The sequence below is a fragment of the Pan paniscus genome, chromosome 2 (genome assembly GCF_029289425.2).
Source record: "Pan paniscus chromosome 2, NHGRI_mPanPan1-v2.0_pri, whole genome shotgun sequence".
In the NCBI taxonomy this organism is placed as follows: Eukaryota; Metazoa; Chordata; class Mammalia; order Primates; family Hominidae; genus Pan; species Pan paniscus.
In genome coordinates, this window is record NC_085926.1 from 122,899,597 (window position 1) to 123,187,954 (window position 288,358).

A 288,358-nucleotide genomic window follows, 5' to 3' on the forward strand; every position below is an offset into this window, starting at 1 on the left:
AACAGCAGGTATGGCCAAAGTGGTAGTGCATCGTGGGGAGGATCATGAGGCAAAGCCAGCACAATCAGCGGCAGTAACTGGATGTCTAGGAGTGCCATGCCACCAGGAGTCTGACTTTATTCTATGAGCTCTATTTCTCAGTGGATGACCCCTGAAAGCTTAAACAAGGGAGTGTCACAATCAGATATGCGTCGTAGAAAGTTCACTCTGACAGCCCTCCAAAATGGCAGAACAATTAGTAAGAGAACCTTTGCAAAGTTACCAGCAAGCAGAAACAAATGAATTATAGGTCATATTGCACAATAATCAAAAAGAACTTTTTGAATCCAAATGCAAAAGCCATTTTCATAAACATTATACATATATATCTTTAGGAGATTATTTTTAGTCAAACAATAGCAATGCAAGTCTTTGAAGAATGGCCCAGGAAGCCCAGAATTAGTATGGCTCAGGACCTTTGAGAAGTGACAGGAGTTGGCATGCTCTGGTCCAAAGGGGGATCAGGAAGGGGGAAAGGCCTCTTTAGAAATAGCCTTCTACTAGTACTGAATCCAGAATCATATTTAAATATAAAGGGGGTAATATGCAGGTCAGAAATAGAGTCTGTGATGACAAATTACAGTGGCCAGCCAATTTTAAGTTCTGCCTGCAATAACTCTGCTGCTGTCAACTGATTGGTTTATGACTAATGTCTTCAGTGTGGGCATTAATAGCTCATAAGAGTATGTTTCTTGTATGCGATTCACTATTTAGCCCTGAGAATACAAGAATAAACATAAGTGGTATCAGTGAGGATTTTTTGACTGCAAATAACAGGAAAAAACTACTCAAACTGGCCTTGTAGCAGAGGAAATTCCAGAGGCTTCAGGTATGGTTTGATCAAGGTGCCAGGTCCATTTCTCTCTGGTTCTCTCAGTTCTTCTCCTCTGTGTGTGTCAGCTTTGTCCCCAGCAAAACAGAAGCAGTTCAAGACTTCACACCCTCAAGCCCACTTTCCAGAAGAAGAAAGTTTCTCTTTCTCCAAACTTCCTACCAAAGTTTAGGCTTTATTATAATTGTATCCACTTATGCCACACGTTCACTTTTAGGACGATTACTGTGGCAAGGAGGCATGGGATTTCGCTGATTGGCTTGAGCCAACCAGAGCCAACCTCTGTAGCTGGGAGCAGGATCAGCCCCACCCAAAATGCTCGTCATCATGGGGTAGGAGTGGGATGTGCGTGGAGGAAGCAAATGTCTACTATGCAGTAGAACGTTATCTTGGGTAATCCAATAACCCCTAATAAGGATAGTAGCAGATATCAATCACTGCCATTTACCATGTGTCACGTTTGCTATTTAAAATGAGACTAACTGCTGTGTGCATCATCAAAACCCCCAAACTCAGCCTGGGCAACATAGTGAGACCCTGTCTCTAACAACAACAACAAAAAATTAGCTGGGCATGATAGCACACTTCTGTAGCCCCACCTACTCAGGAGGCTTATATGGGAGGATTGTTTGAACCCAGGAGTTTGAGGCTACAGTGAGTCATGTTCACACTACTGCACTCCAGCCTGGGTGACAGAGCAAGACCGTGTCTCAAAAAAAAAAAAAAAAAAAAAAAGAAAGAAAAGGAAATGAAAAAAAAAAAGCCCCAGACACAAGGATACCATCTAACAAAGGCACTTTATTGCATTACCATTCACAATTAACAGTCAAGAACAAATAATAATAACAAATAAAATAACTTTTAAGAGGACAAGGCATTAGAAATAAAAAAGGATACTAATAACATTTGTAAAAGCTTGCACTGGATGTGGTTGCCCCCATTTGTGTGTGTGGTTGTGTGTGTGTGTGTGGTTGTGTGTTGGTGGCCACAGCTAAGCCTCTGTCACCAGAGAAGGCTGAGGCCCCAATGGCACACCTCAGAAACCTACACCCCGAGGCTGGACGGCTGGACTCCTGAGCACAGGCTCCCTCTCGCACCCTTCGCCGGACAGCTTGTCTCCAATTTCAAACTGACCTAAGGCTCTTACTCCTGGGTTTTTTGTTTTTAAACCTTCTCCCAGCCAGTCTTCGGGAGGGCATGATTAGAGAAGTGCTCCTTTGCTGATGGAGGAGGGGACCTAAGGAAGAAGGTGGATCCCAGGTGCCTCCTCTCTAATTGATCCTCCCCACCCAGTTTCTTTTGCCTCTCTTCCTTCTACCAGGTCATGTTTTTTACTCTCTGCCCCTTCTGCCTCCTAGCCTTTCAAAAACTGTAGAGTGCACCCCATAGTGGACATTTTTAGTCCAGGCCTTCTAATTAGCATCAAAAAGTTCCTGGATTCCCAGGCACGCCTCCTGAAAAAGCTGAGAGATATGTCTCTTTCCAGTCTTCTTGGGTGAGGCTAGGTTGCAAGCTCTGGGCTGTTCAAAGGTTGCCAGAATCTCTCCATTGGAGGGATAGAAGCAGTATCCCTATTCTGACTTGTCAGAGAGTGAGCTTGTGACCCTTGAAAGATGGCGGGTATCCCTTCTCATCCCCTCGGACCTCCACAGTTGATGCGTATGTCTCCCAGGGGAATTAGGTCACTTAACTCAAGAGCAATGTTTGCCCAGGAGCAAGCAATGCTGGGGAGCTTTCCTCTAGATTGGAAATGCTTCTTGTTGCCCTCTCTGACAAGCGCTAATAGCATCTACTACATTTAATGTCATAGATTCTTATTTAGCAAGTGAGCTGGATTCGTTGCAAACATTCACAACTTCCATTCAGAGAGGCTGGCAGATGTCAGATGGAAGAAAAACCCCGGAGGCCAGATCTTTACTGGTGCTCACTTCTCCATCAGTCTTTCTAAACACTCTAAATAATATCTTGTACATTGGTTGGGGGCCATGGTGGGTTCCACATTCTTATGATTCTAGACAGAAAGAGAGAGGGAGAGATAATACTCTTAGAAAATACTCCAACAGAAACATATGAGATCGTTTAGATCTGTAAATTATTAACATTATTTTCATTAACATTATTTGTCTTCTTCAGCTTTATCCCATATTCTCCCTATCATTTCTCTCACGTCTCTTCCATTCCCCATCTCTTTCCCAGCTCCCTTTCTCCTCTTCCTTTACCATCTTCCTTCTTTCCATCTGTCTCCTGTCACTCTTCCTCCTAAAGTCTCTTACAGGCTTCCTTCTTTCAACATTTCATTCAATCACACTAAGAAGTGACAGCTATGATTATCCAATACAAACCCAGTGGGTACAAGCTGTTGTCCTTGAAAGTTCTCCCTAGAGAAATACAGTATCGCCAGCCTAACTAGCTTTATCTCCTTTTTTAAAAAGCTATCTTTTATTATTATTATTTTTTGTAAAAATGGGGTCTCATTATTTGCCCAGGCTGGTCTCGAACTCTTGGGCTCAAGCAATTCTCCTGCTTCAGGCTCCCAAAGTGCTAGGAGTATGGGATGAGCCAACAAGCTAAGCTCCATTTCATCTCTTTAGAAGTGGACTGATGCCCAGTTCAGTGGCTCATGCCTGTAATCCCAGCACTTTGGAAGGACGAGGCGAGAGGATCACTTGAGCTTAGGAATTTGAGACCAGCCTGGGCAACATGGCAGAAACCCCTGTCTCTACAAAAAATACCAAAATTAGCCAGGCATAGCGGCATGTGCCTGTAGTCCCAGCTACTTGGGAGGCTGAGGTAGGAGGATCACTTAAGCCCAGGAGGTTGAGGCTACAGTGAGCCAAGATCGTACCATTGGACTCAAGTCTGGGTGACAGAGTGAGACCCTGTCTCAAAACAACAACAACAACAAATAGAACTTATATATATATATATATATAGAGAGAGAGAGAGAGTTGCCTTGAGATCAAGCGGCAGGGAAAGAGAGCGTTGCCTTTACACAGCCTGGTGAAAAGGATCCCACAGAACTATGTTTACATCCAGTGTCCTTCCCTGGTCCTGGCTGAGGACCTAGGTCTTCAAACAGTCTGAGAAGTGTCATCATCATAATCTCTGGGTCGTATTCATGGAGTTGGTAATCTAAAGGGACCTTAGGGGTATCTAAATTAAGCTGACCTTTTTACAGATGAGAAAATCAAAGGCCAGGGAAATTAAGTGATGTGTCTGTAGTCACATAGATGCTCAGAGTTACGACAGCAGGGAACTTCCTTTTTGATCTCTCTCTCTCTCTCTTTCAATAAAGAAAAAGAAAAAGCCTGCGGGGCAGCCAAGGATTGAAGATTCAGCAACCAGGTCTCTGCTCTGCCCTGGTGCATTCACTCCCAAAAGCAGGAGAAAAAGCCCACTGACTCACCTAATAGTCAGGGCGGGGCATGCTGCTGTGGCTTGAATAGGGATTTTGCATCTGGCTGTCTCTGGAGGCCGCTATCCTGACCTTAGGAAAGACGCTCCCTTCTGCTCCAAGATTGGTGAAGCCTGTCGACCGCAGTTTTAGATTTTGAAAGTCTTCGTCAATCAAGTTCTCTTCTTCAATATGCTTTGTTTTGTTATTTGATCTGTAATCAGTAAGAGGAATTAGGATTTAACAATGGCAGAAAGTTTCTTGAAGTAAATGTTAATGTTCTTTTTAAAAATATTTTTAAATTCTGAAATAATCTCACATTTATTTGTAAGTTACAAAATACATATATTACGGTGTTCTCACACACTTATCACCCAGATTCCCTAATTACTAACATTTCTGAACCAATTAAGAATACGTTGCATAACCAAAGAACACTAACAGTTTTTTTTATGAAAGAATAAGTTGCAGACTTGATGACCCACAAATAATGAAATAAAACACTTCATTATTTTATTCAGTGTAGGTTTCCTAAGTTTAAGGTCATGAGCTCTGTGTAGCGACAAAACCTGGACTTCAATGCTGATCCAACATAACGATCTAATTCCACTGGCCTCATTCATATTTTGCTCATAATATTAGAAAATAATTTGAGATACAGCATTTCATTCAGCAAAGTCAACATCTAAGAATCACGTTGGTGGGTAAAATGAGTAAAACAAGTTCAAAGACTTGAAACGAGGCTGGGCTCGGTGGCTCACCTCTGTAATCCCAGCACTCTGGGAGGCCGTGGTGGGCAGATCACTTGAGGCCAGGAGTTCGAGACCAGCCTGGCTAACATGGTGAAACCTCGTCTCCATTAAAAATACAAAAATTAACCAGGCACAGTGGCATGTGCCTCTAGTCCCAGCTACTCGGGAGGCCGAGGCGGGAGAATCGCTTGAACCTGGGAGGTGGAGGTTGCAGCGAGCCAAGATCATGCCACTGCACTCCAGCCTGGGCGACAGACCAAGACTCTGTCTCAAAAAAAAAAAAGAGAAAAAACAAGAACAAAATATTGTAGGAACCTAAAATCTGTTTATCCTGTCACATTATAGTGGAAAACTACCTATTTTGCCAAAATATAAGATATGAACTAAATGTTAGAAAACAGTAGCTTTAAAAAATCAAAGTGGATCCCCACTTGGCACATTGAGAATGGGAAAGAGATCACAGCATTTGCCTCCCTGTTAATGGGGGGACCTTTAGTCTATCTAAATATTTGTTGAATGAGTGAACTCTAGTGCCCCTTCCTTAAGAGAAGAGACCTTAAGGCACCAAGCTAATAGCCATGCAGAGATGACATGTGTGTGCTTGTGTGTGTGTGTGTGTGTGTGTGTGTGTGTGTGTATGTGAGACAGGGTCTTGCTCTGTCACCCAGGCTGGAGTGCAGTGGGGTAATCTTGGCTCACTGCAACCTCTGCCTCCCAGTTCAAGGAATTCTCCTGCCTCAGCCTCCTGAGTAGCAGGATTACAGGGGCGCCACCACCATGCCTGGCTAACGTGATAACCTTTCTTTAAAAAAGTTAAAAAAAAAAAAAAAAACCCAGGGGGTTCAGTTGAGGTTGATTTTGGACCATTTGCAGCAGAGTCCTGGACAGGGAAGTGACCTGATGAAAATTGTATTTGACAACTTCAGTGGAGTTAAATATTATTACATTAACAAAGAGTTTTTAATGACATAAGGAAATGGTTGCTATGTCATCTTACGGTGTTAAACCAAAAAAAACCTCAATCCAAAATTTTAAAAACACAAAAGACACAAAATTATGTATATAATATTATTTTAAAAGATAGAAATAAATCTGGAAGGTTATATCTCAAAATGTTAGTTGCCTCAGCATGGTGGGTTTTGTGAGTGATTTTTAAATTCCGCCCCTTTACCCACTTCTCTATTTTCTTGATTTTCTTCCATGGTCCTGCTATTGCCTATATAATAAGAAGACAATTAAGGTAAGGAAAAAAAGTCAGTGGTACTAGAAAGGCCTCTCCTTATCTCCCTTCTCTTGCCCAGGAGAGGATGAGTATGTTTGGAAACTAGAGAGTGTCATGCTGGTGGTCCTGTGCCACAGGAAAAGGCCACTTCTGGCAGGTGTGATGGCTCATGCCTGTAATCCCAGCACTTTGGGAGGCCGAGGTGGGAGGATGGCTTGAGTTCAGGAGTTCGAGACCAACATGGGCAACATAGTGAGACCCCCATCTCTCTATAAAAAAAAAAAATTTAAAAAGGACACTTTCATCCCATACCTTGCTGTGACAATCAATGCAATTATCATGCTGAGAATGACAATGCCAGCGATGGTGCCCACAATAGTGAGGATCAGCTGAAATTCTGAAAGGAAGAAGAAAATAAGAACAGTCTCCAACAAGCTGGCCCCCTACTGTCTACTGCACAGGTTCGTGTATTCCCAGGGACTCCTAGCTGTGAAGACGATCAGGTTCTGGTCTCCAACCCTCCAGGCCAGGTTGGGTAGTTGGCCTATTTCCTTTAGCATTCCCTCCTCACACCTTCTAAACTGTGTCTTCAGAACTCAATTGGAAAGGGCAGCCCTGCCAGACAAAAGACTGTAAATACAAAGGATGGTGGCAGGGTCTTCCTGGACTTTGTGGGGAGTGGAGTATCAGCTGAGGGCCACACCTCCCTCCTTACCTCTGCTGCCTTTGCCTGCCCTCCATACCTCACCTTACTGATAAGCTAAGGAAACTAGGTTGGAGTTAAATGTCACTGCTAGAGGAGCCAGCTAATGGCTTGATAATAACATCAATGAGGGAAGAGTCTAGACGTTCATTATCACCCATTCTCCTCTCCTAACTCTGCCCTGGTTGGCACTATTGACACTTGACTGTGGCTATGAGACACAATGTAACAGACACACCAGACTGCAAACACTTCATGTGAAAAAAATGTGAGAGAATTGGTTTATCTTTTTTTATTGATTCCATGTTGAAATGATATTTTGGATATATGGATTAAATAAAATATGTTCTTAAAATCAACCTCATCTGTTTCTTTTTACTTCTAACAATTTACTTGAAATTTCTAAAATTTCAAATGAAATGTGTAGCTCACATAATATTTCTATTGCACAACACTGCTCTAGACCTCTTTGTCTCTTTCTGCTATATGGCTTCCACAAATGCTGCCTTTAATGTGAATTCATGGGGCCATAGACTGGCAAATCTGGGAAAGACCTCAAAGTTTGTCTGGTCCAAACTTCTCATTTTATAGATGTGGAAATTGAAAGCCCTGAAGAAAGACTTAGCAAATTATTCCTTGCAATAAAATACAGTAGAAATGGAGAATGTCACTCATCACTATCTTCATGGCTGGCAGGAAGGCTGACAGTAATATTTCCTTCATCTTGGAAGACTGATCTTTAGTTCACTATGTACATTTTAGAATATAAAATAATTGAAAATTTAAAGTTAGTATTGTCTTAATCTGGTGGGGGTGGGGCATGGGAGGGTACAGAATTTGAATTTGCAGCAAAATATCCCAAACCAGTAAATAGCTCTAAGACAAAAGGATTTGAGTATTTAAATGTCTGGTTTCTAGGTCTGCTCTTCTATAACCACCAGAATTTTTGGAATTACTGGTCTTTTATCTCTAGTAGCAGCAGATAATGCATATGTAAGCTAATGCAGGAAATCAACATAATGCTAAGATGCCCTTCTCTGGTCTCAAGCAAGTCCAGAGGTGCCAGCCCACTCCTGGTGCTGAGTTCTGTTATTTTCTATGGCAGAGGGGCTGCTGTTCATAACCTAAGGGTGGGCATGGCATGGCAGGACCCAGAAGGCAAACTGGAGGCAGATGGTCTCTCTCTTTATGAAAGAGGACAGAGACTTTGAAGGACTGGGCAGGATGTTGAATGGGGTCACTATTGATTTCTCAGATGTTTAATAACTTGTTTATAATAGCAAGACTTCCATACTCACTGTCCTTACAGTCGAGTCCGCTGTAGCCAAATGCACACCTGAAATACAGTGAGCGATAGGAAACAGTGTTAAAGAGCCCCTGTGGGGAGCATGTCAGAGTTCCCACCCCAATCTCCACCTCTTCCTTTCCATCTTCCTTTTATTCTGTCCTCCCTTGCTTTTTTTCCTCTTTCTTTTGCCTTCCTTACACTCTCATTCTTCCAGGAGACCACCTTCCATGGGGTTCTGGAAGGGTGAGGGGGGTACGCAATCTCATGCAGGCTCATTTGCTACTGACTGAACACTCCATCCTCCGGGCTTCAGGAAGATTCTGCAGTTCAGGCAAAGCTGAACCCAAGAGGCATGGAGGGTAGTGGGACCATCTCAGGCTGTGACGCCACATGGCTCTGCCACTTATTTGTTGCCCTGTGAGCTGGAGGATGTTATTTACAATCAGTTTCAGTTTCCTCACCTGAAAATGGAAATTAAGACATTCCTGACAATGTTGTTGTGTGATAGGTATTACCTAGTGTGTTTCCTGGAGCATAGAGAATGCTCAAAAACTATTGATGATGCTGGGCATGGTGGCTCACGCCTGTAATCCCAGCACTTTGGGAGGCTGAAGCAGGTGGAACACGAGGTCAGGAGTTCAAGACCAGCCTGGCCAAGATGATGAAACCCCATCTCCACTAAAAATACAAAAATTAGCTGGACAGGGTGGCAGGAACCTGTAATCCCAGCACTTTGGGAGGCTGAAGCAGGTGGATCACGAGGTCAGGAGTTCAAGACCAGCCTGGCCAAGATGATGAAACCCCATCTCCACTAAAAATACAAAAATTAGCTGGACAGGGTGGCAGGCACCTGTAATCCCAGCTACTCGGGAGGCTGAGGCAGGAGAATCGCTTGAACCTGCGGGGTGGAGGTTGCAGTGAGCTGAGATTGCACTGTAGCCTGGGGGACAGAGTGAGACTCCATCTCAAAAAAAAAAAAAAAAAACTATTGATGATGACGATGATGAGGATGCTCTGTCTCTACCAACCTATGACAGCTTACCAGCTTCCTGACTCAACACCTATATACGTGTTGTAAGGTCTCTCTACTTTGCCTAGCTCCAGCTGTGGCAAGACAAAAACAAAGTGGTTTTTCTTACTTTTGGCAGTTCCCATTAGCATCTTCCTGGTAGCCGGGCATGCACGCACACTCAGGGGCCCCACCACTCTTCTTTATTAAGCATTGCTTGTGCTGTGCATTGCAGGCATCAGGACACTTGAGACTGGAAGCTTCAAAACAGAATGATTTCTGGGTAATTTTCAGAAACAATCTCTTTAACCCCAAAGTCACATGTGACAACATGACAGTGTTTTTCACATTGCTTTTTCTAGGTAAAATGAGATGCTTATTGACTCCACACATGATGTGCCCCCTGTGAAGCTGGACATGGGCTAGCAAAGGTCCCAGCCATGGTCCATATGTCTAAAGTCAGAAGTCAGATCACTCGGACTCTGAAATGCATGTGGAAACTTAAGGAGTGAATTTTGTATGTTGCAAAAGAAGATAAAGTGATGTTATGAAGAACACTGAGAAGCAGGTGAAACACTTACCAACGCAGAAAGGGCTCTGTGGGTTAGGCCTTTGCAGGTCAGATTTGCAATCGCATGCTAAACCATTGAGGCAGTCATCCGCAGTCTGGTTACAGCCATAATAATCACACCGAAGGGTCGCTGAGAAGCACAAATAGTTTAAAAATATATTCAGCATGACAATATGGATAAGGTAATTTGTGAAAATTACCCCACCCCATTGCTGTTATACTTTGCCTTTTAATAAGTTTTGGGGCCAAGTGCAGTGGCTTACAACTGTAATCCCAGCACTTTAGAAGGCCAAGGCAGGAGTATCGTTTGAGCCTAGGAGTTCAAGACCAGCCTGGGCAACACAGTGAAAAAATTTAAAAGTTAGCTGGGCATGGTGGCAAGCTCCTGTAGTCCCAGCTACTCAGGAGACTGGAGTGGGAGGATCACTTGAGCCCAGAAGTTCAAGGTTACAGTGAGCCATGATCATGCCACTGCATTCCAACTTGAGCAAGAGTGAGACCTTGTCTCAAAATAGAAATAAAAATAAATAAAGAAATAAAAATGGGTTGGAAGGCATTAGGGTTAAAAGATGAGTCTGGGCTGGGCGTGGTGGCTCACGTCTGTAATCTCAGCACTTTGGGAGGCCGAGGCTGGTGGATCACGAGGTCAGAAGTTTGAGACCAGCCTGACCAACATGGTGAAACCCCGTCTCTGCTAAAAATACAAAAATTAGCTGGGTGTGGTGGCATGTGCCTGTAATCCCAGCTACTCAGGAGGCTGAGGCAGGGGAATTGCTTGAACCTAGGAGGCGGAGGTTGCAGTGAGCCGAGATCATGCCATTGCACTCCAGCTCTGGGTGACAGAGCAAGAATCCATCTCGGGAAGAAAAAAAAAAAATGATAAGTCTGAGAATGGAGTGGGGGAGAGAATAGGAGTAGGTAGAGTCATATGGCTCCTCTCTACTAAACATCCCAAACTGTAACTGAGCCTCCTTCATCACCTGCCACATGAAAATGCCTCTGATTAAAAGCCTAGAGCAAGAGATTCTACAATTTTGGGCAAAGAAAACAATTTATCTTTGCCACTGAAGCGGGAGAACAGGAAAGTGTTTTCTGGCCAGGTATGGTGGCTCACACCTGTAATCCCAGCACCTTGGGAGGCCAAGGCGGGCAGATCACCTGAGGTCAGGAGTTCGAGACCAGCCCAGCCAAAATGGCGAAAACCGTCTCTACTAAAAATACAAAAATTAGCTGGGCGTGGTGGCACATGCCTATAATCCCAGCTACTCGAGAGGCTGAGGCAGGAGAATCGCTTGAACCCGGGAGTTGGAGGTTGTGGTGAGCCAAGATCATCCCACTGCACTCCAGCCTGGGCAACAGTGTGAGACCCTGTCAAACAAATGAACAAACAAAAAAGCAAACACTTAAGAGATGAAGAAAGGAGTCTTAGAAGGAGCAAAAAGAAGGATGAGGGAGGCACGAAGGCGATTAGGAGAATGGTGGATGCGGGCCCAGGAAGAAGGGAACATCTAGAAGGGAAGGATACTAGTGTCAAATGCTATAGAAAAGTCAAATAAGTTGTGGCTCAACAGAGGATTCTGGATTTGGCAACCAGGACTGAGAACCAGCTGCAAACACCTCTTCCCGGGACTGGCCCCAGTGGGTCACCTCTGGGGTGAGGAACTTCTGATGACTGTTGTGGTGGGTTGACTGCAGTCATGACATCAATTTACTCACACCTTTCTGTACCCCTTTGGCAGGGCCCTTCCACACTGTGCTTGGTAATGCGAATTGCTTTAGCCAATTGGACAGTTGTAACTGTGATGTAAGCAGAGACTTGAGAAATATTTGTGCATTGAATCTTACCCTCTTGCTGCTCTTGAAATCCTTTGGATGGGTCTGCTGATAAGAGACCACGTGGAGCAGAGACAAACCATTTAGCTGACCCAGCAGCTAATGGCAGATGCTTAAGTGAGCCCAGCAGAGATCAATTAAGCCTGGCCCAGATCAGCACACTATCCACTTGAGCCCAGCTCAAATTCAGACCCATAGAATTCTAGGGTTGCAGTAAATAAATGATGGTTGTTTTTGGCCACTACCGTCGTAACACAGCAAATGCAAATTGCTACAGCTACATGGTGGGTTCGTGTGTGTCTAAAGGGGAAAATAGTATGGGTAATGCTTGGTCTTGCTCTATTGCTCAGGCTGGAGTGTGGTGTCGTGATCTCAGCTCACTGCAGCCTCAACCTCCTGGGCTTATGCAATCCTCCCACCTCAGCCTCCCAAGTAGCTGAGACCACAGACCTGCACCACCACACCTGGCTAATTTTTTGTAGAGATGGGATTTTGCCATGTTGCCCAGGCTGGTCTCAAACTCCTGGGCTCAAGGAATCTGCCCATCTCAGCCTTCCAAAGTGTTGGGATTACAGGCATGAGCCACCACACCCAGCCACAGGTAAAATTTTCTGTAATCATTTGGAAATCTTTAACTCGACATAAAGCCCTGTTGTTTCTCCTTTTTCTTTCCCTGCCCAGCAGTGGTTTGTCTGGTCATTTATACCTTCGTAGAGAGGAACACACTGGTCAGTTTGATGACTTGGGAGATGGTTGGAAAGAAGCAGAGGGCAAGCGAACAAGAAAAGGGAAGAAGAATTGGATAAAAAGAAATTTAGAGACAGTTGTCAGTTCAATGATGCAGTTCTTGTCTCCTTTTCACATATAATGAAAAGATTTACAAAAAAGGTAGGTAGGTCTTCAGGTGAACTTTGAATAAAATTATACAATACTTACAATCATAGTTTAGAAAGTTGCTTGGGCTACTTCTAATTGCTTTATTAATTTTCTCAGTCACAGTCTTCTCATTGTCACTTGTGGTTTCTGTCAAAATTGTTACTATTGTTACATTAACAAACTTGTCATCAGCACGCATTTCAGATCTTGGTGAAAGAGGTGTGCTAAAAATGAGATGAATCTGTCACTTAGTGAATTGAACTGAAGAATCAACAAATAATTCTAATCTCCCAGACTCCCGAATCTCCCGGCCCTAGTCCTGACCCGCTGTCCTGTCCCTGTGATTCGGACCCACATATGGAGGCCGGGGGCTGCAAAAAGATGGCAATGTACAGGCTTGGAGGTCTCTATTTGATGTGTATTCAGAGGAAACCTATGGTGAAAACAATGTTCTGTTGGAGAAAACTTAGGAAAATTGTGGATAACCATTTTTGGAAAAATTATGAATCATCTTTTTAAGGATCTAGGAGCCTAGAGCTAATCAGAATTAGAACAAGTAACACCTGAAATGGGAAATTGTCACTTTCTGTAGGATAGCAGCTGTTAAATCTCAGTCTGGTTCTTTGAGAGAGACAGAGGGGCGCGTGTCCCTCCCTCTGCATGGAGAAAGCAGTAACCAGCCATAGGGAGCCTGGATCACTCCCAGAAAGGACCAGGAAGTCAGCAGGCAGTTTCACAGTGGGAACATGATTGGGTCTGGACACACACGACCCAGAGGAGAACTGAAACAAAGAGGGCCGGGGCTGCAGGAAACATGAGCAAATCCTATCAGCAATATGAAGTGCCTGCCATGAGCAAGACATTGTCACTGTCTCTCTCTCTCTCTCTCTAATCAGCACTGCAGTTCGGAGCCCTAAGCACAGCTGTGCCAAGTTTAATTATTTCATTGTCCAAAATGAATCAAGTGATACGATCACTGAAACAGGGGGAAAAATGACTTTTAAAAACATTCACTATCTGATTTGTCGCTCTGTGCTTTTAAGCCTCAGGATATATTTTTGTTGTCTAAATGTTTTTTTCTACACACTTTTTGACTTTTTTTTGGTTTTTTTTTTTTTTTGAGACAGGGTCTTGCTCTGTCACCAGGCTGGAGTGCGGTGGTGAGATCACGTCTTACTGCAGCCTCGACCTCCTGGGCTCAGCTTATCCTGCCGCCTCAGTCTCCCAAGTAGCTGGGACCACAGGCACGCGCCACCGTGCCCAGCTAAAATTTCATTTTGACTCTCGAATAAATGCAGAAGCCTGAAAATATAGCCAACCTATTTAAGCAATGTTTGCAGCCACCTTGGGTCCTCAGAACAATCAAGAAAAATCCAAAACATGAATCAAATTCCATTTTTAGGCATAATCATCTCAAAAGGGAGCCCCAAAAATGTAATGGGCTTCAGCATTGTAATTTAATATTTTCTACCATAATTCATTTATGATGGGATTTGGTGGGGCGGGGCGGGGGAGCGGCAGGGAGTGGCAGTGGAATGTAATAGGGCAGTGAGAAAGGTGTACTTGATAAAAATTATTCTATATTGGTTGAAATATATGGCATAGCTTTGCACTGGGACTAGGAAAGCAAATGCCATCCATAATTTATTCATTAAAAGAATCTACCAGTTTATACACTAATTCAGGAGAGGCAAGACGTTACACCTGTGAAACGGTTAAAGGGAACATTGGAGCCACTGCACACTTGAGTATAAATGACGAGGGCACTAGGCTTGGAGTTAAGACAGGAGGTCCGGACCCTTGTGGCCCGAGACCAGTCAGCTTCTCCAGGCCCGAGTTTCTTCCTCTGTCCAAAGAGAGGTTTTAAAGAGAGAAATTCTGAGGATCCTTCCAATTCCAACATTGCTATAGTAGGAAAGAGCTTGGGGAGTCAGAGGGGAGAGACAATTTGGGGCTGAAAGAGCTTGGGGAGTCAGAGTGGAGAGATAATTTTGGGCTGGAGCCTAAGAAATGCCTTTCTAGGTGAGCCCCAGGTGCATTTGCCCTGCACTGGCCCCTGAGGTGGGGGAAGTAGTTCCCTCCATGCCTCTGAGCTCACAGGTGAAGGTTTGCCTCCAAACACCCTTGGCTCCCTTTTAGTAACTCCTTAAGAATCAAAGGAGTGCCACAGTTTTGGGGATCCCCCAAATGACCTTGTGGGACCAGCTGTCCATCACACTGCAGGGTCCCATATTCTAGAAAGGAAACAGATGATGTCGAAATCAACTACGTGCCAGGCACTGCATACAGGGAATCTTCCAAATTTTATCTCAGTTACTCCTCACAAGGCTCCAGGGAAGCTGATCAGATTATCCCAATTATACAGAGGCAGTGACAAAGTTTCCGAGAGGTTAGAACACCTGCCTGGTCACTCAGGGACGAAGTGCCAAGGCCAGGATTCAAGTACAGCCTTAGCTAACTCCATTCCAATTTCACCATTCCTGTTTGTATCCAGTCATCCCCTACACATGAACTGGCTATTGTCCACTAAACCAAACCTAATTCCCAGAAACAATTCACAGCCCTCCAGCAGCTGTCCGATGTACACCTCCAGCTTCAGAGCCACTGCGTTTGGGCCCAGCCTGTTTGCTTGCTGCCAGCCTCCCACCATGAAAACTGTGCCTCTTCACTGCCAACCAGACTTGCCCCTCATTCAAGACCAAGCTAGAAATCCATCACTTTTAAAATACCTCTCTGAAATTTTATACACATTCTCTCTCTCTCTCTCTTATTCCACCAAAGATTTTTAAAAGTTTTTCTTTAGGCTGGGAGTGGTGGCTCACACCTGTAATCCCAGCACTTTGGGAGGCCGAGGTGGGTGGATCATGAGATCAGGAGTTCGAGACCAGCCTGGCCAACATGGTGAAACCCCGTCTCTACTAAAAATACAAAAATTAGGCTGGGCATGGTGGTGCACACCCATAATCCCAGCTACTTGGGAGGCTGAGGAAGGAGAATCGCTTGAACCTGGGAGGTGGAGGTTGCAGTGAGCCGATATCACACCAATGCACTCCAGCCTGCATGACAGGAGTGAGATTCCATCTCAAAAAAAAAAAAAAAAAAAAAAAGGTTTTTTTTTTTTGTAGAGATGTAATGTCACTATGTTGCTCAGGCTGGTCTTGAACTCCTGGCCTCAAGTGATCCTCCCATTTCAGTCTCCCAAAGTGCTAGGATTACAGATGTCTGGCCTCCATAAAGGATTTGATATGGCTTATAAGGATAAATACAATAGTAAGACTTAAGATGTAAATGGTGCATTGCTACACGAGGGCTGCTTTTCCTACCTAACTTCATCTGTCTTAGAGCATTCTTTCCTCAGCCTAAGTATGTGTGTATTAATGTGCTCCAGAGGAGGCTGAGATGCAATTGCTAATTTCTTGAGAATCTTCTGCCTCTTTGTTTCCCTAAATAGCACCCAGCACTTGCCATTACATATTGAAGTGCTCAATAAGTGCTTGTTCTCACTGCAGAAATCTCACCACTGACCCTTCTCTAGCCAGGAGTGTGATTTGGGTGTTCTTGTCCCCCTCACACTTGCCATATGAGGGAAGAGATGATCACGGGCCATTCAGTCTCCCCCTGGCCCGCTGGAATGCACATTCCAGAGATTGACTAGATATGGTTTGCAGCCATGGGATCAAGACAAACAAAGAGATCCAGATGATGTCCTGGACCATGTGCACAAGTTGTTGCATAGCCAATCACAGACAGAATTTTGCCTTCCCCAGGCCACGCCCTGCCCAGAGTTGGGGTGACATCAGAGGCAGGGCCAAGGCACACAGTCCCCTTTGCAGTGCTCAGACTGAGACTGACCCTCTCCTCTTAATTTGTGACTTGCCACAGAGGGCCTTAATGTTACATGCAGACCTCAAGAGAAGCTCGGAAGTTAGACAGACACACATCTGCCTCCAAAATTGTCCATAACAAACTTACCTTACAGTAAGAATTACAGTCTGTCCATAAACAAATGTGCCAAATACATCTTTAAACTGTGGAGGAAAACAGATTTAATAACAAGTAAAAAAAATTTTGTTTTACATTTTCTACAAATCAAATGAGGCAGAAAAAAATAATGCTCTATCTAGCTTTTAACAGGATCCAACTGGGTAGAAAATGGACCCTGGGAGACTTCTTAGGGCCTGAGCTGGGACTGCCCCCACAAAGGCTGCTAAGAGGACCTTGAAGAAAGTAAGTTGTCTCTACTTTCCTAACTCTACTCTAATGGTTGCAAGGGAGTTCTGGTGCATCCCTTCTGGATTACAAATCTCCCAGAAACTATAAGAATGCTTCATCCCCTCACTGGTTCCCCCAGGAACATCAAACCCTGACTGAGATCAAGTATCTAATCTGATCTCTGAAGACCGGGGCATAAGGCCTGTACCTGGAGGGGGCTTTTGTGACACTCACACTCAAAGTCAAGTTTGGGGAAAGTAGTGCTAAGTGACCATTGCTCAGTAAAGCCACATGAAGTTCTTCAGGGGTTCCCTGGAAGTAGGACCACATTGAGGTTGCTGTCTTCAATGTACTGAAAACATCCGTGCTGGCACATTTGAAAGCAGATCCGAGATGAGAGGGCAAGTCACTGCCAGCTGGCCCACAGGGCAGAGGTGACATGGCAAAGGGACAGAGCAAACTCTGTGAGACAGCAGCCACAGATTCTATCCTAGCGTTGTCACATACTGGCTGGCTGTGCAGTCGGAAGCACTAGCTCTCTTTGCACCATCTGTAAAATCATTTCCATGATACATTTTTTACATGTTACCAGTTCTAATAGTGATATAATTTCAAATTGAGAGACATGGTCATGGAATAAGACTTCAGCTTTAAAAAAATGTCTCTCCATCTCTACTTCCTTTTTTTTTTCTCCAGGCAGAGTCTCACTCTGTTGCCCAGGCTGGAGTGCAGTGGCATGATCTTGGGTCACTGCAACCTCCACCTCCTGGGTTCAAGAGATTCTCCTGCCTCAGCCTCCTGAGTAGCTGGGATTACAGGCGCCTGCTACCACGCCTGGCTAAATTTTTGTATTTTTAGTAGAGATGGGGTATCACCATGTTGGCTAGGCTGGTTTCAAACTCCTGACCTCAAGTAATCTGCCCGCCTCATCCTCCCAAAGTGCTAGGATTACGGACGTGAGCCACCATGCCCAGCCTCCACCTCAACTTCTAAGACATATTTAAGGCTAATATTTTTTCCTTTAAAACTGAACTTTGAGCTGTATTGGCTGGACATGCTCTGAGAGTCCTTCCAGAGCTAACATCTGTGGCTGCAGAATGGAAAGACCCTTTCCTTTCATGCTTGCTCACATGTGTGCACTCGCTCACAATAATCTAAATGATGGGAAACTATTGTTCATGCCAACATTTTTGAAAATGGGAAAAATAAGTAACAGATATTCAGATGTAATTCTTCTTCTAGACATTTTTTTAAAAGCCAGACTAGTATGAAAATTTATGCAAATTTGAATATAAAAGAGAAAAACAACATCTTTAAATTTTTTCTCTTTCATTCTGTGGAAATAATTTATTTTAAAACTTCATGATATTTATCTGTCCATTTAAAACTGTGTTAATAGCTTATAAAACAATGGGTATGGTATGGCTGGAGCCAGCTTCTGCAGGCCCTCTGCCATGCCAGGCCAGGTGCCACGCCTCCAGGTGCAAGACCATGGGGCGGTCCAAGGGTCCCAGGGGAGAGACCTGGGCAATGAAGAAGTGGTGGCACCGGTGGAGGCGCTCAGGACAGCTGCTGTTTACCGACCAGTAAAGGTACATTTCACTGTTTGAACAACTGGTACGATGGTACGAGCGTGAACCACCTGAAGACCAGCTCTACACTCTGCAACTCAGTGTTAGAACAAAGAATGCTTTACAGAAAGGAAAGTTGGAAAATACTTACCAAGCTAGTAATTTCACTATGCAAGTCTTGATAGGCCATGGAATGTTTCTCTTCTGGGTCAAATGTTTCTGATACTGTCACTGAAATCTTCCCAGGGAATACCTTTCCTGAAAGTTAAGCAGAATCTTTCTGTACTATTTGATGAAAAGAGGGTCATTTCCATTATGTTTTAAAACATAGATTATTTTTTAGAATTCCCAACATTATATAACGACACTACAGGAAATCTGGAAATATTTTAAAAGTTACCCATAATCCTGCCCAACCTAGCACAACCATTTTCATTTTGGTATATTTCTTTCCATTTACAGTTTACATTGTTGTAATTCCAAGTTTATGCCATATTTCTTTTCTTCTTATTATATAATAGGTATTTTCCAAATCGTTACCTAGTCTTTTTTTTTTTTTTTTTTTTTTTTGAGAGAGAGAGAGAGAGAGACAGACAGGGTCTTGCTCTATCACCCAGGCTGGAGTGCAGTGGCACAACTGGGTCACTGCAGGCTTGAACTCCTGGGCTCAAGGGATCCTCCTGCCTCAGCCTCCTAAGTAGTTGAGACTACAGGTATATGCCACCACAGCCAAGCAATTTTTTAACTTTTGTAGAAATGGGGGTCTCAGTATGTTGGCTAGGCTAGTCTCAAATTCCTGGCCTCAAGTGATCCTCCTGCCTTGGCCTCCCAAAGTGCTGGGATTACAGGTGTGAGCTCCTATGCCTGGTCTCATAACCATCATTTTTAAAGGTTGCATAATATTCTGTGAAGTACATGTCCCCTTCCTTGATGTGATCATTTTTTGTTATTGGACTTAGTGCTTTTAATTATTTAAAAGGAAAAGAAAAAGTTGCAATGAACATCTTCACACACAAACTGTTCTTCTGTATTTGGGGTCACTTACTTAGAGTAAATCCCCAGGAGTGAGATTATTAGTGCTAAAAATATGAGCATTTGGGGGCCTTTTGGTATATCCCTAACCCCAGTGGGCAATGCAATGCATTCATTTCTTATAGAATTGGCTGCTCTGGAAAATGAAGATATTTCTCATTCATAAAACAGAAAAAAAAAAAAAAACAGAACTCAGACAGTCAGCCCTCAGACCTTCATTGCACCCTGGTGATCTAATCAAAACATCATTATGCCACAAGTGTATAAATGTACTCCTGAAATCCATTTTTAGAGCTGAAGGGCTCTTATGTCTCTAAGAGGGGGATCTGATGTTATGGAGCAAACAAATCTTGTGACACAGAACTGAAGATCAGGCTCCCAGGGTTGCTGGACTGTGTGGTCTTTGATAGATCACCTTGTTCTGCCTCAGTGTCCCTAGGTAACAGCACTTTTCTCTACTTTGCTGGCCTTTGTTGCCTCTGCATTTTCTTTATCTCTCATATTTTGGAATCTCCTTTTGCCATCATTTTGAGTTTTCGATTCCACTTTTGGTGTGAGATACAGAGCTCAGCCATGGCTCATCCCTTGTAACTCACCTTTCTTACATGTAGAAGAGTTGTAGTAATACCCTTCTAAACACAGGCAAAAACTTGTATTATGCAGCTTAACACATAACGAATTATCTGCACAGGGATCATCTTGGCAAGGATTGCTGGGACCTTAGATGGAGTAGAAAGAGATTAGAAATCCAGAGAAATGACAATAAATAACAACTGGAAACGTATTTTTCCATCTTCATGCCTCCCCCCTGGGCCCTTTCCATTCCTTGCTTGTGTTACTCCACAGCACACTTTTGGAAGAGTTAAAAACAAATATTTGCTTGCTTAGGTCTCTAGAGAGTTTGTTTCTGAAATTCTAGAGCCAAGTATAATACTTGTCAATAGTAAAGATTAGAGATTAGTGGACAAGGGCTTGCCCAAAGAAAGAGAGATTGCAGTCTTCTGACTGCAAGGAGTCAGGAATTTTCAGATCTCAAAGTCCCTCCAGAACCTTGAAGCACGGTCCTCTAACACTAGGTGGGGCTCCCCAAAACATTCTAGATAAAATGTCTTATTTTTAGAAAGGTATGAATAATTGTCGTATAGGAAGAAACAGCCAAGAAGCTCCAAAAGAAACTAGATGTCACATTCTGGTAGGCATACCTAGGAGACATAGCCATAAAAACAGGAATGGGATAGTAAAGGAGAGAAATGTGGATTAACTCAGTGAAAATTCTAAGAGGCCATGAGAAGACATTCCAGCCTCTGGCTTTCTAAATGGATCATTTGAATAAATGGTGAAAATAACACTGCAATGGGTTCTACACTGTGGGCTGAGACTCCCAGGCCAGGCAGGGTGTAGCATCTTTCTTTCTCTGGGGAACTGATGAGATCTGAGGAGGAGAGTTAGCTCAGTGGTCCAGTGGTGATCTGGGCTACGAGTTTTCTTCACTTCTGTCAAGTGGAATGATTCTGAGCTGTGATGTCAGAATAGCTTTTGTGTTTGATAACCTTCAGAGCTGTCTTGAGAGTCTTACAAACCTATATGTAGAAACCACTGATTTCTTTAAAAGCTGTATGTAAGGTACAATGTGTATAACATGCTCTCTTTTGTGAATAAAAGAAGGGGAGGATTATACACAAGCAAATATTTGCTTATATTTGCATAGGTAATTTCAGGAGGGAGATACAAGGAATTGGGCACAGAAGTTGCCTCTGGGGAAGGAAACTGGGGGTCTGGGTCCTAGGGGTTTAGGATGAGAGGCAGATTTATTTTTTATTGTACAGGATTTTGCCCTGTTTGAGCTGTTTTTTCCATAATCATAGGCCTAATTTACTTTTATTAAAAAATAAAAAGTAAAATAATGCTGGTGAGAATATGGGGCAATGGGAACTCTCATTCATTGGTGGGAATGCAAAATGACACAGCCACTTTGAGAGGAAAGTTTGGTGGTTTCTTACAAAAATAAACATACTCTTACGAGAAGATCTGAGAGTCACCCTCCTTGGTATTTAACCAAAGGTGTGGAAAATTTATGTCCACACAAAAACCTGCACATCCATGTTAATATCAGCTTTGTTCATGAGTGCCACAACTTGGAAGCAACCAAGATACCATTCAGTAGGTGAATGGATAAACAAACTGGTACATCTAGACAATGGAATATTATTCAGCACTAAAAAATGAGCTATCAAGCCATGAAAAGACATGGAGGAAATGCATACTACTATGTAAAAGAAGCGAATCTCGAAAGGCTACATAATGTATGATTCCAACTATATGACATTCTGGAAAAGGCAAAACTATGGAGACAGTAAAAAGATCTGTGGTTGCCAGGAGTTAGAGGGGAGGATGAAAAGTGCAAAAGATATTTAGGGTTGTGATCCTATAATAGTGGATGCATGCCATTATACATTTATTTGTCCAAATTCATAAAATGCACAGCACCAAGAGTGATCTCTAATGTAAACTATGGTCTGTAGGTGATAATGATGTGTCACTGGAGGTTTATCAATTGTAATAAACACACTGCTCTGGTGGGGGATGTTGATAATGTATGTGTCAGGCCAGGGAGTATATGGGAAACCTCTGCACCTTTCTCTAAATCTTGCTGTGAGTCTAAAACTGCTCTAAAAATAAAGTTCATTAACATTATTTTTTTGAGACAGGGCCTTGCTCTGTTGCCCAGCCTGGAGTGCAGTGACACAATCTTGGCTGGCTGCAACCTCTGCCTCCCAGGCTTGAGTGATACTCCCACTTCAGCCTCCTGAGTAGCTGAGACTACAGGTGCATGCTACCACACCTGGCTAATTTTTGTATTTTTCTGTAGAGATGAGGTTTTGCCATGTTTCCCAGGCTGGTCTTGAACTCCTCAGCTCAAGCAATTCACCCACCTCAGCCTCCCAAAGTGCTGGGATTACAGGCGTGAGCCACCATGCCCGGCTTCCATTAACAATTTTTTAAAGAGAAAAAAAATAGACTATATAGGATAAAAGGAGGCATAGTTCAGTATCTTATAAACAAAAATAAGGGTCACCCCTCTGACAAGGTATGAACCAGTCTTCTAAATAAAATTAATGGCTTCTTTAAGAAAAGCCTCAGCCACCTTGCAAAGATGACTTGGGAAATCTTAAGGAAGAATGTGTCTCCTTCTGGAGACACCAGACAAATAACTCTCAGGTGCTTTCTCTTCAGCAACGAAGGACAGACTCGTTAACTTGTTTCATGGCCAGGAATTGATTAAGTCACAGGATGTTACAGCCAGAAGAGATTTGGGGGGCTTTTTAGTTCAGTCTCACCTTATTGCAGATCACTAAGTTGAAGCCAAGAGAGAAATGACTTGCCCCATGCCCCACAGTTTGTTCATGGTAGGGCCAGAACACAGGAAGATGGCCTGACTCTGAGGGAACACCTGGCGAAGCAGAAATGGCTTAGAAAACCTCTCTTTCCTGATTCCAGGAGAGCTGTGTCCCATTGGATCCCGCCTTCAGAGTGGCCCCTCCAAACATGAAAGAAGACTGGGGAAAGAGGTCTTAGATACAGCCTCTGGGGTCTACTTGCTTAACCATCTATTTCTTAAATCTATCAAAGAACATTGAGGAAGCTACCAGAAGTTAAGGGTAGGGAGACATCCACTTGGTCTTTGACCCTGGGTGAGTCATGGCCCTCACTGGGTCCCAGCTTTCCCATCTGAGAATGATAGGATTTATCTAGATTCTTTAGGCTCTAAAGTGTGATGGTTCTTCTAGATCAAGGGCTGGCAAACTATGGTTCACGAGTCATATCTGACCAACCTTTTGTTTGTTAACTGTGGCTGCTTTCATGTTAAAATAGTAGAGTGCAGGAGTTACAACAGAGACCCCACATGGCCCACAAGGCCATTTAGCCTTTACTGATAAACGTGGTTGATTTCTGTTATAGAATGAGCTTGGGGAAGTGAAGCGAATGGTTCCTGTTTCATTAACTTCTGCTTGAGGTCACTTGTCATCTCTTAGTGTTCCCAAAGCATCTGTCCTTTGGACAATGGCCCTGGTTATGCCTAGGATTGTTTGAACACTGCTGTTGTTTTGCTTTCTACCCCTCAGTCTCAAATTCTATGACTTGGCTCAAGTTCCACATTGTGATCAGCCACCATCTTACAAGGGTAGAACTGACTTCTTCCTTAGGTAGACCAGAGAGCTAGACCAGTGGGGCTGGACAGTCTGTGCTTATTTGGACCTGATCTTCTCAGAGCAGCTGAAACTATTTCTAAAAATCCCCTAGGGAGAGGAAAGCTATAGAGCTACCTTTCACAAAGCCCAAGTTCATTAAAAAAAATACTGCACAGCTAGCAAATAACTTGAGGTAGGATGGGAGGGAAGGAAAGGAGAACAGAAGGAAACTGAGGATTTTAGGGCCTCTGCTGTCACTACATTGTGACCCAGATTTCAAGCCCACAGTTCATTTCCAAGGAAACCTTGGGCCTCTTTAGACCCATTTTCCTACCCCACCAGAACATACCCACCTCCCTCCCTCCACAATTGTACTCTCCATCCTTGGGGAGTCTTTGAGGGAATTGTCCTTACCTGTGCTGTTTAGGGTGCTGGTCTCCAATAAAGCAGTGCCAGTGGGAGGCCCTGATGATTGATTGTCTTCTGTGGTGGGGGACATTTCATTGTTACTTTGTGTTTCAGAAGGAACCATTGTGATTAATCCATCATTTGGAGATGAAGCGGTGATTATGTCAGATGTAGCTAATGAATTTACATTTGTGGTTGACTCACTGTCTGCAGCAGTAGGTGTAGGAATTGTGGAGGAACTATGTGTACTAATTATGGGGGGAGCAGGTGAAGTAGCTGTTGGGAAAGAAGGTGTATTTGCTGTGGTGCTAGCAGTTTCAGGGAAATTAGTTTCAGTGGTATCAGCTGCAGTTACTGTAGGACCACTAGTCGCAGTTTCTGTGGTTGTTACAGCATCAGCTGAGTTGCCTTGGTTGGTGGCTGGAGGAACAAAGATACCAAGTTTGAGGAGACAGTACATTGAATAACTAATGGCAGTTACTTAATACTAAATCATATCCAACTCATTCTTTTTTTTTTTTTTTAGAGGTAGGGTTTCCCCAAGTTGCCTAGATTGGTCATAAACCCCTGGGCTCAAGCGATCCACCCTCCTTGGCCTCCCAAAGTGCTGAGATTATAGGTATGAACTGCCATGCCCAGCCTCAACTCATTCTTTTCTGGAAAAATGAAAATATATGACTACATTAAAAATTAAAATACACAGTTATTTCTAAACACAAAAAACCCACAATAAATAACATCAAAAATTAAACAAACAAAACTGGAAAAAATGTTATTGAAAAATAAATAAAGAGTTAATGTTTATTTATTTATTTTAGAAATAAGGTCTTGCTCTGCCACCCAGGCTGGAGTGCAGTGGTGCGATCATAGTTCACTGCAGCCTTGAGCTCCTAGGCTCAAGCAATCCTCCCACCTCAGCCTCCCAAATAGCTAGGACTACAGTTGTAACACCTCCATGGCTGGCTAATTTTTTTTTGTTTTTTAGAGATGAGGGTCTCACTATGCTGGCTAGGCTGGTCTTTTAACTCCTGGCCTCAAATGATCTTCCTGCCTCAGCCTCCCAAAGTGCTGGGATTGCAGATGTGACCCACCAGTCCCGCAGAGGAGTTAATGTTTTTTAAGTTGAGTACTAAGAAGTAATATTATTTATGCCTGTAGTCATATAACTGTAGATCAGGGTTTAATATACTTCAGACCATTCTCAGTGAGGACAATTGAGAATGCCACAAGGTGGCGCAGTGACTACCCAGAAATGGACTCCTTTTGTCTTTCTGCACTTTAAGGCAACTGTCCCATTTTTTCATTACCTTGATAGATTGAGGGAGGGAAAGGTTAGGGTTGGGTAATTTAAAGAATAATAAAATAAAAATACCTCATTAAGTGCTTATTATACTTCTTCCAAAATTTTATTCTAGTAGTGTTTTCCCATTCACAATTCTAGATACATTGACTAAGAGTAAGATGAATAAGTGATCTTTGCCCTCTGAGCTATGATGGATATCAAAGTTGCATTTTCACAACTTTTAGGAACCCCTGGACACATGGAGTAGTAAACTCTAGGGATCCAGTGATCCATTTTCTTCCCCCCCTCTTTTTTTTTTTTTTTTTTTTTTTTTTTTAGAGACATGGTCTTGTTCTGTCACACATGCTGGAGTGCAGTGGTGCCATAATAGCTCACTGCAGCCCTGAAACTCCTGGGCTCAAGTGATCCTCCCACCTTGGCCTCCCAAGTGTTGGGATAACAGGTATAAGCCACCTTGCCTGGCCCAGTGATAAGTTTTCTAGAACTTTTCCTTGTCTCTAAGAACTCTGACCTTGACAATAGGTTAAAAAAATTATTGAAAGAAAAAGTTTTAGTGAGGAAGCAATTTCTAAACCTTAGGGTGCAGAGAACTGCGGAATATGCTTCCTGATTCCCCGATGGGTCTATGAACCCCTTGAGGGCAGAGCCTGACTCTTCACCTTGAAGAGGGCTTGGCTAACATAGCCATTCAGAAGTGTTGAAGAGATCAGCAATTGCTCTTCCTAGGTAAGAAATACATCAGCAGCTGGCAATGTTGACTGCCAGTCTTCCTATTCCTGCCACTCAGGATAGTTCTCATCTATCAAGCACTGGCCCTGTGCCTGACTGTACCTGTGAAGTAGACATAAGTGCCCACATTTGACAGAAGAGCCCACCAATACTCAGAAGGGTTAAGGAATTTGCCCAGAGGCAAAGCCAGGTCTGTGAGATGACAATGTCCTAACTATCACTTGATTAAAGTTATGGGGAAGGCCATCCATTTAACGAAAAAGCCAAGACCCCCGAGGAACAAACACAAGAAAAGCAAATAGAGAAAATTGGGGATCAGAATGAAAGCGGTGGAAATAGAAGTGACCTCCACGGTGCCCTCTATCATTGGGGTAGCAGTGAGAGTGGCCAGGGGCTGGCTCTCGCTGTGGAAAACTCTGGACAGAAGAAAAGGACTTGGCAGGCTGTGGGTGCAAACAACCCCAACCCCACCAGACCCTGAATTTCATGCTTTGGGAATATTCATTCTCGGCCGATGCCAAAGAACCAACATGTTTCTGTAGATGTGCATAAAACAAATTGGGACTTCTTGAGAGGTTTTTGCAGGTCTATGGAATTATGACAAGGAGTTTTGGACTTGGTGGCTTGTTTATTTTGGTTTTAAATTTCTGTTCACTAGGGAGAATACATTTCAGAATGCTCAATTAGTTTTAATAAATGAGACACATTCCAAACTGACAGCAATTCATTGCTGTGAATAGCTATGATTTTTTTTTAAAACTAAAATACACTTGGGTGTGTCTATGTGTATATATGTGTTTTATCTGAGGGTTGTATAGATTTCAGGGAAGACAGCTTAGAGCTGATATCCCAGGCTTAAATTATCTAGTAAAAATACCCAAGAGGAATTGTAAAATAACCTATTTTGTTCAATCTATAGATAACAGAAATATATGAAGACATCTGTGCAGTAGAAATAGCTTTAGTCTTTGTATTTCCTTAGGTCCTAAAGCTTCTAAATAACACAAGGATAGCACAATGTCCGCAGAGATACAAATCATAGGTTTCAATGGGAAAATATATGCCCTGACCTGGTTTCTTTCTGGGGAACACTCCATAAGCACCACCCCTGTCTAGGGCACACCTATAACTGCTTTATTCAAAGCTAGCTGAAAGTCACAATCAAACGCCTTTCTCCCAGATCTGAATTCTTCATTATGATGAGATGTTGGTTCCCAAAGGCACTCATCAGATTCTGTGGAATAATGCAGTCCTAATCTCTCAGAGAAAGCAAAAACAACCTGGGAAGTTTTGCCTGTTAAAGGCACTTCAAATGTCATTGGCACATTTTTCATTTGTTTCAGTAAATGCTTGTGCGGGGGTTCTTGCAGTCAAGGTGCTATACAAGGCATAGGGGTGAGGAGGAACGTAAAGGTGTACAAGACACACTTCCTGCCCTTGGTTGCTCAGAATCTGAGATGGAACTCATGTTTGAAGTAGTGATTCCTTACACACACCTCCAAAATCCTTAACGTTACATTAAAAAGCAACTTTTAAAAAATTTTCAGGCCAGGAGCGGTGGCTCATGTCTGTAATCCCGGCACTTTGGGAGGCTGAGGTGGGTGGATCATGAGATCAAGAGATTGTGACCATCCTGGCCAACATGGTGAAACCCCGTCTCTACTAAAAATACAAAAATTATCTGGGTATGGTGGCACACGCCTGTAGTCCCAACTACTTGGGAGGCTGAGACAGGAGAATTGGTTGAACCCAGGAGGCAGAGGTTGCAGCGAGCCAAGATCGTGACAACTGCACTCCAGCCTGGCAACAGAGCGAGACTCTGTCTCAAAAAAAAAAAGCAACTTTTTAAAAATTTTCAGGCCAGGCGTGGTGGCTCATGCCTGTAATCCCAGCAGTTTGGGAGGCCGAGGCGGGCAGATCACCTGAGGTCAGGAGTTTGGGATCAGCCTGGCCAACATGGTGAAACGCCATCTCTACCAAAAATGCAAAAATTAGCTGGGCATGGTGGCAGGCACCTATAATCCCAGCCACTTGGGAAACTGAGGCAGGAGAATCACTTGAACCTGGGAGGCAGAGGTTGCAGTGAGCTGAGATAGTGCCATTGCACTCCAGCCTGGGCGACAAGAGCAAAACTCCATCTCAAAAAGTAAAATAAGGCCAGGCATGGTGGCTCACGCCTGTAATCCCAGAACTTTGGGAGGCCAAGGCGGGCGGATCACAAGGTCAGGAGTTCGAGAACAGCCTGGCCAATGTAGTGAAACCCCGTCTCTACTAAAAATACAAAAAAATTAGCCAGGCGTGGTAGTGAGCACCTGTAATCCCAGCTACTTGGGAAGCTGAGGCAGGAGAATTGCTTGAACCTGGCAGGCGGAGGTTGCAGTGAGCCAAGATGGCGCCATTGCACTCCAGCCTGGGCAACAAGAACAAAACTCTGTCTCAAAATAAATAAATAAATAATAAAATAAATATTTTTTTCAAAAGCAAACCTTAATAGCCACAAAAACTGTCAGTATTAATATATCTGGAGGTAGATGGGTGGGAAGGCAGATTGGATGCTCAATTTTTATTTCATATACATCTGTATTGTTTGGATTTGTTACAGTGGGTCTGCATTACTTGTATAACTTTTTTAAACAAAGAAGAGGAAATCAAAACCAAAGTTTGAAAATTAGATCCAGGCTGGGCGTGGTGGCTCACGCCTGTAATCCCAGCACTTTGGGAGGCCAAGGCAGGTGGATCTCCTGAGGTCAAGAGTCTGAGACCAGCCTAGCCAACATGGTGAAACCCCATCTCTACTAAAAATACAAAAATTAGCCAGGTGTGGTGGCAGGTGCCTGTAATCCCAGCTAGTCGGGAGGCTGAGGCAGGAGAATTGCTTGAACCTGGGAGGCGGAGGTTGCAGCGAGCAGAGATCGTGCCATTGCACTCCAGCCTGGGCGACAAGAGTGAAACTCGGTCTCAAAAAAAAAAAAAGAAAGAAAGAAAAGAAAATCAGATCCAAGTGCAGACATGACAAAAAGAGAAATCATTTATTAAGTCCCTATGTGCCAGGCAGTATCCCGGCACATCAGGCTCTTTGTCTCATTTAATCCTCTCAGTCACTCTTCAGTATAGGGATTTCCCCTCTATTGCTACACAGGAAGACACTGAGGGTCAGAGACACCCCACAGCTAATAAGTGGTGGCATGCCATCTGAATCCCTGCTTGCCCTACTTTTGCCCTTCCCCCTGGGTTCTCTGGGTCAAGAAACATCTCCATTCCCGTAAGGTACCTTGAGCCTCAATGATTCCTGATTCCCTTAACTCTCTATTCATCTCCTTGTCCCCTCCCAGCCAACTTTCCCCTTTCTACCGCCCTTCTATTCTATTTTTAAAAAGTCAAGCCTTTTTTAACAGTGGCTCCTGAAAATCATACAAGCCTCACCAATTCTTCCTTTGTCCTGAAGGCTTGGACCTGGCATCTGCCCCCAAGGTTGGCAGGAGAGATCTGGTGAGCCCTCCCCTCCTGTGCAGCTAGCCTTCTCCAACCTTCCCGCATTAAGAGCTTGCAACCAGCTCTCAAAAAACTCTAATCCTGATGCCATTCATTCCAGTTCTCTGAAAGGGCTTAATTTCTCTTCATACATCTGCCTTATCAAATACTTTCTTCCTTTCTGCAAGCAGCTTCTAGATTTCAACTCATTGAACCTGAAGGAAATAAAAATATTTCACCCCCAAATATAGCTCCATGATATAATGAGTATTTTAAATTAAAAACTCTTAGAGGTCAACAAGCGCTGTAAGGACTGATCCACCAAAGAAGAACTATGGCTCCTGTTCCCCTCCCTGTTATGTCATTATCCACTACAGGAAAGAAGACCGAGAAGGAAACCACCCCTGAGCAGACCCTTCGTCAAGATAAGGACTGTCTCCAAGGATCTTTAAATTCCAAGGAGAATTATCTACAAGTTCATTTTTGTTCCCAGATCCAATTATTCTCCCTAATAATCATTTATTGCCCCTCAACAGAATTCCTCTTCTCCCTTCTTCCATAATTTGTTTTACCAAGATCCAAGCCCCCTTTCTTTCTGTAACCTCAAGATGGTGTATAAGCTTCTATACCTCATCAGGAAGTTGGGTGTTCATGCTGAAGGTTCCTGGGTACACGCATTAAATACAGTTGTATGCCTTTTTTCCTATTAGTCCATCTACTTCATGCCAGTGATTTTTCTGCAAAATTTTAGGAAGCCAATTGGCCCCCACAACCCTCACCTCTCAACATACTGCTGACCTCACCCACATGTGGCCCATAGAACCCTTCCTAACTCAGAACAGAGAGTACATGTCTGAAGTCTAATCAACGTGACAATTACTCCCTATGGTTTAGCATTCTCAAATTCAAGTACATTTGTGAAAGGAGGCTTTTTGCTGTGGTCAGGTCTCTGATTATCATGAGAGGGGATCCAGAACACTATAGTAGAGAACTGGGTCCTTGCAACCTACTTAGTCCTTCTTATCTGGCCTCAGGAACTCTCAAAGAGAAACCTCTGGTTTGCTGAGCCCCCAAATCTCACTCCATAGACCAGTTCTTCCCCCCACCCCCACAAGATGGAGTCTCGCTCTGTCACTCCGTGTCATCTCAGCTCACTGCAACCTCCACTTCCCGAGTTCAAGCGATTCTTTCTGTCTCAGCCTCCTGAGTAGCTGAGACTACAGGTGCCCACCGCCACACCTGGCTAATTTTTTTGTATTTTTAGTAGAGAAGGAGTTTCACCATGTTGGCCAGGGTGGTTTCAAACTCCTGACCTCAAGTGATCCATCTGCCTCGGCCTCCCAAATTGCTGAGATTACAGGTGTGAGCCACCGCGCCCAGCCCACAGACCACTTTTGCTATTGCTCTATCTTCCCCATCACAGGATAAAATGCCTGTGTCTTTGAGCTGAGCTGGAGAGGAAACTTTATTTATAAAATAGACCGTGTGCTGGGCCGGGAGAATTGGTAGCTATAGGCCTGCTGATTCTACCTCAAAGACAACATACATGATTGGAAGAATTAAAATGTAAAAATATTCCTTACCTGTGTTTACAGAAAGGAGAGCAAGAAGAGTAAGATGAGTGATGGCTTTCATTTTAGCTGTTCTTGCTTGGTAATCTGAGGAGGAAATGATTTCCTTTCCTGGCTACCTTTCGTTTTAACTGTCTTTCGGGTACAAAGTCTAGTCATTAATTGACGTCAAACCAGAGAAAGGCAATTATAGCTAGCATTTCGCCAAATACCATAGGTCTCTTCCGAGCTTTTGAGATAGAAGAGGTGGAGCTGGCCTTACGTATCATTTTTCTGACTCAAAGCCCAAAATAAGTCAGGACATTCCAAATATCCTTGTGAGGTTGGTGGCACATGAGTTTGGTTAATCTCTTGATATCTCAAATGTCTCCAAGCTGCCATCTTTTAGGAGGTCACCATTCCATTAAACATTCAATAACAAACTGTGCTCTACTCACCCACATATGAGTGCAGGAAACCACTTTCCTCCAGCTGTAGTTCTGAGAATCCCTGAAGAGGACTTACATGTTTCCCAAAATTATTAGTTGCTTAACTTTTGTCACTGTATGCTGGGGACTACTATTCCGGGCCTCTCTGATGGTCATGTCTAGCAACTTTGTAATCACATCTCCAAGGTTCTGTGACTCTACCTGGATACAGCCCCCAGTAAAGTTCCCAAGAACAATGGACATCACATCATGGCATTTAACCTAACTTTACTGAAGTCTTGTGGGTGACTGGTGTGTTGGGGAGTGGGTAATAAAGTACAGAAAAGAGAAAACTTAGAACAGCTGATTTGATCTCTCTGCTCCTGGCCACTCATTGGGCAGGCCCCACTTCTCAGTTCCCTTTCTCACCCTCTCTCTAGTTCCTCAGCCCCTCACCTCTCACCATGTGTCAGGAACCAGCTTTACTGCTTGGATTTGGGTCTTCTTAATCTAATTTTCCATCCTTAAAGTCCAGGGCCCCAACTCTACTGTGTCTAGCCCCAGCCAGAGGAATATAAACTAATGATACCTTGTGAGTTGTGGCTAGAGTTTTGAGTTTAATTTTTTTTTTTTTTTTGAGACAGAGTCTCACTCTGTCGCCCAGGCTGAAGTGCAGTGGCACGATCTCAGCTCGCTGCAACCTCTGCCTCCAGGGCTCAAGTGATCCTCCTGCCTCAGTCACCCAAGTAGCTGGGATTACAGGCATACACCACAATGCTTGGCTGATTTTTGTATTTTCAGAAGAGTTGGGGTTTTGTCATGTTGTCCAGGCTGGTCTCAAACTCTTAGACTCAAGCAATCCCCAACCACAGCCTCCCAAAGTGCTGTGATTACAAGCGTGTGCCACCACACCTGGCCTTTGGGTTTAAATTTTAACTCTGACCTTGATGAAAACAAAACATTTTTGTATGATCGCCCAGCAGATAAGCTGCTTATTGTCCTAGAGTCTCCATTCAAGAATAAGACAGGGGTTTGTTCTTACATGGCTGAGAGGTCCATTTAAACACTTTTTCCAAAGCAAAGACACTTCTAAGGCCCATTATGTTATGCTATTATTCTCAGCTTGAATAACTCCTGGCATCAAGATTTAAACAAAGGCTTGTTTTTCTTTTCTTTTTAAACTAGCTTTATTGAGCTATAATTTATGTCAATAAACTGTATCTATTTACAGTGTACAGTTCAACGAACTTTGATTGATGTTTATGCATGTGTAGCTACCGTTGCAACCAAGATACTGAGCATTCCCAACACACCCTTTGGGACTTTCCTCTTGTCCCTTTTTAGTGCTACATCCCCTATACTCCACCCCAACCCCAGGTAACCATTGATCTGCTTTCTGTCTCTATAAATTAGTCTGCATTTTCTAGCATTTTATGCAAATGGAATCATACAGATGTAGTTTTTTGTTTTGTTTTGTTTTTTGGGCCAGTTTCTTTCACTTATAACCATTTTGAGACTCATCCTTGCTGTGTGAATTCATAGTTTGTTTCTTCTTATATCTGAACACTATTCCACTGTATCAATGTACCATGGCGTGTTTGTTAATTCATCTGTCGATGGACATTTGAGTTGTTTCTAGTTTTGACTATTACAAACAAAAAGATTATAAATAAGGCCAGGTGTGGTGGTTCATACCTGTAATCCCAGCACTTTGGGAAGCTAAGGCAGGTGGATGACCTGAGATCAGGAGCTGGAGATCAGCTTGGCCAATGTGGCGAAACCTCATCTGTACTAAAAATACAAAAATTAGCCAGGCATGGTGGCAGGCACCTGTAACCCCAGCTACTCAGGAGGGTGAGGCAGGAGAATCCCTTGAACCCCGGAAGTATTATTTGCAGTGAGCCAAGATCACGTCACTGCACTCCAGCCTGGGCAACAGAGCGGGACTTCATCTCGAGAAAAAAAAAAAAAGTTATAAGTATTCATGTACAAGTTTTTGTATGAACATACACTTTCATTTCTTTAGGGTAAATATTTAGAATGGAATGGCTGCATCACATGGTAGGTATATAACTTTTTAATAAATGGTCAAATGGTTTTCCTAAGTTGTTATGCCATTTTACATCAGCAATATATGAGAATTCCAGTTGTTCCCTATCCTTGTCAACACTTGGTATTGTCCGTCTTTATATTAGCTACCCTAAAGGGTATGTAGTGGCATCTCACTTTTGTTTTAATTTGCATCTCCTGATGACAAATGATGTTGAACATCATTTTATGTGCATATTAGTCACTCGTGTCTCTTCTTTTGTAAAGTACCTGTTCAAATAATTTGCACATTGTATCGTTGAATTGGTTTTCTTCTTGGTTTTTAATGGTAAAAGTTCTTTATATATGTATTGCAAATCTTTTCTCCTTTTCTGTCGTTTTTAAATGGCATTTTAAACTTACTATATTCACTTTATAAAAGCCTAACCAGGAATCTAGAAAAATTGAAAAAGTGGCCTGGGGTCACATAAGTAGCTGCAGGATCTCAAATGCAGGGTCTCAAATCCTGTCTCCTAAACTGGGAGAAGCCTATCACACCCCATCATGTCTTAGGTTCAAGATATCAAGTGAGTAGCGCCCACAGTGCTCTATCACTAATGTCTACTGATGCCACCATATTACAACAGTGTCAATATTTCCATGGTTTTCTATATTACTTATCTGCTGAGCATAGAATGAAAAGTATAACCAGGAAGGCATGGAGTACTGCCAAGCATCTGGCTCCCTGACTCTTCCCTGGCCTTATCATCTGGAAAAATATGGGCAGCCAGAAAGTCAGGCAGTCCTCAAAGTATAAATCAGCAATCACTGGTATGCCCGCTCCTAACTCATCCACACAGGACTTCAGTACTGCAGGATGACAGAGACAATACACAGAGCTTTCATGAGGGAAACTGCTTCTTCCTCAGGGCTGATGTTTCCTCACATATGGAGGGAGTTTAATTCCTGAAACACTCCTGGCCTCTTGGCATGTCTTTATTCATTTTGCCCTAAAGGAAGAGTAGTGACTTATTTCAGAATAAACTGGGAATACACACCTCAGATCCTGCAGTTTCCATTTGGGGAGATAACCTGGATTCAGGATTGTTGAGCCCAAGAAGGTAAGGATCCAGAAGGAGGGAGCCCTAAGCCACATTCTCAAAAATAAGCTTCTATAAAAGTAATATTTTGTCTCCATCTGTTGTACTCTGTGTTTTACTTCTCACAGAACTCAAAACCCGGATAGGAAAACGGGGTGATATTTATTAGTATGAAATGGCTAAATTCTAAGTATTTATCTATAAGACAAGAACACAGACTCCATTTTCCCACAGAAACAATGTTATATGTTGGTAATGTTGTCACCAAGTCAGCTAAAAAAAAAGCTGTTTACCCATAATTACCTGGTTGCAAAAGAACTATTGTTCAGGGTGAGCTTTTCAATAATTCTATTGACTATGCAGAGGAATGGGACATACCCATTAATCTAAAGCAATATCCAGTTATTTAGGCATAAACTCAAGAGAGCTATATCAGAGCCATTTAGAATTAGAATTTGATCCATCAAGAGCCCCTCTAGCCAGGTGAGGTGGCTCACATCTGCAATCCCAGCACTTTGGGAGGCCAAAGTGGGAGGGTTGCTTGAGCCCAGGAGTTTGAGACCAGCCTAAGCAATATAGTGAGACCTTGTCTCTACAAAACAATTTTAAAATAATTATCTTAGCATGGTAATGCATGCCTGTAGTACCAGATACTTGTGAGGCTGAGGCAGGAGGATCCCTTGAGCCCTGGGGGCGGAGGTTGCAGTGATCCGAGATTGCACTGCTGCACCACAGCATGGGCGAGAGAGCGAGACCCTGTCTCAAACAAAAGAGCCCCTCTTTGGCTACTTTGATTCTGCAACACTGCAGTACCATGATAAGGCTCTAGAGGATCATTAAAACATAAAATTCTATCAAGATTAAATAGTTAGACCCAAAGATTATTTTCTGTCTATAGAACCAAATGTAAATGCATGTTAAGCTCCTATCTCCTTCTCACTAATTCCAGCCCCTCAATAGAGGTGTGAGTATAGCCTTCCCAGAGTCACTACTACCATTTACGGATATCACATTTAGATACTACATGAAGCTGATCAGCATTTTCCTCTCTAATTCAGAAGACCATTCCCAGAGAAATGACTTGTGGAATGCAATATTCCCAACTCAAATGTCTAATTGATGACACATTGACAGAACCATTTCCACTCTTGCTTTTTATACCCTCTGAAATTAACTTTTCAGTGAATGGTTGCTTTACATGAGTAATGTTCAGGAGGGGGCTGTTCAATCACTCCCAGGTACTCGAGGCATCTCTGCACATCCATCAGGTATCGAAGATGAAGCAGTGAACAAGATGATGAAGGTCTCTGCTCTCCTGAAGCTTCTGTGAGATGATGGGTAGTGGAGGTCGGCAAAAAAAGTAATAAAATACAATGATTTTAGAGAGTGGTCAATGCTCTGAAGAAAATAAAACACAACAATGGGATAGTGACTTGTGGGGTATGAGGTGCTACTTTAAATGGGATGGTCAGCAAAACCTTCTTGCAGGAGCTGATATCGGAACTGAGAGCTGCTATTGAAGGGAAGCCTGCCATATAAACATCAGAAAAAGGGCATTCCAGCTAGAAAAGTAGTAAGTGCAAAGGCCTGAGGCCAGAACAAGTCTGGTGTGTTTGAAGAGCACCATGATTTAGGAGGAGACTGGGGGGAGATGTTGTCAGAGAGGCAGGCTGGGGCCTGATCCTACAGGATCTTAGAGGCTGTGGAAAGGAATGTGGATTTTATTCTAAGCACAATGGCAGAAGCCATGGGAACATTTAAGCAGGAGAACGACAGGCCAGATCTTCCTTGGGGGCCTTATCGAAAGGAGCTGGTCTACTCGCCTGACCATCCCACCTCAGTTCGTTTCCTCCATAGCCCTCATCACAATATGTAATTACTTTGTCTCTTTGCTGGTTTAGCTACCTGTTGCCTAACTTCCATGAGAGTTTCTCTTCCCTGTCCACTCCTCTGTCTGCAGCATCCAGAAAAGCTGGCACATGGCAGGTGCTCAGTAAAGATTTATGGAAGAAAGGAAGGAATGAATGAAGGCCGTCCGATTTGTTCTAGGTGCAGGGAACAGGGAATGCAAAGTAAATAAGACACAGTTTGGGGTCTTCAGACCCACAGTGCATTCAGACAATTTATCTTCCAAAAGTTGGTTGTCATGATCAAATTATTCAAAAGAGAAAATATTATTAGTAAGCAAATATGTGGGGGAAGAATATTTAGCTTTTTACTCATCTTTTTTTTTTTTTGTTTTTTTTTGAGAGGGAGTCACCCAGGCTGGAGTGCAGTGGCGCAATCTCGGCTCACTGCAAGCTCCGCCTCCTGGGTTCATGCCATTCTCCTGCCTCAGCCTCCCAAGTAGCTGGGATTACAGGCGCCCGCCACCACACCTGGCTAATTTTTTTATTTTTATTTTTTAGTAGAGATGGGGTTTCACCGTGTTAGCCAGGATGGTCTCAATCTCCTGACCTCGTGATCCACCTGCCTCGGCCTCCCAAAGTGCTGGGATTATAGGTGTGAGCCACTGTGCCCGGCCTTTACTCATCTTAAAGATGTTACAACTAAAACAAAAGTGAGATTATATTTTACCTCTTTTTTTTATTTTAATTTTTTTTTTTTGAGATGGAGTCTTGCTGTGCCACCCAGGCTAGTGTGCAGTGGCCCGATCTCTGCTCACTGCAACCTCCACCTACCAGGTTCAAGCAATTCTCCTGCCTCAGCCTACTGAGTAGCTGGGATTACAGGTGCACACCACCCCACCTGGCTAATTTTTGTATTTTTAGTAGAGATGGGTTTCACCAAATTGGCCAGGTTGGTCTCGAACTCCTGACCTCTAGTGATCCACCTGCCTCGGCCTCCCAAAGTGCTGGGATTACAGGTGTGAGCCACCACACTGGTGTAATATTTTACATCTTTTAAAAATGTGTACAATGATATATCCAACTCTGGTGGGGGTGCAAATAATTCAATATGCTTTACAATTGCTACGTTGTAATATGCTACAATTTGGCAACAGGTATTAAGAGAAATTTAAAAATGTTCTTGGCTGGGCATGATTTTGAGAGGCCAGTGTGGGAGGATCACTTAAGTCCATGAGTTTGAGACCAGCCTGGGCAATACAGTGAGACACCATCTCTACAAAAAATTAAAACATTAGTCGAGCATGGTGTTGCATGCCTGTGGTCCCAGCTACTCAGGAGGCTGTGGTGGGAGGATTGCTTGAGCCTCATGAGCCAGTGGGAGGAGGTTGAGGCTGCAGTGAGCTATGATTGTGCCATTGCACTCTAGCGTGGGTGACAGAGCCGGACCCTGTCTTAAAAAACAAACAAACAAACAAACAAAAAAGTTTTTACCCTGTGACTGAGAAATTTACTTCTGGAACTTTATCTTAAATAATTTCTTCAAAAAAATCTTTTTTTTAAGTTTTGTAGAGACGGGGGTCTTGAACTCTGGCCTCAAGCAATCTTCCTGTCTCGGCTTCCCGAAGTGCTGGGATTACAGGCGTGAGCCACAGTGCCTGGTCAAGGAATAATTTCAAATGAAGGGAAAATTATATGTACAGATATGTTTGCTGCAGTATTACATATATACAGTACAAATAATTGAAAACAACCTTACCCAACAGCAGAGGTTTAAATGTGGTGACCACCCTTGATGAGAGGTAGGACTCTATCCACACACGATACGATGCAGAAGACCGCAGCCGTGAGGGGAAGTGCTTATGGGGAAGTGCTTATTCTACTACAATAGAAGTTGAAGAGGCAGGATTCTCATTATATCTCTAATTATGTAAAAACCATGCCTCCATAAATTGCCTCCATAAAGATAAGCGCTGGCAGGAAACACGAACACATGAAAATGACTTGCTTTGTTGGGTGGCAGGACGGCGGTCGAGCACTGTCATGGCAACTTCCTCTTCTTACACCCACGATGTAATGGGCTCAGAGAAAGGGTCAAGTACGAATGTATAGATTTTCTTTCTCTTTGAGAGACAGGGTCTCACTCTGTCGCCCAGGCTGGAGTGCAGTGGTGCAATCTCTGCTCACTGCAACCTCCCCCTAATCCTCCCACCTCAGACTTCCAAGTAGCTGGGACTACAGGCGTTGCACCATCACGCCTGCCTAAATTTTGTATTTTTAATAGAGATGGGGTCTTACTATGTTGCCCAGGCTTGTCTTGAGCTCCTTAGCTCAAGGAGTCTGCCCGCCTTGGCCTCCCAAAGTGTTGGGATTACAGACGAGAGCCGCTGCGCCGAGCCATGTGTTTAACCACTGGAGATGTGTTCCAAAACACCTTGACCTTCAAAAGGAGCAGGCATTGGCTTTTTGAGTCTTGGCTTATAAAATTTCACAATTGCTTATCTACTCACCTCACTGAGTTTAGTCAGCTCTAAAAATAAATTTCACATCATGAGAGATTTTGTGGGCTTCTTATTTTATTATTTTATTTCATTTTATTATCTTTTGGAATGAAACTCTTGGAGAAGTTCTATAAAGAGATTTTCCCCAGGAAGGAGTTTGATTTCTCACCCACTTCCTCCTTTACTCACCCATCAAGACTATGGGAGATTTGACTGAGATCAGAAAGCTCTTGCGGTGGCCACAAATTGTAATTCAGATCTCTTCAGAGAGGAAGCGAGTGGTTCCAGAGATTAAAACATTGTCCCCAGAGATGCTAGCACCAGGCCTGGACTTGTTGCTCTGAGGAAAACTGAAAACAATGGGTGGGAGTAGGTTTGCCCCTCTTTGGGGTTTGTACCTCTCAGCCTTACCCAGTCCAGTTATTCCTAAAATGAGAGATGATACAACTAGGGCATCAGTCCTCAAAAATGTGTTCCCCAGACCAGCAGCACCAGCGTGACCTGGAAACATTTTAGAAATGCATATTCTCAGGCCCCACCTAGGCCTACTGAATCAGCAATCTGTGTTTTTTTGTTTGTTTGTTTGTTTGTTTTGTTTTGAGATGGAGTTTCACTCTTGTTGCCCAGGATGGAGTGCAATGGCATGATCTCAGCTCACCGCAACCTCGGCCTCCCGGGTTCAAGCGATTCTCCTGCCTCAGCCTCCTGAGTAGCTGGGATTACAGGCATGCGCCACCACACCTGGATAATTTTTGTATTTTTAGTGTGACTCTGCTGGTGCTCAGCTCTGAGGACCACTGCCTTCGTGGCACACAAGATGATTTTAAGTGTCCATGGACACAGCATTAGATAACAGTGATTCACTTGGAGGGGAAAGTTATGCCTTTTCAAATTTCAGTCATTCTGATTACACAATGAGAAAATCTCATGTATTGCTAAGATATCTTTAACTCTTCTCTAATAATTACATATTTCTCTTTGTGAGGAAGAGAGCTCAGGCCCCAGACACAGAGCCTTTGGCAACCAAACTCCTGGTAATCTAATAACACTTTATTTTTGTTTATATTTCTTATGGCTATTTTCTATCCATGGCAAAGGAAACTAGTTTTTTTTTCTTCTAAATTTGGGGTGGTGATGTAAAGTTAATTTGCTTTTATTTATTTATCTATTTTCTGGAGACAGGGCCTTGCTCTATCACCCAAGCTGGAGAACAGTGGCACAGTCACAGCTCACTGCAGCCTCAAACTGCTGGGCTCAAGTGAGCCAGCCTCCCACCTCAGCCTCTTGAGTAGCTGGAACCACAGGCATGTACCACCATGCTTGGCTAAATCAGAAACATTTTTTTTTTTTTTCATAGAGACAGGGTCTCAGCATCTTGCCCAAGCTCGTCTCAAACTCCTAGGCTCAAGTGATCCTCCATCTTGGCCTCCCAAAGTGCTGAGATTACAGGTGTGAACCACCACACCAAGCTGTAAAGTTTATTTTAAAATTAAGTTTGGCCCGGCACAGTGGCTCATGACTATAATCCCAGAGCTTTGGAAGACCAGTGCAGGAGGATCACTTGAGGCCAGGAGTTTGAGACCAGCCTGGGCAAGATGGTGAGACCCCCATCTCTACAAAAAAGTTTTTTTTTAAATAAAAATTAGCCAAGCATGGTGGCACATGCCTGTAGTTCCAGTTACTCAGGAGTCTGAAGCAGGAGGGTCGCTTGAACCCAGGAGTTCAAGGCTGAGGCTGCAGTGAGCTATATCGTGCCACTGCACTCCAGCCTAGGTGACAGAGCCAGACAATGTCTCAAAAAAAAAAAAAAAAAAAAAAAAAAAAAAAAAAAAAAAAGAAAAAGAAAATTCAGTTAATTCTTTTTTTAAAAAGGTCAATTTCAACAAAAATATGTAAGAAAGTGTAGTGATAATACATGATTTGTCAAAAATCATGAGGGAGGTACAAAACCGACAGGTTTGGAAAACACTGTGCTAGGGCACACCGTAGGGTGAATGGCAAGGAAGAGGGCCTTCGAAAGTGTGAGAGCAGAGAAGCAAACAGGTGAATTAACTAAAAAAGAAATACACATTTTCTACCACATGAAAAATGTCACAACATACTAATAAAAGAGAAAATTGAACAATGCTAGAGCTAGAGCTAAATTTATCAACTTTAATGCAATAGGAACCCATTCCTGGAAAGTCTCTCCGTGCAGCTGACAGTTCTGGGAGAGAACATAATGACATTTAGACAGACATGCAAAGCTTGAACTCAACTCACAACTATCCCCATAATCTTTAACTACACGTTCTTTTTTATTGTTGTTGCTCCAAGTCACCTTTGCCAGAGGAAATCTTTGATTTGACTTTCTCAGAAACCTTTTACTTGATGGCAAATTTGCCTTTGACACATACTCATAAGCAATTTCCTAGAGATTGCTTTAGCCCTGGGAACCAATTAGATACCATGATGTTGAGGTTATTTAACTGGCAAAGATGAAGAGAATGGCAATGGTTGCTGTTGGCAATGATGTGTGGGAAACAGGCCTCAAACACAGCAGTAGGGAAGGTATTTAAACAGCCTTTGGAGGAGGGAAATTCAGCAATATGTATCACAGACCTTTAAAATGGATCTATCTCTTGATCAAGCAATTCCATTCTAGGAATTTATCCCAAGGAAATAGCCAGAGATATGCTCAAATACATTTGTATAAATATATCATTATTTTTGTATTTTCTTGTTTTTTTTTGTTTTGTTTTGAGTTGGAGTTTCGCTCTTGTTGCCCAGGCTGGAGTGCAATGGCGCAATCTCAGCTCACCGCAACCTCCGCCTCCCGGGTTCAAGAAATTCTCCTGCCTCAGCCTCCCGAGTAGCTGGGATTACAGGCATGTGCCACCACACCCAGCTGATTTTGTATTTTTAGTAGAGATGGGGTTTCTCCATGTTGGTCAGGCTGGTCTCGAACTCCCAACCTCAGGTGATCCGCCCGCCTTGGCCTCTCAAAATGTTGGGATTACAGGCGTGAGCCACCGCACCCGGTCTCATTATTGTTTTTCAAAGAAAACATTTAGTTTTTTTTTTTTCAGAGATAAGGTCTCACCGTGTTGCCCAGGCAGGTCTCAAACTCCTGGGCTCAAGTGATCCTCTTGCCTCAGCCTCCCAAAGTGCTGGGATTACAAGTGTGAGCCACCATGCCCAGTAAAACTATATAAATGTCTAAAAGTTGTGGCTTGGTCAAGACAAATTTGGTGAGTTCATGAGAAGGGTCTTGTGTAGCCGTTAAAACTCAGCTTATAGTTGATAACAAAGGAAACTTGCAACAATATGTTGAATTTAGGGTTTTTCCTTCATTCACCAAATACTTGAGAGTACCATGAGCACTATCAGGGACAGACACTGTTCTAGGCTCTGGGGATATAGCAATGAACTAGAGCCATCATTTCTGCAGCAAGAACTGTGCAGAGTACTTTTATAAAGGACACATTCAGGATATGGTGGGAGCATGTTTAACAGGAAAACCTCACCTTGAAACACTGTGATGTTCACCCAGTAAGAACAATACCCAGCAGGGGTAGGCATACAGTAGGCACTCAATAAATAGCCCTTGATTGAGTTTCTTTAGGGGCAAATATCCCAATCTCAGCACTACCCTGGTTAGCAGCTGCCATGCAGGTCAGGACCAGACACCACCCTTCCCTCTGAGCTCCTGCCCTGATGCTGGGCCTGACTCCCTCACGAGGCTCCTCCTTTCTTTACAGCAACTCCTCTCCAGAGGTCCTGGTTTCTCCTTTGCAATTTAGCCTTGGTCAGTGTTTGCATTTGTCTTAATACTGTTTGCAGAATTCAAGTCACCTCCCTTCGTCAGAAAGATCCTTTAGGGTCTCTATAAATCACTAGAAGGAGGGTGAGAGGTAAGAGGTGGGGCTGGGGCAATACTGTCTATGGAACTCTCCAGAAGGGATCACATCCTAATGCCTGCTGTGTAAATTACCTGCCCTGCAAATATTTACAGTGCCTTGAAAAATATCTTCTTATTGCCAATAATGGCTTCTTAGAGGGTGACACAATATGTGGGTTTGTGAATTGAAAAACTAATTATTGGCCGGGCGTGGTAACTCACGCCTGTAATCCCAACACTTTGGGAGGCCAAGGCAGGTGGATCACTTGAGGCCAGGAGTTCGAGACCAACCTGGCCAACATGGCAAAACCCCATCTAAAAAAAAAGGAAAAGAAAAAGAAAGAACGAAAGAAAGAACAAAAGAAAGAATGAAAGAAAGAAGGAAAGAAAGAAAGAAAAAGAAAGAGAGAAAGAAAGAAAGAAAGAGAAAGAAAGAGAAAGAAAGAAAGACTGGGCAGATGTGGTGGCACATGGCTGTAATCCCAGTTTCTTGGGAGGTTGAAGCACGAGAATCACTTGAACTCAGGAGGTGGAGCTTGCAGTGAGCTGAGATCACGCCACAGCATTTCAGCCTGAAGGACAAAGTGAGACTCTGCCAAAAAAAAAAAAACAGAAAAAGAAAATAAAAACTAGTTACCAATAGGACATAATCTCTGGGATTCTTTCCTACCTTGAAAAAAACTTACATTTTCAATGGAAATGACCTGAAGTTCTTACAGAGCTGAGCTCCTAGGGTGGTGTCCTCACATGGACCAAGCATGGAGTAGTATGAATGATTGCTTTCCCCATTGCCCCAACTTGGAGAATTAAGAGTGAGCTGGATACCATTTCATAGTCGCTAGAATAACCATCAACAAAAAAGGTAATTGCAAGTGTTGCTGGGTACGTGGAGAAATTGGAACTGTGATACACTGCTAGTGAGAATGTAAAATGGTGCAGCCAATCTGGAAAATAGTATGACAATTCCTCAAAAAGTTAGACATAGAGTTATCATTTTGATGCAGTAATTCCATTCCTAAGTATATACTCAAGAGAAATGAAAATATGTCCACACAAAAAACTCATACATGAATGTACATAGCAGCATTATTCATGATAGCCAAAAGGTAGAAACAACCCAATGTCATCAACTGATGAACAGATAAACAAAACGTGGTATATCTATATAATGGAATACAGATGCTCTTCAGCTTACAATAGAGTTATGTTCCAATAAACCCATTATAAGTTGAAAACATCATAAGTTGAAAATGCATTTAATACATCCAACCTACCACACATTATTACTTAATCTGGCCTACCTTAAACATGCTTGGAACAGTTACATCGTCTATGGTTGGGTAAAACCATCTAACACAAAGTCTATTTTATAATAAGTTTTGAATATCTCATGTAATTTCTTGAATGCTGTATTGAAAGTGAAAACAGTATGGGTACCACTGTAAAGTCAAAAGATCATAAGTCAAATGATTATAAGTCAAGGACCGTCTATATTATTTGACCATAAAAAGGAATGAAGTACTAACTACATGCTACAACATAGATGAACCTTGAAAATATTATGCTAAGTGCAAGGAGCCAGACAAAAAAGACCACATATTGTATGATTCCATTTATAATAAATGTTCAGAATAAGCAAATCCACAGAGGCGAAAAACAGTCTAGTAGTTGTCAAGGGATTGAGGGGCATGGGAGGTTTGGAGTATGATGGCTGAGAAGTTCAGGTTTCTTGTTGGAATGATGGAAATGTTTTAAAATTGATTGTTAATGATTGTGGTGATGCACTGAATTTACTTTTTATTTTTTATTTTTGAGACAGAGTCTCACTTTGTTGCTCAGACTGGAGTGCAGTGGCATGATGTTGGCTCACTGTAACCTCTGCCTCCTGGGCTCAGGTGATCCTCCTGCCTCAACCTCCCGAGTAGCTGAGATTACAGGTGCTCACCACCACGTCCAGCTAATTTTTGTATTTTTAGCAGAGTTGGGGTTTCACCATGTTGGCCAGGCTGGTCTCAAACTCCTGACCTCAAGTGATCCTCCTGCCTTGGCATCCCAAAGTGCAGTGTGAGCCACTGTACCTGGCTGATGCACTGAATTGAAATGAGTGAATTAAATTGTTTGGTGTGTGAATTATATCTCAATAAAACTGTTACCAAAAAAAAAAAAAGAATTTTTTTCTTTTAATGAGTTAGGACTGATTAGATGGAAACCCCTCCAGGGCAATTTGAGACAGGACCGACTTAAAGGAAATTTTTACTCAGAAAAGGCCTCCCTCTGCTACACATAATCTTTTGCAATGACCACAGAAAATAGATTTTGAGATATGGAAATTTCAAAAAACCTTCTTTGCACTTGCATTGGGGGACAGAAAGCAGCTGTTGAGACGGTAGTTTAACTTCATAAAATATGTCTGCTGCAAATTTGTGTGGGAAGGGAGATCTTGATTCTCATTGTAACTTTTGACCACCTGGTAAGTAAGGAAAACTGCTTTACATTACTCATGAGTCATACAACATCAGTTGTTAAAATGACTTTACCGAAGGATAAAATTTGCATGTAAGTGCCGCTTTGCCTTGTAATTATAAGTTGAATTCATTAAGAAGCATTATCTGGCCAGGTGCAGTGGCTCATGCCTATAATCCCAACACTTTGGGATGCTGAGGTGGGCAGATCACTTGAGGTCAGGAGTTCGAGACCAGCCTGGCCAACATGGTGAAACCCTGTTGCTACTATAAATACAAAAATAGCTGAGTGTGGTGGCACACACATAGTCCCAGCTACTCAGAAGGATGAGGCAGGAGAATCGCTTGAATCCAGGAGGCGGAGGTTGCAGTGAGCTGAGATTGGGCCACTGCACTCCAGCCTGGGCGACAGCGAGACTCTATCTCAAGCCAAAAAACAAAACAAAACAAAACAAACAAAAAAAGAGAAGTATTATCTAACCTTCAACCAAAGATTATTTCAAAAGCCATCCAGTGTTTGATAATAGTGGTTGAAAGTGGTTCTTCTGACTCAAAATTTTAATCTTAGCCCTGTGCTCAAAAACTTGCAATAAAATGTTGCCACTGCTAAGCCATGAAACTGCTGTACAGTAGGGTGAGTGAGAGTATTCAGCTTCTCTATCTGACAAAAATTCATGGAACCAATGATGATTAAGTCTATTTAGAGGGTATAAGGCTCACTCGACACTACTGGTTCAATAACACATGATGTATTCAAACATTTTCTGCAAAATACTTGCTCCTGCGTGCAGTGAATAACCGTATATTTTAAATGCCTCACAATTTTACAAGCTTTGCAAATGTGCCCAACTGCAGATGGTTCTGTTCCAACATATTTCTACCACCGTCAATTGTAGTACATTTTAGAGGAGTCTACTTCAGTTTATACCAAAATATTGCATTTCTAAGTTCTTTGAAAATATTCATTAAACAACAAAAAAACCCCAGATTTATTGAGATTTAATCCACATATTATAAAATGCACCCATTTAAAGTGTATAATTCCATTAAAATTGTTCTTGCCTATAGTTGTTCCACAGAGGCTATATAGGCTAATTCTTTAGTCATTTCAAACTTGTCATTGACTCCTTAAATAAACAGCAGAGCCGTATTGGTAGCAACTGTCAGCTCATCAAGATTCAAAGAAAACCACTCAAAATCATTTGTCTTGTTTTTAAATTAACTGTTGATACTGTTCCCAATGATTTCAACTCTCCGAGCAACTATTCTTTCCAAAGCAGTCTTAAGCAAGTTTTGCATAGTCTTGAACAAGTTTCTTTCCTCTGGATACATTTCTTTGGCTGCTGCAATCAAACACAATGTAATCAACTCATCCCTAAATGGCTTTCCTTGCTTGGCTTACAAATGAAGCACTCAGAAACTTGCTTTAGTTGCAGCCTCCTTTTCATTATTTAATTTTAAGAAGAAATTCTGCTATGATGAGACGTTCCATTTTAAATTTTCTGTTTTTTTCTATGGCTGCTTTCCTGTGACTTGGGAATATTGTGATATGTGCTTAGTGTAGTAATATTAACATGAACTATTATTTTAGCCTACCTATACCATCATTGCATAGTACACACAATGCTTTGCCATCTATTTTGATAACAAAATAATCCCTATTCCACACCCCAAAATAATTCATACTGTGACTTAAATGCATGACATTTAAAGTCCCCTTTTCTCTTTTTTTCTTGTTTTGACATGATGGGTATGCATTGGTAATTTAATAAAAAGAAAAGAAAATGGGCTAGGCGCTGTGGCTCATGCCTGTAATTCCAGCACTTTTGGAGGCCGAGCCAGGCAGATTGTTTGAGGCCAGGAGTTCGAGACCAGCCTGGACAACATGGTGAAACCCTGTCTCTACAAAAAATACAAAAATTAGCCAGGTGTGGTGGCAGGCACTTGTAATCCCAGCTACTTGGGAGGCTGAGGCAGGAGAATCACTTGAACCTGGGAAGCAGAGTTGCAGTGAGCCAAGACTATGCCGCTACACTCCAGCCTCAGTGACAGAGTAAGACTCTACCTCAAAAAAAAAAAAAAAAGAAAAGAAGAAGAAAGAAAGAAAGAAAGAAAGAAAGAAGAGAAAGAAAGAAAAGAAAAAGAAAGAAAGAAAGAAAGAAGGAAAGAAAGAAAAAGAAAAAGAAAGAAAAGGAAGGGAAGGAAGGAAGGGAGAAAGAAAGAAAGATAATGTCACGGTATGACCATATGCATGGCATTTGAAATATTGTTGAGTCATAGCTTCATCACTGGGATGTGTAGTGTTCTGTTTCAGCGTGCAGTGGTGACAGCATCACATACAATCTCTGTCATGACTATTATACTCTGCTATTACAGCACAAATGCAGCTACAGATTATATACACTCAAATGAGCATGGCTGTGTTCCAATAAAACTTTGTGGACACTAAAATTTGGATTCTATATAATTTTCACATTTTACAAATTATTGCTTTAAAATTTTATTTTAGTGATTTAAAATGCAAAAATAATTCTTAGCTTGTGGATCCTACAAAAATAGGCAACTGGCTGATTCTAACTCATGGCATATAGCTTGCCAACCCCTGATCTAGAGAGCTATCAGCTCAATGAGGATAGGTACTCCCTCAACAACATAAGAGCTCATCATTGTCCAGCAGTGTCCCAAAGATTGACAGGGGAAATGGGCTCTCAATTTTAACCTCCTAGAATGACCACAAGGCTTGACCTCCATTAGGATGTCAGAAACCACCATCTTTCAGAACTCTTTCCTGAGGCTAGGTTGAATATCATAGGACATCCATTGTCTCCTTTAACTCAACTCTGAGAAGTCAGTTTTACGGGCACATTTTTACTGACTAAAAAATTCAGCAATAGAGAAGTTAAGTAACAAAGGGATATGTGTCAGATCTGGGATTAAGTCCCAGGTTTCAAGGCTATGCTGTACTCACCACGCCACACTGTCACTGTTTAATCTAGACACTTATCTATGCCTGCCCCACATCCCTGCCCATGTTCTCCAACCAGGCCTTCTTCCAGAATCACCGATGACGTCTGCCTGTATCCTGCCTAGTCAGTCAACACAGCTGTGCTTGTGGGCCTGCCCTCTCCCGTACGCTTCTGTAGCTTACGTGCTTTTATGACACACACTTTCAATGACTACGTATGCCACAGAAAGGATAATAAACTGGACTCTTATTCCAACCTTCTATAAACCAGCTATGTAACCTGCAAAATACTTTGCCTTCTCTGATCTTTAGTTTTCTTATCTGTAAAATAGGACTGGGAAGTTGAGTGATACCAACATTTCCTGAGCTCATTTCTAATTTTAGCCTTCCATAAGTCAATTGATTCCCTGTTTTATTACCCACATGTTGCAACGTCACATTATTAGTAACTTACAGAAAGTTGTTACTGCTGATAGACCAGAGAATCATGGACCCTGAACCTTGTTTTAGGTATATGACACAATTGTCTATTACTAAGCATACTACCCCTGAAATGTCAACTGGTTGGCACATTCACAAGGGTATTTAAGAACAAATTAACTGCGTTTCCTGCTGGGCATCAAAAAAAAAAAAAAAAAAAAGAATAAATTAGCCAAAGAGGCCAACTTGATCTTTGATCTTTAGCCAAATGCACGAACTAAAGAGGGTAGAGAATGGGGCATTATGGAATGGGGAGGGACTGAAATGAAAGCCAATTTTACAAGTACTTATTAAGCACCTACCATGTGTTAACAGGGGGAGTAGGGGTTGATACCAAAACAGATAAGTAAGACTGAGATCTTTGTTCTTGAGGAGTCCACAGTCTAGTGGGTGATGACCAAGAAGTTAATAATAGAAATTTAAGAATAATACACATTTATGAATCAATAGCATTGATGTCAGTGAGTCTTTTGACCTATCTGCCACTGTAGAGAAGTAGGAGGAGAAAATTTGCTTTATTGTGATGCCTATCAATAAGGGGACAGAGAGAGGCTCAGTGAATATTCATGGCCTCAAAGTTCCATTACCATTAAAGGTTACTCTGACTTAATTCTTTGGACACAAGCACCGTGTTAGGGGGCAAGAGGGTGAGTAGGATGTGCTCCTCTCATTACAGTGTGCTTCTCAACTTGTTTCACAGTTTAGGAGGTTGTTGGGAATATGCCAAAAAAACACACGGCATTTTGTGAAATCAGCTACATAAATGGTGAAACCCAAGTCACAGTTCAATTGATTGATTCACAGTGTGAACTACAAAATGTATTACATTTAACAAATAGGTAAATTTATACATGCAATTTAATACATATGACTGTATTAATAAATGCCGTATTTAATGAATATTGACTCGTTTAATTCTCATGATAACTCCAACAGGTACAAATGTTATTGTTAACATTTGAAGAAACTAAGGCACAAAGTGATTAAAAATAATGTGCCCAGGGTCACGGAGCTAGTAAGTGGGGATGTGCACCCAGGAAGCCTGCATGAATGGCCAATGTCATCCACCCTCACCCACTATCTCTTCAGCCTCTGCCCTCCCCACCATGCCTGTGAGGATGGCTGGGGAGAAGTCACGGAGATGAGCAGGGAGCTCTTGCTCTTCACACATTTTTCCAGAGTCCCTGGAAAGGTGGCTGTGTCTGCTGAGGCCTCACGCTGGGACCCAGAGCAAAAGAATCTGTCCCCTTTGGCCAGTGCTTCTCAGTATGTGGAGCCCACCCTACCTTCATGTAGGAGGACAACAGACCCTCCTCTGCACTGTCAACTCTCCTCTCTCCTGATTAGTTTGCTTATATCTGTCCCCATGCAGCCCTAACCTAAATCCACTTTCTCCACTCCTCTCTCCAAGCTCCTTACCCCTTCTGAGAGGACTCTCTTCCAAGCAGAGAAAATCGCTGGGTTGAAATTAGGAAAGGACGTTCCTCCAGTGGAAGCTACGGAGCTCTATAGGGGGCTTCATCGTAGCAAACGAGCTCCCTGTCCCTGGGACATTTACTCAGATGAGAGAGGATTTAGGCATTTTTAAAGAGTTTTTAGGCATTTTAGAGTAGTTGATGGCTAAGATGTCTTCTCATCTTGAGATTTCAGTATTCTATATTTCTGGTGTTATTAATATATATATTTTTTATTTCAATAGCTTTTGAGGTACAAGTGGTTTTTTGGTTACATGGATGACTTGTATAGTGGTGAATTCTGAGATTTTACTGCACCTGTCTCCTGAGTAGTGTACATTGTATCCAATATGTAGTTCTTTTTAATCCCTCACCCCCAACCCTCCTTTCCAAATATCTAATGTCCATTATACCACTCTTTATGTCTTTGCATACTCATAGCTTAGCTTCCACTTATAACTGAGAACATACAGCAATTGGTTTTCCACTCCTGAATTACTTCACTTAGAATAATGGCCTCCAGCTCCATCCAAATTGCTGCAAAAGACATTATTTCACTCATTTTTATGGCTAAGGAGTATTCCATGGTGTATATATATCTCACTTTCTTTATCCATCATCAGTTGATAGGCATTTAGGTTGGTTCCATATTTTTGCAATTGTGAATTGAGCTGTGATAAACACATGCATGCAGGCATCTTTTTGATATAATGACTTCTTTCCCTTTGGGTAGATACCCTGTAGTGAGATTGCTGAATTGAATGGTAGATCTACCCTTAGTTCTTTGACAAATCTCCATGCTGTTTTCCATAAAGGTTGTACTAATTTACATTACTACCAGCAGTATATAAGCATTCCCTTTTTACCACATCCATACCAGCATCTATTGTTTTTTGGCTTTTTAATAACAGCCATTCTGGTAAGGGCAAAGTAGTATCTCATTGTGGTTTTAATTGCATTTCTCTGATGATTAGTGATGTTGAGCATTTTTTCATGTTTATTGACCACCTGTATATCTTCTTTTTCTTCTTTTGAGAGATATCTATTCATGTCATTTGCCTACTTTTTGTTTGTTTGTTTGTTTGTTTCTTTTTTTTTTTTTTTTTTGAGACAGGGTTTCACTCTGTCATGCAGTGGTGTGATCAAGGCTCACTGCAGCCTCGACCTCCCAGGCTCAAGCGATCCTCCTACTTCAGTCTCTTGGGTAGCTAGGACTACAGGGTCACACCACCAAGCCCAGATAATTTTTGTATTTTTTGTAGAGATAGGGTTTTGCCGTGTTGCCTAGGCTGGTCTCAAATTCCTGGGCTTAAGTGATCCTACTGCCTGGGCCTCCCAAAGTACTGGGATTATAGGTGTGAGCCACTGCACCCAGCCTTTTGCCCACTTTTTGATGGGATTATTTGTTTTTTTCTTGCTGGTTTGAGTTTCTTGTAGATTTTGGATATTAGTTGTGCCAGATGCATAGTTTACAAATATTTTCTCCCACTCTGTGGGTTGTCTGTTTACTCTGATGGTTATTTCTTTTGCTGTACAGGAGCTTTTTAGTTTAATTAGGTCCCATTGATTTATTTTTGCTTTTTATTGCATTTGCTTTTGGGGTCTTAGTCATAAATTCTTTGCCTAGACCAATGTCCAAGATTGTTTTTGCTAGGTTTTCTTCTATAATTTTTATGGTTGCAGGTCTTATTTTAAGTCTTTGATGCATCTTGAGTTGATTTTTTGTATAGGTGAGAGATAGGGATCAAATTTCATTCTCTTACATATGGCTATCCAGTTTTCCTAGCACCATTTATTGAATAGGGTGTCCTTTCCCCAGTTTGTATTTTTGTATGCTTTGTCAAAAATCAGTTGGTTGTAAGTATTTGACTATTTCTGGGTTCTCTATTCTGTTCTATTGGTCTATGTATCTACTTTTATACCAGAACCATGCTGTTTTGATTATTATAGCCTTGCAGTATAATTTGAAGTTGAGTAATGTGATGCCTCCAGAATTTATTTATTATTATTATTATTTTTTTTTTGCTTCGGATTGCTTTGGCTATGGGCTCTTTTTTGGTTCCATATGAATTTTGGGATTTTTTTTCTAATTCTGTGAAAAATGATGTTGGTATTTTGATAGGAATTGCATTCAACCTGCTTTGGGCAGTATATTTATTCTTGATACTGATAATTCCAATCCATGAGCATGGAATGTAACAAATTTCCATATGGTTGCATAATCTGTGATTTCTTTCAGCAGTGTTTTGTAATTCTCCTTGTAGAGATCTTTTACCTCCTTGGTTGAGTATATGTGTAGGTATTTTATTTATTTTTATTTTTTTGCAGTTATTGTAAAAGGCATTGAGTTCTTGATTTGATTCTCAGCTTTGTCATTGTTGGTGTATAGCAGTGCTACTAATTTGTGCACATTGATTTTTGTAACCTGAGAATTTACTGAATTTAGTTACCAGTCTAGGAGTCTTTTGGAGGAGTCTTTAGGGTTTTCTAAGTATACAATCATACAATCATATCATTGGCAAACAGAGATCGTTTGACTTTCTCTTTTCCAATGTGGATGCCCTTTCTTTCTTTCTCTTCCCTGACTGCTCTGGCTAGGATTTTCAGATACATATATATAATAAATAAATAAGTATATATATATATATATATATTTTTTTTTTTTTTTTGAGATGGAGTCTCGCACTGCCGCCCAGGCTGAAGTGCAGTGGTGCCATCTTGGCTCACTGCAACCTCCACCTCCCAGGTTCCAGTGATTCTCCTGCCTCAGCCTCCCGAGTAGCTGGGATTACAGGTGCCCACCACCACGTCCAGCTAATTTTTTGTATTTTTAGTAGAGACGGGGTTTCACTATGTTGGCCAGGCTGGTCTTGAATGCCTGACCTCATGATCCACCCACTGCAGCCTGCCAAAGTGCTGGGATTACAGGCGTGAGCCACTGCGCCTGGCCTCCAGTACTATATTTAACAGAAATGGTGACAGTAGGCATCCTTGTCTTGTTCCAGTTCTTAGGGGGGATGGTTTCAACTTCTCCCCATTCAGTATGATGTTAGCTGTGGGTTTGTCATAGATGGCTTTTATTATTTTGAGGCATGTGCCTTCTATGCCTAGTTTGTTGAGGTGTATTTAATATTTTTTAAAGCAAAGGATCTCCATCTGATGTCTTAAAACATTTCTCTTCCACCTATGCTAGTTTTACCTTTAATACTGTTGTTTATCACAAACGATGCTGTTGGGACACATCTGCTTCATCTGGAGAGGTTTCTCTACTTCTTCCTTCTCTATAGCCATCCTCTTCAGAATGCCTGTGTCCTTGCAGGCTAAGGGTCAGGAACAGTAGTTCCTCCTTCTCCATGAAGCATTTGTTCCAAGACCCCCAGGTGGATGTCTGCAACCATGGACAGTACTGAACTCTATATGTACAGTAAAACTATGTTTTTCTTTACACCAAGTATATATATATGTAATATATATGTTATATATATAACACATATATAACATATATATAAAACATATATAACATATATATAAACATATATATAACATATATACACACACACACATATATATACACATATATATATTTTTTTACTTTTTTTATTTTTTTGAGATGGAGTCTTTCTCTGTTGCCCAGGCTGGAGTGCAGTGGCACGATCTTGGCTCACTGCAACCTCTGCCTCCCAGGTTCAAGTGATTCTCCTGCCTCAGCCTCCTGAGTAGCTGGGATTACAGGTGCCCCCCACCACGCACGGCTAATTTTTTGTATTTTTAGTAGAGACAAGGCTTCACCATCTTGGCCAGGCTGGTCTTGAACTCCTAACCTCAGGTGATCCACCCACCTTGGCCTCCCAAAGTGCTGGGATTACAGGTGTGAGCCACCATGCCCAGCCTATATTTTTTAATAACATCAACTCTCTCCTTCTTTCAGCTAAGAACTGAGAGGTCTCTGATAACAGTGTTTTTACATTGGATGAGGGGTCCCTTCTCTGAGATTTTAGAATTTTACGTAAATATATTTCCGTGAATTAGCAGAACCTTTGAATAAGTAAGAAATCAATTTACCATAGGTTTCAGGTGCTCTCAGGATTCTTTTGGTTTTTGGATCACCAAGCATCGGAAGGGGTATTTAGGAGGTGGAGTGGACAGCAATTGCCCTTTCTGAGGCTGCATGGCATCTTTGCAGCCCTCCCTGCAGCTGGGGATCTCCCGCATCATGAGGCCAGCCTCTGCAAGGTAGAAGCCAGGACCTTGGTACCACAGCCTTTCTTGTTGCTGGGATACTGGCCTGTTACTTGGCACCATAAGTCAGAGGCACCTGCCTAGGACTTGTATTTAGAAGAGATAAATGGGCCGGATGCGGTGGCTCATGGCTGTAATCCCAGCACTTTGGGAGGATGAGGCAGGCAGATCACTTGAGGTCAGGAGTTTGAGACCAGCCTGGCCAACATGGTGAAACTCCATCTCTCTAAAAATACAAAAATTAGCTGAGCATGGTGGTTCATTCCTATAATCCCAGCTACTCAGCTGGCTGAGGAAGGAGAATTGCTTGAACCCGGGAGGCAGAGGTTGCAGCAAGCCAAGATCATGCCACTGCACTCCAGCCTGGGTGACAGAGTGAGCCTCTGTCTCAAAAAAAAAAAAAAAAAAAAAAAAAAGAAGACAGAAAGGAAGCAGGCACAAACAGAGTCCTTTTTTTGCCAGGATCAGTGGTGGGTACTGTGTGGTCCATGCCTTGTGGTGGTGGCAGTGTGGCTGTCTTCACTAGAGCCCTCCTGCGAAGTGATTTGACCTCTGTTCCTGTCTGCGGATCTTCCAAGACCCTCTGGAAATTCTGTGAGTCACTTGATATCCTTTAAATCAAACAGATTGGATGCTTACGTCTGCAACTAAGAACCCCAACTAATACAGGGGGGTATGATAGTTAGAATTTAAAGCTCTTATTCACCTCCTCAAGAAAGCCTTAATAATAGCCCTCAGCATCTATTGAGTGCCTACAATATGCCAGGAACTGTGCTAGGATATATATAGATATACACCAAAAATAAGCAGGAGAACATCTCATTCTTCTTTCCATACCTCCTGTTTTGTTGCCTATATTATTTTTACTCTATCAGAGTTTTATAACATATTCTATTTCCAAATCTTAATTCATTCAGTTTTTAGCATTAATTCTATATCTAAACACATCCAATACTTATCCCTCATAGCTTTTTCATTCCCAAATTCTGTGTTTTGATTCCTCTCTTAGTTGGCAGATGTCCCCATGGAGTGGTTTTCCTTGCATGCCAGGTTCCCTAAAATCATTTCTGTTGGACAAAATCTGCCTATTGCTTTCATGATTAAATTAATAACCTCATAGATGTTGACTCATTGCCTTCTGGCTTTGCATGTTGCTGTGAAGAAGTCTGGTTCTGCCCTTTGAAAGGGACTTCACTTAATTTTTTTTTTTTTTTTTGAGAGAGTTTTGCTCTTGTTGCCCAGGCCGGAGTGCAGTAGTGCGATCTTGGCTCACTGCAACCTCTGCCTCCCGGGTTCAAGCGATTCTCCTGCCTCAGCCTCCTGAGTAGCTGGAATTACAGGCACCCGCCCACCACACCTGGCTAACTTTTTGTATTTTTAGCAGAGACAGGGTTTCATCATGTTGGCCAGGCTGGTATCAAACTCCTGAACTCAGGTGACCCACCTGCCTCAGCCTCCCAAAGTGCTGGGATTACAGATGTGAGCTATCGCGCCTGGCCAGGACTTCCTTTTAATGCCAGAACTGTCCTGGTTTTAAAAGTAGCAAACAAAAGCAACAACTAAGATCTGAGAATTCCATGGTCTTGCCAAGGTCCTATCCTAGTAAGTAGCTCATTTGAGCCCAGGATTTGCATCTAGATCTGTCTGTGAAGCCTGCATTCTTCTATCCCACCATATGAGGATGTTTCTGTCCTGCTGGGGAAAATACTACCAGGGACATTAGGAAACTTTGGGTAAAGTCATTCAGCCTCACTGGGCCTGAAAATCCTCTTTTGTAACATGGCAGGACTGGACTACTTTAGTGGCTCATAGATTTAAAGGCTTAGAAAAATTAGTGACATGTCAAAAAAAAATTGATTGTGGAGGGGACTGACATGGAGCTGCTGACTAAGTGTAGGTACAGAAAACTACCATCTTCTATCACCATTAAAAGGGACATTTTTATTACCAAAAATGTAGAAAGGACATTATCGCATATCAATGAGGTAGCATTTAAATTGAGTAAATATTGCTTTTAGAAAATCTCCCTACTTATTTTATGCATTTGGCCTCTGCCCAGTGATAACGTCTTCCTGAATCAGCATCTCTCTCTCTATATATATAAGCAGGATTTTTAAAGCCCTGGCCCACATGACCTCACTAAAAAGTTATCCAGGTCTCACATTCTGATACTTTGATTAAAGGGGAAGCTGCTCCTATTTTACAGGCTAAGATGGCTATAATCTGTCCCTTGATCTTTATAAAGGAATTAGCCTCAGTGCAACATGTGAAGCAACCAGAATGGAAATGAGGGACAAGGGACTCCACATTGGGAGTGGTGGGTATGGACAGGCAGGAAACTTGGACCTTGCTCCTGATTAACTTAATTATCACCAGGCTAAATATAGATCGAGTTCTACATGGATTATCAAATTGTGATGTATTGTCCAATACAGCTTTTGTCTTTTTTTTTTTTTTTTAAGACAGGGACTGACTGTTGCCCAGGCTGGAGTGCAGTGGCATGATCTTGGCTCACTACAACCTCCGCCTCCTGGGCTCAAGCGATTCTCTCACCTCAGCCTCCTGAGTAGCTGGAACTACATGCACACACCACCATGCCTGACTAACTTTTGTATTTTTTTGTAGAGACAAGGTTTTGCCATGTTGGCCAGGGTGGTCTCGAATTCCTGGGCTCAAGCGAACTTCCCATCTGGGCCTCCCAAACTGCTGGGATTACAGGTGTGAGCCACCATGCCCAGCTGCTCTTATCTTATTGATGATAATAGTATCACAGTGATAATGCCTTACTTGCACAACCGTGAAGTAAGCAGGAGGGAAGGGCAGAGGAATTAATGTTTTAGTTTTTTCTGTTCTGTAACAAGACAGCTGCTTCAAGTGTGCCTGCCACAGAGCCTAATACACAGTTCCTCACGCCTGCTTCCTTTCAGGCCCAGACCCTCAGATGCACCCTATCGTTTAGACACAATTTAGAGACATCCTATCATTCAATCCCTCAGCATACGTCTAAATTCTCTAGTTCATTGCTTCTATGTTATAGAGGAGGAAACGAATGACTGGAGTGGTTAAGATATTCATCAAGGTCTCACTGCAGTAGAGGTGAGTTTCAAATCTAGGTCCTTCTGGTTCAACAGCACGCTCATATCACAAAGCTTCACACAGCAGCTTTGGCAAATATTAGACACACAATAAGTGCTTCTGATTTAAATTTTTAAAAACAAATTAAAACAACTTTGTTGAAGAATGTTAATGATAATCATAAATGGGGCTGGGCATGGTGGTTCATGCCTGTAATCTCAACACTTCGGGAGGCCAAGGCAGGTGGATTGCTTGAGGCCAGGAGTTCAAGACCAGCCTGGGCAATATGGCAAGATCTTATCTCTATAATTATTTTTAAATTAGCCGGGTATGGTGGCTCACGCCTGTAGTCTAAGCTACTCAGGAGGCTGTGGTGGGAAGGGAGAATTGCTTGAGCCGAGTTCGAGGCTACAGCAAGCTGTGATTGTACTACTGCACTTCATCCTGGGCAATATAATAAGACCTCATCTCAAAAAAAAAAATCATCTGTCTCAAAAAAAAAAAAGAAGGTAACATAAGCGTCCCATGGCATTGAACTAGGAATCAAACAATTTGCATGAACTGTAGTAACTAGGGTTATTTTGGAGAGCTGTACTCATCAGCACTCCAGCTAAGCAATGCTGCAGTAAGTCAAGTGATGCCTAAGTCTCAGTACCTTATCATAACAACATTTATTTCTCATACCAGTCCAACTCTGGTCAGCAAGGCACTATGTTCATCTGAGGCGGTCAGTGTCCCAGGCCACCAACAGCTCCATCCCAGCACATATTTCCGTGATTGCTGAGACTAGAGAAGTGAACATCATATACGGGCTCTTAAAGCATCTTCCCGGGGCCGGGCGCGGTGGATCATGCCTGTAATCCCAGCACTTTGGGAGGCTGAGGCATGTGGATCACAGGGTCAGGAGTTCGAGATCAGTCTGGCCAATGTGGTGAAACCCCATCTCTACTAAAAAAAAAAAAACAAAAAAATTAGCCAGGCATGGTGGCGCATGCCTGTATTCCCAGCTACTCAGGAGGCTGAGGCAGGAGAATTGCTTGAACCTAAAAGGCAGAGGTTGCAGTGAGCCAAGATCATGCCATTGCACTCCAGCCTGGGCAACAGAATGAGACTCCATCTCAAAAAAAAAAAAAAATGTATCTTCCCAGAAGTGACACATTTCACTCCCATCTACATTTCTTTGGTCAAAGCAACTCATGTGGCCACATTTCAAAAGGGTAGAAAAGTACATCCTACCATGCGCCTGGAAGGAAGAAAGCAACACGTATTTGGTAAATAGCAGAAATCTCCTCCTCCACCTCCAGGCAACCACTCATCTGTGTCCTGTTCCTATAGTTTTATCTTTTCTCAAATGTAATGTAAATGGAAAAGCCTTTTGTGTCCTTTTTGTGTCTAGCTTTTTTCACTTAGCATATTGCTTTGAGACTTTTTGTGTCCAGCTTTTTTCACTTAGCACAACACTTTGAGACTCATCTATGTCATTGCCTGTTGTAGTACTTTGTTCCTTTAAATTGCTGAGTGAGATTCTATTGCACAGTTCCACAATTCCCCAGGGAAAGGACTTTCTAGTGTGTTTTAAAAGTGTTTCCTCCACAAATGTTTGCCTGGGCTTTGCTACAAGAGATCTTTGCTAAGTGCTCCTGTTCAGTGATATGTCATAGCTATATATTTTTCCACCGTCAGCCAGTCATCAGCCTGCAGCTACTAGAGGAGCTAGAGCTCCAGAATCTTTAATTGCCATGATTTATTTATTATGTTGGCTGATTGGTCTGCCCACTTACTCATTCTTTGTTTTAGTGAATGCCTGCTAGGTGCCAGGCACTGAGCAGATAATATTTAACAAGGATAGGATTGGTTCCTATCCCCACAGGATTTATGATTTTGAGCCCATTAATCCCTTGATGATATAGGAAACAGGTGGGAAAAGGAGTAAAGGGGAAATATTAGAACATTTTGACTACAAGTCCAAGGTCTTCAGGGGGAGTTACTAGCATATCAGTATGGAGATGACGTTCAATTCTGCAACTGTCTTTCCTCTATTTTGTGGTTGTTATTGTTTTGTTGGCGGTAGTGGTGTCTTACTCTGTCACCCAAGCTGGAGTACAGTGGCTTGATCCTAACTCACTGCAGCCTTGAACTCCTGGACTCAAGAGATCCTCCAGCCTCAGACTCCTGAGTAGCTGAGACTACAAGCATGAGCCACCATGCCTGGCTAATTTAAAAAAAAAAAAAATTTGTAGAGACAGAGTCTTGCTTTGTTGTCCAGGCTGGTCTTGAACTCCTGGCTTCAAGCGATTCTCCCACCTCGGCTTCCCACAGTGGCATCTTTCCTTCTTTTGGTAACAGGAGGGACCTATTGAAGAGAACCAACGTGCTATTTCTTCATAGTTTTCAATTCCTAGGGCTGGATTGTGGTAGCCACTTGGCACAGAGAGCAGGAACTTCAGGTCAGAAAGATAAAAAGATCCCAGGGGTAAAGATATTTATGTTGATTTATATTAAAATCATAGGAAACACTCATAGTGTTTTCCTGTGAGTTCTCCCCTTTAACCCTCATGAGAACTTCGTGAGGCAATGATTATTATCCCCACTTTACTGATCAGGACACTGAGGCTCAGAGAACTGGGCAGCCTCTTAGGCCTGACATCATGATCTGGGAAAACAGCCACAAAATGGCTGGAGAGTGTCTTGTACCAGCTGATGGTGCTGCAAGTATTTATGGGGTCAATACACATCGACATAAATACCTTTACTCCTGGCATCTTTTTATCTTTCTGACCTGAAGTTCCTGCTCACTGTGCCAAGTGGCTACCACAATCCAGCCCTAGGAACTGAAAGCTGCCACAGCTGTTCAATATCCAGTACGGGAGAGGACTCTGACCTGTATGATCTATGTATTGTGCCCCTTACCTTTTACTTCCCAAGCAACTGGAAAATGGCTCATTGCACATTGCTGAGGTTTAGCCCAACAGTTTAAAACCACTTTTTAGCTCTTTACTTGCTGGTAATCAAAGCCTGAGGTGGAGGTTCTGTGTTGCCCGGTCAGTGGCACAAGTAGGATAAAGCACTCAGGCCAGCTTATCATGCACAGAAGTTCCTTCCATTTTAGGTTCAAAACAATCATCAGGGTGCAGCATTATTCACAATAGCCAAAATATAGAAACAACCTAAGTACCCATCAACAGATGAATGGATAAAGAAACTGTGTTGCGTATTACCACATGTGGAATATTATTCAGTATTAAAAACAGAGATCCTGCCATTTGCAACAATGTGGGCAGCAAGGAACCTGGAGGACATTATGCTAAGTGAAATCAGCCAGGCACGGAAAGACAAACACTGAATGATCTCACTTACATGTGGAATCTAAAAAAAGTTGAACTCGTAGAAACAGAGAGTAGAACGGTGGGAGGGCACAGAAATGGGGAGAAATAGATCAAATGGTACATACTTGCAGTTATGTAAGATGAATCAGCCTGGAGATGTAATGTACGGTCTGAGTACCATAGTTAGTAATACTGTGTTGTATACTGAACATTTGCTAAGAGAATAGATTTTAGGTGCTCTTACCACACACACAGACACACGTAACAATGAGATGATAGATACAATAATTTGCTTGACTATAATAGCCATTTCACTGTGTATTTCAAAACATCATGTTGTATACCTTAAATATACACAATTTAAAAATAAAATACAAACAAAAATTAGTATGAGGGGAGAGAAGGTCCGGAAATGATGCGATGTTTATGAGTCTGCCTAAGCTGAGGGGGAACAAGAAAGGGGTCAGTCCTGGGTTCCTGCTCAGACCTCAGTTGGGATTGTGAGCTGTGGGGAAGGGAGAGCTGAGTGGGTGGGGCTGGCTCAGGAGAGAAGAGTGCTACTGGCCACCTCCATTCATTTGGAAGGCCATAGCCCTGATCCAACCTGCCAAAAGGTCACCTTCCTGCCCCAAACTGCCATTATTGGCCTCCCCCAGTGCCAAGGTTTTTGCCATAAAGCATATGAGAGGCTCATCATCCCTGACCTGCAAGGCATCCAAGGAAGCAATTCATTCACGAACGTATATCTAAACAGGCAGCCACATCCCTCGGCCACCATGAGTGTAAGATCCATGGCCCACCATCTTAAAGTTCTGCAGATTCTCCCCACCAGAGCACACATAGGCTTACTTTCCCCTCTCCTCCAGCACATGAAGAGTTGGCATGGAAGGGGTAGTGGGAGACATTGAGGAGGGAATTGTAAGTATCTGAATTGGTCACACTTATGGTCTCCAATTCACGTAAACAAAAGCAGGTGCTGTATCTAAGTTTGGCTTCCTGCCATTTAGGTCTGTTTGTCCACCCATCCATCATCAAAAGTGTACTTCCCCAGTGCTGGGCACTGAGAATACAGAAATGACTCAGCTTCCACATTTGCCATGTGGAAGTTCACTGTACAACTGGTAACTTGTTGCATTCTGGTCTGGTTTTCTTGTTATTAAGAGGAAAACACACAATGAAAATGATATTAATTTTATTGCATCATTTTACTGACTAGAACGCCAGACTTAGAGTGGATATAAGTATAAAAATAACCAAATTCTTACAAATAATACTTTGCTGCTACAGTACTGAATAATTAGTGGAGGTTGCAATTATAATACAACTTTAAATAACACTCTCATAATGGGTTTAACACAATCAACCAGGGGCTAAGGTTTAAAGGTTTACAAAGAGAAATCCAGGACAACATGAAAACTCCCAAAGTTCATATTCCAGCTAAATGCTTCATTTAACCGTCAATCCACCAACACAAACATTAACAAAACTCAGAGCAACTCATGATGAAACAGTTGTTCTCTTTTTAGGACAGGCCAAGGTTAATACAGAAAGGTAAATGAGTCGGATTAGTTTCCCAGGCAGAACTGATTCCATCCCATCCCTGGCCTATCCCATCCTCCCTACCCAAGAAATCTGTAATGAAGTATGTTAAGCGCATTTTAAAAATCTGAATATGCAAATTCTTCAAAACGTCCTCTTTGAAAATGCCCAGGTGACAGACCCAGTCTCGGACCTGTCTCTTTTTAGACCTGAATGGTCCCCCTTTGGTTTCATAGGGTTTTCTGTGAGCAGTTTACACCAGATATGATGGAGTATAACGCTAATGAAGATACTTTACTACAACAAATTAATTGGCATTTAATACTTTCATGTTCCTACTATTTTAGTCAGTTCTCTTCCTTGGAGATTTAAGAAAAAAAGAAAACATACCCAAAGGCAAACTCTACAAAACCAGTATCTCTATTTCCAAAAACACACATGAGAACCTCAGAATGACACTTTGTTAAGGGAGGAAATGAAATGTCCCTTCTCATCCACACAAAAGCTTTCAGATAGGAAAAAAAAGATGCTACTAAGGGTAATTTCAAGTAAAATACAAAGTATTGAAATACTGAACTTTGCATTCTTCCTCTTTCCAAAGAAGTGCTGTAGTCTCAAAATTTGTGTATTTTAGAACTATGGGTCAAAACCCTAACTTTGGGTGTGTTAGGCTAAACTTAGCCAAGGGCAACTGGAGTGGACAGCTCCTCTTCCTCAGGCAGAGTTAAATCGGCTTACAGGACACCCGGGCATCTCACCAGGGGGCAACACAGTTTCACGCAGGCACCAAAAAGCCACACGTGATGGGTGACCCAAAGGTGCCTGCCCTGGGAACTTTCACATCTGAATAGGTGTCATCCTTCAACGGCATATTCTTGGGTAGCCATCCAGCCTAGGAGTCCAAAGATGCTGCCTTCTCCCTTGGGCCCACTTTAAGAGTTACCTCTTTAAGAACTCAATCGTCACATCTTAGTTTTTGACCTCAGATGCCATCAGCCAACTTGACTGAACCACCTATCAGCAATTTTGGCTCTAAATGTCTTAGCTGTTTCTGAAAATATACTTCCCCTCAAAGGAGGAAGATGTGTCAGCGTTTAAGACATTCCACTGAATATGTTCCCAATTCTGAAAACAGTTCACAAAAATATGCTTCCAGTATGTGGGAGCCATGGCCTTACCATGGGAACAAGGCAAGCAACTCTCAGATGGATGTGTATGTCTGACTGCACTTGTCAGAAACCCAGGTCCTTGCCTTCCACTTCCTATACCAAAGCCACGTGCCAGTGTGCTTCTTGCTGAGCACAAGCCAGCCACTATTTTCTTAATGACAAGTGTCTAAGAAATACATATAAAAACCAATCTGAAAGCACATTTTCAAAAGGGTAGTCAGCATTTTTTTTTGCATTTCACGTCATTAATTTGGTTACTTCTTAAAAATAATATTAAGGTTCCTTAAAAAAATAACTTATCTTTAAAGCCCTTTCTCTCTTGCCCTCTGATATTTAAGGTATACAGGATGGTGAGGGGTGTGCCAGGACAGTAAGGCAGGGGGCTACAGTGGGCAGAGTAGCTGGGGGAGTCAGGCAGACAAGGGTTTCAGTCCCGCTTCTACAGGGCAAGCTATTTATCCTCTCTGAAGGTTTCTGTACCTGAGAAATGGGCACTTCCATGCCCACCTCTCAAGGATACTGTGAGGAGCCTTGCCCAGAGCCTGGTCATGGTAGGAGCATGTCAGTTCATCCGCCTAAAGAAACAGACTCCAGGGCCTTAGGCTGGCTCAAGGGGCAGAGGAAAAGACAATGGAATAAGACCCTCTGGAGCTTAAACCAAACCACTGATGCCAGGGAGCCAGCCAGCCACCCTTCCCTGCTGCAGTGTGTGACGGGACACACAGATGCCCCTGCGCCTGGCTCCTCTCTATGGAGGTTTAAGCATCTCTTGAGCTGTTACACATCACTTGCCCCTTCCTCTCACCTTCCTCCATCTGTGGGATATTGGTGCAGGATTGTGGCATCTGTGCACATGAATCACACACCCCAGGTGCAGGGGCTGACATGGAGCACTGTGTCTGGGCGGAGAGCCTCCGCGTGCCAGGTGTGCATCCAGGCCTCTTCTGCTATCAGGTGTTTCCCCTTGGCCTAGGCGGGACCCTTCTGCAGCTAGGAACCCCGTGCAGGAGTGCAGCTGGCCTCTCCCTTCCTCACTGGGTCACAGACATGCTTTACTCATGTCCTCTTAGAGCCTCATGCTCTGGAGGTGCCTTCCCCACACCCAAACGCCTCCTGGAAACTGTGGAGACTGTGTGACCTCAACCTTGTGGGTGCCTCCTTTTTTTCTCAGTTAAAACAACAAAATAAAACACTCTTAATCCACTCCATACGGAAGAAACCCATGAACAAGAAGCATTGTTGGAACTCACAGGACACCGTTTTCTCGATGTTGGGATTCTTCCCAAGAATGTTTTCAGGACAGAACACTTCATTTTGTGGAGCTGAAGTCTTCTGGCTCCGATAGAGGGGATGATTTGTCAGCTGTGACGTCAGCTGAAGGCAGTGGAAGTGTATGCCTGGGAATAGCCTCCCTACATGGCTCTTCCCACAGCTGCGGGTTCTGGGGGTGAGCAGGCATGCTGCGGAAGGAGCCAAGAAGCCTAGTCTGTGGGCTCAGATGAGCTGCAGGAGCTCAGAACTCTCCAGTTAGGTGCGAGGCCGTGAGCCACAAAGGGCCATTGGTTCTACAGCGAGAGAGGCCCAAGCTTTCAAAAAGGCGACACTTTGAAATTTTAGGTTAGCCTCCACTGATAAAAACAGTTCTCCTTTTATTTATCTCATGGATGAGTGCAATTTAACTACTAAAATGCACCTCCCCTGACTAGGACTCTTGCTACAGCAGGGTGATGGTGAGTGGTGGAGACCACGGGACACAGGAGTTCTTGCTTAAAACCATCAGGGCCAAGGATTATGTAAGAATAGGGATTATATTTAGAGGACCTTGAAGAAACAACCATGCCCGGGGCAGAACTGTCCCCAGTGGCTGCACCATTTCCAGAAATGTGAAGCGGGACTCCCCGCTTCAGGGTGGAGACAATTCTTTTACCTCTGTATTCCCCTCACTTCATCCCAAACCAGGATGCCCCAAAGAAGGCCAATAAACACAGTTCCCCAGGTGGCAATTAAAGACACTGAGTACTGGATGTCTCCCTGGCAGGACCCACATCACAGGCATAATAAATAAGATGAGTGGAACTTCCTTCCCGAAGGTCAACCCTCAGTTCCTCGACCAACCGGAAGTCTTCAGTTCTCCCACACGGACTGGAAGTATAACCACGTTTCTGGAGGGTGCGACACAGCCATATGAAGAGGTACAAATGACTGGGTGAGAAAAAAAAGTTATTTCTTCAGCCGAATAAACAGGCTTGAGTGGTTGAAAGTTTACATGGGGTTTGTGGACATGAGATTCTGGGTACAAAGTGCTGCAGTAGCCGGTGAGCAAACTCATGTGTGGCTCCATCTCGGCTCCCTGTTCTTCCTCAGGAATCCACGCAGCTTCCCAAAGCACTGTTGATGCAGGAAATCTAACCTGCCTATTCAGCCCATCCCTCTAACCACATCCAGCTGCAGGGGCTCAACAAGCTGCTTTCCTAGAGTGGTGAAACCTGCGTTCAGTTTGACATTTCTCCTCCATACGCAGCTGCCTCTGGCCTCCACAATGGTGATCAGAGTCCCAGGCCCCAGGCTGAGCCCTCATGGATGAAAAGCGCCCCCCTGCCTGCAATCTGCCTGCTGAGCCTCCAGCTAAAACCAAATATAAGTTGTTTTGCCCTGATCCAGGCTTGTTTGAAAAAGTGAGATTTAACTGCAAAGAGATTAAAAAAAACAAAATCTTAAATACATGTGTCACCTTGACTTAAAAAACACATTGCAGTTGTGTGCGGTGCCTCACACATTTCCTCACTGTGGGGGCTGGCTTGGAAACTGTAGCATAAGACAACCTAGAAACATATGAAAACACTGTCCGTTCAACGGTGACATCTTCAGACTTCAGTGGTACGCTCATCCTCATCTGTTGTTTAGCACGCAGGCGCTGGGCAGGAAAATAATTAACAAGCCAGTATTTTGCTGCAAATGAATCACCAAATTGCTGCCTATGGAAGTGTCTCGGGAAAGGAAGCCTTCTTTCTGGAACAGTCTCGAAACAGATCCAAAAGGAAACCTCCCACCCAATTTACTAAAGTGCAAACGAAGGGAAAACCAGGTCCCTGCACTGATGTCTAGTGGTCTGCCCTGGCTAATAGTCGCCCTGGTGCCAGTGCCATGGTGCAGTCACTCAGAGAGAGACTCTTGATACTGGCCCACATTCACGTTCACAGTAACAACAAAGGTGCTGAATGAGCAGCCTGTGGTTCCACATCCACCTGTCTCCTCCACTGTGGTCACGCCCCGCATGCCTGTCCCTCTTCCTGCTTGCCACTCAGCGTGGCTCCCGACAAATCCTGGGCGCAGCCTCCTGGTGCGGTCCTCTGAGCAGAGGTCCCAGGTGACTGGCTCAGAGCAATGAGTCCCTCTCTCTCCTGGACTTAAAAGTAGTCTCTTCTTCTGCTTTCATCACTGATGAAAGACGGGTTATACTGTCCGGGGAAAATGCAAGAATGCCGTGATCCTGGCAGTCCAGTGTAGGCCGGGTAGAGTCCGTTTCGTTCAAGTTCTGGATTCCTTACACTTGTAGGCTGGTTGCCAAAGAGAAAAGAAGAAAAGTCAATTTATCATTCTTGGGTTTAAATTACAGTGTTAAATCCCAATGATTTTAGACCAATGTAAGAAAAGATCTGGGTTTCTCCTGTATGATGTGGTTCTACCAATTATTTCTAATTTTTTTAAAGTATCTTTCTCTCTGGAGCACAACCCACTTTAATCCTTCCTGTCCCAGCAACCATGCAGAAGGCAACTGATGCAAATGGAGGAACTGACCTTTATAAGGTCCTACGACCATTTAGTTGCAGGTGGAGTTAGGACCCCAAACCAGGAGGCCAACAGCAATCCTCAAGTGACCAGTTAGATCTCAAAAAAAGGCTCCCTGGGAATAAGAGTAGCCCGCTACTTTGAGGAGGCCTTCATAGTAGCACCAAAGGTAAATTATTTCTTGGCAGAAATAAAATACTAGCTACTATGTATCATAAATGAGTTGCAGGAGAGCCCAATGTGGGAATCACCTGGACGACACCTGAGCCCACTGTGTGGAACAGCTTGTCTACCCAGGTGACAGTTTCATGCCCTAAGCTTAGGCTCTGCCTCTACAGACTGCTCAGCCCGCTATTTTTTTCCTTCTTTCTTTTTCTTTTCCTCCTTCCTTTCCTTTCTCCTTTCCCTTTCTTTCTTTTTCTTTTTTTACCTTTCCCTCTCTTTCTTTCTTTCTTTTCTTTTCTTTTCTTTTCCTTTTTCTTTCTTTTTTTAGATGGAGTCTCACTCTGTCGCCAAGCCGGAGTGCAGTGGCGCAATCTCGGCTCATTGCAACCCCTGCCTCCTGGGTTTGAGGTACTCTCCTGCCTCAACCTCCCGAGTAGCTGGGACTACAGGTGCACGCTACCAAGCCCAGCTAATTTTTGTATTTTTAGTAGAGACGTGGTTTCACCATGTTAGCCAGAATGGTCTCGCTCTCTTGACCTCGTGATCCACCTGCCTTGGCCTCCCAAAGTGCTGGGATTATAGGCGTGAGCCACTGCGCCCGGCCTTTTTTTTTTTTTTTTTTTTTTTTTGAGACAGGGTCTTGCTCTATTGCCCAGCCTGGAGTGCAATGGCACAAACACTGTTCACTGTAACCTTGACCTCCTGGGCTTAAGTGATCCTCCTGCCTTAGCCTCCTGAGTAGCTGGATGTACAGGGGTCCACCACCATGCCTGGCTAATTAAAAAAAGAAAAAAATTTGTAGAGACAGGGTCTCACCATGTTGCCCAGGCTGGTCTTGAACTCCTAGGGTCAAGCAATCCCCCGATCTTGGCCTCCCAAAGTGATTACAGGGATTATAGGCATGAGCCACTGTGCCTGGCCAGCCTGCTATTTTTGGAATAAAGATGGGGTTCATTTACATTCTTGACTACGTTTATTTAAGGTAACTGTTTAATACCATGGAAACATGCAGTGAAGTTGGTTCCTATGATGCCACAGGCCTGTTTGTTGCTAGTTATTGAACCGTGCTGGGGCTGAGGAGTCCCGAGTAAAGGATGAGAGTGTGGGGACACACCGGCGTAAAATACCAGCTCAGTTATAGCTTCAGTTAGTAAAGGAAAAGGACTTTCCTGATAAACAGAGAAACAAAGCCCAATGCAGAAATATCAATGGGAATATTTTTGCTAGAGCTAAGTTTGTATCTCTTTTATGTTTTTTTCCTTATTTATAACTTTTTGTTCTTCCTCTAGGTTCAAATTTTCCAAAAAGAGTCTATGGAAATAAACAGCTTCTTAGCATGAACAAACTTGTCCCTCCCATCCAAAGTCTGCATCCCCATGGTTAATTGCCACAGCAACCAGAGGAATTATGGTTTCTGTCACAAGATTGTCTAACACCATTAAGTCCCCACGGGGCAAGGTTTATTGCTATTCCTCAAACAGCTCCACATGGCACGAGAAGTCACCTGATAACCATTTACTTTTCAGCTCAGATACGCCTGTTCGTGTTTGCTTTATGGTTGATACAGTGATATGAAATGAGCTGGGCAGTTTACAGGAATATGACACAGGTTAAATTCAATATGGGAGAGAGGCAGCAAGGGTTCAAGGTTGTCTCCTACCTTTCCAAATGATGCAGTCCAGGCTGGACATAGCAAATTATTAAAGGCCTACTGAGTATACAATATTCTAAACCTGAGAAGTGCTTGTTGAGGACGACATTGAATTGTTGTTCTCTTTATACCTTTTCCCCACCCCCTAGTTGGTTTTTTTTGTTGTTGTTGTTGTTTATTGCTATTATTATTATTATTATTATTTTGAGATAGGATCTCACTCTGTTGCCCAGGCTGGAGTACAGTGGTGCAATCTTGGCTCACTGCAACCTCTGCCTCCCCAACTCAAGCAATCCTCCCATCTTGGCCTCTCAAGTAGCTGGAACCACAGGCAAGCACCACCATGCCAGGCTAATTTTTTGTAGAGATGAGCATGGTTTCTGTAGAGACATGATTTCACCATGTTGCCCAGGCTGGTCTCAAACTCCTGGACTCACAAGATCTGCCCACCTCGGCCTCCCAAAGTGCTGGGATTACAGGTGTGAGCCACTGTGCCCAGCCACCAATCCTCTAGTTTTAAGTACCTAACCACACAAGGTAAGCATGGCAGACAGGAGATAAAAATGAAAGGGCCAAAGGCTAAATATCACTAAATTCTTGCTCTACCTTTCAGTTTCCATTCCTGTAACTTAAAAGCCAAGTTTAGTAACAAGAGGGTTACTGCTACAACCACATAAATATAATGTGCTTTATGGAAATATCCTTCATACCTCAATAGCAACACTGATAAGTACCATGCAAATAGACTGTAGGTAAACTGACTAGTAAATCAGAGGTTCATGCCACTACTCTTTAACCCTTAACTAACTGTAATGCTTTTACTACAACAAAACAGAATTCCTTTACTTCTCAGAGGAACCGGGGGCCCTGGGGTCATCCTGACACAGGAATACACACCGAGTAGTACACATCCGTCATCTGGAGGAGGTTTTTGGTACTTCCATTCTCATGCATTTCAATAGCTTCTCGGCCCCATTCTTGTGAGCGAGGATTTTTGGGGTATTCAGCATATGGGGACATTTGGAAATCTCCACTTTTGAAGATGAGTTTGCTTATGTCATTTTTATTCTTTCTGTGGGATACAAAAATATTTGTAAAGCTCAATTCTGTAAAGAAGTGATACTGTGAAAGCACCAACTATGATTTTATAATGTAAATTCAACTGAAAGCTACCATTATATTTATTTGTAGCTGCCCACTGAGTAGCATTATTATTGTTGTTATTTGGTATTTGCCTACAACAAGTAAATATGCAGTTAGGTGCAAAAAAAGATACAAAAATTCTTCCAACCCAAAGGGGCCAGATTATCAGGGGGCAGGGGGACAAAAACAGCAGCAATAGGGCAGATTTAGACTCTTCTACAGGACAGAGATCACTGTGTCTTGGGGGTGGCCAGGAAAACAAGGGTCATAAATTCACAGAATGCTGGAGCCAGAGGGGCCCTTAGACTCATTCTAGTCCAGTGGATCCCAAGCTGCCCAAGCATCAGAATTTACATGGGAAGAGTCTGGGTCTCCCCCAGATTGACTGAATCAGGAGCTCTGGGGATAGGATGGGGCAGCTGCAGCTCAGTAAAGAGACCTGACTTGTCCTCTGGGTCACCTTTTGCTACTAGAAGGTTTGGAACTAGAATTCAGGCCTCCAACTCTCCGGGCAGTGCTCTTTCTACTACACGAAGCAAATATTTCACAAGTCATAAAAACAGAATGGTTTGTTTATGAAAAAGCCCACCTATTTATACACCTGTACAAATTCTCATTTCAGCAGGTTACAGAAATGCTACTCGTGAGATCTCACTGACTGCAAATTGTTGGAATCTGTGTTCTTCACCTATCTAACCGGTCCAGGATCAGAAATTTTAAATTATATTTGTCACAGATAGGATAATCTGAAATCTTTTTCTTTCTACCTCACTAAACTACAAATAAGTTTTCTAGGGAAGGCAAAAAGTGACTCAGGGTCATAAAACCAAATGTCTAGCATGTGGCTTAGGTGCTGGCTCTTTGTGGAAGTTGGGAACAGACCTGCCACTGTGTTGCTTCCTGGTGGGTGGGGTACCTGGGCTCAGACAATGACATACTCATGCACAACTACCTTCTCTTCTCAGGAGCCAGCAGGCACAGGCTCCTTCCCCAAATGGGTACACCACACAGTACAGAACACGTAGCAAATATGAGGCTTCTGTCCCTTGAGCGCTCAGGTTATGTCCCTCTAGGTAACCATTCCTAGTCTCATCCCCTGGAGTTTATTTCCACTCATATGGTTTATCTTTGATGATTTGATGGCAATTTGGAAAATAATAGGCAAAGGCTATACCATAAGGCCTGCATTCCTAGTTGGGCAGTTAGGGCACATTGCTCTCTGCTGCCTTTTTGAAGACAGAGGATATCTTAAAATGTCCTTTATGTCAACGGTAGAAAAGATAACTAGCTATTTTGGGAGGTTCCCCCCATCTGTTACATCTAGATAATTCCTGCCATTATTATCATCTAAGTCAGAGGTCATAATTTTCCCTTATCTGAATAGATCATCACAGAGAAGGGGAATCAATTTCCTCCTTTCTCTTCCTTTTCCAATAGAAACCCAATCTCAGTGGCTTCCAGGAAGCCCAAAGCATCCCACATTGCTGCTACAACTTCTCTACTGCAAAAATATTTCATCTTTCTTTGTCTGCTTCTCTTTCTGTACATAGCTTTACTGAGAAACAGTTCACATATCATACAATTCACTCATTTAATGGTTTCTGGCATATTCAGACTTGTGCAACCATCATCACAATTTTAGAACAGTTTCATCACCCCAAGAAGAAACCCCATACCCCTTAGCCACCATCTTCCAATTCTCCCCTTTTCCCCACCACTCTGGCCCTAGACAACCATTAATCTACTTTCCAACTCTATTAGATTTGCCTATTTCAGATAAGTCATATAAATAGAATCATACAGTAGGTGGTCTTTTGGGACTGGCTTGTTTCACTTAGCGTATTTTCAGGGTTCACCCATGTTATAGTATGTATCAGTACTTCATTCAGTTTATGCTGGAATCATATTCCATTGTAGAAATATATCACATTTTGTTTATCCATTGACAAACATTGGTAGAGTTTTCACCTTTTGGCTATTGTAAATAATGTTGCTGTGAACATTCACGTGAAGTTTTTGTGTGAGTATACCTTTTCACTTCTCTTGCTATACCTAAGAGTGGAAGTGCTGGGTCCAATGGTAACTCTGTCTTTAACTTTCAGACTTTTTCAAAGCGGCTGCACCATTTTACATTCCCACTAGCAGTGTATGGGGGATTCTGATTTTTCCACTTCCTCACCAATGCTTGTTATTTTCTAGGTGTTTTTTTGTTTTGTTTTGTTTTGTTTGAGACGGAGTCTGGCTCTGTCACCCAGGCTGGAGTGCAGTGGCATGATCTCAGCTCACTGCACCTCTGCCTCCCAGGTTCAAGCAATTCTCCTGCCTCAGCCTCCCGAGTAGCTGGGATTACAGGCATGCACCACCACACCCAGCTAATTTTTTATATTTTTGGCGGAGACAGGGTTTCACCATGTTGGCCAGGCTGGTCTTGAACTCATGACCTGAAGTGATCCACTCGCCTCGAACTCCCAAAGTGCTGGAATTACAGGCTGAGCCACTGTGCCCAGCAGCTGTTTTCTATTTTTTTTTTTAATAGCCATCTTAATGGGTGTGAAGTGGTGTCTCATGGTGGTTTCGATTTGCATTTCCTAGGTGACTAATGATGTTGACCATCTTTTCGTGTGTGCCATGATCGGGATATAGTTTGTCCCCACCCAGTCTCATGCTGAAATTTAATCCCCAGTGTGGAGGTGCTGGGGGATGGGGCCTACAGGGAGGTGTCTGGGCCATGAGGGCAGATCTCTCATGAAAGGACTAATACCTTTCCTGGGAAAGCTGGTTGTTCAAAAGAGCCTGATACCTCTCCCCTAGCCCCCCACCTCTTGCTTTCTTTCTCATCAGGTGGCTCCCTTCATCTTCCTCCAGGAGTGGAAGCAGCCTGAGGCCCTCACCAGATACAGACGCCCAATCTCAAAATTTGCAGCCATCAGAATTGTGAGCCAAATAAACCTTTTTCTTTAGAAACTACCCATTGATATGGTTCGGCTATGTCCCCATCCAGATCTCATCTTGAATTCCCACGTGTTGTGGGAGGGACCTGGTGGGAGATGGTTGAATCATGGGGGTGGGTCTTTCCCATGCTGTTCTCATGATAGTAAATGAGTCTCATGAGATCTGATGGTTCTATACGGGGGAGTTTCCCTGCACAAGCTCTCTCTTTGCCTGCTGCCATTCACGTAAGACATGTCTTGCTCCTCTTTGCCTTCCACCATGATTGTGAGGCTTCCCCAGCCACGTGGAACTGTAAGTCCATTAAACCTCTTTATTTTGCAGATTGCTCAGTCTTGGGCATGTCTTTATCAGCAGTGTAAAAATGGACTAATATACCCAGCCTCAGGTATTCCTTTACAGCAACACAAAATGGACTAAGACAACGTGCTTATTGGCCATCTGTATCTCTTCTTTGAAGAAATGTCTATTCAAGTTTTTGTCCAGTTTTAAAATTAGGTTGTTGAGTTGTAAGAGTTCCTTCTATATTCTAGATACAAGTCCCTTATTAGACACATAATTTGCAAGTATTTTCTCATGCAACCCATATTTGCAAGTATGGGTTGTCTTTTCACTTTCTTGATAGTGTCCTTTGGAGTACAAAAGTTTTTAATTCTGATGAAGCCCAGTTTATTTCTTTTTTCATTTCCTGCTTGTGCTTTCAGCTATTCTTTTCTAATAAAGAAAATGAAGTTCCATTTACTCCCCTTCTTTTTCCTCACAGGCACCAACTATCGTGAATTCCCTTTCTCCTTTTTTAAAAATGGGTTAGTCACACATTATGGTTTAATATTGTGAACCATCTCAAGTATCCTGTAAAAGAATACAAACTGACCCTTGTATAGCACAGGCAAAGGAATGGGATTGGAATCTGAACCCTCATCACTTACCTGCAACAGGTAACAATCAGTGCAATGCCTAGGATGAGCAGGAGCCCACCTCCCGCGGCTGCGATCACCACAGTGATAAGCTGATAGGCTAAACGTAAAACAAACAAAAAAGCATATTGGCTGGAGGTAATGAAGGAATGAGTGAGTTCTCAAGAATGGTCTCCCCTGACTCTACAGTCACCACCCTGCCTTGAGGGGTGCCCTCGCCTACAACTTCCTACTCTCTGGCAAGGGATCCTCAATGGCTATCTCCAAGGCTCTCCATATTGAGAAAAGTTTTTTGTTGTTGTTGTTGTTGTTGTTTTCTGAGACAGAGTCTCACCCTGTCGCCCAGGCTGGAGTGCAGTGGTGCAATCTCAGCTCACTGCAACCTCCGCCTCCTGGGTTCAAGCGATTCTCCTGTCTCGGCCTCCCAAGTAGCTGGGACTACAGGTGCGTGCCACCAGGCCCGGCTAATTTTTTGTATTTTTAGTAGAGACAGGGTTTCACCGTGTTAGCCAGGATGGTCTCAATCTCCTGACCTCGTGATCCACCTGCCTCAGCCTCCCAAAGTTCTGGGATTACAGGCATGAGCCACCACGCCCGGCCAAAAAGCTCCCTTTTTTAAGCCACTCCTAGGATGGTGGCTCCTAACTTTTACCTGTGCACCAGCCCCGATGAAATTTTCACCAACCCACGGTAGAAAAAGAAAAATAAATGTGAGTTATGAGTTTTTTAAAAACTTAATTTGTTCCTCTTTGATAACTGTTCTATAATCTAAGATTTTTGTCCTTTCTACTTTTCTCTGTCACTTAAGATGGATGCCTTTTATCATGTGTAAATTATGCCTCAGTAAATCTGATTTTTATTAAAGTAATGGATGGGTCCAGGAGACCGAGGTTGCTGTGAGCTGAGATCAAACCACTGCACTCCAGCCTGGGTGACACAGTGAGACTCTGTCTCAAAAATAAATAAATAAATAAATAAAAAAGTAATGGAGATAACGCAGAATCTTTTCTTGGTCACTTCCCACCCTTTGGTGTTGTTTAATTTTTTGAGTTAATGGTGATAGTAGATATAAAAATTCTTTTTTTTTTTCTTTTTTTTTCCGAGACGGAGTCTTGCTCTTGTTGCCCAGTCTGGAGTGCAATGGTGCGATCCCGGCTCACTGAACCTCCACCTCCTGGGTTCAAGCGATTCTTCTGCCTCAGCCTCCTGAGTAGCTGGGATTACAGACACGTGCCACCATGCCCTGCTAATTTTTTTGTGTTTTTAGTAGAGACGAGGTTTCGCAATGTTGGCCAGACTGATCTCGAACTCCTAACCTCAGGTGGTCCACCAGCCTCGGCCTCCCAAAGTGCTGGGATTACAGGCTTGAGCCACCATGCCTGGCCTAAAAATTCTTGATTCAGTTCTAGATTTTTACTTGATAAAATAAAAAGGAGGCAACCCTAGGTTAGACTCCCCAATTTTATAAGGAACATTACTGATCAGTTAAGTCTAGAGTCTGGGAATCACTGCATCAACCATGCTAGGGACTGAGTAGCTCCTCAATAGATACACATCAAATTTAATTACCAGAAATTAGCAGTGATTTAAGCAAGTACATATCATATGTAGAAAGCAATATTAAAAGCTTTAATGAATTGCTTTTATATCTATGTATTTCTGGTAAAATCATATCTTCAATAAATTTTATTAAATATTCCTATTGATTTTTTGGTTGTGGAAATACAAGAAAATTGTGTTCTCTAGTTGTAGGATCCAGGATGAAACACCAGTAGCCGGATTCTCGATAGTAAATTAAGATTGGAGCCTGTAATCCCAGCACTTTGGGAGGCCGAGGCAGGCAGATCACGAGGTCAGGAGATTGAGACCATCCTGGCTAACATGGTGAAACCCCGTTTCTACTAAACAAGGATGTAAACAAGGATGAGGTACAGGGCTGACACCTTCCTCCCCTCCTCACCAAGCTTCTAGAGCACTAGGTGCTGGTTGAGAATGAAGACAGGCAACAGGTAGACTATGAGCAAATACAAGCCATGCAACAATTTTCCTATCCTTTTATTTAAATAAATAGCACAGAAACCTGGCTATTACGTAAAACCATCAGTATTAGGATACAAAAGCCATCAGTATTAAGATACACAGGAAACAAAGCCAAGCCACAGAATAAACACATTCTCTTCCTTACCTCCCAACACATGTATTTGAAAGTTTCTTTTTTAACAAAAGTGAAGACAGAAAACAAACCTCTTGAATTTATCCACTTTTCTTCATCTCCCCCAGCATGGCTCTGAGCTACCATCATCCCTTGTCTGGACAACTGCAGCTGCTTCCCAACACATCCACCTGTGCCCAGTCTTGTCCACTCACTATTATAGAAAGCAAATCTGATCTTGCCATTTCCCTGCTTTAAAAAACCTCTGTGGCTCCCTTTTTTCCTAAAGACCAGAGTCTGGCTCCTGCTTATCCTGCCACACCAAGTTAAATTTTCTCACTTCCAACAAAACAAGTAAGCATCCATTTTAGAAGTGACCCTTGCAAGTGGCTGCAGCTGTAGCAGGTTCCTGTTGGAAACAAGCAGTTTTGTCTAAAAAGAGACACAGATGGTGTAGACCAGTGCTTCTCAAACTATCTGTGGTCAAGGACCAGTTTTTTTATTTTTTTTTTATTTTTACAGTGTCTGGCTCCATTGCCCAGGCTGGAGTGCAATGGTGTGATCTCGGCTCACTGCAACCTCTTCCTCCCAGGTTCAAGCGATTCTCATGCCTCAACCTCCTGAGTAGCTGTGATTACAGGCACGCGCCACCATGCCCAGCTAATTTTTTGGCATTTTTAGTAGAGATGGGGTTTTGCTATGTTGGCCAGGCTGGTCTCAAACTCTTGGCCTCCAGTGATCCGCTCACCTCGGCCTCTCATGGTGCTGAGATTACAGGTGTGAGCCACAGCGCCTGGCCTGAGGACCAGTTTTTGCTTGCTTGTTTGTGCTTCTGGATATCCTTTTTTTTTTTTGAGACAGGTCTCACTATGTTGCCCACACTGGAGTGCAGTGGCAAAATCACAGTTCACTGCAGCCTTCAACTCCTGGGCTCAAGCAATCCTTCTGCCTCAGCCTGCCAAGCAGCTGGGACCACGGGCGCAACTAATTTTTGGTTTTTGTAGGGACAGGGTATCACTATGTTGTCCAGGCTGGTCTTGAACTCCTGGCCTCAAGTGGTCCTCTCACCCTGGCCTCCCAAAGTGCTGGGATTACAGGTGTGAGCCACTGCGCCCAACCTGGATATTCTTTTTAAATAAAGAAAATAAAGTCGCATGTGCTCCTCCCCTCATCTGTCCCCACAGGCACCAACTATCATAAATTTCACTTTTTCCTTTTTTTTTTTTTTTTAAAGTTTTTTTTTTTAAAGTCACAGTCAACTCGACTGTGGACTGATATATTTGTGAAATATAATAAAACTCTTTTCCAAGGCTCCCATGCTTGGATGTCACAGTTATGTCAAGTTAATATAAACATTTCTAAGTGCTCACTCTCAACTTCTGTGTTATCTTGCCATGGTCCAGTAACAGTTCACACGGCAGACCACAAGTTGTACAGCACTGGCATAGACGAGGGCTTCTCAAACTCCCGTCTGCATCTCAGTCACCCACAAGCCTTGTTAAAACCCAGATTCCTGGTCCCTGCTCCAAGAGATTTGGTTCAGTCATACTGGGCAGGGGCTCAGAACCTCACTTCTAGAGGCTTCTATGGGATGGTGCTGCTGCCAGCCAATGGACCAGACCGTGGGTAGCACTGGTTTAGATTACACAGGAGAGGAAAGAGCACTGGGCTGAAAGCCAGGAGACCACCCAGCACACAAGCAGAGAGAAAGAGCCTGGGAGGAACTCACCAAAATGTTTGCACAAGTTAGCACTGCCTCGGGTAATGGTGGATAATTTGCTTTCTTCTTTGTGCTTTTCTGTATTTCCCAAATTTTATTTACATATTTACATATGCACACACACACACACACCCCTCCCTGAAATCTTGACATTGTGTATATATACACATACATATTTTTTTTTTTCTTTTTGAGACGGAGTCGCCCAGGCTGGAGTGCAGTGGCACGATCTTGGCTCACTGCAACCTCTGCCTCCTGGGTTCAAGCGATTCTCCTTCCTCAGCCAGCTGAGTAGCTGGGATTATAGGAATGAACCACCATGCTCAGCTAATTTTTGTATTTTTAGAGAGATGGAGTTTCACCATGTTGGCCAGGCTGGTCTCAAACTCCTGACCTCATGATCCGCCCGCCTCGGCCTCCCAAAGTGCTGGGATTACAGGCGTGAGCCACCACGCCCAGTCATATACATATTTTTTAAAGAGTACATTTGAAGTTCTTTGGCAGCCATGTCACTGTAACCTTGTAATATCCCCCACAGATCTTCTTAAAATCATTCTACAACTGATCTTTTGGGGTTAAGTACTGATTTTAGATTTATGATGACGTAGAAGTGCATGGATTTGAATAAGTGCCAACTGAAGTGTTTCCTAGCTTTAGAGGTGCTCTGAATATTTAGGTGAGACAGAGGCAGTGAATGTCATCTTAGGCTTGTCTGTCCTATCCTTTTTAGTGCGAAAAGATTTCTGGAATGAAGAGCTTGGAATTCTTAGTCCTACTTTCTTCTTGGCATTTGTTGACATTTCAGTCTTTCTCAAGCAATGGCTCCATGTTTCCCTTATTCTTCACAGCTTGACATTGCTGTCATCACAGTTAGCATCTTTCGTCAAACCAACAGCACATTCTGGGCCTTAGCCTTTCCCCAGAGCCATATTTGTTTATGTTTATATGCTTATTTGGATGGGATCTACTGGACTATCTGCTTAGCCACCCCCCTTCTGAAAACTGTGCACCCCCTTCCATCTGCAGCCAGGGGTGGGCACACTCGGACATGTAACACCATCCCCTGGACACAGCTGGCTGGTCCTGGAACAAACCCACCATCCAAAGTGGATCAATTAGTTACTTCCCAGGAATTTGAGAAAAGAGGGCCATCACTTTCACAATTGCTGAGCTAGAGACCTCCCCACCCCCAACCAAGAGCTGTTTGGTGACCCTATTTCCCATCATGTTGTCTGGGAAGGAGAGCCTGCATACAGATACATGGCAAAGAGTGGAGATGAGACATGAGGATGCAGTCATGGCAACATGTGCTCTCACAGGAAGCTCCTCGCTACCCCCAGCTGCTGAGCTTCCTTCCTCCACTTCCTTGGTTCCTTCCACTCCTGATGCCAGGATTCTTCCAATAAACTCTCTTTGTCGCTTAGGCTAGCTAGGCTCACTTACTCCAGGAGAACCTTAGCCAACCGTCCTTTAAGATTCTTGAACACATTACAGAATTTTCTAGGTAGCCACATTAGTTTTTATCTTACAATGCATTCAGTTCTCTCCATATTTTTCCTCACTGAGCTCACTTGTGATTTATGGTTAGAATTTTGCCTTTTATTTTTTAATCTTTTTTTGAGACAAGGTCTTGCTCTGTCACCCAGGCTGCAGTGTAGTGGCATGATTACAGCTCACTGCAACCTCAACCCCCCAGCTCAAGTGATCCTCTCACCTCAGTTTCCCAAGTAGCTGGGACACTAAGTGCATGCCACCATGCCTGGCTGATTTTTTTTTTTTTTTTTTTTTTTTTTTTTTAGAGATGAGGTCTCGCTATGTTGCCCAGGTTGGTCTCAAATTTCTGGGCTCAAGCAATCCTCCCTCCTCAGCCTCCTAAAGTGCTGGGATTACAGGTGTGAGCCACCGCACTCAGACGGATTTTGCCTTTAAAATCTTTCCATTCCTCTTCCATCTCTGTTCACAGCATTCTTATTTTCTCCTGCACCTTCTGAAATTCACCTTTTGCAAGTCTACAACCAGGGTGTGAACATACCCAGTGCCCACCACTCTCCACTGTGACAGTGCCCCACATGATTGTCACTTTCTCCTGATGTTTTACACAACTCTATCCCTTCCACCTCACCAAATAGTCCTCGCTAGCAGAAGGGTTGGGTACAGAACAGCAGTTCCCTCTCCCCAATCCCTGCCTTACCCCGTTTGAAGTGAAGGGAGGCCAGTCAAGACCGAGTAAAATGACTGCTTTTAGCTGAATGAGACTTCCAGCTGCCTTCTGGGTAATATTAATAGATTCTCCCTCCTTCCTCCTAAGCAGTTTAGTGCTGTCTTCCCAGATGTTTGTTCTGAGTGACTCCCACCAACACACAGCATTTCCATTGGTCTAAGTCTTTTATAACCCAAGGCAACAACTGGGTGAACACAACTGAAAGACACCTTCTACACCTGCCATCAGACCGTGGGTTGGGCTGGGAAGACAGTGTAGAAAGATATTTAAGCGGAATGTCTGGCTTCACGGGAAGAGGGCTGTCAGTGGGGAAGGTAGACTCTCACTCCCTGCTGGCTACACTGGGAGGCTGTGAGGCAGGGGTCTCCTCTGAAGAGGTGCAGACCCTTTGAATGAAAGGATGACCTACAAAAGAGACATGTGGCAAATATGAAAGAGGGATGGAAAAAAATGTCTGTGGCCAGAAAAAAGTAATCTAGGAGAATTATGTGAGCTCTATGATCACAAAATGACAATAACCATAAAACAGAAAAATGAGGCCAGGCACGGTGGCTCATGCCTGTAATCCCAGCTTTGGGAGGCTGAGGCAGGTGAATCACCTGAGTTCAGGAGTTCGATACCAGCCTGGCCAACGTGATGAAACCCTGCCTCTACTAAAAATACAAAAAGTTACCCAGGTGTGGTGGTGGGGTCCTGTAATTCCAGCTACTCAGGAGGCTGAGGTAGGAGAATCCCTTGAACCCCAGAGGCAGAGGATGCAGTGAACCAAGATCGCGCCATTGCACTCCAGCCTGGGCAACAAGAGTGAAACTCCGTCTCAAAAAAAACCAAAAAACAAAAAAACAACCAAAAAACAAAACAAAAACAAACAAACAAAAAACAGAAGAATGGCTTAGATGACAGAATATTTTAAAAAGAGACTTTTGAAAGGCAGTAAGAGGGGAATGGTTAAGCAAATTACAGTAGGTCCATAGAGCAGAATTTCACAGGACTATCAAAAGTAACATTATAAAATTATGTAAGTGAAAACATTCCACAGTTTACTAGGTTTAAAAGCAGGTTACAGAACAGTATGTTCAGTGAGATCGAATTTCTGTTAAAAAGACATACACATATATATCTCTGGAAAAATATATAATACCAGTGTTTCTCTAACTTTAATATGCATATAAATATGCATATTAACTAAATTTATGGGCCTGGTGAGAATTCAGATTCGGATTCAGTGGGTCTGGAGTGGGGAGCCCGAAGTTGCTCATTTCCAACAAGCTCCAAGGTGACATGGATCCTGCTGGCCTATGCCCCACACTTAGTAGTAAGGAAACATGGTCAACATAGTGTTTAATGGGTGGTGAGACTGTTTACTCTCCTCTTCCCTTAACTTCTATTTATTTTCTAATTAATTTGGGTTAAAATAGGGGAAATTAATGGGCATGTGCTATATTGTTATTTTTTAAAAAAGGAATTTATTTTAAAAATAGAAAAAAGGCTAAACAACCCAAAGTGTCATGAGAGCAATCATGAAACTGTGAGGAGGAACCAACGTAAACTTCCAGCAACAGAGGAAATGTGCACGCCCTAAGAAAAGGGTGGAGGCAAGGGGAGTGAGAGACACATCTGATGACACATTCCTAAAAGAATTCTGGGGCCATCTGGCAAATGGTATATTTGCTGTTGAAATTGGTGGAATCTGGGATATAAACAGAGAGATATTTTACGTGTTTAAAAAATTAAAAGGAGAGCCGTGATAAGAAAGGTGCAGGCCTGCGCTGCCCAGGAGTGGGGGCCCTGCTCCAGCAGGGGGTGAAGACTTGAGAGAAAGGTTTGTCCTGCCCTTTCCAGATATTTATTCGTTTACTTATTTTTTGAGACAGAGTCTTGCTCTGTCGCCCAGGCTGGAGTGCAATGGTGCAATCTCGGCTTACTGCAGCCTCTGCCTGCCAGGTTCAAGCGATTATCCTGCCTCAGCCTCCCGAGTAGCTGGGATTACAGGCATGCGCCACCACGTCCAGCTAATTTTCGTATTTTTAGTAGAGATGAGGTTTCACCATGTTGGCCAGTCTGGTCTCGAACTCCTGACCTCAAATGACTCTCCTGCCTCGGCCTCCCAAAGTGCTGGGATTACAGGCGTGAGCCACTGTGCCTTGCCCTTTCCAGTTTCTCTGTAAGGAGCAAGGACTGAAATCTGGGCACAAGTAGAAAGTGCACAGAAACTTTTGAGGGGTAGGACATAGGTTATGCCTAATGCCAAAATCTACTGGAGTTGGATGATGTGTGCTTGGCTGGAAAAAGCCAGCCTCCCCAGCCTCATTGGGCTTGGGTAGAGCATCTGCCCTAAGAAGCCTGCATAGAGAAGAAGCATTTCTTGCCTACGAAAAATCCAGCCTGAGTCACAGCCCCAGGAAGGCCCCTGCTGTCTTGGGTGGCAATAATGGGAGTAATAGCGGTGGGCAGTCAGAGCCCTGCTATTTGGCACAAAACGTTGAGTGATGATTCACAGACTCCCAATATGCTATCACCATAGAGAGGGATGAATTCCCAACTCCTTAACCAACACCCAGGTCTTGGCCCAGACCTCAGAGAAAGAGGCAGGTGGCAAGTGCTACTTATTATCAGCCACTATAATATTAACTCTCTTGCAACACCGAAACTAATAGAGATATCAAAATGATAAAGTGATATTTACATGCCATCACAGAATAACAAAAGTTACCAAACTAAAGATAGGCGGCCGGTTCTAAAAGGTGGCCAGGAGCAAACCATCCAGATAGGCCTCTGCCCTCTGCTGGACACAGTGACAGTGACTTGGACAAATGGGAAGGAAAAGGAAGTCTGAGGAATCAGAGAGAAATCTTGGCTACTTCCAGAACCCCACAAAAATAAAGGAGAGGACTTGACTTTTTCCTAACATAAGAACTTACAGAATAGTCAATGACATAGGGAAACAGCATCCCCAAACATGTATAGTACTTAATAATCTCTGAGAAAAAAATTACCAGTGCCACTTAGAATAATGCCCTGCAGCTCACACCCCTTTCCTGCAGCCCTTTATAGACTCATGTTCCCTCGATGGATCACTCTTCCATTCGCTGAGAAACATGAAGCATTTTCTAATAAAACTTATTTAGGGGTCAGGTGTGGTAGCTCATGCCTGTAATCCTAACACTTTGGGAGACCAACGTGGGAGGATTGCTTGAGACTGAGAGGTTGAGGCTACAGTGAGCCATGATCAGGCCACTGCACTCCAGCCTGGGCAATAGAGAGAGACCTCATCTCTAAAAATAAAAAATAAAAACTAGGGAGCTGTCTGACCAAAGCAGGTTTAAAGTACTAGCTCATTCTATGAGAGGCCTGTCAGGGATGAGAGGCACCAAGAGGACTGAGCAGGTCATATCTCTTACCTCCTGCTCCCTGGCTCACCCGAGGGGCACACGTGGAGAACAGGGTGGCCACACCTCCACACCTCTCACCTGTCTCACTGGCTCCCTCTTTCTCTGCCATCAGGTGGGATTGCATTCAGATGAGTTTCTTGCACACGTGATACAGGTCTGCTGCACTTTGAGCCTCCTGCTGCTAAGCCTCTCTCTTTTTTTTTTTTTTTTTTTTTGAGACGGAGTCTCGCTGTGTCGCCCCGGCCAGAGTGCAATGGCGCTATCCCGGCTCACTGCAAGCTCCGCCCCCCCAGGTTCACGCCATTCTCCTGCCTCAGCCTCCTGAGTAGCTGGAACTACAGGCGCCTGCCACCATGCCCAGCTAATTTTTTGTATTTTTAGTAGAGACGGGGTTTCACCGGGTTAGCCAGGACGGTCTCAATCTCCTGACCTCGTGATCCGCCCGCCTCGGCCTCCCAAAGTGCTGGGATTACAGGCGTGAGCCACAGCGACCGGCCAAGCCTCTCTGTTTCTAACAATATCTTAGGATCAGGTCCGCAGGCTTGTGATGTAACCTCTACTCTTAGCCTTGAAGCATCTCTTCTGAAAGACTATATATGTGTACACACACACACACACACACACACACACACACACATATATATACCATGTAGTTCTAGTATTCCAGCATTTGGGAAACAAGACTCAAATATCCTAAATTTCTGTCTGATTATTCAGCCTCCTTTTTCCACATTGAAACGTTATAGATTTTCTTATCTATTTTTGTGCACAGGCTACTCCATTCTCTGATCAGTTTACGAGCTCTCTGTGACTCTGTTCTGGTTTCAAGTGAGAAATGAGATTCACACGAAAAAGTGAACACACACCACTCTGTAGACCAGGCAGCCCCTTTAAGGCACAGATATCCTCCTAAACACAAAAGCATAAAGACCCTGAGCCCAGCTGAGAAACTGGCTTGCCTAAATACTGATCTTTAGAAAAGGACATGTACTGCCATCCAGACTGTTTTACATAAGCCAAATCTCCAAAATACTCAAGCCTACCCTGTTCAGCATTGACACCTAAAAAGAATTTTGACTATTCTTTAATTTATTAAATAAAAAAGCCTAAAATATGATAACTTCCTTGCCTAATATTATTAAACTGAGTGCACCAAACACCATTTAGAGCGTGATGACTGGGGTCCATTGGAGTGAAGGGCCGTGCTCACATGGTTCTATGGCCCCACAGTGTCCTCTGGGACTTCTAAAGAGTACAGGGTTGTTTACTACACCACTCAGGGCTGCAGGTTCCTACTTAAAAAACAAACATCGGCCGGGCACGGCGGCTCATGCCTGGAATCCCAGCACTTTGGGAGGCCGAGGTGGGCGGATTACAAGGTCAAGAGATCGGGACCATCCTGGCCAACATGGTAAAACCCTGTCTCTACTAAAAATACAAAAATTAGCTGGGTGTGGTGGTGCACACCTGTTGTCCCAGCTACTTGGGAGACTGAGGCAAGAAAATCGCTTGAACCCAGGAGGCGGAGGTTGCAGTGAGCCGAGATCATGCCACTGAACTCCAGCCTGGCGACAGAACAAGACTCCATCTCAAAAACACAAAAAAAACAAATATCAATTCTGTGAGCTCCTCCCTCTCTAGTCATATGACTATAAATATAATTGCTTTTAGAATTGCCTCCCTAGTCTTTCTCTGAGGCTATCTTCTGTAACCTCTTGCTAGTCTGCAGTCAAGATAAATCAGATGACCAAAGTCATCAGTAATCCTAAATGGATATGTAATTCCAAGTCTCTAGACTCTGACCTGAGAGTATAGCGCCATGCTGGGTGCACCAAGAGAGTTTTATGTCAGTTTTATATTCAGCATTGAATGTGTTTGATTTTTATTTCATTATTTTTATTTTTTAGTTATGCTCAAAGAAAGTCAATAATGAAACTTGCTAATAGAAAACCTTTACGAACAAAGAAAACACCACTGAAGAAATCAGATGTAAGGTATACCACTGGGGAATAGAAACGGGGGGCTTTTTTACACACATTAAATAAAATCATGTCTACTTTCCTTCTAGTAAACTTATAATATAGTCCACTGGCACATTTGTCTGTAGGATGAGAGCCAAAGCTGTCCTAAACTAAAATCTTCATTGTTAGTATTTCTATTACATCCTATGATATGCTATATCCCCAAATTTAATTTTGCAGATAATTTCAATTTCTAATGTATGAATATAAGAAAATGTCAGTGCAAGCAGTCTTAAATGAATCACAACTGCTTTTCTCCAAGAACTGGATTAGGTGCAAAACACGCCCCACTCACAGTCCCCACCAACACTTTTGGCTGCTTGGCGTTCCACCCTCTACTTCCACCTGGATCAGAGAGCACTCCTAAGTGTGTCTCTAGCATGCCTGGTGGGACTATGCTGGAAATATCTAAGCTGCACCCACATTCTCCTCTGTCCAGTCTGTTCTCAATGCAGCCCAAATTGCTTTCCTTGATCAAACTGCTTTCCTGCTCTAAGACTTTTGCCAGCTGCCTGACAGTTATTGATTAGAGTCTACACTCCTCAGCCTGGTGATCCCAACCCCAACAGTTCAGACCCCATATACTTTGCCAATCCAAATCCTCTACTTTCTGCCTTCCTATCTTCCTATCTTCCAGTCACACCCACTTACACACTGTCCCCAGAACACCAAGGGCCCATGGCTGCCTCAAGACCTTTGTCTAAGTTGCTCCCTCTGCCTGGGATGTCCTCCCCCCATACCTGCCAGTCTAAATCTTTCCTACTGTTCCTCTAATTCCACTCCCTCCAAGAAGTACTGTCGAGTGTCCTCTCATTCTTCTGTGGGCACAGTCCCTGCCTCCCCGTCCCACACCCCATGTCTGGTTATCACAGTAACACTCAGCACACAGCAGGGGTATTTAGGAGTGAGTGTTTCACTCCCTGCCCAGCCCAGACCTTGAGCCCCTGAACAGTACCAGTCAAGTCTTTCTCTTTGTTTTTTTTTTTGTTGTTGTTTTTTGGGTTTTTTTTTTTTTTTAAATGAAGTGTCGCTCTGTCACCCAGGCTGAAGTGCAGTGGCGTGATCTCGGCTCACTGCAACCTCCGCCTCCCAGGTTCAAGCGATTCTCTCACCTCAGCTTCCCAAGTAGCTAGGATTACAGGCATGTGCCATCACACCCAGCTAATTTTTGTATTTTTACTAGAGACAGGCTTTCACTATGTTGGCCAGAATGGTCTCTAACTCCTGGCCTCAAGTGATCCTCCTGCCTCCGTCTTCCAAAGTGCTGGGATTACAGGCGTGAGCCACCACGCCCGGCCTTTCTCTTTGTTTCCCCCATGCCATTGGCACAGAACCTAAGAAGACAGCGGGTGTGAACTAAGGGAAGTGGGAGGAGACTGACACCTGTGCACTAACAACAGGGCCGGGCCCCTGCCCACGCATAATGGTCCACTTTTGTACACTTACGGTTTCCACAGTTGAGACCACCAAGGCCAAATGGGCAACTGCAAGCCAAGAAAGAAAAAAGGGCAAGAATTAGTTTCCAATCTCAAAAGAAATAAGTGAGGCAATTTATCTAAATAAGATTTGTAACAAAATTAGACTAAATCAACATGGAGCCTACCTCATGCAGGTTTCATTTTCAAGCCTATATCCATCTTCACATGCTGAAAGACAAAAGGAAAATGCATGAGTGTGTCTATTTACCTCTCCCAAACTCCCAGTTAATTAAACGCCAGCCACCCTAAAGTCCACAAGATTATTCTAGTACCAGAAGGCTGCAAACTGCTTTGGAATGATCCTCACTTAAATACTGTTGCCGGTACAACTCTTTTTTTTTTTTTTCTGGGACAGAGTCTCGCTCTGTCGCCCAGGCTGGAGTGCAGTGGTGCCATCTTGGCTCACTGCAACCTCCACCTCCTGGGTTCAAGCGATTCTCCAGCCTCAGCCTCCCAAGTAGCTGGGATTACAGGCATGTGCCACCATGCCCAGCAAATTTTTGTATTTTTAGTAGAGATGGGGTTTCACCCTGTTGCTCAGGCTTGTCTCGAACTCCTGAGTTCAAAGTGATCTGCCCGCCTCTGCCTCCCAAAGTGCTGGGATTACAGGCATGATTCACCATGCCTAGCCTCAAATCTTAACCTTATCAAGAAACTTTTCTTAACCTCTTTGTGGCTCTCAATCTCCCAGCTATAAAAAGTATTTTATTGGAGGTGATTAAGTGAAATAAGGCAATCCAATGGCTTAGTACAGGTCTGGTACATAGTAACCACTAAATCAGGGTTTTGTAGTTGTAATTATTATTACTTTTTGAGATGAGTCTAGCTTTGTTGCCCAGGCTGGAGTGCAGTGGCACTATCTTGGCTCACTGCAACCTCGACCTCCCAGGTTCAAACGATTCTCCTGCCTCAGCCTCCCAGGTAGCTGGGATTACAGGGGCCCGCCACGAAGCCTGGCTAATTTTTGTATTTTCAGTAGAGATGAGGTTTCACCATGTTGGCCAGGCTGCTCAAACTCCTGACCTCAGATGATCCGCCCTCCTCGGCCTCCCAAAGTACTAGGATTAAAGGCGTGAGCCACCATGTCGGGCACGTAGTTGTAATTATTATATGACCAATGCAATTCATTTAGAAGTTCTCTATAGATGAAGAATGTCCCCTGGGGAAACTCTTTCCATCACAAAGACATATGGCTCCCCTTCTTTAATGTAAATCAAACCTTTCACCTGATAATGGCCCTGCTGACACCCTTCCATGAGAAGGGGGGAGCTGTGGGTGACATCTTCTGGGGCACAGTCCTGGTGTGTACCCAGGTTTTCGTAACAGAATGCTCACCCTAGAGTCTGTGTAGGGGATTTCGGACATATCTAGATGTGTACTAATCGGCACCTTGCCCAAGAACAGAACTTTGAACCCTCGGGTGGTGCGGCTCATGGAACGCTACTTCACTGAAGCAGTTGCAGCCTGGCCATTTCCCTGGATCAGCAGTTCCTGAATTTATGTGATCACAGAACATTTTCAACACAACAATAAGATGACAGAACACCATGAGCTATAATGCATGCTTGAATGAAAGCAATGAAAAATGGCCTCACAGACAAATTCTCTGCTGCAAGGAATGATAAAAATGTGATATACAGGGTTAATGTACGAGATACATTGCATAAAAGATCCCGAATAAGAAAAGGTACAGAGTGTAGAGCTGCAATACTTGATGGGATGGCAGACGTGCTAATGGTGAGTTATGGGGGCCAGTAGCATGCATGGCTGGGGGTGAGGAGGGGCAGGGGGCTGGCGAGTGATGCCCTGCGGGCTGGGTCCAGCGTCCTTGTGCGTGATAACCTTCCTCATGACGATGTGTTGAATGTTCTTCCTCCTACTTTCTTAATGTTAGCAGCTGAATGACTCTGGCATGTGCTTTATTGTTACAGACTTTCTATTAACATATCACTAGAGTGTTGTGGAATACAGTTTCAAAAACACTGTTCTAAATCATCTGTAATGTGTCTCACGGCAGATATTAGAGAGCTGTGCACCTGGACAGCACTGTTTTGGCCCCACAGTATCACTTTTCCTGAGCTACATTCTCTTGTATTAAGGGCTTTTTGTTATAAGCGGCAGCCATGGGAAAGTCCCTGTGGTATTTATTTGGGGATGTCATGGACTGCTTTGCTACAATACCACTCAGTAACCTCTTGACGAGGATGCCCCAGAGAAATTGCTCTTGGCCCCATTGTTTTAAAAGACAGGGATGCTCCTGAACAGCTGCTTTTTAGGGACCCTGACTCTTTTCAAAGTCATGTTTCCCTTTTTGCCTCAGTGTCCGGGAACCTCAGCACTTAAGTGAGGGGCCTTCTTTTAGCAAGCGTGCAGGACCCTGCTGTGTCTCATTCTGCATATTCACTTTCCTTCTGGCCTCAACAAAACAGTCCGTTAATTTCCCCTTTAACCTGATTTACCTTTTACATATTTTAAAATCTTATATTATCAAATCAGTTTTCACTAGGTGCTTTCACTTTATGCCACAGGTAGAGCATAATTGCATCCTGTTTAGGGAAGGAGTAACGAGGCCCCATCTCCCAATCTTTGATACCTGAGTTCTCTGCTGGCCTCACTCAGGTGGGGCCTTCTCTAAGGAGGCAGCTGAGTGCTCCTGCCTCTCCCATGTCCGGTGGCCCTCCTCCTGTGTATGCCTCTGCTTCATACTGCAGCAGGTCGTGGGAGTGGGGGAAGCTGCCCTGGATGATCCGTGGATGGCTAACGCTGCGGGGCAGCCACCGGAAATTGCTTGCTTCTTCAGTGACTCCTCCCCACCCATCTCGGCACTGAGGCAGGCTGATGTCACACCAGCCTTTTCTATTTTGAACACTTCTTCCTGGAAATGTTTTTACATCCAATCTCCCCACCCAACATTAGACTTCATCTGCTGGGTGGAAGTGCTCCACTCCATGGCTGTCATCCAGGCAGATGTAAGGTCCATCTGTTGTCCTGCCCGCGAGCTGATGGGTTGGGCTGTTGTCATTTTGTATCAGAAGTGACCTGGCTCCCTGATGTCATGATATTTCTCTATTTCAAATGGGCTCATTCCGTTACGCATCAGTGGTTGAGTGCTACTGTGCCGTGGCACTCTTCTGGGGAAACCTTGTCAGTGAGGTGCTCCTGTGCTCCTTAGGACCCAGCTTCTCATCTCACTCACCCTAGAGCAGCAGTCCCCACGTTTTTGGCACCAGTGACTGGTTTCATGGAAGACATTTTTTCCATGGACCAGCAAGGGGGTGGTCTTGGGAAGATGGTCTCGGAATGAAGCTGTTCCACCTCAGATCATCAGGCATTAGATTCTCCTAAGGACCACGTAACCTAGATCCCTCACATGTGCAGTTCACAACAGGGTCCACACTCCTATGAGAATCTAATGCTGCCGCTGATGTGACAGGAGGCGGAACTCAGCTGTGCAGCCCAGTTCCTAACTGCACCTCCTGCTGTGCAGCCCGGTTCCTAACAGACCACAAACCGGTAGGGTTGGGGACCCCTGCCGCAGAGGTATTCTGACCACAGAGCACTGAAGATGAAATGAATTTGGCAACAGCTAGTATATATTCCCAAATTGGGCTTCCCCTATTGCCATAAGACACAAGTGAATTCAAGTCTTCTGGACTTAAAAATAGAAATAAGTAGATGGTGGCATCTTTTTTTTTTTTTTGGAGACGGAGTCTTGCTCTGTCACCCAGGCTGGAGTGCAGTGGCGGGATCTCAGCTCACTGCAACCTCCGCCTCCTGGGTTCAAGCGATTCTTCTGCCCCAGCCTCCCTAGTAGCTGGGACTACAGGCATGCACCACCACGCCCAGCTAATTTTTGTATTTTTAGTACAGACAGGGTTTCACCATATTGGCCAGGCTGGCCTCAAACTCCTGACCTCCTGATCCTCCCGCCTCAGCCACCCAAAGTGCTGGGATTATAGGCGTGAGCCACTGTGCCCAGCTGACAGTGGCATCTTAAAAACTCTTTTGTTCCCTTGCAGGAAATTATATCTAGCCATGTCAATCTTTTCCCATCTTATTTGCTGCCTTATCATCCACTCGTTCGTTCAACAGACATTTGCTGAACCCTGCACTGCTCAGGACATGGTTCTAGCACTCAAGGCAATGGCAGTCGGATTAAAGAAAGAGACATGCAAACAGGTTGTGAGAATTCACTGCCAGGTGTGGTGGCTCATGCCTGTAATCCTAGCACTTTGGGAGGCCGAAGTGGGTGGATTGCTCGAGCCTAGGTGTTTGAGACCAGACTCGGCAACATGGCAAAAGCCCATCTCTACAAAGAATACAAAAATTAGCTGGACATAGTGGCAAGGACCTGTAGTCCCAGCTACTTGGGAGGCTGAGGTGGGAGGATCACTTGAGCCCAGGAGGTCAAGGCTGCAGTGAGACTTGATTGCGCCACTGCACTCCAGCCTGAGTGACAGAGCAAGGCTTTGTCTCTAAAAAGAAAAAAAAAAAAAAAGAATTAATCATGATGCCTGCATGATGGAAGGAAGCTAAGAAACCTATGAGAGGGATATCTACTTTGATTTTATGTGTAGCTTTGAAAGTCTGGCAAAGACATTTTCTGTGAGACACCAAGCACGTTGTGTGTGCATGTGTGTGTGCGCACGCACACGCTGCAGAGAACATAGAGACTTGCTAATGTATAGGTTGAACTGCAGTGATTTAGAAAACACACACTCCTCTATCCTCTATTTATATTGAGCCTTGATTTGAGGTGTCAGTGCTCCAGCACTGATGGCCAGAAGATGTCACTGCTAACCCATCAGAACCCAGCCTAAAGGGCTGTGGCCCAAGAAGCTCCGGAATCCACTCCTCAGAGGCCTGATGGTGCAAATACTGCTGAGAAAGGGCTTCACGGGGTCTCAGCAACAAGCCCAAAAGCGAATCAAGGTTTCCTTATGCTGCTTCTTGGGTCCTCACTTGGTCAACATAAGGTTGCTGGTGCCTGTGTCAGCACACTCAGTAAATCTTTCACAGCTATTGTTAATGCTAGCCTGTAACTGAAACAATTACAAAATTGCTGACTTGGAAACAGAGGAAGTGGCGCAGGCCAGCCAGAAGCAAAGGTGATAGGGCCATTGTTGAGACACTGTTCACAGGGAACACCACAGCACCATGCCCATACCTCTGCCCACCTTGTGTCATCCCCTGTCAGCAGCACAGCGCCCCAACACACATGGATGTTAGCCCAGTCCCCTTCCCATGTGAAGATGGGCTCAACTCCTCATTTGTTTTCTTTTTTTTTTGAGACGGATGTTGCCCAGGCTGCAGTGGTGCAATGGCGTGATTTCGGCTCACTGCAACCTCCACTCCCCGGGTTCAAGCGATTCTCCTGCCTCAGCTTCCCGAGTAGCTGGGATTACAGGCATGCGTCATCACACCCAGCTAATTTTGTATTTTTAGTAGAGACGGGGTTTCTCCGTGTTGGTCAGGCTGGTCTCCAACTCCCGATCTCAGGTGATCCGCCCGCCTCGGCCTCCCAAAGTGCTGAGATTATAGGCGTGAGTCACCACGCCCGGCTCAACTCCCCATTTCTAAGAGGTGCAAGGAACACTTTGCATTAAAGCAGATAAGATGGCATGAGGAAGCATCATCTCTTTGTAGCAATGTGGCAGTCTGGCACGGCACTGAGACATGCTGTGTGCTAGTCACACATCTGGACCTAGGCCCAACACAGAGAGTTGGCCCTCCCCTTCAAAACCCATCACAGGTCCCGCCTGGAGAGCTGATGATGCGCACTTGAGAAGAACTTTGTATCCAAACCTAACAAAGTCAGAGGGTCTGAAGCTCAGGATAAGAGTGCTGCCCTGAAACATATTTTTATCTGTGATGAACAAGTCCTCTCATGGGAAGTCCTGATGGAGAAAAGTGGCATGTCACCTCGCCCCAGTATGTGATTTTTATTCAGATTCCAGTAACATCCATTGACATCTGTCACCAGCAAGGTGTTGACTGAGTAGGAAAACTGGCCATCCATGATGGCCTTTATATCGTTAGTTTTTCTGGTGATTGCAAGTTGCAGCAGCCTTTTATAAGTCAGGGTGCGTGGTGCTCTTGGACCTGAATTAATTTTATTTTAAAGCAGTATTCTTGGACTACATTCTTTGAGCAGTTTTTCCCTCAAACTAAATGAATTTAAGCCTCACCTTAAAGGTTAGTAGAATTAGATTTCTGCTCTCAAACACTTCATGAGACCTTTAAAACCAGAACTCATTAATTCAACAACAACCTGGACCAAATACAAGAGCAGATGCTGACAGCTTACAAAGGGCCTCTATATCCACTGCCTTCCTTAACTCTTAGAATAAATATCCAACAGAGGATCACCATACCCGTTTCTCAGAAGAGGAAACCGAGGCTCAGAGAAACAAAGTGACTTGCCCAAGGTGATACATGATCAGTGAGGCAGAGTCGGGCTCTGACTCTGGCCTCAGCTGCCTCTGAAAGATATAAGCCTGACCCCATGCTTGTACTTCCACTTTAAAAGATTAGCAGACAATAGATAAAGCTTTGGGAATTAAAACAATAATTTTTCTAACTTCCTTTAAATGGAAAAAAAAAAAGAAAAGGCACGGCTACCACAGGCATTCCATTCTGTCTTCCTTTGAATTTAATTGGCCAGACCAGCATGCACCAGTCAAAGATAATGCTATTATTCCAAGGAGATAATGTATTCAATCCTGCCACGAGCAAAATAACAAGAACCAGTTACCCTCAGTTTAGAATGGTCACGCCTAAGCAAAGAGAGAGAGAGAGAGAGCAAGAAAGAGAAACAGAGCACCAGGCAGAGTCCCAGGACTGGGCACAGAACCCCAGGTGAAGCTGTGGCTACCTCGGCAGGAGTGGTCCATCTTGTTGAACTGAAAGTATCCCGACTTGCACTGGCACAGGGCAACGCCGTCCAGGTCAGTGCAGATGGAGGTGTCTTTGTCACATTCGGGACTCTTCCGCTTGCACAAGCTGCCCGCTGGAATGGAAAAACAAGACAGTGAAACAAAACAAAACCTTCTCCACTTCAAACCTTAAAATCTCCTCCACTTCAAAGCTCATGTGTCTGCATGAACTTTCTATTTCAAGAGGCTGAGAACAGTTTTCCGAAAAGTCTCCACAGAGCAACACTCCTCTCAGGAGTCCATCTGTACTGCCTTCTGCCACTTCTTCTCTGATCAGCCGCAGGCTGTGCACCAGCGTTCCCCATTGAAAACACCCTCACAGCGTGCCACGGACCCACTGAGAAACCAAATTGGAATAAACAGGCCCTGTTCACTCCTCTGGTGCTCACTGCAAATACAGCCCTTAACGGCCCTGTGTCTTCCAAAGGACTGCGGAGGAAGGATCAGCACAACCAGAAAATACGGCTGAGTTCTTAGGAAGCCGAGACTTGGACTAAGAACAGGAGTGCAGGCCAGACCTGTCTCAAGTGGAAGTACATCTCAGCTCTGTGTGTCTGCATGGCCTAAAAAGGGACCTAGCACCACTCCCTGTGGCAGGGTGGCTTGCTGTCCTGACAGCGTGCTGCCTACAAGAGACTGGTGATGAGGAGAGATCTGAAAGACAATCTGCTTGCCCCGGGCTGTAGTGTAATTCTGCTTATCAGGCAGTCTCCCCCACTCCACTGATGGGTTCTCGGGGCTTCTTCATCTCTGGGTCTTCAGTGCCTCGCACAGGGACTGGTTGGTACACATGGCAGCCTGTCACTGACCAGGCAGAGAGAAACAGAGGCAGGCAGAGAAGGAGCCCATCTTTCAGGCTTGCTACCTTGTTCACTTTAGGGCCTTATTCATCTCATGGATGACAAAGAATCATTTCATTATTATCAGAAAGCATTTCCTGTGGGGCATATGGCCCTCTGTGAAGTTGTGTACAGCAGACACAATGAGGGTGCATAGGCCTCCTGTGTATATGGGGTAAACAGAGAATAGAACAAAAATAGGAAACCAACTGGATAGTGGATAGTACCTTATTTACACCCATGTGCAGGGCAAGGCAAGCTAGATATTTGCTGTTGTTATTGGGGGGCAAGCTCAAGTTCAGAATGGGAAGAAAGATGCAAGGGGAAGGGCCATGTATCTATTGTGCAGGGAGGAATGGCTGCCAATTTTCCAGGCATGGTCTCCCATTTCCCACCCAAAGGAGGAAGCCAACCTATTCAGAAGCCAGGTACCCCTTTTAATGCTGCAAAACTGCCCCTGCCCAGGCAGGTTTTGGTGACATGAGCTGCCACCCCACATGGGGTTCCTGACATCTGCCCCCTTTTGTGAGTCCTGAGAGCTCAGGACCGGTAGACAGCCTGGTCACACGAGGTAAGCTTAGGACACAACTCTAGTTCTCAAAGCTGAATTTCCTGCCTTTATCAGTGGAAGCTAGCGTGCTCAATCAGAACCACATTTGTATGTGTGATAGAATTTCCTTTGTTTATTGTAAAAAGTTTGTATTTAAGGGAGAAAAATTAAAAATGGAAAATCTCACCAGGCAAACACTGCAAAGCTGGCACCAGGGAGGTAATGAACTTCCACAATCCCTCATCTCAACTCTTTGAAGGCTTTGCCAGTCCTCAAGCCTTAATATAAAGAAATTCCTCCAGGGCAGAAACCTGTCCAGGCTGACACTTGCCTTGTCCAGCAGCCAGCCAGAGTTGCCTGGCCTGATTAGATATTTTCTGGAAGCCAATGTCACGTTTTCCTTCCACCCTGCCCATTAATCCAGCCTGCTGGCAAATCACTCTGCTGGAGCAACTGCGCCCTGCACAGAAGCAGATCCATGCAAAAGCATGGGACACAGGCCCTGCCTCTGCAGTGGAGGAGTTGCTACCCTACAAATTCTCAAAGAATATTCTACCGTAAATCCATCCAATAGGACCACGTAGAATCCCATTTTCATATAAAGCCTGGCAATGTGATTTTGCTACATTCACAATTCCCATGGTCTTTCCTGGGCATAACATCTGCCAAAACAGACAATGAGACTCTAAGTAAATCTAAAGCTGAGACATTCCATGGGGGATTTCCAAAGACTAAACCTCTGGAGATGACAAGAGCTGAAGTTCTTTGAAAGGCAAGGAAGTGGATGTTTTATGAAGTGAAGACAGAAAATCCTCCTTTCCAATGGCAGTGTCCAGAGTAGCCCAGCACTGCCCTTATGCTGGAAACACCCAGATGTCAGAAGCTGTCAAGGCCACCTCTCTAGTACTCAGAAAGGTTAGCATGAGACCAGGCTGGTCTTGGCAAAACCTGGAGAAGACCTGGGAGGAAAAACAGGGAAACAAGCCTGTTTTTTTCAGCCAATATGCATAGCTGTCTTTGTTCTCATGGGCTCTGAAAGGAGAAGTAAATAGGAACTTCGGCAAGGCAGCAAGGGTGAGAGGTACTTTCCCATAAACCATATACAAGCAGTCGGAAGAATGGGAGTCAGAGGGAGGGTAGGGCTGCCATGAGCAGGCTCTTTCAAATCCAAATGGCTGGCACTTGATTTGCAAGGCACTTGATTTGAATGCATTTATGGGGCACAAAAAGTAACCTGGTGCAATGTTGATCACATAGAATGTACTCCATAAATATTTAGTGAACTGAAAGGTGACTTTCCTACCTCACTGGGGAGGACAACTTGGTACCCTTGAATCCTTGTCAAGAGAAACAAAAAAGTAAAACCATAGAGTCTCAAAGTTTCGAGCATGATATAATGGGGCATGACCTTTCTACCTCACTCCCCCATCAATAGTAACTTCAACTTCAGAAAGTTTAGCTTTTTTTTTTTTTTCTCAAATTAATAACTAGCCTTAAATGGGCCAAGCTCCAGCTCTTATCCCAGAATGAAGGGCTAACAATCTGGCTCCCAAGCTCTGTAATATACAGGCCCACTCCAGAAAGCTCTCTTGACTGGCAGTTATGGAACCCAGGCCCACTGGGAATGTCAATGTCATGAATCTACCAGCAGACTGTTACAACCTGATATCTTCTACTCATGTCCAGCGTCTGGATGCCAGATGGGCGGTTTAGACTAGATTCTCCATCCTTTGCCAGCCCTACTTGTGTAGTAAAATGAGCTAACTTTGATCATGTAGCATGTGGCAACAGGGACAAGCCCCCTTTGCAAAGAAGTACTTTAGATTCCAGTTGAGTTTTCCTGTCCTGGAGGTGAAACTTCTCCTCTAAGACCAAAACTTCCCTTTTGAACTTGTCTCCAATCCCTTTCTTCATTTGCCTCACACCAGAGGCACTATAGAAGCTTTTGACAAAACAGACAAAGCAAGAATGAGAAAAGGAAAATAATTGTTTATGGCGCCACTGTGGGCATTCTGGCCTCCATTCTTCTGGTTTTGTTTCTGTGCATTTATAATGTGCAAACAAACAAACACAAAGGATGGGTAATACTGCACATGCTTTTTTTTTTTTTTCACCTAATAATGTATCATGATGAAGGTTTTGGTGGTGGTTGTTTATTCTGTTTTTTTGAGGCAGGGTCTCACTCTGTGGCCCAGGCTGGGGTGCAGTGGTGCAATCATAGCTCATTGCAGCCTCGAACTCCTGGGCTTAAGGGTACCTCAGCCTCCCATAGTACTGGGATTACAGGTGTGAGCCACTGCCTCTGGCCAGATGAAGGTTTTTTTGGGTCATTGACAAGCATGTACATTCTGTTTCCCCAAAGACAGCAGGAACTTTTCAATGGAAAAAGAGTGATTTCTGCTTTCTCACATCAGCTCCTATGCCCCTCCCCCTCCCACATCAACACTGGATAAAATAAACAGAAGGAGCTTCATGCCAAGGACCAGGTGTCTTCAAGGCTTGTGTACAGGACTCTGGGTGTGTGCGTGCATGTTTGTACATGCATGCACACATAAAAGAAGATGCATGTGCACAAAGGTCTTTGACTTAACACCCATGCCAAAAATAGGCTCTGTGAGGGCCTTTCCTGGGCCTGAGCCCTGGATGCCTTGCAGTTCCATCTTAGGTCTGTGCCTAACTATATGGGTAGGGTCCTCCCAGAGGGCTGCCCTCTTACCTCTAAAGATCCGCCTCTGAGATCCCAAGAGCTGGCAGACCTCGGCAGAGGACTTGCAGGAGTTGACACATTTCTGCATCCTATCAGCCAGGTCAAATAGCGTCACATTGGAGGCCAGGGAAAAGGTTGTTTGCAGTGAGATCACCACCGCGTTGGACTCCCTATAGGCAAAGTTTGTGGGTTTTTAACAGCCCTGAAATGACACGTGGGTCCCAAGGCTTTTGGAAATGAATGTCATCGCCATTCACCAGTGACGGAATGGGAGAGCATGAAGGTCAGTGACCTTGGCCCTGGATTGCCCCATGGCTGGGTGAAAACAGCCCGGTTTTGTTGCTATCACCCATGTTAGAACAGCCTCCCCTTTCTACAGACTAGTTCACAAGCAAATATAATTCTGTTACTTACCTAGAAGCGTGAACTGTAGATTGGATGTAACTAGGTAACGCTGAAAAACACATATTTAACTGAAAGGAAGAACAAGCCTGTCGTTAACAGTGAGTTAGACAAAAGCCTTGGACCTAGAACCAGTTTCCTATTTTCAGGATAAAACAGGCATTTTCCAGCCATCAAGTTATCAGCACGCGGCTTTGCACAGAAGTGGTGTCCTTTTTTTGTTCCCCTCTTAAATGCCTTTCTGTTGTTCCACGAGTACAAAGAGAAAGAGGCAGAGAGTAAATCAGTGGGGAAAATCTTGGCAGGAAATGATGTTCAGAATAGCACCCTTGGATGCAAAACATCTTCAAAGAAGCAGCTCTCTTTTAAGGCCCAGGGTTTCAAACAACTCAGAGGCAACTGTTTATTTGGACTTTGCATAGTGAACGAGCTGCACTGGAAAGGCTCCTTTCAGCTACCCTAGGTCTGACAGGCCCTACATAGACGCCTCATAATCTACAATGAGTTGACCTAACTCAAAGACAGGTCTTCTTCAAAAAGGCTCTCCGTGAGAAATTACATTACGTGGGTCAAGAGCCCCTTTGTTGAGAGCAAATTAAGAGCTACTCTCCCTATGTTTGCCTTGTGCCCTTGGAGACGGCAGAAAATCCCTCTGCAGCATGAAATATCAGGCCTGCTTCCCTGCTACCCTGCACAATAGGAGCTATCGAGACTCCTTTCCCGGAGTGGAGGGTCTCAGTACTGGGCCCAGTGCAGACCCACCTGTCTTCAAGGCCCGTGTATCAGATACATGCCACTCTGCAGAAGACGGAGGCAAACATGGGACATTATCAAACCCTTTTTATGACATCAGTGTATAGCCTAATAGCAATGATTTATTATTGTTGTTTTATTATTAACCTGTTTTTCCAGGTTTGGTAAACAGAACACCTCGGGAAAGAACATTTGAGTGGCTTCTTCAGCCAATGATGGATTAATCTTCACTCTTTCTTGGGGACAGGTATGTTACATCACCAGTAAATTATACATTGATACTGGGCAAAAAATAGCAAGTCAAATAAGTCACTGAGCGCCACGTAATGCAAAGGACTGCACTTCTGCACAGGGTTCTAAATCCCTGTATTATCTTAGCAGGAGATATCCACCTGAAGCACGATCAACAGGCAGCTGTGGCGAACGGACAAGGTATAGGATTAGTAGACATAAAATTCTGCTGTGTAGTAAAGAATTTAACCTTGGCCCCAGGGAAGTCAGGCCTTTGCTCTTGGATCCTGGGAGGCCATCTCTAAGCCCTTGGAATGTGCTGTCTAATAAAAACTTCTTTGTTTACCTGGGGGTGCTGGGCCATGCCAGAGTCCAACAATGTGATTTATGGTGGGGTTGGGTAACATGGTATCAGCTCAACCTCTAGAGGGGCTGGAGATTGAGGTCAGCCACATGACAAAGCCCCAGTCAAGGCTCTGGAGAGCTTCCGTGGTTGGCAGTACTCCCTGCATACTGGACACACTGTTGCCAGGAGGAGTTAACACTGTGCATGACTCCTCAGCGGGAGGACAGCTGGAAGCTCTGCATTTGGAACTCTCCCGGACTCTCTGCCCCGTGCATCTCTTTCCTTGGCTGATTTTAAGCTGTTGACTTTCACTGTAATAAACAGTAGCTGTTAATATAATCGCTTTTAGTAAGCTCTGTGACTCTTCTAGTGAATTATTGAAACTGAGGGCAATCTTGGGGATGCCTGAACTTGAAATTGGTATCAGTAGTGATGGTGGTTTAGTGGACTGTTCCCCAACTTTGCACCTGCTCTGCGTGGACTCAGGCAATGTCATTCACTTCCAGACCTCCCGGGGTTCTATCTGCAGACGTGCTGGCAATGGCTGTTACAGGAGTGCGCCATCTGACATCGTCCCTATCATGAAGTGAATGCTCAGGAGATAGAGAAATAGAACTAGATCCGTATTTTACACAGATAAAGTCCAAAGTCCTATAGAAATGTATAATTCCTAGCTAATATACTAACTCTTATCCACAAAGAACAAGTAACATTGAGATTGGAAATCAATTCATCTCTAAAGTTTTTTAATGGCAAATTTCAATTTTCTGAACCTAGAGTTTAAGAACTCACTGTATAGATAAGTCAAATCTCTGACTCAGATAGCAGTTGAGAAGCAAAGTTTATTATATGAGCTTCATTTTCCTGTCTTCTTTCTTCCTCTCCATTTTCCTTTTTAGTTGTTTCTGTTTTGGGGGGTTTCTTTTGTTTTTGAGACAGGGTCTCACTCTGTCACCCAGGCTGGAGTGCAGTTGTTCGATCACGGCTCACCACAGCCTCAACCTCTGGGGCTCATGTAATCTTCCCACCTCAGCCTCCTGAGTAGCTGGGACCACATGTGCACGCCACCAACCCTAGCTAATTTTTGTCTTTTTTGTAGAGACAGGGTCTTGCCATGCTGCCCAGGATGGCATTTTTCTTTAAAAAAAAATTCTGATAAAAAGCGGGCAAAGAGGGAAAGAAGCAGAATCAAAGACCCCTTGGTCATCTATACAGTGAGTTCTCAAACCCTAGGACATCAGGATTAACTGCTGCACCTTTGGCATTCCTTTGAGGAAAAAGAGTATCATTTCCCTAAGTTCCAAAATACAAGAGGAAAGTCACACAGCCTGTTAACAGCAGATGGGACCGTAAGATTTTTCTGGGTCTTTCCTCCTCACCAACAGCTCCTGCTGATGCCTGTCATCGGCATGTCTGTAACTATGAGTTTGCACATGGAAAAGAAACACAAAGGTGCAGATAAAGACTGTGCATGAGGACACATTTGAAGAAACTCTTCTACTGGGCACAAATACCTCACTTCCATTTCTGAAAGGCTTTTTCTTTAACCAAGAAGTTTCCCTTCCAAATATAACAAAAGTGAAGAGCCCAGGAGACACAGCTGACCCCTAGGCAGTCCCCTCTTGGAATAAAATCTGTTCTAGGAAACAAAAGACGAGTAGAAAGATGCCATTCAGGACACTTACCGTTTTGGTGATCTCATTTTCAACTTCTTGTAGGTCTGAATGTTTTTCCACAGTTGTATTCAGAAAAGTTCTCTTTAATTTAAACTCTGTCACGAAGGTTCTAACTGAAAATGAAAATGTAACTTGTTAGATTACACAACAGAAGAACCTATGCAAGGCTGTGTGTTTGCAAATCTCTGGGGTGTCCGGCTTTACTCCACCTCACAGGACAATCTCTGCATTTCTTTCTCCTTATGGATGGAGACTCCCTCTCCCTCTTCTAGATTTTTCTCTAGCAAAGTGAGCATCTACTGGACTGTGCTGAAGGCTTAGATTGAGCAAACTTTTGAGAGAGAGAAACTCCAAAGAGCCTTTTTTGTATGTGCAAGGCTGCTAAGAGAAGGAGCCTTAGCAATGTCCCTAGGATGGCCTCCCGCACAATAGATGCCCAAGAAAGCTGCTACAAAGAAGAAAGATGAACAGGTCTAAACAATGTCATCCTAGGAGGAGGGAGGGAGATGTGTTAGACACTAAAAATGCTCCTCAGGCCTCATCAGGCTTTCAACAGAGGAAAGCTCTTGTCCTCTGAGGTCTCCAACTGAGTCATGCCCACCACTTCAAGGGGGTGCTTCAGTTTCCTCTTGTCCTTAGAGCCACACCCATCCAAACCCCATTCCTCTTGGTCAGAGGAAATTCCCATTTTATCATTGATAAAGGGGGCTTCCAGAGGTCAGGCAACTTCCTAAGAAAGCTCACCCAGGCTCCCAAGGGCCACCACTGGCATTGGAGCGTATGCGTGTCCATCTTCAAAGCTCTCCTTTCCCCTATAACCTCTGTGCCCTGAGGAATCTGATATCCTAAGGACACCCAAGGGGCTTGAGAGAAAGAAAGGTGCCCAGCATGTGTCGTGGGGCTATACTCCATGGGGCTGCCGACTCCATGATTATAAGCCACATAATGAAAACAGCCCATATTCAAGACACTGTTGGGTTCGGAAATGAAAAAAAGCACCCTCATTTTCAAGGCCCATTTCACTCATAAAATAAAATTCCAGTTAACATCAATTTGTGCTGATTGAGCCTGAGGGGAACGGGACTTACAAATGGGCAGGCAACCAAAATTTAGTATGGTGTGTTTTATTGCTGGCTCTTATCTTCCTTTATATTAAATGCTTATCTTTCCCTCCGGATGGAAAACAAATAACTCAAGACACAGAAGTCCATGAAGCTACTCTTTCCCCGAAAGCTTGCATGCCGAATTGAGAAAAAGACCCACAAATGAGCCAGGGAAAACATTTAACATCTTACACTTACTGTCTAAAGCGCTTAATCCTTACTTAACATCTTTTTGCTTGTTCTACAGTTCAGTGAAGCCAGCTGCTTAGGACTCTTTCTGAGCAGCAGGGAGCTCTCTGAAAACATTCTTGGCCAAATGAAAGCATTTCAGCATGCTCTAATTTGCATGTTCCTCTGATGTTTATGAACAATGAAGCTAAATGACTTGAAAAGGGAAAGATGATTGTGAAGGCGATAGTGCTGCTCTCCTCCTGAGCTGTGCTACCTGTGGAACCCTCTGCACGCAGGCTTCCAGAACAATGGTCCTGCTTCTTCACTTTCTCATCTCACGTGTCTAGGCTGATACCCAGACTCTCTGTATAGAAATTCACATCGCAAATGTCAGGTACGTAGATCTATTCTGAGTCAGGACAGTAAACGTGGCATCTGCTTTTGGTGTGAATATAAAGATATATCAGTTTCATTCCAAACCCTGCACTCACTCCAGGCAGAGTTTTTTGTTGTTTTTTTTAAAGACACTTACACCTTTACGCCTGCAGTTACAGCACCTGGCTTTAAGTAGAATTTTTACTTCCAATTTACATGTTGATTTCCCTATGTTATCTAAATGATTTTTTTGGGAAAGAGCCATAATTATTACTTTGTATTCAGCACAGTTTATTGTTTTCAATCCTTTCAATTCTGGTCCAGGAGTTTGAAGACTAAAGTTAAATGATACCTCCCATCTGGACAGCTCTTTACCATTTTCAAAGCTTGCTCAAATATATTACTTTACTTGATCTTCACAATAATCTTGAGTGGGAAGCAGGACAGATGGTAATCTGATTTTACAGATGAGGAAATATAGGGCTCAGAAGCCATGTGCTATAGGTGGTGGCCCTGGAGCTGGAAGCAAATCATTTGAGTCCTGGGCAAATACACTTTCCCCACAATCCTTAAAAATAAAATCATTTCCACTTCTCTATTCTTAAACTGAAAACTCCTGGCAATATCTTAGTGCGTGGCTAAATAGTTTACTAAAATGCAAGTAAATTATTAGAATAAAAGAAATTCTTTTTTTTTTTTTTTTTTTTTTTTTTTTGAGACAGAGTCTCACTGTGCAGCCCAGGCTGGAATGTAGTGATACAATCTCAACTCACCACAACCTCCAGCTGCCGGGTTCAAGCAATTCTCATGCCTTGGCCTCCCAAATAGCTAGGACCACAGGTGTGTGCCACCATGCCTGGCTAATTTTTGTAATTTTAGTAGAGTCAGGGTTTGACCATGTGGACCAGGCTGGTCTTGAATTCCTGATCTCAAGTGATCAGCCCGCCTCAGCCTCCCAAAGTGTTGGGATTACAGGCATAAGCCACTACACCAGGCCAGAATGAGAGAAATTCTTGATTTTGACTGATGTCTCTATTTCTAGATCCTTCTTTTTGAAACAATGTTTTGACTTGATCTTTGTATTTTAAACAATTTTCAAAATTCTACCATTATTTTGGTAGGGTATTTCTTAAAAATTCTCTTCAGCCCACAGGTAATAGCACTTTCAAAGGATACAGACATTTGCTCTCTCAAAAACACTGAGCACTTTTTGTGTGTTAAGTGTCACACTGGGCAATTTAAGATGACTGAAAGATGAGTTATTTTATCTGCCAGTTTCCTTACTTAGCTTAGAAACTCTGTATCTGGCCAGGCACAGTGGCTCACACCTGTAATCCCAGCACGTTGGGAGGCCAAGGCAGGCAGATCACTTGAGGTCAGGAGTTCGAGAGCATGGCCAACATGGCAAAGCCCTTTCTATACTAAAAATACAAAAATCAGCTGGGCATGGTGGTGCATGCCTGTAATCCCAGCTATTTGGAGGCTGAGTCATGAAAATCGCTTGAACCTGGAAGGTGGAGGTCGCAGAGAGCTGAGATGGTGCCACTGCACCACAGCCTGGGCAACAGAGTGAGACTCTGTCTCAAAAAAAACAAAAAACAAAAAAACAAAAAACTCTGTATCTTTCATTTCTAACTTCTTCAACAAGTTATGTATTAAACTTGACATTCTAACAAGGGTCACACCCTGCAAGCAAGAAAGCTCCTAAAATTAACACATTATCGTGTAATAGAAAGAGCTGTGGGCTGGAAACCAGGCTTCCCACCAACCCGTTACGTAAGCTTGGCCACTTAGCACCTTGTGAAGGCCTTGGTTTTCGTTTGGTTTGTTTGCTTGCTTTTTAACTTGTAAAATGGAGATTATTTTCAAAATCAAACAGCTTCATCATGAATCTATCAAATTAGTGAACAAAATATGACAAATTGTGTGATACAGTTAGGACAGCAGCTTTCTCAAAATGTATCTGCCTATGAGCAAGAGCATGAAGGTCATTTTTAAAAACTGAAAGAATGTGTGAATGTGGTAGGACAATCAGAGTTTTACTCTCTCTTTTCTCCATCTAAATTGTTTTTTTTTTTTTTTTACTATGTGGTCAGAATAATCCTTTTGACTTTTTTTTTCCTAGCTCCAGGGTGGAGTGGTTAAGCAAATAATATTATACACAAATGATGGCATAATATGCCATCATTAAGATGTTTGTACAATGTTTTTAACAACACAGGAAAATGTTTAAGATATAAAGTTTATACAAATATCCTATGATTTCAACTATGTAAAAATATACTGCACATCAAAAACATAATGCAAAGTAGGGTGTTCTATCTCCAAGTATTAGAATAATGGACAATAGCTTCCACTTTTTTCTATATTCCTTAAGTTTATACCTTGGACAAATAATGATTTTGATTAGGAACAAAAATAACAAATGTTACCTTGTAAAATATATTGTGGTATGGAATAAAGTCCGAAATAGACTAAGTCTCTTACCCAAATTGCATATCCCTTTTTCCAACTGGTACCCAACCGGGCATCTGCAGATAAAGGATCCCTGAGTATTGTTGCATGTGGCCGTGGATGGGCAGGGGTTCGACAGGCATTCATTCACATCTGTAGAGGAGAAAAAAGAAGAACATCTTGAATCTGTAGCAAACAGCAAAACCGTAACCCAGTGTAGTAAGTACTTACTAAGGGCCAAATGGTGCTAGGTGTGGTGAGACCCCAAAGGATAAGTATGAGAACACTCTTGCCCTCAAGGGGCTTGCCATCTATTGAGGGTGGAGGTGGCCATATAAACAACTAACTGTAAATACAAGACAAGATTTGCATATACGGGGGAAACAGCAAATTTTAATGGAGGGGAGAATTAAAGACTGTTTCACATAACATCTGGACTACAACTGGAAGGACTTTAATCAATAGATTAGGGTGGCAGTGGGGGGATTCCAGCCTGAGGCATCAGCACAGTAAAGTCCAGGGGCAGGAATAGGGTACAGTGTGGCAGGAGTGTTGGGAACAGACACAGATCAGGAAGTCTGTCAGTGCCACACTACAGTTCCTGACATTCTCCTGCAGATCACAACCTACAAACATGCTGACTCTCAAGTAAGCAGGGTATTAACTAAAACAGTGTATTTGTCCACATTTTGGAGGAAAAAGGAGTTTATTGGGTAGCCCAACGTGGTACTGTAGTGCAGACCACTGGGCATTACTTTTTCTCTTACCCACACTGCAATCATCCCCTTGCCAGGAAGGCGGGCACCTGCAGTGGTAGCCACGGCTGGTGTTGTCTGCGATGCATTCGCCATCGTGAAGACAAGGGTTCACAGCACAGCTGTTGACTACAAACACATTCCAGGAGTAAAGCAGTTAACCACACAGGAAATGTAAAGGCAGCTTTAGGTAAATATTTAATTCTCCCAGCTAATATTTGATTCTTGCTTATTTCTGTTTACTTGCCCTGAAAGGCCACATTACAAAAGTAAAATGGGTTTCCCAGAGGTGCATTGGGACTGGGTCCTGGTACTAGCTTGTGTCCAGATCTAAGTGTCAGACAATGGGATCCCTGAATGCAAGAACTGATTGTAATCAAATGCTGCTTACAGGTCACTCCATTCAGGATTGATGATTATATTGCCTTTGTGACACTTAGAAAATTCTACTTGAATCAATGCCAATTGAAAGCACACTTTAGGGGGGAAAAGGATCTCTGATCAACTCATTCCCCCGCTAGAAGATTTACTCTGTATGCGTGTGTCTGTGTGTCTGTGCACACGTGCCCTGCCCTTTCTCTTGGGCTTTCTTTATCAAAATCATAGTATCCTTTACTCCAAAATCTCCAAATGTAACTGAGCCTCCACATATTGTGCCATATTTAGAAAATGATCAGAGTTGAGCAGCTATGTAATATGCTTCATACAGGTTTCTGACATACTTAGAGAAGCCGAAGCCTACAACATAACTGCATTGTCTGCAAAAAGGAAATCAGTGGTGGAATGAAAAAAAGAAGGTAAAAGTCAAGTCTTCACTCAAAAAAAAAAAAAAAATAGTAACCCTGAAAACAAATGAGCTAAACCTAAAGATGGTGTTCCTATCCTGTATTGCCATGTCAAGTGTTATCTAAAATCACCCATAGAAGCACAGCACTTATATAGCCAAACACTAACCCATGAACACTGGCACAAAAAATATACTAACAGCCAGTGAATCTGCCCCTGATACTTGCCTACAGTTATCATCAGAATGGCTAATGGCTTTAAGAGAGACTTGTAAATTAGATTTCATCTGGCACTGGAATATATGTGGCCTCTGAAACTGAAGGCTATAGGCCTTGAAGCAAGGCTCCCAAACTTCCCTGGAGAAACAGCCACCTTTCATTTCCCAGAGGTGCTCAGATCACTGATACAAAGGGGCACTGTGGGGCTTGGCATGGGGGTGGTTTGCTTATGAGCCTCCAGCCCAGGTTGATTGTGGCTGACAGGTTGGAACTGTGCTGCTCCCTGAGCTTTCTGCTCCAGCCACTACAAAGCATCATCTCTTCTTTCCTTCTTCCCTAAGACGCCAGTTTCCATTTCACTTCTTCTCCAACAGCAGTTTTCCTTTCCCATGTCTGGACAAGCCAGAAGTGTAACTTTGAACATGACATGAAAAGCTGCATCATCCTGCTTCCTTCTACCATTCCTTAAATGACAAAGGATCATTTGGCTGGCTTTACTTTCCTGGTACCAGCAACTTCAACGTGGCTATAAAAACAACCCTAAGTGTAATGTAAAGGAGCCCTGGCCGTGCGGTCACTGTGGGAAAAGGTTAGTTCACCATCTTTTCATTTACATGTCTCCCCACTCCCATTTATCAACTAGCCACACACTCTTTGGGAGACAAAGGAGCTTGGGCTTCCCTGGATCAAGAGAAGCCCAGTGACACCAAGAAGCTCCCTGGTGACTGGGGAGCCCCTGACTCAGAGACTCTGGGATCTGATCCAGATGCAGATACCCAGTTGATCCCTGTCTCAGCCAGGCCACCTAAGCTTCTTTACTTGAGTTTCTCCACCCTACAATCCTGCATCACTGCCCTCCTCTGACCTCTGAGGAGTTAACGGCATGCTTGAAAAGCTCTTACAACTACAGGGCGCTAAAAGCTGCAATTGTACCATCTACTAATGTGACACATGGCCAATGCATCCTTTCCTCTTTATTCAGGAAGCATTATGGAACACAGGGGTGAGAAAATTAGGCCCACCCATGACCTTCTTTTACACTTTAAGTGTTTCAACAGGAAGCATTTTAGGTCGCAAAACAGAAGCTATTTCAAATGCCAGCCATTTCTACAAATTCACATGAACCCCGAGCCCCATGTAGCTCTCAGTGCTGGACTGGGCCTTGCAGTTAACATGTGCTTGTGTGACTGTGTTTTACCTGAGGCTGAAGAGGACAGTGTTGTTGGTGACTGTGTGCTGCTCTGAACAGCAAAGGTGGCAGATTTGGGAGCCAAGTCTTCAGCCGTGGAAACAACTGTGGTTTGGGGAGAAGGAGATGTTCCGAGGGAACGTGAAGCTGGGCTGTACTCTGCTGTAACGCCAAGCTTTGTGGTCATTTCTTTTGCTGATGTGGGTACACTGGTCAAAGGGATCAATCCAGTGGTAGCATCTACAATCACTCGGTTCCTTTCTGTGCTGATGCCACCTTCTGTTGAGATTTGAGGAACTAGAATTTCAGGATGGGTCAGCGAGAGCTGTTTTCCAGCTGTAGTCTGTACGGCTATAGGGCCAGTGACCAGAGATGCTGTGCTTGACAGGGTGCCAGGAGTGGTCATAAGAGGCTGAGAGGTCTTCAGAATGGTAGTTGTGAAAGTTGGAGACATTTGTGCTAAGTTGGTGCTTGTGGCTGGAAGGGTTTGCTCTGTGGAGGACTCTGTTAAGGATGGAGGCAAAGGAGAGTTTGTTGTTACAGCTTTGGTGGACTCTGTGGGCAGAGACACCAGGCTTGGTGACTTTGATTCTGTAATGACTTTCTCTTGGTGTGGGGTGCTCTGGTTCTTAAGGTCTGCAGTTTGACTACTATGGAGCATTGTCATGAATGATGTCATTGTTGATGTCTGAACTGAAGTCACAGGAGTCTCCCTTGCCCTGGGCAGGACTGGGGTAGAAGATGACTGTGGCAAGGTTGTTTGTGAGACAGAAAGTGGGGCAGATGTAGATGTTGTTAAGGATACTGGTAAAGGTGATGGTGAGGAAGACCACGGTGTGGACGCATCAGAGGTAGACTTTAGTAGATGCACAGAGGCCCTGGTTGATGGTAAAATTGATGAAAATAAATGGTGGGATTGTGACACAGAGGGCAGAGGCAAAGGAGGCCCTGAAGAAGAGGAGGAGGAGGAGGAGGAAGAAGAGAATGAGGAGGAAGAGGAGGAAGAGGAGGAGGAGGAGGAGTCACTAACAAACTCAGCATCAGTGTCCAGAACAACCGAAGTGTTCGGCATATTAATGGTGGGTGTGTAGGATGGAAGGTTGGATGTATGCAGAACTGGCGACTCAGTAGAAGGCTGAGCATATTCCCCGTCATAGGATGAGATGTTACTTCTCTCAGTCTGAGCATGAAAAAAGGAGGAATACTCTGAATGTGAAGAGTTTGAGATTTTAATATAAGAAGTTGAGCTCTCCACAATGTCTGAGGATGAACTGTTATCTGTAATGGACAGTAATGCCCGTTCTCCTTTGGTGAAAGTAGATGACAGGTAGGTGTGGTCTGTGTGGTCGCTGGAAGTCCTTTGTTCAATAGCCGTGCCACGCACTTGACCGTAGCTAATCCCAGTGACTGTAAATGGAAAAGCCAAAGTTAGGTCAAATAAAAGAACAACAAAACTCTGAAATATGCGCTATCAAACAGACTTTCAGTGTCATGAAACTCAATGAATTCAAGTGGGTGAAACACTTGCTTTGGAGAGGTGGTTTTCAATGGTGAGCACTCTGAATAAAGACATTGTGGGCAGGCAGGAGTGGTCAGTGTCTCCTCTGAGCAGACTGACCTCCTGAGAGAAGCAGTGGTAGCGGCAGTGGAAATGGTAACAAAAGAGAAGTGGGGACTAAGGATCTAAAAATGGAGAGGAGTTGCAAATTTCCTCCACATGCCTTTTTCGATAAAAGCAAACTGGTATCTGAAAAGCTCTTAAGACCCCAAATAGAATAACTGTTATGCCTAAATGAAAAAAGGAAAATCTTCCCAACTTTCCATTCTATAGAATGAGATATTTCTTTCCCAGGAGATTGACCTTAGCCACAAGTGGTTGGTCTCTTATTTTAAGTCTCCCAGCAAACACTATCCCAAATTCCTTAGGTGAGTGTGTGTGGAGGGCTGGGGGTGGGAACTGGGGAGGGGTATTCACCTTCCTGAGGTGGGAGAATCTAGAAAGTTCTCTCCATAAAGAGCTTGTAAGGTACTTTCTGGCTTGAGAGCTAACTGAATCATCCTAGGACTGTGAGTAAATGAATAGATGAGCTGAAGGGATGTGTTAAAAGAGACTGTGGAAGACACCCCACCTCCGAGGGCACTGGAGGCGGCCAGTGACCGTGAGACCAGGCCCATGTCGTCCGTCACGTTTACGTGCAGAGAGGCACCCTCTGTTTCTTGGGGCATGGCCGCTGCAGGGCTGCCTGCTTCCCCAGAAGTCGTGCTCATGCTGGTGTTGGTGAGGGTGACAGACCGCAGTGTGCGTTCCCCGTTTCCAGTGACAGTAGCCAAGGTGTGGGTGCCGAGAGAGGGCACCCCAGAAGTCCTGTCCTCTGCATTGGCGGAACTGTCACCTAGTGCTTGGCCTGGCTTTCGGCTGTCTTCCAAGGCTAAAAGTGGAGTGAAAGAGGACGGCTGAAAAATGCAGGGCTGGAGCGACAGGATCATGCCCCAAGCCTCACTTCCTGGGCTGTGGGAGCCAAGACGCTTCCCCGTACTTTTAGGGTCTTTATCTGAGATGTCTGTTGCCGTTGCAAACATGGCTCAGTGATTGAAACCTCAAGAGGAACTGTGGATCAGCACAACTGTTCAGGCACCCTGGATTTATAGGAGGGTATATTACTTTAGCAAATAGGATCGATACTAGATTTCTGCTCAGTGATACATAATAAATAGAGTTTATGTCAGAGAAATTGGTAGTGGTGGTGAGGAGGTAAACAGTTGGTGAAAGACTAATAATCCTACTGGGGCTTCAGACATTTGCACAAGGCCCAGGAGGGAGGCCATAGTCCTCCTTGGAAGGCTCTTCCTCCCGGAAGGACCAGGAATACATGAATGGCCACAGGGCCAGTCATTACACGGCATTAGTACAATGGCAAAGAAACAGCCTGAGGTGGGGGGCGAAAGGTGGGCTTGTTTTTTTGTCTTCTTTTATTTTTTAAAATGCATGTGTTTTATTCTATTGATGGGGATGGAATAGGGCAGACGACACATGAATAAATGTCCGTTTCATTCTCTTTTGGGTATGTGTTTATGCTACAAACCTAAAGGGTCTTAGAACTAATCTTAGATTGTTAGATTATCAGATAAACCCTTCTTTTCAGAAATGATGAAAATGAGGTCCAATCCTCCTTGGCCTAAATCCTTCCTAATCTGGCTGTACAAAAAGAAAAAAAAAAACAAAAAACAAAAAACAAAAAACAGGCTCTTTTCTGGTTCTTATTCACATTCCCAGCCCAGACTGGCTGTCAGTACGCCATGGCCATGCTTTGATGGAAGACAGTGTAAAGCTGAGTGTTGGCTAAATTCATTTTGGGATAGGTTTGAATTGACAGAGACAGGAATGAGCATGGGCCATGAGCATCACTGAGAAAGCCAGAAGCCAGACAGAGATGCGACTCAAGACAGTCTGAAGGGCTCAAGACCTGTGGAGAGCCAACCAGGAGAGGCGCAAGAGCAGGATCTATCTAAGTACGATTTCTCTGGGCAAAGAGAAAAAGGCCTTGGAGGGGGAGATCCTAAACTCTCTGTTAAATGAAATTTAGGCCAATGACCACATCAGGGTTACAAGCTTAACAAAGTAGAGAGAGAGTCAGACATGAAATGGAGACTCTGAATGCAGAAAAGGGAGCGGGCCAAGAACTCTAAAAGGCCGGAGAGCAGAACCCCGCCAGCTTTGGGTGACTCTGAGGGAACAAGATAAAGTATTGTGTTAACCCACAGTGAGATGGTTTCAGGAATGTGGCTACTTTCTATCTAGCTCTTTATAACTGAACTCCAAGATCTGATCACACTGAAATCATATGTTCTTCGTGAACCAACTGAGCATTAATTGCAGAGAAGCGGGTACTGAAGAGATGTAAAAGGGAAAGGCTATGAAACTCAAGATCCTGGTTTGAGAAGGTAGAAGTCCTGACTCCCACAGTAGTGAGGGTGAAAAATGATTCCTTTTGCTTAGGACATAGATAATGTGTTTTCCAGGCACAAACATAAAAGAGCATAAATATCCCCCGCTCGTGTGTGTGGTATTCTTTCATATAAGCATATGCTTTTCCACTAATAAATGCTAATCTTCCTCATCAATTAGGATTCTCATATGGGGGAATGAAGCTATAACTAGTGATGGAGAAGTAAGAATTTAAACCTATTCAAAGCTTAAATGATAAGCTAATACATTTTTGCTTTAGTCAGAATATACTTTACATTGATAAGAGACTGCTGAGAATTGTTTTAAAAAGTTATCCCTAAGCATTATTAAAAAGAAACATCAAAAGAAAAATTTTCTCAAATTGACAAATTGGACTTCTTCAAATTTAAAAACTTTTGTGCTACAAATGATTCCATCAAGAAAGAGAAAAGGCAACCCACAGAATAGGAGAAATGTCTGCAAATTATATATTTGATAAAGGACTGTATCCGGAATATGCAAAGAACTTTTTTTTTTTTTTTGAGACAGGGTCTGTCTGTCACCCAGGCTAGAGTGCAGTGGCATGATCTCAGTTCACTGCAACCTCTGCCTCACAGGTTCAAGTGATTCTCCTGCCTCAGCCTCCCAAGTAGCTGAGATTACAGGCACGTGCCACTATGTCTGGCTAATTTTTGTATTTTTAGTAGAGACAGGGTTTTGCCATGTTGGCCGGGCTGGTCTTGAAGTCCTGACCTCAAGTGATTCACCCGCCTCAACCTCCCAAAGTGCTGGGATTACAGGCGTAAGCCACCACAGCCGGCCATAAAGAACTCTTACAATTTAATAATAAAAAGTCAAATAACCCAATTTTAATAGTCAAAAGATTGGACTAGACATATTCAAAGAAGATATACAAGTGGCCAATAAGCACATGAAAAGATGCTCAGCATTATTAGTCAACTGGAAAATACAAGTCAAAACCACAATGAGATGCCTTCACCCCCACTCAGATGGCTATAATCAGAAAAGATGGATAATTACAAGTGTTGGTGAAGATGTAGCAACATCAGAACACTTGTACACAGCTGGTGGGAATATAAAATGATGCAGCCACTTTGGAAAAGAGTTCGGTAGTTCCTCAGAAGGTTAAAAATAGAGCAGCCACAGCCACATAACCTGGCCATTCCTAAATAATTGAAAATTTATGGCCAGGCGCAGTGGCTCATGCCTGCAATCCCAGCACTTTGGGAGCCCAAAGCAGGCGGATCATGAAGTCAGGAGATCAGGACCATCCTGGCTAACATGGTGAAACCCTGTCTCTACTGAAAATATATATAAAAAAAAAATTAGCCAGGCATGGTGGTGGGCACCTGTAGTCCCAGCTACTCGGGAGGCTGAGGCAGGAGAATGGCATGAACCCGGAAGTCGGAGATTGCAGTGAGCCGGGATGGTGCCACTGCACTCTAGCCTGGGCGACAGAGAGAGACTCCATCTCAAAAAAAAAAAAAATTGAAAATTTACGACCACATATCCACTTGTACCTGAATGTTCACCACAGCATTATTCATAATAGCCAAAAGGTGGGAACAACCCAAACATCCATCAATTGATGACAATTGATAAACAAAGTGTGGTATATCCCTGCTACGGCATATTATTGAGCCACGAAAAGGAACGAAGTTGTGATACAACATGGATGAACCTTGAAAACATGACACTAAGGGAAAAACACAAAGGACCACATATTGTATGATTTCATTTATAGGAAATGTCTAAAATGGACAAATCTACAGAGACAGAAAGCACAGGAGTGATTGCCAGGGGCTGGGAGGAGGGGAGAATGGGAGTTGACTGCTGATGAGTTTGGAGTTTCTTTGTGGGGTGATGGAAATGCTCTGGAATTAGACAGTGGTGATGCTGCACAGCTTTGTGACTACACTAAAAATCACTGAACTGTGTGCTTTAAATGGGCAAATACTATGGAATATGAAATATACCTCAATAAAGCTGGTTTTTAAAAAACAGATAATTTATTTGGATGAATGCCCCGACAACTACTAACGAGAAGGTGATATTTTCACCTTCCAGAAGCTCTGTGACTGAGGCAGGTATGGAGTTATGGGTTGGCTACAGGGAATGAGAGGATGTGGACAGAGAAGTCCCTGAGCTGTGTGTGGGAAGAGGAAGTGGCAAGAACAGCTTCTCAGAGATGTACCAGAAAAAACTGGGGGATATATAGGTGTATCTGTATCAACCAGCTAGAAGAAGGGCCTGGGAAATAAGGAAGGAAGGTGGAGGGGCCTGAGGAGTTATTTCATTCATGCATGCTTTTTTTTTTTTTTTTTTTTTGAGACAGTTTCGCTTTTGTCGCCCAGGCTGGAGTGCAGTGGTGCAATCTCAGCTAACTGCAACCTCCGCCTCCTGGGTTCAAACGATTCTCCTGCCTCAGCCTCCCAAGTAGCTGGGATTACAGGTGCCTGCCACCACACCCGGCTAATTTTTTGTATTGTTAGTAGAGACAGGGTTTCACTATGTTGGTCAGTCTGGTCTTGAACCCCTCACCTCAGATGATCCACCCACCTCGGCCTCCCAAAGTGCTGGGATTATAGGCGTGAGCCACCACGCTCGGCCCTCATGCGTGGTTTTAATACGCCACAGATTTCATAAGCATCATGAGTCCCTCTCTCCTCTATGGGGCACAGTTGCGTGAAATGGAAAAACTCACTCGAACGTTCTCCACGTGGTGCTGATGAATTCAAGCTTTCCGAGGAAGATGTAGATGAAGACTCTGAATAACTCCTATCTCCCAGTGCTGTGTGACTTCCTCCAGACTGTACAGTAGAGTCTGAGAACTGGGTCAACACTGAAGCATTCACACCTTCAGGATATGAAGCAGAGCTTCCTGTCACATCTGCAGATGTTGTGCTGTTGGTCAAGAGCCAGTGTGCAGTGATCTCTCCACCTCTCATGGGTGTGACTGACATAGACACAGTCTCAGTCTGAGACATGGGACTTCCATTTTGCACCTCAGAGCTGCTGGCAAGCTGATGTTCTCTAAAGGCTATAAGGTAATATAGGAAAAAAGGCCATTACATAGGTATGAAAGAGATCCCTTGGCAGCTAAGAAGTGAGACCTCTCTAGGGAAAGATTCTTTGCCAAGGAACCTGGTATAGTGTTTATTAAATGTATTATGCACTATCATATTCTAAATAATTATTTCAAAACTCTTGGGTGGCAGCAAGAGAGTAATACAAAAAAATATAACTTGTTGAACAGGGGACCTTTGAAATAGCATGTGCAAGTAGCAAAGTAACCTATAGGCTTGAGTGTTTCATTCTCTTTCCCATAAAAAGTGTTCGAGAGAGTGAGTGTGTGGTTATGTACAACAAATACAATGCACATAATATAGCACAGTCAGAGCACTTTCCTAAAACAGTTCTCATATGAATAAAGGTTATTCTAAATACCAAAGTATAGCAAAAACAAAAATCAATTATAAGGATTAAGCCAAACCACGAATTTGGGAATAATATTTATATCTGCACATTTATGCGGAAAGATGATCTGTACACAAAATAACTGAAGCTAGTTTGAAGAGTGGGCCAGGCTGTGTGCAGTGGCTCATGCCTGTAATCCCAGCACTTTGGGAGGGCAAGGCAGGAGGATTGCTTAGGGCCAGAGCTCAAGACCAGCCTGGGCAACATTGCAAGACCCCATCTCTACAAAAAATAGAAAAATTAGCTGGATGGAGTGGCATGCACCTGTAGTCCCAGCTACTCTGGAGGCTAAGGTGAGAGATCACCTGAGCCTGGAGAGGTTGAGGCTGCAGTGAGCCGTAATCATGCCAGTGCACTCTAGCCTGGGTGACAGAGCCAGACATTGTCTTCAAAACAAAATAAAACATAAAGAGTAGGCCAGCTCTCAGCTTGAAGACCATCCTGCAGAGTGAAAAGAAGATGGAACCAAAAACCCTGAGGCTAAGGTCTCAACTCTACTGAGTGAGCTAAATGGCCAGGCACCCATTACTTAAACCTTCAGAGCCGTAGTTTTCTCATCTATAAGAAAGCAGGAGGAATGACACCTGTCTGACTAACTTCACAATGTTCTCATAAGAGTGACCATCAAAATGCAATAGTGCCATTAAAGAGCACACTTTTCTCTGGAGATTACAAATGGTCTTGAAGAGGTCCCCTAAGAAAATTCAATGATTTACAAATGTCCCTAATACATCAAGTAAAGATGGAATACTTACTTGGGGAATCATTTTGCCAACGCAAAGACGTAAGTCCAAATTCATTTTCTGTGGATGGTTCAATGAATTCCTCATCCCCTGGATTCCCAGTTACTCTACTGTTTCTTCTCGATTCCACTGCAGAGGGTGAAAGAAGGACTGAGGCTGAAGTCGTGGCAATTCTGGAGTCCTTGGGGAAGCCTTCTGTCTTGCTCACAGGTCCCAGACTGACCGTCAAAGATCGGAGCGTTCTCGGGCCACCATCAGTGAACACGGTGGCAACATGCATTGTCTTTGTTTGACTGACAGAGGAGCTCTGGAGGCCAGTGGAGTTGTTAAGCTTCTCTGTACTTTCAGAAGCTACAATGGAAAAAGATATGCTTCAAAATTACTCAGGAGTTTAAGAAAATCCGGACTATATTCGAGATACAAATGACGTTTCTTACATTTTGGTGGATACATCTAAATACCATGGACCTAATATAGATACAAACGTATCTATACACACGCATGCTACCAGGACACATGCCTGCACTCTCCCCTTACTAGGTCTAATCCTCACAGAGGAAGGTGGAGAACACCGAGATCCCTCACCAGGCACAATGAGAAGCTTATACGTTATTTTGCATTATTTGTTTTTTAAAGAGAAAGATGAAAATGTCTGCTGAATTCTACATTACAGCTTAAACAGGACTGGCCACTGTGATAAGGTTTTTATTTTGTTCTGCTTTGTTTTAGCAATGTAACCTTTTTGTTCAAATGCTATTATTGATTAAAATCTCATAATATAAAATGAATAAAAGTGAAGCTGCTGCAAGGTGCCCCACCCCAGGTCACTATTGAGGAGGCCTAGGGTTTTGCAGAACACAGCTGGGACACTCATGGCCTAGAGCAGTAATTCCTAGGCTTGTCACCATCAAGGGTTCTTTATTTTTCCCTACCTCATGGCCACCATAAGCCCTATGTTTTGAAAGACTATTAACCAAACTGCGTTTATTAAGTAACAGAATTTCTAACCAGCAGGAAATACTTATTATTACCCCACAAATTTAATTCCACCCAAAAGCAAACAGGCTTCATTATCATACTTTGCCCCATTAAGCTTTAGAGACCAGCTCTCAAATCTGCATACTACTCCAATGGGCCCCTCAGAGATCAAGGACTCCAGGAGCATTTTCTCTAATAGATGGATGGCTGCCATGGGGAAACTGTCAAGAGCCTCAAGGAGTGAATCAGACGCTATTGGTCAAAAGGTGTAGTCTGCTCCACATAAGTACGGGTGTCTCCTTTCCACAAATAACTTTTCAAAGGATGCCCTGAGAACTGACCTCCAGAAAGGTCTATTAAAATCTTCATTCCAAACGGGAATAAACTGCAGGAAAGCTTAGGGAATGGAAAGAAACATGGTGGGTAAGACTAAAGTCACAAAAAGACAGTGTTTTTCTTCTTTTTAGGCTAAAAATAATAAAAAGTACTCTACACTTATATAATAAAAGGCTTTGAGCTGTTAATTATGGCCTAGAAAAGGGAAAAAGGAAGTTGTCATTACAAACAATTCCTTGAAGACCAGTCCTATGTGCAGTTGTGAGCAAAACCACAAATAAATTTTAAGTATCACTACAGCGAGAGAGAGAGAGAGAGAGAGAGAGAGCAAGCATGGGAAACAAAAAGGTTCCTCTCATTCTTGTGCAAAACCATAAAACCAGCTATATCCAGAACACAGCCGGCAGCTCTGGTCACCCCACCTTAATGGAGACAAAATGAAGATGCAGGCAATCTATAAAACTAGCAATGGAAACAAGAAACAGAAAGACCTGGACACAAAAATAGAGTCCCAGACCACCAAAACCCACCTCTACTTAAAAACATAAACCAAACCAAACAAAACAAACAAAACACACTTCAGTATTTAAAAAAAAAAGAAAGAAAAAAAAAGAAAAGAAAGCATTATAGATATGCCCCAAATCCTCACTCAACCATGTGACTTCTCAGCCCTAACTTCATTAGAGTCATCATTTATATCCACCAAATTACAGCCTCATTAGCTTGCTAGAGGTTCTTTCAAAACACTTTTATTCCCAGGATACTGCATTAATTTCATCCATTCAACATTCCCATCAAAATCCAGTGGTCGGCCAGGTGCAGTGGCTCATGCCTGTAATCCCAGCACTTTGGGAGGTTGAGGCGGGTGGGTCACCTGAGGTTAGGAGTTTGACACCAGCCTGGCCAACATGGTGAAACACCATCTCTACTAAAAATACAAAAATTAGCCGGCTGTGGTGGTGGGTGCCTGTAATCTCAGCTACTCGGGAGGTTGAGGCAGGAGAATTGCTTGAACCTGGGAGGTGGAGGTTGCAATGAGCTGAGATTGTGCCACTGCACTCCAGCCTGAGCAAGAGAGAGAGACTTGGTCTCAAACAAACAAAAAAACAAACAAAAACAAAACAAAACAAACAAACCAAAAAATCTCCAGTGGTGATACTGAATTCAGCCTGAAAAAGCCAGGCCTGTCCACCTCTAGTGGATTTAGCAAATCAATGGCCACAGAAATATAATTACAAAAGTCACAAAGGCTGAAAGTCATGAAAGGAAAACTGCTCTGTTTTTCCCTGACTCTGAGAGCTCTGCAGAACATTGCTTCTTTATCTTATTATCTCATCATTATCATCATTATCAAAAACTACCATTTACTGACCAATTATGACTTGCAAGGCATTGGGCTAAGTACATTATATACAAATCTCATTTAATCCTCACGGGAAAGCTATGAAATGTGTGTGAATACTTTGGCAGAGTTGGTGACTCTTCATAAAAAGAGAAAATGTTTGGTCAAACTAATCTACAAACACCACTTATATTACTAAATGAGCACCTGTTAAATAAATCTAGGGGGAAATGTACCACATTTCTAATCAACAGGCTGGATTCTTGGTTATTTAATAATTGCCCTTCTTGCTCATTTCTACCCCGAAAGCAGCCATTCAACGACAGAAAGACCATCCATCTGGGAGCAGAAACAAGCCAAATTCCTGATCTTTATAATGGGAGGTTGCAAGAATGCCTACTCGTCTGCTAAAAGTGCATGGGTCTCTCTTCAATCACAGCACAAAACACTGGAACCTCAGGAACACATCGGAACGCTCAACCTTGACCTGACTGCTATCCAGAACTTGCCGAAAGTACAGCTGAAGCAGCTGATATTTGAGAAAGATACGTCACATCTGCAATCTTCTGAGTTATTTATGCTCTCTTTCTTTACAAAGTGAAATCACCACAAAGCAATTTACCTGGACCACAGTAGCTTAGCTACCCACAGAAATACTTTCATAAGTTGAGATACATTATTATACCCTCAGCTCCTATTGAGAATCTATATAAAATATCACCTTTTAAAGAACATTAGCACAATTTCCACAAAACAGCAATTGAAGGCATTTTCCATTACGATTCTCAACATTTCTTATATAAACAGTCCTCTTAAAATGTACTGCCCCCAAACACTTATGCCTATGGATGAAATTGTATGCTTACTTTATCTGAAAACAATTGCATGCCCCACCCGGTTTCCCTTTGTGCCCTGGTTTCCAGGAAGCTCAGTACTAAATTTAGTGCTCAATTGTAGCCACTCTCACACAATTCAACATACACATATCTCTTTCCACCTTCAAAAGGGAGCTTTTTTCCCTGTTTTGTTGCTTTGTTTGCTTTTCCCTCCGATGATCAAATAGTACAATGGTCATTATTAAAAAATATGGAACACATAGAAAGACATAAAGCAGCAAAAGATGTAAAGCAGCAAGAAAAACAATTTCCAATGGTTTCTGATCTCTTTTTAAAAATCTGATTCCATTGCCTAGGCCTATACTTGCTTTAACACTGTAAGGCATACAATTTGGTTTTGGAAGCAGGTAACTCCTGACTATCCCAGCCTCGGAAGAGGTTATGTTGCATGCATGTTTCTGTTGTAGCTGAGTGAAGAGTGAAACGAGGCACAGAATACAAAGGCTGAATACACGTGGAATCATAGATGCTGAAACTAGAATCTTTCAGATCATCTGCTCAAATTCCTTCATGTTCCAAATAAGGAGCCCCCTCCTCTCCATGCCAGGCTCCTAGCTATCTTCCTTGTGTTCACCTAGTGAGGCGCATCACTCATCGGACTGGTGTAAGCGCCAGGCTTTTCACAGGGTCATATTTCCTAGTGGGTGGAGTGGCCAAGTGTTCACCTCCTTTGCTTTTGTTTTTCCAGAGCTGGCCAGCCAGGCTGAGTCGACTCCAGGTCTCCCTGGCAGGTCCTGCTGGCTCTCTCTCAGCACTCTTGCCTGAGTGCCTAGAGCTCCTGTATCGTGTAGTCAGAAAGGGACAGTAATGTCTCAACTTTTAGATTCAAGGGGAAGACTCTGGTTAGTGGGTTACCAGATGCCAGCCCAGCTTTAAAAACAAAGCAGAACTTTGTTTCCCATGTAACTTCAGGTCTTTGTACATGTACCCTCTGCATCCCCACGGGGAGGAGGGGAGGTTGGCAGGAGGGATTCAGACATACTTGGATGCCTGGTGAGAACCCCATTTAACAGCACCCAGAGCCATCTCTAATATCTAAAAGGGTGGTGGGACTCTACCTCGAACTGAACACATAGTTCACTAAAAAGGAAGAGAAATGCTCAGTAAAAGACTCAAGAGATATGAAAGATATGATGAAACTCACCAGCAGTTAAAAGTATAAGCTTTTAAAAGGATGGATGGTAAAGAATTTCAGGGACAATTAATTTTTTAGTGTTGAAAAATATAGGTGAAAAAAATACATAGGTGAATATAGAGTCATAGAGTCAAGTCCAGTAAAGTTGGAAACATAGGCTGATTTTTCAAATATACCACCAAAGTAGGTTGAATTTAAATTATAAATATTAAATGATCCTGACCAGAATCAAAGCATAGCTTCCTAAAAAATACTTCCTTTCTACCGTTTAGTAAAGTTGTAAATCACTGAACCACAGAACTTTGAGGCTGGAAGAATTGCAGCTTTTATCCAATCCAAGCAATGTTTATGAATAATCTTAAAAAGCAATCTTCTAAAAACATGAATCATGAATTATATCCAAATCCAGTCAGCAGGAAACTGTATACAGGGTATGTGGAAGAAGAATTGGCTGCTTTAAACAGGCACTCCAGAAGGGACTCCTGGGTTTAGTTTTTGCTTTGATGACACAAACCCAAACTCCTAGTCTCGCAAGTTACTTCTAAAAACCTCTGACCTGTAAAAATTTTGCAATGGCAATTTTGGAGACAACCTAACCTCTATTTTCCAAGAACATTTCCAACCCTCTCTGTCCTGCTCCCTATGGTACGAGGATGAAAACACAAGCAGCACACACAAACACTGAATAAAACCTCGGAGAAGAAAAAAGATGGTCAGAGTTTCCAATACTCTCTTTGGCTCATGGCATGATGTGCCCTGTGAGGGTATCTGGGCACATGCTAATCCCTATGTCTTATCGGCTGCACCTTGTTCTTGGGCGAGGGGGAACCTAAAGGAAGTAACAGACACAGCCCATGTCCTCAAGAGGATTACAGTCTCTCTGGGCAGAGAGGCATTAGATGACCTGCTATGATGAGGTGTACAGCACAGAGGACCAGATGGTTGAAGAAAGGCTCAGGAATCCCTGAGCTGAGACTTAAGTGATGAATAGTAATTGGAACAGCAGAGAGAGAGGAGAGCACTCCACAGCTGTAGTTACTAATATCACGCCTCGCAAACTCCTGCATTATATCTGCTTTTTTTTTCAAAATGATGCCTAGAAAAATGTACACTCATGTTTTCTTTACCATCGAAGGAAACATTTTTGCAATAATGAAGAAATAAAAATCTCACTCCTAATCAAATGGTACAATGCTCACCATTTCATGCACCCCAAGGTAAGGTCTCTTGTTTGAGAATAGACACCAATGGCTGGGTGTGGTGGCTCATGCCTGTAATCCCAGCACTTTGGGAGGCCAAGGTGAGTGGATCGCCTGAGGTCAGGAGTTCAAGACCAGCCTGGCCAACATGCTGAAACCCCGTCTCTACTAAAAATACAAAAATTAGCCGGGCATGGTGATGGGCGCCTGTAATCCCAGCTACTCAGGAGACTGAGGCAGGAGAATCGCTTGAACCTGGGAGGCAGAGGTTGCAGTGAGCTGAGATCGCGTCACTGTACTCCAGCCTGGGCGACAAAAAAAGAAAAACTATGTTAAACATGAGGCTCAATACTGAGAAAAACTGGGTAGGTTGTACCTACTTCCACTCCAAGTACCTGGCATTAGAGGAATGGCATTTTGGCTTGATGTCTTTTCCCCTTACCCACTATTATGAGTATGTAACTAGCTGGCTATGCACATTGATTTATGTCTACTTTGAGTGACTTCCGAGTGTTAAGCTGGGTATGTGGCACTCACATGAGGAAAGGTCTAAGAGAGGAGAGGAAGCTGCTGTCCTGTAGAAATGCAGCCAGGAGAGATCTGGTCCTGAGGAATTTCTCTTCCTAGAAGGCGTGGTCAGCTCTCCCATCTCCAAAGCAGGAAGAAAGGACGGGCTCCAAGCCGAAGTGGTGGCCTCTTGGCTGTGCACAGTCCCTTCTTCTGACAGCCCCATCGCCCTCTCTGTTCCCATCTCCGAGGCTGTTCCACTCTTTGTTTGAAAAGCGGCAATTCTTTCATCGAACTCTGAACTGCTGGATGGCAGGTGAAGACTTTCCGAGGCTGAAAACAGACAAAAACAATTAGAATTCCACCAGCAGACTTCAAAATGTCTTAATATGCTTTTAGGGGGCTCAGTTCTGACATCTACAAAATATACAGACATAAGAAGAAATTAGGAGAATAATTCATTCTATGAAAAATAAACTCCTGAAAGAGACCACAGACGAAGGTCTGTGTATTAGATCTCACAAAGATTCTGTGTATTGTGGTAAAATTCTCAGAAAAGGAGCTCACTGGAGGTAAGTATCAGACAATATGGAATCAGAGATCAGGGTCTGATCATCAGGACCCAGCATCCACATTCCACCAGATTGGTCCCAGAATGTACCTGAATGCAATATAAACAAAATTCCTAATATCTGGGTGACCAAGAGGACCAGGGAATGTCATGTGCAGAGTTTCTAAGCTCTGTAGGAATCATTTATGAATACAAAAGACTTTCATATGCATCTTTACAGAATCGAGTCCCTCCCAACCAGATCTCCTGCCACTAGGACCTGAAACCATGGAGTCATCTCTGACGGCTTCATCCTTTACTTTCAGGCCATCAACAGGTCCTATCACTTTTCCTTGGTGAAGTCTCTACCAATCCCCTCCTTTTCATCCCTGTGGCCACTAGGCCACATCGCAGCACCTGGTGTCTGAATTTCTCTGTCTGCCTGGGTGGTCCCTTTGACTCCAGGTTCCCTCCATCCTCCCACCCCCATGCTAGACATCCTGTACCTGCCTGCCAGGCGAATCCTCCTCAAATTCACTTTAGTTATGTCACTTACTTGCTCAGAAACCTTCACTGACTCTTGTTACCACACCAAATCTAAACTGCCAGGTTTCAAAAGTCCTCCGTCATTGTCCCTAACCCCGTTCACGCAATGGTCCTACCTGTTCCTCCTCTCCTTTGTGGGCAACTGATGCCCTCCCCAAGGGAGCCTGCTGGCCTTACCACCCTACAGAGAGGCCACACCTGTCTTTCTCTCCTCTGCACCTCACTCTCGTTGTCCAGGCATTCCACACCTCAGCACCCCCACCACCTTGCTCAGATACATACACATAAGCTCTAATCCCAGTTCTGAAACCTGTTAACTGTTTGACCTACACATATTGGGACAACTAACTTCTCTGAGCTTCAGTTTCCAAATGCCTAAAAGGAGAATAACATGATCTCATAGGCTTGCTAGAAGGATTGAGAGAACAGACATGGTGGTATGTAGTAGGTCCCTAATTAATGCTAGTTTTCTTAGTCTTCTCTTCCTCAGTGAAATTTTACCCATTGAGCCCCAGCACCTTCTTGACATTCTTTGCTAAAAATAGCAAACCACCAAGCTGTGCACACCAGGGCAAGAACAACCGTTTGGGCCACATCAACACAAACCAAACCCAAGCCTGTCGCAGCTATGCATCCCACAAAACCTACTGCCTCTGAGACCCTCGGGTGTGGCAGGCTCCCTGGAAAAAGAATGAAGGTTGGATTCCACTGGCCATGGATCACAGATACCACAGGACCAGCAAATCTGCACCCTTGTCTGGTCTGTATTGACAAGCATAATACATATGAGGCCTAAGTCACAGGTCTGACCCACCCCAGCCTAGGAACCTTGGAAGGGCACAATTGCTCAGAATGGGGTTGTGGGGAATGGCAGAAACTTTGTTTTCCAGGACTGGACACACATGCATGAAATGCGCATCATCAGCACAAGCTCACCTAAGTTGCCACTCTGGGAAGTCAGAGCTGTTGCTATCTCCAGTGAGTACCCAACAGGCAAAATGGTGAAGTTTGTTCTACTTGAAGAGCCGCTCCTTCCTCTAGCATCTGCTGTTTCAGCGAGTAGAGTGAGGTTTTCTGGAGCATCCGAAGCAGCATGGCTCTTCCCGGAGGTCTGAACCATCACGCCCTCTTTGGAGGACACTGTTGAAAAGTCCTCTTGATTCTGATAGAAGGTGATGTTTTCTACATGGGCCTCAGTGTTACTTTCTGGCCAATGTTTCCAGGCAGCATCTGAAAGAAGAAGAGGATGCATCAGGGAGAGTTTGCTGGCTTCTGAAAAGAAAAGTAAACCTTCAGAAAAGACACCGTGAAATACATCAGTAGAGAGTGAATTCAAGTAAAAGAATTTTGGCCAGGCGCGATGGCTCACACCTATAATCCCAGCACTTTGGGAGGCTGAGGCGGGTGGATCACCTGAGGTCAGGAGTTCGAGACCAGCCTGGCCAACATGGTAAAACCCTGTCTCTATTAAAAATACAAAAAAAATTAGCCAGTCGTGATGGCAGGTGCCTGTAATCCCATCTTCTAGGGAGGCTGAGGCAGGAGAATCACTTGAACCCAAGAGGCAGAGGTTGCGGTGAGCCAAGAACGTGCCATTGCACTCCAGCCTGGGCAACAAGAGTGAAACTCCATCTTAAAAAATAAGAATTTCACCTTTCTTTTTTTCCCATATTCATTATTCTTATAATCCAGAGGAAGGAATTATGAAGCAACAATATAATACAGGATTAAATTTCATTGTGCATAGAATAAATGATGGAAACTTATTGATAGAAAGAGATCAACATGGGGCTCATGGAAGAGCAACTGAACCTCTGGCACCTGTGCAGGGTCAGAGAGGGGATTGGAGGAGGAAGATTGGGTGTAAGCAAAAGGCAAGAAGCATCTCATATTCGCCAAAGTTGCTAACTGTGCCTCCTGGGGTGGTAGGAAGCTATTATAAAAGCTGGCAGCCCTTGACCCTGACACCTACTCTTGCAGGTGGGAGCTGTAATGCGCAATTCTGATAAAACATGAAGACTCTGGCAATATTACTAAAACTTGTGTGATGTGAATGGGTTTGAGGCAGCAATTCCAAATTGAATTTATCTGAAGGAGATACTCAAGAATGTGGACAAAGATTTAGCTGCATAGACGTTCGTTACAGCATTGTTTACAGTAGAAAGAGGAAAAGAAAGAACAAACCTAAAACTCCTTCAGCAGGTTATCAATTAAATCAGTTACAGTAGACAGTATCCACAAGAAAGAAAACTATGTGGTCACTGAATTGGTGCTATAAAATAAAGATATTCTTCAGGGATTGTTGAATTAAAACAGCACGCTTCAAATAGACTTTATATGTAATGATCTCATTTTGTGAAAAATAATAATAACAGTAAATATGCACGGAGGTAGGTAGCAGACGTAGGTGCCTGATGTGTATTCATTCAAGCATTGCACAAAGATGAAGACAGCTCCTCTTATACTTCCCATTTTACATAGGAAGCAAAGGAGGCATGGAGGGTGGGGGAGGTCATGCATCTTGCCCAAGTCGCACAGTCAAAAAGCAGGAGGGCCAGGCAGCCTGCTCCAAACCCAGGCCCCTCACTCGCCAGCTGTGCTCAGCTGGAAGGGAAAATGGTGGAGAGGAGAATGGTTTCCAGTTGGGAGTGCTGAGGAAATAATGCTGTTGAGTATGGACTGTTACTTGAAGCCTGTATATTAGGAATATATTTATATTAGTCAGAAAATATATTTAAATGATAGTTAACTTCCATAACACCCAAGATGGTGGCAAAGAGGGTATTAGTTTAAAATGTTCTGAGGATGAAGTTAAAGTTGGGGGTTAAATTGGGCAAAAGGAAGTCATGTGTAGCATCAAATGCCATTTGTCAAGGCAGGAGGTTCAGGGTCAGAGCAGGTGCGTGGGATGCCCAAGTCAGGTCCAAGAAAGCTGCCCTGTTACTCTGGAAAAGTCTGCACCCAACCTGGCCACTGCTTAGAAGCCAAAGCTGGGCCACTGCTGAGTGCTGGGTCACTGCTGGGTGCCAGGCCCCTAAAAAATAGTACCAAAACCAAACAGCATTCTGAGAACACTGTCCTTTCCCCATACATCCAAACTAATATGGAATCCCATATCAAATATGGGTGCCAATTGAGGGACACTGAGCAAGGGTGAGGACAGGGCCACATGAAGTTGTCACTGACTACGTGACTCCCTGAAAAAACCATTTAATTTTCCCCACTTGGAAATGTTATTTCTCTTTCTGTTTGGGAATGGGGACTGTGGGCATTGGTGAGAAACCTCTTTGGGGATGAATGGAATCACTTCGATTTATATGAATCAAACAAAAATGGCAAACCATCAGACAAGTAGAGGCTGCAGGTAGAACCTACAGTTTGTATCTAAATACCACACACACACACACATACATACACACACACACACACCCCCACATATACCCCCCCCACACACACATACACACACAGGCACACATACACACACATACACATGCACACATACACATATACACACACACATACACTTAAACACATACACACACAGGCATGCATACACACACACACACGCACACACACATACACACGGAACAAGTTATCTTTCAGATCAGTGCTGCCTAAGAGATACTGAGTCACAAACACAATCCACATGTGTACAATTTAAATTTTCTAGTAGCTGCATCTTTAAAATTAAAAAAATGTGAAATTAATTTCAATATTAATATTTTATTTCACTCAACATATCCAAAAGATTAGCACTTCAATATGTAACTGATATAAAAATATTGAGATATTTTATATTCTTTTTTTGGTTTTAAACATTTAAAATCCAGTGAATGTTTTAGGAGCCACATCTCAAGAGCTCCATAGCCACATGTGGCTGGTGGCTGCATCAACCACACGTGGCTGGTGGCTGCATCACTTGCCAGTGCAGTTCTAGATCAATGGTTCTGAACATTTCTCCACTCTGATTCACTCCTTCTAGAAGCAGTGGCTCACTTATTTGGGGTTAGGGGGTGATGATTATAAAAAACTTCCAGAAGACATTCTGACAAACTTTCCTGAGGGAATCACTTCCTCCCCAAATCCCTTGAGATAACTGTTTTTATGCCTCCTGTTCTGTTTCCTGTGGGTGATAATTAACAGAGGCTTCCTGGAGGGGGAGGGAAGTTGCCATGCCTCTGGGCTCCTCTGGGGCCCAGTTCCAGACAGGCAAGACCCACATGCAGCTAGAAATGGGATGTGGAAGGGCGTTTCCAGGGGCAGCCACAAGGCCTGTAAGTTCAACTTGAGAGACTGGGGTTACAGACAACAGTGGCCTACAGGGCATGTCCCTTTGTTCTACCTCTGGGAGCTGCGAAGGCAAGCTGGTCTCCTGGGAGGAGGTGAAAGGTCTGAGGATGCTTTCTGTCTCCTCTTGGCTAACTGTGCACAATGAGACATTATTCTCCAAGGAAGACAGAGAGAAGTGATTGTGGGGAAGCAGAAGGGACTCAAAACCCATGCCCCAAAGCTGGCCAGCTCTGAGCAAAGGGAAGGCAATGAACTTGGCTCCATTACAACCTTCAGACAAGGTGAGACTCAGCCATTGGTGAGTGTGGCGGGGCCTTTGAGGAAGCAGCTTTGTTCCCTTCCTCTCCAAGGACCAGGATTGGAAGTCCCAGAGCCAATTCAGCTCAGGGAACTCCAGCACAGTCTCCGAGGGGAAAAGAATGGCCACATGCAGACAGGGCAGGACCCACACTGACCTGCGCTCTCTTCCTAGAGGGGTGACTAAAGATGTAAGAAAGAAAAAATGCACACCATAAACAAAACTAAAAGGTAGACAACAGTCCTGCAGTATCCTCCATAACCCTGCCACTATAAACAACTCAAAATGCTGAATAAAATATTTTTTTAAAAAAATTTCTAAAAGCACTGCTGAGCTGGCAAGTAAGTAAAGAATCAAATCTGAGGCCAAAAATGAACCATGACTAGGAATCCAGAGAAGTGAGCTAATGTTGAGGCTGGCAGCTGCCCTGGAGGCACCTGTTCAACATTTGTGACCTTGAATTTCTGTTCTGATGGCTGCCAATAATCAGGAGATGGGAGCCACGATTCTCAAGGAGGGAATCCAACAGGAAACCACTGTGTAAAGCTGGGACTTTACACAGCTATGCCTTGGGTGTAAGGCAAATAGAAACAAACCGGCCCCGCAGAAGGGCACAGCAAGGAAACCTGGCCCTTCGATCTTGGTTTCAAGTGAAAGAAAAAACAAATCTCACCCGAGTATATATAACCATAAAGCTAGCCCTCGTATGGGTGTGCTGTATGTCACATTACCTCTGTGGTTTAAACTGAGGATGTATTTACGAGTGGTCCTGAATCCTGGGAATGTACTAAAACCCACCGAATTGTATACTTTCAAAGGGTAAACTTTATGGCATGTAAATCAGGGACCTCCAAACCCAGGACATGGACTGGTAGCGGTCCACGGGCTATTAGGAACCAGGCTGCACAGGAGGAGGTGAGCAGTGGGCGAGCGAGCATTACCGCCTTAGCTCCGCCTCAGCTCCGCCTCCTGACAGATCAGCAGTGGTATCAGATTCTCAAAGGAGCAAGAACATTATTGTGAACTGCGCATGTGCGAAAGATCTAGGTTGCATGCTCCGTATGAGAATCTAATGCCTGATATGATCTGAGGTGGAAGAGTTTCATCCCAACCCCCGGCCCACCCCACCCCGCCCTATCCGTGGAAAAATTGTCTTCCATGAAACCAGTCCCTGGTGCCAAAAAGGTTGGGGACCACTGATGTAAATTATATCTCCAATACACACACATCCTGTTAATAATGGGGCAGGGGCGGTCCTGATGGATAGTGCCTCCAGGTACCTGTATTGTGTAGACACAAATACAAATGCTCTCTAGATAAACATATCTTCAAACCAGTTTTTGTCATTTATTGATAACATTCTAAGGAATAAGAAACCACAGTCAAAAATCACAAAATACATGAGAAAACGAGGCATCCATGAGGAAACAAGACATCCACACCTCTTTGTCTGGTAATTCTAGTAGTTGAAGTCTTTGCTTGTTAAACAATCGCCAACAAATTAGAGAAGCAAAGACTTCAAATGCTAGAATTACCAGACAAAGAAGTATACAAAATTACATTAGAAAAAAAAAATTTTAAAAAGAGACTATAAATAATAACCCAAAATATTTGAAAGAAAGCTAGATGGAAATTCTAGAAATAAAAAAAGTAATAATTGAAAATTTAAAAACTCAACAGCAGATTAGATATGGCCAAAGTGAGAATTAGAAAATAATTATAATTCACTAGGCATGGTGGCTCATGCCTGTAATTCTAGCACTTTGGGAGACCAAGGCAGGAGGATCACTTGAGCCCACGAGTTCAAGACCAGCCTGGGCAACATAGTGAGACCTTGTCTCTACAAAAAAATAAACAAAATTAGCTGGGTGTGGTGGTGCATACCGGTGGTCCCAGCTACTTGGAAGGCTGAGGTGGAAGGACTGCTTGAGCCCGAGACACGGAGGTTGCAGTGAGCTGTGATTGTGCCACTGCACTCCAGCTTGGACAACAGAGTGAGACCATCTCAAAAGAAAAAAAAATGAATTAGAAAATAAATGATAACAGAATGCCCAAAATGAGATTAAAAAACAGAAAATATGAAAAAGAGGTTAAGAGACAAAAAGAGTGAGAAAGTCCAACACACAACTGATTGGAGTTTAGGAGGAGAAAACAGAGAAAGTAGAAGTGAAAATATTTATTTAATTTTTATTTTTTTATTTGAGACAGAGTCTCACTCTGTCACCCAGGCTGGAGTACATCTCAGCTCACTGCAGCCTCCACATCCTGGGTTCAAGCAATTCTCATGCCTCAGCCTCCTGAGTAGCTGGGATTAGAGGTGTGCCACCACACCTGGTTAAATTTTTTTGTATTTTTAGTAGAGATGGGGTTTCACCCTGTTGCCCAGGCTGGTCTCAAACTCCTGACCTCAGGTGATCTGCCCACCTCAGCCTCACAAAGTGTGGGGCTTACAGAAGTGGTAATATTTTAAAAGGTAATGGCTGGAAAATTTCCCAAACTAATGAGAACTATAAATCTTCATTCTAAGGAGGCTCCTTAGAGTAAATTAAAAACGAAACATGTACCTCTATCATAGTGAAACTGCACAAAAACCACAGACTAAGAGTAGGTCTTAAAAGCAACCAGAGGGGAAAAAAATGGCAAATCATCTATACAAGGTGACAATTACAGCTGATTTCTCAACAGTGACAATGGAAGCCAAAAGACAGTGGATAAATATTTTCAACGTGCTGAGAGAGAAAACTATAATCGTATATTCAGCAAAGCTATCTTTGAGAAACATCTTCAGACTATCAAATAAAAACACGTTCAGTCAAAATTGAGTTTTTCAACCATTTCTACTACAGTAAATTATAACAAATTTCTTTCAAGCAGAAGAAAAACAATTCTTAATGAAAGATATCAGATGCAAAGCAATATAATGAGCAAAAAAATACATGTGTGAATAAATCTAAAGGAACACTGAATTTATGAAATAATAACAATAATTTCTCATTTGTGAAATTAATAAAACAAGTCAGATCAAATCCTGGATAACAATAGTTCATAAGTCTGGCATGGGATAATTAGAATCATGTTGCATAGCAGAAGCGTAACTTTGAGTTCTGTGAAAAATGCATTTAAAATACCTCTCTAAAGAACAGAAATAGAGGCCTGGCATGGTGGCTCATGTCTGTAATCTCAGCATTTTGGGAGGCTGAAGTGGGAGGATTACTTGAGGCCAGCCTGGGCCTCAAGTAGAGATTCTGTCTCTACAAAATAAAAAAAAATTAACCAGGCATGGTGGCACATGCCTGTAGTTGCAGCTACTTGGGAGGCTAGGGTGGGAGGACTGCTTGAGCCTAGGAGGTCAAGGCTGCAGTGAGCTATGATGGTGCCACTGCACTCTAGCCTGGATGACAAAGCAAGACCCTGTCTCAAAAAAAAAAAAAAAAAAAGAAAAGAAAAGAAATGGAGTGTGTCACTTCCAAACTGGCAGAGCTTGGAATGATACAAAATTGTCATAGAGAGAAATCAGTGAATACTGTCTAAAACCAAAATTAAAAAAAAAATCAATAAATAGCAACATAAGCAGGTTAGAGATATGGAAAAAATTACTAAGATAATCAGTTAAAAGGGTTGAGAATGGTTAATTCTGGGGAACAGAAAATGATGATAATAGGAGTGGTCAGAGTTTTTATTACAGTCTTATACAATCTATTTGATTTTCAAACTATGTATAAGTCTGATAAAAATAAAAGGTATATTTGCAAAAAGTTGAATGACAAATAAGGGTAAATGTCTGCAGTGCCTGATAAAAATGTTTAGCATCCTTAACACATAAAGAACTTTTTCAAATCCCTAAGATGTACCCCTCGTAGACAAAGAACATGAATGTGCAATTCACAAAAGGAAATATATAAGTGGAGAATAAATACATGAAAGCATTGTTGAAAAGCATGGAAATACAAACCCAAACTAGAAAAGACCTTTAACATTACTTGTGTATTTTTGTGTATCAAATTGGCAAAGACTTAAGAATAATATCTAATGTCATCACAGGTACTTTCATATGATATTGGTAAAAATACAATTAACACAGTCCTTTTGGTGAGGAATTTGGCAATCCATTGCAAAAGCATTAAAAATAGGCATATATTTTGGCCCAAGAATTCCATTTCTGGAAACCAGTTCTAAGGAAATTATTAGGAAGTGTGCAAAGTTTTGGGTATAAGGAAGTTTATCACAGAATTGTTTATAATAATGAAAAGTGGAAACAACCTAAATTTCTACAATAGGGAGGTGGTTAACTTAATTATGAGATAACATTTTAAAGGATTGACGAAAATACATTGTTGATACAGTTTTTCTTATGTATTATGCTCACACTATACTGTCAAATGCAAACATAAATTATAAAATAGTATGTATCATATGATTCCATGTTATTAAAAATATATCTATGACAAATTGTCTCCTAAGAAAAAGAACAAAAATGGTTGGTATCTTGATAAAAGGATCCCAGGTCTACGGACCTGGAGAAGCCACTTAGGAATGGGCTTTCTGGGGTCCCCAGATGGCCTCCTAAGGTAGGTGAAGTCTGTAGACCTTTAATAGAAAGTTGGCTCATGCAACTTGCTACTAACAAAGTGTGTAGGTAGGAGTTCCAGTGACATTTCTGAAACATAACGTAAGCATGTGAGTGGCTTTTGATGGCATAGCTGAAAGACTGATGAGTTTCCTTGTGCCTCAGCTGCTCTGCCCCTGGATGCCTAACTACTTTCAGTAACAGTCATGGCCATAACTGGTAGCCCATGACCACCTCTGCAGAGCAGCTAGACACCAAATACACCCTTGGTTAGTGCAGCCACTGCTGGGCCCTGCTGGCCCCAAAGAGCTGCCTTCTGTGGTTACACCTCCACTTCTCCTTAGTCAGCGGGTACCAAAGTCGCCTGCACTGGTGAGAAACTACTGCTTTCCGTGTCTCTAGAAATTCAATTCTTAATAAGAGAGGCAGTGGGGGAATGCACAGACTGTGGTTCAAGTCAGACCATGTAGGTTAGACTTCTGGCTCCACCTCTTTCATACCCTATGATCTTAAGTGAGATCCTTAATTGCTTCATGCCCCAGCTTGCCTTCTGTAAAATGAGGATATTAACAGTATCTCCCTCACTGGGTTGTTGTGAAAACCAATGGAATGTAGACATGTAAGAGCTTAGAAAGAGTGCCTGGTACACAGTGAATGCTACATATGTCATAGCTATTAAATGGATTTAGAGTTGTCAACTTTTAAGAAATAGATTTGGGTGGATGACCTTGGCAGGCACTGCTAATCAATCAAAGCTCAGTGTCCTAACCCTTCTTCAGGTAGTGGACCACAGCCCATACCAGAGCGGCCCCAGGCTCCCAAGCCCTCTTGGAAGCTAGGAATCCACTCTGACAAAAGCACTGAGGCTAGACAAATGGCTGCAGGAACAGTTTGGGCCTTGCTGAATTCCACTCCACGACACCTCTCCTAGGAGGTATAGGGAGAGCTTAGGACGCACAGGGTGAGACCTGGGACCACCTCCAGCACAGCAAGCTCTTGAAGTCACTGGCCTGGTACCCCAAAAGAACAATATCCCACTGTCCCCTATTGAACTCCGGGTACCCCTCTATCTCTCTTATTGCCTACTAACTCTTCCTTGGAAAGGGATTAATAAACCACACAGCTGGAGCAGGCAACACCCCCAGCCCACCCCTACTGCCACTGGAGGTCTTGTTTGACTGTGAACATCCAAGCGCTTTACACCATTCCAGGTGGCATCTCAGTGGGGACAATGGGTCAAATGCTAAAATATGTACTGAAGTCCAATGGCTGATCCTTTCTGAAGCCCTGAGTTCATCAGGGCCACTGTGGATGAATTCTGTTTAGGGCATGGCTCCCTATTCAGCACCTGTGTACACCCTGAGTAGGAGAGTAATTTGGAATAAACCTGCCACATGGAGGGCGAGGTGTCAAAGAACCTGCTCTTATTCTTGGTGGAGAAGAGAAACGGCCCTGGAGAAATGGAAAGGAGACGGGATTCCTCAAGCTTCAGAGCCTGGGCGCAATGAAGTCAGGAGTAAGGAGAAGAGGCTGTGCCCCCTCAGACATTCATGGGCTGGGAGGGGGCACCCTGGAGGCTCAGTAGGCTGGTGCTGTGCACCTCACCCAGGCCAGCTTCGCAGATGGTCAGAGATAATCATTCAAACCCCATTCACACCAACCCTCCTCATATTGGAGATTAGACATCCCATTTCTCAGGTATCTTTTGAGCTGAAAATACCATCCTTCCCTCTGTACTTTGCCCCCTGTGCTGGGCCATAACTTTCCCTTGTACCATGAATGGAGATTAAATTAACAAGAGCGTTTTATTGCTTGCTTTGCCTGTTTTTTTTTCCTCCTAATTGACAACTTCCACTTCTGTAGCATCTTAATGTTCCAAAACATCTGTTTGTGAACCAGCATCATCAGGGATGCTAGCAAAGCCCAAGAATAGGATTTCCTAATTAGCAGCTGCTACAGAGTCAACTCCTTGCCACCCACCACTCCCTGCCAGTGATTTGGGGCTTTTCAGTTTGCATTGTTTCTGAGCAGTGGAGTGAGTAGGAGAATACAGGGAGTGTGCTGTGTTATCCAAAGAGGTAATTTCCTCCTGGAGGGTCCACCCCACCCCCACACCTCAGCCTCAACCCCCGCAGCGGGCCAAATGACAAGCGCTGCCAGCTACAAGCTTCTGGGGCACACAATTGAAGAACAAGCCCTTTATTTTCTTTTCCCTCCATTTGGATTCAGATTTCACTAATATCTATTTAGGGCTTACCACGTGCTAAACATTTTCACATGCATTATCTCATTAATACCCTGTCAAGCGGGTATTATTATCCTCATATAGCACATGGGGAAACTGAGGGTCAGAAAGATTAAGTGATTGTTCCAGGTCACGCACTCAATAGCAGTACAGACACAGTCTGAACCTAGGGCTCATTCCATCACACTCCAGCTTATTCCATGAGGCTTTAAGGCACTGGCCAGAAGAACAGAGCCAAAAAAAAAAAACAACAAAAAAAAAACAAGTCCCCCACAAAAAGCCAAACTGCAGCTTGAAACACAACTGTGCTGACCTTGTTTCTCTCTAAGAGGAATGAAATGGTGCCTATCACACGGGCTTTGGAATCAGACAGACTTGATTTGACAACAGCTGCACATTATTAGCTGGAAGACTGAGCAAGAGGACTTCTAGATCAGCTTCTAACTCAGAGAGGATTTTTACGCATAACGAAAAGAATAAGAGAGAAAGAGTGGAGCCATAACGGAGAATGAGCTTGAGGAACAAGAAAAGTCTGTTTTTGATATGTGACGTTTGGGGTGATGTTACAACTTCCAAGGGAAAATGTCTGGCAGACAGTTAAAGATTTGGGACTGTTGATTAGGAGAAAGGACAGGATATGACATACGAAGGGAAAAATCAAGGATCAAGGACTGATTCCCGGGAAAACTTAAATGTAGAGACAGGAGAAGAGCCAGTGACAGAGACGCAGATGACAAGGGAAGGATAGGATGAAATTAAAGGTAGGAGCCAGTGAAGAGGAACGCAATGAGACCAGCCCTACAGAAAGTCCCTAGGTCTTTCTAGGGTGTCGCCTGGTAGAAGAAAGATGAGGGTCATATTGCTCAAAAGGGAGCGGTTCCAGAACAGTAAGACACTGATGCCCAGCTGTGGAATTGCCCGTTCCTGCCTCCCCGGTAGAGCATTCCTGGGATCCTCAATTTGGGGACTGGTGGACCACAATCAAATGAAAATATAACATTGTCTTAGATACCAGCAATGGATCCTTATACCTATGAGAGTGGGTTTCTTTGTCATTTTAAAACATTTTCCTAAAATTTAATTGTTCACACAGGGAGGGGAGAAAACAGACTTTTTTTTTTTTTAAAGGACTTTTAGCACCCTCCTTTAAAATTCCCCTTTGAGTATGATGGACGGCCACAGACTGAAGAGGGGCAGACTACTGTTCACAGGTCCTTTCCAGGAGAATGAATCTGTGCTTCTCTTCCCACAGATCAAATTAAGAAAAAAATTCCCATGCATTTTACAATCGACAAACCACTTTTCACAGGATAATTTCATGGCCTAAATTATCCCTTTAGATTCTGACCCTCTGAGCGGCAGGCAGGAGGGTAATTCTTGCCCTATTTTACAGAAGTGGAGACTGAGGCTCAGTACAGAAGTCAACTGCCCAGGTTAACCCAGAAAATAGGTGGCAGAGCAGAGACTAGAGCCCAGCTCCTTCATTCCAGTGTCTTTCCTAACTGACCACTTTCAAATGAAAACCAGTGAAGATTGAGCAGAGAGAAGCTCTTGCTAAACTGATTTCCGGCGTGTGGCAAGCTCTACTGACTAGCATCCATACTGCTTTACATCCTTCATTCTGGCCAAAGTTACCTGGATTGTCTCTGGTGCCCCCATCCCTCTCCAAAGGTGACCACTACCCTTAGGGACCATAGCAACCAACTAACCTGACCTTCACAGGACTGAGGTCCAAGAGGTATAGTAACAGTTTCAAATCTGCAATACACCAATGAGTAGCATTTATAAATTCAAAAAATATTTACTTTCATACCCATTAGGAAGGCTATTATCAAAAAGGAAGGATGGAAAAGAAATGCTGGCAAGGATATAGAGAACTCAGAACACTCCCGCAGTGCTGGTGGGAATGTAAGATGGTGCAGCCACTGTGGAAAACAGTATGGCAGTTCCTCAAAACCTTAAGAGTTATGAGTTGATCCAGCAATCCCACTTCTGGGTCTATATCCAAAAGAACAGAAAGCAGGAACTCAAACAGACACTTATGCACCCATTTTCATAGCAGGATTATTCACAACAGCTAAAAGATGAAAGCAACCCAGCTGTCTATCAGTAGATGAAAGGATAAACAAAATGTGGTATATACGTACAATGGGATATTATTCAGCCTTCAAAATGAGGGAAATTCTAACACATGCTACAACATGGGTAAACCCTAAAAACATGATGGTAAGTGAAATAAGCCAGCCACAAAAGGACAAATATTACATGATTCCACTTTCATGAGGTATCAAGAATAGGCAAAACCACAGAGACAGAAAGCGGAATAAAGGTTATCAGGGGCTGGAAGCAGGGAGGAACAAGAAGTTATTATTTAATGAGTTTCTATTTGGGATGATGAAAAATTTCAGTAAACAGATGGTGATGATGATTGCAACAACATTGTGATTGTACTCAATGCCACTGAACTGTATACTTAAAAATGGTTAAAATGGTAAATTTTATGTTATGCATACTTTACTACAATAAGAAATGTATGTATTTACTAGGCCAAGCGCAGTGGCTCATGCCTGTAATCCCAGCAATTTGGGAGGCTGAGGCGGGTGGATCACTTGAGGTTAGGAGTTCGAGACCAGCCTGGCCAACATGGCAAAACCCTGTCTGTATTAAAACTACAAAAATTAGCCAGGCATGGTGGCACATGTCTGTAATCTCAGCTACTCAGGAGGCTGAGGTACAAGAATTACTTGAACCTGGGAGGCAGAGGTTTCAGTGAGCCAAGATCATGCCACTGCACTCCAGCCTGGGTGACAGAGCAAGACTCTGTCTCAAAAAAAAATAAAAATAAAAAAGTATGTATTTACTGAGCACCAACCATAAGCAAGACACTGTGAGGATTACACGGATGAATCAGGTATAGAATCTACCTCAAGGAGTTCCAGGAGAGCTGGACCATGTTAATAAGTCCCTATGATGCTTCTGGGGTGTGAGAAAGGGCCCCCCAGGGGTAGACACTGAGACTGTGCCTGGGAGTTTGGAAGGGGCAAGGTTAGGATTAGAAACTCATCCTTCCTTCCATGGCTGCCAGTCCCAGTCCCCTTCAGATAGCAGGGGCCCTTCCCCTGCAGGCCCTCTTTGCCTCATACCTTCCCCCAAGGGGTCCTCCGGATGAGGGGGATTTCAGGCCGGTGGCCAGCAGCGGGATATTCTGGGACATGCAAGAACCTTGGGGGCCTGTGGGAAGGTGGCTGCAGCCTCCCCAGAAAAGCAGCCGCCCACTCAGCGAGGCCACTCTGGGCTGTGTTTTGAAATGCTGCTGCGGATGTAATGATTTTGGGTGGAGGACGTTTAGAAGCCAAATGAGTTTGTGTGAACAAAAGACTCAGCCCTCGATCTGGACTGTCCAGGGCTCTCAGGGAGTTTCATTTCCTTCCTTGTTCTTGCTCTGAAAGAAGCAGCCCTAAGAAAAATCAAGCACGTTGGAAAGTGCTGGACATGAGATTTGACGATCAGATTTTTAAAACGCTTCCCCTGCAAGCGCTCTAGCGATGAAGAAAGTAAAATCTACCTCCCCTCCCTGTAAGGGGTCGGCTCTTGTTCAGCTGAGCATTCTCTCCGGGTGACAGACGTCTGCTGGACTGAACCCAGACCCAGGGGAGGCCTGGCCTGGAGCTCCCAAGTCAGGGTCAGCCTTCCAGAAATAGAACTGGCTCTGAGGTGGCCTCGGGCATGAAGGAGGGATACAGCCTATCCCAGCAGGAGTGAAAGATGAAGGACCTTGGAGTGACCTCAAGCTCTTTGCTTTAAAAAGAATTCTATAGGTTTTTTTTTTTTTTTCCAAGGCCTTGAGGAAAAGTCCTAGGGTCAAAGGTCAGAAGATTCCCAGTTGGTTAAATAACTGAACAAAAAGGCTTTCTGCAGGGAGGAAAGGGGGTCTACCTTGTTTCTAGGGGCACCTTCCTTGCTGCCTCCATTTTCTTTGCCCCTCTCATCCTTTGACAAATAAACATCCAACACAGTGGCTGAAGAGGAGGCTCTTTGGTAAAGGGGGAGTTTCTAGAAAGAAGTTGAAGCTGGTAGCTCCCAGTCCCCTCTGGACGCGAAGGCCAAGGGTGCCAGCGGGGTGGTGCGGGCCTCCGGGTCTCCTGTGTTGTCACCGTCACATTTGATCACACCCAGAGAGGAAGCTGGGTGGCAGGGCTCCACCAAAGGAGACCTGCCAGGTTAGCGAAACAATAAAAAGGCAAGGAAAAACATCCTGGTTCCGAGGAGGAAGAGGGGGGAGAGGCGGGCGCAGGAGGGGCGGGAGGAAACGGGCCTGCTCCCAGGGGTGTGTACACCGGGCAGCCCGGCCTGGGCCCGGGCCCCGGTGTCCACACAGCTGGCGGCTGACTTTCAGAAGCTCTGCAGTTAATTTACTCGATAGACCTCGGTGAAGTGGCCCAGGACTCTGAGGAAATCATAGAAACATCATTTGTCTGGAGCGTTGACGACTGCTAGAAAATGGAGCCGTGGAGTGATGTTTCAGCACCAAGGGCTCTGAGGCCTGTGCTGGCTGATGGGAGGGAGCTCCAGGGCCTCTGAGGGGAGAAGCTAAAATCTAGTTAAGGGAGAAATGTAAAGTCTGCTAATGCGTTTTGTAAATCAAGATTAGGAAACCTGACATTCTATTCAAATATAACCAGTATTTTAAAAAATCAGTTGTATGCCATAGCCATTTAAGAAAGATAGAACAGAGAAAGAGGAAGAAAGGAAGGGGGCTGAAAAGAGAAATAAGACAAAAAGAAATAAAGTTAAGGAATTTTTTCAAAAGACATACCAGAGCAGGACAATAGTAACGATTATTATTGTTATATTGCAGCCAAAACGTAGGTAGCATCCACTCCATGCCAGCCACTGTGCTAAGCATTTCACACAGACTGTCTCAATCCATCCTCACGACAGCCTTATGAGGTCCTCCCGTTATTATCCCTACTTTTCTGATAAGGAAACTGAGGTGTAGTGAGATTAAGTAATTTGTCCAAGGTTACACAGCAAATAGTAAAACTGGATCCAAACCCAGGTCCGTCTGACTGCAATGAAAATCCAGTTTAAAAAAATACAGAAATAGAGAAAGAATGAAATAAGAAAGAGTAAAACTAAGACTGAGCGCTCCAGAGAAAGGGTAACATGTACTGAAAGCAAAAGCCAGAAAGGACAGAGCTAGGCTTCCTCCTTGTGGGCTTCGGGGATGTCTCACTAAGGACACTGGGATCCAAACTGCAATTTCCTGACACAAACAGGGATATGATATCTTGATGTCCTATGTAACTCACTGTCCAAATGGAATTCAGCGCTCTGATATGATTTAGAAGAAAGGGAGGAAGCAAGGATGGGAGGAAGGGAGAGAGAGGAGTCCATGCTGATTTCATGTAAGTAAGAAAAGGTGGCAAGAGACGAAGATGATGGTTTGAGTGCATTATTGGGAGATTAGTGGGACCATTAGCAAGCAAAGGGAGGTCAGGTCTTAGAGGAGGAAGAGATGATGTGTTTGCATTTATAACTGTTACCTGTTGGTTTAAAGTGAAGCTCACTAAACCTCTGTGAATGCTGGCGGATGGCTGAAGGCACAGAACTGGACTGTAGTTGGAAGCACCCACTCGGAGAAAACAGGGAACTGCCTTTGTCACGCAATTCTCTCTACCTAGACTGTCCTACTTCCTTCCCCTCGGCCTCCTGGCAAAATCAGCTCAGAGATCACCCCTTCCAAGAAGTATTCCCCAGAGACAACTCTCTCCCTCTGGACTATTTTATCTTGTTACACAATTCTAGCTTATTCTCTCGCAATCCTAGGTCTCTTATGAGAGACTGTGGCTCATAGCAGGTGCTCCATAAATGTTCACTGAACCGAGGGGGAGGCAGAAGGTCAAGGGTAGAGCTGTGAAGGACATCCCACCTGGTGGGAGGCAGAAGAGATGGGAAAGCGTTAGCCATGGCAATCACAGACAGATGACAGGACAGAGACGAACAACTGAAAAGGCTATTGAGATTTCTCAGCAATGTTCTCCCTTTCTCCAACTCCTCTCCAATTTTCCACTCATCCTTCCATGTCTACCTCTTCCTGATGCCTGACTCTCTTAGAGACATAACGCCTGATGTGTTCCCGGGAAGCATTCATGACTAACACGTACACGGCACATGCATGTTTACAAAGCGTGTCCATGTGGATCAGCTCCATTCATCCTTCCAACAACACTGAAGTCAACAAAACAGTTATCGTCTCCATTTTACATATATGGAAGCAGGTACAGAAGTTAAATGACTTGCCCAAGGTCGTGGCCAGTTCACTATATCACAACTAAAACATTGCTCTGTCCAGTTACAAGTGCTTTCACAGTCATAATTATATTTGCTCCTCCTCAAAAACCTTGTTAGGAGCAGGAAAGTCTTTATTATCCTCATTTTTAATATGAGGAAATCAAGGCCTAGGGACATTAGGCAGCTATCCAATGCCACAGAGGCAGAAAGCAGAAGGGGTTAAGCACAATTCCTCCAACCCCCGCCAGAGCTCCACGGCATCTCTCCCCAACTCTGCCAGCAGCTACAGCCAGTAGCACTCCATTACCATAAAGCATGACTGTACTAGAAATAATCCCTAACAAACCACAAGAATTCCCCTACCCAAGTGAGTATGGTCCTCTTCAAAGAGGTCCCAATAAGACAATACTTATTCCATCAATACTGTTATTGCTCAAACCATTTTCTAAAATTTGCTACTTTTCTTTTTTCATATATATGTATATGTATATATATATACACATACACACACACACACACACACACACATATATATATATATATTTTTTAATTATACAGATGAGGTCTCACTATGTTGCCTAGGCTGGTCTTGAATGCCTGGCCTCAAGCAATTCTCCTGCCTCAGCTCCCAAAGTGCTGGGTTTACAAGTGTGAGCCACTGTGCCCGACCCAACTGGCTAGTTTTCAATAGAGCCTGCAGAATATTGTTCTCTTGAGTTTCCTGAATAATGATACATTTCCATCCCTTGATAATGATGTTGGATTATTTTGGAAACACAAAACTTCAAAGACGATCTGATGGAAGATGCAGTAGATAGAGATCTGCAACCCCATTTTCAATCCAGGAGGTTTGCTGCAAGAAACACAAGGGAGTTGCTCATGTGGCTCACACACACTCTGAAGGTGGCTCTCAACTCCTGCAAACACTTGTGAAGCACGTATTGATAACCCCCAAAGGTTCTGATTTGAAGAACACTCATTGACCACAGAGGTCCAAGTGTGACTGATTTTCAAAGGCTTCTTATTTTGTGGTCACACCTGGCATACTGCTTTTATTCAATCCTAATAGCTTTCTATGTGTTCATCTGGTCTCCTCAGATGACCATAGGTGAGGGCTGTTGCACTTGGTTTTTCTGACTTCAAATCACGAAAGTTGGCTCTTTCCTCTCCATGTTTAAGGCTAAGAAGCAAGAGAGAGTTCTAGGGATACCAAGGGGTGAGGTTGGCAGGGGTCCAACGAGGGGAAGACCAGTTAACAGAAGTCTTTGGAACATGGACTTGAACCCTAGGCAGGGAGCTTGCCCACTGTCCAGTAAAATGCCTGGAAGGCAAGGTGCGATGGGAGGGTTGCTGTCAACACAATGACCAGTGTAAATGGGCACTGGTTTCAGTAGCATCATCATTGCTAGCATTTCTAGAGCTCTCTTGCCCAGGCATCAAGCCGTCTACTTTACAGGTGTTATGCTGGACTTCTCCATTCTGAGCAGGGCTCTTTCTATTAATAGCCCATTTGACAGATGATAAACTGACCGCACAGAGAGGCTAAATAACCTACCACAGTCCTACAGCTGGCAAGTGGCACTGCTAGGGTTTGAATTGAGACTGTCTGACCCTTCCAAGCCGGGACCTCTGTGGCCTGTGACTGCAACACCAGCAGGGCTCTCGTCTACACCCTGGCAAAAGATGATCCCTGAAAAAGTCTCACCACATGGCCATAATAAAGGTCCTGGTGGCCAGGGAGGCTGCAGGAGTGAAACCCGTCCCCAAGTTGAAGCTGTTTCCATCTCCTATCACCCAGAAAAGGAAAATGGAGTGGTTTTCAATTCTAGCCCAACAGATGATAATCACTAGTCACAGCCCTGCACTAGGAACCTCCCTCCAGATGACAAGCAGGTGTCTCTCTCCTGCTTCTTGCTACTCCTTCCTCCAATTTGATTCTTCAGTTCCAAGGTGGAACTGCAGGGCCACCTGAAGAGCTTGACCTTGGCCTCTGCCCTCTTCTTGTCACTTTTCTTCCTCCCCCATCTTCATTTCCCAGCCTATCAGAGACATTAAGAAGAAACTTGTCAACTTATCAAATCCATTTCTTTGCCTTCAGCACCTTCTCTGCACAGATAGATGGGGGCTCCTGTTATTCCGGGTCTTCAGTGAGGTCAGATCCTCCCTCAAGTCCCCCGAGACATCCCAGGAATTGGGATTGCAGTCTTGTCTGCCTGCCATGCCATCTGACCTGTAAGCTTTCCTCAAAAACGTTTACATGACACGAAAGCTAGAATGAAGTTCAAGTACCTCAGAGCTAAAATATTAAGCAAAAGGAAACTGTCCATTTTTAATAGCCTCTGTAGACTTTGCAGATGGTCTTTCCAGCTCCTTAAGAGACCTTGCAACCAGAGCCCCATACCATGTGGTGGTGCAGACCCTGCTGCAGGACCCTCCATGGCACCTAGAGGAAAATCGACCTCCTTACCATGGTCCTCACGGCCCTGGGTGATCCAGACACCCTGGCCTTCCTTCTTGCCAATCCTGAGACAAGGCAAGCTGGGTCCTGCCTTAGATCATCTGCCCTGGCTGCTCCCCCTGCCTGGAAGGCTCTTGCTGCTATAGGCAGGGGGATGCCATGTGCCAAGTCTCCAAGACAGGAATGAGTTTGGCATGTATTAACAACTGTCTGGTGTAAGTGGAGAGCAGAGCAAGAGAGGGTGAGAGAGGTGGCCAGTCAGATCCTGCAGGCCTCATATTCCAATTTAGGGGGTCTGGATTTTATTCTAAGTACAACGCAAAGCTCTTTGAGGGTGTTAAGCCTCCGAGTAAGGTGACCTGAGTTACATTTTAAGAAGATCACTCTGGCTTCTGTGAGTACAGATTAGAGAGAGAGCATAAGTGGATGCAAACAACAGAAAAGAGCAGTGGGGAGGAAGAGAGCAGATTCACCATGTATTCTGGAAGGATCACCTGGAATTGCCAAAAAAGAATCACGGTAGTGGGTGAGGAAGGGAGAGGAATGGAGGGTGACTTCTAGGCTTCTAGCTTAAGGAACTAGGTGCATATTGTTGCTAACTGCCGACACGGGAAGAGGCAGGAGTTGACACAGGGTTAGGGGATGAGAATCAAGGATTCTGATTCTCTCTGATTTTCCTCTTTTATTTCACCATCAAACTTTGCCACAGACAGGCCTTCCATGCCTATAATATGGTAGGCAGGCTTCTTCCTGCACTTTTAGGAGTCCCACTAAACAGTTCAGAATGGAGGCCAGAGGCCTTTCCCCAGACCTCATTCTCCCCAGGCTCCCTCTGCCTTTTAACTTGGATAGTTTCCAGATGAGAGGACAAATCAGACAGAAAGCAGAAATATGTTAACTTACATGGACCTTCACAGACCTCCACATATGATGCATAAACCATGCTACATTCAGATTATCTGCCAATCCACAACCAACCTGCAAGCCACCCCCACCTCTCATTGCGCCCTCATGCCGGGCTGGCATCCCTTCCTCCCCACCATCCATACTGGATATTCTCCACCTGACTGGAGCTGATTTCCTCTTCCTCTGTGGCTTTAACTACTGCCCCTCAGGGCTGAATCTGGCCCCGGCCTCCCTCTAGTTCAGTTCCACATTCTCAACCATCCACAGAATACTTCCAAGGGGACATGCAGTCTTTACACTGAACGGCTGAAACTGAAGGAGCCCCTTTAAAAGCAAAGAGCTCCTCTCCATTCTGTCCCGTCATCCCCGTGGCCAGGCAGTCTAGTACTCCAGCCTTACTCTTTTAAGTGGCCTTTGCATCTCTCCCTTTCAATTTCCACTACCTCCACTCTAACCCATGCTCTGTCCTCAGTCTTTCCTCCCAACACATCAATACGATGCCCACCAGCATTCCAGTGTCTCTTAAACAACTACGGGGCTGTAGTGAGGGCAGATATGTATGTGGTTCATCTATGAGGCCCCAGCTCCAAGCAGAAATGAACAAGCTAATTATGCTTTCCCTGTTCAGAAGCCATCAGGGGCTCCTTGGTATGGATGGGATGAAAACAAACACCTTAACAGGCCTCTAAAGCCCTCCACAATCAGGTCTAATCCTCCTTTCCAGTCTTGTCTTCAATGACTAGTTGATTTGGGAGCCTAACTGGCCTCTTCAAGTCCTTTTCTCCAGCCTTACTGACTGTTGATCACCTCCATTTTGAAAAGTCTTGGGCTTTTCAATATTTGGGATTTTGTGGATGCCATTCGTCCACCACCTCTCTTTTTTTTTTTTTTTTTGAGATGAAGTCTCACTTTGTTGCCCAAGCTAGAGTGTAGTGGTGCACTCTCGGCTAACTGCAACCTCCGGCTCCTAGGTTCAAGCAATTCTTATGCCTCAGCCTCCTGAGTAGCTGGGATTACAGGCACATGCCACCATGCCCAGCTAATTTTTGTATTTTGAGTAGAGACAGGGTTTCATCATGTTGGCCAGGCTGGTCTGGAACTCCTGACCTCAAGTGATCCACCTGCCTTGGCCTCCCAAAGTGCTGAGATTACAGGTGTGAGCCATCGTGCCCAGCCCATCGTCCACCTCTCTGTCTATCCACATCCCAGTCAACTTTCAAAGTTAAATCAACTCCCCCCTTTCCCACTGAAGTCTCCCTGGACTATCCAGCCCCCAGTGGTCTCCACGTCTGCATGCAGCAGCCCATTTCCACCCTCACCATTCCTTTGGTCAGTATGATCTCCTGTGGCATTTCTTCAGTTGTGAATCACTCATGCATCGTTATTTCGCTTTTTACAATCTTGATGTGTGTGCTCCAACAAGACTGAATGTTCCCTGGGGGCATCACAGACATGCACTGCAACCTCATCACCTCGCATGGCTCTTCCACATAGCAAGGCTTCTGTAAATATATCTTGATTTACAAATCAGTCCAATGTGACACAAATAGAGGCATCTGCTACACTCCAACAAAAGAAGAGTGAAAAAACAGGATAGAAACGTCTTTGTTTCTGTCTATGCCCGATGAATGGTGAGTGGGTAGAAGAGAGCATAGATGTTCAAATGAAAGCAATTTGACAGCATCTGCATGGAGTACCATTTAACCTCACCTCCTACTGGGCAGGTATTCATAACAACTGCCTCACAATGTCAGCCACTGCTCCACGTTCCCAGGAGAGGGCCCATTAAGAAAGTCACCAATTCATTTCAGCTTGGCTTATAATTAATGCAGCAACCTCTGGCATCCATAACCTACGGATTGGCATATGAGTAGGGCATAATTTACAATCTCTATATAAAATGTCATTTTAAAGACTTGTGGTCTTGTCTCAGGTAATTTCAAACAAAATTTTTAAAAAATTTTTACTCAATAGGTGTCCTCATTGCCACTGCCATCTCCTCATATTTTCCCCACGCCAATGCTGGCCCCTAATCTCTACAAAAAAGCAAGAGCAAGGAATGGAGGGAGGGAGGAAGAAGAATGATGAGCAGGAGAGGATCTTAGAGATCTAGGACAAGTGGTACCCCATTTTACAGATGAGAAAACTGAGACCTCCTGATATTGTGGGACAAGCACATGGATTTGGTCAAAATCTATTAAAATCCTGCCGCCTCCATTTACCGTGTGATCTAACCTCTCCAGGCTACTGTTTCCAGAACTGTAAAAGGCAAATAACATCCCTCGCGGGCTTGTTTTGAGGGTTAAATGGATAAGGAGTGTGAAGGCGCCGACCACACATAGGTGCTCAAAGGCCAGGGAGTCAAAAGTCAGACCCCAAAACTAGTTTCCTTCCTTGTTGCCTCCCCAGGATTCTTGGAAGAGAACATTTACTGCAGCTGAAACCTCCCATTCATACAAAAAGGACGCTGGAGACAGAGGGAAGCCACTGAAGAAGGCAGTAAGTGGCTCACAAAACCACAACTGCCATCTGTTCTTTGCTTTCTTTCTGAGTGTCTCTGGACAAGGACAAGTTAAATTCAGGAACAGTGTTTTCAGCCAGCTGGGCAGGGCTGCTGGAAGGCAGGAGGGATCCCCAGGAGGGCAGAGGCTCCTTCCCCAGCCTCCAGGACAAGGATGCAGAAACTGCCCAGCTGGGCAGCAAATACCTTTCAGTCTCCCTCAGTCCACACCATTCGGGTCTCTGGCAAAACATAACAGTTCAGCATGTGCACACAGGCTGAGGAAAGCAATAAAAGGGTTCTTGCAAGGCAAAAAGGATGTGGCTTTTAAACACTCATGCATCACGGAGAGTCCCTTGCCCCCTCCTGCCTCCCCCCCTTCTATTTGGGACACCCTCCATCAAAGCAAACAGGCTTCTCAGGAATCCCCACTACCACCACCCCCAAGCCTCCGCCAGGAGTGAGGTAGCCGCCTTCTGGAGGGAAGCCACTCTCCCTTCCCTGAGGGGCTGCCTCTTGCCCGCTGCACCTTGTAATGGTTCTCCCAGCAGCCAAGCTAAATGACGAAGTTGGCCCACAAAGTTAGAGCAATTCAGGCGACAGCTATTTAACAGCTCAGAAGGGGCTCAGCTCAAAGCGCTTCCTTTCCTCCAGGGAGCTGCATTTTTCTAAGATTATTATTTCTTGGGCTGGCTGCTCAGCTACTCAGCGTCATTTCCCCTTTGGGTGGGAAAGTTCTTTCCTTCTGCATTGATTTTCATTATGATTTAAGCCTTCTCTCCCTCTCATCTGCAGATCTCACAATTAAAGCATAGCATATGGATCACAAAATTAAGGCATATAAACTTTGCATTCAGCTTAGAACTGTGGCTCGGAAGTCCTGAGTGGTAGAAAAACACACGCAGAAAAAGAAAACCTCTAGGTCTCAGCATCTTGTCACCACTGGCTGAAACACCAGCAATAAACATCAGCTGAACAGCCAGCAGGGTGACAGGTGGGCGCAAAAGCTTAACAATGGCTATATAAACAGGGAGCTGCTCTCCAGGGACTTACAGTCTAATACAGGCAAACAATCCACATAATGGAATGCAAACACGGTTACTCAGCAGTGAGAAGCTGAACTCTGCCAGGAAGAGAAGAGCTGGAAATGGCCCACAGGGAAGAAAAGGACATCTGTGGCCCTTGCTGCTGACATCAGTGTATTTGGAAGTCCCAGGGGCCAGGCCCTGACTACCAGCATCCCCATGGCACGAAAGGCCTGCAGGCAGCTTCCCCAACAACCAAATGGAGCACGTTACTTGTAAGACTCAGGGCTTGTTAGTGACAGTAGCATGGTGCCTCCCCAAACACAAAAATGCTGAGGGAGAGCCGGGATGACCATCTGTCAGGGGTGCTGGAGAGGCAGACATTTGCATGGGACACATTGCAGACTGGAGGACCTGTGGAGGCCCTCTCAGCATTGAGACCTTGCTGCCTTGTGAAATGAGTGATAGCATCTAGTGATACATGAGGACCCATCCAAAAGGCTCCCAATCCTGGTTATCAGAAAACTCAGACTCACTGAAATCACTGAACACTGGTTTTCTTATGTGCTGTTTCTTTTTTACCCCTAAATGATACTGTTTGAGCCACTACCAGAAAAACAAGCACAGTTCATGCCTAGATCCTTGGCCATATGAGTAGCTTCTAGCAGCTTCAACAGGTGTTCATTTCATCTCTTCTAATCGCACCTTCCTAACATCCCTTCAGAAATTGGGCCTTTGAGCCACTGAAGAGGAGGCACTCCTTGCGTGGTGTCTGTGGGGCACCAGGAGACCAAGAGAACCTACTTAGGTAAGAGAAGGTGTACACTATTCCAACTACTCTCTCACTGCTTTCTGGGATTCTCACATGTATTCCTTCCAGTACCTCATATACCTGAAGCCTCCATCACTCACCTCTGCAAAGGAATCAAACTGGGAAAGCCACAAAACCAAGACCAGCAGTGTTACCTGCCACACCTGTGAGGGATGTTTGGGTCACATAAGGCCCCAATTCTTACCAGCTGAGTCCTCTAAGCTAGCTGCCTCCACTGTCCCTACCTCTCTGTAATACCTGTAATACCTACCTCTCTCTAGAGATCCCGCCCCTAAGAGAAGGAAAGAGACTCATGTGCCTGCCCCATCCAGCCAGGGCCCCTGCAAGTCAGTGTCCCTCCCACCTATCCCCTAACAAGATGGAAGCCATTCAGCTAAGACAGCCTGACTACTACCCAGAGAAATCTGCCTTCGGCTCTTGGGTGTCTCCTCTGAAATGTTCTCAATTCTCTGCAGTTCACCTTCTGTTTAGAAAAACTCACAAAATACTACACAGTGTTCCTCAGTTACTTTTCTAGTTGGAGAAAGTCGGGAAATATGTTGTTTTATGTTCTTGATTCCTTCCCGTGGAAGTTAGCAAAACAGAGTATGCTGTAAGTAATCTAAAGTCACAGTCACTCCGGGATGTGTCTCCTACACGTCTTCAGAAGCTTATCTCTCCTCTCCCTTTTCTTACTGTTCCTCGGTTTCTCAATCTTATGCCAATGATTTAAAAATTCACAAAATAAGGCATTTTGCAATAATGGGAATACTGTTGAATATGAAATTGAGTTTTTACAGGAGAACTTGATTTTTAAAAATCCAAACTTTTTCGTATTTAACTCTAAGAAGCACCTCTAGGTTGGAGGAAGCAAGCTAATTCACGTGCCCGAAAGTCTGCATGAGATGAGAAACTTAAATGAATTGTCAATTATGCAGACAAAAAACTCAACTTTCAGGGAAACTCCAAATCAATGTCCAGTGTTGCAAGCAACCCAGCTTATTTGAATAGCCCGGACAGAGCATATGCCCTGTGTCACTCACAGGAAGGCAAAGGCTAACACCACCACGTTGCTGACTTTGTTCAAAGCACTTTCCATTTATTTTTACTTTCATTTTGTCACATCATCACTAGGAGGCTAGAAGGAACAGGGATCATCACTTCCATTTCACAGATGGAGAAAGTGAGCGCAAAGAGACAGCAGTCCCAAGGTCATAATGGTATTATGGTTAGAATTCCACTCAGTATGTGGCATATTTTTCCAGATCATAAGAAAGAACTGGACACAAAGGTAGCAGGGAGAAGAGGTCAGTTCCTTCTCTCTGCGTGGGACAGGCGGTGGCTACCACGGAGCAACAGTTCATTGGGAAAGGAAAGGGGAGGGAGGAGACTCAGGGATGGTCCTGTATCAGCCTGTGCCTTGCAGGGGTCCAACCATGCAACCCCAACCGCGTTCCTTTGCTTTTAAGTCGAACCAGTAGAGCGTTTTGTTTCAAACTACGTACATCCTTTGTCCTTTACAATATCCCGTCCTAGAACCCCTTAAAAATCAGTTATTTAGATGAGAAAGTCGAGCCCTGTACCTGGAGAGGCCAGTTCTGTATAGCGGAAAAAATGAAACTGGGGACCGGCTGGCCAGATATCGGAGGTGGGAGAGATGCTTTGGAGTCTTTTTCCCTTTCCTTTCCATTTTTTTTAAAGTGGGGTGGAAGAGATACAGGGTACCCCATAGGAAATAAGTTTTCTTCCAAAGGGTTGGAGGAGAACGGGATGGTCACACCCCTCAGTCCAGCCAACTGCGAAAGCGTCCCTCCCTACCCGCCGACCCTCAGGGTCCCGCACACGCCGGGCGAGGAGCCCCCACCCTGGGTCGCGCCGCGCGGAGGGGCCTACGGCTGGGGATGCAGCCCGGGGCGCGCCCACGCCCCCAGCACAGACTGGCCAGGCGCCAGGTTCCCGGCTCTCACTCACCCGCGCTCCCGCCTCTGGGGGCCCGGCCGGAGGGTCCCCGCTGTGTCGCGGCGCCTGGCTCAGGGGCCCTGTAGCTGGGGCCGGGGGTCGCGGGCCCGCGGCGCTCCCGGGGCGGCGTGGGCGGCGGCTCGCGCTCCGGGCGGCGCTCCAGCTGCAGCTCCAGCCCCGCTCCCGCGAGGGGCGCCAGGCTCAGCGCGCGGCGAGCCGGGGAAGGCGGCGGGTCCCGCGTCCCGGGGGCCGCCGGCGGCAGCAGCAGCAGCGGCAGCAACAGCAGCAGGAGCGGCGGCGGCCACCGCGAGGCGCGCGGCGAGGCCATGGTGACGGCGCCCGCCCGCGCTCACATGCCCGGCGCGCGGGGCGAGGGCAGCGGGCAGCGGGCAGCGGGCGGCGGGGGCCGCGCGGGGCCGGGGAAGTGAGCGGAGTGAGGCTGCGAGCGCGCTCCCCGCCTCAAAAGTTGTCGGGAGCCGCGGGAGGGCTGCCGGGGGCCGGGCTGGCTGGGCGGAGGCGGCCCGCGGCGCCGCTACATGCTAATTAGCCCGGGCGGGTCGCTGGCTGGCGGGCGGCTCCTCCTCAGTTGACATCACCGGCCCCGCGCGGCGGGCCCGGGGGCGGGGAGAGGGCAGGAAGGGGGCTGGGGCCCGGCGCCTGGAGAGCGGCCCGGCCCGGGACAGCGGGATGAGGTCAGCGGAGCCACGGTGCTGCAACTTTTGTCACACACATGCTCCAGAGTCTTCTGAATCGGGCACCACTTTCCCAACTCCTTAAACGCACAAGAAGTAGGCGAAAAGCAGGTCCTGGGTAATGTGATTAGCACCAGACTAGATTATCCCAAGTGCTTTGATAGGAGAGAGAAAGGGAACGGTCCCCTGGTACCCAGCCCGCGCTGTCACCGCCCTTACTGATTTGAAGTGTCCCCACTCCCACCCCCACCTCCCCTTCTCCAGGCCCCAGGGCTGGTGATGAGCTCGTGTTTGCCAAACCTAACACCTCACCCTCCGGCCAACGCGAGAATCCGAGTATCCCCCACGCCCTCTCAAGCTTGGATGCCGTTCCCATCCGACCACTGCCTTTGGCTCACACCAGAGTTCTGCAGAGATGTCACCGCGAGGACACCCAAACAGGCTGCAGGGAAAAGAAAACTGTGAATTCAGGCAGGCTAGGGCAAACTCATCATCAGGAAAAGAACTGCAGATCGCAAATTAAACCAAATGATGCCCAGAGAACACAGAATTTTAAATGGAAACCTATGGGGAAAGATTCAAAGATTTCATGCAAACAAATTTTCTTGGTCAATAAAGTTCCATTTGTTTCCATAACCTCTCCCTCCCCAGTAAATGAATAATAAAATGTCTAAAGTTTAGGACTGTAAGCCACCTCATTAAGTGAAGAAAGAGGGGCTCAAATGGGAAAATAACTTGCTCAAGATTCTGAAGGTAGACCCGAAGACGAAATGATTGATCTGTGAATGACCATGTGATATTAATTCTGGTCTCCTAATTCAGAGTTTGCAATAATTCGCAAACGGAAACAAATAGTATTGCAACAGAAACAAATGTTGCAGCTCCTTGGGGTTCTTGCCAGTTCTGTTGGGGGCCCCTGTCTGACAATCAAATGCTCGTGAAAATATGAGTGTGCACCTCACTTTCAGGCCTGGCTCTCCATCCTATTTCTCTGCTCTTCTCTGTTTCTCTGTCTCCAGATCTCCATGACCCACCTCCAGGAGAATGAGATCGTAGTGTCCAGGGCAGCTGCAGATGGGCCTAGGCCCACTTTCTGGTGACTCAGTACAAGTGAGTCATTTGGCAAAAAAACATAAAGGAGGCTGTGTATAAACAAACTCACCTTAAATGAGAGAATGAGGAGTAAAGATTTGGTTTTATTTTGTTTTGTTTTTAAACAAACCAGCTTTCCAGGGCTCTAACACAGAACTTCCAGGTCTCTCCAAGAAAGTACCAAACAGTAATCCCCCTGAAACTGACTTGGTTTGCTCCCATGGCCTGAGCTTAACTTCTCTGGATGCTGCTCTCACATTAACAGGCAGGACTGCACAGCTGCCCAGACCCAGCCAGACAAGCCCCAACAGACTAGGACTGTGCTCAGAGGTTCTGGTCACTGCCACTCCCTCCCCTCCAAGGAGACCATGTCACATAGTACTGGTTGCACTCCCAGGCAAGCAGAAAGGTTTAAGGGTAGAATGGCCCTTACAGGCTTCTCGTGTGGATTCAGGGATCCTATGAGATAATCTGCCTTCTCTACTAAGACCCAAGGAGTAAACATGTACCTGCCACCTCCCCCCAATCCTCCCCCACCCCCCAATCCCACCCCACTTTAAGTACCACAGGTTTATCTCTCTCTAATCTTCTCTCTGCCTTCTAAGAGAAATGACCGAGTTCAGGGTAACTGTCAGCTAGAAAGGGCTTAACCAGCAGATTAGGAGAGGGACACACAGGGAGAACTTGGAAAGATTGATCAAGGTGTAGATGGATCTCAGCTCTTTTTCTTCTCCTCCTAAGGCAGAACAAGAGAAAACAGCAAGACAGCAAGAGAGAACTGGATGCAGTATAGAACCTTGGAAAGAACAGTTGACTTGGTCCTAGAGCCCTTGCTTCTTTTCTGGCCTTTACCACTGTTTAATTGTGTGATCTGGGCCATAGTTTCCAATCTCTAAAGCAAAGATGGTCCTGGATGATTGCTAAGGAGTGTTCTAGCTCTGATGTTTTAGAGTTCAGTAAAGAACTTCTGGCACAGTAGCAAGGAGGTATGAAATAGGTATCTCCCATCCAAGTACTAACCAGACTCAAGCCTGCTTAGTTTCTGAGATCAGAAAATATCAGGCACTTTTAGGGTGGTACGGCCATAGACTAAAACAGTTATCTAAGAACATTTGTAGTGTTTTCTTCCCAGGGATATGAAAATCCAGACAAGATTCTTGATCATCTCAGATAGCTTGAGAGGTCCTATCTGGAGCCAGGGTCATAAATCAGATGACTTCTCAGACCCATTCCAGCCCTGGGAATCTGTTGATCTAGGATAAAACAGGTGGGAAGACAGCCCAGAACAAATTCCAGGACTGAGTGAGTTAACAGGCATTCCTAACCTCTCCACAGGTAGGAGTGGGGGCACCCCAATGTAATTGACAGTGAAATCAGCAGGGAGCCCAGTGTCTTTGCCACCTGAAACTTGATGTAGTCAGAGCTTTCGCCAGGGCTTTCCTGCCTCTACTTGTGTTAATCAGACTAGGCTAGGCTATAGTAACAAATAGGCCACCCAGATGCAGCAGCTTAGCACCATGTGTTTCATTCTTGTTACCTTAACAGCCTTAGACACCGATGTTCAGCTCAGTAGGCTGTGTGAAGAAGCTGTCCATTGAGCTGAACATCAGTGTCTAAGGCTGTTAAAGGAACAAGAATCCACATTATGCATGCACGTTATGGTGGTTCTGCCATACTCTAGTATGGCTTCCAAAGTTGCTCTGGGAATTGGCATCCCAGTCAGCCAGAGGTGAAAAGAACGTGGTGGCGTGAGCAGAGGAGGTTTTGGTGGGCCCGGTCTGGAAGTGCCTCATCTCCTTTTACATTCCACTGGAGAGAGCATGGTCACATGGCTCACCCAACTGCACAGGGGGCTGGGAAATGTAGTCTAACCATACAGGCAAAGAAGGGGAGAAGGGATTTGGGTAGACCGCTAACCATCTCTGCCCTACCTCTAGATATCAGTAGGGCAGGGAAAGAAAGGGAGAGTAAAAAGATTCATCTTTTGGTCTCAGTTTCCTTCTTTATGAGGGTGTTGAATCAAATGATCTCTCAAGGCCCATCTAATCTAACATTCAGTGGTGTGAAGGGGCCATGAAATGTCCTTCCACACCAAAGCGAACAAACTGTGCAGGTTCCTGCCACAGCAGACCTGCAGCTTGAGGAGGCCTCCTCTGCTGATTGGTCTGACTGGTAGACTTGACAGAGAGGACCTTGGGTTCTCTCTAAGTTCTGTTCCAAAGCTATTCTCATTTCTTGGCCTCTCCTTAGCTGCCCAGCGGGGAGAAAAATCATTTCCCTCTGCTGCCTCTTGGGGTTGTCCTGAGGATATGATGAGATCACTGACCAGAAGGCACCAGGAACTCTTCTGACTAAAGTGCTCTGCATGATGCCCTTATTGTAGCCAGAGCCTTTTATAACACTGCATTCTAACCTGGCCCCACGGTGTGCCCAGTTCCTGAGGATGGTGCCTGTGCAGGATTTCACGCGGGTTGGCATTGCCATGGCTGGGATGCAGTGCCAGATGCACAGCAGTAATATCCTACGGACACTCAGGACTCTGGTGACTACAGGTCCCTGAGGGCTGACAGATCAGTTAATAGACACCTGGATTGAGCTTCACCTAGGGACAGGTAGGCTGGGCCCACGGATCACTGTCTCCACTGGGGCATCTGGCCGGCTTCTCTGTTATCTGCTCATCACCCTATTAAACCCTGAGTCTGTTTACTCATCCTCTCATCTGCTTGTCCCCTCCCACTCTCAATCTACAAGGTGCTTTCTGGGATGCTCTGTGCTTTATTCGTCTTTATATCCTCAAAATCCAACATAAGACTTTATTTAGTCATTCAACAAATATTTACTGAGTGACTACACTGTGCCCAGCACTGTGCTGAGTGCTGGGCAAGTCTGTGACATCGTAGAGCTTAAGGGTTTGGAGGAGACAGACAGTAATTAAGAGTATAAATGTAAACTTGTCATGTGTAAGTGCTCGAAGGAGAGCACTCAGGAGGGTGTGCTGGGTTTCCCTGTGGACATGAAATTGAGCCCTGATCCGAAAGCTGTGTAGGCTGTTAACCAGGCAAAGCAGAGTGGGGAGAGTATATGCAAAGCACCTGAGGCAGGAGGAAGTGGGATGCATGGAAAGGACTGGAAGAGAGCCATTGTGGCTGAGGTAGAGAGTGAGGAAGAGCATGGAAGGAGGTAAGCCTGGAGACTTTGATAGGAACTAAATCAGGGAGACCTAACAGCTCATTTTAAGGATTTTTTATTTATTTTAAGAGTTTAAGAAGTCATTATAAAGTGTTAAGTAGAGAAGGTAGAGTATGGTGAAGGTGGAGGAGGAGTTAAGGGGCGAGGGGTGACATGATTTGGGATTGGAAATCATCATTCTAACTATGATAAGAGGAATAATTTAGAAAGAAACAAGAACTCATGCCCGGACTCTTGGAGTCCAGGTGGGAAGTGATAATTCTTGGATAAGAGTAATAGAAGTGAATTCAGAGGAGAATATGGATGTGAGAGATTGCAGTAGGTAAAATCCACCAGACATGTTGATGGACATGGAGGATGAGGGAGAGAGAGAGTGGCAAGGTTTCTCAGGTTTCTGGTTTGCATGGTTGGATGGATGGTGGTACCATTCACAAGGAGAGGGAACGGTGGACAAGAACTATTTGAATCTGCAGACTTGGAGCTGAGGGGAGAGGTCCAAGTTTAAGGTTTGGAGTACAAGGGGATGGAATTAAGTAGGGAAGAGAGTATCATAGTCAGAGAAGACAGGCTGAAAATGAGTCCTGGGGGACACAACATGAAATAGCTGGGAGAGGAGGCTGAGCCAGAAAAAAGACTGGAAAGGAGCCACTGAGAGATAGGAGAAAACCCAGGAGAAGGTTACATCACCCCAGCAAAGGGAAGGAGATCCTGGCTCACAGTGTGCAATCCTGCCGAAAGGTCAAGTGAGGTGAAGACTGAAAGTAGCCATTCGTTTTAGCAACATAGAAGTCACCGGTGATCATAACAAAAGTGACTTCAGAGGAGTGTTCAGAGCAGAATCCACATGGAGAACAGTGGGAGGAGCGAGAGCTGAGGAAGCCGAGCTGGTGGAGATAACTTTTCAAGAGAGTTTGGCTCTGAAGGGGGAGAGTGAGCTGGGACAGTAACTACAGGGGAATGAGTAGAGGGGAGTTCTTGTTTTTAGGGGGAACATTTGGACGTGAAAATGGTCTGTGTGGGAGGGAGAAAGTCAAAGGTGATGGGATAAGGTTTCTGAGAAGCAGGAGGGGATGGACTCCGTAGCCCAGGTGGACAGACTGGCCTGGGAGGAGGAAAAGAGGAGAGCGTGGGGCACTGCAGGGCCTGGACTTCCCTCTGGGGACTTCAGTTTTCTTGGTAAAGTAGGGGACTTGACTTGTAAGAGAGGCTACTTGCTGTGAGTGGAGGGAATGAAGGGGCGGCCCTGAGGGATTTGAAATTTTGAGAAACACCAATGTATTCTTTTCCTAGAGCTGCTGTAACAAAGTCCCACAAACTGGGTGGCCTAAAACAACAGAAATGTATCCTGTCACTGTTGTGGAGGCTGGAATTCTGAAATCAAGATGTCAGCGGAACCATGCTCCCTCTGAAGGCTCCAGGAGAGAGCTCTTCCTTGCCTCTTCCTAGCTTTGGCGGTGGTTGGCAATGCTTGCTGTTCCTTGGCTTGTAGCCCCTGCCTCAATCATCATGTGGTCTTCTTCCCACTGTGTGTGTCTGTCTTCACATGGTCTTCTTAGAAAGACACTGTTACTGGATTTAGGACCCCTTATAATCCAGTCTGATCTCATTTTATTCACATCTGCAAAGACGCTATTTTCAAATAAGGTGACATTCACAGATACCAGAAGTTAGGGCTTGAACATATCTTTTGGGGAGACATAATTCTATCCATTATCATTAAGACATTTAGAAATGGTTGTAGAGAGGGAGAGAAATGTCCCAGCATGCCCAGCGCTGTCACGGGCCCATGGGGACTGGTGAAGATAAACCAATAGTGAGAGTATGCTGCGGCATCAGCTGCTCTCCCACTTGCTCCTCTCTGCTGACCGGCATCCTTGGGCAGAGCTGGGGCACCCCAGCCCTCTCCTGCTGCAGGGCAGATTTCCCTCCCACAAGAACAGAACCTTGTGACCTCTCTTGACTCTTCCTCCCTTCCTGCCTCAGCCTCCATCTCTGCCTCCCATTCAGTCCCTTTCTCTGCCCCAAGGTACATGAAGAACTCTTGAAGACAGGAGCTGCAGAGCTGGCCCCACAGCACCAGAGATGTCACAAAAGAGCAGAATTCCAGCCCTCCATGGCACATGGGCTACATCAGCACTATTTTGTTCAGAGCTCCAAGAAGCAGGTGCATTGGGATTTTCACCAAAGAACGAAAGGAATAAACCCATCTCCCTATTTTTAACCCCCCAGAAGAAGCCTTATTCTCTCCTTTCTGGAATGTCAGGACCAGTGTCATTTTGTCCAGGCTGCATTGACCTCTTTGCTGGACCCCGGGCATAGGGAGCCCTTGCTGCTTCTCCACCCACCAGTGCTGAGCTCCGGGGGTGTTTGCCTTGCAGGTCCAAGGTGAGAATATAAACACTGCAATTCCTCTGAAAACTGGCTGGAACCTCCTCCAGGGAGGAAGGGTTGCTCATGGGCTGGCCAGGCTCCCAAACATCATACACAGCAACCCAGAGCTCCAACTTAACATAGCTTGGGGCAGGTCCTCAAATGACCTTCCGTTTCTTGTCTGCCCATCTGAGAGGACCATTCCATTCCAAACAACATTCCTTTGATAAAAGTGGTTACACATTGTAAACATCAATGAGCCAGGAACATTCTCCGGTGCAACAGGATTCTGATAAAGCAGTCCTATTTTGCAAAACCTTCCAGTGTGAAACATCCTCCCCACAGCAAGCAGGGAAATTCCTGGGATGCCACAACATTGGGCAGAGTGTCTAGGGCCCCAGGGAAGGAGCAGAAAGTCTAGAGGTGGAGCTCCCATTGTGGGCAGAGGGACCTGAATTTTCAATCATCTGTTCATCAGTCACTCACTCAACAAATATTTGCTGAACACGTCCCAAGCGCCAGGCTCTGATGGAGTCACTGGAAATGCAGTGTTTCCACATGACTGCAAAGCTCCCCTGACTTTCAAAAAGCAGCAATGATTTCCTCTCCTCACACAGTCCAGGTTGACAGTCGGGTGCAATATCCACACGCCTCTCTACCTCACTCCCTCTGTGAGTCTGGATGTGTTCTTCTTCCTCTCCAGCCCCCTGGGCCCTCATTCTGTTGGCTTTTCTGTTGTCGCTCTCTGTTCGCAGGTATCTGTTCTTGAGTCTGTTTCTGGGTCTCTCAGTCTCTATTCTTCAAGTCTCCCTTTGTGTCACCAAGTGCTTCCCAGCCTAGCCACTCCTCTACCTCTCCATCAGTCTGCCTTACTTCCAATCAATTCATCCCCATTTTTTTCTCCTTCCCTCTTCTGCTTCTTCTCCTTAAGTGACTGTTGATACAGAACTAGATACATTTTTCTTAGGTTTGTGGAATAGACTTTCACATTCTCTGGTGTTTAGTTCTAAAATTGATTGAAAAATGTTTGTATTCTTTAGTGTTGTCTGAATTTCTTATAAGAGTATGTGTAATTCTTTAAAACTGTTTATTAAAATACGATGCCTATATTAGTCCATTTTCATCCTGCTGTGAAGAATTCATGAGACTGGGTAATTTATAAAGAAAAAGAGGTTTAATGAACTCACCGTTCCACATGGCTAGGGAGGCCTCACATTCATGGCAGAAGGCAAAGGAGAAGCAAAGTCACATCTTACATGGCCGCAGGCAAGAGAGTGTGTGCAGGGGAACTGCCCTTTATAAAACCATCAGCTCTCGTGAGACTTACTCACTGTCATGAGAACAGCATGGAAAAACCCACCCCCATGATTCAATTACCTCCCACCAGGTCCCTTCCAAGACACATGGGGATTATGAGAGCTACAATTCAAGAAGAGATTTGGGTGGGGACAAAGCCAAACCATATCAATGCCAGTGAAAAAGTGCCCATGAAATGCCATAAACATGCCATGCAGAGCTCCAAGAATCTCACTCACTGAACACACTTGTGTAGCCACATCTCGGACTAAAAGTTGCTTATGTTGCCTTTCAATATTCTCCCCCACATGCGTCACCACTGCCCTCACTTCTCTCAGCATGGACTCCTGTCTTTGATAAAAGACCAAATCCCTGGTTTTGTATGTTATGGAAGTGAAATGCAGTCATATGGATTAGTTTGTGTCTAGCTTCTACTGTTCAGGACTTCACGCTCTTTGTTGCATGTAGGCATGGACTCTTCATTGTCTTTGTGAGGTGGTGGCCATTGTGGGACTATCCCGCAATTTACTTTCTCTTCAGTTGTTAATAGGTATTAGGGTAGTTTCCATGTGCAGCTGTTACAAATACGCTGCTGTTAAAATTCACGTATGTGTCTTTTGATGGCATGTATTACTGTTATAATCAGGAAAGAAAAAAGAAAACTATTTCCATTTGGAAAGATGGGGATGGCCAAGTGGGATGTTTTCATAAAAGGGCTGTGGAGTACGAGACAGAACACGAGTCTTCCTTCTGGCTTGTCTATTCTCTAGTTCTACAACTTTAGGTCAATCAGTTAACCTCAGTGAGTCTCAGTTTTCTTATCTGTAAAATATGAACGGTAATGCCTGTCATTGGTAGGCATTACTACCTCACAGGGTAGCTGTAACAATCAAATGAGATGATGGATATGAGGAAAAAAATTTTTAAGGTGTCATGCAAAAAATAATGACCAGGTGTGGTGACTCATGCCTATAATCCTAATGCTTTGGGAGGCTGAAGCAAGAGGATTGCTTGAGCCCGGGAGTTCAAGACTAGCCTGGGAAACATAGTGAGACCCTGTCTCTACAAAACTAAAATGAAATAAAAATTAGTCAGGCATGGTGGCATGCACCTGTAGTCTCAGCTACTTTGGAGGCTGAGGCAGGATCGCTTGAGTCCAAGAGTTCAAGGTTACAGTGAGCCATGATCATGCAACTGCACTCCAGCCTGGGCAACACAGCAAGCCCCTGTTAAATAATAATAATAATGTATTTATTTCTCTTATTAAAGAAAAAATTAACAGCAACAATGTGATGCTCTTATCTGTTTTAAAATTTTGAACTTGTGACTTTCATTAGACATGAGAGCTCCCGAATCCCTGATCCACTGTGGGCCACAAAAGAGAAGTGTCTCAAAATGTCCAATCTCCAAAGGTCTATATTTCACATGAGCAAGTGGGAACATGTGGCCTGTGCCATGTTTTTCCCCTTCCAGGTGGCTCGCATTAGTTGGGGGCTCCTGGTCTAGATGAGCAACAGAAAACCCCACCGAGGATGTACCGAGGATGCACAGAGGAAAAACCCACAGAGGAAAAACCCACAGAGGATGCACAGAGGATGCACAGAAGGCCAGGTCTGGACCTGTCTTCAGACACCAGCCAGTGCCCCATCCTCTACCTTACACTGCCCAACCTCATATAGCAAGGATCTGACGAGAGTGTGGGCAGGAGACAGGACTCCATGTCTGCTGACCATCAGAGCCAATCTAAGACTCTTCACTCTCCGCCAGCATGGATCATCTGTTAGTTTATGCAGGCTGTTGGAGTCCACACACTGGTGAAGATAGGCAGGGCACCCTCCCACCCAAGTTGTTCCTCCCCATCCACCCAAAACAAACCTTGTGTCCTGAGGCTCATGCCGTGAAATGTGTTGTTTCCTCAGGCCTTGCCCGGATGGTTTCTACAAGGGGAGACCTCGAGCAGCCAGCCCACAGATTCTTTGTGAGTGCCCATCACACTGGCAGACCTGTCCTCAGTGCTCTGGGGATACAAAGCTACAGGCTCCCTGCCCTTGGGGCACTCCCACCTGGGTGAGGGGGGAAGTATAGCCTGAATGACAGAGAGTGATATGAGTGAGGAAGGGTCTACAGTGCGAGGGGGCTCTGAGGATGATCAACATGTGAGAGGGGTTCTGAGGCAAGAGCTCCTGAGAGCCTCCTGGGGAGACGGGGAAATGAATGAGAGCCTTGAAAACTACATGAAACCGGTGATTCTCAGCCCTGGCCGGACATCACCCATGCCAGGGGAGCTTTCACAAAATGCCAGTGCCTGGAACCCCCCACTCCATCACAATCGATGGCTGTGGGGCCCGGACATCAGTATTCTTCCAAGGCTTCCCAAGTGGGTCTAATGTGCGGCCACACCTGAAACTGAAACTTACTGCACTAGGAAATAGAGACTCAGTGTAGGCTTTCAGCAGTAGAGGGACATGATCAAAGGGTCACTCAAGAAATATTTATTGAAGGGAGAGGGCCAGGGTTGAAAAACTACCTATCAGGTACTATGCTCACTAGTTGGGCAATGAGATCCTAAGAAGCCCAAACCTCAGCATCACATAATATACCTATGTAACAAACCTGCACATGTGCTCCCTGAATCTAAAATAAAACATTTAGAAGAAACATTTAGTGAGCACCTACTCTGGCTATCCAAAGATGAAGAAGATGTATGTAGTGCCTGCCCTTGTCCAGCCAACAGATTAGGAGAAAAAATGGATCCATAAATATGTGTAATGTAAGGGAAGTTATTTCACATAAGTATGAACCAAGTGCTCTAAGGACATTGAGAGTTGCTAGAGAAAGCATTCTTAGAGATATTAGAACTCTTTCCTGAGAGATGTTTAGGAGTTTCCCAAGCAAAGAAAACAGAGGAGAATATTATACATGAAAGACAGAGTACTACACGGGTGCTGAGTCCTGTGGGGACCAGGTGTGCTCAGGGAATATTGGGAGAGGCGGACAGGAGGCTGGAAAGAATGGGGAAGGTAAACGCCAAGGGCCTGGATTCTATCTGAGCTCTCAGTATTTGAACAATGAGACAGAGGGGACAGATCAGAAAAGAGAGAGGAAGGTAGACCAGTTAGAAGCCACAGTAGTGATTCAGATGTAAGGTGATGATGGGCTGGACCAAGGAATTGACGGTGGGAATGAGGAAGGGAGAAACCCAAGAGACATCTCCTTAAAAGGCAATGGAATTTGGTAACAGAACAGAGATAAAGAAAGAGGGAGAGGTGAAGATGGCTCCACAGTGACTAATTTGAGGCAACGGGATAGATAACACAGGAATAGCAAAGACTGAGGACGCTGGGTAGATGACTTAAATTTTGCTTAACTCCAAGACATCCACACGGAGATGTGTCCAAAAGGCTAGCAGAAGGACAGAAGCTGGATTGTAGAAGGTGAAGGGGGAAAATATAAGGAGAGAAAGTGGAATATCCAGATACAAGCTATATACACCAGGCACTCGGCAGGAGAAGGAAAGAACAGGGGTGGCACCTGGCAGATCAGGTACCAGCGTATTTGCCAGGACTGGCCCGTGTGTGGGTAGAGACCGGAGAAAGGAGGGGAAACAGGAGTCGCTGAGGAGATGGTCTGTAAGGCACAGGAGCATGGCGTCCAACAGAGGGGAAGAGTTTGCCTTTAGAGAGGACAGGCATGTCTTTTTTTTTTGGAGACGGGGCCTCACTCTGTTGCCCAGGCTGGAGTGCAGCAGCGTGATCTGGCTCACTGCAACCTCCGCCTTCTGGGCTCCAGCAATTCTCGTGCCTCAGCCTCCCAAGTAGCTGGGATTACAAACGCACCACCAAGTCTGGCTAATTTTTGGATTTTTAATAGAGATGGGGTTTTGACATGTTGGCCAGGCTGGTCTCGAACTCCTGGCCTCAAGTGATCCGCCTGCTTCGGCCTCCCAAAGTGCTGTGATTACAGGTGTGAGCCACCACGCCTGACTAGGGCAGGCATTTCTTAATAGAGGTAGAGATGTCTGAGAAAATGTTCCCCAGGGCCCAGGTCCTGTCTAAAGAGAATAGATCAAAATCATCTAAAGCAGGGCTCAGGAAACATTTTCTGTAAAGGGCCAGATAGTAAATATTTTAGGCTTTGTGGGCCCTATGGTGCCTGTCACAACAGCTGTAGAACTCTGCTGCTGCAGTGTAAAAGCAGCCACCGACAATGCGTGAGTGGGTGTGCTGTGTTCCAATAAAGCTTTCGTTTCAAAAACAGGCAGTGATTACAATCGTTAATTTTATGTTATGTGAGTTTCACCTCAATTAAAACAAAAGCAGGCCATGGGTTTGATTTGGCCCATGGAGCTGTAGTTTGTAAACACCTGTTCTAGACAGTGGGGCAAGAGGGGTGAAGGGCAGGATGGGGAGGAGCACTTGGGGACTTAGAGAAGACAAAGGCTGGGCTGGCTTCCATGGGTCCCATGAACAGTGACCAGTGAATGATCTGAGTTCAAATCTGACTCTGTCACTTCCTAGCTATGGGACTTTCAGTAAATTACTTATTTACTTATCCTGAGCCTCAGTTTTCCTCTTCTATAAAATGGGGAAAAAGAGTACCTACATCATTGCATTGTTCTGGGAATCAAATGAGATAATGAATGTGGGTGGCTAGCATAAGGTCAATAAAGATTTTCTTACTTAATTTTAAGGATTGACTATGAATTGCAAGACCCTAGCTGTTCCTAGGGCTCCAAGCCCTGCCTGGGGTCCCTGATCATGGATCAGCTCTTCTCTGGACTGTTATCTAGGCAGGGCTTGGAGCCCTAGCAGCCAGAGAGGTGAGACTGGAAAGAAGGGAGGAGTTGGGCACTGGGGTGGGAGGTAAAGGAAGAGGCCCTACCAGTCAGTGGCAGAGAGAACAAAATGTGTATCCCCAGATCTACAGAGAAATAGACCCCACAGGTGCAAACACAAACTTCATGCACACATGCACACCAAGATGATGCAGCCCGTCTCCACCATGCTTGGTAAAACAAGGTTCTGAAGTGCTTTGTCTCCAGCTCATCAACGTGACCCACAGGGACAGGCCTCGTTGCAGTGTGGTTTATTGGACCCCAGTGTGGACCAGTGTGTCTCACCAGCACTAGCACATGAAGCTCTGGTCTGGGACTCCTGCTGCTCGCTGCAGAGCCTGGAGCTGATGGAGACAGCTAGTCACAGACTCAGGGCAGCCCAAAGCCCTTCCACCTGTGCTTCTCATGCCTTAACAAATCACCTGGAGAGGGATTGCTTAAATGGAAGGGCCCCAAATCTGCATATTAGCAAGCATCCCAGATGACTTTTTATTTTATCAGTGAGCTGAGGACTACACTTTCAGACATAAGGCTTTACTTCCTCATCTTTGAATGCAGTCACATGACGGCACAAGGAGGTCCCCAACTTCCTTCCTGGACTGTGGCTATACGGCAGGGTCCACCCTTATCTCTTATGCTTCCTCCTCATTGCTCATGAGAAAAAGATAATCTGAGGTTGTATTTCTTGGGGTGACATAAGTAATTCTGAAATACATGTGAGGATGTTCCAAGACACTGGGTTTATTCAGAAAAACAAAACACCAGTCCAGGGAAAAGCTGATCCAGTGTTCTTCAGCCAATGAGAAAATGTTATGGATAATCACTCTTCCCAGGACACTTCAGTTGAACCATCAAGTGCAGCCTATTCCAAGACCAGTTTCCTCTCATACTGGCCATCCAAGAGGTCTGTGCCCGATTCTTGCTTCTTAATCCTAGAACACTCTGTTGCTAGCAACTACAAACTGAGCTTCAGGCTGCTAGGGAAGCGGTTGCTGTCATCTAGTATCACAGTTTGTCTGAATCAAGCAAAATAGCTTTGCACACATAGACATTCAATACATACTTAGTGAGTGACTGAGCAAATCCATGATGGGTTATACAGGCTGATGGCATGTCAAGAATACTTAAAACCATAAATTGAGATGATTGCTTACAGAAGATACACCTCTACTCCTGTAGATTCAGTTGATTGGGCAAAAAGATCAACATAGATCATGAATAAATGACAGCGTATGAACGTAAACTACAAAGCAATCCACTACACACACACACACACACACACACACACACACACACTCAATTTATCAAAATGTATATACAGTCATGTGTCATTTAATGACAAGGATACTTTCTGAGAAATGTATCCTTAGGTAATTGTGTTGTTGTTTGAACATCATAGAGTATACTCACACAAACACAGAAGGTACTGCCTACTACGCACCTAGGCTGTATGACATAGGCTACGGTTCCTATGTGACAAACCTGTACAGCATGTTACTGCACTGAATAATGTAGACTACTGTAACACAATGGTATTTGTTTATCTAAACATGGAAAAGCTGCAGTAAAAATAAAGTATAAAAGATTTAAAAAGGTACACCTGTACAGGGCACTTACCGTAAATGGATCTTGTAGGACTGGAAGTTGCTCTGGGTGAGTCAGTGAGTGAGAGGTAGGTGAATGGGAAGGCCTGGGACATTCCTGTGCCTGACTCTGTAGACTTTATGTAGACGCTGTGTTTAGGCTACGCTAAATTTATAAAAGATATTTTTCTTTCTTCAATAACAAATTAACCTTAATGTAACATTTTTACTTTATAAACCTTTAATTTTTTTAACTTTTTGTCTCTTTTGTATTAACATTTAGCTAAAACACAAACACATTGTATAGCTATACAAAAAGATGTTCTTTCTTTATATCCTTTACATCCTTATTCTATAATTTCTGCTTTTTTCTACTTTTCTACTTTTTTTCTAATTTTCTAATTTTTTTCTACTTTTAAATTTTTTTACTTGTTTTTACTTTTTAAGCTTTTTTGTTAAAAACAAAGATACAAACACACACATTAGATCTACACAGGGTCAGGATCATCACTATCACTGTCTTCCATCTCCACATCTTGCCCCACTGGCGGGTCTTCAGGGGCAATAATACACATGGAGCTGCCATCTCCTGTAATAACAATGCCTTCTTCTAGAATACCTCCTGAAGGACCTGCCTGAGGCTATTTTACACTTAACTCTTTTTTTTTAATCTGGAAATACCAGATTAGGTTTACTTTAAATTTTAAAAAGAGATTTTAGCAGATTTATTTAATTTTTCTTTTTTCTACACCACTTCTTTTTTAATAAGTAGCAGGTGTACACTCTAAAATAACAATAAAAAGGCTGAGTGTGGTGGCTCACACCTGTAATCCCAGCACTTTGGGAAGCCAAGGCAGGTGGATTACTTGAGGTCAGGAGTTCGAGACCAGCCTGGCCAACATGGTGAAACCCTGTCTCTATTAAAAACACAAAACAAAATTAGCTGGGTGTGGTTGTACACGCCTGTAATCCCAGCTACTTGGGAAGCTGAGGTGGGAGGATCACTTGAACCCAGGAGGCGGAGGTTGTAGTGAGCCAAGATCATGCCACTGCACTCCATCCTGGGTGATAGAGCAAGACTGTCTCAAAAACGAAAAGAAAAACAAAAAATAAGATAACAATAAAAAGTATAGTATACTAAATATATAAACCAGTAACATGGTTGTTTATTATCAAGTATTATGTACTATATATAATTGTATTAATATGTGCTATACTTTTATACAACTGGCAGTGAAGTGGGTTTGTTTACACCAGCATCACCACAAGCACGAGTAATGTGTTGTGTTATGACATTACAATGGCTATAACATCATTAGGTGATAGGAATTTTCTTATATAATCTTATGGGACCCCTGTCATATATGTGTTCTGTCTTTGACCCAAATGTCATCATGTGGCACATGACTGCATGTAAATGAATGTTGTTCCTTCCAAATCAGCCCCTTGGGAAGCCTCACAGAATTATTCCAGTGACACAGTCAATCCTCAAAATGTGCTGTGTGGGTATCTCATCTTTGGAATTTGCCTCAAGAGTTGGTTTACTTTATGGTCACACCTCATTTTTGACCCAAAAAAGGTGATTTAGCTTGATCAGTCCCCTTATTCCCAGGCTTGGTTCCAAATGATTTCTGGTGCTTCTAGGAATCAAAAGAACTCTCAAAGGATAAAAATTTACCATTCATTAGAATATTCAAAGGCTCTGAAGAGAGTACCAAAAATGGAATCCCAAGCATGATTTGAAGAATGGCAGAATTGTTGGCTGGAGTGTGTGATTCACCACAGGAGACAGAGCTCTGAAGGCACAAACCTAGTCAAGTCAGGAGACTCACTCATTTGCCCTTAATAAGGAACTTCATCCAGCTTTCTCATCCAGCAGCATGGTGGCAGGAACTGGCCAGATGCCCACCAAACTCAGTCCTCTTCTTCCTGAGCACACAGCTGCTCTGTAGCTCCCAGACTGCTTTCAGTTTGACAGATGATATGTCTACTTCTGGCCAACTGAATGAAGGAGAAAGTGACAGGAGCCCTTTCAGGCTTGGCCCCTAAAACCTTTCTGGGTTCCTCCATGTGTCCCTCTTCTCTCACCTGCCAGCTGGTGCTGAGAATTCAGGGGAAGACTCTGGGGTCATAGAAGGTGTTCAAGCCATGCAACTGAAGGAGCCCAGGTCCCTGAATGACAGTGTAAAGAAAAACTCATTCCCTTCTGACTTGCATTGGACTGTAACATGAACTAGGAATAAATTTATAGTGTTCAGTCACAGCAATGTGGGGGCCGTTTGTTATAGCAGCAAGTCTGGCCTGACTGACACAGACACACAGAATTACACTAAGTTGCCTATGTGAGAAGCAGCTTAAGTAGAATAGAAATTGACACTGCCATTTGGAGCATTTATCCTTATGACTTTCAGTTTGGGGTTCATATCTGAAGCCAGTGTTGTTTTCTCCATCGTCAGCCTCTTAATACATATGGTATATGTCACATCGCACAGATCAGCACTCGTCAAGCCCTCCTGCTGGCTGCTGGGGCATGACTGCTAATCCTTTGAAATGCCACCTGCCCTCAGAGCTCCCCAAAGTGAATCTGATGTATACCACATGGCCCGTATTTTAAGCCAGGCTTCACATTTGGTGAGTCCAACCTTCTCTAACAGAAACAAGAAAGTGCACACATGTACACATGCACTGGTGTGTGTTATTTAAAACAAGATAAAGCAGGAAAAAAAAACAGGCTTTCCAATATTTTAGAGACTCTCATTTAGAGAATCACTCTGCACCTTTTAGAAGGTGGCTGTGTCCCCCTTCACGCCAACGAAAGGTGGTGAGTCTGCATCCCCCACTCACCCTTGGCAGGTTGGAGGTTGGGAACAGGGAGCTGGTGCCAGCCGTGATGCTGCAGAATGGGCTGCATTCCCGGAAGCACAGCCAGCTGGAGACCCCTGATGCTGGTGGGCCTTTCTCACCATCTGCTTTGCCTTCTACTTGAATGTGGCCTTCTTCCCAAGAAGAGTGCCTTATCAAGAGTCAGGGGCTTAAGCCTCTCCTTCCTGCCTCAAGCTGACTAACTGGCATCTGTTTCTGCTGTGAGCCTCCCCAAAGGAGCCCAGGTACATCTCCAAGATGCAGGACTGCTGAGCAGTATTTGGTGAGCACAGATTTCCACAGTCCCCCTGCCGATGGAGAAGTGCCAGCAATGTAGAAAAATCTCCAGCCCATGCACTTCCACAGCGGATCCTCCCCTCTTAGATGTCTATGAGGACCTCGAGGGGATAAGACAGAGCAAGGTGTGAGTTGTTTACTCTCAGGTAAGCCATGGTTCAAAAGAACTGGAGAGCAAGGTAGGTTTTAAGTAACATTTCCAGCCAGGTGCAATGACTCACGCCTGTAATCCCAACACTTTGGGAGGATGAGGTAGGTGGATTGCTTGAGCCCAGGAGTTCGAGACCAGCCTGGGCAACAGAGTGAGACCCTGTCTCTACAAGAATAAATTTTTTTTAAAGTTACCTGGGTATGGTAGTGAGTGTCTGTGGTCCCAGCTACTCAGGAGGCTGAGGCAGGAGGATCACTTGAGCTTGGAAGATTGAGGCTGCAGTGAATTATGACTGTGCCACTGCACTCCAGTCTAGGTGACAGGGTGAGCTCCTGTCTCTAAATAAATAAAATAAAATAAAATTAAAAATTTCCAAAGCTCTGGGAAGGGAGGGAGGAGGCTGGGCAAAGGAGTGATATAGGGAAGTGGCTAAATAAATTTGATAGGCTAAGGGGGTGGCTGGGTGGCGCAGTGGGCAGAGCTGAAATGGCAGTTGAGTGGCAGCTCTGCAGCCTCTCCTCTCTCTGATTTGGGCTTGCAGGTTTCCTGGTGCTGGCTAGTGAGGGTGCACCGCTGTGTCTGTGTCTCACATGATACAGCATGACCTCCTGAAGCAGAACCCCACTGTGCTCTGAGATTCCAGGTGAGCAGATGCCAAGACACACTGCAATTTTCATGGCTTTTTGTTTTTTTCCTGTGGTGTTGCCCACAGTAAGTGGCATGGAATGAGCAGGGGTGGGAGGAGAACATTCTTGAGATGCTCCTCCACATCCCCCAGCAACACCCCATCTTTATCTCCTCCAAAAAAATGTGTCTCACTTTTTTAGTACTCACAACTCCACGTGGAGGAAGGTAGGATTATAATTCCCATGTTACGGAGAAGGAAACCAAAGCTCAGAGATGAAGGAGGCTGCCCGAGGCCACAGAGCTAGTAAGTGACAGAGCCAAGGTGGAAACAGAGATTTTCTTTCCCAATTCCCATGAATTTGCAGCCACAACAACCTCCTTCTCAGGTGACCTCACTTAAAAGTAAAAGGCAGGAAGAAGAGGCCTGGGTTACAGGTAGGCCTGCTCTCTCCTGCCTGGGGCCTTCTGCCCCATGTGTCTTTGTCCATCTCATTCTCTTGGTTCAGAAGCCTTGCCATGTCCTCTCACCAACCTGGTTTGAAACTCGCTTCCTCCAAGAAGTCTCCTGGGCTTCTTCCTCACTGGTTGTCTCCCCGGCACTTGTGGATTCATCTTGTCGCATGTTGCTTGGCTGCATGCTGTATGCTTTGTGGTTACGCTCCAGCCATTTCCCGCATGCCCCCAAGTCACATATGGCAGGCAGAAGGATGCCCCTCCAAAGACGGTCTGGTCCTAATCCCCAAAACCTGTGAAGATGTCTCTTACAGGACAAAAGGGACTGTGCAGCTATGATTAAATTAAGGATCTTGAGAGGGGAGACTGTGCTGGATTATCCAGGCATGCCCGATCTAATCACAAGGGTCCTTCAAAGCAGAAGAGGAAGGCAGGAGAGCCAGAGAAGGAGGTGAGATGGCAGAAGCAGAGGCCAGAGGAGATGTGCTTGCTGCCTGCTGGAGCTGAAGATGCAACAGCCTCGATCAAGGAAAGCAGACACTTCTAGAAGCTGGAAAAAGAAAGGAGCAGACTACCTCACAGAGCCTGCAGCAGGAGCCCAGCTCTGCTGCCTTGATTCTAGCCAGTGAGACCCATTTCAGCCTTCTGACCTCTAGAACTGTAAGATAACAAATCTATGTTGCTTTAAGCCACTAAACGTGTGCAAATTTATTGTAGCAGCCACAGGAAAGTAACACTTCGGGGCTGGGTGTACTGTTCAATTTGTTCCTGTCTCTACTCTCCCCCAAGACCACTTCCACAGGCCCCCAGTATATACAGTGCACTGGAGCTCAGCATACAGTGGAGGCTCTGAGAACTGCAAGTGACTGCCCCCTGCCCCTCCAGGGGTCTGGGCTGGCTCCTCGGCCTCTCCTCCCACTGGCCTAATATCAGGGGTGGAAAGCCCCCTGCTGGCCCTCCCCCAATTCTCCAGTGTAGCAAGGAGGGCAGAAACAGGAACCAACGAATGTGTCAGGTAAAGAGGAGATCAGAGGCTGGATTTTTCCTGATCCTGGATCATGCAAATTCATTTTAAAAATAAAACCCCGTAACATTTAGAGGATTGATTTTTGCTATCACTCTCCGGCCTTCCCTCCTCATTCTCTAGGCACATAGGGTGGTCTGCAAGCCCCTTCAGGATCCGACTTAGCCTACCTCTCCTGCCTCAGGCTGCTGCAGGCCATAGGCTCCTGAAAGCCTAAATTATGGCCAGTCCCCATACACTGTGTCTCATCTCCTTGCCTTTGATCACGCTGTCCCTTCTGTGTAGATGCCCGGCCGTCCTCTCTGCAGCTAACTGCTTGAGTGCGGGTCATTTACCTCCTCCCCAGGGAGCCCTCCCTGACCATTGTCAGAGTGGGCTAGGGGCTCCTTTGCCCATCCATGGACCCTGGCTCTGCCACTGTCTCTGCTGTCACCACCACTGGGCTCCTTTCTTCAGTCCTCACTTCCCTCCACTCATGGAAAGGATGGAACTCCCATCCAACTTCCTTCCTCCATGACAAAGAAGAGGGAACACTCTGCCCCCTGCTCCACCTCTGTCGTCCTGTATTTGCTCCTCCCCATGGTGGGGGGCAATCTGATTGGCTAGTGCCTGGACCACCCTGCATTGGTAGGCAGGGCCCTGAGTTGAAAGGTAATGTGTGGCCACCACATGGTCTCTGTCCATCTGTTACTGGGTGACAAGACCAGCTGCCCTCGCCACCCAGATGGGCATTCTTTCTCTTGGTGCCAGCTTCTCATCCATCCTCATGGGGTCTCTGGATTCTTAGACTTAAGAGGAATAAAGGTAGACACTAGAGGACTTGTGTCAATCCTCTGACCTTGACTGCATTCTCCACTACAGCTCTTAACAAAAGCTTTGCACCCTCGTCCTGGTATTAATACATTAACAGACACATTGTTTCCCATCTCCTCAGTCAGAAACCTGGAGAGAAGAAAGGATGATGGAATCCTGGACCTCAAACTCCCACACTAATTTATAATTGTGCAGGATACCCCCTATTATATAGGTGAGAGGACTTGTTAGCATGACTCCTGGAGACAGCTGAGAAAATCACCGCTGTTCTGGTTCCTCACCTGAGTTTAAGAATGCTCTGGCATTGGGCTGTACTCATCCTTAAGGTCTGAGGTTGGTGGCTGGGGAGTCTGCTTATACCTGCATGGCCTGTGATCATATTTTTACATGATAGAGCTCTGAGACTGGTGAGGTGTACCTGACTCTGATGAGGTAGTTTCAGACACCCATCTACAAAGTTATGAGAACAGTTGCTCCAGCCATGGATGGATGGGTGGATGGATTGATGGATGGATGGCTGGGTAGGTCAATGGGTGGGTGTGTGGGCGGGTAGATGGATCATTGGATGGATCAATCTATAGACTGGTCTGAAGGGAGACCTTCATGGGCCCAGAAGGTCTGATACAACCTTCACTCATTCAGACATTATCACCTACAACTGTGGACTTCTTGGTAAAATTCAGGCCAGGAATCTGCCCCTCTCCCTATCTTAGAAAATGTTGCTGGTCTCACTGTCACATATACCGGCTGTACTGACATTTTGGGGGCATCCTTTAGATAAGAATGATCCAGTGACATGCATGTTTTGTCTGACAACCTGTACTTACCACTGACCTCTGTCAATATACACGTTATTTATAATCCCTCTTAATGTGCCACCTCAGATCCTCTCTGCTCCACCTGTCTCTGGGGCAAGTCCACTTGTTCCATCTCAGCCGCCACTGGAACAACCAGTTCTGGTGGGCTGCAGCAAGTGTCTTCTTGCTGCAGCCTGCTAAGCACTCACGTCGTGCAGGTCACAATGGCAGGGTTGCCGGTGCCCACCCAGAGCTAACTTTTGATTATGGGAAGCAGAAGCCAGTAGATGAATTCTGATCCCTTCCTACCCCTAGGGTTCCTGTGGTTTCTCAGCAGAGTCCTTTGAGGTGAAGCATCATTTGCATATGATACTAAGTTGTTGCTAGCCCTCTTCTCCTGCTTTACCCCTCTTTCCTCTCATCCTGCTTCTGTGGCTGCACTCTCCAATCAAGGGGTAGCTCATAAGCTTCCGCTTTCTGAGAAATCCAGGCTAAGACCTGGTGTTACTATTACTATTTTCACAATCTAGCTGGAGTGAAATACAAGATTTTTGGACCTCATTAGAAAGTCAGCCTGTGTAGCACCTGCCTCCTACACTAGACCGAGCCATTCATTTTGGCGTCCCCAGTGTGGAAAATAATGTTTGAATTCTGTATCATGCTCCATTCTTCTCTTATTCTTTTCCATAAAATCAATCACATTAGGAAGGTGCTCTTCCTGGATACTTGGATATTCTACTGCATTTGATTTTTAACCTTGGTACCATCTTTTTCAAACTGCTGGTTTTCAAACTCAGTACTATCCTTTTCAGAGTGGTTACTTTCTTAAGTGTATAATTCAATGATTTTAATAAGTGGATATAATCATAAAACCACCACCGAAATCAAGTTACAGAATAATTTCCCCAGCCAGGCGCAATGGCTCATGCTTGTAATCCCAGCACTTTGGAAGGCTGAGGTGGGAGGATCACTTGAGGTCATGAGTTCAAGACCAGCCTGGCCAACATGGCGAAACCCTGTCTCCACTAAAAACACAAAAATTAGCTGGGCTTGGTGGCACATGCCTGTAATGCCAGCTACTTGGGAGGCTGAGACAGGAGAATCACTTGAACCCGTGAGGCGGAGGTTGCAGTGAGCCGAGATCGCACCACTACACTCCAGCCTGGGTGACAGAGCGAGACTCCATCTCAAAAAAAAAAAAAGAAGAAGAAGAATTTCCTCACCACAAAAAGTTGTGTCATGCCCTTGGCAACCGATCCCCTCCCAGACCCAGACCCAGCCTTCTGTCATTGTGCTACTGCCTTTCCTGGAGGTCAAACAAATAAAACTTCAAGTATTTCATCTTTTGTGCCTGGCTTCCTTTACTTACCCAGTGCTTTAAAATTCAGCTACATGGTTTCCTGTGTCAGTACTTTAATACTCACTAGGATTCCATTGCGTGGATGCAACAGGATGTTGATCCATTCTTGTCAATAGAGAGTTGGGTCATTTCTACTTTCTGGTTATTTTACATAAAGCTACAATAATGTTGCTTGTTACCTCTGAACTGGACTGGAGCTGGACTCCCAGGCAGTCCTGGATAGAGATGAGCCTGGGGGCAGGAAAGGCCAGGACCTGTAGACAACTGGCAGCCACAGGACTAGAGCTCCATCTTCTTTTTGAAAAGATTTCTCTGGCTGCCACACAAAAATGATACCTTGGCCAGGGTGGCATCAACATGAAAGGGGATATATTTGGCACTACAGCAATTCCAGTTGCTCTTCCAGCCCTCAGCCTCCAGGTCCACTCAGTGACAATGAGCAAAAATAGACATATTAAGATTAGTCATGGCCGGGTGGGGTGGCTCATAACTGTAATCCCAGCACTTTGTGAGGCTGAGGCAGGAGGATTACTTGAGCCTAGAAATTCGAGACCAGCATGGCAACATGGCAAAATCCCATCTTTACAAAAATTACAAAGATTAGCTGGATACGCTGGTGCACTCCCAGCTACTTGGGAGGCTGAGGTGGGAGGATGGCTGGAGCCCAGGAGGTTGAGGCTGCAGTGAGCTATGATTGCACCACTGTATTCCAGCCTGGGTGACAGAGTAAGATCATGTTTCAAAGGAAAAAAAAAAAAAAGATGAATCATAACAGCACAAAAGGAAAGGAGCAGACAAGATAAGGATCTGTCCACTCAAAAGTCAGGGCCGATTGCTGTGATTACCTTAAGCCCTCGGGACGCAGATTTGAGGACTGACCCAGAGGTCTTCAAATGGAGAGAATCAAGCTTAGTCTTGATGGACACCATCAGAGATGTCACCTTTAAGCATTTATCACAGTTACCAGTTTACATTTTTGTAATTTTTTAAGAAATGCTTGTTTCCTAGTAGAATATCATTCCACTTGTATCCTACAATCAGTGACATCTGATTACTGGTTTCTAGACTTTTGAGACCAGTCTCCTAGGCAGGTGCTGGAGACAACCTCTTCTCGACACTGCTGAGGAGTGTGGGACATCCTCTGTAAACAAGAGACCTTATTCTTGCTGCTCCAGGAACTACTGGAGGCTGTCACGACAACTATGGTCCCTCAGGCTGAGCTCTAGGCCCAACATGGAGTCATGATATCTAGGCCACAAGACTTGGCCCACAGAGCTCTGTACTCTTTCCAGGAAGCTCTTGGGCAACAATGCAAATGAGACCATACCTGAATTTTGACCTATTCCTTACCATTCTGCTGTCCTTTCTGAAGCAAAGTCAGGACTCCCCACAAAAGCCTTCCCTTCCCTATTAAACTATCACCAGTAAATGACTGTGACAAAGCACCAACTGAAGCACACGCTTGGGAGCACAGGTGGCTCCTGCACTTGGTGCTTAAGGCAAGCAGTGCCTGATACTGCTCTCAATCCATCCCATGCAATGAGCAGGAACCCCAGGATTGAAGTGGCTTAAACTCTTTGTCACACAATCCAGGGCAGTGTAAGGCAGGCAACTCCTGGGCTAGAAGAGTTGGAAACTCGATGCGTCTCATACAGGCATCATGTGTGGGGCCAACAATATCCATGAGAAAGGGCAACCATCTCTGGAAGCTCTGAGACCCCATCTCAGGTGCTCTTGGCCAAGGTTAGATCATGTCCTTACCTAACCCATCAATGGGGAGGCAATGAGGGCTCCCAAAGGGCTTAAACAGAGTGGCTACTTTTTTAGCTTGTTACATAGAATTCAAAAAAGCAGATTCAGTAAAGGTTCTGTGATAGGCTGAAAAAGGGCCCCCCAAAAGACCCAGGTCCTATTCTCTGGAACCTGTGAATGTTTCCTCATTTGGCAAAGCGTTTGCAGATGTGATTGAAGTACGGCTCTTGAGATGTGGCGATGATCCTGGATTATCTGGGTGGTCCCTGAATGCAATCACATGTATCCTTACAGAAAGGAGACAGAGGTAGACTTCATATACACAGAGAAGAGGGTGATGTAAAGATGGAACAGAGAGATTTGAAAATGTTGGCTTTAAAGATTTGGGTGATGTGATCACAAGCCACCAGAAGCTGGAAGAGGCAGGGAATAAATCCCTCGTGGAGCCTCTGAAGGGAGCTCGGCCCTGCTGACACCTTGAATTAACCTAAGTGTTACTGATTTCAGATGTCTGGCCTCCAGAACTGTGAAAGAATACATTTCTGTTGTTTTCAAGCCATCCGATTTATGTAATTTGGTATAGTAGCCACAGGAAACTAGAACAGCTTCTTCTTAAAAAGCGCCTGGGTAATATACCAAAAAAATTAGCCAGGCGTGGTGGTGTGTACCTGTAGTCTCAGCTACTTAGGAAGCTGAAGTGAGAGGATCGCTTGAACCTAGGAGGTGGAGGCTGCAGTGAGCTATGATCATGCCACTGCACTCCGCTTTGGATGACAGAGTGAGACCCTGTCTCAAAAATAAATAAAAAGGTCCTCCAAGGTCACCCAACTTAGCCCTTCATAGCTACAACCTTTTTCAGCATTTCTCCTTCCTACATGCCTACTGCCAACTCAGACTCTGCTTTCTAATGATGCTCAGAAATCTGGTATTTAACTAAAGCCAGATTGTGAGAACAGTAATAATAAATAAAACCTCATCTTCCAGGAGAGAACATTAGGATCTAGCTGACCCTTCATCCTGACCTTCCCAGCCCTCACCCACACTAAGCCCCTTCCATTCAACAGCTCAGCGTTTCTCAAAATGCGGTCCAAGGACTGCCTGCATTGAATCACCTGAGGCACTTGTTAAAGATGTAAAGTCTAGGACTCCATCTCAGACTTGCCAAATAAAAAGTTTAGGGGTAAGATGCAGAAATCTGCACTTTTTTTTTTTTTTTTTTTGAGACGGAGTTTCACTCTTGTTGCCCAGGCTGGAGTGCAGTGGTGTGACCTCGGCTCACTGCAACCTCTGCCTCCCAGATTCAAGCGATTCTCCTGCCTCAACCTCCCAAGTAGCTGGGATTACAGGTGCCCGCCATCACACCCAGCTAATTTTTTGTATTTTTAGTAGAGACGGGGTTTCATCATGTTGGCCACGCTGGTCTCGAACTCCTGACCTCAAGTGATCCACCCGTCTCAGCCTCCCAAAGTGCTGGGATTACAGGTGTGAACCACCAAGCCCAGCCTGAAATCTGCACTTTTGACAAGCATCCCAGGTGATTGTTAGCCCACTGATTCATGAGAACCTCCACTACAGAAGAAGGAGCCAGAAGTGATCCAACAGTACTTTCCTCCATGGCTTGATGGCGAAGCCTCTGACCCTGGGCCAAGTGCTAAACTTTTCTGGGGAAAGCTACTGCCACGGCCCCCGGTACTGGGTGCTTGTGATGAATGTCAGGCAGAGCTCATAAGGAAACCAAAAGAGTCCTGTCCCCTCATGCCTTTCATGCTGCAAAACAGCTGCAAAGGCATTCCAGGAGTTGAGGACCACAAATTCTTTTGAGAATATGAGTCACCATTAGGCAATTCATGTTAATTCTTTAATTAAAAATACCCTCACTAAACAATAATAGTTTACAAATGCATGTACCTTTTGATCCTGCAATTCCACTTTTGGGAATTTATCCTAGAGATACACTTTATGCTTGCACATTTGTACAAGATTATTCACTGCAGAGCTGATTGTCATTGCAAAAGATTGGAAAGAATCCAAATGCTCATCATTGTGGAACTGGTGAAATAAATTATAACACATTTATACAATGAAAAAAGTGAACAAATGGCATATGAATTGATATGAAATGTCTCCAAGATAGATTGTTAAGGGAAAAAAGCAAGGTGCAGAACATGTGTATAACGTGCTAACTTTTGTGTATAAAGAGAGAATGTGGGACTCTACATTCCCATTTGCTTGTATATCCATAAAGAAATGCTGGATGTATGGATGAGAACAGTGGTTACCTCTAGGCCAGGGTAGACAGGAACTGAGCAGGTGGAGAATAAGGATTGGAGGGAGACTTTTCACTCTATATATCTTTTGGGTGTGGAAACATGTGAGTGTATTATTTATTTTTGAATAAATAATACAATAAAATATAAAACATACACTTATTGTGGCCCTCTGCACAAGCAATCTGGTTGTGCAGAGTCTTGGTGTCCCCTGCTAGTCTTAGTACCTGTATAGAGCTCTTCAGACTGGGTGTCGTGTTGCCGAGGCTAGCACCATTCCTGATGTCATCCTGGGTGAGACGTGGTCCTCAGAATCCAGATTTCCTTTTTTGTCTTTTTCCTTCTTCCACATGTTCTAAGAAAACATAGATTTCTGGCCAGGCATGGTGGCTCACGCCTGTAATCCCAGTACTTTGGGAGGCTGAGACGGGTGGATCACGAGGTCAGGAGTTCGAGACCAGCCTGGCCAACATGGTAAAACCCTGTCTCCAGTAAAAATACAAAAAATAGCTGGGTGTGGTGGTGCATGCCTGTAATCCCAGCTACTCAGGAGGCTGAGGCAGGAGAATTGCTTGAACTCGGGAAGCAGAGGTTGCAGTGAGCCAAGATTGTGCCACTGGACTCCAGCCTGGGTGACAGGGCGAGACTCTGTCTCAAAAAAAAAAAAATGGGAAAAGAAAATGTAGATTTCCATTGTCCAAAGTGACAGCGGGAGGATGGGTCTTGAGTTTCTCAGGTTGGAGAAGCAGCTCCATGAAGGTCCTGGGCTTGGGTCTACTGTGCATGGGACAGCTCCAAAAGAGGAAGGTCCCAGCACTGCATCTAGTAGTGAGGCATCAGCTGCTCCCGGCTCATGAGGGACGAGTGGTGGTAGCGATCCCGAGTGGCGAAGTCTGCATTCTCCTGGGTGAGCTGAGTCATCTCCATGTCAACCTTAGCCAGGGACGGCGCCAAGATGATCTGCTCCTGAGGGGACCGCAAGCTCCTGCAGTGAGAGAGACACAGAGGATGGTGAGAAGGACAGAACAGAGACTGAACAGTAGAGGTGAGTCTACTGGGCATAAAGAAATTATTTGTAAACACACATGTATTTGAATGTTTAAAACATAATTGTTGAAAGGTATATGTACAAGTATATATGAACTCAAAGCATGAGAAATACAAAGTATCAAATAAAATAAAAAGAGAGAGAGAGTGATATTTACCCTCCCTCAGTAGAAAAGTATAAAGCCGTACCTACCTGATAGGAAATAACCAACAAAGAGAGGTTTTGCCCTCCAAATGGTATCATGTTGGGGCTCTGTAGCTTTTCTTTGCTTTTTTTTTTTTGTCAAAAATAATGGAATGGAGAGGCTGGAAAATTGACAAGAGCAGAAAGAGAAAATTCTCGTAGGTGTATTGAAAAGACAGTTGAATAAGGAGTGATTTCAAGAGCTAAGGCTCACACAGCAAGCAGCTAAGAGGGACTGCAAAGGCTTTTGACACCAAGGTGGCCTCAAGTGAAGAGCAAAACCCATATGGATTCCACTGTCACTGGAGTCTCTGCATACAGTTTCGGTTGGAATAAACTGGGAAAGAAAAATGTTAGGGATGCATAGGGAAAGTGCTAAGAGGAAGAAAGGAGTGAGGAAAGCTCAGGCTGGCTGCCCAGGCAGCTGCTACGGAAGGCAGACCCAGTCACAGCTCTGTCCCTAATCAGCTAGGTGGCCTCCAGAAGCCTCTTTACCTTCTTGTGTCTCTATTTTCTCATCTTCCCGGGTCTCTTCCAGTTCCTATAGTCTGTGTTAGGTCCGTAAGTCATACCTTAGACATGGATTTCCTCTTAAAATTTTTACTCTAAAAGAATCATCTACTTTATGAGTAGTAAGGTTCAATTGTTTGAATATGGAATATATTTGAGAGTTGTGAAAAGGTAGAAATCTAATGTTATTGATCTGTGGAACCTAAACAGAAAGTTTCAATGGACTCTGGCCAAATGTCCTGCTATAGAAGTTCAGATCACGTGACTATGGCATTACAGCCAGTTGTTGAGAACATGTATAAATCATATAGGTCTCTGAGGGTTCTTGAGAACTGAATTAACTTCTATAAAGGCTGAATATCCAAAAAGGTTAGGAGGTGACAAAAATGTCACACCAGTCAACATGTAAGTGTTTTTGCTAATGCTTTTGATTTGATTTTTTAGGTGAAACCATTACATTCTTCTGAGTCTGGAGAAGTAAAATACTTCACTCTCTAGTCTAGAATGACTTTCAAATCCTCATTTGGACAGTTGCTAGTGCTTCAAGAAAGAAAGCCTTCTCAATGACAGGCTCAACTTCACACAGTTCATGGGAATTGTAGGCATAACAGAGGAAGTAACCTAGTCAAATTCTTCTGCCAAAACACACCCTACATTCTTCTTCTTCTTAGGTTTTGAAGAGCATTTTGGGGGTTATAGTTGGGGACTGGGAGGGGAACTCAAAACTACAAAGCAGAAACACAGCTACAAATCTCTATTTTTATTTTTTTATCTTATTTTAATTATTTGAGACAGAGTGTCATTCTATTGCCCAGGCTGGAGTGCAGTGGTTGATCTCAGCTTACTGCAACCTCTGCCTCCCAGGTTCAAGCAATTCTCATGCCTCAGCCTCCCAAGTAGCTGGGATTACAGGTGTGCACCACCACACCTGGCTAACTTTTGTATTTTTAGTAGAGATGGTGTTTTGCCATGTTGCCGAGGTTGGTCTCGAACTTCTGGCCTAAGTGATCCGCCTGCCTCAGCCTCTCAAAGTGCTGGGATTACAGGTATGAGCCAGTGCATCTGACCAATCTCTATTTTAAAATAAATCACCATTTTTTTTCTTTTTTTTTGAGACAAGGTCTCACTCTATTGCTCAGACTGGAGTGCAATGGTGCTATCTCAGCTTACTGAAACCTCCGCCTCCCGGGTTCAAGTGATTCTCCTGCCTCAGCCTCCTCAGTACCTGGGACTATAGGCACCTGCCACATGCCTGGTGACAGGGTTTTGCCATGTTGACCAGGCTGGTCTTGAAATCCTGACCTCAGGTGATCTACCCGCCTCAGCCTTTCAAAGTCCTGGGGTTACATGTGTGAGCCACTGCGCCCAGCCTTTCTTGGTTCTTTCAACCTCCTGAATAACCATCCCAAAATATCACCCAGCAGCCATGGTAAGGCCAATGAGTTTGATGTTGACTTAGCTGAGGCCTCTGCCCCCCACCTCACAGCCCGCAGAGCCTGGTGTTTGTGTTATGAATGGTGTGGACTGATTCTACTCCAACCAAAGTACTGTCCTTTTCTAAGAATAATCTCCCCCTAGTACATTCTTCTTTCTACATAGCACTGCTGTGACCTCCAAGGTGAAATCCTAGGAATTCAGAGTACAACATAAGGACTGGTGACCTCCCATGGCATTTTTAGGCTTTAAAACCAGAAATGACTAAAAATATTCCTGTAAATCAGGCAAGGCAAAAAAATAGTCTCACCCACACACCACTTGCAGCTCCAGAATCTGTAGGCAGCTTTTACACAGAATCTATTTCCATTTAAACTCTACTCTTTCTCAGGACTGGGTTGTAGGGGAGAAGAGATCAGTGAAGAAATGTTGTGACCTGGCTCACCCAACCTTGTGCATCGGACAGGACAAGAGGCAGAAAGATCACTCACCCTCTCTGCAGCTCCACATGAGACATTGAGCCCAGCTGGCCCAAGGAAGCAGATGACAGGGTGCTCCCCATGCACCCCAGCCTCCATCCCTGGGCCCTGTCCCTGCTGGTGTCTGTAGCCCTTGCTGCTGCTTCTTGTCATCCCAAGCTCCAGCACGAACGCTTTATTTCTTGTGCCATCTTGAATAGATTGGCAATTATTTGTGAAGAGTTGTCTTAAATAGGATTCTTGGGAATGGAGAGTGTTTAATGGGCATGGTGATGATAGCACAGCAATGTGAATGTCCTTAATGCCACTGAACTGCACACTGCACGTAAACATGGCTAAGATGGTACATCTCACGTTACATGTATTTCACTTTTTTTTTTTTTTTTTTTTTGAGATGGAGTCTCACTTTGTCGACTAGACTGGAGTTCAGTGGCACGATCCCGGCTCACTGCAACCTCTGCCTCTCGGGTTCCAGCGATTCTCCTGCCTCAGCCTCCCTAGAAGTTGGGATTACAGGCACGCCACCATGCCCAACTAATTTTTGTAGTTTTAGTAGAGATGGGGTTTCACTATGTTAGCCAGGCTGGTTTTGAACTCCTGATCTCAGGTGATCTGCCCACCTCGGCCTCCCAAAGTGCTGAGATTACAGGCGTAAGCCACCACGCCCAGCCCTATTTTACCATAATTTTTAAAATGAGGGGAAAAAAGGATTATGAAGTTACACCTGGGATCAATGGGAAAGGATCCCATGATCCACTAGCAATGTCTGAACATGCAGGGTGGAAATATTAGCAAGTACAACCTGGACATCTAGAGTCTCAAAAACAAACCAACAAAATGCAACCAAATGAACACTCGGTTGGGTTCTGCCTGGATTTTCCTAGCCTGCAGCTCTAGCTCCTCACTGATATTGAAAGGGGACAGAGGGTGGGTGTAATTCCCCAGAATCCCAGGGCCTTAAAAGGTAAGAAGCAGTGATACTGCAAGAGTGGAGGAGAAGGAGTGAGATTAGGGCACATGTGAAATATACCCTCTCTATGAGGCTTCTATTTCTCAGGAAAGTTTTTTTCTCCTTTCCTGTATATCTGACCATGGAGGTCCCACAGAAATCCTCCAGGATCTCCACTTTATTTCTATACTTGGCCTCTGCACTGTCCCCAACCCAGTCATGTCAACTACCTCTGACTCAGATGGAAGAATGTGCTTCCTGGCGTTACATTTCCCTTGGGCTTTAATCTTGTGTGTGATTATGCATTGATGTGAATGTGTCTTAGACTGTAAACTCACTGAGAGTAGTGACTTATCACCCCAGCAACCAGATTCTAAATAAAGCCTCTGTTCTTGATGACTGAGGATAAGAAGGGAAGAGGACACGAGCCTAGAGGAAGCTTCTGATGAGCCGAATCTGGGGGCCGAGTGTGGTGGAGTGCAGGCAGGAGCAACATCTGAGTCTCCCGGAGGTGCCCAGTTGTTAGGTTCCCATGCCACAATCCAGGCCCAAGCCCAGCCAGGAATGGGACACCCTTGGCGCCTCCCAGGACTCTGGACACTCATCCATTCTGGTACTGGCTCCAAACTGGCACAGACCTGCAGGAGGGGAGCAAGAGAGACCTCATCCACCGGAAAAAGCTGAAGTTGGAGGCTGATCCTGCAGGGAAGACATATACATAACCATTTTTGAAGGTTCTACATAACGCATCTAGAAGCTCAGTTTTAATAGGGTGAATGCAAACCCCAATACACACACACGCACAGAATTAACACAAATGTTTTCCTTTTTCAGTCTAAACAAATAATATTCATTTTAATCTTCCATGACAGCAGCCTACTAAGGACTTTTACTCATGTGAATCCTTCAAAAGTTTATTTCCAAACTCCAAAATCACTCCCAAAAAACTGGATAAAGTGCTATAAAGACAAATGCAGAAGACTTGCTAACTTTAGTCTTAAGAATTAAAAAACTTTGATAAATTTTTTAAGATTCATACTGACAAGTGTTGAATACACGCTATAAAATTTTCTACTAGACCATACACTGAGAATTGGGAACATGTCTTTTTCATCCTTATAATCATCACAGTACCTCACAGGATCTGGCACTTAAGAATTTTTTTAACAGGTGTTAAGTGAATCAAATAGTTCCACATGTAGAAATGTTAGAGCTGAAGTTTGAAGTGACATTGTTGTTGATTCTAGCCAAATAATCCTGACATCAAACACACAGATTTGAATAGGGTTTATCAATTGAAAAAAATCCATTCCTCCTTTGGTGTAGGTTTAAAAAAATTCACATAGTAAATTATATATAACTTTAGAGAAACAAATCAAATGTGATTTTAGAAAATGCTTTCCTAAATTATACATACTTATGATTGAAAATTGATTGATTAGATAATGTTCAATATATGATCAGGAAAATAGCATTATTTTAAGAGGCTTATGTTAAAATCTCCACAAATATCAACAGTATGCAGCTGATAACCTGTTTCCTCAATATCATTTAGGCCCTTATGGCTAAAGGGAAGATAAATTTTAGATCTGCATTTGCAATTGCAAAGAGAAGATTTCTAATACATTTTAAGATTGTCAGAAGGAAGAAAATAAACATAAACATTTTATTAACGCACCCTACTTAAGTGTGATAATTTAGATTCTAAATTATTTGAATTTTAGATGGACATTGGCCTGAAATTTGATTTCATGTTTTCCTATGAATAGATTTCTAGGAAATAATTGAAATTTCTTAAGATGAAACTACTTTAAAAAAAAAAAAAAAGAAATAAAGAAGCAATCACTGAAGTAATCACTGTTAATTAAAATATATTCTATCCATGATGTCAGCTAACATAAGGACCTCTTCTTAACATTACTGTTTTTCTAAATCATTATTTTTAATACACACGACTTAAAATGTTTGAAGTGCATTTCTTTCAAAGTGTTTGAAGTGCATCAGACTATTCTAATTCTGAAGAACCTTTTTTTCTTTTTTTTTTTTTTTTTGAGTCGGAGTCTCACTCTTGTTGCCCAGGCTGGAGTGCAATGGCTTGATCTCGGCTCACTGCAACCTCCGCCTACTGGGCTCAAGCAATTCTCCTGCCTCAGCCTCCCGAGTAGCTGGGATTACAGGCACCTGCCAACATGCCTGGCTAATTTTTGTATTTTTAGTAGAGATGGGGTTTCACCATATTGGTCAGGCTGGTCTTGAACTCCTGACCTCGTGATCTGCCTGCCTTGGCCTCCCAAAGTGCTGGGATTACAGGTGTGAGCCACCTCACCCGGCAAACTTTTTTTTTTTTTTTTTTTTTTTAGTTTGCCTAAATAGTTATGGGCTATTTGATTTAGTTAGTAGTTGTAACAAGTTGCTTTATTTTAAATTGGAGCATCATAGGATTTTGCTGAAAAGGGCTCTCTAATGTATTTTTAAACAGCTTTATTATTAAAGAATAATTGATATGCAATAAACTGTGTATTGACTGTATTTTCTTGTTTTCTATATTCTGGATGCCCTGGCATTTTGGATCTTGATCCTGGAGGGTCTAGCTAATTCCTAGATACTGAATAGCAAACAATTCTCCAGTGGGTGGGCTTTTGATATAAAACCAACCAATCCAGGGCCTTCCCCTTAATGTAGTTCTTTATCAAACTCTCCCACACCAAGCCAATATTACCCCTGCCCTAAATCACACGAGGACGAGACAACTATAGTTCATCCCTGTAGCCCAGAGTCTGCTAAAATTACTCGAATTATTCAATCCTAGCCTTACGCAGTGTACCTACCCTGCCTTGCTCATTCCTTTCCACAAAAACCCAAAAGAGGCTCTAGGCCATGATCTCCCCTCTTCCTCTTCTGCCCCATGACTAACCCTGGTCCATCCCCACATGGCCCTGCATGGCATGCCAAGCCTCCTGTTTCTAACGATCTTCCTCCTTCATGACAGTCATTTCCAGGTCTGTGTGTTTTACCACACCTGACTAAAACAAATCCTGGGTACATCTGCAGAACAAACTGCATGTAAAGACAGTCCATGACTTACAATTATTCTTTACGATTGGTTTATCAGGACATAATCCCATCATTAAATCAAGGAGTGTCTGTATTTAAAGTATACAATTTGGTCTGTGTGTGTGTGTATATATATATATATATATTTCACAGTGTACACATGGTTAGATGTGTGTGTGTATATATATATATACACACACAAGCAAGATAATGAACATGTCTAGCATCACAAGCAAGATAATGAACATGTCTAGCACCTCCAAAAGTTTCCTCAAGCCACTTCATAAGATCTCTCTCCCATGTATCCTTACTCCACTCCCATTCAAAAGTATCCACTGATCTGCTGTCACTATAAATTAAACCCAGCCTTAAAAGTATTTTTTGAAGGTCAGAAGTCCTTAATTTTGATAAAGTCCAATTTATAAATGTTTTCATGCTTTTGTTTTATCTAAGAAATCTTTGCTAACTCACAGTCGCAAAGATTTTTCTCTTACATTTCCTTCTAGAAATTTTATAGGTTTAAGTTTCACATTTAGTTCTAATATCCATTTTGAGTTATATTTTTATACGGTATGATATATAGGTGGAAGTCTACTTTCTGCATATGGCTTTCTGGTTGTTTCAGTGCCATTTGTTGAAAGACTATTCTTTCCTCCCACTGAATTACCTTTGAATCTTTTTCAAAAATCAGTTGACCATATATGTGTGGGTCAGTTTCCAAATCCTCTACTCTGTCCATTGATTCACTTGTCTAGCTCTTCCACATCACACTGTCTTGATGACTTTAGCTTTAAAATCAGTCTTGAAATCAGAAAGTGCAAGTCTTACAACCTTATTCTTCTTTTACAAAATTGGTTGGGCTATTAGGTCCTTTGCATTTCCATATAAATATTTTAGAATCTGATTAACAATTTCTATAAAAAGGCAGCGGAGATTTTTGACTGGGATTATGTTAAATGTATATAAAAATAGAGGGATAATTAAAATTTTAAGAATATTAAGTCTTCCAATTCATGAACATAGTATATCTCTTCATTTATTTCTTTAATTTACTCTTTAATTTTTTTTCAGGAATGCTTTGTAGTTTTCCTTTTCTCATCTGTAAATATGGTGAATTACATTGATTAACTTCAAATGCTAAATGAACCTTGCATTCCTGGAAGAAACCCACTTGATCATGGTGTATTATTCTTTTCATATATTATTGCATTCCATTTGTTAAAATTTTGTTAAGAATTTTTGCATCTATATTCATGAGATATGTTAGTCTATAGTTTTCCAAAGAGTTTGTATAGAATTAATATTTTTTCTTCTTTAAATGTTTGGTTGAATTTATTAGTAAAGCTGTCTGGGCATAGGCTTTTCTCTCTGGTAGGGTTTTTAATGACCAGTTTAATTTCTTTAATAGATGACCTGAATAGCCCCATATCTATTTCTTCTTGAGTGAGCTTTGAAAGTTTGTATCTTTCAAGGAATTTGTCCAATTCATCTAAGTTGTCAATTTATCAAGAGAAAGTTGTTTATATTATTTCTTTATTTCACTTTTAATATCTATAGGATTTCTAATGATGTCAGGTCACTCATTCCTGGTATTGGTAATTTGTGCTTCTTCTTCTTTTATTCTGATCAGTCTGGCTAGAGGTTTATCAATTTTACTGATCTTCTCACATAATCAGTTTTTTGCTTCATTTGCATTCTCTATTTTTTTCTGTTTTACATTTTATTAATTTCTACTCTGATCTATTCTGATTTATTATTTCCTTTTTTCTTCTTACTTTGGGCTTAATTTGCTCTTCTTTTTCTAGTTTCTTAAGTTGGATGTTGGGATCACTGATTTGCAAATGATCTTCTTTTCTAATGTAAGCATTTGATGCTATAAATTTTCCTTAGCTACATCCCACAATTTTGCTGTTCCATTTTCACTTTTATTCAGTTCAAAATACTTTGTAATTTCACTCTGCTTTCTTCTTTGAATCATGGATTATTTATTTTCTGTATTTTAATTAGGGTTATGTAATATTCTTTAGTTTCTAAATATTTGGGGATTTTCTTTTCTTTTTTTAATTTTTAATTTAGGAGACAGAGTCTTGTTATTTTGCCCAGGCTGGCCTCAAACTCCTGGCCTCAAGCAATTCTTCTGCCTTAGCCCTCCAAGTAGCTAAGACAACAGGTGTGTGCCAACTGTGCCTGGCTTATTCAAGGATTTTCTGATATCTTCCTGTTATTTATTTCTAATTACTCCCCGCTCTGGTCAGAGAGCATACTCTGTTCTTGAATTGACTTGAACACTTTTAAATTTATTGAAATATTTTTTATGTACTAGAATATAGTCTCTCCTGGTAAATGTTTCATGTATAATTGAAAAGAACATATATTCTGCTGTTTTGGGGTAGAATGTTCTCTAACTGTCAATTAAGCCAGGTTTGTTGATAGTGTTATTCAAGTCTTCTGTAGACTTACTGATTGTATACTTATTTATCAATTATTAGGAAGGAGGTATTGAAATCTCTGACTATGGTTGTGAACTTTTCTATTTCTTCTTGTAGTTCTATCAGGTTTTGGTTTGTGTATTTCAAAGCTGTGTTTTTAAGTGCATAAATGTTAAGCTTTGTTATGTCTTCCTGATGTGTTTTTCCCTTCAGCTTCATGAAATCACCCTCTTTATCACTGTAATATTCTTTTCTCCAAACTCTACTTTGCCTAATGTTAATATAGCTACACTGCTTTGTTTTTCATTAGTGTTAGCCTGATGTATCTTTTTCCTTCCTTTTACTTTTAACATGTTTGTGTCTTTATATATAAAGAAGGATTCTTGTAGGCAGCATATAGTTGGGTCATGCTTTTTCATTCAATCTGACAATCTTTGGCATTCAATTAGGGTGTTTAGACCACCCATATCTAGCGTGATTATTGATATGGCTGGGATTACATATACATAAACCATCTTGTTATTTGTTTTTTGTTTGTCTCATTTGTCCTTTATTATCTTTTTCTGCCTTATTTTGATTGAGTACTTTTTATCTCCTTTACTGGCTTAACTATAACTGTTGTGTTATCTTAGGTTGCTTTAGGGTTTATAGTATACATTTTAAACTTACCACAATCGGCCATCAAGTGATGTTATAGTATTTAACAAAGTATAAGAAACTTACAACAGTATACTTTCACTTCACTGCTAGCTCTTGGACTATTGTTATTCATTTTTACTTCTACATATCTTATAAACCTCACGCTAAGTTATTATTTTTATTGGTAATCATTCATGTGCTTGTCACAGTTCTCCTCCTAGACTATAAATTATTTGAAAATGGGATTCACATCTGAATCAGTGTTGGCATTCAATTGATATTCAAAATCTTTTTTTTTCCAATGAATGGTAGAGAGAATGAGGGAACCAGTGGCAAAATGGCTCTGCTGCTTACCAAGGTGAAGCCCTGGACTGGCCCGGCCAATGTAGAAATACACGATGGCAGCAACACCCATGTTAACCAGGGTATACACCCACTGTATCACAAACATGATGAGAAGGGACCCAACAGCCTGTGAAAACAGAGTAGGAAGAGCAAATCACCTAATGGCTTTCTACATGGTAAGCAAGCCACAAGGCTAATGTCTTCAGCAACAACATTCCCTCTCATCAACTTCTGATCACTGTAAAAGTCTGAATAATTGAAGTTTATGAAGAATTCAAAAAACCTCACTTAAGCAGATATTTGGGCAGATATCCTCTGAAAATAACTCTTTAATTAAAACTATCAACTAGATATTCTATCTTATCTCCTTGTCCCATTCCTCCCTATAAGAAACAAATTAGGATGAAAGTATGATAACTTAGCGTACCTTAAAATTTAGTAACCCAGAAGTTATCATAGACAATTATTTAAAAAGGAAATTATTGATTAAAATAAGCGGTTCATTAAATGTAATCTTGCCATATGTAGTCTCATCTAAATTCTAATACAACAGGCAAATCACATTGCTTCTAATTAGGCCCTCCATCTTTCCTCCCCCACAGCCCAAGATCACACATGTGTCCACCTGAACTCTGTCCCAAAAACAACTGAGATCAAGATGAAGTTACTCACCCCCAACAGGGAGACCCAGGGGTTGCACATGTGGGTATAGAAAGAAGTGGATCTTCTCCAGACATCTTGTTCTTGGAGCCTGGACTTCAGGAAGAAATCTAAAAAATAGCCAAATATTTGGCTGCCAAATTGCTATCAACCCTCTACTGTTTTTTAGGAAAATATACCTATGAGCTCCTCTTCCCCAATTTTGTAACTTAGCCTAAAAGACATCTCCCAGGGCTTGCTCTTGGAGAAGGAAGAAAGAAGTGTTTATGGCCTCCCACCAGCCAAGGATCTGAGAAAGAAAGAGAAGAAAGAGACAGAGTGGAAAGGAAGGTCCTCTGATGCTCAAGGCACAACTGTCCAGATATGTCATCTGGGGCAACTGGAAACTCAGCTCTCCCCTCTTTTTCAGATGTAAGGTGTTAGAGTGGGAGAACTAGACATCTGGTATTCTTGGCTTCCAGGTGTGACCACCGGGACTGCTAGGGCAGGTTGGCTTTTGTCTAATGAGAGATGGTCTTTGCTACCTTCTGACTCTGAAAGTTAGCTCATGTTAGACCTGTCTCAGGTATCAACCAGAAACTGATGAAGGAGAAAGATGGAGGGAGAATAGCTCCTCTGATTCCTTCCTCGGGCAATTGAAATGGCTGAGGGGAAAGGGGCCTGGCAATAAACAAATGCATGATCCTGCCTCATCCTTTCAGGCACAACAGGGCTTCTCAGAGCTATGTCATGTTCTATTCAGCTCTGCATTCTCAGTTTACAGTTGGTTCCAGAAGCGCTCAATTTAAAAATAATAATAATTTTTTAATGTCAGAGTAGTGAAGTTTGGGCTTTTAGTGTAAGCCTCACCCAAATAGTGTACACTGTAGCCATTAGGCAATTTCTCATCGCTCAATCCCACCCTCCTACCTTTCCAACTCTCCAACGTCTATTACTCCACAATCTGTGTCAATGTGTACACATTATTTAGCTCCCACTTATAAGTGAAAACATGAGGCATTTGACTTTCTATTTCTGCAGAAATGCTCAATTTAACTATGAAAATGCATCTAGATTGTTTAACAATATGGTCTAATCACCATGAACACCACAATAATGTTTCAAATAAATGACATGTTGAATTAACTTCGCAGTATGTTTATACTTCATTTCAACACTAAAACTTCAGGTGTTCTCAACCTTCATAGTTTGTTGCTCAGGAAATATAGTAGAAAGCTCCCTACATAGCCCTTCTCTGTTCTCCAATATCAAATTTCCACTTCAGCCAAACTGTCTTGACTGTGCCATCTCCTCTGCCAAGCCCTTCCTTCTTCACTACGGTCCAAATCCTGTCTCATATACCAGTGTTCTTCCTCACGTCAACCACTCCTGATGTGTTGGTTCCTGGAATCTATCTGGGATCCACGTCTCATGGATCCCCTAGCCCTCTGCTTATCTAACTCCTATGCATCCCTCAGGTCTCAGCTCAGTTATCACTTCCTCAGGGAAATCAGCCCCCACAGGAAAATCTAAATATATTCCCACATACCATTAATATTTCCTTATGGCCCATTTCCTTCACAGCACTTACCATCATTTATAGTTGTATACTTATTTACATGTTTCTATGCCCACTGGATTATATGCTTCATGGGGGCAGGGTCCACATCCATCTTGAGCCTAGGGCTTGGCATGTAGCAGAACTCACTAAGTATTCCTAGTCCAAGTCTCCCATCCTCTCTGGTCACTGTTGCTTTATGACCTAGCCCCTTTGAAGCACATGCCATCAGACTATTTCACACCCTACCCTTCATCATTACAGTCTTTTACCAAGTTGTCATTCTTCTCTTGCTTGTTAAATATTTCAGCCCCTGGTTCACCATCTTTTTCTCTATCAGCATCCATTGTCATCCTTGGTGACTTCTACAAAAACAACTCATCCAAAGCCCTACTTTCCGATTCCTCGAAATCCTCATACTAATAATCTTTTCTTTCACTCATCCCAACTGTCAACTCCCTTAGCTGCACTTGCGGTGTGTCATTACCAGTAACCTTACACTTCCTAAATCATGACTTTAAGCAATCTACTCTCAGCCCATAACCTCCTTTAAAAACAATGTTAAGCTCATTTGCTCTGCTGTTCCTCATTCCAACCATTCATAGTCTACAGAGGGACCTTTAGATAATTTGCCTTAGTATGTTTTTTATTTCCATCACCTACCTCCCACTTTCCCTAACCTCTTACCTACATACACATCTGCTCCCATGCTTCAGAATTACTCAGCAGCCTCATACCTAGGCAACTCATCCTCCTACTCTCTGATAGAACAAATTTACAAGCTCTCTTCTCCAAAGAGAACTTTTCATGTTCTCTCATCACCCAATTAGCCAATTCACTTGCATCTATACCCTCTATTCTGCCTTCCTTCCTTTCACGGTGGATGAACAGCCTCTGATCCTAACTAAGGCCCATCCCTCCACTTGTGCCAGGATCCCATCCCTTTTGGCCTGTTCAAGGACTTTGTTCTCACATCATCAATTTTTCTGTCCCCTACTGAATCATTCCCAACAAATACAAATATACTGTTATCTCTCCCTAAACAAATGTCTACAGGTCACCCCTAGTTATTGTCCTATTGCTGTGTCTCCCTTATAGCAAACCTCCTCAAAAGAATTGCCTATGCAGTCTCTATATCCCATTATTTCCCCAACCCACTCTTATGATTGTATCCACTTTTCCACTAAAACTACTCTTACCAAAGTTGCCAATGATTTGAATCTTTTCAAATTCTGTGGTCAACTCCTAGCCCTCATCCCATTTGATCTTTCAGGCAGCATCTGATACATGTGATCACTTTCTCCTTCTTGGAACAATTAGCCTCTAAGATGCCTCACTCTCTTGATTTTTCTATGTCACTGCCCACTCTCTCAGTCTTCTTTGCTGGCTCGCCTCCTCCTTCCAGCCTGAAAATATTGGAGTATTCCAACATTCAGTCTTCAGCACTCCTTTTTTCCATGTATACCCACTCCTAAGAGATTTCTTCTAGTCTCATGGCTTTAAATGCTACTGATATATTGATGACTCCAAGTTTACATCATCCTCGACCTCTCCCTTGAACTTAAGTTTTGAATAGCTCATTGTCTTCTCAGTATCACCCATTAGTTGGCTAATAAGCACCTTAAACTTAACATGACTAACACAGAAATCTATTCACCTCAAATCTTCATTTGAATAAATAACACCACCATTTACACAAACATGTAAGATTCATCCTGACTCCCTTCTTTCTCTCACACCTATACTTATTCCATCCGTAAACCTTGTTGATTCTACTATCAGAATATATTCTGGATACAATGACTCCTAACTGCCTCCATTGCTCCCATCCTAGTCCAACCCACTTTCATCTTTCATCCATTTACTGCAGCGGGCTCCTGTGGTACAGACCACAGCTAGAGTACAGTCCACAGGATTTCTCACTGTTAGGTGTAACCATGTGACTAAGTTCTCAGCAACAGGATGTGAACAGAAGCACTGAGTGCCACTCCTGGCCCAAGGTCTTTAAGAGAATGTGTGCCTCTTCTCTGTGCACTTTCCCCTTCCTCTGCCTGAAATCTGAATGTGGTAACTCAGTCTTGACTCTTCACACGACTAGGTCCGAGGGCACAGTGAAGTCATACAAATGGCAGGAGCCTGGATCCCTGAGTGGATGCATGGAAGAGAGCCTCCCACGGAGTTGGAACACCCTTCTTGCACTGTAAAGCAAGTAAATAATATTTTTTGGTTATTTGTTTAGCCTACCCTAATTAATATACCTCCAAATTGGCCTTGGCTCTCTCTCTTACCTCTAAAAGCCAGTGATCTTCTTAAAGACTGACTCTGGGCACATTGTAGCTGTAGCTAGAACTTTCAGCACCTTCCATCACACTCACAATGGCCCACATGGCCCTATACAGCACTGCCCCCCACTTTCCTCACTGGACCCCTCTCATCTCTCTTCCCTGGCTCACTGCTCTCCAGTCACTACTGGGCCTCTGCCATTCTTGATGAGTTGCCAGTCCAGTTCCCACCTGGACTTTTTTACATGCCAGGTCCTCTACCTGGAACTCTTGTTCTACTTCTCTGCATGGCTCACTGCTTCATGCAATTCAGTTCTCCATTAAAATATCATCTTCACAGTGAGATCTTTTCTAATAAACCTACCTGAAACAGTGCATCTTCCTCCCCACCCTGGTCTTTCTTTATCCCATTACTCTATTATTATTCATTATACTTATCACTTACTGACATCACAGTATGGTATTTGCTTGTTTACCATATGTCTTCCCCTACTAGAATGTAAGCTCTACAACAGCAAAAACCTTCTATGTCTATTCAGCATGTTCCCCCAGCACTTGGGACGGTGTCTGGAATGTACGAGGTATTCCATACATGTGGGTGAATGAATAAATCATTCTACACCTTAAGAAGACTTCATCCTCTCAACATCTATTTGCATTCATCATGTGCCTCCAAGTATTATGCTTATCTTTTTTTACATCTGTACCTTCAGGGATAAGGACCCTCTTTTATATTCTAAATGCCAACTCTAGGCATTTAGAAGTTTGTGAATAGGAAGTGCTCAGTAAAAGTCTCCTTAATAATTATGGATTAAAATAAAGTCTGCAAGATTGATCTGAATGGATGGCTCTATTACTTTTCAAAAAATAAATAATTGTGTTATGATTGCCATTAATTAAATTGTATAGTTTTAACAATTTAATTAAATTGGTTATTTGTTTAGTTTTGTACTTATCACTTATTGACATCACAGTGTGTATTTGCTTATTTATCATATGTCTTCCCCTACTAGAATGTAAGCTCTACAACAGCAAAAACCTTCTATGTCTATTCAGCATGTTAAATTGTATAGTTTTAACAATTTAATTAATGGCAATCATAATTATTTTAAAAATTGTTTAATTTTAACAATTTAATTAATGGCAAACATAGGCTTAGTAAAATACAGTTGCCCTCTTGGTTATTAAGAAGGAACACTAGGCCGGGCACAGTGGCTCACACCTGTAATCCCAGCACTTTGGGAGGCCAAGGGGCAGGTGCATCACAAGGTCAAGAGATCGAGACCATCCTGGCCAACATGGTGAAACCCCGTCTCTACTAAAAAAAATACAAAAAATTAGCTGGGCATGGTGGAACGCACCTGTAATCCCAGCTACTTGGGAGGCTGAGGCAGGAGAATTGCTTAAACCCAGGAGGCTGAGGTTGCAGTGAGCCAAGATCACACCACTGCATTCTAGCATGGGCAACAGAGCAAGACTCTCTCAAAAAAAAAAAAAAAAAAGAAGAAACACTATTGGTTAAGAACTTATATTTTTGCCTCTCTCTGAGACCTGTCACCTATTAAAGCTCACCCTTTTACAACACTTGATCTTACACAACCTCAATTTTACTGAACCTAAAGGGAATTGTGTGTGTGTGTGTGTGTGTGTATGTGTGTGTGTTCTGAGGAACTTGGGCAGAAGTAGTAGGAAAGGTTTGTCCTCTAGGCAGCCACAATGCTGTTTTATATATCAGCAATGTAAGGGAAAATTTATGCAAAGATGCTCAATGACTCTTTGAATAGGTACTGTAAAATAGACAATTATTCATAATTCTGAATAGCTAGGGTTTCAAAACTCTTCCAAAGTGACTAGAGGAATTTTTTTTCTTGTCTCAGATTTTGCTGGAGAAAGCAAGTTGTACAAACTTGTCAGAGGGGCAGGGGACAGCTTCTCATGCTAGAAATACTAGGAAGTTACAACTAGGCAGGTAACTTTACTTTATTAAGCCTCTACTCATAAAACAAACAAGCATGCATCGTGCATGTTAAAAATGCTACACATAACAAATATAAGGCAAAATATTAAATTGACTTTTAAAATCTAGTGATATGTCTAAGTTCTATGTTCACAGCAGATATAAACACTTTAAGCATAAAGGAGGAAACCCCAATTATGTTAATTTTTAAATAATAGATTTAAGTAATTTTATAGAAATCACTTAAATATTAAACCCTCTGTGAAAATTCACTTCATATCTTTATCAGAATAAATAAACACATAGTTCTAATTAGCATGTATAAACTGATAACGTATATTGCCTTAGTCCACACAGAATCATGTTTAAAGTCCATGTGGTATTTTATCATGTTGATGTTATAATTTGCTTAACCACTTTCCAAATGCTGAGCACTTAAGTTATTTCTAATTTGTCATTAGCACAAACAATGCAGCTATGACAATCTTGTACACATTTTTTGGTTTGTTGTTTGGCTGATTTGGGGTTGTTTCCTCGATAAACAGTTCCCTCAAATAGACTTACTAAGTCAGGGCAATTAAACAGTTTTGTGTTTCTTGTTACATCTTGAAAGATCATTCTCCACAAACAATGAACCAGAGGGACTTCCAGCCATGGCAGTATGAAGAGGTCAGTGAATCTTCTCCACACACACACACACACACACACACACACACACACACGTATAAAACTAGACAAAATAGTCCAAAACACTTACTTCAGAGCTCCAGAAATTTACCAGATGAAGAAAACAAATTGAGAAGTATTTATTTTTCAAAAATTTCTAAGCTGAGGGTAAGAAACATGAAAGTCTGCAGCCTTCTTGCCTAAGCTGCTCCCATTAAGCATGAAGCTGGTCAGAAACCAACAGTTTGCTGTCAGAGGGGCAAAGTTGATCCGAAGCCAGGGCAAAAGGCTGTGGCTTTATATGCTAAATATGATAAGCACAGTAGAAAAATGAATGGGGAAAATCCTTGCTAGCCTGAAAGTGCAGACCCAGCTAGGGTGAGCAGAAGACCAGCAGAAATTTAATGGGGAGATCCTGGAAATGAGAGCACCATAGAAAGACTAGATAACCTCCCCACATTCCCCTGGATGACTAGAAAACTATGCCCATGCCTGGGGAGGCCTGAAAGAACCTGGCAAAACATAAAACTCAGAGGAGAATGGGGAACTAATTGGATCCAGTTTTGACTATGCTTCCCAAGTGACACACAGATCCACTGGCAGAGAGCAGAACCTTAAGGGCTATGCAGACACAGGGGGCAACTCCTAGGAAGCAAGGCTAAACACATAAGAATAAAAAGCTGACTAACGATATCAGCAGCCACACACCACGGGGGAGGCAGATGCCACAGTTGAAATCCAGGCAATTTACTAAAATAAACAAAAAACCAAAAACTCAGAAATATATATCAGAATAAAGAGTTGCTACAATACATTATTTAAATTGTCTAGTTTTTAACCAAAAATTACAAGACATGCAAAAAACCCAGAAAACTGTGATCCATGCTCAGGAAAGAAAAACATCAAGTAAAAGAAACTAACTGAGTAGGTTCATATGTTGTATTTAGCAGACAAAGACTGCAAACTTCAAAGCAGCTGTTAAAAATATATTTAAAGAATTAAAGAAAACTATAATGTTAATGAGAAAAAAATTCAGATGACAAGGACTTTAAAAATAAAGAATACCAACAGAGAAATATAAACTAAAGGCCAGGTACAGTGGCTCATGCCTGTAATCCCAGCACTTTGGGAGGCTGAGGCATGCAGATCCCCTAAGGTCAGGAGTTTGAGACCAGCCTGGCCAACATGGTGAAACCCCATCTCTACTAAAAATAAAAAATTAGCTGAGCATGGTGGTGGGCATCTGTAATCCCAGCTACTCAGGAGGCTGAGGCAGGAGAATCGCCTGAACCCAGGAGGTGGAGGTTGCAGTGAGCCGAGATCACACCATTGCACTCCAGCCTGGGCAACAAGAGCGAAACTGTTTCAAAAAAGAGAGAGAGAGAAATACAAACTATAAAAAAGAACCAAATGAAAACTCTACAGTTAGAAAGCACAGTAACAGAAATGAAAAATGTACTAGATGCTATCAACAGAAGATTTGAGATGACAGAGGAAAGAATCAGTGAACTTCAAGACAAAAATGATCCAAAGTGAAGAACAGAGGGGGAAAGGTGGAAGCAAAGGAAAGAGAGTCTCAGAGGCCTAATGGGATAATGTCAAGTATATCAACAAATATGTAATGGAAGTCCCACAGGGACAGGAGAAAAAGAAAGGGCAGAAAAAATATTTGAAGAAATATTAGCCAAAAACTTCCCAAATTTGATGAAAAACTTTAATCAACAGGAAAGAAAGAATCAATTGATGTTGCCTCTAGCAATGTGTACATACACCTAATTATCACAAATCTGCGATTTTTATTTAAATTTTTATAGCTTAATAGATATGCAATTATATATATTTATTATTATTATTTTTTAAAAATAGAGTCTCACTCTTATTGCCCAGGCTGGAGTGCAATGGCATGATCTCGACTCACCGCAACCTCCACCTCCCAGGTTCAAGTGATTCTCCTGCCTGAGCCTCCTAAGTAGCTGGGATTACAGGCATGTGCCACCATGCCCGGCTAATTTTTGTATTTTTAGTAGAGATGAGGTTGGTCAGGCTGGTCTCGAACTCCTGACCTCAGGTGATCCACCTGCCTTGGCCTCCCAAAGTGCTGGGATTACAGGCATGAGCCACCATGCCCAGCTTAATGATATCTTAAAGATGATTTAATTTGTGTTCATTTAATCAATATCATGGCCTAGTTCAAAACAAATACCCATTGCAAGTGTTGGCATACACACTGTGTAGTGGTTAAGAGCACAGGTTTGACAGTCAGATTGACCTGGGTTCAAATTCTGACTGTCTCCTATCATGAGCAAGTGTTTAACTTCTCTGAGCCTCAGTTTTATCATCTGTAGAAAGACAGAACAATGCCTAAATCTGGGCTTCAGTGAAATAGCTCATATTAAATGCTAATCTCAGTGCCAGGCACATAGGATGTGCTCAGTAAGTGCTGGCTATTTTTAGCTACTAATAATACTTAACAATAAGAATTCATTTGTTGAATGGACATGAATGAGTGAGCATTGATTTTTCAAATGTAAAACTTTATATTTATCTCACCTGACATCTTTTCAGTAAAATCTGGATTTTGACCTTCCTGTTTTTAAAAATAATACGCTTTGGAAGGTATGCTTTCATCAGTTGTGTTTTGTCAGAATAATTGTTTCCTTCTGTGACACTGTGTTGTACAAATGTTTTTTATTTCTATTTAATCAGATATCTTGTCTTTGATGATGTCTACATAGTTAAAAATATCTCTCTTGCACAGCTGTTGTAAATAAATAATTCTTGTGTATATAAGGTATAAAATACAGCCTCAAGTTAATTTTTAAAATCCATGCTTTCAGGAATATTTATTCCATTGTGATTTGATTATTATTATTTTATAGCATCTGGTTTGTCAACGATTAGGTTCTTATAATAGTTTAACTCCTTCTATTTGATCAATGCTTCAGTGTTTTAGCCAATATTTGCTCAATTGCTCATCAATTCAAGTAGGCTTTACTGAGTGTTTGCTACATTATGTGTACTGTGTGGGAATATTGTGATGAGTACAGAGGTAAAAAGACATAGTTTGAAAACGAAGGAATCTGACAATCTAGTGGCAAAGAAATGAGTTTAATATTTATTTCCTTAAGATAGACAAATAAACCTAAAGACAAATGTGTGAACAAATGTGATATAAATATGATGTGACATAAATATGAGATAATAGTTTATATTACTAATATGAATCAAATGTTATGGTTGCACAGTGGAAGACATCAGAGAATCCTCCTCCAAAAGGGGTGAAAGTGGATCTTAAAAGTCAGATGGATTTTAAATGATGTCAGAGTTTTCCAGATGGAGAAGGGGGAGGTGAAGCAATCGGAGGAGGCAGAACAGGGTGTATGAAGGCAGGAAGGAATAAAGAACATGGTGTGTTTAGGACATCAGTTTGGGTGAAAGTGGAACGCACAGTGCATGGGTTGTCATGAGAAGTGTGGCCAGGAACGTAGGTTAGGGCTGCATTGCGAAGAACCTTGCATCGTACATACTATCTGGGACTTCACATGGAAGGGGTTAAATTCCAGCAAGCATTTTTAAGTAAGAGAGACATGATGAGAGTTTTATTTTAGAAAGATCATTCAGTGGGCAGCATGAAGGAGAAATGGGATGGGGGAGAGTCTTGGAGACTTAGCAAGAGTCCAGGTACAAGATGATGAGGGTCTGCACCAAAGTAAAGGCAGCAGGGAGTGGGAGAGAGGGAATGGTCAGCAACACCTATGACATTTCTAAGACTAGGCAGCTGGACAGCGACCACTTCCTTGATTAAACATTGCAGACTGTCCACGTCTCTCCTGAAAATCCAATGAGAAGACAGAAAAGGAATGAAACAGACATAAACCCATAAACACGAAGAGAATGAGAGAGGAAAAATAAAAACAAGTCCTGGAAGATGGAAAGGTGACAGTAGTGACAGACTGAGCAGAGCAGAGGAGAGTGAACCCTAGGGCCTCCAGAGAGGATGCTGGCAGGGAGCAGCCTAGTTCATTCCGGCAGACCAGCTTCAGGACCAGGAAGCACCACATCCCACGCAGTGGTAAGGTATAGGTGGCTGTGGGAGGTCTATATTTGTTGTATACCAAGATCCTTTTCTCTGCCTATGAAGCCAAGTAACAACCCTTCCGTTGCCCAATTCCCTCCTCAAGGGGGTTTTCCTTTGAAACAATCAAGCCAGAGAGTGCCTAAACTTGGCACAGCAGGCACAGCAAAGAGTGTGGAAATGGAACTTGAAGCCAGGGAATTAAATGAACATCTATACCCTAAACAGTGAGACCCCTCTCCAACTCACTCACCTCATCCTGTTCCCAGAACGCCCGTACCTATCTGTGTGTCCCTCGGGCAAGGGATTAAAGAATCTCCTCTAGAGGAAAACGCTGAAGAGCCCAAGAGAAAAACCTCTAGATATTCACATTTGGGGGTCCTCCAGTAAAAGTCTAGCCCACTCCTCCTTATTCTACAGTAAGGTGCCCCAATTAACAAGCCCTGCTAATGTACAAAGCTCTTCTAAACAGTTTTTTAGTACTTCACTTAAAAAAAAAAAAAAAGAGAGACAGGCTCACCCTGTCACCAAGGCTGGAGTACAGTGGCATGATGATGGCTCATTGTAGCCTCAACCTCCCAGGCTCAAGCAATCCTCCCACCTCAGCCTCCTGAGTAGCTGGAACTACAGGCATGTGCCATCACACTTGGCTCATTGAAAAAAAATTTTTGTAGACACAGGGTCTCAATATGTTACCTAGGCTGGAGTGCAGTGATGTGATCACCACTCACTGCAGCTTCAACTTCCCAGGCTCAAGTTGTCTTCCCACCTCAGCCTCCCAAGTAGCTGAGACTACAGGCATGTGCCACTATACCCCCACTAATTTTTTAGTTTTTTGTAGCAGCCGGATCTCGCTATGATGTCCAGGCTGGTCTTGAACTCCTGGGCTCAAGCATTCCTCCTGTCTCAGCCTCCCAAAGTGCTGGATTACAGGTGTGAGCCACCGTGCCCAGCGAGTGCTTCACTTTTAAGTACAAAAAGAAGTCAAAAGATCAATGGACATTTTAGTAAAAGCCTCCAAGATTTAAAAAAAAAAAAAAAAGAGAGAGAGAAAGAGAGAGCCCAAACCAAAGAGAAAAGAATTAAAGAAAACAGGAACAGTGAAAGGAACAGAAAAACTTTTTAAAATTATTTTTACTTTTATTTTTAGAGACAGGGTCTTGCTCTGTCGCCCAGGCTGGAGTGCGGTGGAGTGATCATAGCTCATTGTAACTTTGAATTTCTGGGCTTAAGAGATCCCCCCACCTCGCCTCTGGAGTAGCTGGGGCTACAGGCATATGCCACTATGCCCAGCTAACTTCCCTTTTAATTTTTGTAGATAAGGGGTCTCACTATGTTGCCCAGGCTGATCTTGAACTCCTGGCCTCAGGTGATCCTCCTGCCCCAGCCTCCCAAAGTGCTGGGATTACAGGTATGAGCCACCATGTCCAGCCTCAGAAAAAAATTTTAAAGGAGGAAGATCAATAATAGTATCAGAGAGAGAAGATAAGCCATTGTACTCATAGAACAAAAATAGATGATGTTCAAATTAGAAAAAAAAAAAAAGACAAGGACAAATTAGATCACAACCAAGAGGTCTTGGAAATTAAAAACTGCATAATTGTGGCATAGACTGATAGTTGCTACCTTCTCTCTCCTCCTTTCTTAGGAAAAAAAGAAAAAACACATAATTTTATGTAAAGTAGTAATATGACCAGTTAAAAAACAATTTTATCAGCCTTCTTTGCAGTTTGTTGTAATCACATGACTAAATTCCAACCAATGAAATATGAGAAGTTGGAATGGGACTTTTGAGGAAGCCTCCTCCAAATGACTCAATTTAGAGGCTCACCCTTTTGCCCTTTTTCCCTCCCCTTTTTCTAGTGCCTGGAATATAAATGTAATGGCGTGACCCCAGCAACCACATGTTGGATCACAGAACAATATACTAAGTGATAAAGGAGCATGGGTCACTCAGGACCATGGAGCTGCCATGGCAGCCATGGACTGCCCACCTCTGGATCCTTGTGTATGAGCTAGATGAAGTCACTATTATTTTGCAATTTTGTTATCCTCAGTGAAAACTAATCGTGACTGATACAACAACCAACACTTTAAAAAAAAATCATTAGAAGCCTTGGGAGAGAAAATCCATGAAATATCCCAGAAAAAAAACAACAAATAAATGAAAAATAGGAAAGAGAAAAAGAAAGAAGATTAGAGAACCATTTAAGAAGATACAAAATCGAGATAATAGAGGGGGGATGGAGGGATGGGGGTGGGGAATTATCAAAGAAAAACTATGTAAAAGCATGACTTTGGTAACAAATCTCTTGTTTCCTGGATCTGACACAGAAGTGTGGTAACAAGAGGAATTCTAAGACAACAGCTTTGTAGCAGACCTAGCAAACAAACAATCTAGAGTGGAACAGAAGGATGGAGCCATAGGACAGAGGGGAAAAAAGAAAAGAATACATTTCTGAAGAATTGGAGCATTTTGAAAATAACACAAAAAGGCATTTGACAGATCTGCCAGAGCATTTAAAGAAAAATGATGACAGAAAACCAAGCAAAGAAAAAACTAAGGCAATTATTAATTCCAGGAAACAGCAAAAGTTGAGCAAAAAAGGAAATGTAATCATAGTGTAACATATGGCTCAGAACTGAGCAATATTTACTTAGTCATGATAACAAGAATACTAGCTTTTAATTTAATAAAAAACTGTGAGATAACTACTCTGGGGGCATTAAATAAGGGGAAGTCAGAGTGGCATATAAGAGTTAATCCAGGCAGGGTGTGGTGGCTCACGCCTGTAATTTCAGCACTTTGGGAGGCTGAGGTGGGCAGATCACTTGAGGTCAGGAGTTCAAGACCAGCCTGGCCAACATGGTGAAACCCCATCTCTACTAAAAATACAAAAATTAGCTGGGTGTGGTGGTGGGTCCCTGTAATCTCAGCTACTTGGGAGGCTGAGGCAGGAGAACCACTTGAACCCGGGAGGTGGAGGTTGCAGTGAGCTGATATCGCACCAAATCCTCATTTACCATAACAGCAACTCAAAAGATGATGTCAGAAACTGACATATCAAGAAGTAGCAACGCAAATACATTATTTAGTGACAGATTAACAGAAGAAGCATATTTTTGGTTCAAAGTGGGATTTTCTGGGAATGGGACTGGAAATAGAGAAGGGTAAAAGGGGTGGTATAAAAGAGTAGGAACTACTGTTTCTGGTTATGTGACTTTTAATATTATTTGGCTTATTAAATTGTACACTTATTACATTGATTAAAATAAAATAATTTTTATTTTTAATTAAAAGTTCCCCAGAAATTTAGAGGCAAAGAAGGAAAAACAGGTTTCTGGGAGAACTTAAAACACTAGGTTTTTGGGGTTTTTTGTTGTTGTTGTTGTTGTTGTTTTGTTTTGAGATGGAGTCTCACTCTGTCACCCAGGCTGGAGTGCAGTGGCATGATCTTGGCTCACTGCAACCTCTGCCTCCCAGGTTCAAGCAACTCTCCTGCCACTGCAACCTCCGCCTCCTGGGTTCAAGCAATTCTCCTGCCTCAGCCTCATGAGTAGCTGGGATTACAGGCACCAGCCACCATGCCTGGCTAATTATTTGTATTTTTAGTAGAGACAAGGTTTCACCATGTTGGTCTGGCTGGGATTACAGACGTGAGCCACCGCGCCCGGCCAAAACACTATTTTTCAGACACCTCCTTCTATGTCCCTCATCTCCTCCTCTTTGCCCACACCTGTCTGTATATAGCTCCAGGGAGAGCATAATGTAGAGGAAAGTACATGGGCCTCAAATACAGACAATACAATGCAGGGTGATGTCCAGCTGTGCAAAGAATCAGGTCAGAGTCTTCTCTGTGACCTAATGTGGACACAAGGTCTTATTTGTAAAAGGGAAAATGCTAATATATGTTATATTACACGAAGTAATAGATGTAAAGCACCTAGAATATGGTAGGTCCTTGAAAATACGAGTTCTCATTTTCAGAATTTCTCATGCTCTATAAGCCTCTCTGTGAGTGTCTCTGTGTATTTCTGTGTTTATAGATTTGAGAAAACAAAGCTTGAGCCACCTTCTTTCCATCCCCTCTTGCCTGGTTTGGGAGGTTCATCTTCCACAAAGAAAACATATTGCGTCCTTAACAGGTAGTTTATCACAACACATTTCCACTTCTCTTGTAAGGAGAGATGATTTTACTCACATTGGCTTTATACTTCCGTTCATTTTTGAGTGAAAAGAGATTGATACCCAATTACTAGCTGTGGCTCTCAGGTCTAACATACAGGAGTAGATAGAAATTTCTGTTTAAAATTAACTATCTATAACAGAGTACAATTACAAATAATTCAGCTGATACCTGAATATAATGTTTTAAAACAAATATTGCACAAAATTAACAAGGATTTTAAACCCAGTCATAACTGGTTCACAATAACTGGGTAGGTAGGATAATCAGTGGTCATCCCCAAATAAGAGGCCCCAGTGTGATACCAGAGCACTCACCTTCTCCACTGGACTCTGATTTGTTGCACAGCTCAGGAACAAGTTGCTCTCCATATGTTCCCTCAGGCTGAGTCCCTTCGCTCCTGGAAGTCTGCTTGTTCCAGCAGGACTCCTGCCCCTCCCAGGAGGCAGCGGGCAACCTGTCAGAGATCTCAACAGGGAAAGAAGGAGGGGATTTGAGGTCCAAGAGGAAGCTATCTTGTAGGGTCTCCTTGGTGGCCTTCTTGCTTTTCCTCTTCTGACTTTCTGGGGTCCTGTTACCCTCTCCTTGCCTGGGCTGGCTACTCTCAAGCTTCCTGGTTAGCTGGAGGAGCTGATCCATGTCCTTGGTGAATTCCAGTAGCGTGCCCTCCAAGACTCTTTGGGCAGGTCCCTCAGAGCCGTAACTGGGAGCTTTCTCTAAGAGCAGGTGCTCAGAGCAGTGGAGGCCTTCCGGGCCCTCCCTGAGCACCGGCTCAGGCACCGGGGTCAGGCTGCAGGAACACATGGACAGGGAGAAGTAAGAGTAGTCCACTGCGATGTATGTCAGCATGAAGTTGATGGTGACGATGGGGGCCAGAACGTTCACTTGACCCACAAAAACAAAGGCCATGGTCACCAAGCTGGTCAGGCAGATGGCAGCCACGGGTGTTTTGTTTGGCCCCTTCTGCAGGAACAAAAATAACATGCAGGACCATAAAATTTCAGATAGAACGCTTCAGAGATTTCAGAAGTTACAGGCTAGAAACACAACTCATAATGACTCAGCCACTTCTCCCCATGTGATTATTCATCTATAAACTTGAGATAATAATATCCTACTCATGGGATTTGTTCATGCATGCGAAATGCTTCACACAGACTGACATGCAGTAAGCTCCACAGATATTAGTTGTATTAGCAACTTTTTTTTTTTTTTTTGAGACAGGGTCTGGCTCTGTTGCCCAGGCTGGACTGCAGTGATGTGATCTCAGCTCATTGCAACCTCCGCCTCTTGGGCTTAAGCCATCGTCCCACCTCAGCATCCTGAATAGCTGGGACTACAGGTGCACACCACCATGCATGGCTAATTTTTGTATTTCTTGTAGAGATGTGGTTTTGCTATGTTGCCCAGGCCAGTCACAAACTCCTGGCCTCAAGCAATCTGCCCACCTCGGCCTCCCAGAGTGTTAGGATTACAGGCATGAGCCACTGTGCCCAGCCATATGAATAACTTTGAACATGGGGCATTATTATAGAATTTTGACTTCCCAAATATTTTCTCCTTTTGTCTTTCATTGGGTTTTAATACCAGCATAGAAAATCAAAGAAATGCAAAGTTGATTCTTCCCAGGGAGAGGCAGATTCCGGAAGACACAGCAGAATCACTGGTGGCTGGAGGAGGGGAATTCTGACACTAAACATCCGCAAATGCTCAGGCACACACATTACACACACCTGTTATTAATGGAGGTGGGTATGGTGACCTTCAGGTGGACAGGAGTGGAAAAAAGGTGCTAGCTGCCTCTCCTGGGAGCTCTTCATCACAGTCACTGACATAGTTCTTGGGCCAAAAGCAACAGTCACTTCTCAGTCCCTGTCTTCTTTAACCCAGCTGGCTACTCTGTCCTCTTCGAAACACTTTCTTCACCTTACTTCTCCTGATTGGCCTCCCTCTTCACTGGCTGCTCCTTCTTGGTTTCTGTGGCTGGCTTTTCACGTCTCTGAACTCCACATTTAAAGCAGCCCCAGGCTCCATCCTCAGATCTCTATCTGTACTCCCTCCCTTGGTGAGCTCAACTAGGCTCACGGCTTTGAATACCGGCATTATACTGACAACTTCCAAATTTGAATCTCCAGCCTAAAACATTCCCCTGAAACCCAGGCTTACATATCCAACTGCCTACTCAACATTTCCAGTGAACGTCTAATAGGATCTCAAACGGACTATGTCCAAAACCAATCTGCATTTTTGGAGGAAGATAAAGGAAGAAATCAAGGATAAGTTGCAACGATGTGTTCCCTAAACCAGAGAGAGGCTGAAAATTGGAAGTGGCTGGGGAGGCCCTCTGGGGTACCCCAACAAGACAAAAATGAACTCTAGCTTGCAAACCATATTAGTGGGAAATGGGATTCTCTGTTTATGTCTCTTTGGTCCTCCCCTGGACTTTAGGAATGTCTATTTTAATCATTCCAGCCATGTCTCAACTGAGCTGTCCTTTATGTATCAGTTAAGGTTTGGTTCATGATGGTTAACAGGGAGTGTAGATACCAGAGGTGTAGGAAATCATCAAACAGCAACCCCCAAGGGGCGGATGAAACTCAAGGGCAGAGTTAGAGCTGCAAGGACCAGCTCGCCTCCTGACCAAAACACACTTTCTTCTATGCTAAACCTGGAGGATCCTGAATTCATTTTTATTAAAGGATGGGGCACTGCATTTTCATGCTGCTCAGGGTCCAAGATGTTACTAGGACTGGTTAGCTAACCCAGTCCTAAAAGTGCTAAGGGGCTGGGTGGCTGTGACATTTAAGATGCTTCATCTACTTAGCCCTAACCTAAGCCAGCCAGAGGACAGGGCTGAAAGAAATGACCTCTGCATTATTTTCTGTGTCACCCCAAAGAAATTGACCAAAGGCTCTGATCAGAAAAGCTTAACCAATTGATGGGCCAACAATGAGGTTAGCAGCAAAACATGTTTCAAAAAACAAACCAAAAAAAGAGGATTACTCACCCCTTGTCCCAGACAGGCAAGTGCAGGGATCACTTTCTCCTGGGCAATGCACTGCAGGATGCGGGGAGCTCCATAAAGTCCTCCCATACAGGAAGCCAGGGACGAGATGTATAAGCCCAAAAGGAACAGGAAGCCCACGAGGGATACCTGTGTGAGAAGCGGTTTCATTCGCCAGTGCCAGAACCTGCTCCTGTGCCTTTCTACTCCCCCAGCACCCACCCACCTGCACCCCATGCAATCATCCACTGAGTCCTCTAGATCTGATCTCTGGGATACAGTTTCCACATCCCCAGCCTCACCCCCATTCATTCCATGGTTTCAGCTGAATCCACCACCACTTTTCATATGGATTGCACAGTGGTCCTCAAATGAAGCGTCTGCCAGACTCAGCTGCAGGGCTTGCTAAACACAAACTTCTGGGCCCCCTCCTCAGAGTTCCTGGTTCAGTAGGCTTGGGGTGGGGCCTAGAAATTTGGATTCCGCATGCGTTCCCAGAGACCACACTTTGAGAACAAACTGGCCAACCACAATGCTCATTGGCCTCTTGCCTTTAAGCTCACCCTTAAAGATGAGTTTAAATCTTCAGATGATTCACTCTGAATCATCCCATAAGCCTCTGTTCTCTAAACTCAAATCTGATCACAATGTCTCCGTTGCAGATATATCAAAATCTCCCCCTGTCCTGACATATAAGGCTCTTCATGGTCTGTGACCTCTTTAGCTCCACACCCTGCACACTGAAAGTCTGATCAGCATGATTTTTCTGTCTGTAGGAAGCCTCTGTTCACACACCCTAATCTACTCATTGTCTGTTAAACTCCTAATTGTGCTACAAAACTCAGCACCAACCTCACCTCCACTGTGAGGCCATCCCCTCTTCCCTGACTACAGTAGTCGCTTCTCAGTGCTCCATAGCATCCCCAACATGATGTTAGGATAGCACCTATCATCGTGCCCCCTCCACTAATCTGGAGGCTTCATTTAAGCAGGTCTTCTGTCTTGTTTACCCTAGAATTCTTGGTGCCCAACACAGAAATATAAATGATGAATGAATGAATGAGATCCATGACCCACAAGGCACCAACAGATAGAATAAGAGGGCACAGCTGTTCTTCTTGGTGTCAACTTGCAAAAGATCAGGGTCCAAGATGTTACTAGCTAACTCAGGGCTAAAAGTGCTAAGGGGCTGGGTGGCTGCATGACTGCTTGCCATGCACAGCCAGATCCCAAGCTGTCACTCATGAATTCACCCTCCTGGGCCAGACCTCATCTGTACCCACAGGGAAGCATCTTTGTTTTCTTATTTGAGGTGCCCTTTCCATTCTACTTTCCTTTAGGCACAATGGCCAGAACTGTACATTCCAAGTACTCATGCGTCCAATGCTTACAGATAGGTTAGAGTTAATATTCAGCTTTGTCACTTACACCCTTCTTGATGAAGCCTCTCCTCACCCCATTTTTTACTTCCTTGCATCAGCAAAGCACCAGATTCGTGTCATCAAGCTACATTGAACACAAGCCACTGGCTAGACTTCTTTCCTGGCTCATAAATTATCACTGGAATAATTTGACTGACTGATGAATCAGTCAGGACAGTTGATTGGAAAAAAAAAATTCTTTAAAAAAGAATATATTTGTAGGACACTGGTGGTTTGTAGAATCATCAGGAGGCTAAAGGATGAGGCTCAGAAAAGGGCAGGACCAAGCCTGGAGGCATACCCAGCCTCTTCCCCAGGAACAGCTTGGCCAGGATGCTGCCAACACCCCTGCTGCCCTGTGGACGGATTCTCACCAGCTCTTTATCTTTACTTCATTGGTTACAATGGGAGCACGCAATGGCCTAGTGTAGGTCATGTGCCCTAGCAGGGCTGCAAAGGGACAGGCAAAAGAGGTCTGGTCCATTGGGTTTCTCTTACACACAATGGGGGTACTCTCTCCCTTCAAGACCATTGGTGGAATAACCCCCAAATGGTCAGGAAGGTCAGAGGCTTGATGAACAAGACTAAGGTCCACTACGGAGCCCACCTTGTCTTTAATTCACTATTGAGTCCTGTCTTTATCATCTCATGCTTATCCCCAAAGAATCTCATCTGTCTCTTTTTTCAATATCGCAGATTTCTTGGGTTTGTCCTGCCCACCCCACTCACCATTTTATTACTACAGGAAATCAATGTCATCTAGTGTTTCCATCACTTTATGTGATCTGATGGCATTTTGTTACTTTCCATCCTGTGGGATAGTTAGTTATGCTCATGGCTTATCCTGCCAACACCCTGAGCACCTCACAGGTAGAATTGTATCATGCTTCCTGGCCCCCTTCCCCCAGCACCTCATGCAGAATCTGGCAAGCAGAGCTCAGCAGCTGAATTCATGCAGCTTCATAACTTTGCTGTAATCGTGCCCTAGGTACCTTACAAAACTGTTAGATAAGCTGGATCCATTATCAATCCTCAATCCATTCTGAGATGTGATCATTCATCGATAACCTTTATTTCCGTCTTCTCTACCAAATGCAGCCTATGTTGACTGGTTTTTAAAAACCAGATTCTATGATGAAATTTTATCAAGAAAGAGCCTTTTGAAAATTTAAGTCAATAGTTCTCCACTCTGCCTAAACATAAGAATCACCCAGAGATTCTGATTTAATTAGTGTAGAGTGAGACACAGACGTGGTTGAGTTTAAGAAAGCCCTCCAGGTGATTCTAATGTGCAGCCGATGTGGAGAACCCCTGGGCACAACACATTGTAGCCACTGCATTCTCCCCTCAAAAAATTCTTTGGGAGAGTCAGGCACAGCATCTCCTTGCAGAAATTTCACTGCTTCTTACCTAAAAGGTTATGTATATTTGAATTTTTACAACTCTTTTTCATTTAAAGCCTGTCTATTTACTCAGAGCAGGAATGAGTGGGAATGCCCCAGCCTGGCATCCTCCTAGTGTTGGACTGACCTCAGGAACTGGGTTGAGCCTCTGGCACCATGAGTACACGATATGGTGGCTTCCGTCTTTGGCCAGCCTTCCCACAGACACACCCTGGGATTCCTCCAGAGCCCTAGGAGCTGGGGTCAGACAGGGCCAAGTATAGCAACCTATGTCCAGTTTGTCAATTGTGTAGAATGATCTGTTCACTTACCACTTTAAAAAAATATAAAACTATTATTCAGTCTATTTTCTGAGTAATATATGAAATGTTGGTCTCCACATCTAGATAAATTATAAAAACTTCACTCCATCTCTCTCCTGCCTAAATCCTATCTCTTTCTGTCATTTGTCATCCATCCATCCATTCAGGAAGCATTTCCTGACAACAGATTATGTTCCTGGCATGGTGCTAGGCAGAGCAAGGCTTATAGACACGTAGCTCTGCTCCCAGCCCTCACAGAACTTAATTGTTTTCTCTATTCATATCAGACTGAAAATTTGCTAAATGTGCCAGTGGAGGTGGAAGTGAGAATTTATTTGAGCAGAGGTGTGTCAACAGCTCTTTTTAAATAAACAGTGATTCTTTTCTGGCATACACCTGTTTGAGCCATCCCCCCACCCACAGAGCTCTTTCCAAAATATTACATGGGGTGTGAGCTACCCTGATTTCTTTCTTCAGTAACTACTGACGAAAATAATTACTTCCATCTCTCTGCTCTTAGTATTTTCTCCCAGCTCCCACTTGAGCTTCGGTCATTGAGGGACTCCACTCATTCATTGGCTGCTCTCTTCTCTCAAAGGACTGGATTTAAAGTCATTTGCAAGGGGCTCATTCTGTCTCATCTAATTGCGGTGACCCCTGACATAACTGCGGAGTGCACCCTAAAAACCTTTACAATCCCAAGTGTATTAATAAGGCCGAGTCTCAACAACACTTTGGTTTTTTCCTCCCACATCTCATTTCTAGAGTCATGAGTTTCCTAACATCTCCACGCTCCATGAATTGATCAACATCTCAACTTTCAGTCAAGTTTTACCTCTCACTTGAGAGCCATTTTCCATAATGAGACCTAGTCTGCTTCCCTTCCTGAGAGGCAGGACTGTGTCCACGATGGAGGGCAGAGGACACTCAGACTGACCCACTCCCAGGTGCTGAGTGGCCCACTAGGCTCACTCCCCTGTTACCAGCGCTGTCCCATCCCCATCTTCCCTGTACAGCTTGTGTCATGAGCTTCCAAGGTCCCTCTTGAATATGTGAAACCATGACTATTAAATCCAGGAATCAGAGTTTGCTCTGTGGGATTACCCAGTTTTAGGGGGGTTTTGTATTTTTGAGACAGAGTTTCGCACTGTTGCCCAGGCTGGAGTGCAGTGGCACGATCTTGGCTCACTGCAACCTCCGCCTCCCGGGTTCTAGCGATTCTCTTGCCTCAGCCTCTCGAGTAGCTGGAACTACAGGCATGCACCACCACGGCTGGCATATTTTTGTATTTTCTGGTGGAGATGGGGGTTTCACTGTGTTGGCCAGGCTGGTCTTGAACTCCTGACCTCAAGTGATCTGCCCGCCACGGCCTCCCAAAGTGCTGGGATTATAGGCATGAGCCACCCAGATTCCCTAGTCTTAACAATAATACTTTTGGGATATTTTTCCTTCTTAGATTGCTCTTATTTTGCTAGTTAGCAAGCCCCAGGGCTCCTAAGGTATTTGGCCTTTTTTGTTTGTAATAAACATCTGTTTCCTGGACTGTATACAAGTTTATTCTGAAACATTTAATCTATTTAATTTCACCCCAACTAACACTGTGTTTATACAATTCCTTTTCTAACTAAATAATACTGAGATTGACTGTTCTGGCTTTTCTATTAAATATGGTGGATTTGTGGGGAGAAAATGTGTTCCTAAAATAAATGTCTTGATCTGTAAGGGTATGCTCATAAGGAGTGTGGAAGGGAGTTAAAATTTAGTTAGCATCTGCTATGTGCCAGGTAAAATGTATTATAATTAGCACCTACTACATGCTTTCATGGGTTATCTCAGAGCCACCACTGTATACAAGACGTTTAAGAACACACATACACCTGAGAGCTGGGAGAAAGTTCCTCTGTGGTGGGGATAAAAAGTAAAAAGACATCGCCGGGCGCAGTAGCTCATCCCTGTAATCCCAGCACTTTGGGAGACTGAGGCGGGTGGATCACCTGAGGTCAGGAGTTCAAGACCAGCCTGGCTAACATGGTGAAACCCCGTTTCTACTAAAAATACAAAAAATTAGCCAGGCATGGTGGCATGTGCCTGTAATCCCAGCTACTTGGGGGGCTGAAGCAGGAGAATCACTTGAACCTGGGAGGTGGAGGTTGCAGTGAGCTGAGATCATGCCATTGCACTCCAGCTTGGGCAACAAGAGCAAAACTCCATCTCAAGAAAAACAACAACAAAAAAAGTAAAAAGACGCTTCTTAGAGAAACTGTGAGTTGAGAAGCCAAATAATTAGAAATAGATCAGAGAAGCTGTAGGAAACCCAGAAAGAAACAGATTAACTGACCAGCTGCAGATCAGTAGAAAGGAATCCAGGGCAGCCTGCAGCCATTGAAGATAATTGTTCTGGCAGAAAGCCCCCAAGAGAAAGAGGAGTGCATTGGGGAGCTGCGTGTGAACGAGCGCCAAGGAGAGTATGTCAGAGACCCACCCTGTCTCAGTGTCCAGAGGTGATGCGCGGGGCACACATACAGAAGAGGCCTTTTTTCAGGCCCAGGAAAGCTCAGAGATGCGCCGGCTCAGAACTGAAGCCACAAGTAAGACAGGAAGCTGAGGTGAACAGGTTATCAGGGTGGCCGGTTGTGTCAAGTGACCAAAGTAAAGAAACTCCGCCCTTGCACCTCCCAACCAGTGTAGGTTGCACCCTCCCATTCTCCAGGTACTGCCAGTAAAAACATCTGTGGCCCAATCTACTGCCTGAGCACGGTACCTGCTACTGCAGCGGAGTCAGTCCCAAGGAGCGACACCAGTGAGCAGGAAAGCAGAAAAGGTGTGGGAGGAAACTCCTGTGTGGTCCCCTTTAGGGGGTGGGTAGTGGGAACCAGAAGACCCAGGTGCTGCTATTTTGAAGTCATTAGGGTCGGTTCCATCACTGCTTACTGACTTGCTGCACCTGCCCATTTCTACTGAGAACCAAGAGCAGTAGCTTTGTTCCTTTATAGGCTTTACAATGGTCTCTTCCAGGGAATGGTCTCTTGTCCTCTCCGAAAACTAAATCTCCACATTTCATCCCAGTGTGTGCATAATTACATTCCCAAGTGTCATTGCTGGGCCTGATGAAGCAGGTGCCCCCAGCTGGCTAACTGCTTGCCTACCTGCTCACTGTTGGGACAGGTGGCATTCCAAAGGAGGCTCCCCCGGTTTGTGTGCCTATTATTAGGTGTGGGATTTCCACCCACAAAGGCTCTCATGTGCTGTTTCTGGGCTGTTTTTACCCTACTGCTGTTTGTGGCCTTCCTTAGATACAAAGCTGCCTGCCCTCCCATATACCTACTCTGATCATTCCCTTGAAAAGCAGGGGAAGGAGAGGAGGGAGGAAAGCTGCGGCCCAGGGGATAATCAGATCAGAGTCTCTAAAGGGTGGAAGGACCTCTGTGAAGGAAAGCACGAGAAAGGAACTTTAGAAGCAGGCAGAGCTGGTCAGCCACTGGCAAGCTGCAGATGAGCAGGAAGCATTTCCCTCGGTCAAACCAGCCTCGCCCAGTCTGCTCCCTGAGGCCTTCAATTCCTGTAATGCAGCCAAGCTTTTCATTCCACAACTAGAGAACAGGCCCTTGGGAGTGAAACTTCAGACGGAAGCATGCATGTAGATACAAATCAGGGCTATAGATTCCTGCCCTGAGAGCAAACCTTGCCACCTGGGGGTCTGTGACCTTGGGTACTGGAAAGTGGGTATCAGTTCTCTCACTAACTGAACTGTACTGCCTTCCAAAAAACCTGCTTTTATACTAAGGGCAAGACCCTTGAAAACAAATAATCACCTTTGCATGGGTGCCTACAAGCCTTAAAAAGAAACCTGTGCTAATGTGAAAACCAAGCTCAAACATATCTCTCAAAAGAAAATTCACAGTTTCCTGCCCCAGGTTGCCCCAGGCACTGGCCCTCCATGAAGATCAGCAGGGCTGCTTTGCAAAGCCTCACACCAAGAGAAAATGGTACTCTATCCTAAAATATAGGGGCTCATGCCTGTAATCCCAGCACTTTGGAAGGCTGAGGTGGGAGGATCACCTAAAGCCAGGAGTTCGAGACCAGCCTGGGCAACATGGCAAAACCCTGTCTCTACAAAAAATTGAAAAAAAAAAAATTAGCTGGGTGTGGTGGTGCATGTCTGTAGTCCTGGCTACTTGGGAGGCTGAGGTGGTAGAATCACCTGAGCCCTGGAAGTTGAGGCTGTAATGAGCCATGTTCACATCACTGTACTCTAGCCTGGGTGACAGAGTGAGACCCTGTCTTTAAAAAGTTAAAATTAAAATATTAAAATTTAAAATACATAAAATATAAGCAGTGATACTCAGGAGTTCACAGAAAAACTCCCTAACCAACTACATTTCTCTGAAAAATGATGGGAATCTCAGGGTCTACTTTTTCTCCAAGAACTTAAAGGAGGGTAGGAGTTTTTGGGGATTTCCAGAAAAATATCTGGAAATCTTATTCATGTGGCTTCTAGGACGCCAAATAAATGTCCTTGATGTCAGATGACCTCCAGCCAACGCCAGGAATTCATTAATCTTCTCCTGGCAGGGTGCGGACTCTAGAAACAAAGATGTTGCAGCCAAATCAACCCAGAATGTCTGAGATCCTCAGGAAAGCCAAAGGGGTCAAGGACCTCAGGGACAAGGAGGGCCTCGGCCCTCACCCTGGCACTGGGCTTCCGCCCGCTCCCTCCACCTCTGCCTGTCCAGCCTCCTTCTCCACTTGCCACTTCTGAGCAGCACATTTGATTCATCGTGGAAGGTGAAGCTATTAGCAAAAGTGAGGCACTTGCTTAACTGGGAATTTGGGGTGAGCAGATTCTTCTGTTTCTGTCCTGATTTTTGACAGGAAGAGATGTCCCCATTATCTAGCCCCTCATATTCGTGAATCCCTCTGGGCATCATTATCTGTTTCTAGAAATCCCTAAGCAGGGCCTGTACCTTTTCCATCATGTCTCTTCCCCACCACAACCCAACACTTCAGTCCTGGGCTAGAGACTATATGAAGGCTGGGCGTGGTGGCTCACGCCTGTAATCCCAGCACTTTGGGAGGTCAAGGTGGGAGGATCACTTGAGGCCAGGAGTTTAAGACCAGCCTGGGCAACATGGTGAGACCTCATCTCTACCAAAAAATTAAAAATAAATTAGCCCAGCATGAGGGCATGCCCCTGTAGTCCCAGCTACCTGGCGGTCTGAGACAGGAGAATTGCTTGAGCCTGGAAGGTTGAGGCTACAGTGGGCTGAGATTGCAACACTGCACTCCAGCCTAGGCAACAGAGTGAGACCCTGTCTCAAAAAATTAATTAATTAAATTTTAAAAAGACTATATGGATTCCCAGACAGTACTGCAAGGGGAAGGTGGCCATTTGTTGGTGAGAACAAATAAATCACTCCGGCATACTGAGCCCTTGGAGTAGCGCAGGCCTCACTCACCTTTTCCGCTATGAGGAAGTCATAGCGAAGGGCCTCTCGAGTGCAGATGGCGCCCAGGAAGAAGACGAAGACGATGTACAGAAACCACCTGCAAAACCCAAGAGCAGAACAGAGCTGCCCCCAACTCACCTCACCCAGCCCCATCCAATTCCCCCACTCAACCTTCTGTTTCCAAAGGGAACTTGTATCAGAATGAGAGAAAGGCCAGTCATGAAGCTTCCCCAGCTGGCTTGGGAGGACACTTTTTGTACTATTTCTCTTCTGGCATATTTCTTACCAAAAAAGGGGTACCATTGTTTTGTTTCTTTTTTTACTTTTAAATATATATAAAAATATGGAACACTTCACGAATTTGCATGTCATCCTTGCACATGGGCCATGCTAATCTCTGTATTGTTTTAATTTTAGTATATGTACTGCTGAAGTAAGCACTGTTTTTTCTCTTTCTTATATTACAAAAAAAAACATACAAAGGGCATTCCGAGTAGGGAAGTGGGAGGCCCAGTTGCCTCTAGGTTGCCAGGATTCAGGCCAGGGTTGCCCCGCAGCCTCACACCCCAGCCTCCTCCAGCAAAAGAACAAGCTGATGATCCTTCGGGCCTCTAAGTCCTGCTGGTCTGTTATCTTTGGATCAGATAATAAAGAGGGAAACTAAAGTCAAAAGGCAGAGAGCAGAGGCCTGGCTCTGTCCCCAAGATGCCCTGTAACCTTGAACAAGACCCAGGTTCCTGTGGTCTCCTCATTCCCATCTGGGTAGCGAGAGGATGGGCCAAGGGTTCCTCCTGGAACCTCCCAGCTGGGGCCAGAAACAAGACAGGGTCCTCATTCAGAAGCCTCTTTCTTTTATTTCGTTCCCAACACTCAACTCTATCTCTGTTGTCTTCATTTTCTTCCCAATGTTATTGCACAAAATACCCTGATGCTGTACGCCAGGCTGATAGCAATGGTTTCACTGCAGTAAGCTAAGAGCAAATTCAGTGTTTGTGAAACAGATACATTAATATTTTCTAAATACTGTGGTTAGAATAACACAGGCCCTTTTAACTTCTCAAGTCATTGTTTCTGGTCTCTGATCTCTTTGCCTCTTCACACCTACCCAATGAAGGGCAGAGAAGCTTCTTCCTGTGGTACAGAGAGAAACAATATTCTAAAAGGTCAGAAATAGACCCAAGGTTACCCAGCCTGCTTGTGTGGGTGGCACAGTGTGAACTAAAACCCCAGAGGCCTGACGGCCTGGGGGAGCTGGAGGGGAGGCTCACTGGGGGAAGAAGAAGAGCTGGGTGCTGAGCTTCCACTGTGTGCCTTCTCTCCCCGCCGCAGTCTACGTAGCACATACAGTGTCATTATCCCCATTTCACAGGAAAGGACATGGAGGCTCAGAGAACTCAGTAAATTGTCCAGAGTCATGCAGCCAATCAGCGGCAGAGCTGAGGTGCAGCCCCAATTCGTCTGATTGCAAAACTCTTCATCTTTATGCTCCCTCCAGTGATCCTGGAAACTCGGTGGTTAAAAAAATCCCCAAGTTCAAAATGGGGGTGGGGGAGGGACGGGGGCGGGAGGCCGAGGAAAGGAAAGAAAGGATTCGATCTGTGATCTGGGTCCTGACACTCCTCCTCGGCAGCATTCCCAGGCAGCGCGCATGAAAGGGCAGTGTCTGAACCCACCAGACGTGAATTTTCCAGCCCACCGAGTGTTAAAAGAAGGATCGGAATATGAAATAGATTGGTCACAGTCGGGGCACTCTCAGAACAAAAGGGGCAATCCCTCTTCTGCCTGGGGTTTTCTCTCCCACTCTCTAGCTCAGACTGATTGCCATGAGGGGAACTTACGAGATGCCAACAGCTGCCAGGGAGCCCAGGGGAATGCTGGCGGCAGGCTCCCTGAGGTCGCCCCCCATGTTGAAGCCGGCCATGACTCCTGAAAGACACCCAGATGGGGAATGGGGTGAGCAGCCTCCTCCACGCATCGCCTTCCCCAGGGCTGCCCCTTCCTCTCCTGCGGGACCCTCTCCTGGAAGCTGTCCCACGGCAAGCCCTCCAGCTGCAGCTCTGCGCACAGGCTGCTTTTCAATCTCCCCTGGCAACTAGGGAGGCATCCCTGTGGCGTGAAAGGGACCTTTGTGGGTTGGAGGAGGCTCAGGAGGAAAGCCCTCCCAGCTCCAAAAGCATCCTACTGCTCAGCGCAAAGCAACCAGGGGGAGGAAAGCGGCTTGCAAGGCACACAGAGGTCCTGCGCTGCCTGCTGAGCTGGGACAATGCCCTGGAGAGGCTCAGCATTACAAAGGTCTGGCAGCCTCCTGCTCAGCGGCTTTCCCTGCCTCTGCTGCCTGCTGATTCCATGGGAGCTTCCTGTGTCCTCCGGGTCAGGTACCATCCTCCAAGCCCCTGAGCTACCAAAGGGCTTGAAATAAACTCCAAAAAAACCAATCCTGATGCCACTGACATGGAGTCACAAGCTCCTTTTCATCATCACCTCTCTTCTGCAAGAACACTAATGAAAACGAATTAATCCATGAGGGACCCACAGCACGGTGCTGCATGGTGAGGTGGGGATGTTGCCTCTTCCCATACAAACAAATATATGAAAGCAACGAGACAGGGTGTTCTGAACATCGGATGAGGATCCAGCCCACAAGTGCCATAACAACTCAGTGTGATGGGCTGCCCTGGTCAGAAAAGACCCGTGGAGGGGGGTGTATCTTGAATGTGGCCTTGAAAGAGGGATTTGAATGGGCTTAGGGATGGGAATGAATCTAACTCCATGATTTGTGAACACTTTCAAACTGCCTGGGCCTGTGTCAAGTGCTTTACATGCATTTTTTTATCCTGTTTAATTCTCATAACAACCTCATCAGAAAGGTAGAATTATTTCCTCATCTTATGGAAAAGTGTGCAAAGAGGTTAATTAAAACAGCCTAAGGTCACACATTTAATAAGCAGCAAAGCTAAGATTCAACCCTGGTCTGTCTGACTCTGAAAATTATGCTCTTAATGCCTCTGCTATAATGCTTCACAGAATCCAAGCGAAGTGCAGTGAAGTGACAGTTTGGAACCAGAAAGTGAAAGTAGGGGGGTGTATTTCAGAGAGAACCCTGAATGCTGGCCCACGGATGGGGTGCATATACTGTCACCCAGCAACTCCACTGTGAGGACTTTACCCATCGTAGGTAGTCAAGGCTATGAGGGAAGATTTAGCCCAGCGTGTTTATAAACGCTTGTTTAGAATAGTGGAAATTAGAAACAACCTAATGTCTAAAAATAGAGGGTTGGTTAAATAAGTGATGATATAGCTTTCAATAAATACTAGGTCTCAGAATATTGTAAGGGATATGTTGTGACATGGAAAGATGTTTAGAAGTTTTTCCTTAGTTTTAAGAAGCATATTAGAAAACAGAACACATGGTATGATCCCATTATTATAAAAATATATAGAAAAAGGAACTGGAACATGTTTTAAAACATTAACAATGTTATTTCTGGGTGATAAAAGAACAGGTCATTTTTATTTGACTGTTTATATTTTCTCAATTTTCTACAATGATCATTTTGAAACGTGAAAACTTCTAAGGTTTTGTTGTTGTTGTTTTTGTTTTTGTTTTTAACGGCCTGTTAGGCACATTTTCTTTCCTTTCATTCCCTCCTCTCCAAGATCCTATTAAAAGCATAGTAAAGGGGAAAAGTAGATAAATTCCCATAAGCAAAGAGAAGTTGGGAGGGGGACCCTAAGTAGATGAAAGGTTCCCATGAATGTCTGGAACATAGAACATAGAAAATGGAGAATATAATACCGAGGAAAAGAGAAGGAAAGAAAGCCTCGGAATGCTTCTCTACAAGATCTCAATACACTGAGGAAAATCAGAGCTGGACATTTGCACCCCAAATAAAGCCCTGCTCAAGAATCAACAGCACTCACAAACTTCTCATCAAGGTAGGGCCCCAGCAGGGAGACAGACCTAACCATGCGACAGCTCGGGAAATCCATGCCCGCAACCAAGATCACCCAATGTGTAATGAAAACCAGCAACAAATAAAAAAATACATGCATAAATAGAAACAGAACAACCCAGGCTGGAAGAAACATATAAATCAGGATACAGAGAGAATTTGGAAGAAAACACTAATTAGTAGCTCCAGGTACATCCAAGAAGAATATTCTATCTATAAAACAAGGTGCTATGAAAAAAAATCCAAGAACAACAAAGAACTTTTGGAAATTAAAAATATGATCATTAAAATTAAAAATGCAACAGATTTAAGGGCCAGGTGTGGTGGTTCATGCCTGTAATCCCAGCGCTTTGGGAGGCCAAGGCAGAAGGATCACTTGAGCCTGGGTGTAATGGCTCACACCTTTAATCCCAGCATTTTGGGAGGCCGAGGCAGGCAGATCATCTGAGGTCAGGAGTTCGAGACCAGCCTGACTAACATGGTGAAACTCCATCTCTACTAAAAATGCAAAAAGTAGCCAGGTGTGGTGGTGCACACCTATAATCCCAGCTACTTGGGAGGCTGTGGTGGGAGGATCACTTGAGCCCTGGAGGTAGAAGTTGCAGTGAGCAGATATCATGCCACTCACTCCAGCCTGGGTGACAGAGATCCATCTCAGGAAAAAAAAAAAAAAAAGAAGGATCCCTTCAGGCCACAAGTTTGAGACCAGCTTGGACCACACAGCATCTCTTCATAAAATAAAAAATTTATCCGGGCATGGTGGTACACACATCCCAGCTACTCAGGAGGCTAAGGCAGCTTTAATTGACTCACAGTTCCACATGACTGAGGAGGCATCACAAATCATGGCAGAAGGGGAAGGAGAAGCAAAGTCACGTCTTGCATGGCAGCAGGCAAGAGAGAGCTTGTGTAGGGGAACTCCTATTTATAAAACCATCAGATCTCGTGAGACTTATTCACTGCCATGGGAACAGCACGGGAAAGAGACTCACCCTCATGATTCAATTCCCTCCCACCAGGTCCCTCCCACGACACGTAGGAATTGTTACAATTCAAGGTGAGATTTGAGTGGGGACACAGAGCCAAACCATATCATGACATAGTGCTCTTTATTCCTCGCCATTGTTGTACCTCCTACAGTTTGTCAGGTCATTTTGTACACCTTCCTTCAGATCATTTATACAGAAGTTAACCCATGAAGACCCCTGAGAACGCCACAGCAATATATGCTTCTGTGGAGGAAAGTGACTGATTCATCCTAATTGCTTCCTGCTTCCAAACACTTACTGTCTCCATAACAAAACCCCTTTCCTCCTCCCCCAGGTTCTGTGTAGCCTGCCTGTTGTGCAGTACATTAGGATGCTGCTCAGTGGGAGGAGAAAGGACTGACCGTGACACAGGAATGAGCCAGGCCCAGATATGGCCAGAAAGTTGGCTTTTGAGACAAAACAGAGAAGCCAGAAAGTAGATTATATCACAGACACAAAGAGCCAGAAACAAGGAAATGGAGGCAACTCGGACTGCAGACAAGAAGTCTCATGGGTGATTCCTGCTGGGGCAATGTGGGTGGTTCCCACAGCAAAGTGTACATTTGTTTTTGTTTGTTTGTTTGGATTTTTTTTTTTTGAGATGGAGTTTCCCTCTGTTGCCCAAGCTGGAGTTGCAATAGTGTGATCTTGGCTCACTGCAACCTCTGCCTCCTGGGTTCAAGTGATTCTCCTGCCTCAGCCTCCCAAGTAGTTGGGATTATAGGCACCTTCCACCATGTCTGGCTAATTTTTGTATTTTTAGTAGAGATGGGGTTTCACCATGTTGGCCAGGCTGGTCTCGAACTCCTAACATCAGGTGATCTGACTGCCTTGGCCTCCAAAGTGCTGGGATTACAGGCATGAGCCACCGTGCCTGGCCTGCACATTTGTTATAGGGGCTCACACACTGTGGCTGTCATTTCCAAAATTCTACCTCTGTGTTACCACACAATTCTTGGGCAATGTTCCCTAGCTTCGGTGAATTATAAATGTCTCATTCACTAGTTAGAGCTAGAAAAATTATTTTGACTTAGTATTTTTTTCCTGTCTTTGTTAAGTGTTACAGAAATTCTCTAGTTTGCTTTCTTTTTGCATCCAGTGCAATTTTAAAACACTATCATTAAGGTTAGAGTTACATTTAGGGTTGGCGTAATAGAACAAATACTATTTCCCAGAGCATTAGTGCCCAGGTGTTTTACAAATATTACATTTTTTAAAAAGTTCCACAATTGAAAATAAGGTTGGGAAAACCTTAATTAGAGAGGTTTTCAGTGCTGGGCTATTGTAGTGCCTATAATAAGCTAATATTCATTGTCCATCTCTAAGAAGAGAAATACAGAGCACAGTTTCGCAAAACTTATTTGGCATTGAACCCTTTTTTTTTTTAAAGAAATGAAACCCTTTCTTCATTATTAAAGTTCCACAGAGCACAGTTTGGGAAACACTCAGTGCCCATTTTATAATTACTATTTGGTCTTGACACTTTTCTTGGCGGGCTTCCAAAAATTGTTTAAATTTGGCTATTTAGGACTGGATGGAGTGGCTCATGCCTGTAATCCCAGCACTTTGGGAGGCTAAGGTGGGTGGATCACCTGAGGTCAGGAGTTCAAGACCAGCCTGACCAACATTGTGAAACCCCGTGTCTACTAAAAATACAAAAAATTAGCCAGGCATGGTGGCATGCACCTGTAGTCCCAGCTACTTGGGAGGCTGAGGCAGGAAAATCACTTGAATCTGGGAAGCGTAGGTTGCAATGAGCCAAGATCACGCCACTGCACTTCAGCCTGGGTGACAGAGCAAGACTCCGTCTCAAAAACAATAAAAATAAAAAATAAAATAGTTATTTAGAATCATGATTCTTAAATCTAGGTGATACCCTAGTGATCATCTACTCCAACCTTTTATTTCACAGATGAGTCAACAGAGGCCCAAAGAAGGGAAGCCATTTGATTCAAGTGTTCCAAGCTAATTGCTAACAGAACCAGCACTAACCCTCAAGCTTCCTGATTCCAAGTCAGTGTTGTTTCCACTACATCACATAGCCTCTCCATTTCTTCCTAACACCCCTGCTCTTCGTAGATTTCCCCTTCTGAAACAGTAATTGCATGATTAATGTGGGGTTACATACCCACAAGAAGGCTGAGCTTATCAGTTATAATCGGCGCTATGTATTGGTTTCCCCACAGGCACTTGCATCACCAGCTCCTAATCTCTAGACAGTGCTGGATTGATGGCATTTCTGGGTTTTAAACGCCAATTCCAGGAAGCAGTTAATTGCTTTACCCAAAAACATTTTTTCTCCCTGCATCACAACGATGATCTGTCTGGTCTGCACACTGTTACCATGTGACTTAGGTAAACAGCTTCCTTAATATGGGGAAAGCCTTCTGGCTTGGTCTTCCATCCCAGTCCTGGGGACTTCGGGCACATATTTATGGTCTGTTTTGATATGCAAGTCTGAAGGTGTCAGCCATCACTTGACCAGCTTAGGTTTATGAGGCTACACCTCGAGTGGCATCCGTAGCCACCTAGACATTGACATTACACCTACAGTTTCGATGGATGGCACCAGGTGAACAGGGGACTTGGGGTCAGCGCCTACTTCCAGTGTCTGGTCTCACAGAAGACATAGAGGGCCAGAAAATGAATCAACCCCTTATAGCTCTCAAAAATATATCCTTGGGTAAAATAACCAGTGTAAATGTCAATGACCACTTACCAACATTTGCAAGTGGGTAGGTCATCTCTTTTCTTCCCTGCCCCCTGAATCACCCAGTGGCACACATTGATCAAAGTCCTTACTTATCACCAATTACCACAAGACCGTTTCCCACCCCAATTCCCTTTTCTGTTCCTGAAAATGAAGATTAGTAGGAAAAGAAAACCCCAACAGTTTTTCTAGGCTTTTCAGGTTCCTGTTAGTTCATAAAGGCTACTTACTCTTTCTCAAGGAACTTCCAAGATTCCTCCTGGGGACTTTTCCATCCAAGTCTGTGTCCTCAGAAACTCTTCAACTTTTTCTTTCCATTTATAGCTTAATCGTTTCTCTGCTGCCTGTTTTCTAAGTTCATAACTTTATTTTTCTTTCTTATGAAGGTAGACGACACATGCACTAACGTGCCCAAGTCTCATCTGCTGCCTTTTTTTTTTTAACTGAAAAAAAGGGATCTACTACTGTTTGGAGGCAATGTGGCTCTGAGCCCTGCTTTCCTCATCTGTAAATGGGGATTATACTATTTGCTTTGCAGGACTGTGGTGAAGTTGGAACAGATATTCATAAGCACCTAGCACAGTGGCTGGCACCTTGTAGGTGCTAAATAAATGCTCACCCAGGAGAGATGGGCTCTGCTCCTTACTCAGAAATCCCTCAGATTCCTAAAGACTGGTCTGCCTCTCTTTACCTTCCTTCTGATTTCCAAACCCCATTCCTTTCCCATACCTGGCTTGTTGGTTGGTTTGTTCAGCTGTTCCTGCAGAAATCTCTAAACCTGTCTTGCTCTGTTCTTGGAGCAAAACTTGTGAGTTTCCCTCCCTCTCAATGTTTTAGAGATGCTGCTGGGACAGACAGTGTCAAATAATGCAACTTTCCACCTCCAGGACCCAGGCAAGATTTATTGGCTTCTGGATGAGGGGCGGCACCAACATTATGTGTTCTCTCTTTATGGGAAGCAACGGGGTTTACCGCTTACTGGCCGGGAGATGTTGGGGAAATAACCTCTCTAAATCTTTGTTTCCTCATCTGTAAAATGGGTAAATAATAGAACCTGTGGGAGGATCTAGGTTCCATGTGGCCTGATATTTTTTTGAAAGTACAAAATTATGAATACAAAATTAGGAACAAGGCTTTGGAAGGAGCTCACGCAAGTGAGGGACCTTGAAGCCCAGGCTTCAACCACTTCATGGCAGCCTTGTGTCTGATGGAACTAGTCAGGCTGTGGAGAAGTTTAAACAGAAAACTATACATAAAGTGCTTAGTGGCTGACATAATAGGTTATTGTAATGATAATAAGTATTGTCGCTATTTATAATTGTTTTGATAAAAACTGTTGATATGTATAATTATTTTGATAAAACAATTATAAATTAATTCCATAAATAAAATTACAAAAAATAAACATGTATAATAATTATAAAGCTTTTTTTTTGAGACGGAGTATCGCTTTGTCGCCAGATTGGAGTGCAGTGGTGTGATCTTGGCTCACTGCAACCTCCACCTCCCGGGCTCAAGTGATTCTCCTGCCTCAGCCTCCCGAGTAGCTGGGACTACAGGCATGCACCATGCTTGGCTAATTTTTGTATTTTTAGTAGAGACAGGGTTTCACCATGTTGGCCAGGATGGTCTTGATCTCTTGACCTCGTGATCTGCCCGCCAACCTCCCAAAGTGCTGGGATTACAGGCATGAGCCACCGCGCCTGGCCTAAGCTTATTTATTTTTTTTTTTTAAGACAGGGTCTCACTCTGACGCCCAGGCTGGAGTGCAGTGATACAATCTTGGCTCACTGCAACCTCTGCCTCCTGGGTTCAAGCAATTTTCCTGCCTCAGCCTCCCGAGTAGCTGGGACTACAGGCTTGAGCCACTGCACCCAGCCAAAGCTTCCTTCTTGTCTCCTGTTTCTGCTCATAAGTCCATCAGAATGAAGGGAGTGGAGTGAGCCCCCATCTTCAGACTGTCCCTACTTGGGGCTCTCTAGTCCTTAAACATGGGAACCCCATTCTGATCCAGCAGGTTCTTGTCCTCTCACTCACAAGACACATAACTTGTGAGGAGACCCAGGGGACGCCTAGGAGGGGGGAATGGGGGAAGTAGGCCAGAGGAGGGGTGAGCACTAACAGCCGGGCTGAGGGGCCTGGAGACAGCCAGCCAATTGGAGGGCCCAGCAAATTCCCAGAGCTTCCCAGGGTGTGTACATGAGCAGGAGAGAGGAGTCAGGCCCAGGGAGGTCAAAGGGCATCACAGAAATAGCTGGGTTCTTGAAAAGGAAGGTGACTGTGGACATTTCAGTAAAGGCTGTAGGTTTCCTACCACATTTTTTCGTGCTGGGTGTGGTCAACCACAGGCCCATGTGTTGGCTGTGGCCAAAGAGGCCCTTATCCCTTCCAGTAAGAGTTTAGAATCTGGGAACAAGGGTTACAGGACTTCACATGACTGATATTCTTTTCAGTGAATTTCCATTTCCTAGTTCCTCTGTGAATCGTGTTCCTGGATCCCTGGAGTGGCTGCATCCACATGGTATGTGTGAAACCCTGGAGAGGAGATGTCTGCTTCTCAGGGAAAGTTTGGTAGTGGAGCTTGGAGAAGGAATGCACTTTGAGAAGGAATGCACTTTAAGAAGCAAAGCAAGTACAGCGTCCACTCCAAGCTCCCCCCACTCCACCCCTGCAGCTACCAGCACAGGGTGTGATGGAGAAGAGTACAGTGAGGGGGCAGGGGGACAGCTTCCTAAATCCAGAGGAGCCCCCAGACCGAATCTCCAGCCGCTCTTCCCAGGAAGCTGCCTGCCCTTGGGATAAAATATCTGAAGTAACGTAACTATCATATCTCTGACAGGAGGATGGGGGGCTGGGGACAGAAGGGTTTGTTCATCAAAACTCTCTCCTCACCACAGTCTGGAGGTTCTCTTGTTCCAGAAGAGGATGGTGTTGGAGGGAGCCCCAGCCATGACTCACTCGGAGCTAATCCTTAGCAAATCTATCACCATGGAAACTGCCAATCATCCATGCTTTTCATAGCTTAACCGAACATCTGCCAGGAGACAGCAAGTCATACAAACCATTCGTCCTGCCTATCGTGTTTACAATTGGGGCCCTGAAAAACAGAGACAGAGACACGGAGGGCAGCTCTCCACAGCAGGTGACGGCCCAGCTCTGGCTACTAATCAGCTTCGTGACCTCTGTCGGGTCCTTCATAAGCTCCTCTGCACCCCTCCTCCCCAGCTGGTAAAATAAAGGATCAGATCAATGATTCTTCACCTCGGTTGGGCCAATGGAGAGTGAGAGGGACAGGAAAGCAGGTCACCTAAGAGGGGTGGGGCAGAGAGGCCTGTGTAGTTACAATCTATGCGCTATTATCATTTTACATTTGAAAGCTTTCAAAATAATACTCATAACTTAAACCACAGAAAATAAATCTTGACTCATTGTCTTAGGTAGCTATAGCTTTCTCAGCGGAAGGACAACGACACTCCATCTCTGAGCCAGAATGTCCAGTGTCTGTAAGGCTTTTAGTATCATTATCAAAAGTGAATATAAGCCAGGCATGGTGGCTCATGCCTCTAATCCCAGCACTTTTGGAGGTGGGAGGTTGAGGCGGGTGGATCACTTGAGGTCAAGAGTTCGAGACCACCCTGGACAACATGGCAAAACTCCATCTCTACTAAAAATACAAAAATTAGCCAGGCATAGTGGCATGCTGTTGTAATCCCAGCTACTCAGGAAGCTGAAGCATGAGAATCTCTTCAACCAGAGAGGCAGAGGTTGTAGTGAGCTGAGATCACACCACTGCACTCCAGCCTGGGTGACAGAGCGAGACCCTGTCTTAAAAAAAGAAAAAGAAAAAGAAAAAGAAATATGGATTAAAAATACAAAAGCTTGGGAGTTGGACTAGCTGATCTCACATGTGAGTCCAGCTCATACTCTGGGCTACTGGGTGGCATCTTCAAGCCTCAGGCTGCTGCTAACTCCTGCCTGGAGGGAGAAGCTGGAGGGGAGGCTCACCGCCCCCTTCCCCCACTCACACCAGGCATCCTCTCTCTTAGGAAAGCCAGCCGTGGGAGCAGAGTGGAGGGGCACATCAGGGCCACATTGCCAAGACAAACCCCTGGTGCACCTGAGGACGCCCGAGACATTCCCTGCACAGTGTGACCAGGCAAAGAGGCCTTCTGCCCTGCCTCTAGGGTAAATGCTAACCTGGCATCTTGGCCCAGGGGCCTTCACTCAGTGGGGACACTGCCAGGCTCCAGAGAACACTCAGATGGTTTTCAATTTGTGTGTGGAAGGAAAGAGGAAGAGAGGCTGGGAAATATCTTCAGATGTTAACTTTGTTTAATTCCCTCTGTTTTTCCCCTTTCCTTTTCTGTCCATTCAGGAGGAAGCTGACCTATATTCTCTTGTCTTGTGGGAGACAAGAGGCAGAGAGGGAGCAGAATTTGCCTGTGCACTGTTTTGACTTCTGTTTCTCAAAAGCCTAGGTCCTTAGAAGATTTTGGAGGGAAACAGAAAAGAAACAGCAGAATCACTGGGGAAAACATGAGGCGACAAGGAGAAAAACTATCACACAGTTTGTGGGGCCACATAAAAATACAAATGCAGAATCAAAAATTATTAAGATTTGAGACAGAGTCTTGCTCTGTCACCCAGGCTGGAGTGCAGTGGCACGATTTCAGCGCACTGCAATCTCTGCCTCCCAGGTTCAAGTGATTTTTCTGCCTCAGCCTCCCTGAGTAGCTGGGATTACAGGCATGCCCTACCACACCTGGCTAATTTTTGTATTTTTAGTAGAGATGGGGTTTCACCATGTTGGCCAGGCTGGTCTCAAACTCCCGGGCTCAAGTGATCTGCCCACCTCATCCTCCCAAAGTGCTGGTATTACAGGCGTGAGCCACCAGGCCCAGCCCAAGAATTTTAGCAACAGCAAAGCCTTAAAACAAGCACGAGTCCCTTCTCAGGGTGGGGACAGTGTAAATGCATAGGTCACACACCCAGAAAGCTGGCCCTGGACAGGAGTGTCCCCATATTTGACAGAAGATTGGTTCTGGAGTCGGGGGCAGGGAGAGAGAGAGGCTGTTCCCAGGTTCTGGGGAAATGAGGACCTGGAACCCCCTCCCCCCCGCCAACTCCCTGGCAGTACTGGTGGGGAGCCGGTAAGACCCCCAGAAGGAAAGGTTTGGGGAGTACATAGACCCTAAGCATAGGGTTCCCAATCTCAGATTTCCAGTCCTTGAACGTGGCTCAGAGGCAGCACAAACCTGAAAGGCCCTATGGACAGGACAATGGGAAGGCCTGGTTCTGTTTACAGATAAGGAATTGCAGAGCCCCCCAAACATGTCTGGGTACTGTTTAAAACCCTAAGCCCCTGGAGCTGGTGCAGAGCATGGCAGGAGCAGGTGGAGGCATGCTGAATTACTGCTGTTACTTTTAAGCCATCCTGGCAGAATGAAGGCTTAGAGTCGGAGACTGACTCTTTTTGTTTTATAAAAATGAAAGCGACGCACTATTTCTGGCAAATCTGGATTTGTAGACCAGGATTCGACCTGCCACTTCCAAGCCCTAGTTCCAGGCTCATTTCCATGGCTGAGCCTTAAGAAAAGTCAGGCAGGAGGGTGACACAGTGATACAAGTGATAGATGAAGCTGGGACCAGAGTGGTCAGGTGGTAGACATAAGGAGAAGTAGAGAGAATCTAGCAACTCTTAGGAGGTAAAATTGACAAGACTTAGAGGGCACTGGAAAGAAAGAGGGAGGTCTGATCACTGGCATAAGCATTTGGCTGGGTGAAGGTGCCATTTACTGACATCAGGAGTACAGGAGGAGGACAAGTTGAGGGGTAGGTGAGATGGGTTTGGTTCAAACTTGTTCGGTCCAAGATACCCAAGAGAAGATGTCACATGGACAACTGAATGTATGATGTGAAGCTTGGAAGAGAAGTCTGGGCTGGAAGTGTAAATTTTGGAGTCACCAGTTTTGAGGGTGGTTATTCAACAATAAGCATGGATGAGACTCCAAGGAAAATAGTTGAGAAAGAGATGTGAGGGCCTAGGAATAGCTTGAAGATCCCCAACACTGGACAGGCAGGCAGAGGGGATGCACCTATAAAGGCAAGTCAGAGAGTAGGAGGGAGCTGAGAAGCCTGCATCGTGGAAGGCAAGAGAAATGCAAGGGGAAGTGGGTTGTTGCTGAGAGTTAAATAAAGTGAGAGACTAAAAATGCACGCTGCATTTAGTAACAAGGAAGTCACTGGTGAAAGAGCCATGTCATTGCAGAGACAGGCTTGCAATTCCCAAAGGAGAAACTGGGAGAGTTGAGTAGGGGATACAAGAATGGACATGGGGAGCCATGTTGTTTGGCTATGAAGAGGAGAGGGAAAGGCTATTGCTATAAGGAAAAGTGGGATTGAGGAAAATCAATTAAAGATGATTAAAGTTATTGTCTTTTTCATTTTAACAGCTTTATTGAGGTATAACTAACATTCTATAAGATGTACATGTTTAAAGTGTAACAACTTGAAAAGCTTTGCTATATGAATATACCCATAAAACCATCACTATAATCAGGAATACACACACACACACACACACACAATTTTTTTTTTTTGATACAGGGTCTCACTCTGTCACTCAGGCTGGAGTATCATGGCATGACCAAAGCTCAATGTAGCCTTGACCTCCCAGGATCAAGCAGTCCTCCTGCCACCCACCTCCCACCCCTAAGTAGCTGAGAATCACTACAAGTGATTTTCCTGCCTCAGCCTCCCGAGTTGCTGGGACTACAGGTGCATGCCACCACGCCCAGCTAATTTTTGTATTTTTAGTAGAGATGGGGTTTCACCATGTTGGCCAGGCTGGTCTCAAACTCCTGACCTCAGGTGATCCGGCTGCCTCAGCCTCCCAAAGTTCTGAGATTGTAGGCATGAGCCACTGCGCCCGGCCAAAGCTAACTTTTTAATCATGTTTTGTAGAGACCACAGGGTCTCACTATGTTGCCCAGGCTGGTCTCAAACTCCTGAGCTTGAGGGATCCTCCTGTCTTGGCCTCCCAAAGTGCTAGGATTATAGGCACAAGCCACCACGCCAGGCCAGGAATATATTTTTCATCCCCCCAGAGTTTCCTTCTGCACTTTAGTAATCCCTCCTTCGTGCTCCTCTCACTCCCATTCCCAGGCATCTGTCACTATAGATTGCATTTTCTAGAACTGCATATAAATGGAGATTTATACAATCTTTTTTTGGTCTGACTTATTTTACTCAGCATAATTATTTTGAGATTCACCTATATTGTTGTGTGTATCGATAGTTATTTTTCTTTGTTTAGAGACACAGTCTCGCTCTGTCGCCCAGGCTGGAGTGCAGTGGCGCCATCTCAGCTCACTGCAACCTCTGCCTCCCAGGTTCAAGTGATTCTCCTGCCTCAGCCTCCTAAGTAGCTGGAACTACAGGCATGCACCACCATGCCAGGCTAATTTTTTAATATATATTTTTAGTAGAGATGGGGTTTCACCATGTTGTCCAGGCTGGTCTTGAACTCCTGACCTCAGGTGATCCACCTGCCTTGGCCTCCCAAAGTGCTAGGATTACAGGTATGAGCCACCACGCCTGACCAGTTATTTATTTTTATTATTGAGTGGTTTTCTATTGTGTGGCTACATCATAGTTTATTTATGCACTCACCTGTTGATGAACATTCAAGCTATTTCCAGTTTGGGACTATTAAAATTTAAGCTGCTTGGAAGTTCACGTACAAATCTTCGTATGAACACAGGCTTTTGATCCTCTGCAGTAGATAACTAGGCATGGAATAGCTGGATGTAATTTTTAAGAAACTGTCAAACTTTTTTCCAAAGTCACCGTACCATTTTACATTCCCTTCAGCAGTGCATGAGGGTTCTGGTGTCTCCACATCCTTGCTAACACTTGTATGGACAATCTTCTCAATCTTAGACACTCTAGTAGCTTCTCCTTCTTTTTCTGTCCCTATCCCATTTGGGGTGGGGACAACAAGTAAGGAAATGGCCATATGTAGGAGGGCAGAGGGAAAGGAGAGAGAGACAAGGAGACAAGACAGATATCCTCTGGCCATCAATACTCTCTTGATCAAGAGTGAAATGCTTTTCTCTCTTCATTAAGAGTCTGTTCCCTGGGGACAAGCCCAGTCACTAGCAAATGTTATTTTTTATGGAGCATCTGGTCAACATGTTAGCTTATTGCCTTCCAGGCCAGGGACCCAAGCATGGGGCAGGAGCCCTACAGGGACCTTGGCTGTGGGAGGCTCCTCTACAGTCACTGCAGAGCAGGAACTTGGGGAAGGGAGGGTAAGGAGATTCATTCCTCACCCCCGCGATACTGGTTTGGCTCACACCTGATACAGCAAGAAAACAAAGACAATAGTGTTTCTCTGCCCTCTGGGAGAAGATGTGCTGGTACGGGTAGGGGGAAGGGAAGTTTCGATTCCAGGTATGCACTTATTCCACCTGTGGAAAGAGCGGCTTGTCCTGCTGAGGAATCCGTCCTGTTCAGCCCTATGAGATATGTATCCTTTCTATGAACAAAAGGTGTCAATGTGTAAGGAGTGAGGAGGATTAAATCATATCGAAGGCCTTCAGTAAACTCTGTTAAAATAATAGATTTTTATGTTTGAGGCCAGGGGTTCAAGACCAGCCTGGGCAACATAGTGAGACCCTGTCTCTACAAAATACATACATAAATAGATAAAATAACAAAATTTTAGTCAAAGCTAAGCCCATATCTAAAGTTGGATATACATACCAAGAGCACCCGCGGGCCAATGATGATGCTGAATTTTGGAACCAAGAATGTATACCCCTAATTTGAGAGTAAAAAAGAACCCAGATTACAATACCTGTAGCCGCTGGGAAGAAAACCCCAAAGACAGTGAAAAAAGATTCCCCCGGGCTGTAATCGGGCAGCGTGTTGTTCTGTAGCAGTTCGGGTGAATATCCAATGAAACCATGTTCTGAAATAATGCAATGGAGAGCAACGTGAGCCCAGTGAGAAGACACAGGACACATTTCCCTAGATTATGGTACTATTTCATATATTGCTTTAAATATTGGAAAGGTAGGGGCATGTATGTGACACACAGTGACAGAGCGGGTCTGCAGAACCATCTACCTTCCCACTTCTAGGGTTGACTTTTGTGTGCTGATCCCATAGACACAGGTGGATGAAATAACATGAAAGGAAGCAGTGGTTACTTCTGGGAAGGGGAGCATTTTCATCTTTTGCTTCATAGACTTTAATATAGCTGAAATATCTTTCAATGAGCATGTATTTATATGTTTGTTTTCCATTTAAAAAATTAATCGATATTTGCAAGTTACTTCCGTACTCGAAAACCTTCCACGGGTCCCTAATAGCTACAGAATCAAGTCCAAACTCCTATCAAAGCCTCCACAACCTGGCAACAGCCACCGCTCCCTACTCATCCCTTGCTTTTTCTCCTCCCCAGCAGCCACACCCTGAGGAAGGCCACCCACACCCACCCCCATGCCTTCGTTAGGCAGTCTCCGGGCCTTCCAGACTCTTCTCCCACATCTCTAAGCATCGTAGTGGGCCAACTCTTCAAGCTCAGCCCAAATGGTGCTCCTTTGGGCTTTATAAGCACTCCCTAATCAGAATCTATTCCTCCCTCCTCACCGCTCTTGACGCTAGGTCTGGCCACAGTAGGACTTTCCCCAACTAAACTCCTTGAGGCATGAAATCCAGGTCTGCAGATCTCTATCCCCCAGAGCCAAGCACTGCACTGGTGCACAGTAGGTAGGTTGCAAATATGGGTCACGCTGAAAAGAACCTTTCTTTTAGATCTCTCAGCCTATGGACACATCTCGCTTCCACACTTTCAATTTGACTTGTTCACAGCCTACTTCATAGCAGGAACATCTCAGATCTCATTTCCTCAAAGCATTTTAAACATTTTTGTACATCGACTTTAACAAACTTTTTTCAAGTGGTTTCAACCCTGCAGGCACGTTGCTTCTTTGTCAAAGGAGGTCACTTTGAACAGCATCTGTGAACATGCTAGTGGGCTGTGGAATTTTAAGACACAAGTCAAGTGTTGTTGGTTTCAGGAACACCCAGGATATTCAGCCTCTGCTTCTGAATCTTGTCTCTGAGAAGGAGTTGGTTTGTTCCTATTAACTGTCGTCCAAGAGAAGCCAATCCCTGCTCCTTTTCCCTCAACCCCTGTAGTCCCGTAGGATGGGTATTCAGCTGTCACTCCATAGCCAACCCTAGGGTTTCAGGGACAGAATTTCCCCAAGCCTCATCCTCCACCCGCTCGGAGCTTAATTACAGCCCAAGCTTCCATCCACAAAAGAAGGCTCCTGCCACTCTGATGAGTCCAATGAGGTCGCCCGCACTTCACACAGCTTCCAAGATTCATAACTTCATAAGAAAAATATTTTTTTAAAAAAATAATGAAACGAAATCTCAGGGAAGCACAAGGGACCCTTGGGAGTCCAGTCAGGACTTAAATCATTGTCAATTGCTTTATTTTGCCTGAACACAGAATTTGTTCTGGCATATTCAATCCCAAGTGCTGTACAACTTTTCTGAATGGTTTGGCGTCTTTGTAGCTGGCCCTCCCCTCATTAACAAAAAAAGCAATAATAGCTAAGTTAACTTTAGCTTATCCGCTGGCTGACCTCACTGATGAGTCTTAAGGAGGAGAAAACCAGCCCAGCCTGCCTTGGAACCGAGCTCAGCCAAGCTGGACTAATGTGCAGGTCGGAAAGCACATCTGAGCGGAGGGCTGTGTGTGCCCGGCAGGCCCGCCTCGCAGGACAGAAAACACTTCATCAGGCGTATTCATCTCCAAGGGCCCAAGGGCGGCCCTGACTCAGGGGAATATTTGGTCACTGGGCCTGAAGGGCTTTGCCCTGGCCAGCTTGAAGGTTCAGAGGGATTTCAGGCCCAATAGATGAGTCACTGGGAAGCCTTTTCTCTGCCCATCCCTTCAGCAAGACCCACAGGCTGAGATAATGAGTCACTTGGCTCCCTCGTGGGCCTGCCTCAGTTGCCATCTCTTGCAGGGCCAATGAGAAATGCAGCCCTGCCACATTCACAAAGTGCACACTCACGCTGACACACGCTCACGCTCACACTCACGCTCATGCTCACGCTCACACTCACACGCTCACACTCACACTACTGCTGGCCCAGCCTGCTCTGGGCTGAAGCCAAGCTCAGTTCTGAATCTTGCTCTAGGAAATAGTCTTAACTTTGCAAAGAACGCTATGGACAAAAATATGTGTCAATGCTTTGTTTACAATAATGTAAAATCGGGGGAGGGGTCGGGTGCAGTGGCTCACGCCTGTAATCCCAGCACTTTGGGAGGCCGAGGCAGGTGGATCACTTGAGATTAGGAGTTTGAAACCAGCCTGGCCAAAAGGTGAAACCCCATCTGTACTAAAAATACAAAAATTAGCCGGCCGTGATGGGGTGTGCCTGTAGTCCCCGCTACTCTGGAGGCTGAGGCGAGAGGATTGCTTGAACCCAGGAGGCAGAGGTTGCAGTGAGCCAAGATTGCACCACTGCAGTCCAGCCTGGGCAACAGAGCAAGATTCCATCTCAATTTTTTAAAATTTAAAAATAAATTAAAAATGAAAAAATCAGAGGAGGTTCTAAATGTTTATGTGGAACTGAGACATTTTAAATGCTTATAAAGAGTTTTTAGTATAAGAGAAAACTGTCCATGTTATATATACTATATGCTAATTCAGAAAACTGGATGCCATTTATAGTATAAATACAAAAAAAGGTGTATTAATCTATACATGTAAGAAACAGCTAGAAGAAAACACACCGAAATACTAACTGTGGTTGTTTGTATAATGCAATTACAGGCAATTCTTTTACTTTCTTTTTTTATTTCTACAAAACATCCACATTTAAGTTAAAGGGCTCAGTGCAGTGGCTCATGTCTGCAATCCCAGCACTTTGGGAGGCTGAGGTGGGAGGATTGCTTGAGCCCAGGTGTTTTAGACCAGCCTGGGCAACACAGAAAGACCCCTTCTACAAAACACACACACACACACACACACACACACACACACACACACACACACACTTAGCAGGGCATGGTACTAGCTACTCAAGAGGCTGGGGTGGGAGAATCACTTGAGCCCAGAAGGTCAAGGCTGCAGTCAGCTGTGACTATGCTACTGCACTCCAGTTTGGGTGACAAAATAATTTTTTTAAATGAACATAATCTACTTGTCATCAAAAAATATCTTTTAGGAAAACAAACAAAACATCCCACAATTGAAAGCCCACTTTCTCGTCAGCTTTTCTATGTATGAAGAGCTTTTCTTTCTTTCCGTTTGTACTCTGTTTCCCAAAATGACTTGAGTGGCTTATGAGAAAAACATAAACAAGACAGGAAAAATAAAATAAGGACCAAAGAAAGAAAGAAACTGAGCAAAAGAGAGAGAGGGTGAGAACACCCCCAGTCGTACCTCCATGACCCACAGTCTGAGGCCTTATTCAGAGAGAATTTTCTAACTCTTTGACCAAGCGCACTGAGGCAGGGCATTGGATCTGGTGGCCCATCCCTCACATGGGCCACTTTCCAGACAACAAGGAGCCCCCAAAGCTGGCACAGTGGACCCTGCCTCATTTCCTCTGCCCCTATTTTCCCAGGCCCTTTATGACTTGCACCCCTCACCTATCACCACCCCACCTCACGGTCCCCTGTCCTGAGCCAGTCCCCAAAGAGTCTTGCTCACTGGTCCCCATCCTGCCTGCTGGGGCCTGGGTCTCTTTCCCGCACCCTGAACCTGGTGGCCCACCCAGACCTGAGGCATTGTTGACTCTCTGTTGGGCTTATGCAGAGTGGGTGCCCAGGGGAGGCACTCATGTCTCTGACTGGCCGGTACTGGCTAGCTAAGCATGGTGTGAGGTCAGTGGGTCACACCCAGGGTAGGGCTGAGGTCCATGCCGCCTGCCATGCCCTCCGACAGTGGCTCTTAATGCCTGACTTGCTGATGCCCAGAACAAAGGTTCCTAATTCTTTTAGTTGCCCCCATTTGAGAGTCTGATGAAAACCATGGTCCCTGTCCCCATAGACACCACATTTTGCATACCATTTTGGGAAAGGGCAGATTTCTGAAGCCTCTCTGGAGAGCATGGACCTTAAGGTTCGAGACCTCTACTCTAGCAGCTACATCTGCACGTGAGATTGTCCCGCCAGGAGGCACCTACAACTTCCCAAGGCCTGACTGCCACCATGCCCTGCCTCAGAGTGGACAGCAGCCCTGAGAGTGACATAGCCAATAATGTCTTCATGCCACAGTCCTTGCCAAGCAATGGCCAAGACTGTGTGCACAGAGATTGTGCAGGTCACTCCAAGGACACCACAGGGCAACCTCACTTCTGAAAATAATGCTGAGCGACCAGTGACTGAACCCTTACTATGTGCCAGCCACTGAACAACAAGACCTTACAATGTCATACTTGTACGACAACTAACTGAGGACACCGAGGCTCCGGAACGTGAAAAAGCTTGTCCGAGGGTTACATAGCCAGATCTGCCTGTATTTCACCCACTGCCTCTCCCGGTGGCAGAAGCCAGGCCTCTCTCCAGGAGGTGGGTTCCCAGGCCCTGGCACTGCACCCCCTTACAGCACAGGTTGCCATTCAGCCCCAGGAAACATGCCCACAGAGATCATGGCATCTCCCCCGGCCCCATCTGTGTAGGGCAGGCAGGAGTCCTATCCTGTGGAACACCATGTGCCTACCGGTATGCAACTGGCTGGAGCTTACACAGCTGGGAGGACACAGCCTGTCCTGGACCCCACATCTGAGTGAATTCAGGTCTCCATCTACCACACTGACCCTCTGTAATCCATCCCAAAGTCATTCCCCAGGAATTTCCTTTTTTTTTTTCTTTTCTTTCTTTCCTTTTTTTTCTTAAAGAGGCGGGGTCTCGCTCTATCACCGAGGCTGGAGTGCAGTGGCACTATCGTAGCTCACTGCAACCTCAAACTCCCAGCCTCGAGCAACCCTCCCACCTTGGCCTCCCAAAGCACTGGGATTACAGGTGTGAGCCACCACGTCTAGCCTCCCCAGGGATTTCTAACACTTGTTTCTTGACCTCAGAAGAGTCTCTTTGCCTCTCTGTTGGGCTTTCAATTCCTCTGCTGGTGAAACTGAGTCTTGTGGTCTGGGGTCCTGTCATCTGACATCTTTCAACTCTCAAAGGCCTGGGATGCCTGGGGCCTGCAGCTGCTGCGTGTGAATGGATCTGGGTTTGACCTGAACATCTGTTTCTCTATCCACGGAATAAAAATACTTTGGTCCAGTTTGAGCTGTATGCTTTTAGGAAGAACAAAAACAAAAAGGGGGGTGGGGTGGGGTGCGGGTAAGAGAGACAACAAATGACAACAAGACCCAGGCAGGAACAGGCAGAGGGAAAGTCCTTGAAGCTCTGTCTGCAGAAAGGCTTGATCTTTCCACCTGGAATTCGGGTAATTCAGGCTTCTTGTGATGTGGCCAGTGGGCTGTGGCTCTTCAGGGCCCACCATCTGCTCCCAAGGGGTGCTCGTGGGAGCCTACCCTCCTCCCCTGAGCCAAAGGCAGGCAGCGGGGGTCACTAGTGGGACCGAGAGCTGCTCCAGCAGGGCTGCTTGGGGTGTCCAGCAGCCGGGCATGGGACCCTTGCCCTGGGTAGGCGGCTGCTGGGGGGCTCTGGGTGGCACCTGCGGTGCCCCCGACATCCCCTCCCCCCACGCCGCTGGGGGCTGCTGAAATTAGAAGAGGGAGTCGGGAAGTCATACCCCTCCCTGTGGGCGTCGGGTTGCACTGTTGACTAACTTAGAAAGCGAGATTTCTAAAAATGATGCTGGGGCTGCAGGCTGCGGGCTGCGGGCTGCTGCCGCGGCGGGGGCTTCCGGCGGCGCTCTCTTCTGGGTCCCCCACCCCTGGACCAGCGACCGACGACCAGCCAGACAGCCCTTTCCTGGGAATGGACAATGGGAGAGGCTGGCGCAACCGAGAATAGCCAGCGCGGAGGAAGGGCTCCGGACGGAGCTAGGAGGGTGGGGCTCGGAGGGCGCAGGAAGAGCGGCTCTGCGAGGAAAGGGAAAGGAGAGGCCGCTTCTGGGAAGGGACCCGCACGACGACGCCCGAAGGGCGTCGGGGGAAACGGTAGGCCCCGGAGACTGCGCGAGGCTCCTCAGCAAAGGAAGTGGGCGCGGCGCGCACGCAAGACCTCGCACCCGGCCTCGCGCGCCGCCTCTGGACAGCCCAGCGCCTCTCAGTACCTGTACCTCGCCAGACGCGGCCTCACGGAGACGGGGATCTGCAGCCAATCCGAAACTGCCTGACCCAGGGGGTCCGCGGAAAGGGGAGGAAGGGGAGTGTCCACGGGCCCCATCCTGCCACTTGTCACCCACAAGAGTTCCTTCCCAAGCAGCCCCACCCTCACCCGGACACTCACTCAGATACTGCCCAGCCCCAGATGGGCTGAGAGGCACAGAGATGGGCAATTAAACACAGCAGGCCTGGCCTGCCTGGGCTGGGGATGGGGTTTTTCTTCTGGGAGCTGCAAAGGGTGAAGCAGTTACAGGTTGTCAGGGAGGAGCCCAGTCAAAACTGAACTCAAGGAGCATAGATTTGGGAGAAGTCCCTGCCATGCTTATCCTCCCTCGGCGTGAAGCACAGGGCCCCCTTCCAGGCACAAGGACCCTGAAGATCTCTGGGTGGAGGAAGGCAAGAACAGTGGCAAAATCAGGAATCAGGACACCTGGGTTCGGGCCCTGGTTATGCGAGGACTCACTGTGGGACTGTAAACAAGCCCTTTTCCCTCTGAGCTTTGAAACGCAAATTTTGAGTCAGCGAGACTGGCATGGGCCAGAGACCCAGCCTTCCTAATGAGCTCCCCGGAGATGCCACGCTCCTGCCTGCAGATCGAACTGTCAATAGCACAGTACGAGATGATTTTCAGAACCCTTCTAATTCTGAAGTCTTCCCAGCCAGAAGCCCACTCTCAGGCCTCTCAGGACACACTGTCCAAATACACAGTTGGTTTCCAATGGCAGAGGTAAAATCCCAAACCAGCTTCCATAACATGCCCTCCTCCCTTCCCTGACTCTGTGATTGTTGATACAGGATGTGCTCCAGAACCGTGAAACAAGCTCACTACGACAGTTTCATATGTTAATAAAACCTTACTGGCCGATAATGAGAGATTACATGGAAGGGCAGAGATGAGGAAACCTTCATGGTCTAATTCATTGGCCTATTTTGACAACTGAGGAAACTGAAGTGCAGAGCTGGAGCCAATTGTTCAAAAGACACGCAGAGTCAAAAGGGGAACAGTAACCCTAATTGAGAGTACAGTTTGGAGTCCAGATAGTATCAAGTCCCAATCTGTTGGGCTCTCCCATTGAACTGGGTCATAACAATCCTGGTACAACTAACTATTGGTGTTCAATAAAAGTGTTTTGAAATAGAACTGAATCGGGCTGTATTGCGTTGGACTGTTTTGAAATTAAACTGAATCGGGCTGTATTGCTTTGTATTGATCACTGCCTGGAGATTTGGAAGAGGAAATAATGATAGGTTTCGAAGAGGACCCCAAAGAGTCCTGGGCGTGAGCCTGGAGTCTTCCTCGGACCACAGTCTCCTCTCTGGCTTCAGCCCTATTGACTTTGGTCCTGCAAAGAGAGGGTGGAGAGAGGATGTGCACAGGGTTTCCAGCCTAAGACCCCACCCAGAGAGAAAATACACAGAGGGAGGGCTGGGCATTCCAACAGTGGCCAGAAGGGAAATCTGAAGTGGGGCTTGACCTGCCCAGAGGGCCAGGGGAGTCCCGCCCAGCCTGCCTAGAAAGGAGCAGCCTAGAGCCCCTGCCTGGCCATGGGGAGAGCCTCCACCCTGTGGGAGGACTGGCTGTTGTGAAACAGTGGGAAGGACCCCCAGGGCTGGGCAACCCACGGGATGAAAGGCCAGACTGGGGGATGTCAGGGCAGCCTCCCTGGCCTGGGAGGGAAGGGGCTGAAAGTGTCCCGTAACAAGAGCAGCTCCTGCCATGCCCTGTGGTCTAGGAGGGCAGTCCCGGGGCTCTTTCTGAGCTAAGGATTCCTCATTTGTGAAAGGAAAGATAAGCCTTTTCTTCATGAAGAATGGTTTCTAATAACCAAGAAATTGTTCCATCTGCTAACACGGGCTCTATTTTAAATGCTTAATGAATCTTTTCTCATAATGGCCTTGGGGTCAGTAAGCTGAGATGAGATTTTTGCCTAGAGAGGCCTACAGCGGAAAGAGCTGTCAAATGCCCAAGAATGTGAAAAGAATCTGACTTGAGGAGACACTAGGTTCTCACCTGGGCCCCAGGAAACAAGAGGCATCTTGGGGTGAGAACAGTGCTGTCTACTTCCGCTGCATACCATTCGTTCCAAGTGCTTTACCGTATTAACTCATTGAAGCCTCACAACTACCCTATGAGGTAGATGGATTTTTTTCAGGGAAGGAAACTGAGGCACAGAGAGGCAACTGGGATTCAAATGTTGTGCTGCCACTGCTGCGGCAGTGCTTGTCCAAGGCTGCAGGGAGTCTTGGATGAGTGCCAGGGGCTCCAGCTGCTCCAGCTGGAATCCTGCAGAGGGGTCCAGAGGGACCTGGCCCCAGCCCAGCCCACAGAGCCCCTGCTAGCCTACCCTAGAAAGGAGCCCTGAGAAAGGAAAATCTGGCCTCCTTATCTCCTGGGGTAAAGGAATGCACTCTCCCTCCTGCCAGGATAAGGGGCTGTTTTAACGGGAAGTCTCCACCCTGGCTGTGGGTTCCTCCCAGCCACCATTTATTCCTTCTGGCTGTCTCTGCCTCTGGCATCCCACTTCCCGTGCTTCAACTCCTGACCCCTGACACCCCCAAAATAATCCTAACTCAACTCATGGCCCCCTCAAATCAGCTGCCCCTGCACAGCTCCAAGCTGGTCAAGAAGTCTTCCCTGCCCCACTGTTGCTTGGATATCCTCTCTAGGCAGGCAGCTGAGAGGGGGTGGGAGGTCAAGTGACCCCTGCAGGGAAGGGGCAGTCAGTATCAACACACCGATATGTAAGCAGAGCCCCCCTCCTGCCAAGCACCAGGCTGAAAATATTCACATGCTCAGACCCCTTCCCCACCAAGTTCTGAGGCCATGGGCAGCTCTCCCCCACCCCAAGTCCTACCCAAGAAACAAAGCAGGGCCTCCCTCAGAATGCCATGGCTAAAGATTCAGTATCATAGAACTGTAGAAAGTTAGCATCACAGCAGTCTTTAGCCTCAAATCCATTTTACAGATGGGAAAGCTGAGGCCTGAGAAAGGAGATGCCCACGTCACAAAGTTAGCAGCTGCTCAGGGGAGACCAGAACACAGTGTGGCCAAGCCCTTGTCCAATATGTCCTATGGGTCCCCATCTCTCTGCTGTTACTGGCTGGCTACTTGCCTGTTTTTTCCACTAGACTATGAGCCAGGTGGGGGCAGGCACCATACTCTCTTATTTTCTGGGGTGTCTCTGGCACCTAGCCCCAGGGGACATGCAAAAAATATAAAACATTAATAATAACAAACAATGGAAACAACCCAAATGTCCATCCACAGATGAATGGATAAACAAAATGTGGTATATCGATACAATGGAATATTATTCCACCATAAAAAGGAATGAATTTCTGATACATGCCACAACACAGATGAACTTTGAAGACCTCATGCTAAGTGAAAGAAGCCAGATGCAAAAGGACAAATGTTGTATAATTCCCCTTACAGTAGCTCCCCTTTATCCACAGGGCATCCTTTCCAAAACCCTCAGTGGATGCCTGAAATGGCAGATAATACCAAACCCTATATATACTATGTTTTTTCCTATATATACATACCTGTGATCAAGTTTAACTTATAAATTAGGCTCAGTAAGAGACTAGCAACAATGACATAATAAAATACAATTATATTATAATAAAAGTTTTATGAATGTGGTCTCTCTCCCTCATCTCAAAATACCTTTTTTATTCTTGTATTTCTTTCTTTTTTGAGACTGGGTCTTGCTCTGTCACCCCATCTGGAGTGCAGTGGCACGATCACGGCTCACGGCAGCCTCCACCTCCCAGGGCTCAAGTGATCCTCCCACTTCAGCCTCCCGACTAGCTGAGACTACAGGCTGGCGCCACCATGCTCAGCTAATTTTTTATATTTTTTGTAGAGACAGGGTCTCACTTTGTTGCCCAGGCTGGTCTCAAGCCCCTGAGCAGAAGCAATCCTCCCACCTCAGCCTCCCAAAGTGCTGAGATTATAGGCATGAGCCACTGCGCCTGGCCCAAAATACCTTATTGTACTATACTATTTTCATCTATTTTTGGACCACTGTTGACCGTGGATAACTGCAACTGCAGAAAACAAAACTGTAGATAAGGGGAACTACTGCCTATGAAATATCTAGAATAGGCAAATTCAGAGAGGCAGAAAGTATCATAGAACAGAAGTTACTGGGGGCGGAGTTTCTGTTTGGGGTGACGACAAAGTTTTGGACGCAAATGGTTAGGATAATTGCACAACAGTGTGAATGTAACTAATGCCACAGAATTGTATAGTTAAAAAGGGTTAAAATGGCAAAGTGTGTGCTATGGATATTTTACCACAATAAAAAACAAAACAAAACAAAACAAACAAACAAAAACTCAAGCCATTTCTTTCCACAGCACCCTCCCCAGGGATCCTCAGAGATGGCACCCTGCATCCTTGCTTAAGGCCTGGGCTCCTCCCTGCCGTACAGATGTGGGAATAGAGGACAAAGGGGGCTTCCTGGCCAAGGATGGTGGAAGGTGAGGACAGAGCCACAGGCCTTGCCTACTAGTTGTGGCCTCCCTCGGAGTGCAGCGGCATGATCACGGCTCACTGCAGCCTCCACCTTCCATGGCTCAAGTGATCCTCCCACTTCAGCCTCCCGACTAGCTGGGACCACAGGCTGACGCCACCATGCCCAGCTAAGTTTGTACATTTTTTGTAGAGACAAGGTCTCTGTTTGTTGCCACAGGGAACACCTCTTCGCACCACAGGGAGGCCCTTCCTCCACGAGAAGCGGGGCGGGGAAGCTGCCCAGCAAGCCATCTGACCACCAGTCACCAATGTAGGCAGAAATCACTGTGTGCTCAGGGCTTTAGGTGGAAAGGACCGTTGTGCTCGGGAGTTTGCCGACGTCTGGAATCCTTGGAGTTTTACTCAAGGGCAAGGTGCGTGAGAATTTGCAGCAAAGCCGTCAAGAAACACAAACTGCAGCGTCTCAATATCAAGCACGCCCAACTTCCAGGGAAGACTTCCGCAAAATCAAGGGCGCTGTTGTCCTAGTCCTAGGGCCAACACATGTTCTCATTTTCAAGACTTTCCTGGTCACTGGGACCCAAGGCCTGGGAGCAGCATTTAACCTGCGGTGCCACTAAATGAGAGCTGGCCTTGAGTGAGTGTGCCTTTAACCTGGGCTGCCCTGGGCTAGTGCCATATCACCTGACCTTGCAGCTTCAGGCTGCACTCCGCTTCCCTTTGTGGGGCTGGCAGGGGCACTCTGCTCTCAGCCTTCTAGCTCTGAGAGGAGAAAACCAGAAGTGGCCCCTTCCTGTGCCTCTGTGTGTTCCTTTGCAAGCCATTGTGTGCCTTTTCTGCAGGCGCTTATGGAGAGTGAGGTGTGTTTGTACCATCTCCCCATCAGATTAGGAATCCTCAAGGTCAGAGACAAGTTCCCTCCTCCCTCCGGATCCCCTCCTCATCCCCAGGTGGCTGCAGTCACTGGGGTGCTGGATAAGTCCAGTGACCATACATCCTGCCCTACATCCTGCCTGGACAGCCTGGGAAGTGTTTTGATGATTGATCAACCCAGAGAGCACGAGGCGAGAGCAAGAGGAGGAGAAAGGATGCTGCTGCTCCTGACTGAACGTGATTGAGGTGCCCCAGGAAACTACCTTGCTATGCAAAGTATGGTCCCCAACCTGCGGCATTGGAACCTTCATTTTAACAAGATCCCCAGATCCTGAAGCACTGCCTTAGAGGATAACCCAGGGCCTCCAGGGACCTATTCTTCCAGGACAAGCAATGATAATGACAATGATTATTTATTGAGCACCTACTTTGTGCCAGGCATGACACTAGGCCTCTTATAAACATTATCTTATTTTATGCTTTGGCAACCTAGAGAGGCAGGCGTTATTACCTGCTTTTCAGAAACAAAGAGAGCAGGTCAGAGAGGTTAACTACCTTGACCAAATCTATGCAGCAAATTATAGCTGAGCTGGAACTTGAACCTGGAGGTCTGAGTCCAAAGCCATGTCTCTGACAACTGTAGTATATGTGATGCAATCTTTCACATTAGGCCAACAATGACAGCCACTTGCCAACTCTCTATGGGGCCCAGAGATTTAAAGGCAAATGCAATCCCCAGGGAGATGTCTAGAGGCTGCCCCATTGCCTAGTGCTGGCCTGGGGTGTGGGCACCTATGTGTTGGGGTTAGGTCAACCCTGTGGCAGAGGCCTCAATATTTCTTCAAAACACATCCCTGAAGATGAAGGTGCATGCCTCAGTCCCCAGGGAGCATGAAGATCCAGGCAAGGGGGACATGTAAGTTGGATTGTGAGCAGGCCTGGAAGCTCTAGCACTGGCCTTGTCTGGGCCCTGGAGTGAGGGTAGTGGGGAGAAGAGTGGGGTGGGGGGCCCACGTGAGTCCTTTGTATATTATTTAACTTTCAAATTTGCAATTTGGGACATCATCTCCTGCCAGCCTCAGGAGGCGGCACTCTCCTGCCAGCTCCACCTCTGGGTTCACTCCCACCCCCGACCCTCGGCCAACACTCACAGGCTGCTCGCACCACAGAGCCCACTCTCTGCACGCCCACTGTCAGCCCAGGACTTCCTGCCTTGTTCTCTGGGTCTGTAGCTGGCCGCCTTGCTCCCCCCCCAAATGTGAGTGACTTGAGGGCACATATCCCACTTTGTGCTTTATACAGACCCACCATCCTGCCTCCTACCCCAGGAGGTACCCCCAAAATGGTGAAGCCAGAAGTGCCTTCAGGGACCCTTCTACAGTCACATGGAGAGTAATCTGCAAATTCCCCACAGCCAGGGGACACCTGCCACGTGCAGTGAGAGGAACACAAACCAGCAGTGGGGGGGGCACAGGCAGGATGTTTCGGCCCACCCCTCAGCGGTCACCCACCGCTTCCTCGCTTCCTCGGAACTCCCAGCTGCCCAGGGCTGAGGCGGGCGAGGCTCAGAAGTGTGGAAGGGCCCTCCCCAGCTGGTGACTTCATGTGTCAGGCATCCATACCCGGAACGCCCAGCCAGGGAGTCGGGCCAGCCCATCCCTCCTGCTCACAGAGTCACAGAGTGGGAGCAGACTCAGGGGTCGAAGCTGGGCAGCGCTCGCTCGCACTTCCTTCTGCAACCTTGACCAGGTCCCACGGCCTCTTCAGCCCATGGCTCCTTTCTCTGATCCCCAAGCCAAACCCAGCAAATGAGAATAATCCAGAAGAGACAGCTGGGTTGTGGGATCAGGGTAGGGGCTCAGAGCCAGGGGTCTGGGATTCTGGTCAGCCAGTTTTTCTTCATCAGAATCAATCTCAGAACAAGAGGGAGGCCTAAGGCATGCCTGCTGCTGGCCAGGGGTGATGGGGACCACTGCCCACAGAAAGCCTTCTAACAAGGGCTGGATCCAAACAATCAAGGAACAAGGATGCCTAAAGCATTAGTTTCTCACCTAGCCAGAGAAATATTAAATGTGCAACTCACATAATTTTACAAACAAGAACCACCAATATAAAATAAGTGGAATATTGAAAATATTCAACAGGTAGAACAAGTCAAAGAACATGCTTTGCTTCCTATTCAGGCCAGGAAGGGAGAGAAAGAGAAGAAATGGAAGGTGAGGAAGGATGGGGAGATGGCAAAGTGGGGGCAGAGGGGAAAAAGAGAGACAAAAGGATTGGGGAGAAAAAACAGAGAGAGACAAGAATAAAGGAAGAAAGGATGAGGCAGAAAGAAAAGAGGAGGGAGAGCAGGTGGATTTTGGGGAATGCTGGACAATTGGTCAGGCTTGGTCTTCAGAGGCTCAGAAATCCTTACCTGGACATGAGCCTTTGTTTATAATTCTTCACTGTTCTAACCCTGAAAAATACCTCTGTTCTAATCCTTAATCTTTCCCCCTTCAGGTCAAGAATGCCTTTGAGAATCTGGCAGTAGTTCTGAACCCTGTCCTAGAAAAATACACTTATTTACATACAATTGTGTACGCAACTTCAGGGGCTCAAGGACTCTATGTTAAAAATACTTATTCTAGAAGCTCCACTCTGATTGGGAGACCCATAATGGCCAAAGCAAAAACACCTCAATTGCCAGATGAAACTAAAATGAGGGTGGGATGTGTTGTATTCAAGTCTTCACATTGAGCTTTAATTATACCATTGGTTTCAGTGACAGAATTTAGGGCCTAAGCACCTTCTCCTGGTTACTACCCCAACAGTCATATTGGAAGCAAGGCTGGTTACTCCAAGGGGTCCATTGTGTACATGGATGGTTATTTCGCAGTAAGGGGCCTGTCAAAGACAGGTAACAATGTGTGAGTCAAATTAACCCTTTACAGATCAATAGGATTAGTAAATCCCATATACGTAGTAGTTTCCAAATCTGAATGTACATAAGAATTTCCAGTATGCTTATCTAAGATGTAGATTACTAGTCCAAAATTTGAGAGTATGGATCAGACTTTCTAATGAGTTTCTAGATAATTCCGATACAGGAAATCTCCAAACCAAACGCTGAGACACACTGTTCTCAGAGAACATTGCAAGCCTGAGAGTCTGAGCTTCTGGTCCCACAGGTCAGCTGATTCTCTACTCCTTGCAGTGCGATTCTTGTACAGTAGGGGGTAGGACTGAGCACATACACAAGGGCACCGCAAGACGAGATTTGGACTACTGCATCAAAAAGGCTACCTTTACAGGGGAAAATAGAATGAGCAATGCAGAACATGAAAGGTAGAGTGCCAGGAGAAACCTTCCAAGGGCCTTGAAGACAGTAGTTCCCAGATCTGACTTAAAAATCATGATAAAAAACTACCTGGAGCACTTCTTACAATCCAGATTCCCGGGCCTCAGGCTATTAGGAAACGCGCTCACACACACACACCAAGTTTCCTCAGGGATTCTGATACACACGCAAGTATCACAACTTGTTTGTTTATGGCACTTCAAGCCCAAGGGTATTTTGATCACTATACCAGACCATTATTATAAAGACGCTTCGAAAAACTAAAGTGCCCTTATAATTCTAAAGCAAAAAACAGTGAACATTACCAGGGTTTTCTTCTTCTTTTCTCTTCCTCTTCCTCCCCCTCTTTCTTTTTCATTGAGGAGGCTAATTGGAGAAGGTGGGCCACGCTGGAATGCCCTGAATGGGTTCCAGATGGTGAAGTCATTGGCCTCTTGGCCCAACTGTTCCTCCCTTTTCCCTGGAGTGCTGTACAAATGTTATCATTTTCTGGCTGTGCAGTGACATAAAAATGGTTGAGAGGCTCTAGGTCAGGTGTAAAAGAAACGCATGGAAAGGGAAGAACAGCTCGGTCCAAAAGAAATTGTGGAGATACTTTCTGATTCTCTGCAAGGTGGAGAATCCCAAATCAGATGCCAAGCTCAGCGTGGATTGGTTTGGGCTCATCATGTTGTCCAGTCCCCACTGGGTTTGGCATCTGATCTGGGATTGTGAGGGGGTGGGGTGGGTCTCAAGAGAAATGCTGAAGGGGCAGCCCTGCTTCAGGCTGCTTAGCAGAGTGGTGGCGACAGGGAAACCCAGGCACAGATTGCAGATCCTCCGCCCAGGGAGGATGACCACGATAACAAGACTGTCTTACATTTATTTAGAATCTTCCTTTGCCAAGGCAATCGTATTTATAGTAGTTGCTCATTTTGAGTATAACTTTTTAAAAACATTTTGATTTTCTGAAATTTGGATGTCTTACAAGCAACATGAGGACTTAATGTAATGCTTTTTTCCACCTGAAAATTTGGTGTGAATTAAAATTGATGGTGACTTGGAATTGAGGAAATACGTTTTATTACGTCATTTAATCTCTAAATAATCTGTGAGGCAGATATTATTATTCTCTATTTTCTAGAGGAGGAAACTGACGCTTAGGTGATTTCCCCAAGGTCAAGGATTGAGAAAGTGGCAGAGCCAGGACTAAAATCCAGGTTCCAGTATTTCTTCCCTGATAATGTATGAGCAGATTTGTTCATACACTAGGAATTTGGGATTGCAGAGTAATTGCTCCAGAACTGCTCCAAAAACTGGCTGCCACCCACAGTTACTGGGGCAGAGAAAGCAAGAAGTGACTTTCCTTTTGCTTCAAGTAGAAATTTGAGGGAAAAGAAACAGAAATGTATATAGGTTTGTATGGTGGCTGTTTGTTTGCTTTAGGCCATAACAGAAGTCCCTTGATTACTTTAGGAGCTTCAGAATGTACCATGCTCATTCCTCATACCACGATCACCTCTGGTACGTGTGAGTTTAAAATGGTGCTCATTCGGTCATTACAGATTTACTGTTTGAATTTGTTATTTTATTTACTTTAGAATGCTTTTCATTTTTAGCAATCAGGATTCTAGAGTGTCATATCTTTAAAAGTCTAGCATTTTTATTTCTGCCAGTTCAAGAGGATGCAGGAAGAAGTTTAACAGAAGAAACCGTCTTCAAAATAATAAAACCCCAAAATTATTCTCTACAATATCCAGTAAGTGCTGATTTTCTAGAAAACAGTTGGCAGGGGGAGAGGGAGAAGGAACCACCCCTCCCCCCAGACTCAAAGAAAAAATAACTACTTTGGACATATTATTTCTAATCCTTTAAAAAACACTCTTCCAGGAGGGTATGTCTTTCCATTAGACAGATGGACAAACTCAAAGGGTTTCGGTGACTTGCCCACAGCCACACGGCTAACAAGAAGCATGTGTTCTGATAGCATTAATCAGAAAAGCATATATTGCTGACATGGATTCCCTGTTTCATGAGGGCAGGGACCATGGCTATCCTATTCTCCGCTGTATCCCAAAGCCTACCTCCTGGCACCCCGTAGGCTTTGATGACTACCTATAGGGTGGGAGGATGCGAGGAAGAAAGAAAGGGAGGCGGAACAGGTGTGTGTGCAGCCAGGCGCTCCGTCCACCCTGCCACTCCTCTTCTTTGGAGACAGTGCTCTGACAATCTGTTCCATCAACTCCATTCTCCTGCAACTCTCATCACACTTTCACAAGCTGCGCAGATTACGTTTCCTAGGACTGTGTCCATCCATCTGCCTCACTGGATGCTGATCCACTCTGGTGTGTTTCCCAGTCAGTCACTCAGCAACGTGCAACCGAGAGCCAACCATGTGCCCGGTACTTTCCAAGATGCCGGGATAAAGCGGCAATAATATGGGATTCCTGTGCTTGAGGTTTTTACAGCCTGAAAAACAATGACCTCTGCATTTCCTACTCAGCACCGCGTGCCATCAACATCCAAGGTATGGGGATTTTCTGTAGCTGCCTATCAAACTCTCTCAGCTACCACCAGTGCTTCTTTCTGCTATATCTGATGCCTTGTTTTGTTACTTTCAGAGACACCAAAGGATGGCCGCAATTGAGGGACTCTTCTCAATAGCATGTTCTTGTGCTTCTTCATTTAGGACACATCTCCCATGCTGGGAAGTACAAGACAAATACGAGGAGTTGGGCAAGTGTCGCACTAAGTTCTGCCCCTGGCTGGGCAGCCCACTGACTTCTAAGAGATAATGAAATTTATGTATTTATTTATTTATATATTTTTTGAGATGGAGTCTCACTGTCTCATCCAGGCTGGAGTGCAGTGGTGTGACCTTGGCTCACTGCAACCTCCACCTCCCAAGTTCAAGCGATTCTCCTGCCTCACCAGGAGAATCTTGTGATGCTGTAAGATGATAAAATGCCTATGTGACGAGACGATGTGGGGCGGATGACGCAGCATCATGACATAGCACTTGGCTATTATTGGCCTTGAGCTCTGGACTAGCTGGGGTTACAGGCGCGTGACACCACACCCAGCTAATTTTTGTATTTTTAGTAGAGACAGGGTTTTACCATGTTGGCCAGGCTGGTCTCGAACTCCTGACCTCAGGTGACCCACCCACCTTGGCCTCCCAAAGTGCTGGGATTGCAGGCATGAGTCACCGTGCCCGGCCAGATGATGAATTTTAAAATCAAGTTTTATTATGGGGAAACTGAAGACCCACAGATATTGGGGTGCTGGCCTAGGGTCCCACAGACAGTGGTAGAGAGAATGCTGGCTTCAAGTCTCCCAGTGCAAAATACTTTAACTACCGTCCCCTTTCACTTCACTAGTTAGCAGCTTCGCAAACTGCATTTTCAATGCCATGCCCTACATGGGACTTATGTGTCCTGCTTGTTTTCTAATTCAGTCAGTGAAGAGCAGGCGGCCCCAGCAGCTGGAAACAATGTGAGCTTGATGGTTAAGGACACGGACCCTGAGGTCAGAAGCCAGGGCTCAAATTCTGGCTCCATTGCTTACCAGCTGGATAACTGCTGGGCAATCTAACCTCTCTGAACATCAGTTATCTCATCTTTATCATGGGGACAATAACACACAGGGACTCCATGGATAGGATATAGTGAGATGTATAATGCTTAGTATAGCACCTGGCACAAACAGAATGCTCAATAAACATTAGCTATTACAGTATCCCCCCTCCCTTATCCATTAGGGGTACATCCCACGACCCCCAGGGGATGCCCGAAACCAAGGATAGTACCTAACCCTATATACACCACGTTTTTTCCTATATATGCATACCTATGGTAAAGTTTAATTTATAAATTAGGCACAAGAAGATATCAACCACAATAATTAATAATAAAATAGAACAACTCTAACAATATACTATAATAAATGTTATGTGAACGTCTCTCTCTCAAAATAGCTTACCATGCTGTATTCACCCTGCTTCTTGTGATGATGTAAGATGATAAAACGCCTACGTGACGAGAAGTGAGGAGGATGATGCAGGCATCGTGACATAGCACTTGGCTATTATTGGCCTCGAGCTCAAGCCCTCTGCTACTTGACAGTTGACCTGATAACCAAGCCAGGTACTAAGTGACTGATGGCAGGTAGTGTGTACGGTGTGGCCACACTGGACAAAGCAGGGTTCATGTCCCGGGTGAGATGGTGCAAGATTTCATCATGCTACTCAGAATGGCGGGCAATTTAAAACGTATGAACTGTTTGTTTCTGGTATTTTCCATTTAGTATTTTCGGACTGTGGTTGACTACGGGTAATGGAAACCATGGAAAGTGAAACCGTGGGTGGCGGGGTGGGAGCTACTGTGTTACTTCCCTTGCTCACCGCACCACCTTCAAATCTTAAATTCAAGAAATGTACAGCAATGTGAATTGACCCAGGACTTTTTTCTCATCTTAATAAATTATTCCACTTTACTTTCTTCTCTGCTTACAAGCAGAAATATACTCAGTGTTTCAAAAAGTATTAATTTCAGCGAGGCCGTTTGGTAAAGAATGTCTGATAAGGACACTGTGAGATTCTGATGCAGGAATTGATGTAGACATCTGACATGATTTTCTGATGGCTTATTAGAAATAAGTTTGAGCCAGGCGCAGTGGCTCACGCCTGTAATCCCAGCACTTTGGAAGGCTGAGGCGGGCGGATCACAAGGTCAGGAGATCGAGACCATCCTGGCTAACACGGTGAAACCCTGTCTCTACTAAAAATACAAAAAATTAGCCGGGTGTGGTAGCGGGCATCTGTAGTCCCAGCTACTCGGGAGGCTGAGACAGGAGGATGGCATGAACCTGGGAGGCGGAGCTTGCAGTGAGCCAAGATCACGCCACTGCACTCCAGCCTGGGTGACACAGCGAGACTCTGTCTCAAAAAAAAAAAAAAAAAAAAAAAGAAGTTTGAAAGGACTAAGAGCAGGGTAACAGTTGATGAACCACTTTTCTTAATCATTATTGCTTACTCTTGCCAAAAAAAAAAAAACCCAACTTCGTAACTCCAATTATTTTTAATTTTTCAGAAAAGTGGCACATATTCTCAGAGAAGTAAGGGAAATTTCCCTTCACATCCCTAGACCGTATGCTCAGGGTGAAAGAGACTATTGTTTGGGCCACAGACTTGTGAGCCAGACGTGATTTTCACATGCAAATGGTGGCCACATACAGAGATAATCCAGGCCCCGGGCCAGGCAGAGACCCCAGCCGGCTGCCTCATCATGCTCTCACAGGGCATGTGGCTGAGCTGTAGTGCTGTGATGAGGGAGTGTGCCATCCAATGGGAGAGGCCATGTGTGGAAAAGGACTAAAAATACAAAGCACGCTAGAAACCGTGCAAATGAATTTAGTTCAGAGTGAGAAGGCATTTCGTCACTGAATCATGGATGGGGCTGGCCAAGGTTTACCAGAGGAAGTGAAGTGTTTGAGTTCATGTGCCAGACATGGTGCCGGCTGCTTTGTCTCCAGTATCTCAGGGCCAGGCCATCAGTGTGTGTGATCATGCATGGGTCTATGTGTGCACCCACTCACGTAGCCAGTGGCGCGAGAAAAGTAAATACTTAGGGCAGGATCTTGGACCCTTTTAAATTTTTTCATCATTGTTTTGGATTATAAACTAACGAGACAAAAAATCAATCAAAGTTCTCATTGGTTAAAATAATTTTGTTTGTGTTTAACAAGTACGTGGATGTTCCCGATGGCGGTGGTGGACCAAAGACGGGATGAGAGGTGGGATGAGAAGGGCGGGAATGGAAACAATTAAGAGGCATGTACAAACAAATCAAGAAAATGAGATCACGAAACTGTCTCCCAAACTGCATCTGGTCTTCATCTCTACCCCACCTCGACTGCATCAGTCCAGGCTGTGTCTTCTCTAGACTGGACAATTGCAACCACCTTTGAAGGGCCCCAGCCTCAGTCCCTCCCCATTTGTGCCTACCCTAACTCCAGGCAGGGCTCCAAAGAGCAAATCTGATTCAACCCCTTCCCTGCTTCAAAGAAAAGCCTATTGACCTTTTGCTCAGCTTTTATGATTTCCGTATCTTTAAAACGCATGTTGAATTTTAAACTTATTTCTGGTTATTTTGTTTGTTTGTTTGTTTGTTGTTTGCTTTTCTAACTAGAGAGACTAAGAAAATTCTCAAGATATGTCATCAAGCCTCTGTTTATAGTACATTCCATCTGGGACTTCTGAATGTTGCTACATTAGTTTTAACTTCAAAAATATTATATACTATGTGAGCTCAATTATGTTTTAAAACGAAAAAGGATGAAAAAAAGGCTATAAGGAAATAGCTTTTAGATATATTTTTAAATTAAATATGTATAGTTCTTAATAAAAATAAGTTAAAATTATAATTTAGTAGGTACTATCTACTCACATATATGAATACAAACATGCAAGGCAAGAATACTGGAAGGAAATACACTAATTATAAATACAGATGCTCCTTGACTTTCAGTGGGGCCATGTTCCGATAAACCTGTCATAAGTGAAAAATAACGGCTGTGATCTGAACAGAGACAAGCTACTGTTCTGCTTTTCACCAAGACCTGTGATTCAAGCCAATCCTGGAAGCCCTAGAAGCTGAAAGTTCCCTGAGCTTCCCTCTGCCTCCTCGCTTTGAAGCACCATCACCTCAGGGAACTCGGAAGAACTCTCTCTTGAACCTGAAAAGGCCCTGTACCCTTCTGGCCCTCTGTCCCCAAACCCTGTCCCAGCACACTCAGCTCCAGCACACCTACCTTCCTGCACTTTCTGAACTCTTCCATGCGCACTGAGTCTTCACATACGCTGTTCCTGTTCCTTGGGATCACCATCCCCAGTTTACTACTAGGTGAACACTTGTGTGACCTCTGGGGTACACTCGCATCACCCTCTCCTTGAAGACATCTCAGAAACCCCAAGGTCAAGGTTCTTCCACTCTCCTCCACCTGCAACTTGCATATTTTCCTTTAAAATACTGACCCAGGAAATGGTGATTGTTTGGTTAGGGGAGAGACTGTGCCTTATTCTTGTGTGTATCCTCAATTTCTAGCTTTGGGTCTGCACATAGTGGGACTCAGGAAAAGTTTTTCAGTGAACTGATTAGAGTGGAGGAGAGAGGGAAATCCAGGTGGGGAGGAGACAAAGAAATACAGAGATGAAGAGGCACACGAGCCAAGGAAGGATGGCGGAAATGAAGGAATCAGGGACCGAATGTTAGCAAGACACAACTTGACAACTCACTGTGGAAAATCTTTTCAGGAATAAATACATTTTCTTGTTTCAATCTAAGGTTTCATTTCTAAGTAGGCCATTTCTCTGCTTATATTTGTTCCTAGTAAGCCCCAATGTCAAATTAGCTTTTCCTTTTTTTTTTTTTCTTTTTTGAGACAGAGTCTTGCTCTGTCACCCAGGCTGCAGTGCAGTGGCGCGATCTTGGCTCATTACAGCTCCTGCCTCCCAGGTTCAAGCAATTCTCCTGCCTCAGCCTCCCGAGCAGCTGGGATTACAGGCATGTGCCACCACGCCCAGCTAATTTTTGTATTTTTAGTAGAGACGGGGTTTCACCATGTTGCCCAGGATGGTCTCCAACTCCTGACCTCAAGTGATCTGCCCACCTCGGCCTCCCAAAGTGCTGGGATTATAGGTGTGAGCCACAGTGCCTGGGCCCCCAGTGGGCTTTTCTAATTATAAGTGTATCCAACTATTATAAGATCCTCTTTAGACAACTTAAGCTTTTTCTTTAGATATTGTTCCCACATATTTCAAGCATGAAATCACTATTTTCCCTGGAGTGATACCTAAAACTTGCTTCTCTGCTGTTTGCAAATCCTCAAAAGTCAGGGAGGAAAGCTCTTACAGTCACTTTGGAAGGGTGTCACCATGCAAATTCACAGTTTCTGACTGCTGTGATTAAGTATCAGCCCATAAGGTAACACCTACTGAAGATAACAAGTAGTCTCAAATATTTATGATGACACTAAGTCAGAAATCATATTGCAGCAACCCACCAAGAGAAAATACCTTCTTCATATCTCTTCCATGATACCATCCCAAATGGCTTCAAAAAGACTCAGAAATCTGTTTACAAAGCACTATTCAGATTTCCACAAATGGTCCCTAGAATCAGGGGTAGAATTCACAGTGATCACAGTCCTGAATCTAGGACTGTAAAGTTTGCCAGAGCAAGACAGACAATGATCTCTCACAAAGAGATATACGAATACACCTTTCTAAATGAAAAATGATACTTTTTGGAGAGGAAATAATAAAATTCTCTAATTAAAAATTTTTTAAGTATGGTTAGTTTGTCATAGAAAAATATTAATACCAGACTTATCAGTTAAGATGGCAGACTGAATACATGTACCTAATTTCGTTCCCTCCCCACATCCTGCCAATATATATCAAAGAACTTTTTTTTTTAGAGGTGGGGTCTCACTATGTTGCCCAGGCTAGTCTCAAACCCCTGGACTCAGGCAATCCTCCCCCCTTGGTCTCCCAAAGTGCTGGGATTAGAGGCAAGAGCCACCGCACCCATCAAAGAAATTTTTAAAAGGATATAAATCCATAAGAATGGGGAAAACAGTAGAACACAGCAACAAAATTTTGGAAGTTAAAAGTAGATAGTCCAGTGGTACAGATATCAGTCCCAAGAAAATGGAATGTCAAGTCAGCAGAGAGAAAATCTGAGAACCAATCTGATTTAGCCCTCCAAATGCTCAGAGGTCTCAGGAGCTGGCAGCACCAGGTATTTCTGGACATGGGTGTGAGAGATGGAGGCCTTGGCCTCCCAAAGTGCTGGGATTACAGGCGTGAGCCACCGGCCCCCAGGCAGTGTTCTGGTTTGACCCAATCCTGAGACCTAGAGGTAGGCAATGAGGAGCTTAGAAGCAAAATACAGAGCAGCTCGCTCTCCCAAGCACTCCCTCCGGTCATCTAGAACCCCAGGCCTATGACGGCCCCTCCAGCTGCCCAGACACATGCCCTTTTCTGGGACTCAGATTTGACTCTATGAACAGAAAGTAGGTACATAAATAACCAAAAGTCTAAGAGTGACTGCTGTGGAGATGCAACTGGAAAGAAGCAATGGTACTGGTAATATTCTTTCTTTCTTTTTTAGGGTCAGGGTTCTCGCTCTGTCGCCCAGGCTGGAGTGCTCACTGTGACCTCGAACTCTTGGGCTCAAGAGATTCCTCCTGCCTCAGCCTTCTGAGTACCTGAGACAACAGGTGTGCACCACCATGTCCAGCTAATTTTTAAAATGTTTTCTAGAGATGAAGTCTCACTGTATTGCCTAGGCTGGTCTCGAACTCCCGGGCTCAAGTGATCCTCCTACCTCAGCCTCCCAAAGTGCTGGGATTACAGGGGTGAGCCACCGCACCCAGTGCGACTTGGTTCTCAACTCTACCTATGGTAGGTGAGGTACTCACCTCTCACCACCTCTGTTTCCCCACTGTAAAATGGGAATAATAGTATCTACTTTTTTTTGTAAGAGTTAAATGAATTAATACATATAAAGTACAAAAAATCAGTGCCTGGCATATAGTAATGCTCAATAAAGGTTAGCTACCACTGTCCTCACTATTACAGATAAGCAGCATCTGACTACACATGATAACTATCTGCAAGTGAAGTTCTTTCCGTCCAAAGGTCCACAAGTCCTGGCCCTTGCTGAGGGGGTCCTTCTCCTCATGGCTTCCTGGTGTCCACAGCCTTTGCCATCTCTCAATCAGCCACTGGTTGCAAATGCGAGTTTAGATGAAGCAGGTGACGTTTATAACACCTTAAGTCTTTTCACATTCAGGATTAAGACATGGATCCCTAAAAGTGGCAAACTTAGCCTGCTGGTGGGCTGTCAAACAGCATAGCTGCCTCCTCCACCAGCCAGTGCCATAAGGGGCCTCTTTGCAAGAGAATCGATACACAGATGTGAGTGAGGACTCATCATAAACACAGGTGGTCACATGGGACTCGGAGGGAGCTGCACGGGGGCACAGGGCAGAGAGCACTGGCTGGGGAGCTGGGAGAACTGGGTTCCAACAGTGGTTATGTGTGACCCAGCGAAGCTCACTCATCCAGATTCTACATGCCCGGGTTCCGGGACTCTTAAGTGGTTTGTTGGTTTGCCTTTAAATACCATGTAATTAATGCAGGGAGAGAGGGAGGTCAGTCACAGGGCAGTGAGTCTACTGAAAAACACAGTCTATCATCCCAAACTGACTTCAGAGCCAGTGCTGACCTGCTTGGGCTTCCCATCCTCTTGTCTCGGCAGGGCTCATAACAATGTTATCACTTTTTAAAACATATGCCTAAGCTAGTTCCTATTCTAGACAATTGGCAGGTGCCCAGTTAATAGATTATTCCACCAGACAGTTGAATGCATTGGCCATTGATCAAAAATGAGGTCACTGCAATCCTATGTGCTAGCACTGGAAAAGCCTGATGAGAAACAACTGTATCTTTCTTAACAAATAGAAATCCATATTCCTATTTCCCTAAATTTGTCTTGCCTGGTGTGTAGCTCAGAAGCAAAGGAGGATTTTGTTTAAGTTCAAGTCAGTCTTGCTTTTTGGCCCCATATGTTTGGTTTTGTGACTGTCCATGCGTGTTTCACATCAGCAAATCCCCAGCTGGATTCCAACTGACCTGCAGGAATATCTGGCCAACACTGCCAGATCCCTGGTCTTTCTCTCAAACCTGCACAGTCGGAAAGAACAGGTCAAGAGACTCTTCGTCCCAGCTATCTGGATCCTTGTTTAAATTTTACTCACTTACATCTGTGCTGTGGACACAGGTAATATGAAGCACATGTACTTTTCTCAAAAAAAAAAAAAAAAAATCTAAGGAACACAGAGCTGTTATATCAGAGGCTGCAACGTCTTCCCAGCACGTGGGCATTCGCAGACAAAGCTATCCCTGCTGACCTGCTGTGGGAAAGACACGCACTCTGATTTCACCACTGACCCGGCCACACTCTTTTGTCCAGTATATAACGCCTCCCTAAGCATCTCCTTTCCTTGCAAACAAAAAAACCCTGGAGGAAAACTTTCAAAGCCACAGTTTCTTCTCAGTTGCAACCCTTCCTTCCTTCCTTCTTCCCAAGAAGGTCTGACTGGGCTTGCAAGCTGGCCCCACCCTGGGCTGGGCCTCCACACAGGCATTGTGCGATCCTCTGCCATTCTGTGTAGATGGAATACCTGCAAACTGCTGCCAACACAGGAAGGTTGGCGCCTCTCTGGAGGGAGGCCTGGGGAGTATCCATCGCCCAGGCGACTGCAGATAAGCAGCTAAGGGGCTAGGGTTCTCCACACCTCCATGTGGGTTCCAGAGCCTTTCTCTTGTACTTCTTTTACTGTTTTTGATTCATCCTTAATTCATTCACTTAGCAAACCTATTGAGCCCCTGCCCACAGCAAGCCCTGTGCTGGTGTTGGAGGACACAGAGTTGACTGAGATAGATTCCTGTCCTCAAGGCTCTCATGTTGCTGAGACAGGCCACTCATGGAGCAACCCTGGCACCTGGGACTCCTGGAGCCCCCACTGAAACCATCTTTCTGCAATCCCAGTATCAATCCCATCAGCGGGGTCCCTTAGATCACGTCACCACAGACAAAGCCAACGGAGGGTGGAAGCAACAGGAGCGTGGTGCGGATCCACCAGCCCCAACTCCACCTCCTGGGTTTCATCCCTCCCTTAGCACCAGCGAGAACTTCCAGATTCAGATTGTTTTTGGTCTTAAGAACTTTCTTGTCACAGCCAAGTGGCAGGCGGGACATGGTAATTGGCCTATGTTGCGCTTGGACCTAGCAAATGAGTAAACTTTTTAAGACTAAATCATCAATGCTACCCACTCTGGATCCTCCAAACACCTGCTCATTATCAGCATCTGCAATACAACAAGTACCTACCTAGGTAGTAACTAACATACATAATGGTGATTCACAAAGAGGAATGAGGGCAGTAAGAGGAAGGATCTCAGGCCTGGCCAGAAACCCCTATCCAGTAGCTCATCCCAAGGGTCCAGCTAGGGATACTGGCAGAGGGAAAGAGATCAGAACCAGAAAAAGAGGAAGAGGAAAAAGAGTCAGAGTCAGAAAGGGATGGGAAGAAAGAAAAAGAAAAAAAGACAGGAGAAACCTAATAAAGGTTTGAAATGGTCCTTGGGGCGAGGTGCGGTGGTTCATGCCTATAATCCCAGCCCTTTGGGAGGCCAAGACAGGTGGACTATTTGAGCCCAGGAGTTCGAGACTAGTCTGGGCAACATGATGAAACCCTGTCTCTACAAAAGATACAAAAAGATACAGGTGGTGCACACCTGTAGTCCCAGCTACTCAGGAGGCTGACAAGTGGGAGAATCGCTTAAGCCTGGGAAGTTGAGGCTGCAGTGGGTCAATATCACACCACTGCACTCTAGCCTGGGTGAGAGAGCAAGACCCTGTCTCAAAAATAAAAATAATAAAAAAAAGAAAGCCGGGTGCGGTGGTTCACGCCTGTAATCCCAGCACTTTGGGAGGCCGAGGTGGATGGATCACGAGGTCGGGAGATCAAGACCATCCTGGCTAACACGGTGAAACCCCCATCTCTACTAAAAAAAAAATACAAAAAATTAGCCAGGCGCCTGTAGTCCCAGCTACTTGGGAGGCTGAGGCAGGAGAATGGTGTGAACCCGGGAGGCAGAGCTTGGAGTGAGCTGAGATCGCACCACTGCACTCCAGCATGGGCAACAGAGCGAGACTCTGTCTCAAAAAAAAAAAAAATTAAAAAAAAAGAAAAGAAAAAGAAATGCTACTTGGTGCTTCCCATGTCTTTCATTGTGGCCACAAATTCCAGCAGGTCTGCTGCCTCTTTAGGGGCCCTGTGATCCCTTCGTACTTCTGATTAACACAACCTTCCAAGGAATCATCCAAGAAAGGGGCAGAAATTCTCCCTGATGCTGGGGTCAGACTGCCCAAGGCCAAGGATGCAGAGGGCTGGGGCCGAGCAGCTGGGCTCCCAAGCTGGCCTCACCCTGTGTGCTCCAGGAGGTGCTGCTGAGGCCCTGTGGGCTGAGCTGGGAGCGCCCCTGCCTGGCCGGACACCATTCCCCGCCTGACGTGGGACTTGAGTTTGGTCCTGAGCTGAGCGTGTCTATGGCCTCTGTTCCTGGTGGCACTGGGGAGGTATGTTTTAGCCGCCTCAGCCCCTGGTCCTCACAGTCCACATCTCATTTCCTGCTTCCCCTTAAAGAGGCTCACCTCTAACAGTTTTAACCAGGCATGAACGGGCCCAGCGGAGACTGGCAGGTTCTCAGACCCCCTTGATCCGAAAGGAGAAAGGAAGCAGTAAGGAGTTCACCAACTTCCTCCAAGGGCACCCCAGAGCCAGCAGGTGCCAGGGGGCACCAGGGAATCACGCTTTGGAGTCAGGTGCCTCTGGGTTTCAATCCTGGCTGAGCCACGGACTATGCAAACTCAAGAAAGTTGCATAACCCCTCTGGGGCTTTGACTTCCTTGTCTCTAAAACTGGAATAACCATCTCACCCATCTCACTCAGTTGTTTCAAAGATAAATAGAATAATCTATGCAAAGTGCGTGACACAGAGTTGGTGCTCCTTCCCAGTTCGTCACACACATCCACACCCACAACTAAGCAGGTGTTTGCTGTACTTGTGGCCCTCAGCTGAGTGCAGGTCGAGTGGGAAATGCAGGAGGAAAAGGAGCCAGTCCTTACGTCAGGGGCTAACTGAAGAAGAGTTCCAGTCCTGGCCCTGAGCCTGTGCCCTGTGTAAAGGGGATGACAGTCTTGTCTCCAGGGTCTTGCCGGCCTGAGCGCTGAGGTACTTGGCCTGGATTGCTTTGGTTTCCTCCACTGAGCCTGGGCGCCCATCTCTGCAGATAACAGAGCAGAGCCTGCATGAGTAGAGGCTGAAAGGCAAAGGTTCTCAACCCTGGCTGCACAGTAGCACCAGGAGCACTTGAAAATACAGACCAATGGGCCCACCCCAGAGTGCTGATTTACTCGGTCCGGGGTGGAGCTTGGGATTCTTCTTTCCACACCTGAGGCTCCCCTGGTGCTTCTGATGTGCAGACAGGGTTAAGAACCCCAGGGATGGAGGCCAGGCTGTGAGGCTGGGGCCCCCACTTAAACCGCTCATCAGCTATTCTGAGACTTTCTTCCTCTCTGCTGGGCCAGGAAGGTGGCTGGAGACTGAGGCCTGGGCTTTGAAGTTACTTCACCTCTCTAGGTCACTGTTCCTGCATCTTTGAGGAGGGGAAAGCAACCCAGCCCACCTCCATCCCACCATCATCATGAGGGTCACATGAGAGAGTGCGGAAGGCCATGCTGTGTAGCATCACCCACCCCACCAGCCCAGAAGGAGAACATGAATGCCAGGATCCCACAGCCATTTCACGCAAAAGAGTGTTTCCTCTTAGTACCTCTGTGGGCAGTGAGGAAGGGTTGAGCCCGCTGTCCTGGGACGAGCCTTTCCAGCCATGAGAGGCCAGAAAACAAACAGTCAGAATCACAACTCCACACAGAGGCCATCCTGGGCACTGCAGGGCCCTTCCAGGCTGCCCTAGCTCACTGGAGCCCAGAAGACCCTTCCTGGCAAAGACATGCAGATGCCCTTCCACCACATGGCGAAGGGAGCCACAAAGGAGACTCGGGGACACGCCCTGCTGGAAGGACGATTCTACAGAATTTTGGTGGTAGCTAACTGCTGGCTCTTCATCTCAGGAGGATAACAGAGCCCCATCCAAGGGGGACCCAGGCAGATGTTCCCCATGGGGGCGTGGAGGGCTCCCTCCAGGCACCCATGGATGAGCCATCCTCACCCGTCCGGGCAGAAAAGGCCACTGAGTCAGGCATCACAACCTTCCACGCAGTGTGTTCGTTCTTTGCACAAGTATTTCCTGAATACCTACAAAAGGCCAGCACCGTGCATCCTAGGAAGACCTCAGGCCTGGCCCTCCGCAGACACAGTGCAGGCCAGCTGCGAGGCCCGGAGAGCAGCCAGAACATCCATGTGTTCCCTGCATCCCGAGTGGAACAGCCACCTGGGGAGATTCTGGGTGTGTTTCTGGGCAAAGAATATTGATTTTTAGCTTACCCACTTTGTATGTTTGGAATTTTGTCAGAAAGGTTTTTTTTAAAAATATATAGAACAGTGAAAATGCCTCTTCTGGTAAATTAAATTCACTCAACAAATATGGCTCTTTCCGCTTCCAAACCAGCACAGGCTGCCCAAGCGTTTCGCCCAGCCCACCGCTTCTCCTGCTCCCATGCTGCAGGGCGCTTTACCCCAGCCCTGATCACACCTCCGAGATCTGGGCCACTGTCTTCGGCTGACCTCTCACACTAGCCTCGCCATTTCCCCCACACCTGTTCCAGCTGCCATGTTCCTCCCGAGTCCCAGAACGGGAAGCCACCAGCCAGCCAGTCAGGCGTCAGCCTTATCCCTTTTCTTGGCCTCACCCCATACTCCGCCCCCATCTCGTCTCTTTTCCACCCTAGAGGCCCTGCCTGGCTCTTTTGGGTTGCCGTAGCAGCCTCTCAAGTGAGTCCTGCCTCCTTTCTTCATCCCTTCCTGGGCCAGTTTCCGTATTGGGACCAGAGCAATCTTTCTAAAATATGAACTTGAGTCAGGTTTCCCGCTGCCCCCAAAATAAAGCCCAAGCCCCGCTGGGTGGCAGACAAGGCCTCTGCGTCCGTCTCCCTTAACACTCAGCTCCCAGACAATCTCCTCTAAAAAGTCTTTCCTGCCTCTCCGACTGTACGGGGAGCGCCAGGAGACCCGGGTGCCCTGTGCAAACCCCTCTCACACCACTTTCACCACTCAGTAACTTTTCTGTGTCTCCCTTGCACGAAGAACAGTTAAAATGAATGAAATGCCATGACATGCATTAACATGGATAAATTGCGAAAATATGTTGCTGAAAGAAAGCAAATTGCACAATCATTCACTCACCATTCAAATTATTTATCAAGTGAAAGGATCCATGCGGTATGATACAATGTATATAAAATTTTCAAACGCTAAACAATAGCCGACATCACTTAGGGCCAGCTACATATGGTAGAAAAATAAAAACACACGGGGAGGATGAGCCTCCGGACAGTGGTCCCTTGGGGAACAGGAGGGGGTCGGTGAAGGTACAGCTTAAACTGCATCTGTAATGCTTTATTTATTTTTATGTTAAATAGAGCTCTGAAGCAAAACTGGCAAAATAATATCCATTAAATTCGGGTGGTGGATAAATGAATATCTGTTATACTCTTTCCTGTATACTTGAAAGCATTCATCAGTACATTTTTAAAACTTTTTTTTTTTTTTGGAGACAGAGTCTCCCTCTGTCACCCAGGCTGGAGTGCAATGGCACAATCTTGGCTCACTGCAACCTCTGCCTCCAGGGTTCAAGAGATTCTCCTGCCTCAGCCTCCCCAGTAGCTGGGACTACAGGCATGCACCGCACCTGGCTAATTTTGTATTTTTCGTAGAGATGGGGTTTCACCATGTTGGCCAGGCTGGTCTCAAACTCCTGACCTCAGGTCATCCACCCACTTCGGCCTCCCAAAGTGCTGGGATTATAGACATTAGACACAGCACCCAGCCTTAAAAATTTTAACAAGGAACCAGAGTCCCAAATGCCCTCATTAAAGTCCCTGGGGTCCTGAGCAGACTGTTATAGCCCCTCACCCAAAGGATCTCCATGGGCCTTGGGCCTGGCAGCCACGCTGAGACAGGCAGGAAGGCAGCCTGGAGATGTAAATATGATTTTCATCCTTGTTTTTAACCAATGAGAAAACCAAAGCTGAGAACATCTAACATGGCTCAAGACCACACAGGGGATCCTGGATTTCAGACCATGCCTTCTTCATGTACAATTTCCTGAACTACTTCATCCAAGAGCAAGAACTTAGGTCTAATACAGCATGGTGAAGAGAATTCCAGAATTAGAAGGAGAGCTGTATTCATATGCTTCATAAATCAGTGAATAAACACGTTTTGCGGAGAATTGTTCAGAAAGGGGCAGAATTGGAGATACAACCAAATGGGAAATTTAGGGATAGCCCATGTGGCTCTTTGAATGCAAACAGAATGGGTTTGGGTTTTGTCCTATAGCAATAGAAAGCAACTGATGCTGTTTAAGCTGGAGAGTGACCGAGGCAAAGCACTGTTTTACGAAAAGTGATCTGGCTTCAGAGCATAGGAGGTGTCAGTCGCCCTTAGGAAATGGCTGGGGACAACCAAAGGGAAGATCCTCAAGGGATAAATTTGGATTTGGACATTATCTAAATGGCCCACAGAGGAAATGACATTGCTAATCTAAGGTGAGAACTGTGGGGTTGTAAAGGATAAAAGAGCTTAAGCTAGACAGAGAAATAAAAGTTCTTTTCCAAGTTTTCCAGGCTTGGGGAAATGGTGATAGGCATTCAGATGATAAGCTGATTATTGGCTTGTTGATTAATTGGTGGAAAGGGCAGTGGGGGAAGAAAAGGCTAACTAAAGAGAGGAGTGAGAAATTGAGGGCTTTCGCTTTGTCTGCCTTTAATTCAAGATGGTGCCCAGACAGCCAGGTAGAGATCCGACAGGAGCTGGCGATATGAGAGCTATATTGAAGAAAGCTGGAGAAGCAGGGGACAGCCACTGGTGCAGCGATGGTGGAAGTTTATTTCTGAGGAAAAAGGCACAAAAACAGTGACGTGATAGCAGAGGACTGAGCCCCGTGGCCTCCCTGCCCACATCAGGGAACAGGAAAACCAAGAAGAGAGCTAAGCCAGTGTTGTATTGTGGAAGAAGTAGGAAGAGACCATTTCAAATTAGCATAGGTGGTCAACAGTGCAAAAAGTTTCAAGAATAAGAAATGAGTCAAGGTCCTGGGGTTGAAGATCAGGAGATTATGGGAGTCTGAGATAAAGGAATCTCAGCAGACAGCAGAGGCAGGCATGCTTGCCCCATCCCTTCTACAGCTCCAAAGGAGTGACCTTGTCCTCACAGCCAAGCACAAGCCCCCTCCCTCACCCAGCAGAAGCAGCTCCCGTCTGCTACATTCAGCGTGAGATGGACCTGTGCCTGGCCTGGCCCAACTGATCCACCTCCCACAGATGGCAGAGGGCCATGGCAGGACAGAGAGTGTGCAGTGCAGGCTCTGGAGTGGAACCCTGTAGAGACCAGGCTACCGTCTTCCTAGATAACCAAAAACTTCAGCTTGGAGAGGCATGAGTTCATTTCCAAATGCAGAACATAGGATTCAAATGTGCCACGTGTCACTTTATTTTCTAAAATGTATTTTCTGTATATTTGCCTGACTTCTATGGCAATAAAATCATTTTGGCATGACACTCATCTTACATAAATGAAAATATGAGCCAACAGAATGGCATTTTAGTAGCTTTAAGCCAAACAAATTCTTGAGAGGGTCTTGTTTAAATTAAGTTTTCGTGCTATTTAGCTTTTTACAGTGAAGAAGCTCTGTGTCTTCAGAGAGCCTTGTGCAGTGATGCTTGTTTTTGGAAGGACGGGACAGGAGGTGAAGAAAGGAAGAGGGGCCCAGGCTGCCAGGCTGCAGATCAAGAAGTCAGGAGGTGAGGAAATGAGGACGATGAGGAGGACCCACTGTTATTGGAAGTTTGGAGATGAAATGAGAGACAAGACATAGAGTGAGGGTGACAGGGGAAGACAACTTGAGATGGAAGGACACAGTGGAGGGAGGGGTGTGCCAGGGGAAAGCATCTGACGAACGACAGTCTGCACCTGACTATGAGGCTGCCAGCCCCTTTGCCCACCTCCACTCTGCTCCCCGAACTGAGGCAGCCGGGCATGTCCCTGGCAGGAGATGAGAGAATTCTTCTCTGGAGAATACGAACTATACCAGAGAAAGACCTGCAGAAACGAACATTTGGGAGACTTCCAATGAAACAACGCAGTTTGCCACCAATCACCCTACCGTGATGCCCACCTGTCACAACTGCCACCCACTTGGGTTGTGGATGGAACTCCCGATCAGCTCTGTGGTGCCTCGTTACCAACAATGGATGGACAGCCAAGGACTACCAGACATTTGGAGAAAGCTGGCAGCACCTGACAGGGAGAGCAGAACAAGATTGTAGAAAAAGAAATCTGGAAAAGAAAATAGGGAAAATAGAAAGCAAAAACAGGGAAAGATTATAGACGATTCAAAGAAAAAAAATACAAGTGGGAATAAAATACAAAAAAAAATCCTCATTAATGATTCAAGAAAAGCAAATCAAAAGAAAAAGATTACATTTTTTTGCCCATCACATGACAGAAACTTGAAAAATTGAGCCTCTTCAATATTTTCCAAGGTATGGGGAATCAGTAACTCTTAGCTACTGTTAGTGATCGTTCAGAATGCAACAACTTTATTGGAAGGCAATCTGGTAGAACCTAACAAAATTTTTAAAGTGTTTGACCTTTGTCCTGTGAATTCTATTTATAAGCAATAATCCTGCAGAAATTAGCTCAAACTTTTGTACAGGATGTACACATCAGCAATATTTGTGATAGCAACAAACTGGAAAAATCTAAATACTCATCAGTAAGCTAATCTTTAAATATAAAGTATTTTAAATCTCTAATATGGAATGCTATGTGGGTGTTTTAAAAGAATGAGGACATCCTAAATGTACTGACATTGAAGGATATCCATGATATGTTAAAGAGTGGGGAGTAGCAAAACAATGTGGAATTTAATTATACTTTTACAAAGAGCTGTGCTGTGTGTGTTTATGTACATGCACATGTGCATGTGAGCTTGTGCATGTATACAAAATAGACTGGGGGCCGGGCGTGGTGGCTCACGCCTGTAATCCCAGCACTTTGGGAGGCTGAGGCGGGCAGATCACGAGGTCAGGAGATTGAGACCATCCTGGCTAACACGGTGAAATCCCGTCTCTACTAAAAATACAAAAAAATTAGCCGGGCATGGTGGCGGGCGCCTGTAGTCCCAGCTACTCAGGAGGCTGAGGCAGGAGAATGGCGTGAACCTGGGAGGCAGAGCTTGCAGTGAGCCGAGATCACGCCACTGCACTCCAGCCTGGGTGACAGAGCGAGACTCCGTCTCAAAAAAAAAAAAAAAAGAAAAAGAAAGAAAATAGACTGAGAAGCTATGTGCCGATCTCCCTCTGGAGAGTAGGAGTGGGAAAATGGAGTGAAGGGAAGAAACTTTCACTTGTCACTTGATAAATTTCAGGATATTTTATATTTTTATGAAACAAAGACATTGATTTTGTCTTTAAAATAAAAATAAAGAGAAAAATATAGTTTGACTTAAGTGTATTTATAACTGTTTTCTGATTTTAAAATTAACTATTGTGGTTTTTAAATGTGACTTCAAATTCTTTGACACTTCTCCATTGAAAAGGTGAAAATTAGGCTGGGCATGGTGGCTCAAGCCTGTAATCCCAGCACTTTGGGAGACAGAGGCAGGCGGATCACCTGAGTTCAGGAGTTCAAGTCCAGCCTGGCCAACATGGTGATACCCTGTCTCTACTAAAAATATAAAAATTAGCCAGACATGTTGGCAAGTGCCTGTAATCTCAGCTACTCAGGAGGCTGAGGCAGGAGAATCACTTGAACCCAGGAGGTGGTAGTTGCAGTGAGCTGAGATCCCGCCACTGCACTCCGGCCTGGGCGACAAGCACAAAACTCCTTCTTAAAAAAAAAAAAAAAATTCATCTTCTCTGTTCTCTCTCTCTCTCCCTCTCCCTCTTTCTCTCTCTCTCCCTGTCTCTCTCTCTCTGATTGTTTGCTCTGGGAGAAGTCAGTTACCCCTTGTCTTAAGGATATTAAAACAGCTCTCAGGAAAAGACCACATGGACCACTGAGGCCTCCTAACAAGAAGAAATACCAACTTGCCAGTGAGATCCTCCAGCCCCAATTAAGCCTTCAGATGACCACAGACCCTGAGGACATCTGACTGAACCTCACCAGAGACTCTGATCCAGGGCCGCCAGCCAAGTCACACCCAAATTACTGGCTTACAGAAAAGGCCAGAGATAACAAATGTTTATTGTTATCTTATGCCACTAAATGTTGGGGTAATTTGTTTGACAATAATAGATAACTAATACATGGACCAATCTCCCTCTGGAAGGAAGTGGAGAAACTGAGTGAAGGAGGAGACTTTCATTCTTTACTTTACTTTTTACATTTTTACATTATACATTTCAGGATTGTTTGGAATTGTTTCGTTTTTTATATTTAAAGAAATGGGAAGAAATAAAGTTAGGCTTAAGTGTACTTTAAAAAAACCTTTTTTCTGATTTAAGAGTAACACTGGTCAGGCGCAGTGGCTCACACCTGTAATCGCAGCACTTTGGGAGGCCAAGGCGGATGGATCACCTGAAGTCAGGAGTTCGAGACCAGCCTTGCCAACATGGTGAAACACTGTCTCTACCAAAAACACAAAAATTGGCCAGGTGTGGTGGTGCATGCCTGTAATCCCAGCTACTCGGGAGGCTGAGGCAGGAGAATTGCTTGAACCCAGGAGATGGAGGTTGTAGTGAGCCAAGATTGCACCACTGTACTACAGCCTGGGCAACAAGGGTGAAACTCCATCTCAAACAAACAAACAAACAAAAAAACCACTGGTGAAAAGGGACAAAGTTGGAGGATAGATGCTAACCAACTTTAAGACTTACTATAAAGCTGTAGTAATCAAGACAGTATGGTATTGGAGACAGAATAGACAAACAGAGCAATGGAACAGAAAAGAGAACCCAGAAACACACAAATACAGTCAACTGATGTTTGACAAAGGCACAAAAGCAACTCAATGGAGACAGGAGAGTCTTTTCAACAACTGGTGCTGAAACAACTTGATATTCATGAGCCAAAAAAAACAAAAAACAAAAAACAAAATAACCTGGACACTCATCTTACACCCTTCACAAAATATTAACTCAATCTGGATCATAGAACTAAATGTCAAACAAAACTTCTAAAATGAGAAAATCTAGGAGTTTGGCAAAGAGATTTTAGGTACAGCACCCAAGCACCCAAGGCATGATCCACGGAAAAACACTGATAAGATAGACTCCATTACAGTTTAAAACTTCTGCTCTGCAAAAGACACTGTTAAGAGAATGAAAGAACCAACCACAGACTGGGGAGAAAAAATTTGCAAAACACACATCTGATAAAGGGTTTGAATCCAAAATATACAAAGCACTCTTAAAACTCAACAGTGGCCGGGCGCAGTGGCTCAGGCCTATAATCCCAGCACTTTGGGAGGCTGAGGCGGGTGGATCTCTTGAGGCCAGGAGTTCAAGACCAGCCTGGCCAACATGGTGAAACCCTATCTCTGATAAAAATACAAAAAATTAGTCGGGCGTGGTGGTACATGCCTGTAATCCCAGCAACTTGGGAGGCTGAGGCACAAGAATTGCTTAAACCCGGGAGGCAGAGGTTGCAGTGAGCCAAGATCGTGCCACTGCACTCCAGCCTGGGTGACACAGCAAGACCCTGTCTCAACACAGAACAAAACAACTCAATGATAGGAAAACAAACAAACAAACAAAAAAATACAAGTTTTTTAAAAGGGCAAAAGATCTTGACAAACACTTCACCAAAGGTGATATACAGATGGCAAATAAGCATACAAAAACACGTTCAATATCATACGTCATTAGAGAATCGCAAATTAAAACAATGATGAGATATTACTATGCATCTACTAGAATTACTAAAAAACAAAAACAAAAAAACTGACAATACCAAATGCTGATGAGGATGTGGAGCAACAGGAACTCTCATTCATTGTTGGTGGGAATGCAAAATGGTACAGCCACTTTAGAAGACAGTTTGGCAGTTTCTTACAAACATAGTCTTACCATATGCTCCAACAATGATGCATCTAGGTATTTATCCAAATGAATGAAAAATGTATCCTCACAAAAACCTGAACATGGATGTTTATATCAGTTTTATTAATAATTGCCAAAAACTGGAGGCAACCAAGATGTCCTTCAGTAGGTGAATGGACAAACAGTGCTACATCCAGTTTCTTTTTATTCAGTGATAAAAAGAAATGAGTTATCAAGCCAGAAAAAGACATGGAGGAATCTTAAGTGCATATTACTAGTGAAAGAAGCCAAGCTGAAAATGCTACGTACTGTATGGTTCCAACTATACAGCATTCTGGAAAAGGCAAAACTATGGAAACAGTAAAAAGATCAGTGGTTGCCAGGAGTTGGGGAGCATTAAAAGGCAAAGCACAGGGAATTTTTAGGGCAGTGAAACTCATCTGTATGATGCTGTAATGCTGCATACGTAACATTGTACATTGTCAAAATCCATAGAATGTATAATACTGAGTGAACCCTAAACTATTAGCAATAACATATCAATATTGGTTCATCACTTCCAGTAAATGTACCACATTAACACAGGATATTAATAATAGGGGAAACTGTGGTGGGGGAGAGAGAAAAGGGGTATGTGGGAACTTTTGTACTATCTGCTTAATTTTCCATAAACCTAAAACTGTTCTAAAAGTGAATTAATTTTTTTTTAAAAAGTAACACTGGCCATTTGAAGGAAAAGTAGAAATAAGATAATTTAGCCACATATAATCTCAACAGAAAGATAGTCACTATTATGCATAGTTCCTTCCAGTCTTTTTTTCAAATGTCTATGTATATGTCCTCATTTTTTAAGAGTTGAAATCACTCTGTTAAATTCATTTTGAAGGTTTATAGTTTGGTTTCAGTTTGGATTTTTAACCACAAAGAAAAAATCCCATATGAAACATCAGTGATACCAAAAACAGATTCTTGAGGAGCCAGTTGCTATGGGAATGATTGAAAATAAATTTCATCTCACACTACACTCTACTAATGTATTGACCAGAAGGAAGGAAAAATATTTGGAGTAACTTAGAAGAGCAGCCAAGAAAACTTCTAATCAAGAAGAAGGAAAATACATCAGGCTAGTGTGAGGTTTCAAAGAAGCCAGTAGCACGGCCTTGCAATTTCACTAATTAAGCTCTTCCAGCAACCGTGTCACTGGAGGGGGAAGTACAAGTAATCAGGGACCTGAGTGGACTCTGTCTTTCCTTCACTGACAGTTTGATGAGCCAAAGGCCAGCAAGTCTCCCTCCATATGCGGGCCATCTCTGCAGGGTGGTACATGGCCAGGAAAAAAAAAAAAATCACTGTTTCCTTCCTGGAGATGCGTCAAATATTTAGCAAGCTGCAAAGCCTGGGCTCCAGGTGATCAGTATGGACATCACATTGGCCCTGAGCATTAGAGTGGGCCCTGGGGTTAACCCTTTAGGTGCTGGATCGTTGGGGCATCTGAAGGTTCCTGGAGAGGGACTAGGATGCCAGAGGGTAGGGGATACTCAGGGAGTTCAGGGGAGTGACAGTTTTCCAACAGAAGATTTTAACATGCTCAGAAGTAGTAAGGCCAGATCAGTGGATGCCAACCGAATGCTGACCTTCCCACAACCAACATTTTTCTAAAAGGCAGGACTGTGTAGGTGCACATCAGGGCTGGCCTCCAAGGGGAAAAGCAGAGTTGCTGTCACAAAAAGACAGCATATCATCGTGCAAAAACAGGCCCCACTTCTCACCTCAGGGAACAGCTTTAGCATCAAACAGATCTCGCTAAATAATTTTTTTTGTATTTAGTAGAGACAGGGTTTCACCATGTTGGTCAGGCTGGTCTCAAACTCCTGACTTCAGGTGATCCATCTGTCTCGGCCTCCCAAAGGGCTGGGAATACAGGCATGAGCCACTGTGCCTGGCCTGGTTTTTTTAATAGCAAGAAAATAAAAGGACACATAGGCATGGGCAAGGACTTCATGTCTAAAACACCAAAAGCAATGGCAACAAAAGCCAAAATTGACAAATGGGATACAATTAAACTAAAGAGCTTCTGCACAGCAAAAGAAATCACCATCAGAGTGAACAGGCAACCTACACAACGGGAGAAAATTTTTGCAACCTACTCATCTGACAAAGGGCTAATATCCAGAATCTACAATGAACTCAAACAAATTTACAAGAAAAAAACAAACAACCCTATCAAAAAGGGGGCAAAGGATATGAACAGACACTTCTCAAAAGAAGACATTTATGCAGCCAAAAAACACATGAAAAAATGCTCATCATCACTGGCCATCAGAGAAATGCAAATCAAAACCACAATGAGATACCATCTCACACCAGTTAGAATGGCAATCATTAAAAAGTCAGGAAACAACAGGTGCTGGAGAGGATGTGGAGAAATAGGAACACTTTTACACTGTTGGTGGGACTGTAAACTAGTTCAACCATTGTGGAAGTCGGTGTGGCGATTCCTCACGGATCTAGGACTAGAAATACCACTTGACCCAGCCATCCCATTACTGGGTATATACCCAAAGGATTATAAATGATGCTGCTATAAAGACACATGCACACGTATGTTTATTGCGGCACTATTCACAATAGCAAAGACTTGGAACCAACCCAAATGTCCAACAATGATAGACTGGATTAAGAAAATGTGGCACATATACACCATGGAATACTATGCAGCCATAAAAAAGGATGAGTTCATGTCCTTTGTAGGGACATGGATGAAGCTGGAAACCATCATTCTCAGCAAACTATCGCAAGGACAAAAAACCAAACACTGCATGTTCTCAGTCATATGTGGGAATTGAACAATGAGAACAAATGGACACAGGAAGGGGAACATCACACACCGGGGACTGTTGTGGGGTGGGGGGAGGGGGGAGGGATAGCATTAGGAGATATACCAAATTTAAATGACGAGTTAATGGGTGCAGCACGCAAACATGGCGCATGTACACATATGTAACAAACCTGCATGTTGTGCACATGTTATCCTAAAACTTAAAGTATAATAATAAATTAATAAATAAATAAATAAATATACATTAAAAAAAGAAAATAAAAGGACACATAGAAAATGTGCTAGGCGATGTCTGTGTGAAGAGGAGCTTCTAGCCTCATGAAGCTGCTCCAAGACACACCTGCTCACCTGATCCAGGAACAGCTCACACCAATTGTAGGTAAAGCCTATGGTAAAGCCTATGGGGGTTAGGGGGAGATGGGGTGGGCAAACTCACACCTACAAACATCTCCAAAGCAGTGAAGATCCATGAGGCCACATACTGGACTCTGAAAGGCTTACCTGGGTCCAGGTGGGTGAAAGAACCCACCACAAAGTCCAGTGTGGACACAGCCAGCAGGAACAGCAACAGCAGCTGGAGGCGGATTATCCATTTGACACCTGCGAGGTTAATGCCCAGCAAGGCCAGAAGCACCGCAACTGAAATTCCTCGCACAGCCCAGATATTCCCGAGGCCCAGCAAATCCGAGATGGATTCAGCAAAGCCGGTGATGTACATGGCACCTGCAACACACTGACATGCGATTCCAGGTAGAAGAGTCAGCAGGACAGAAAGGCATGGGCCCATGGGCAGAACCGCCCAGCGCTGAGAACCCTGCACCCCCATCAGACACACTCACTGGCACCAAGGCTCAGTGCCTGGGACCAGTGCAGGGTTAAACCAGCCCTTCCCACCCGTGAACCTGCCTCAGGCCCCATTTCTACTTGTCTACATCTCAACTAAAGAATGAAGGAGGAACCCAAGCTGAGAGCTGGCTGTCAGTGATAACAAAGATGAAAAGACTATGGGAGGAAGAAGATGGGACACTGGGCTAAAGAGGCCTCCGGATTTCTCAGTCCGAGTTATTCAAGAACTAAATATAGAACAAGAACACACAGGGGGTCCCATCTACAGAGCCTTAAAAGGACACTGCAGTAAACCAGATTTTTCTTCATTTCTCTATAGGTCAGTATTATTTTTAAAATTATCTAAAACTTAGCAATAGAAAAAAAAGTGAGTGGCACGTCTTTTTCAATGTCATATGTGGCGAAGGCTACCTAAGGACTATCTAGGTGAATGTACTTCATTTTACTCACTATTTGCTGTTGATTAAATGCATTATATGCCCCAGATTTAATAAAGTTACATGTTACCTTATGGATTTTTTTCCAGTACAGATGCAAATAACTTCTGTCCAGTGGAACATATAACCCAAAAGATTAGGATTTGTTGTCCTGTAAGACATTAACTGATTTTCTATCTAACCCAGCAATCTTATCCTAACATTTATTTATTCAACTGCCTAGTTATGAATTTACTAATCTGACCTCTGTCCACCCAGCATCCTTTGCAGATGCTCTTTAACATCTTACTGGCTCCTCCATTAATTCATAAATTAAATACAACCCCTGGTCCAGGTGACGCTTCCTATGAGTATTTGTTATATAATCTTTTTTTAAAAAAATGAAATGAAATCCTTGGCACATGTTTTTCTTATATTTGCCTGAGTATCATGATTTTATCTTTTGGGAAATATTTGAAAGATCATTTCAAATTAAATTGTTGAAAATAACATCAGTCTCACTTTTCCTAATTCCTCAGCCTCAGCCTTCTTCTCTCCTCAGGTTTGTCCTTCACTGCCCCCCAGGGCCAGCTGGTCACTCTAATCACTGTAGCCCTGTCCTTGCCATTCTCTGGGAACAAATTCTATTAGGGCCTCATTCGTTCAAGTCCCTCCTTTTCCATGAAGCCTCTCCTCAACCTCTTTTTCTGAATAAATAGTAAGCTAACTGCTAAGGCCATACAATTAATTATCTGGTTCCATATTCTATTATCATGTCATGAACGTAAGTTTGTCTCCCCACCCCACAACCAAGAATGCAAATATCTTAAAAAATTGTTTATGCTGATTGTACCTCTTCAAATACTTGCATTTGCTAAGTATGTTGCAAGCATTCAATAAATACTTTGTGATATGCTGATCATATAAAAGGTGCTCTGGGAAGCAGGCTCCATGAGTTCCAGCCCTTTCGTGTAAAGGCAAAAGGGTAATATAACTTCTGGATTTGAAAGGAGCTTGTGAACAAGGCCCCATTCTTCAATGAGATCAGCTCACTTTGCAGCTAGGCACATATCATGTTTGTCAGCATCCCCCAAATTTACACTTAGCTTAACAGTTATTCCAGCATCCCATAGTGGTAAACATTTCTGTCCATATTAGGATGAGGTGGAAAGCCCAAGGAATGTGAGGGAAATACAATCATTTCTGAGAGAGAGAGAGAGAGAGAAAGAGAGAAAGAGAAAGACAGAGAGACTAATGTTTTCCTGCATTCATCTCAGAACTCAAACTTCCTCTTTACTAAACACCAAGAGTGTGATGTGTGATAGTGACGTTATTTCATCAGTATTTGGCCAGGTCAACAGGACTCTTCATGGTCAAAATTATCGGAGCAAAATAAAAGTAAATAAAATAAATGACAAAAATGTAGCAATGGATACCATTTATATGGGCACCACTTTCCCAGGTACCTGATGTCTCTGACATGCAGAGGATGATGCCATGGGACCATCTGCATCCAAAGCTTCCAAACTGATTTTTTTTTCCTAGCAGTAGAACAATTTGCTCACGCAATGTGAGCCAAGCTGTAAATGCTGCCTTTTGTTCCCAGTAACTCCAGTGGATCTCATCCTTCTGGTTTGTATCTAAAATTGCTTTTTAGCCCAAAGATGCCAGCAACAGGGGATGGGGCAGAGTAGGGGGCAGGGGAAGCTCCTCAGGAGGCTTGTAAGGGCATGGTGGTTAGGAGCATGACTGAGAAGCCAAAATATCTAAGGCCAAATCCTGGCTGACTTGGGAAAGTGTTTTAACCCCTCCATGAAATACAGATAATGATAGTAACCTTCAAAAGGTTACTGTGAGAACTAAATGAGATGATTTATGTAAAGACCTAGAACAATATCTGGCTCATAGAGTTGTAGAAACAATAGCTACCACCTGTAATCCCAGCACTTTGGGAGGCCAAGGAGAGCAGATCACTTAAGGCCAGAAGTTTGAGACTAGCCTGGGCAACATGGTGAAACTCCATCTCTACTAAAAATAAAAATAAGCCAGGCACGGTGGTGTGCACCTGTAGTCCCAGCTGCTTGAGAGGCTGAGGCAGAAAAATCGCTTGAACCCGGGAGACAGAGGTTGCAGTGAGCTGAGATCACGCCACCGCACTCCAGCCTGGGCAGAAAACAATAATAATAATAATAGCTACCGTCATTATTATGACTTTGTTATTCTTCGCTGCTGAAGAAGAGGAAACAGTAGCTAGCTATGAATATCATAAGATACTTTGTTGATGCTAAATAGATGATGGTACCATCACTGGAAATTTGCAATATAAGTTGTAAATAAGGATGCTTGAAACCAAAGAGACTTACTTTAAGGAAAGCAATTAACAGTCCAAAATTAAACTGTCTTCTCACAATGAGTCTGGGGGTAGAAGTGGGGGTGTTTATGGAGAGTAGGAAAGTAAATGTATCATAGAAGTTTAATATTTGGTTGGTAGAGGAGCTAGTAAATAATGTGTCTTGGTTGAGAAGTGTAGAAAATTATGATAGAAAAGGATAAGTTTAATTATGACTTCTGAGGGTAGACTGTCACTACTAGAAGAACTAAAAGCATAGTAGAACTTCCAAATCAACCAAAATGCAATAGAAAAATAACTGACACATGTTGCCAAAGTCAAAAGAAATGAAAAATAAAATTTTATATTTTTTACAAAGTAATGAAAAAGAGAATGTTTTATTCAAAAACTCAAGAGGCATAACTAAACTTGGGTTCAGAAGAGAAAAATGTAGTCTTAAATGATTTTATTAGTTAAAAAGAAAAATAAAGGAACAAAGTATTAACTTCAGTCACAAAAATATCAACATAAATAAAAAGATAATAGAGAGAAGTATTTTATATAAAGAAATATGAAATTAATGAAATAGAAGAAAAAATAACAAAAGAAAAATACAAGAAACAAAAGCTGATCTTTTAAAAAAAATTAAATAGATAAGCCTCTGGTAGCCTGATTACAAAGAAAAGAGAAAATGCAAAAATATAGACTATTAGGGAAAAAACTACATATACAGAGGAGAGTAAAGAATGAATAGAGGGCCAGGCCCAGTGGCTCATGCCTGTAATCTCCGCACTTTGGGAGACCAAGGTGAGAGGATCACTTGAGTCCAGGAGTTCAAGACCAGCCTGGGCAACATGGCAAAACCTTGTCTCTACAAAAAAATACAAGGCTGGGTGCCGGGTGCAGTGGTTTACGCCTATAATCCCAGCACTTTGGGACACCAAAGTGGGAGGATTGCTTAAGCCCAGAAGTTCAAGACCAGCCTGGGTAACATGTCAAAACTTTGTCTCTACAAAAATAATTTAAAAATTAGCTGAGCATAGTGGTGCATGCCTGTAGTCTCACCTACTCGGGAGGCTGAGGTGGGAGGATCACTGGAGCCCAGGAGTGCCAGGCTGCAGTGAGCTGTGATGGCGTCACTGCACTCCACCCTAGGCAACAGACTGAGACCCTGTCTCAAAAAAAATTTAAAAAAGAATGAATGGAGAATAGAAATGAGCCATAAATTATGGTATATTTATACTATACGATATTAAGTAACCATTTAAAAAGCATTGGTTTAAAACATTGACCAAGAGATATATCTATTACTTAAAGTGAGAACTACAAGCCATGGAATAATGTATGAAATTTGTCCCCATTTTTTTTTTTTTTTTTTTTTTTTTGAGACAGAGTCTTGCTCTGTCGCCTAGGCTGTAGTGCAGCGGCGTGATCTTGGTTCACTGCAACCTCTGCCTCCTGGGTTCAAGTGATTCTCCTGCCTCAGACTCCCGAGTAGCCGGGACTACAGGTGTGCACCACCACGCCTGGTTAATTTTTGTATTTTTAGTAGGGACAGGGTTTCACCGTATCGGTCAGGCTGGTCTCGAACTCCTGACCTCATGATCCACCCGCCTTGGCCTCCCAAAGTTCTGGGATTACAGGCGTGAGCCACCGCGCCTGGCCTTGGCCTTGTCCCCATTTTTGTAAAAACAAGCAAGCACTTCAAAAATCCATAAATACATGTGTATAAGCCGAGGGAAATGTTCCAAAAGAGAACACTGGGATCACCTCAAGGGTGTGGGGGAAAACTCTTTCTTTTCATTGTCTCCAATGTGTTAACTGACTACAATGAATATCATTATGTAACTGTCAAAGAATTTTATTAAAAAATACAAGCAAACATATTAAAAGTACCCTTATGTTTACGCAAAAACTAAATCAGGGTATATCATCACCCTGTCTGCCCAGGTTTAGGGAAGCAGCCCAGGACTCAAGGCCTTCGTCCACACACTCAGCAACTGCCCAGCCTTCCCTAGAGCAATCCAGCCACCCCAGAGGCGGTACCCCTTCCAACGTGAATGCTGCTTTCCTTGGAAAACATTCCTGGCGGTGTGTTTAATGTGTAAATGTCTTAAGGGTTTGTTATACGTTAAACGTATTCTATTTCCTCCTAAATCTTAGACCAGGCATTCCTTTTCTTTTTCATTCTCCACAGAGAAAAGCCCAATTCCTTCTCACAAGACACAGTGGGTGTTGCTCACCATTTTAAAGAGAGAAAGTGGCCTATTTTCAGAGTGTAATGCTTCCATTCCAAGGTAATTCTTTTAGCAAAATTGCACCTTGACAATCACAGGCATTTTCCTTCCACCTTACCTGGAGGATCAGCGCTGCCCCTCAACACCCCTCCCCTTCTGACACAAACTTCCAGGTTTAAGGTTAAAGAGTTGGTGGATTAACACATATGTCCCAAATATGCGTTAACACCCATAACAAAAACTCCAGGCCTACATCAGGTCCATAAAAACTTTCCAGTCATTCATTGTTTTTATACAGAGTCCAGCACAAAGCATGTGAGCCACTAATGAACGTTCTTCCACGTGTCAGCACAGGCTGAAGCTAGACATTTTGGTGTTCAGGTTAAACAGTCACCAAGAACCCTCAGGCCCACACAGGTAAGTGGAGCAGGGAGTGAGGGGAGTCTCTAGTCCATCGTCTCCTCCCCTGACAAAGAGTTTGGTCCCACAGAGCAGGCCCTGCCACCAAGGCCTGAGAGGGATGAAGGGGGAAGGGTTTTGTAGGATGCAGGGCAATGACGAGCCTTTGCAAGCTTTTGTTTTACTTTTTATTATTATTATTATTATTATTATTACTATTACTATTATTATTATTATTTTGAAATGGAGTATCGCTCTGTCACCCAGGCTGGAGTGCAGTGGCGCATTCTCAGCTCACTGCAACCTCTGCCTCCCAGGTTCAAGCAATTCTCCTGCCTCAGCCTCCCAAGCAGCTGGGATTACAGACGTGCGCCACCACGCCTGGCTAATTTTTGTATTTAGTAGAGACAGGGTTTCACTATGTTGGTCAAGCTGGTCTCGAACTCCTGACCTCAGGTGATCCACCTGCCTTGACCTCCCAAAGTGCTGGGATTACAGGCGTGAGCAACCACGCCCGACCTGCAAGCTTTTAAAATCGTTACTTTAAGTGTTAATATCTCCTCAGTTTTGATGCTCTAGGGAAGGGATTGACAAACTTTGGCTCACTGGCCAAATCCTTCTTGCTGATTATTCTGGTAAATAAAGTTTTATTGGGACACAACTATACCCGTTTTTTGTAAGCCATTTATCTATGGCTGCATTCATGCTACAGTGGCAGGGTTGAGTAGTTGTGACAGAGCCATATGACCCTCAAAACCCAAAATATTTATGATCTGGCCCTTTATAGAAGTTTGCTGACCCCTGCTTGGGGGTAAAATCAGGGAATCTGTTTTGACAATCATTAGAAATAAATGAATGCACACATGCCCTGGAATGAGGGCTGAGGGAGTTAATAAGAACCAGGAATAGGGAGCCTCAAAACCCCAACCGCACCCTAGAGGAAGGAGGAGCTCAAATCAATAACCCAACCTGTCACCTTAAGAAACTAGGGAAAGATGAGCAAAGTGAACCCAAGCAAGCAGAAGAAGGAATCAATAAAGGTCAGAGCAGAAATGAATGAGGGACCAGAAAAACAATAGAGAAAATCACCAAAACCAATAATTAGTTCTTTGTAAACACACCTTTATCTAAGCTGATCAAGAAAAAAGAAAGAGAAGACATTATTTAAATTAGGAATGAAAGGGGAGACATTACCACCAAACTTACACAAATAAAAAGGACTATAAGAAAATCTATAGACAATTAATATGCCGATGCATTAGATAACCTACATGAAGTGGACAAATTCATGGCTGGGCACAGTGGCTTATGCCTGTAATCCCAGCACTTTGGGAGGCCGAGGCGGGCGGATCACCTCAGGTCGGGAGTTCAAAACTAGCCTGACCAACATGGAGAAACCCCATCTCTACTAAAAATACAAAGTTAGCCGGGCGTGGTGGCGCATGCCTGTTACCCCAGCTACTCGGGAGGCTGAGGCAGGAGAATTGCTTGAACCCAGGAGGTGGAGATTGTGGTGAGCCGAGATCACGCCATTGCACACCAGCCTGGGAAACAAGAGCAAAATGGCGTCTCAAAAACAAAAAACAAAAAACAAAACAAAATTCCCAGATTAAAAAAAAAAAGAAATGGACAAATTCCTAGGAAGATATAAACTATCAAAACTAAATCAAGAAGAAGTAGAAAATCAGAATATGCCTATATAAGTAAAGAGATTCCATTAGTAACAAAAAAACTTTCTATCAAAAAAAACCCAGGACCAGATGGCTTCATGGCAAAATTCTACCATATGTTTAAAGAATTAACACCAACCCTTCACAAACTCCTCCAAAAAATAGAGAAGGAGGGAACACCTTCCAACTCACTCTACGAGGCCAGAATTAGCCTGACACCAAAACCAGACAAAGAATCATAAGGAAACTACAGACCAATATCCCTCATGAATATATACACACAAATCCTCCACAAAATGTTAACAAACCAAATTCAGCAATTTATAAAAAGGATTACACACTAACCACACCCTGATCAGGGACTCCCGGCCCGCGCCAGCTACAAACAAAGCACAAGCACTCCAGAGACAGTGACCAGGGGGACTCTAATGTTTGGGACCAGGGCCCAAGTGGAAAGGCAGGAAAATAGCTGGGATGCTGGGGCAGTGGCGTCTCAGGCCGTGGCCGCCAGCACTTAGAAAACATCTTATCTGTGAACATCTTTTTTCCAAATCAGCCCATGTAAGTGGGACTCTCAGCAGCACAGCTCCCTGTCTTTGTCCAGGGGTGTTCACACCAGTGCCCATCCATGGCATCTGCCTCTAGAGGCTCACTTGGTGTCTGCACCAAGAGGGGGAAAGCAGGATTTTGCCTACCTTGCAGCCTGGTTGGCTATAAAATAGCAGAGAAGTAAAAAAAAAAAAAAATTTATATACCAAGTCCCCAGGGTAATTAAGTAAACTGACCATTTATTACTCCCCTCTCCAACTACTATACTTAAATAACTTTCTGCAGTCAAGGCAAGTGCTTTTTAAGAGTGCAGAGGCCATCTGTTTGCCTTCCCTGCACTGTCTTAGACACACACAGGCACCCCCACCGCCCACACATGCACACACGCAGCTCTGTGCTGTTCGAGAATCAGATGTATTTATGCTGAAACACCCTGCTCCTGCTGCCTAAAAATAAAAGAAACAAAACCGATGCTTTCTCTGGGGAGATTCTTGCACACTCTTACTTAGACAAATTCTTCTCTTTAAACTGTTTTTTCAACCACCCACCACCATTTGCACTCTCATAAAAGCCTTTTTCAATCCAAGAAATGCTGACAAAGAACTGCTTCTTAATGTCTGTACTTTGTTCCCTCAGCATTAAGTCACCATGCCTGTGTTTTAGCTAAAAAAGCCTTAGGATTTCCCCCTACTCGCTCGTTTTCGGAGTGCCTCCGTCCATTCTGATGAAGCACACTCCTCATTAACATTCTCCCTCTCAGACAGGACGTCCACACAAGAGGCTGTCAGCCTCCCTGTGAAGGCCACCCGAGCTATCAAATGCTCCCGGGAGCTCCAGCTCATTTGAGAAGTGCCTGCTTCTAGGAAAGCCCTTTGGCACAGGCAAAATACCCATCTTCAGTAAAAAAGCGTCCCAGGGCCCAGGCCACCTGGTTGCCACCTGGGCTTCAGCCACTGTCATGCAATCTGGTCCCCAGATTGAACAGCAAGAATGTGCTGGCCAGGCCCTGCCCTGCTGGTCACATCAGGCATCCAGGAGGCGGGAGTGGCAGAGGGAAAGGAGTGCTGGACTAAGAGGTCAGGCCCTGGATAGTGACTTGACTCTCTGCTGAATTCCCTTCAGAGCCCCAGCCTGCTCGTCTGTCACATGCGGCAATTGTCCCCACCCTCGCCTCTCACCAGGTCAAGTGAGGAAATGGACAAGAAGAAAGTGGCAGAGGGCCAGGCAGGGGAAGCATCCCGGGCGCAGGCCTCACCTGTCCAAACACATAGAGCAGCCCGATGGTGCCTCCCGTCTGCCCACCCAGGACCGAGGAGATCATGGAGTAGACGCCACCGCTGCCGATGCTGCTGCGCTCCCCGACGCCAATGCCAGACAGCACCGTGATGAGGGCCACCAGGATGACGAAGGACACCAGGAACATGCCCAGGAGCACTCCTGTGTTTCCCTGCAGCAGAATAGCAAGGAGCAAGGTTGGATTAGGTGAGGAGGCCCCGCCAGCTCCCTGCTGGGGGCATTGACCACCTCCCCTCCTCCCACAGCACTGGAATAGGGGCCAGGGGCGGGGGCACAGAGTCAGGACAACTAAAAAGGACAAAGCAAGCACCACAACAGCCAAGGCCAGGAAGAAGTTCTAAGTGAAGGGAAGCGTCCTGGATGCAAATTCTTCAATGACTCTCCCACCTATAGGGTACAGTCAGAGCTGCTGATGCCCTCACGAGGTGCCTCCTAATCTCACTTTGTGCCTGACGTGCAGCGACAAGTTCTCTCCCCACCCCCACCCCTCCTCATGCTGATTCCCCTGCCTGGAAGGCCTCTCCTGGTCATTCTGTACCTTTGTCAGGTTAACTCCAGCATATCCTTTAGGCCTCAACGTTTAGGATTTCTCACCAGGAAGCTGGCCCTGTAACCCTTTCTCTGGGCTCCTCCAGTGCCAGGGCTTAGTACTTTTCACAGGACTTGTCATATTGAGTCTGTTTCCAAGCCAGTTTTGACCTCTAGGCTGTGAGCTCCAGGGTAGAATGATATGGTTTAGATGTTTGGATTTGGATCCCTTCCAAATCTCATGTCGAAATGTGATCCCCAATGTTGGAGGTGGGGCCTGGTGGGAGGTGTTTGGGTCATGGGGGTGGACCCCTCGTGAATGGCTTGGTGTCCTCCCACAGTAATGGGTGAGTTCTCACTCTGTTCGTTCACAGGAGAGCTGGTTGTTTAAAAGAGCCTGGCATCTCTCTTGCCTTCTCTCCGGCTATGTGGCACGCTGCTCCCCCTTCACCTTCCCCCATGAGTGAAAGCTTGCTGAGGCCTCACCAAATGCAGATGCTGGTGCCATGCTTCTTGTACAGCCTGCAGAACTGTGAGCTAAATAAAACTCTTTTCTTCATAAATTAGCCTCAGGTATTCCTTTATAGCAAGGTAACATGGACTAATACGGAGCAGGATCATGTTTTCTTCCCCTTCATATTCTCAGTGCTTAGCATAACCTCCACAAAATAGGTGTTCATTAAATGCTTGTTGAGCGAATAAACAAACCTTGCATGCCTGGAGATGAACACATGTAGACAGACACATTTCAGTGTGAAAAGCAAGAGTCGCAGAGAGGCAGTGGACACAGCACTTCTAAGAAGGAGATGTAATGTCACATGTTTTGCAATAGAAAGCAAGGAAGACTCCTGATAGTCAAGACTCCATGTGTTGTGAGTGCTGGAGAGGGTCCTAGGAGTGGGCAGAGCCAGTTCAAGAGCTGAGTGGCCTAACATGAGCTGGAAAATTGTCCTGGAAGTCAGTTGTACTCTGTTCCAGTGTTCATAATATAATGCTCAAGGGCTCCACTGCTGGTCTGAGACCCACCCTGGCTGTGGCTAAGGCTGAAACCTGAGCTGAGAATCTGAGTGTGGTGTAGAATGAGAGCTTAGGAAGGTCTGGCCTTGCCCAGACTTCTTATGGGGGCTAAGAATCCTGTACATCCCACTATAAAGGAGCTTAAATCTCCCCAAATTTGCCTATGTAATGGTTAATTTTATATGTCAACTTGGCTAGACTACGGCAACTAATTGTTTAGTCAAACACTAGTCTAAATGTTGCTGTCAAGGTGATTTTCAGATGTGATTAATATTTACTATCAGTTGACCTTAAGTAAAGGAGATTACCCTCCATAGTATGGGTGGGCCTCGTCTAATCAGTTGAAGGCCTTACAAGCAAAGGCTGGTTTCCCAAAGAGGAAGGAATTCTGCCTCCACGCTGCAATACAGAAATTCTTCCTGCATTTCCAGCCTTCAGACTCAAGACTGCAGCATCAATCCTTACCTGCTAATATATACATGACATACTTACATCTTCTGTTGGCATTGGCCTGTTTCTCTGGAGAATCCTGACTAGTAGATTCTACACCTTGAATGGCCTCCTCTCTTTCACCCATCTAGTCCAGCTCACCCTTCAAAGCCTGGCTCAACTGCATCTCCTCCAGGAAGGCTTCCTGACACCTCAGTGACTGCAGCACTCATAGCCTGTTCCACCCCAAGGGACTTAATGCTGTTTTCAGAACTCTCCTAATGCAATATCTACCCACCACAGCTGTTAGCTCATAGGGCTGGGCGGGGAGGAGAGGAGGGGATGAGGGCCCAGGCCATGTCTTGTCTTTTGTGATCCCACTGGCACTAAGTAGTGCTTGGCCCACAGCAGGTGCTCATCCATGTTTAGATGGTGACTGGCTTGCCTTTTGTTCTGCGCACCTGTGTGGTCTACTGAAGTCCCACTGCATGAGATGGCACTGTGTGTGGGACTGAGAACCCCTGCTCCAGACACACATCTGCTTGGAAGGTCCTAGGATGCTTTTGCATAAGAATTAAAGAAGAGGCCTTTTGTTCCTTCTACAGGGGGAGATGAACTGACCCCCAGGATCTCACACAGCAGAGTCCATCCTAGGCAATCCATCCCTAGAGGTAGGCGGCCCACACCTCTGACCAAGCATCCCCATGCACAGTCTTACCTACAGGGTTGCAGTGTGGTGGGGGAAGGCAACCATGTGGGCGGGCCCAAGATGAAGTGAAGAATACCGGGAAAACTACAGAGGGCCACAAGCTGGAGGCAAAATTGCCATCAATCTGATCTCTGTGACCCATCTCAAGTCCCGCCCATGATGAGCCCTGACTTCTGTGCTCCTATTCTGCAGTTAAATCTACGGTGTGAGGTTTCCATTAGAAATTCGGAAGCCTATGTTCACAGGATGCTCATTTAACAAGCAATGCTAGCTATTCGTCGTGCTTGCTTCTGTTTCATGTTTCAGGAGCATCTGTGCTTCAGGAATCTGTGGCCTGCACTGTAGAATGCAAGAGTGGCAGAGCTTTCCTGTCTTGGGCCCGTGAGAGGCTCCAGGTCACCAACTCAGCACTCACCACCAGCCAGCCAGTCCTCAGGAAGAGCACAACCCCAAAGATGTTGATCATGCAGGATGTGAACACACCATCCCAGGTCCCAAACAGCACAGGCTCCCACACGAACAGCTGGGTCTTCCACCAGGGCTGGGGCTGGGCCAGGGCATCCTGCAAACAGAACACACAGAAATCAGCTGAGGGGCCATTGGGAGGGCCAGGGATGGCAAGAGAGTGGAACAGGAGGAGGGAGGTAGGAGAACTCAGCTTAAAAACAGTCCTGTCTTATTGTGCCAGGGCAAGTATGTGTGTATACACACATGCATGCACATACACACACATGCACACACACACATCTTGAAGCATACCTCTACAAAAGGATCACTGTTCTCTCATAACAACAGTGATTCCGTATCCATATGTAGCAGAGACTCATTATTCACAAACGTAGTCCTTTTCCTCTGGTCATCACTCAAGTAGTCAGGGAGTCAGGTAGACTCCCAGCCTCTTTGCAGCTAGAGGTGGCTGTGTGACTGAGTTCTAGCCCTTGGAATGCAGGCAGAAGCAATAGATGACACTTCTAAGTGAGTGTGAGATTCTGGGTTTCACCTCCTGGGGCTCATGGTCATGAGCCCTCTTCATCCTCCAGTCCTAGCAGGGACAGCAGCTTCCGGCAGTTGACGTTTGGCCAACCTTACTGAAGCGCTCTTTGCTCCTTCAGCCCTTCTAACACCTCTGCAATCAGCCCTGTGGATGAGATTCCCTGTTTAAAATGACTGAAGTTATTTCTGTTTTCCTTACTGAGCACTAATACAGTGATCTCTGCTGATACCCCAGGATTCTACAGCATTACTGGACAATTGTTTGGAATCAGAGGCGAATCATGAAAAAACAGATTCCTTGCTCATTTTTCCAATTCACAAATAACAAAGGCACTTATAAACACTCAAATGGAAACCCTTTACTAAAAAAACCATAACTTGGTGGATATACTAAAATGATCTTAAACAAAACCAGTAGTAACTCACACTGTGAATGCTCTTATGTAGGTTTGGCAATTAATCTAAACTCAGGCATGA

The 288,358-nt window shown here is 44.5% G+C and overlaps 3 protein-coding genes, 1 long non-coding RNA gene and 1 other non-coding gene across 14 annotated transcripts in view; all 5 read right to left on the minus strand.

The window, feature by feature from the left end:
- Positions 1 to 699: 699 nt before the first annotated feature.
- Positions 700 to 32,544, minus strand: MUC13 (mucin 13, cell surface associated). Of its 2 annotated transcripts, XM_008950524.5 has the most exons (12): positions 31,019 to 32,544; positions 23,939 to 24,352; positions 19,931 to 20,053; positions 18,454 to 18,560; positions 16,492 to 16,547; positions 12,580 to 12,743; positions 9,821 to 9,940; positions 9,370 to 9,499; positions 8,241 to 8,278; positions 6,552 to 6,636; positions 4,278 to 4,479; positions 700 to 2,882 (listed from the first exon to the last, which is right to left on the minus strand). In XM_008950524.5, the coding sequence occupies exons 1-11, from the start codon at positions 31,068 to 31,070 to the stop codon at positions 4,278 to 4,280; spliced, it is 1,491 nt and encodes a 496-aa protein (XP_008948772.3). In that variant the 5' UTR covers positions 31,071 to 32,544; the 3' UTR covers positions 700 to 2,882. The 2 variants fall into 2 exon arrangements, with proteins under 2 accessions (XP_008948772.3, XP_034813135.2); XM_034957244.2 differs by lacking the exon at positions 700 to 2,882 and having other exon boundaries at positions 4,210 to 4,479; positions 31,019 to 31,070.
- A 29,401-nt stretch (positions 32,545 to 61,945) lies between these two features.
- Positions 61,946 to 152,120, minus strand: HEG1 (heart development protein with EGF like domains 1). 3 transcript variants are annotated; one of them, XM_034957246.3, is made up of 18 exons: positions 151,608 to 152,119; positions 125,179 to 125,472; positions 123,177 to 123,479; positions 116,766 to 117,104; positions 115,238 to 115,390; positions 110,696 to 110,995; positions 108,576 to 109,973; positions 106,386 to 106,502; positions 105,652 to 105,771; positions 101,525 to 101,628; positions 98,522 to 98,580; positions 98,117 to 98,277; positions 93,951 to 94,085; positions 87,202 to 87,244; positions 87,045 to 87,082; positions 74,105 to 74,192; positions 69,981 to 70,155; positions 61,946 to 67,035 (listed from the first exon to the last, which is right to left on the minus strand). In XM_034957246.3, the coding sequence occupies exons 1-18, from the start codon at positions 151,921 to 151,923 to the stop codon at positions 66,886 to 66,888; spliced, it is 4,293 nt and encodes a 1,430-aa protein (XP_034813137.3). In that variant the 5' UTR covers positions 151,924 to 152,119; the 3' UTR covers positions 61,946 to 66,885. The 3 variants fall into 3 exon arrangements, with proteins under 3 accessions (XP_034813137.3, XP_034813136.3, XP_034813138.2); XM_034957245.3 differs by having other exon boundaries at positions 115,238 to 115,573; XM_034957247.3 differs by lacking the exon at positions 110,696 to 110,995 and having other exon boundaries at positions 115,238 to 115,573; positions 151,608 to 152,120.
- A 13,665-nt stretch (positions 152,121 to 165,785) lies between these two features.
- On the minus strand, positions 165,786 to 176,556 carry LOC129397432 (uncharacterized). The gene is made up of 3 exons (XR_008624858.2): positions 171,121 to 176,556; positions 170,156 to 170,299; positions 165,786 to 168,652 (listed from the first exon to the last, which is right to left on the minus strand). It is a non-coding gene; the product is annotated as an uncharacterized LOC129397432 (long non-coding RNA).
- A 2,584-nt stretch (positions 176,557 to 179,140) lies between these two features.
- Positions 179,141 to 288,358, minus strand: part of SLC12A8 (solute carrier family 12 member 8) — a 130,714-nt gene continuing 21,496 nt past the window's right edge. The window contains exons 3-16 of one of the 7 annotated variants that reach the window (XM_055110369.2): positions 287,648 to 288,026; positions 287,304 to 287,450; positions 284,165 to 284,356; positions 274,965 to 275,196; positions 233,617 to 233,730; positions 218,904 to 218,991; positions 217,075 to 217,162; positions 208,496 to 208,642; positions 205,806 to 206,451; positions 190,797 to 190,894; positions 190,134 to 190,251; positions 184,296 to 184,356; positions 180,295 to 180,407; positions 179,141 to 180,039 (exon numbers count right to left, since the gene is read on the minus strand). In XM_055110369.2, the coding sequence (XP_054966344.1) occupies positions 179,972 to 180,039; positions 180,295 to 180,407; positions 184,296 to 184,356; positions 190,134 to 190,251; positions 190,797 to 190,894; positions 205,806 to 206,451; positions 208,496 to 208,642; positions 217,075 to 217,162; positions 218,904 to 218,991; positions 233,617 to 233,730; positions 274,965 to 275,196; positions 284,165 to 284,356; positions 287,304 to 287,354 (2,016 nt within the window). In that variant the 5' untranslated portion in view covers positions 287,355 to 287,450; positions 287,648 to 288,026 and the 3' untranslated portion in view covers positions 179,141 to 179,971. The remainder of the gene's footprint in view (positions 180,040 to 180,294; positions 180,408 to 184,295; positions 184,357 to 190,133; positions 190,252 to 190,796; positions 190,895 to 205,805; positions 206,452 to 208,495; positions 208,643 to 217,074; positions 217,163 to 218,903; positions 218,992 to 233,616; positions 233,731 to 274,964; positions 275,197 to 284,164; positions 284,357 to 287,303; positions 287,451 to 287,647; positions 288,027 to 288,358) is intronic. The other 6 variants (XM_055110368.2, XM_057301880.2, XM_063602551.1 and 3 more) reach the window with 6 other exon arrangements.
- On the minus strand, positions 217,403 to 217,506 carry LOC112439356 (U6 spliceosomal RNA). The gene has a single exon (XR_003027654.1). It is a non-coding gene; the product is annotated as a U6 spliceosomal RNA (small nuclear RNA).

What these genes read in the sequence shown, in the direction of transcription:
- MUC13 (XM_008950524.5), bottom strand. Translation starts at nt 31,070, where the DNA reads ATGAAAGCCATCACTCATCTTACTCTTCTTGCTCTCCTTTCTGTAAAC. An exon ending in ACTGTAATTCTTACTGTAAG is followed by an intron (nt 12,744 to 16,491) that starts GTAAGTTTGTTA and finishes TCTCATTTTTAG; the next exon opens with CACACCTCTTTCACCAAGAT. An exon ending in CGGACTCGACTGTAAGGACA is followed by an intron (nt 6,637 to 8,240) that starts GTGAGTATGGAA and finishes TCTTCCTTTCAG; the next exon opens with AATTTCAGCTGATCCTCACT.
- HEG1 (XM_034957245.3), bottom strand. Translation starts at nt 151,923, where the DNA reads ATGGCCTCGCCGCGCGCCTCGCGGTGGCCGCCGCCGCTCCTGCTGCTG. An exon ending in ACTGTCCTCTTCAGCCTCAG is followed by an intron (nt 106,503 to 108,575) that starts GTAAAACACAGT and finishes ATGTGTTTGTAG; the next exon opens with TCAACAGCTGTGCTGTGAAC. An exon ending in GAAAATGAAACCTGCATGAG is followed by an intron (nt 87,083 to 87,201) that starts GTAGGCTCCATG and finishes CTTGGCTTGCAG; the next exon opens with TTGCCCATTTGGCCTTGGTG.